The sequence below is a fragment of the Geotrypetes seraphini genome, chromosome 7 (assembly GCF_902459505.1).
Source record: "Geotrypetes seraphini chromosome 7, aGeoSer1.1, whole genome shotgun sequence".
NCBI classification, from domain to species: domain Eukaryota; kingdom Metazoa; phylum Chordata; class Amphibia; order Gymnophiona; family Dermophiidae; genus Geotrypetes; species Geotrypetes seraphini.
Window position 1 is genome coordinate 66,517,984 of NC_047090.1, and position 288,358 is coordinate 66,806,341.

The window sequence follows — 288,358 nt, forward strand, 5'->3', positions numbered from 1 at the left end:
TTTTTTTTTTTTTTTTACTAAAATAAAAGAAATAGACTAAAAACAGCGATTCGTGAGGAAAAAAACACAAACCGCGGTTAAGAGAAGGCACAAAGGAATGAAGTTAAACGCAGAGAGTCAAAGACGGACTTCTCGGCTCCGCGGAAAACTGAGAACTGTGGAGATGCGCCCTGCGCTGGGCGGGAAGGCACTCGCGCATGTGCGGTGTGGGCGACTCGAAACTTCGAGTTTCTTCATGCAAGTCTGCTTGTGAGGCGTCTGCATCCGGGCTCCGTCGATGATGTCACCTATATGTGAGAATACCTGCCTGCTTGTCCTGGGATAATTATCACTTGGACGTTTTGCCAAGAAAACCTCCAAGTGCTGATTAATGCCATTTTTGGACATCTTTTTTTTTTAAATGCACCTTATAGCCATTCATAATTATTAAGGTCATTAATATTGCATTAGTAGATTGCAGCTTGAGTTTTGTTTTAAGTGTTGTTTATTGTTTTAAATTATGCATGTATTTTGTAACTCACATAGATTTGAAGGATATAGCGAGTAAGAAATGTTTTAAATAAATAAATAAATCACAGACCAGGATATTTCTAGATTCTAATCACGAAGTCTTACTCAAGAGTCCTTATGTAGCTGCATTCTTCACTTGTCTATCATCCTTTTCCAATATATCAGTAAGACAATTGGGCTCTGTCATTCCCTATTTGTTTGTATAGCAATGAACAGAGACTCTTTGTAGATTAGCCTATGACATCTTTGCATTAGAGGCATGTCTCTGACATCTTAGGTAGCTGTGCTGCTGTCATACAAAGTAAACCAAAATTCTCTTTAAGGTTGCCACAAATGCAGATTAGACTGGTTTTCAGTTCTAGAAATGTGTGAGTCACTAAAGTTGTGTGCTTGATGTCTTAACATTGTAGAATGGAGGAGTCTTGAGGATAAGATGTCAATAACTCAGCTACGGGCAAAAAGTTCAAACCTCACTTTATTGGTGGTAGCACTGCGAAGACTCGAGTCCAGTTGGTGGTGATTTATATCTATTTACGTAAAGGACATGGGAAACAGCAGTTGAGATAAGTAAAAAACCTTTATGCTGAGACATTGTTTATGAAAAATTGCTGAAATCACTTTTTTACTTTCAACATAGTAAAAATATAGTAAATGACGACAAATAAAGACCTGAATCATCTATCCAGTCTGCCCAATCATACATGCTCCATAAATTAATTTAATTTAAATGGTCCTTTTTCTTAGATATTTCTGGGCCAGAAACCCAGAGCCTTGCCTGGTAGTGTGCTTAGGTTCCATCTACTGGAGTCTCCATCAAAGCTCACTCCAGCCCATCTTAACCATTCCAGCCATCAAAGTCCTCCCCAACCCGTCCTCAACTGAATGTCCATATACGGAACACAGACTGTGCAAGCCTGCCCAATACTGGCCTTAGTTCCTTCAATGTATACCCATTATTTTCTGCATTTGTGTATTCACTACTGTTGCCACCTCTCTTCATAAGCTTGGTGGTGAGGACTGTCACTTAAGAAGAGACATATTGAAGAGATATAAGTTTAAGTATGAATGATTTTTTGATTTTGATGTATGTGGAGATTTGTATGACCCATGATGAGATGGGCTTTAGTGGACATGTGAGTTCATGAGCCAGGTTATTTAGGTCTGTTTTTCTCCATTTTGCACTTTATTATAAGTTTCTATTATTTCAGTTTTGTATGTCTGAATGGTGTTCCCGGCAGCACTTATACAGCAGAACGTATATTTTTGAGTCATAGTCCATTTGTTACAAGGGTTCCTCAAATCAAGAACCTATAGGGTAAAATACAACGATACCAAATCAGAGCCATGGGCAAACCCCTGCGGAGTACCACAAGGATCACCTCTCTCACCTACACTCTTCAACCTCTTTATCTCCTCCTTAGGAGCCACCTTAGATAAACTAAAAGTCACATCCTTCAGCTACGCAGACGACATCACCATACTCCTCCCCTTCGACCCTTTAGAGCCCACCACCACAGAAAAGCTGGAAACAACCTTAGATACAGTAGAAAAATGGATGATGGATCACAAACTAAAACTAAACCCAGAAAAAACAAAATTCCTCCTGCTTGAAAAGGCCAAAACCCCTACCATCACAGAACTGATAATCAAAAACACCAAATACCCAATACAACTCGAACTAAAACTACTAGGAGTTACCATAGACAGATGTTGCACAATGCACTCCCAAATCAACAAGACGACACAGAAAGCCTTCCTAACCATGAGAAACCTACGCAAAATCAGAAAATTCTTCAACCAAACACAATTCAGACTAATAGTACAATCCTTAGTACTAGGTCTACTGGACTATTGCAACTCCCTATATCTCCCTTGTCCAGCCTTTATGATAAAACAACTCCAGACCATACAAAACACCGCCCTCAGACTAATCTACTCACTTAGAAAATATGATCACATAACAGCTGCCTTCTTAGACTCCCACTGGCTACCCATACAAGCACGAATTTAATTCAAATTCTACTGCCTATTATTCAAAGCATTACACGGCTCTTCCCCATCCTACCTAACCAACCGCTTAAACCAGATCTCCTCAAAAAGACACAGAAGAACCCCTAACCCTTTCACCTTCCCCCCTTTCAAGGGCACACATCGCAAGAAAATGTTCGACAACCTTCTGGCAACTCAAGCAGCAAAACTCAACCAATCCGTCACCAACCTGCTGACAACATCGGACGACTTCAAAACGTTCCGCAAAGAAATCAAAACCCTGCTCTTCAAAAAATTCATCCAAAAATCCTAACCCCCTTACCTACCACCAGCTCACTTCACCAACCTCTCACCTTCATCCAGAAAATTCCAGTTACCCAAAAAAAAAAAATTGCATCCTCACTGGAAAATGTCCAGTAATCTCCTCTGAAATGTTTACATCTCTGGAAATGTCCAGTCAATTCTTTTGTAATCCGCCTTGAACTGCAAGGTATAGGCGGAATAGAAATCCGTAATGTAATTTGTGCCTACCCCACTCACTGACATAGGGCAGGGTGGTGGACTACCGTGCAGGGACGCCAGCACCTCTCTTCTTCATCCACCCAGCTCTTCAAATCTTTGCCAGCAGCATCTCCCACCTGCTGTTTGCACCGACCTCAGTTCTGCCATGGGACCATGAATAGATGTCAGAGGCCAGCAAGAGTAGCAGGTAGGAGGTGCTGCTGGCCGCCAGCGAAGATTTTTGAAGAGGTATGCAGGGAGGGAGAGGGTGCAGTGGAGAAGAGTGCAGAGGTTCACAGGGTGATGATGCTGGGCATCATCGCCCCCAGGTGCCTCTTTCCCTTGCTATACCGCTGAACCCATTGGTTTGTGTGATTGAGTGAGCAGAGAACAGGGAGTAGCAATTTGAAAGGAGTAATTTTCACTGTATGCCAGTTGCTATGATACAGAAACAGGAACCCCTTCTCTCATAGAATTGCTTTTGACCACTTTATTTTGGGCAGGGAGAATTTTTTCCTCTCCTACCTGGTCTTTTTAAAAAAATACTTGATGTGCCTTTTTACCAGTTTTTCCCACATGCCAAGTTTCATCTCTCTCTCTCTCTTTTTTTTAATTTCAGGAAGTTATTTTGCTCCTAGATTGAGGGGCAGAGACAAGATACTGTAGTCTTGGCCCCTTTTCTAGAACAGTTTTGTTTCCAACTTCTGTTACACTGGGAAAAGAGAAATAAGGGCAACACTGGGAGAGGGGGGATACATGCCATAGCTGAACTAGAATACTCAAAAGACTAGAAAAGAGCGTGCAATTAAACCAGAAAGTTGAATCTGTCAAACTATCTGAATTAACGCTCTTCTAGCTTCAAAGTTTCGTGCTCCCTCCTACTTTCGAGGGCTCTGCCTGCCCGAGACCCCACCTGATAGGTGACATCGGTGCATAATTTACTGCAGCAACCAATAGTTGGAACCTTTACAGTCCACGTCAGCAACCAATACAAATGTGGAGCTTATTGCAACTTCCCCGAACAACTGTGTAACTAAAGAGGGCTCTGCTCGACCGCTTGGCTTCCCAGCGAGCACAATCAGTCAGACACCTGTTCGCAGCCGGGCTGCGCCGCGCGCGGATCTCGGTTCTTTTTTTTTTTCAACGCGCGCGTACGCACCCACATGCATGCATAGATGCTCGTTATACTGTTGCTTCTTCTGCCGCTCTACGCTCTCCAGAACACCATGGTTTAGGCGAGCAAGAGCCAAGACAATGAGTTTGCATAAGCAGGACAGCGTCAGCCTGTGCCAAAAGGCGTTGCAGATCGTCTCCGAGCTCTGCTTAGGAGGGCAGGTGGAGAGGGACAAATGCACCGGCATCTTTCCTTTGGAGAGGACCAGGCAAAGCGGAGTCAATACAGGTACGTGTCCAATGCTCTCCCTCGCCACCTACTTTCTCGCAGAGCTAGTGAGAGCGTGGCAGGCTCTGTGGGCGTTTGCAAAAGTTGAAACTTTTCCTGTGGTTTGAGGGTTCATAAAAATTCCCGGTGACTGCTCGGGTCTGTTTTTACATCAGGTGAAAGTTAACGAAACAAACGAAAAAAAAAAAAAAGTAAGCGGCGCTTTCCGCTAAGTTCTAGACAAAAGGGCTGAATGGCAATTTCTAGAAAAGGAAAATGTTAACATTTATGAGGCGCGAAACGTTTGTTTCCTCGTGTGAAGATGTGCTTGCCTTGTTGCCACTTGATTGCTGTCAAAACGTTTTATGTAGCTCATATCGGGTTCTTGGTTTGCCTTGTAAATAGAGCGGTGGTTTAGGAAATGTAATAGCAAAGATAATGTAAAAGAACGACTGATTTTTAAAGCGTTTGTTGGAAATATGACTCTTTTTTTATTGGCTGGTAAGGGCTCCGGGCGCCGTTGTAGGCGGCCACAAACGCAACAGGTTACGGCGGAGCGCATGGTAAGAGCGAAGCCCCGGATCTCTCCCGGGTAGAAAGGGCGTTATATGATGCACGGCTGCCGTTGAAAGCGCAAAGTTCAAGCGCCTGAAAATGGGAATGGTTTCGAGACTGAAAAGCGTGTTTTCTTTTAAATGTGGCTGCGAACTACCTTGCAAGTGTGTTGTTGAAGACGAGGTTTTAAGTCTTTCGGTCTTTTATGAACGACCCGTAGTTGGAAATGTTTCCAGTTGAGCTTATATGTTAAAATTTTTTCGGCTCTTTTACGCGGATAATTGCAAGAAAAACTCGGATGAAAATCTGAGAATCCTCTCGATCAGGCTACTTGGGTCTGAAGTCTACATGTTAAATAAATGCTTTTCTTTTTCTCTTTTATGAACAAAGGTTGTTGTGATTTTCTGTTCGTTTTATTGTTTTCTGTATTTAGATATACTTTTTTGTTAAATATTTTTATTGTTATAGTAGTAAACAATGGACATTCCTGTTTAATCCTGGCGATGCAAGTCTATATTGCCACACTACCTTATTTATAGTTCATAAGTTATCAATCATATTTAGATATAAGCTTTAATCTAAAAGATACTAAGGCTTCAAGGTGAGCTTGTCAGTTTGTGATTATGTACTTAGGATATCTACTTGCCATCATACAGAACCATATAACATTCTGGGGATGATTTGTTTAAAATTTAAATATAATTGCTTTGTTTATTTGCAATAGCCAAACAATATGTTAATTAGTTTTTTCCAGATCTTAAGGCGCTGTAATTAGTGTGATGAAGAACCTTCCAATAAAATAGCTGATTCCACAGGTTAATTAGGAGTGCAGATTTTGCATAAACTGATTCTAAGACTCTATTGTTGCAAATTTGTTAATGTACTTGAATATTTTACTCGACCATCTAAGGTGCTCAGTTTTAAAAAAAAACCCTAAAGTTTTGTGGGAAATTTCATCCAAAGAAACCAGATATTTAAGTAGCTTACAAAACAACACCAGGTTGAATTTAAATATGCAACCCTGGTAAGGTTTAACAGCATTGCTCAAAGCCTTATCAAAATAAATATATTTTGAAAACTGTCGTCACATTTCACAGTCATATTTCCTGAAGTAGTTTTAAATGTCGATGAAAATAACCTTATATATTGTCGTTCCTCTAGAGCAGGGGTAGGGAACTCCGGTCCTCGAGAGCTGTATTCCAGTTGGGTTTTCAGGATTTCCCCATTGAATATGCACGAGATCTATTTGCATGCACTGCTTTCAATGCATATTCATTGGGGGAAATCCTGAAAACCTGACTGGAATACAGTTGAGAGTGGATGGGTTATTAATGCCATGAACGTAAATTAAAACTGTGTATGTCATGCACCAACATATTTTGCCTCTATAGATTCCAGACAGCATGTTTGTAAAAGCAATACTGTTAGCATTTACGGGGTTTAATTTATATAACAATAAAAGAGCTCGCAGCATTGAGTTGGGAGCAAATATCATCCAAAACTAGCCTGGCTGATGTTAGATTAAAGGATGGGGGAGGGTGGGGATGGGGAGGGAATTTGGACTGTGATGGGACTAGAGAGGTGGGTGATTGGCTGACTGGGTGAGAGTATTGGAAGGTAATGATGGGTGGGGGGTTGCTTGGCTAAAGCGAGTTGGGATATGTTGTGGGAATTTTGGCGGGCAGAAACATTGTTTTTTGGAGGGAGAGTGGTGTCGAAGCTGTGTGGCGAGGGCTGAGGCAGTCAAGTGATTAAGATTTAATTTTTTGACTTACCGCGCTGAATGTTTGAGCAGGCTTGGTATGGGAGGTATGGCGCAGTTATGGTGGTGCTCGCATTGCAGCTTATGGCAGCCACTACTGTACTGCATGTGCCGGTTGTTTGTCGCTGCCATGTTGAACTTTGTGGGCCAGGGTGTCGGTGGCCTGGCAGTGTCTGGAGGGAACTGTGAGCCAGTAATTTGACTACATAGGTTAGTGGCTTTGTAAAGGGGGGGGGTCAACGACTCCTGTTTCTGGGCAGTCTACAGTGTTGGTTTGTGGGCCTAGATGCGCTGCACACTTGGCTGTAAGGTCCTGCGAAGCAAGGTGTCCTGGGAGTGAATGAGTGCTTTTTGATTTTTTTTTTGTTGAGGATTGTGTTCTATGGCTCTTTTGAGTTCTTGTAGTTTATTTGGTTTTAAGAGGTTTTATGTGGTTACTTGGTGGGTATTTTTAGTTAGTAGGTATGGCCCCCAAGCGTGTTTCTAAGGGTGATAATGGAGGGATACACGACGGTTGAGAAATAAGAATAGCCTTACTGGGTGAGACCAATGGTCTATCTAGTCCAGTAGCCCATCCTCATGGTGGCCAGTCCAGGTCACTAGTATCTCATGACCTTAGAATTACAGGGTTCTAAGTAACAATTTTCAGTATTTTAACTCCGATGACTTCCGGGTTCTATCTGACATGTAGATCTTGCAACACTCACAAGGATTTCTTGCAACTTAACTGTTCCTTCATTTCATAGGAAATTACATGGTTCTATGTACAGAAATTAGTCTATGCATGGGACTTTCGGTACAGTTAGAACCATGTAATTCTAAGGTCGCGAACTGGCAAAAACCAGTAGCAACATTCCATGCTCAAGGGGAAAAAGGGAAAAATATGTTGTAATACAAAGGGACGGGGGGGGGGGGGGGGGGTTTCAGGAGTTTTTCAGGATGTAGTGGCAGTGCAGGTCCTTCAGGGAGAATTAATGGGCTTCCTTACAGTTGCACGCTATGGATTTTGCATACACAATCCACAGAATCCCATCTAAGGGCCGTTATGTGCGTAACCAATGATTAATCCCATTTAGCACTAGTTAACACCAATTATAGCCAACAAGTGGCATAACTGACACTAACTTGTGTGTGCAATTTTGTGCAGTTAGCAAGTTTCCAGGTTTATTTAGAACTTCCCTATACCATTGATCGGGAGAGCTACCAGGGCAGTATACAAATCTATAAAAAGGGTACAGAGAGCAGTGGGTGGAAATATAGCAGAGGAAGGATGAGGGGAAAAGAAAAGGGAGTCACGTAATATAGTGAACTACAGAATATGATAGGACAGATGAGAGGGGACAGTGAATCAGTAGGGTAAGAGGCAGTAATCATATCCAAAAGGACTCGGGGGGGGGGGGGGGGGAAGGAACATCATGTGACTAGGCAACTGCATCTGTAAAGCAGAATGTTTTTTAAATTGTGACTGAAAAATCTGTAAGGAGTCGAGCTGGAGTAGGTGTGAGGGAAATGCATTCCAAAGAGAGGGACCAACAACTGAGAGCCTATGACACTACATAACATTCTACATAATATTCTATAAGATTTTATCCGCCTGAAAGAAGGAATAACCAGGAGATTTTGTTGGGATGAACAAAGGGTTCTGGAGGAGGAGTAAGGTGTAAGAAAATGAACCAGGAAGGCCAATATTCCTGATTTTGAAAACCAGAATAATTTTGTAGATAATACTATGGGTTATAGGGAGCCAGTGTTTGTTATTAAGGAGGGGAGTGACATGATTAAATTTCTTTGAACTTGTAATCAATTTGATATATGAGTGTGTATATGTATATATATATATATATATATATATATATATATATATATATATATATATATATGTTTAAATCTGTTTTATTAAAATTTTCAATAAACCACTAGTATGCAAATATACAAAACAGGCCATATAAAATGTACAAAAACCCCCACCAACCTTACCCTCCCCCCCCATCCCCGGGAACAGCCACTCCACTAAACAAGCATGTGAGTAATAAATCTAGTAAACGAGCCTTCGCTGTAGGTGTCAAAGTAGAACAGAAAGGCCTCCAACAACGAAGAAATAAGATACTCTGTTTAGAGTTCAAGTCTGGAATGGCCTGTCGTTCTTATCCCACCAAATGGAACATATGAGTCCGCCAATGAGAGACAGTAGGCGTCTGTGGAGTCAACCAACATTGTAAAATAGTCTTTATATCTACAAGGATGGCCCTTTGAACAAAAGCGGTCACACCAGGTTTAACCGGAACCAGAGAGAACTTCAAAGTGAAAAGAAAAGTCGCTGTAGGCCTCCAGGAGCAGTTCCAAAGGGACTGAATCAAAAGGCCTATGCGTCGCCAATAGGCCCGAATACCAGGACATAACCAAAACATGTGCCCAAGGGTTGCCCTAGGAGCAGCACATTTAGGACAGCTCGCGGTAGAGCTGAGATGTGTTCTATAAGCTCGCACAGGGGCAAAGTAAGCTCGAACCAGGAACTTGTAATAGCGCTCCCTCTCCACTGCTGCGACCAAGACAGTGGATCCCAATTTAAAACTCCGCTTTAACATGGATGCTGACACTGTCACTTGTAAGTCCAGAGTCCAGGAACTTGCCAAAGCAGTATAGTCCAGTTCCCCAGCCAGTTCCTGGAGAAAACGATGGTGGAAGCGAAGCGGGGTGGGAACATTTTTTTAGTATGGACAAATACTCTTGAGACTTTTCATTCTTTTTTGCAATGGCTTAATGTTTACAATGTACATTTACAATTTACAGCCTCTTACTCGTACACACAGATTGCATTTCTTGATATTCAAATCAGTTTATGTCATGATCATTTTGAAACTACTATTTTCCGAAAAGCTACCGATCGAAATAATTTGTTGCACTATGCCAGTTACCACCCACGCCATTTAAGAGACAACTTACCTGTAGGGCAGTTTTTGAGACTTAGACGCTTGTGTAGCAATAAAGATGAGTATAAGACGCGCTCTATGGACATGTGGCAACGTTTTTCTGATAGGGGGTACCCTTATGGTACCATCAAGAAAGCCTATAAAAGAGCTCTATATGCACACAGAACTTACCTCCTTCAGCAAACTCAATCTCCTGCAGAAGCCCGCATGGTGTGCACACTTCCTCACTCATACAAAGCGTTTAGGATTAAAAAAATAATCAAATCTCATTGGCATATCCTCCAGGTTCATAAAAGTCTCGCCCAACCCCCTATGTTTGCTTTTTCTAGAGGCAGAAATCTACGTGACCATCTCACCACTTCCCAATATATTAGTCACCACACTAGCACTCCCCAACATCTTAAAGGCCATTTTATGTGTGGACACTGCACTATTTGCTCCCATGCGTTAGTTACAACATGCATCAATCACCCTATTTTGCCTAAAAAGCATATCCTCCAACAACATACAAACTGCAATACACAGAAAGTGGTGTATATGATTATATGCCCATGTAATTTACTTTACATTGGCCACACCACTAGAAGTATCAAAGTTCGGATTACGGAACATTTGAGCAAAATTAGGAGGAACGATTTAAAGGCTCCATTAGTGCAGCATTGGCACACTGCTTCACATCAGCTTTCTGATCTTCAGTTCATAGTACTAGAAGTGGCTCAGCTAAAGAGAGGAGGAAATGTCCAAGCTTGGTTGTGGAAAAGAGAGCAGAGATGGATTTACCATTGGAAGACAGTCACCCCTGCTGGGTTAAACCGTGAAGTAGAATGGTGGGCGTTTCTTCACAGATGATAGACAGCCTCACACTTCATAAGTACAGGGTGCTCAGCAGAGCATTCATGTCATAGAACACGAGGAAGTTTCTTTTCCTTTTTGAATTAGGTACCCAACTGACAAGTCTGTGAGTGTTTGGTTAAAAGATTTCTTTGTTAAAAGTTCTCTTTGTAAAATGTTACTATGTATCTTTCTTGTTGTTTCTTATTAAAGAAGGATTTATTTTTTAAGGTCACACACAGCATTAGCGGGTTCTCTGAGGAAGCCAGGACGGCGAAACGCGTCAGAACCCCGCTGGGTCACCGCTGCAGAGCCATTGAAACTAAATCTGTTTAATTATATTAGCTTTTCACAAAACTTTGGACTTTGGACTTTATTTTCACATTATGGAGATTTAAGAATTACTTATGAATCTATGAAGTTATTTAAAAATCATTTATTCTAACAAGATGGTGCAATGATTGATTCTATGAAAGTTTATAAAAGGGTTTTTCCCTATGCTGAGTTATTTTACTCTACTTTTGGATTCTAAACGCCATTTTTAAAACTGTATTAATAACTATTATTGTTCCATCATTGGGAAATATACTATCCGATTTAAAATTGAAATCATATAGATATGCGGATGACATCACAAAAATTATTCCTATAACCTCACTGACCCAAGAGACAAAACAATTAATTTCATCTGTCCTTACCAAGGTAAAACAATGGACTACACAATTTAAAACTGAATTTGGAAAAAACTAAGTTTTTTTTAGCAAGTCCCAATAACAAGATCACAAGCACCTCTCTGAGATTAAATGGGTCAGACTACCCAATTAACTCTATAATCAAAATCCTTGCGGCCTCTTTTACAAAGCCGCTCTAGTGGCTGCGCTGCGCTAACAGCCCCGAAGCCCATAGAGATTTAAAGGGCTTCGGGGCTGTTGCCATGTGGCAGCTGCTAGCGCGGCTTTGTAAAAGAGGCTATTGGTGTCATATTGGACCGAAGCCTGACTTTTGAAAATCATACCAATGCTCAGGTTAAAAAATGTTTTTTCACCTTATGAAAACTTTGTACCATTAAACACTACTTTGATTTCCTCTCTTTTCGACTGCTGGTTCAATCTTTAATCTTAAGTACCCTAGACTATTGCAATATCATATACTTGGGATCTCTTAAGAAAACCATCAAACGACTGAGAATTGTCCAGAACGCTGCAGTCCGTCTCATCTTTGGCCTCAAGAAATTGGGTCATGTAAGCTCATATTACAAAAAACTACACTGGCTGCCGGTCATCTTTAAGTTTGCTTGCCTTTGCTTCAAAACCATAACAGGTTCATCTCCAATCTACTTGTCTCACCATTTTGAATTTCCAGGGCACAACCTGTATACTTAGGCCCCGATTCTGAAAACTGCGCCTAACTTTAGGCGTGGTTTTGACATCTGCGGATTGTAAGCTTTAACATAATATAAACATAGTATACCATCTTTAAAAGGATAATAAAAACACAGTATATTCTCTTTAAAAGGATATTTATACTATATTATTTTCAGTGGGACTTGAACTGGGAACATCAGAGTGAATCTTGAAAAAAATGTGACATGCTAACACACTAACCTTCATTCTAATCCGCTGTGCTAGACAACGAGCCATAAAATCATAGCAATTTTGGTTTTATTATAATGTTCCATATAGGCAGTTAATTCTGCTAGGATAGATGCCAGGAGACAACACAAGCTTGATCTTACTACCCTGTCATATTCTTTTTCTTCATTATGTCAGGATTGTAAGCTTTAACAGAATAAAAACAAAAAAGTAACACAGTATGCCATCTTGAAAAGGATATTTATATTTAATTTTCAGTGAGAGGTATTGACTGACTGGGAGTTGAATTGGAAACAGCAGTGTAGAAGGCTGTTACTTTAACCAATGTGCCACATAGACAGATGTATAGCAATTGTAAAATGAGCTCCTTCAAGCAGTGTAAACAATAGCTGTTTGAGCGTTGTTTGGGCTTTAGCTAGATGTGGTTTATGCTTCAGAAAGATGTTAGTAGGATAGATGCTATTTAGGCTGCCCTGTTGGTCTCCCATTGAGCTTTGTTTGAGTCTGATAGACATTTTTTGAATGGAGTTTTGTCAGATTTTGGATGTTTCCAAAGTGATCTTCTAAATACAGTTCAGGCATTTTATTCTGTGATTCAGTTACCACATAAACAGGACACATCCATACAAGCATATTGAATTTAAAACTGCCTAAAGAAGCCATGTTACTAGCTAATTGAAAAAACAGTGTGACAAGGCAGTGGCTGCTGCCAGAAGGATGCTGGGCTGTATAAAGAGAGGCGTAGTCAGTAGAAGGAAGAAGGTATTGATGCCCCTGAACAGGTCATTGGTAAGGCCCCACTTGGAGTATTGTGTTCAATTTTGGAGACCGTATCTGGCGAAGGACATAAGAAGGCTTGAGGCGGTCCAGAGGAGGGCGACGAAAATGATAGGAGGCTTGCGCCAGAAGACGTATGAGGAGAGACTGGAAGCCCTGAATATGTATACCCTACAGGAAAGGAGAGACAGGTGAGATATGATTCAGATGTTCAAATACTTGAAGGGTATTAAAGTAGAACAAAATCTTTTCCAGAGAAAGGAAAATGGTAAAACCAGAGGACATAATTTGAGGTTGAGGGGTGGTAGATTCAGGGGCAATGTTAGGAAATTCTACTTTACGGAGAGGGTAGTGGATGCCTGGAATGCGCTCCCGAGAGAGGTGGTGGAGAGTAAAACTGTGACTGAGTTCAAAGAAGCGTGGGATGAACAGAGAGGATTTAGAATCAGAAAATAATATTAAATATTGAACTAAGGCCAGTACTGGGTAGACTTGCACGATCTGTGTCTGTATATGGCCGTTTGGTGGAGGATGGGCTGGGGAGGGCTTCAATGGCTGGGAGGGTGTTGATGGGCTGGAGTAAGTCTTAACAGAGATTTCGGCAGTTGGAACCCAAGCACAGTACTTGGGTAAAGCTTTGGATTCTTGCCCAGAAATAGCTAAGAAGAAAAAAATTAAAGTTTAAATTGAATCAGGTTGGGCAGACTGGATGGACCATTCGGGTCTTTATCTGCCGTCATCTACTATGTTACTTTAGGTTTCAAACTCCAAATAACACTTCCTTTCTCACTAAACTTTGCTCCAATTAGCTCATTCTTCAAAGCAAAGAAAGCCCATAACTTCATTTGGCAAAGCTTAAAAACAGAATAAAACACAGAAGAGACCTGAATGTGGCTTCTAGTTCATTGGAAAGGGAGATGTGCAGCTGCACAACGCTGACCTCATTGTGAGATTATCAAGGTGCACCTGCAAGGTACAATGCCACAAGTAAAAGACGGGCCAGGAGTTGAACTCACAACCTCTGCAAGATCAGCACAGAGCTTTTACTCATTGAGCTACATCAATTTTCACTCCAGTTTCTCTGAATCCCCTGTCATATCATAGCTTAGTGATATGCTAAGGTATCATCTGCTTAGCTATCATATCACAATTAGCTGAAACAAAAGACTGTTAGCTCAATGGCTTAAAGCACTGCTTTCATTGTCCCAAAAGCCAGAATCTCAAGTATGGTTCAATAAATGTGACATGGAGTCAAATACTGCTGTTTTTATCAATTGCAAACTCCACTTTTGGAATAAATTGCTTCTGGTATTCCTAATGTTGTGCTGTTTGAGATGAAAATTAGATTTGATTGGTCTGTAGCTTGTACTTTTTATTAAAATGAGTATTGTGTTAGCTGAAGTACATGAGGGAGTCAAACCCGGACCAGGCTCACACCCCAACCTTCATTCTAACCACTGTGCTACACAGTGAGCCATAAAATCATAGCAATTCAGGTTTGATTATACTGTTCCACTTAGGTGTCGTTACGGCAGTAGTTACGGCGTGCTTGCGGCTCCATAGCGAAGCGCCGGAAGCATGCTGTAATGGCTGCAGTTAAGCATATCTCAAGCTGTCAGGATAGGAAACCTCTCCCCTGACTGAAAGAAGCCATTTCTGGCTCACCAAGTTAAGGCATCTCGTTGCACCTTTTCATCTTCTCCAGTTCTCATATAATCTCATTTTCTCAAATATGCTAATTGCAGGCTGTGAGGCAGGAGACATGCCAGCTACCCTGTTTGCCACCCCCTAAGGGCCTCCCCACTTCTCTCCTTTGCAGCCTGGGCCTCATGGAACACTAGATAAGACAAAGGTCATTGGGACAAAGTAGCTGAAGTGGTGCTTATTAAGGAAACACTACTGCCCGGCTACTACTCAGTGTAAATAAGCACAAGGTGAAAAATGGTATAAGATTTTGTATTGCGCAGTCCAGGAAAGCAGCATGCAAGTGTAATATCAGGCAACTGATATCGATGAGATGAATGACAGGTATGCAGAGTAAGCCACTCCTAGGTCCAAGTTGTTATTGTGGTTGTTAAGGTCCCATAATCTGCTTCTGGTAGGAGAAGGCAGGTTGAAGAAAAAGGAAGCTGGATTGAGACAAATCAAGAGTTTATTGGTGAGTTTTAGGCTCTCTTTTATAAAGGTGCACTACATCAACGCATGCGCTAACTGCTGACGTGAACATAGGATAACATGCAAGAGTTAACATTTAGCACACACTAATGGCGCACTAAACGGCACCGCTTTAAGTGCGTGGTAAATGTTAACGCGTGCATGTTATCCTATGGACGTGTTAGCAGTTAGCACATGCGTTGATTTAGCGAACCTTTATAAAAGAGAGCCTAAAACTCATCAATAACTACACCTGTCTGAAGGAAAAAAAAGTGTGAAACATGTTAGTATTGTGAAAATGTATATAATTCATCACAAGGGCAAACAAAGGTTGCAGTACATCATTCTCACCTATTCTTTCTGTTTTTGTATTTGAGCTTTAGCCAGGTGCAAACTGGTGTGCTGAACCCAGTTTGAACAGATCTGCTCTGGCCTCTGGGAAACGCAAGTAGAGTCATTAGCCACTCTGGGAACCTGAAATCAGGAGAAAATGGGGAAAATGTTAGACAAAAATGCCTAACAATTATGACTCTAAAAAGATTTACCTTTAGCTCTATGAGGAAAAGCACTGCTATAGGTTCTACATATTCATGTAACTTGAATATCCATTTTGCTGGCACCAAAGTTTCAAACAGCATGGGGTTTTTGTTTTTGTTTTTCATCCAACACTCCTGGAACCAATTTTTATCATCACTAATTCTCATACCTGCTAATGACCCTGTGGAATGGAGATAGTTGTGGCAGATATCAGGGGGACAAAAAGTTAATGGAGAATCACCATAAGCAATAACTTAGAATAGGAGTCCAAAAGAAGAAATCAGTTCTGCCTGAGCTTTTATCTAATAAAGATACCTAAGTAGCTAGCAATATATCATTCTCACCTGGATTTGTTATCTGAGCTGCTAGCAAGGCGTTCCTATAGTGTCACTGAGAGACAGAGTGTGGGGAGCAGCGTCGGAGCTAACAACCAAGAAAAAACTGAAAATTAATAATTCATGTGATATGAGGATCTCAGTGTGGATTGTGAAATCAAATGAAACGATAACTCGTTCAATATTGCAATCCTTGTGAGGGCACCTGCCCAACACACCACACCATCATAGAAACCTCATTGTTTGATCATCAATGATATAGTGTAAAAAAGGGAAATGACACCAGTGTTACTCAAAATAATAATAATAATAGCTCCAAAGCTGCCCCAACACAATCAGTCAAACAGAGGAACTGCACAAACATGAAAAAAATCACTTATCTCAATCAGAGCTCAGTGCGAGATGTCAAAACTACCAGAGTAAGGCGGGACAAATAAGCCCGACAGGAACTGCATGTGGCCAAAGAAAGGAAGGCTGCTTCAAAATAAAGGGTTCAACTGAGCTTCAGTTTCTGAGAATTATCCTTCATCAGGAACCATTAAATTTGCAAGCATAAAAGCACAACATCAGGACAACAAGCACTCGTTTTACTAACATTCATTTGTTGGAGTCCTTTAGCTCTGCCACGGATTTTGTGAGCTTATTGTGTGAGTCTGAGGAACGCCGTTGAAGAAAAGAAGTTGTTTCAATACCGGCAGTTGTCTCCCAGTATCGTTCTCTGGTGCCAGAGCTAAGTTTTTTTTTGCTTCTGTATTTTCAGCTTTTCAGTTTAATTTATAAATTATTTATAAAACGATTAAAAGTATAAAAATGATTAAAAAATTTAAAAATTATTACTGTGCACAATAGTGGGTTTTTCCTTCTTTTGATCTTTGAACATTGCTTCACGGGTTTGAGTTTTTTGCCAATGATAATAAGAACGTCAGCTTAAAATCATGAAAGATTGCTGCATGATATAAGGTTTTGAGGCTTTTTCTCCACCTGTTTTAAATCTTAATGTTAGATCTTAGATTGGTAACTGCTGGTGAGTGACGTGTTAAATTTTGGGTTTTAAAGACATTTAAATACCTACATGATATAAATGTGCATGAGTCAAGTCTCTTTCATTTGAAAGGAAGCTCTGGAATGAGAGGGCCTAGGATGAAGTTAAAAGGTGATAGGCTCAGGAGTAATTTAAGGAAATACTTTTTTTTTTTTTTACAGAAAGGGTGGTAGATGCGTGAAACAGTCTCCCAGTAGATACAATGAAAGTAGTGCATGCAAATAGATCTCATGCATATTCATTGGGAAAATCCTGAAAACCCGACTATATTGCAGTCCTAGAGGAGGGACTTTGACACCCCTGTCCTATAGAAGAAGAGATAATGGCTTTATCTGCCATCATGTTTCTATGTCTTAGGAGTTAGAGCTGAGGTGCAGTAATATAAAGGTTGGTGTTTGTGGGGACTGCTTTTGTTTTTTCCCCCAGCTACTGCAAGGTGGTAGATATAAGTGTGTAGCATACTTGGCCTTTTGGATTGCTGGCTACTGGTGGGCAAATGCCATCCCATTTCTCTTAACCATACCACAATTACTGGCAACAAACCAGCTAATAAAAGAAAACTCAAATCCCAACCATATAAAACCACTACCAATTTGCAAGGAATCCCCTTAGATCTATCATTCCCTATAGAAAAAACAACTATTCCTGTTCCGTGCATCCACATCTCATTATCTGACTGCAATACAACCGGAACTAGAGTATATGATCTGCAAGTTAGAAGGTAAATCAAGCATACACTCTAGCAGCATTGGATTGTTCCTAATTTACCAACCCCCCAGGACCCTATTCCAACATTGTCACAAAAATACAGGAAATTATCTCAAATTTAACCTTTCAATATACCAGATTTATTGTCCTAGTAGACATAAATATTCCACTTGAGTCTCAGGACAACACGAAGGCCACCAACTTCCACTGTTCTTGCTGGACAACCAACTAGACCTGAAGTAATCAGGACCTACAAATAAAAGTCACACCCTGGATCTCATATTTTCACCCCCCCCCCCCCCCCCTACGCTCATAACAGAAACTAACTGGACAACAGTCCTTTGATCAGACCACTTATTATTATCCTTCAGCTTCCACAAGAAGCAAGATTAACGCAAACCAATTCTGGAACAAAGCCTCTGAAATGCTAGATACTATTACAACCAGCCTCATAGCTACACTCAACAGTTGGAACAACATATTAGAACAATCCCTTGTTGTACCATTACGTTGCAAAAACAGAAAATCAGCCATGGCCTCGCCTTGGTTCACGGACACCCTAAAAGAGCAGTCTCCCACACCAATTACTGTGTATCAATTAATGTGTATCACCAATTAATGTGTATAAAATTCAAATTCCATATTGCTGAGACAAAAAAAAAAGAACCGCATTACATTCTTGAAATTGAAAGCAATAATTTTAACATAAAAAATGTATTCCACGTAATGCGTACCATGACCTCACCCTTGGTTGTAGGTAAATCAGACATTGACTCCCACCTAATGTACAGATCTTAGCAGACTTCTTCAAAAACAAGATTAAGAAAGTATAATCAGAAGTCAATAAAATTGTCACTGCCCATATATCTATCCAACCAAATCATAAACCTCCAGAATCAAAACTCAGCAAACCAAATCTGGAGCACCTTCCTGCCTTTATCCTAAATAACCACTACTACTCTCCAGAAAAAAGAACTGTCAGCCAGCAACAGCATACTTGACCAATACCTCAGTCTACTTGCTGAAGCCCCTGACCACATGATAGAATGGCTAACAAAACTCTTAATCTTCTTCATCATGGCCAACTATTATCCTAAATGGAGCAAATTGCCCTCATGCTGATCCCCAAAGCCCAAAATGTTGACCTTTCTAGCCTCTTAAATTATAGACCTATAGCTGGAATTCCAATACTAACCAAACTTCTGAAAAAAACACATCAGCAAACAACTCTCCACCTTCGTTGAAGAACACTCTCTTGCCTCCATCCCACTCAATTTGGATCCTGCTCAAATCATAGCAGAGGTTCTTTTATTGAACTTTATCATCAAAATCAAGCAATACTTGAGCGTTGGCCACCAGGCAATCCTCCTTCAATTTGACATATCTGCTGCTTTCAACATGTTTGACCACCAACTATTACTAGCCAAATTCAATGAAATAGGCATCGTAGGAGCCATCCTGAACTGATTCAAAGACTTCCTACAAAACAGACAATATCTTGTCTACAAAGATGGAGCATTTTCAAAAACCTGGCAAGCATTCTGTGGCATACTGCAAGGACCACCGTTATCCCCAATCCTCTATAACCTTTTCATGAGCTCACTAGGCTATATCAAATTGAACAATAATGAATGCAGATTCTCATATTCAGATTCTTCTAATCATCCCAATTAATCGTGATACTAACGACACAACTCTGATAATATCAAATGGAATAGACAAAATACAGAGCTGGTCGCATCCAACAAACACAAACTAAACAGACAAAATCAAAGTTCTATGGTTTCATAACGCTGTACACATGGTTCCTTCCACTGTAGCTCTAACCTCAAGATTCACACTGGATATCAACAAGACGTCCAAGGTCCTTGGAGTTATACTCGACTCCACCCTATCATATATATTTCAAGTATCCAATTTAAGGAAGAACACCTTCTACAATATGAGAGGACTAAGACTAATCTGATTTTTCTTTCAAGAGCTTTACTATTCTGTACTAATGCAAATGCTTATACTGAAACTATAATGTATAATGGTTCAAATTTTATATGCAAAAAGAGTAGAGCCACTCATAAACTTATTTGTCAATTCCTGGTCAACATCAAACAGAAAATTGAAATCGCTTTAACAACTCATACCATCTCCCAAAGGAGTTCGACTCGCTTTTTACTTAACTTAGTACCAAGACCTGGAACAACCTTCCAACTGATATGAGAATGGAAATATTCTAAACAGATTCTGAAAAAAATTAAAAACTCTCTTTTTTGAGAGCATACACACTGTAAACAACTAACTCAATATACCTAGTGTTCTGCTCACATATTTATCTAACAAGGGTATGTAGAAGTCATCTCCAACAAAGCTTCAGATTAATATAATTCTTTATTGCATAAACATCAGATAATACCAAATAATGCAGATAGAGCTCAGATTATATACAAGAATAGACAGAAAATAGAATATCTATATACACCAAATAGAATACTTCTCCATGTCTGGCACGTCCCCTTCCAATACTGATCGGGGAATCTGATTGATCAAGGGAAAGGACCCAGTCTCATAGCAGTAGTACTCCCAATGCTGCAGCATTATTCCCAATCCAGTCTGTGACTCTCAGTCTTTTATAGCACAGCAAGTGCTGAATTTCTCACACACACAGACACTGCTGTTTCTGCAGTAACAACAGGTGTCCCTCTTATCTCCTAACTTTCACAGATGGAATGAGCTCAGGCCCTTCCTAATTACAGTGCCATGAGAGACCTTCCTCGGCCCTTCCTGATAAGACATGAAACAGTATAAGAGATATGATACAAGTTGATAAACAACTTGCTCTCACGAAAGTAAGCTGTAAGGCTGCCTAATTGTCTGGAAGGCAAGGATTGCAGCTAAAAAGCAAGCAGACATGAAGATTCACACCTAATAGCCAAAATGACTACATGCCATGCCCTATCCAGCCATGGGCATAACACCTAGTATCACTAAATCCCATACTTAACTCAGGTGTTATACCAGTACAGTCATGGAACCTCAAACCTCCCTTCCCCATTACTCTGTTAATAACTTGGTTCTCTTCAAACTGCTTATACATTCTCTAATTACGTATATTATAAATCACCTTAAACCTAATTAGGTATAGTGCGACTCAGAAATACTGGATTAGATTAGAGTTACTCCACTGCATACTAGTTACATCCAGTCTGCCCATTACAAATATATGATTCAATTAACTTGTTTCTTTGATATTTCTGGGTCATAGACCACCTAGTATTATCTTAGGTTCCAAATGCTGAAGTTGCCTTCTAATCAAGCCATTGTGACTTCTTGTTTGCCTTGTTGCTTTCTCTGTCAAATACAATTCAACAACAAAAAATATAATTAAAATAAACTTTCTTCCATGTATCTGCCATCATGTATATACAAGTAGTAGTAACAAATTTTGGCCATGCCACAGTTACGACAAAGCTTGTTTTTCTGATGTCCAGGGCATTGACATTTGAATAATTCTGACTCTGCATTGGTTCTTAAACCAAACACCCCATTTAATGATATGTATGATAGCGCTGTATTTCCCCCCATTGACATTACTGTGATATGTGGCACGAATGATTTCTGTCCCTTATTTATCGTCTTATAGTGTCTGTAGTTCTTTTTTAGCTCTTTGTTTACTTAATGACACATTAATAACAATTAACTCCAAGCCTAAGATTTGGCATATTGGCTATGCAACTGTCAAGCTTCAGAGCAACAAATAGTAAAAATTTTGGCTTTTTAGAAAAGTAATATTAAACACATGAAAGATAATTTGATATTTTGAAATATCAAACTGAGATATGTCAAAGGTAACAGCTCTCTTAATTAGAGCTGCTGCTGGCATTGACAATGGCTCTCTTTTTTAAAATAAGAGTTGAGTACAGAGAAATTCTAGTAACCCAAAATGTTTTGTTTCCTTTTTGACTTTTTTTGCAACATTACTTGATTAACCCCCCTCCCTATTATGAAGCCACATGTTAGGGTTTTTCACCAGCTGCAGCGGTAAAAGCTAAAATGGTCATATAATTCCTATGAGTGCTGGAGCTTTTACCACCATGGCTGGCAATAAAAAATGCTAATGCAGCTTCATAAAAGAGGATGTAATAGAGATGGCTTAAAGGCAGCCATGCCTATGAGAACAGATAACATTTTTTTGTTTCATATTCATAGAGCTTTGATGTGATAATTTCAGCATGGGTTAAAAAGGTTTTGCTTAGGCTTGACTGTTCAGAGAAAGACTGTTCAGGGAAAATGAAACAGAATGTTCTGGGGTGATTTTAAAAGTATAAAATGACCTTTAAATACAGCCAATAACTATATTTTCTTTTTTAGATTATCATAATTTGCCTTGATCATTTCTGTATTTTTGTCATATGTTCCTGATATTCTAATGCTTTTCTTTTTTTTTTTTTTTTTATTCTATTTGCAGACATTTCAGTCAGTCTGCTAGCAGTAGTCGTCAGTTTCTGTGGGCTTGCTTTGCTGGTAGTCTCTCTCTTTGTCTTTTGGAAACTATGTTGGCCGTGTTGGAGGAGCAAACCCCTTACTACTACTGCTGCTAACGCCATCCCTCAAAGTATATCTCGTGCTCCTACAGAGGTCATGGAAACCAATGAAAAAAAGGAGATCAAAGAAAATGGCAAATGTTCTGTAAAAGTACTTGAGGCTGCAATGAAAATTAGCCACACATCACCTGACATTCCAGCAGCGGTCCAAACTGCATTGAAGGAACACCTATTAAAACATTCACGGATACAAAGACAGATCACTGAGCCTACATCTTCTTCAAGGTAAGAGGTATCTGTAGTCATATTACCAAATGCTTTGTGTGCTAACTGGACGGTTCAGTGCACATAGAACACTAGACAAATTTTATAAAACCTCCCCCCCCAAAAATAGTACTGGTCCTTGGGCACAGTTTCCATTTGGCCAGTTAGTGATGATCACTCTCTCCTCAACAATGAATTTCCTGTCCTATTAATTCTCTTTCTTCCTCCCCTCTTAAAGTCAATTCAATTTGTTACCTTTGCTTAATCTTCTCTAAACCGCATAGAACTTCACGGTATTACGGTATATAAGCTGTTATTATTATTATATTCAGGGCTGGCAAACTATGTTCCTTTAAGCCAGGGGTCTCAAAGTCCCTCCTCGAGGGCCGGAATCCAGTTGGGTTTTCAGGATTTCCCCAGTGAATATGCATGAGATCTATTAGCATACAATGAAAGCAGTGCATACAGATAGATCTCATGCATATTCATTGGGTGAATCCTGAAAACCCGACTGGATTGCGGCCCTCGAGGAGGGACTTTGAGACCCCTGCTCTAAGAGGAGTGCATGAGCAATTATTTATACATTCTGGGAGAGTAACAGATTTTACATTGTTGCTCACAAAAATACACTCAAATCTGTTTTTTAGAACTAATTGCTTACATGAAAAAACTTTTTATAACTTGCCGCTCAAACAAAAAAATAAAATAAAAATTTGAATACACCTTGCCAGTCCTTAGAGGGAGTTTTGCTGGCAGGCCAAAGTTGCCTGGGTAAGCAGTCCTAAAGTTAAGTGGAAAACTTTGTTTGTAATCTGGATACTCCTCCTGATTTTGAGTTGAAAGGATAAAGTTAATTGGATAAAGGTGTGGGGATATGCTGTCGTTGAAATGAAATAGGAAATGTCAAAATTAATGTGTTTTGTTTTGTTTCATTCTGGAATCCAAACTGCACTAGACACTAATGAGTGCCTAACATAGCAAGCATGTCCTAATACAGGACACGCTAAAGCATCCTGCATGAGTTTTGTTATCTGCTCACATTAAGCATGGTATTGTTTTATTTATTTATATATATACATATATATACGTATTCCTGCTATCATCCAATGCTTCCAGACTATTTATTTATTTTTTGAGGGGGTTTATTGGAAGGAGAATAGGTATGGATGCCTACTAGTATGCTGACATTATTGCTGCACTAACTATTAGCAGGTCCATTTTACAGGAGCCCTTAGTGCCTCCTAAATAGGAGGCTGTAAGGCCTGGATTCACTAAACTGCACTGGTTTTTTAGGCACCGCTTGGTGCCTAAGCTCAGTAAAAAAATAATAATAATTTAAAAGACATTTTAAACTTAGTTTCAAGGTGCCTACCAGTGCCTATAGAATCGGCAGTGGAATCGCACCTCCATAGGCCCTTTAGACTGCGTAATGCCAAAATGGGCATGGCTAACACTGGAAGTGGTATTAGGCGGCCTAAAGCGCACACAGAGGCACAATTCACATCAAAGGTAGGAGCCAGAAATGTAGGCCTGGAAAACCCTGGCCTACATTTCTGGTGCCTACCTTTGCTGAAGGCGTGATTCTGTAAGTGGTGTTATCGCATGATTGACACCCGATCAGCAGCTGCCGACCATAGTGGCAATTAGAGAATCTAGGCCTAAATGCTCCTGCATTAATTTTTTTTTTTTTTTTTTTTCGAATATCCTTGCACTGATGGTAACACACATGGCCAGAAATGACACAAATAGAAAAAGGTTATTTTTATGGCCACATTAGAAATAGGCGAGGAGGGGCATAATCAAAAAAAACGTCTAAGTCTCCTTTTGGCCTAAGACCTTAAACATTGAAAGTAGAAGCAGGGAAAATATCCATAATAAAAAAAAATGTCCAAGTGGAGGTTTTTTTTGATAATGGCCTGCCTCTACATTCAGCTGTTTAAACGCCCAGACCACCACTACATCTACACTTATACCCCGAAGACGTCTACCCTTATACCCCATAATGAACCAAAAAAACGCCTAAGCCCCAAACATCCAACACAAGGGCTTTTAGGCGAAGGAGGAGCCAGTCCTTCACCTAAAAGCTGGATTCTGTAACCGGTGTCTGTCAAAAACAACATCGGTTACAGAATCCACCCCCCCCACAACATCGGGGCAAGAGGGAGTTTGGGGGTGCCGCGGGGCAAGAGGTCTTGGACTCCCTCTTGCCCCGATGTTGTCGGGGAGGTCGGGGGTGCCATGGGGCAAGAGGGCTTGGACTCCCTCTTGCCCCAAATGTAATCGGGGAGGGGGGGGGGGGGTCGGTGCCGCGAAGCAAGAGGGCTTGGGCTCCCTCTTGCCCCGATGTTGTGTGTGGGGGGGTGATGTATCGCGGCAGGAGAGATGCCTCTTCTCCCTACCGCGATGCCATCACTCCTCTACCCGAACTGCTGCGACCCGTGGCAGGAGAGATAGGGCGCGATCATTGCTGTAGGGGGTAGGCATGTTGCTGGGGGTCGCTGAGCTGATTGCAGCAGCCACGATCAGCTCAGCAGTCCCTTTTTCAGCACTTAGGCCTGTTTTGACTTCGTCTAAGTCAAAACGTATAAGTGCCGACTAGGCAACCTGCCTAAGGTTTTGGTTATACCTGCTGCATGCCTAGGTGTAGGTTGGCCCACCTTCCGCCCTTTCCCCTCCTCTAAAAACGCCTCTTTTCTCTCTGTGCGTTTAGAGGCAGGGGAAAGGCCTAAGCAGGTTTTAGATACGTCTAAAACCAACTTTGATTATGGGTACTTGGATGATCAGGCTTTTTGATCGTCCAAGTAGCCATTTAGGCCACTTTTTAGACTTTTTTTTTATTTTTTATTATTATTATGAACCCCTTAGTGCGCAAGAAAAACCATTTCTTTGAATATTGATTTTTATTGTTGTAAGAATTAATTCTGTCGGTTTCTACTTGTCCTGATTTGGTGTTTTGGGTTTTTTTTTCCAAAATCTTTATTCATTTTAAAACTTTGTCCTGATTTGTTTTAACATTTTATGTATGTAACCATTTCATAAACCGTTTTGATATAAAATGGTATAGAAATTTTTTAAATAAATAAATAAGGGTATTCTAAACCCATTTTCTAGCACAGCTTACTAAAAGAGCCCCCATATTACCAAAACAAAAGAGAAAACAAAGGATATGTCATTTTATTTCTGGTGGTATATTTTTTCTTGCACTACCCTGACCATCATTGCGCTTAAGTAGTTTTAGGTTAGGTTATTTATTCTTGATATACTGCTATTACTGCAGCACAGATCAAAGCAGTTTACAATAGAAACCTAAACAAGAAAAGAGTTACAATTTTTGACAGGAAAAGAACAATCTCACAGACAAAAGAAAAGAATAGTAGGCTACAGCCTGTGTTTATCACCAGAACCTCAACTCCTATTCCATATAAGCCAAACAAAATAGATGGGTTCAGTATGAATTTAAAAGCAATAAACAATTCTTCTCTTAAAGGTTTAGGAATATTATTCCATAAATACTGCACTAAGAAATAAAAGCACTTTTGCAATTTTTATCAAGGTGTGCTGATGAAACGGAAGGAAGGACCAAACAATGGTCATTAAGGGAATGCATTTGTAAAGGAATATATGAGACAGTTAAGCCAAATAACTAGGTGAATGATCATGAAGAGCCTTGATGCTGAAGAAAAGGAATGAAAATGGAACTTAAACAACCAGTGTAACTGGATTCATAACGGGCAGACAGGGTCATATTTACAGGTTCAACACAGAACGTGAGCTGCACTATTCTGTTATGTCTGACATTTTAATTGGTATTCAGGGACACCAGCTAACACAATGTTATAATACTAGAGTCTTGAAATTGCCTAAGGCTCCCCCGTGCTAAAAACTGCTATCGCAGTTTGATAGAAGAAGGGAGTAAGTGTGCAATAGTCTTTATAACATCAGAACTAAAATGAATGCATACTGCATGTATTTGAGTTAGAAACTGAATCTGTCAGAACTGAAGTAAAAAAAGATAGGGGTTAGCCTGACGTCAGGGGCAGAATCGCAGCAGAGAGAACGTGTCGCCCGCTGAGGACCATGGGCAGCTGCAGGGATCGCTATAACACCAGCGAGCCTGCAGGCTGCCCTATTAGCCTTAAGGAGGTAAGAGCGGGGAAGGTGCAGGCTTGTGGGGGGAGCAGGTGTTCGTTCGTGGTGGGGGGAGCATGCCTTTGTGGTGGGGGGAAGCAGGCCTTTGTGGCGGGGGGAGCAGGCCTTCGTAGAGGGAGCAGGCCTTCGTGGGGGAAACAGGTCTTCATGGCGGGGAGCAGGCCTTCATGGCAGGGAGGCAGGCCTGTGCAGAGGGAGGAGGAGGAAGAGTTCCTTTGGTGGTGGGGATGCAGGCCTGTGCAGAGGGAGGAGGAGGAAGGAGTAAGAGAGGGGAGGGTAGATGCCAGACCTGGGCTGAAGTGAAGGGAAGAGAGAGACTAAACCAAAAAGAGGAAGAGGAAAGCAGAGGAGAGGTACTGGAGAGAGAGGAGAGAGAAATGCAAGACCACAAGGGGAAGGGAACAAGAGGGACAGATACTGCTCCAAAGTAGGTGGGCAGGGTGCAGGATGTCAAGAGAGATAGTAGGAGAAAGCCTGTACCTGGGGAAGGGGATACAGGAGGTAAGGTGGGGTCCATTGCTGCAGCTGTGGGGGGGATTGAAATGAAAAAAAGGAAAGATGCCAGACCTCCGGGGGGAGGAAAGGGAAATGGAAGATGGATGGTTAGCACGGAGAAAGAAGGAGAGCCTGATCAGAAGACAACCAGACCAACATGGGACCAACAAGATTTGAAAAATGACCAGACAACAAAAGGTAGGAAAAATAATTTTATTTTCTGTTTTGTGATTACAATATGTCAGATTTGAAATGTGTATCCTTCCGGAGCTGGTGTTGGACCGCAAACGTGAGCTAGGATTTAATAGAAAGAGGAAACGTATTTTTTGTTTGTTTATTTTGTTTACACCACAGGACCAGGGTGGGTAGGAGAGGGCAAAGGGGGTGAAGAGGCTATAAAATAAACCCACCATGATGTTTGGAAAAAAAAACCACCCAATTGGGCAGGAAAATCGAATCGAATCAAAAAATCAATTCAATAGGCTGAATTGAATCGAATCGAAATTTTTTTCCTTAAATCGGGCAGCACTAGTGGATACCAATTATACTTACCATGATGAATCTTGAAAGAAGTAATGAGTGATCTACACGATCAAAACCAGACTGAAGGACCAAAGAGACTAGTAAGGTTTATACAGGCTTTATTGAATTGTACACTCAACTCACTTAGGAGAGAGGTCAGAACTCTCAACTGTGACCTTAGTGGAAGTCAGATGGTTGACGGTGTAGAGCAAAGACTTTGTCAATATGATCAGTTAATAATTGGGTAAAAATTACTACTTCATTCATTTTAGAAAAGAAACATAAATTAGACACTAGAGCTTATTGATGCCCAGATGTAACGCGATGATGTCACACGCCTGTGCGAATGCTTGTGATATTACTGCGTTGCATCCGCGCATGCACAGATGCCCTCCGAACGTGGGCCTTAGGTGGAAGCTTTTCAAAACTCGGACAAAGTGCCGGGTTTTAGATAGCTGTTCAGACGTCCGGACAATGCCCTGTAAAAAGAGGGAAAATGTGGATGTCTGGTACCCTAGAGTAGCCTGAACTTTAAAATTTTGTTTGAAGGTTTTGTTTCTTTTTTTTTCTGAAGCTATACACTGTAAGGTGTGGCTGATAGTAGTGCTGGCTGGGTGTGGCTACAGCACAGCCATCTAAAACTTTGAAATCTTCTTTTTGCCTAAAGGAATTGTTTGAGGAAGTGGGTTTTTTTTTTTTTTTTTTTTAATGTGACCTTGGTTGCTGGACTTTATAGAGCATTAAAGCCAATACTAATACCAGAGACTGTGGGTTTGTGGGCTGTGGCTGTAACAGTCTCACAGAGAGTACAGTGCTGTGTATTGGGTTGGAAGGATGGGATGGAAGGATATAGCTGAGGGCACAGCTCTCCCTAACCCCAGCTGACTGGTGAGGTGGGCTTGGTACCAGTTCAGTTACAGTAAGAGCCTGGTTAATGCTACACAGCATAGAAAAAGAAAAGTTTTTTGGGTTTTTTTTTTCCCTTTTTGGGTTTAAAAGACAAACCTGAGGAACTGGCATGCTAATGATGTCATGTGGATTAAAAGTTGTCTTTGCCTGTTTGAAAAGACAAACCTGAGAGATTGAAATATACCTGCTGTTAGGTGGATTACAAATTGGATGTTGAACTTGAAACGGCCAGTGCTTGAGATGTCCTGACATAAATAATAGAATGCACTGTGAAGCTTAAATAACGAAAAGTTTTGGGGGGTTTTCCCTCAAAAGGAATATGGTTTTGCTGTTTTCTTTTTCTGAGGACTAAAGCAATACTTGGTCTGTTACAGGGCACAACTTAGAACCTCCAGAGTTTGCACAGCCATGGGCCTGGAAGCCATAGTACCTTAGTGCGCAGGTCACAACCAACTCTCTCCTTGTGACAGGGGACCCTGGGTATGGTTTCCAAGCAACCTGCTAGGTGTCCCTGTCACAGGGGAAAGCAAGAGAGCTGGGGGGGGGGGGGGGGGCAGGGAGAGGAAATGCATGCCCTCCCAACTTACCAGTTGGCCCACCAAAAATTGCTTTTTGGCTCTGTCACTGTGGTGTGGGTATCTTCCCAACATCCTTCACTGTAAAGGCTGAAGGAAAGAATTTATTCAATTTTTTAACTATGGTCTTAACTTCCCTGAGTGCATCTCTCTCTCTTCATCCCCCCTCCCAGTAATTTAATAGCTCACTTGACTCCCTTATGTTTTTCTTGTTCTTACTGTAATTGAAAATGGTTTTCTTATAACCTTTTGCCTCTTTGACAGGTGTCTTGTCAAATTCTTTCTCAGCCTGCTTTACTAATGTTTGATATTTACTTTCAGTGTTGAAAATCGGAAGATGTATTATAAAGTATTGCTTTCCTTAAAGGATACCTTTTAGGCTTCAATAGCCTCCTGCACCATCCTCAGACCTTCCCCCCCCCCTTTTTTTTTTTTTTTTTTAATAATGTGTGGAATACATTTTATCTGGGCTTCTATACGTTTTAATCCTTATAACTGCTTCTTTTAGTTTCCTTATAAGTAGTTTCCTACTTTTATCAGTCTCCTTTTTTAAAGATATGCAATATGTTACTACATAGTAACAGTAGTTTTATTTATTTCTCTATCTTTCTCCAGTCATTATCCCAAATTTGATTGCATTATAATTAATACTTCCAAGCGGCTCTATCAGTTTTACTCCTTGCATCAGATTTTATATTCCAGTGAGATTTAAATCTAAAATATCCACTTTACCTTCCACCCCACACCTTTAGTTGTAGAACCAGTCATGAACTATAATAGTCATTTATGGCAACTAGAAACTTTATCTCCCTAACTTTTCTGATAACTTTCACAGATGAGGATAAATAAACATGCAAAACGTTAGTGTTTTGTTTTCAAGAATTCACCTGTGGCCTGCTCCTACAAGACCACAGCATACGCTAGTCTACGTCAAAGAGACAGTGTAAACAACTTACCTTTGGCCTGGAGTCCCAGAGTTAAAGTTGTGTCCTTTAGTATTCAACACAATCTGGCCTAACAGCCCTAAAGTCCAGAGTTACACTTTCCAGCAAGATTCCAAGATAAACTTGGCTTAACTTAACGGAACTTCTGCTGTTTACACTTTTGTGGTGGAAGCATAGGGTAGAGGATATCTCTTCTCGGGGCCTCCTTGTTCTTCTCTGCTAAAGGGCTTTTATTTCCTGCTCTCTTCTGGCCATACAAGCTACCATCCCTATTCTTAAGATGGCTCTGCTTGTCTTGTCTCACCCACTCCCTTACATATGAGTAAAAGTCAATTTAATTGGCATACGTTTTTGAATATAGAATTCTCTCTAAGAAAGGAAAAATCATTTCAGAAGAATTTTATTTGTTCATGAAACATTAGCTTACAATTTTTATATTATGGTACTATGGGCTAGATTCACAAAGCAAACCGATCGTGTACTGATCGGTTTGCGAGCCTTTGCGACCCGATTTCCCTCCGACCCGATTCACTAACCTGTGTAGCAATCCCATCCTGATCCATGCATGCAAATGAGGGGAATCGGCAGGCAAAGCAGGAAGGATGCGATTCACTACCCTTTTTTCCTGACTTGCCAATCAAGAACAAGTGACTGGTGAGGACCAGTCGCTTGTGTAAAAATCTGCTCTGCCCTGACTCTTCCCTCTGGCTCCCCTACTCTCTCTGCCTCCTCTGACTCTCCTGCTGTCTGCCTGCCTGCCCTGACTCTCTCTTGCTCCCCCGACTCCCCTGCTCTCTGCCGTGACCTGTTCTGTGCCTGCCTCGACACTCCTGCTCTCTGCTACCCTTCCCCGCAGTGCGAGCCCATGGTTTTAAAGCGGGGCTGCACTATGGGAAAGGGCGACAGAGAGCAGGAGGAGAGTCCAAAATTGCCCACCCCCGACCCAACCTGACACCCCTCCTCCCCATACATAAATGTTGGGAGCAGGAGGGGTGCTCAGTCCCTCCTGCTCCATAGGTCTCCCTCCAGCGACTAACACGGCCCACCCCCCGGCCCGGGCCGACACCACACATAACTAAAAGTTGGGAGCAAGATGGGTGCTCAGTCCCTCCTGCTCCTCTGTACTCCAGTTATGCATCTGCCTGGGCCTTAGGCCCCCCCCTCGGTGTATCATGTGATGCACAGGGAGGAGCCTAAGGCCCTGATTGGCTCAGGCGCTTTGGGCTTCTCCCCCCTAGGGATGGGCCTGAGGCGCCTGAGCCAATCAGGGACTTCCTTAGGGCTGATTGGCTCAGGCCCCTCCCAAAGGGGGAGGAGCCCGAGGCACATGAGCCAATCAGGGCCTTAGGCTCATCCCTGTATATCACATGATGCACCGGGGCGGCGCTTAAGGCCCAGGCAGATGTGTCGCTGGAGTCCAGAGGAGCAGGAGGGACTGAGCACCCTCTTGCTCCCAACTTGGAGGGCCAAGGGTGGGCCGGCCGGGCTGGTAGGGGGGGTGGGATGCCTATGGAGCAGGAGGGACTGAGCACCCCCTCCTGCTCCCACCTTTTAAATACTGGGGTGTCGGGTCATGTCATGCTTGTCGGGAGGCTTTTTTTTTCATTTTTTTTTTATAGGCCTGAAATTTTGCAGCTTCTCCTGTCACTACTGTCAGGGTCTGCACATGCTCAAGGATCGCTCTCTAGTGATCCATGCCATAGTTAAATGACTTCTTTACGTCGGTCTTCACGAGGGAGGACACATCCAACATTCCGGAACCAGAGGAAATAGAAAATGGAGATCAAGATAGCAAGCTGGTCCAACTAGAGGTGAGCCAGGAGGATGTCCTCAGGCAGATAGACAAGCTAAAGAGCGACAAGTCGCCAGGTCCGGACGGCATTCATCCAAGGGTGCTCAAGGAATTAAGGAATGAAATAGCAGAGACACTTCAGCAAATATGCAACCTATCCCTAAAAACTGGAGAGATCCCGGAGGACTGGAAAATAGCTAATGTCACGCCCATCTTCAAGAAGGGTTCAAGGGGCGACCCGGGAAACTATAGGCCGGTGAGCCTCACATCGGTCCCGGGAAAGATGATGGAGGCGCTGATTAAGGACAGCATCTGTGATCATATCGAAAAAAATGGACAGCTAAGGTCGAGCCAGCATGGGTTCTGCAAGGGTAGGTCGTGCCTCACAAACTTGTTGTACTTCTTTGAGGGGGTAAATAGCCAGGTGGACAAAGGTGAACCCATAGACATAATTTACCTAGACTTCCAGAAAGCCTTCGATAAGGTACCACATGAGCGGTTGCTCAGGAAGCTATGGAATCATGGGGTGCGAGGGGAGGTCCACCGATGGATCAAAAACTGGCTGGCAGACAGGAAGCAGAGGGTTGGTGTAAAGGGTCACTACTCGGACTGGCAAGGGGTCACGAGCGGGGTTCCTCAAGGGTCAGTGCTAGGACCGCTCCTGTTTAACATATTCATTGATGACCTGGAGGCGGGAACAAAATGTGAGGTCATCAAATTCGCAGATGACACCAAACTATTCAGCAAGGTTGAAACCACGGTAGATTGCGAGGATCTCCAAAGGGATCTTACGACACTGGAAGAATGGGCGAAAAAGTGGCAAATGAGCTTCAACGTAGGGAAATGCAAGGTCATGCATATAGGGAGAAGGAACCGAATGTTCCCTTACAAAATGGGGGGATTAATGCTAGGGGTCAGTAAGCTGGAAAGAGACCTGGGAGTGATGGTAGACACGACATTGAAGGCGTCGGCACAGTGCGCCACAGCCTCGAGGAAAGCAAACCAAATGTTAGGTATCATTAAGAAGGGTATCTCGACCAGAACGAAGGAAGTCATCCTGCCACTGTACCGGGCTATGGTGCGCCCGCATCTGGAATACTGTGTACAGTACTGGTCACCGTACCTCAAAAAGGACATGGCAATGCTTGAGGGAGTCCAGAGAAGAGCAACTAAACTGATTAAGGGTATGGAAAACCTTACATACACTGACAGACTGAAGAAGCTGGGGCTGTTCTCCCTGGAAAAGCGGAGACTCAGAGGAGATATGATAGAGACCTTCAAGATCCTGAGGGGCATCGAAAAGGTTGACAAGGACAGATTTTTCAATTTGAAAGAAACCACAAGAACAAGGGGTCACTCGATGAAATTGAAGGGGGACAGGTTTAGAACAAACGCAAGGAAATTCTTTTTCATACAGAGGGTGGTGGACACATGGAACACCCTTCCGGAGGCCGTGATAGGAAATAGCACAGTACAGGGTTTCAAGGAAGACCTGGATAGGTTCCTGGAGGACAAAGGGATTGAGGGGTACAGATAAGAGCAGTGGAAGGTTTAGAGATAAGTGTAGAGGTAGGTATAAAATTAGTCAGGGACCGCTGCTCAGGCAATATGCCTGAAGGGCCGCCGCGTGAGCGGACCGCTGGGCAGGATGGACCTCTGGTCTGCCCCGGCGGAGGCGACTACTTATTTACTTATAGGTGGGGGCGTGTCAACGATTGTCCCCATTTGCATGCAGGCCTTTTGTGAATTCATCGGCCTGCATGCAATCGGGAACAGATCGGACATGGAATCAGGGGATCTCAAAGTCCCTCCTTGAGGGTCACAATCCAGTCGGGTTTTCAGGATTTCCCCAATGAATATGCATGAGATCTATGTGAATGCACTGCTTTCAGCTTTCAATGCATATTCATTGGGGAAATCCTGAGAACCCAATTGGATTGTGGCCCTCAAGGAGGGACTTTGAGATCCCTGCTTTAAGCTGAGCATGTGAGCATTTGTTCATATATTGTTGTAGTGTCGCTCACAGATTTTATATGATTGCTCATAAAAATACTTGCGAATCTGGAAAATTGTTGCTTTTTTGAACTTGTTGCTCACACAAACAACTTTTTTAGAAATTGTCGCTCACAAGAGGAGAAATTTGCATGCATCTGGCATAGTAAAGGAGGGGGGGCTGACATCCCCAGACGCTGTCTTAGTGGGGGTGCTAACACCTCTCTTCCTCGCTGCTTCCTGGTCCCCCCCCACCTCTCCCTCCACCTCACATGTGCCTTATCTTCCCCCCCATGCCTCTAACTCTTTGCCAGTGCAAGCAGCAGCTCAAACTTCCTACTCGTGTCAGCCTCGGCTCTCTCTCTGAAGTCACTTCCTGGTCGTGGGACCAGGAAGTGACATCAGAGGGAGAGCCAAGCCCAGCATGGGCAGCAGGTTGGAGAAGCTCCCTCTTTTCCCCCCTCCACTCCTGCACAGCTCCCTCTACCCCAATGTGCAACATGTCTCCCTCTCTCTCTCTCTCACTGTCCAACATCTCTCTTTTCCTCCCTTACTGCAAAGGGAGCTGGGAAAAAGAGAGAGAGGGATCCATGGTGCATCCATCATATTTCCCTTAATCATCCTCGGGACCATGTGCAACATTTTTCGTCCCTGCCCACCTGCCCCATGGCCAACATTTCTCCTTCTTTCACCCGTCTCCAGCACCATGCCACATCTCTCCCTCCATTCCCTCTACCACTATGTCCAACATTCCTCCCTGTTGAATCCCTTTCAGTTTTTCCCACTGTTCCCTCTCCACCACCATAACATTCCTCCCTTTCATCTTTCTCTTCTCCATGCATCTATACCTCACTCCTCTCCCTCCATATGCAGAGTCCCACCTAAATTATATTTCTACGAAGGCAGGACTCAGCAGAGAGGAAGGTCAGAGCAGAGCTTACAGGGGTGTTCATAATGCTTTCTTAGACATATATCAAAAGGTTGTTCTTAGAAAGGCTTTTATGATTTTAATATGTATGCTTAAAGAAATAGAATTTAGGCTGGAGTTGGGACCCGGCAGAGAGGAAGGCCTGAGTATGACTGGGAACGCTGCTGTTGCTGCTGCCGGCTCTTGAGGAGATTGCGGAGCACAATACTATGCCGACTGCCCCCCCCCCCTTGCTGGTACACCACTGGTACTGCAGAATTTTTTTTTAAAGTTGGTACTTGCTGAAGCAGTTAATCATGCAGGGTAGTTAGGCTCCGGAGCACACTGTATGTTGCACTGATTCTCCTGTGCTCCTCTGCTGCACAGCTGCAGTGAGTGATGGTGGGCTTGAGTAACAAGATCCTTGAGGGGAGGTCTCGCACATCGCCAAGGCTCACTACTGAGAGAGCTCTCCACCAATTTGATTGCCATACATCAGTGGCGTACCTAGCATGTGTGATATGATAAACACTTTCAAAAAGAATGTGGTAAAGTTCAATAAAATAAATCAAACAGACACTGCATAGACCAGATCACTACAACATGAAGGAAAAAGCCTCAGAAAGGGCCCTCCCACCTCACCAAAACGGCTTAAAGAGGCAGTCGAGCGGTCACCTCACTGGCAAAAAACCTTCAATTTATGTTTGTGTCTTATGCTGTGCTGTACATTCCCAATAAACATTAAATATATAGGAATAAAATCCACTTATCCTGCTGATCGGTACACCTCACGGTACCTAGCATGTGTGACACCCGGGGCCCATCATTTTTTGGCACCCCCCCATCTATATGAAAAACATGATTTTTAGTAGCAAGCCACACATCACATATGAGTACCTAGGAAAAGGCAGCATCTTACATACTGCAGTGAGAAGTAAAACAGCAATACACCCATTATAAAACTAAACAAGCCAGACTAGTACAGATCAATCCTAACAGAAAACCATGTCTTTCAAACACACAGAACACAGAAAACACCTTCGCCTAGTATGGAATAAGTAATTACAAACTAACCCCTCCCCCTTTTACAAAACTGTAGTGTGGATTTTAGCCACGGTGGTAACCAGCTCTGAAGCTCATAGAATTCTGAGCATCAGAGCTGCTACCACCACGGCTGGCGCTAAAAAACGCTCCAAATTTTGTAAAAGGGGGATAAAATAGAAATACATAGACAAAGGTTAAATTGAACCAGCAAGAAGCTGGACTCTGCATACAATGCAACACCACAGAAACAGTGACGCATATCTCCTAAAGCAATAAATAAATAGAAAATTTTTGTTCTACCATTGTCTTTTCTGGTTTCTGCTTTCCTCATCTTCTTGTTACTCTTTTCCTTCCATCCACTGTCTGCCATCTCTATGCCCCTATATGGCATCTTCTCTCCTTCTATGCCCCTTCCAGAAACTGTATGCCTCCCCCTTCCATCTCTCCTTTCACCCCCATTGGTCTGGTATCTGTCTCCTCTCCTTCCCCCTGCTCTGCCATCTCTCTCTCCGCTTCCTTTCTCCTGTTCTTCCCTGGTCTTCCTTCTCAATTTATTTTCTGCCTCTATCTAAATTCTTTTTTACTATTCAGTCCTCAATTTCCCTCTTTCACTGTGTCTACCTATAGCTTGCCACCTCTTTCCCTCACCCCTTTCAGAAACTAACTCTGTCCTCTTCCCTCAATCCTGCATGTGCCCTTTTTTTCTCTTTTAACATGCAGGATTTTTTTTCTTTCTCCTCCCCACTGCCTTCCAGCATCTGCTCCCCCTTTCCCTCACACTTGCATTCAGCAGCTGCCCCTCCTCTCCCCCACACTTCCATTCAGTGTCTGTTTCCCTTTCTCTACCCCTTCCATCTTCTGTTCACCCTCTATCTCGCCCCTTCCATTCACTGCCCTCTGGCTCTTTCCATCTAGTGTCCACCCTCTCTCTCTCTTCCATATGGCATCGTCCCTCTTTCTATGCTCCTTCCATAAACTATCTATCCCTTTCCCCTTCTCTCCTTTGTACATGATTGATTTCAACTCTGTCACCTCTCTGTTTTTCTCTCTCTGTCACCACCCCCTCCCCTATGCTCTGGCATCTCTCTCTTCTCCTTTCTTTCCTTCCCACCTCACGGTCTGGCATCATCCCTTCTCTGATTTCCGGCATCTCTCTCCTTTCCTTTTCTTCCATCTCTCCCTCCCCCTCTATGCTCCGACATCTCCTCCTTCCTTTTCCCTTGGTCTGGCATACCTTCCTCCTTCCCTCCATGCCCTGGCATCTCTTCTTCCCTCCAAGCCCTGGCATCTCCTTTCATTCCCTCCAGTTGGGTACAGCAACACTCTCCCCAATTCTCCCCCCCTCTGCTCCCTTTCCTCCTTCTGTCACCCAAGGCCTGGTGTCCTGAACTTCATCGAGCAGCAGCATTCACAATTCACTGCTGTTGCCGGCTTCAGGCCTTCCTCTCTGTCGGGTCCTGTCTTCATGAAAACAGGAAGTAGGCAGGACCCGGCAGAGAAGAAGGCTTGAAGCCGGCAACAGCAGCGAATTTTAAAAGCTGCTGCTGCCCGAAGAAGATAATGACGCCAGGCCTTGGAGCACTGAGGCAGACCGCTTCTCCCCCCTCTCAGCTGAACCCCCAAGTGAACTCTTCTGACCCTCCCAGGGAGAGCAGCAAACCTCCCTCCAGTAGCATTGGCAACTGCAGCGCTAAACAGGCTGCTTCGCGGCTTTCTCCTGCTGGTGAAGCATTGCTGATGACATCATCAGTGACGCTTCACCGGCAGGAGAAAGCTGCGAAGCAGCCTGTTTAGCGCTGCGGCTGTCGACGCTACTAGAGGGAGGTTTGCTGCTCTCGCTGGGAGGGTCGGATGGGTTCACTCGCTGGTCACCTTAAGGAGGGAGGGAGCACGATAGGGACCGGACCGGCTGTGCACCCCCCATAAGGTTGCATCCAGGGCGGACCGCCCCACCCCCTCCCCCTTGGTATGCCACTGCCATACATCCACCAGTCTGAGAGAAAGAGGTGGAGCACTTCTACAAGGAAGTGCTCCTGATTGGCTATCAAGCTCCAGCTCTGTCTCACTGATTGGTGGATGTACAGCAATCAGCAACTGGTTGCTTGAGGGATCAAACTTAAAGGGAACATTAGATAGACCTTATGGGAAACCCTGTGGGAGTCCCACAGACCTAGGGGGTGGGGGGGAACCCTGTGGGATTCCCGTTCCCATGCAGACCTCTAGTATGGAGCACTAGATCTGATGGGGATTACATTGGCTTTTGCCTTTGTATTTTATTCTTGCTTTTCTATTAGTGTTGGCAAAGCTGACTCTAAATTTAATTATTACTTCCACTTTAGAGAGTAGTCTTATCCTATTGTTTATGTATAATATAATTTCACTGCATGTTAAAAGACTTAACAATCCCATCAAATGGCAAAAGCTCGCTCTATCTGAAAAAGCATCATCCTGATTTTGCTTTCTTTCAAGAGACATTTAAATTTTCATGCCTCCAATTTCCATCATAATATGCAGTGCCAATTATAGTCATTCTCTCCACAAATTTGGGAAGAAGAGTTGAATTGCCAGTTTAGTGAAGCAGAAATTGGGTATTAACACTGTCTCGCAACTATCAGAAAGGGAAGGCAGATACTGTAGGTAAGTATTATTGTTCTCTTAAATAACATCACCTATGGCATAGCCACAGGAAGGCTTAGGGGGCCTGGGACCCCCACTTTGGGCTCAAGCACTATCCAGAACTTCAGTACCCCTTTACCTTTACTGGCAGAGATGTCAAAGCCCCGCTAACCAAATAAATAGGGTGTCCTGCTTCCTCCTCTTTGCACTGCTTACTTAAGACAGAAGTCGCCGACCTGCCTTAAGGAAGCAGTGCAAGGAGGAGGGGAGCAGCGGCACCATATTTATTTGGCTGGTGGGGACTCAACATCCCCACCAGCGAAGGTATGTTTGACATGATGGGAGAGGATGAGAAAGCAATGCATTGCCCCTCCCCCTCAGTCTACTCTTGGAGGGCTAGCTACACTCCTTAACATGGATGATACTTTTTAATCTCAAATCTCGATTTCACCCAATTATTTTTATACAGCTAGCAGATATTGTGATTAAGTGTGGTATATTTCCTATGATTGTCGGGGGTGACTTTAATTTCATACTGGATGCATTGTCTTCCCAGTATCAAATTCCCAACTTCCAAGGTCAAGGGAGTTTTACAACATTATCCAAGATTTATGATTCAGTGATATGTGGTATCTCTACCACCCTACTGATAGGGATTATACTTTTTATTCCTTACCTCTTAACTCATTCTTGAATAGATTCTTCCTTGTCTCCAGCACTTTAGGCCCCAGTATATTCAATACTCAAATCCTACTTGTTATAATCTCTTTATCATGCCCCTTTTTCTTTGCCATTACAACCACAACATGAAGTGCCAAAGCTATCGGCTTGGAGACTAAACTCATCTCTAGTAGGAGAAGAGGCAGCCCCTAAAGACTACATTACCTTACATTAGTGATTTCTATTCCGCCAATACCTTGCAGTCCAAGGCGGATTACATAAAAGTTTTCAGAGATTACATAAAAAGTTTACATAAAATTTACAGGAATAGCATAAGAGATGTCATAAGAGTTACATAAGAATTACCAAAGAGTTGTCGTTATCTTAAGGTGATAAATGTTGGGTAATAAGAATTACCAAAGAGTTGTCAAGATCTTAAGGTGGTAAGTGATGGGTAAATAGAGGCATTTTAGCATTAGTTGGGTAATTAGAAGTGGGGTTGAGGTAGGAACTGGTCGTGTTTAGGTAGGAACTGGACATGTTAGATAGGTTTTATGTATTTTTTTTGAAGAGTAGGGTTTTAGTATCTTTCTTGAAGGTTTTGTATTCTGTGGTCGATGACAATTTCACAATAAAATAGAAGATACCTTATTATATTGTGAGATGCTCTAAAATCAGATGTGAGGGGGTGCTATTATTAGTTACATGATTTCTAATGGAGATAAGGATTGCATCTCAATTCAAGAAAGCATGGGACAGGCACATGGAAAGGAGGAGAAAGCAGATGCTGTGAATGGGCAGACTTGATGGGCCATTGATCTTTAAATGCTATCATGTTTCTAAATATTGATCTTTCCCTTTTAGTTATTTCCTCCCTTTCTTTTCTGTTCTTCTTTTTCACCCTCTGGTCCTTCCTCTCCACATGGCACAGCTGCATGCTGGAATGGAGCACAGTTCTTAAGAAAACATGGTAGACTGCTGGTATTTAAGCAGCCATGTCTTCTTAGGATTACCTAATCCTAACAAGCAGTAGCCCAGGCCATCTATTATAAAAATAGAAGCATAAATATATGAGCGAGTCATAATTAGAAGAAAGTTATACAGCAGGTCTGCACAACTCAAAAATGATCCGGGGCCGAAACAGTCGGAAAATGTAGCAAGGGCCACAGGTAATGGCCACGGCTAGAGGCACCTGGAAGTGCGCGGACGTTGCCATGATGACATCACGCGCAAGCGTGACATCATGTTGACATCCGCGCATTCACAGAGGCCTTCCAGATGGGCCCTGAGATGCCAGTAGGGGTTGCCAGCAGGGAAGAGGGCAGGAGAGGAGAGGCACAGGCGATGGTGATTGCCTACAGCAGTGTTTCTCAACTACTTCAAGCTAAGTACCCCCAACCACAGACCTCCCAAGCTCTGCCAACCACAGACCTCCCAAGCTCTGCCCTAAACCCACCCAAGCTGTGCCCCAGATCCTGCCCCTTTACTAATTGTAATGCAATTTTTTCCTTTCATTTTTCTTATACACACAGCAGATATAAATTCTCAAAACTGACACATTTCAATCACTAAATTGAAAATAAAATCATTTTTCCTACCTTTGTTGTCTGGTGATTTAATTAGTTTCTGGTTGGACTTCCTTCTGACTGTGCATTCAACATTTCTTTCACAATCCAGCCCCAGCCTCTTTGGGTCCAAGTCTCTATCTCTTTTCCCTCTGCTTACTCTCCCCAGATTCAGTGTCAGTTCTCCTTTGTATCTACCACCACCACCACCGTTCCAGGTCTCCCTATCTCTCCCTCCTCTGTTATTATCTTCCATCTCTCTGTTTTTCCTCAGGGTCTCTCTCCCATTCTCTCTGCACCTCCCATAGTCCAGCATCTGCCTCCTGTCTTTCCCCTTTGGTCCTGTCTTTCTTCTGCTTACAACCCCCCCTCCCCGCCCCCAGCATTTAATCTCCTTTCTTCCAAGTCTTTTTCTGCTTCTCTCTTTCTCCTTCCTTCCTCCCTCCCTGGTCCAGAATATTTCCACCTCTCTGCAGTCTCTCTCTTCCCTCTATACACCCCCAAGTCCAACATCTGCTCCCCTCTCTTCTGCCTCCCATTTGTTTCAGGTTTCTCCATCTATCGTCCTAACATTTTGAGTCCTCCCACCTTTGATCCAGGTCTTTCTGTGTCTCTCACTCTGTCTTCCCCCTCCCCCTCCCCAGGGCCTGGCATCTTTCTCTCTCCTCGGTTCAGGGTGTTTCCTCTCTCTATCTCTTCTAGACCACTGTCTCCTCTGTCTTTCCCTATCTTCAAGTCTATTTTCCCACCCCTCCTCAAGGTCCTTTTCTTTCTCTCTCTCCCTCTCCAGATCCAGCATCCCACCGGGGTACTTGCGATGGGCGGGGCCTTACCCCTGCTGCTTCCCACACCCAGCGAGAGAGGTTGTCTTCTGCTTTCCACCACTAAGCTAATTACGGCAGCCTGCAGAGTGAACCTAGCAGGCTGCCGTTGGCCTCCGAAGCACATTCCTTCTGCCGTGGTCCCGCTCCTCCGCTGACTGCAACCTGCTAGGTTCGCTCTGCAGGCTGCTGTAATTAGCTTGTTGGTCCTCGAAAGTGGCGGCTGCTGCGCTTTTAAAGGTGAGGTAAGAACAGTTGCAGGAGAGCAGAGTGAGAGCCGGGCTGCAGTGAAAGCTGTATTGGGCCGCATGCTGTGCAGGGCTGTTATACAGCAAGAAAGAAAAATAAATTGTTCTGCTTTTCTACAAAGTAGAACAAACATACAACAACCCTCTCTAAGCCTCTTAATGATATGCTATTGTTACTATACTCCAAGTAATAACAGAGTTGGTTTACCACTCGGCAGCAAGGCCTCCTGGAAAGGTGTGTGGACAGTGGGATGCAGGGGATCCAGATGAACAAAATGACGTCCTTCAGGTCTGATGTCATAGTAGCCAGTGAGACAGTCTTCTGTTTCCGTCCTTTCTGTTCCTCCCACTATTGCTCAATACATGGTTCTGGAAGTATCATGAAAGCTCTAGAAGGTCCCAGAAGTTTCAGGAAAGTTTGAGAATGTCCTAGAAGGTTGAAATCATCCTTTGCAGACCATGAATTAGCTGGTCACATGTTGGCTGTGATATGTCCATGATAACACAGCAAAAGGCAGAAGCAGATACATGCTATTCCACAGCCATACCTGTGATAAGCTACCGGAAGCTCACACCAACTTTGTTATACTATGCACACAGAACTCTCACAGGGCCCAAGTTCTGTCAGATGGTTAAAACGTTGTATCTATACTCTAAGGCCCAGGACTGTATCAGTGGGAAAACATCTCCTATGTTTGAATTAACCAGAGGTACCCAACAAGCTTCATCCCTCTCTTCCCTACAGATCCACACAGTGCCATTAATTTAATTCTTCCCCAAACATCTTATCTCTGGAACTCTTTTCCAGTGGATGTGAAGAGCAACATTACTTGTTCTGCCTCCAGGTCTAAGCAGAACTCCTGTTTTTTAGGCAAGGGATTGAGGATTTGCGAGGACTGTTCAAAAAGTATCAGACCTTAATTTTTCTTGCGTAAACAAATAAAGCTAGGGAGACGTGGTTTGGTACACGTATGTAGCAAACTTAATGAGCGTGCTTGAATTTTTTCCTGCCTACAGATGCTGTCAGCCGCTGGCAGACCGCTGATGAGTGAGGAAGTGTAAGTGAGCACCATCTAATTTTCATTTTTGAGAAAATGACAGAAAAATTTGAACAATACTACTGCATTAAATTTTGTATAAAGCTTGGCAATTCCCAAGTGGAAACAATCCGCAAGATTCAACAGGCCTTCGGGGACAAAGCAATGGGCACCACACAGATAAAGGAGTGGTACAACCGCTTCAGAGATAGCCACACATCAGTGGAGAGTGAAGCACATTCTGTTAGGCCCTCAACATCTAGAAATGATATCATCATTGACCAAGTGAGGACCCTGTTGATGCAGGATCGTTGAATCACCAAGGGATACTACCAAGAGGTTCTGCGTCACCTTCATAACGCTGTGAGACGCAAACAGCCGGACCTGTGGGCAGCGGGCAATTGGCAGCTCCATCACGATAACGCACCTGCCTATTCTTCACATTTGATACAAAGTTTTCTGGACAAACACAACACACCTGTGATTCATCAGGCTCCATACTCTCCCGACATGGCTTCGTGTGAATTCTGGCTTTTCCCTAAGCTGAAAATGACCTTGAAAGGGACTAGATTTCAGTCAAGAGAAGACATCTTGCAGATCAAAATTTTCTGGTGTGCATCCAGAGCTCAAAGGGCATGTTGGGAGGTGTGTTATGGGTGAACATCGGGCGGGCTTAGATCTGGACTAGAGAATGACACGGTGACGGTTTACCCGCGGCCACCGCATTTAAGCCGCGGGTCACCGCCGAAAACGGGGAAGAAAACTAGCAGTCGCTGCGGTGACGGGGACAAGGCCATTCACCGACCGCGGAAACGGTGAACAGGTTTGTCCCCGCGGGCCAATGTACCCCCTTCTAGGAACCGCTATTTACCGCCCGACGCCCGATTCACCCCCCCAGCAGGACCGCTCGCACCCCCACCCCGAACGACCGCTCGCACGCGCTCCCACCCGCACCCGCGATCGGAGCAAGAGGGAGCCCAAGCCCTCTTGCCCGGCCGACTCCCCGACGTCCGATACATCCCCCCCCCCGGCAGGACCACTCGCACCCCCACCCCGAAGGACCGCCGACTTCCCGACAATATCGGGCCAGAAGGGAGCCCAAACCCTCCTGGCCACGGCGACCCCCTAACCCCACCCCGCACTACATTACGGGCAGGAGGGATCCCAGGCCCTCCTGCCCTCGACGCAAACCCCCCTCCCCCCCAACGACCGCCCCCCCAAGAACCTCCGACCGTCCCCCCCAGCCGACCCGCGACCCCTCTGGCGACCCCCACGACCCCCCCACCCCCCTTCCCCGTACCTTTGGTAGTTGGCCGGACAGACGGGAGCCAAACCCGCCTGTCCGGCAGGCAGCCAACGAAGGAATGAGGCCGGATTGGCCCATCCATCCTAAAGCTCCGCCTACTGGTGGGGCCTAAGGCGCGTGGGCCAATCAGAATAGGCCCTGGAGCCTTAGGTCCCACCTGGGGGCGCGGCCTGAGGCACATGGGCCCAACCCGACCATGTGCCTCAGGCCGCGCCCCCAGGTGGGACCTAAGGCTCCAGGGCCTATTCTGATTGGCCCACGCGCCTTAGGCCCCACCAGTAGGCGGAGCTTTAGGATGGATGGGCCAATCCGGCCTCATTCCTTCGTTGGCTGCCTGCCGGACAGGCGGTTTTGGCTCCCGTCTGTCCGGCCAACTACCAAAGGTACGGGGAAGGGGGGTGGGGGGGTCGTGGGGGTCGCCAGGGGGCTCGCGGGTCGGCTGGGGGGGGCGGTCGTTGGGGGGAGGGGGGTTTGCGTCGAGGGCAGGAGGGCTGCAGTGCAGAACATAAGCCTTTCAATAAGACAATCCTGGTTCGCTTTTCCAAGTTAAAACAATTAGAAAAATATTTCTGGAGTGCTGTAATAAATTAAAATTAATAGTGCTCAGAACCCCCAAGGTAACTTCAGGCATCATTTTGAAGCTGGGGGGGGCGGTCGTTGGGGGGAGGGGGGTTTGCGTCGAGGGCAGGAGGGCCTGGGATCCCTCCTGCCCGTAATGTAGTGCGGGGTGGGGTTAGGGGGTCGCCGTGGCCAGGAGGATTTGGGCTCCCTCCTGGCCCGATATTGTTGGGGAGTCGGCGGTCCTTCGGGGGGAGGGATGTATCGGACATCGGGGGGGGGGCATCAGGCTTTCAGGATGGGGACAGACCTTCAAGGGGGGACAGTGCAGGGAAGTCAGGGAATTTATATTAATTAATTTTTTCTCTGCGTGTTTTGTTTTTGTATAGTTATTAACTAATATTTAACTAAGTTTTAAAGTTTTAAAGAATGTTTCCTTTATACGTAAATAAAGAAAAGTGAATGGGATTGCAGTGGCGGTGACGGGGCGGTGAATGGGGTGGCAGTGGCGGTGACGGGGCGGTGAAGAGGATGGTGAGACGGAGACGGGGCGGTGACGGGGATGGTGAGACGGGGACGGGGCGGTGACGGGGATGGTGAGACGGGGACGGGGCGGTGACGGGGACCAATTTTTTCACCGTGTCATTCTCTAATCTGGACGTCTTGCAACAATAATCAAAGCTTTCCCAGGACATCCTAGATGGAACTTAAATGCTGGCAATTAGACCTGTATGTAGTTGTCTAAGTGCCTCAAAGCTGTCCAAACTGATCAGATTACCACTGGAAGGATTAAGGAATGATCCCCCCTTACTCATCCAGTAGTCACCAGCCCCCTCCCACCACCCAAAGATGGGGATTCCCCTGCTGTGATCAGCTGATGGCAAGCTCTCAATGTACTGTTCTCCCCCCATCAGCTGAGCCAGTTTTGGGGATTCCTACCGGCTCAGCTGATTGGGATTCCCCCTGCCAAGATCAGCTGAACAGGCAGGAAGATTCCTCTCTCCCTCCCTCCCTCCCTCACAAGCACTGATCCCCCCTCCAGTATACTTCCAAACTGACTAAATAAAAAAAGAGATGCTGAGCCTTACACCCCTCCCCTCAATAAATCCCTGACATTCCAGGACTCCCTGGACCCCCCCCCCCAATATCCTCCAACACAAATCGGCAGGAGGGAAGCTCACTTTCTCCTGCCTATAGGGTCACAAGCTCAGAATGATGGGCCTTCTGCCTCTCACTGCCATCTCATCTTGGGATGCAGTGGGAGGGGCCTTAGACCCTGATTGGTTTTGAGCCAATCAGTGCCTTAGGCCCCTCTCACTGCATCCCAAGATGCATTAGGAGAGGGGGAAGGTCTGTCATTATGACCACATGGCCCTATATGCAGGAGGCATTGGGCTTTCCCTCCTTTTGGTTTGTCATCCAAAGGTACGGGGGTGTCGGGAGGAGAGGTCCAGCAATGTTGGGGGATAGGGGGCTCCTGGGATGTCAGGGGGTCCAGGGATGTTGAGGGTTGTGGGGGGAGATTTGGGGAGATCGGAGGTATGTATCCAGGGATGTTGGGAGTCCAGGGAAGTTGGGAGGAGAAGTATAAGGCTCGGCAACTCTTTTGTAAAAATTTGGTTAATTTGGAGGTGTACTGGAGGTGAACGGTGCCTGTAAGGAAGGGAGGGAGAGAGGAATCTCCCTGCCAGTTCAGCTGATCCTGGCAGGGGGAATTCTCCCTGTGAAGGGCAAGGGCAGAGCCAGAGATGATCGAATACAGAGGGCAAACGACTGGCTGCGAGGATGGTGCAAGGAGATGAACTTCGGGTTCCTGCACCATGGAGAAGCTTTGCAAGGACTACAGGGATACGACGGCCTACACCTGCCCAGAAGAGGGAAGAATGTCCTTGGACACCGTCTAGCCCACCTACTTCACAGGGCTTTAAACTAGGTAAGTCGGGGGAGGGTACAGACACAAACAACATACCTGGCGAACTAAACTGCAAATACTGTTTTGAGGATGTGGTAAGTAGTCACTGAAAGTCTGGGTCAGGGGCGAGTACACACACCTTCGAGTCGGGGGTAGGTTCACATCATAAGTATGGGCCACATTGTAATTCCAGGTCTAGGGGGAGTACACATTGTAATTCTGGGTCTTTGGGGAGTACACATTGTAGTTCTGGGTCCAGGGGGAACATATACAACGCAAATATTGCCAGGTCTAGGGGGAACATATATAACGCAAATTATGCTGAAGGTGTTCAAGTAGCTCAAGCAGGTATATCCCCACTGATACGTAACAAAAATACAACATGGAGGGCTATGTACGTCAACGCACACAGTTTGAGAAACAAGATCCTGGAGTTGGAAACAGAAATAAGAAATGCCGACCTGGATGTGGTGGCAATATCTGAGACCTGGCTCACAGACTCCCACGGGTGGGACATGGTCATACCGGGTTACAACTTGCTTCGCCGGGACAGAGAAGGCAGATTGGGAGGAGGTGTAGCATTATATACTAAAGATGACATTAAGGTCACAAGAATCTCAGATGTCCAATACACTGGGGAATCCCTTTGGGTTAATTTGGCCAGAGGGAAGGACAAATGCTTGTATCTTGGCGTAATTTACAGACCCCCAAGGCAACAGGATGACCTGGATATGGAAATAATCGGGGATACGGTATTGTTAGGTGACTTCAACATGCCCGATGTGGATTGGGATACACTAACCTCCGATTCCAGCAGCATCAGGAGGCTATTAAACTCTATGAAGGGAGCTGGTCTGAAGCAACTGGTGTTGGACCCAACAAGGGATCAGGCAATACTGGACCTATTACTTACCAACGGAGAAAGTGTCACAGAGGTCTCGGTGGGCAACACATTGGCCTCCAGTGACCACAACATGGTATGGTTCAATCTTAGGAAAGGTTTCACTAAATCTAACACGCTGACCAAGGTCCTCAAATTCAAGGACACAAACTTCCAAGACATGGGTTCCTTTGTTCACCAGACGCTACAAAGCCAAGCAAAAACCGATAGCGTGGAAAAAATGTGGTCGACTTTGAAAGCCACCATACAAGAAGCGACAAACCGCTATGTTAAATTAGTAAGTAAAAGGTGAAGAAACAACAAGCCGCAATGGTTCACTGCGGAGATCTCAGACCTCATCAAGGAGAAGAAAAAAGCATTCATCTCTTACAAACAATCGGGGAAACAGGACTCTAGAGCAGACTAACTGACCAAGTCAAAAGCAGTCAAAACAGCAGTCAGGGAGGCTAAATTCCATATGGAGGAGTCTCTGGCAAAGAACATCCAGAAGAGAGATAAATCCTTCTTCAGGTATATCAGTGACAGAAGTAAAAACTCAGGCGGGATCGTACGTCTTAGGAAACCAGACGGAGACTATGTGGAAAAGGATTCCGAAAAAGCCCAACTATTAAATGAATACTTCAGCTCAGTCTTCACCCGTGAAGCGCTGGGGCTTGGCCCTCAGCTACAGACAAGGGCTGACTCAGTAAACCCGTTTAGTAACTTTAGTAGCCCAACAGTGTCTACGATGAGCTGTCAAAACTCAAGATTAACAAGGCAATGGGGCCTGACAACCTACACCCCAGGGTGCTTAGGGAGTTGAGTGATGTCTTGGCAGAGCCACTGTCAGCGCTCTTCAACCTCTCCCTTAGTACAGGCAGCGTCCCGTTGGACTGGAGGACGGCTAACGTCATTCCACTCCACAAGAAAGGCTCAAAGATGGAGACAGCAAACTACAGACCAGTGAGTCTAACATCAATAGTGAGCAAACTAATGAAACTCTAATCAAACACCAATTGGATAAGATCCTGGATGAGGAAAATCTGCTGTACCCCCGTCAACATGGATTTACTAAGGGGAGATCATGCCAATCCAACCTGATCAGCTTCTTTGACTGGGAAGCTGGATGTTGGGGAGTCCCTGGACATCGTGTACCTGGACTTTAGCAAAGCATTCGATAGCGTACCACACCGCAGGTTGCTGAGCAAGATGAGTTCTATAGGATTAGGTGACACATTGACGAAATGGGTTAGGAACTAGCTTGGTGGTAGGCTTCAAAGGGTAGTGGTGAACGGCACCCCCTCAGAAATGACGGAGGTGATCAGTGGAGTGCCGCAGGGCTCGGTCTTGGGCCCGACCCTATTCAACATCTTTATAAGAGACTTGGCAGAAGGGCTTCGAGGTAAAATAGCATTATTCGCCGATGACGCCAAACTAAGTAATGTAGTGGGCAAATGCACAACGGACGAAGATTCAATGCCCGACAACATGATGCACGACCTACTCCTACTGGAGCGCTGGTCTAGGACCTGGCAACTTAGCTTCAATGCCAAAAAATGCAAAGTCATGCACCTAGGCAACCATAATCCATACAAGACTTATACCCTTAATGGTGAGATCCTAACAAGAACGGTAGCAGAACGAGACTTGGGGGTGATCGTCAGGGAGGACATGAAGGCTGCCAGTCAGGTAGAGCAGGCCTCATCCAAGGCAAGACAGATCCTAGGTTGCATACGCAGAGGTTTCATCAGCCGTAAGCCGGAAGTCATTATGCCATTGTATAGATCCATGGTGAGGCCCCATCTGGAATACTGTGTGGAATTCTGGAGGCCACATTATCGCAAAGATGTGCTGAGATTGCAGTCGGTTCAGAGAATGGCTACCCGGATGGTCTCGGGACTCAAAGATCTCCCGTACGAAGAACGGTTAGACAAACTGCAGCTATACTCGCTCGAGGAGTGCAGAGAGAGGGGGGACATGATCGAGACGTTCAAGTATCTCACGGGCCGCATCGAAGCGGAAGAAGATATCTTCTTTTTCAAGGGACCCACGGCAACAAGAGGGCATCCGTGGAGAATCAAAGGCGGGAAACTACGAGGTGACACCAGGAAATTCTTTTTCACTGAAAGGGTGGTTGATCGTTGGAATAGTCTTCCACTGCAGGTGATTGAGGCCAGCAGCGTGCCTGATTTTAAGGCCAAATGGGATCGACACGTGGGTTCTATTCACTAGGCAAAGGTAGGGGAGGGTCATTAGGGTGGGCAAAGTAGATGGGCCGTGGCCCTTATCTGCCGTCTATTTCTATGTTTCTATGTAATCTCTATCAGCTGAGCCGGCAGGAATCCCCAAAACTGGCCAGCTGATGGGAAATCCCCTGCCACAATCAGACACGGTAGTTGAGTATCTCTGCAAAATTTGCTTTTGTGCGTATTTCATGTGAACGTTTTTATTTTTGAAAATAGGCAAAAGATTTATTTATTTAGTTTGTTTTATATTCTGTCCTCCCCGATGAACTCAGAACAGGTTATACGCTAACATACGTAATGCATAGTGAAATAGATTGTGAGTTTACATGTATACAGTAGTCTTAGGTCGTCTTGGTTTAACAGAGGGTCAAAGTTAGCATACAATCTTGCCATTTTAGTTTACAAACTTAATGCGTAGACAAACAGATTGAGAATTTCCATGTTTACAGTACCGTATTTTCGCGGATATAACGCGCACCATTGTAAAACGCGCACAGGGGTATAGCGCGCAGAAATCACGATGATATGTACGAAAACTTTTCTATACCGCGCTCAGGCATATAACGCGCATGCTGCCCGACTCTCCTTTCGCCCGCCCTGACTTTCCGTGCGCTGTCCCGACTCTCCGTTCACCCCCCCTGACTTCCGTGCACTGCCCTGACTTTCCGTGCGCTGTCCCGACTCTCCGTTCACTCCCCCTGACTTTCCGTGCACTGTCCTCCCTTGAAGTCCTGTCCCCCCTTGAAGGTCTGTCCCCATCCTGAAAGCCTGATGCCCCCCCGACGTCCGATACATCCCCCCCCCCCCGGCAGGACCACTCGCACCCTCACCCTGAAGGACCGCCGACTCCCCAACAATATCGGGCCAGGAGGGAGCCCAAACCCTCCTGGCCACGGCGACCCCCTAACCCCACCCCGCACTACATTACAGGCAGGAGGGATCCCAGGCCCTCCTGCCCTTGACGCAAACCCCCTCCCCCCAACGACCGCCCCCCCCAAGAACCTCCGCCCGTCCCCCAGCCAACCCGCGACCCCCCTGGCCGACCCCCACGACACCCCCACCCGCCTTCCCCGTACCTTTGTGTAGTTGGGCCAGAAGGGAGCCCAAACCCTCCTGGCCACGGCGACCCCCTAACCCCACCCCGCACTACATTACGGGCAGGAGGGATCCCAGGCCCTCCTGCCCTCGACGCAAACCCCCCTCCCCCCCAGCCGACCCGCGACCCCCCTGGCCGACCCCCACGACCCCCCCCACCCCCCTTCCCCGTACCTTTGGAAGTTGGCCGGACAGACGGGAGCCAAACCCGCCTGTCCGGCAGGCAGCCAACGAAGGAATGAGGCCGGATTGGCCCATCCGTCCTAAAGCTCCGCCTACTGGTGGGGCCTAAGGCGCGTGGGCCAATCAGAATAGGCCCTGGAGCCTTAGGTCCCACCTGGGGGCGCGGCCTGAGACACATGGTCGGGTTTGGCCCATGTGCCTCAGGCCGCGCCCCCAGGTGGGACCTAAGGCTCCAGGGCCTATTCTGATTGGCCCACGCGCCTTAGGCCCCACCAGTAGGCGGAGCTTTAGGACGGATGGGCCAATCCGGCCTCATTCCTTCGTTGGCTGCCTGCCGGACAGGCGGGTTTGGCTCCCGTCTGTCCGGCCAACTTCCAAAGGTACGGGGAAGGGGGGTGTGGGGGTCAGCCAGGGGGGTCGCGGGTCGGCTAGGGGGGCGGTCGGAGGTTCTTGGGGGGGGGGGCGGGCGTTGGAGGGAGGGGGGTTTGCGTCGAGGGCAGGAGGGCCTGGGATCCCTCCTGCCCGTAATGTAGTGCGGGGTGGGGTTAGGGGGTCGCCGTGGCCAGGAGGGTTTGGGCTCCCTCCTGGCCCGATATTGTTGGGGAGTCGGCGGTCCTTCGGGGTGAGGGTGCGAGTGGTCCTGCCGGGGGGGGGGGATGTATCGGACGTCGGGGAGTCGGCCGGGCAAGAGGGCTTGGGCTCCCTCTTGCTCCGATCGTGGATGCGGGTGCGGGTGGGAGCGCGTGCGAGCGGTCGTTCGGGGTGGGGGTGCGAGCGGTCCTGCTGGGGGGGTGAATCGGGCGTCGGGCGGGGTGGGAACTATGTTTAAAAACTTTTCTATACCGCGCTCAGGCATATAACGCGCGAGGGGTATGCGCGGTACGTAAAATCACGTATAACGCGCGCGTTATATCCGCGAAAATACGGTAGTCTATGGTCGTGTTAGTTTGACATATCACAGAGGTTCAAAATTAGTATACAATCTGATCATTTTAAGTTAACATACAGTTGATCTCTTCAGTTAATTTACATAAGTGGTAGTTTGAGGAAGAGGTAGGTTTTTATTGCTCTCCTGAAGTTCAGAAGCCCATTAAGGGTTCTGATTGGGGAGAGGTAGTTGGTTCCAATAGCTAGGAATTAAGTGGGAGTAAGAATAACGTCTGGCAGTTTGGAATTGGAGGGCGCGGCCAGGTTGTATTTGTAGATGTGCTTCCTCCTGGGAGCAAAGTGGTCTGTTTGGGTTATATGAAGAAAGTTTGGCTGATATGTAGTTGGGCGCCAAGTTGTGTAAGGACTTGTTTGGCTATTACTAAGCCCTTGAAGATACAGCATTTGATGATGGGCTGATGATAGTGCTTCTGAGATGTGGTCTTGAGCATGAAGGTTTTTTTATTTATTCAATTTTCTATACCGTTCTCCCAGAGGAGCTCAGAACGGTTTTACATGCATTTATTCAGGTACTCAAGCATTTTTCCCTGTCTGTCCTGGTGGGATCACAATCTATCTAATGTACCTGGGACAATGGGGGGGGGGGGGATTAAGTGACTTGTCCAGGGTCACAAGGAACAGTGTGGGTCAGTGGCATACCTAGCATTTGTGACACCTGGGTCCCATCATTTTTTTGACACCCTCTTCATCTATATGAAAAATATGATTTTTAGTAACAATCCACATATTGCACAACAAGAGTGTATCTAGGAAAGGCAGCAGTGTGCACTAGAACACCAACATATACATTGTAAAACTAAACAAGCTAAACAAGTCAATTCTTGCACAGTCAATTGATCCTGTAAAGTCAGTGCCAACAGAAAATCATGTCCTTTTCATACACACAGAATAGAAATACACCCTTGCCCAATATGGAATAATCACAAACTAAAAATAGAAATATGTAGACAAAAGTTAAACTGAACCGCCAAGAAACCAGACTCTGTATACAATGAAACACTACAACACCACAGAAACAGTGACACATGTCCCCTAATACTGTGCAATATATAAAAACAGTAGATGGAAATTTGAAAAAACTGATACATAACAATCACCACTTTACAAATTAACAAATAGAAATAAAACAAATAATGAGAAATAAGAAAATACCATTTTATTGGACTAATCCATTTTTCAAATGGCTTTCAGATGCCAAATCTTTCTTCAGAACAGTACAGTATATTGCTGTTATGGTATCCTGTCCTGACCTGAGGAAAAGGGTTTAATCCCCAAAAAATTGCTTATTTCCATTTCCTATTTATAAACTTTTATCAATACAGTTACAATACTACTTGATTTTAAGTAAAGCAACAAAAAATCTTTTTACCTTTTGTCGTTTCTGCTTTAATCATCTTCTCTTCACTCTCTTCTTTCTATACAGCGTTTGTCCTCTCTCCCTTCCAAGCAACATCTGCCCTCTCTTTGCCCCTTCCACCCTCTCTCTGCCCCATCCATCCAATGCCCACCCTCTCTCTGCCCCTTCCATCCACTGCCCATCCTCTCTCTGCCCTTTCCATCCACTGTCCATATCTCTCTTCCATATGGCATCTTCTCTCTTTCTTTCTTTTGTTATATTTATTTATTTCTAATTATAAATCAAAATTTACAAGAATCTTCTCTCTTTATGTCCCTGCAATAAACTGTATATCCTGTGCCCCTTCTCTCCTTTGTACATAATTCATTTCAGCCCCACCCCCTCTCCATTTTTCTGTCTCCACCCCCTCCCCTATGCTTTGGCATCTCTCTCTCTCTTCTACTTTCCTTCCTTCCTTCCTTCCCACTCCATACCATTGTCTGGCATCTCTATCTCCTTCCCTCCCCCTATGCCCTGGCATCTCTCTCCCTCCCCCTATGCCCTGGCATCTCTCTCCCTCCATGCTCTGGCACCACCTCTCCCTCTGGTCTGGCATTTGTCTCCTTAGTTTCCCTTCCCTCCCCCCATGCCCTGGCATCTCTCTCCTCTCCTCTCCTTCCAACTACAAGTGAAAGAAATTTTCATTTTTTTCTAAAACCACAGTGATCTCCGCTGCAATTATGACAGGCACAGTTTACTTTTAACTTTCTCTTTTCTTTATTATTGATTAAGTTTAGCTTGCACAACAGTTCCTTAACCACCAACTGTCCTGGCTACCTCAAACCAGATTAATTTTCCCCTCTGTCAGTACTCTGCTTGATTAGGGAAGGGTTTCAGCTACTCTTCCCTTAGTGCTGCAGTGCATGGAAGGGCTGCTAGCTGAGCAGGTGTCCACAGTGGCTTAATTAAGCCTGTCAGCACTGCACTTTCCTTTTCTCTCTGCCTTGGGTAAAGCAGAATTCCAAAAACTAAACAAACCAAATAAAATCCTGCTTACCCAGAACTGACTGAACTGTTGGCAGGTCCCTCTCTTCCGTAGAGCTTATCTCCTTTGTGGTTTAAAAACAACCAAAACAGAACTTTCTGTACTGAGGTTCCCAGCCTCTAATTGAACCTGGGCCAGTCTCTCTGTCAGGAGACTGTACAGCTCCCAGTGCTACCTCCATAATGTGGCACTGTCCACATGTACTCAAAACAGCACAAACAGTCACTGTAAAAAGCTGCAACCATAAGAAAGCTTTTATTTTTCTAGAGACCTGTGTCTGTTTCCTCATTGACTCGGGAAAAGCACAAACAACTTCTTAGGTTTATAGCCTAAAGTCACTTTCACATTTATTTTCCTTATGGGCTTGGCTTACCCTGCTTCATTAGAGACCAGTTACCCCTGGAGCTTTCACATGTCCCAGACCTTTCCAAGGCTCCCTTAGCCTACAGCTAGGTAAGGGGAAACCTCTTTCTCTCTGGGCCTCATTCCTTCCTCAGAGACTTTTCTCTCTTATGGGGACCTCTCTCCAATGATTCTCATCTGTGTTGGAAAAACACCTCCCTGCTGAGCCCATCCCCTAACTCAGCAGGGTTACCTTGTTAAGGTAGCTCAATACTGACTAATAAAGCCCAGTGTGGTCTGGGACATGTAGCACTGATCCCCTCCAGTACACCTCCAAACTAGCCAAATAAAAAAAAGAACCACTGATCCCTACACCCCCTCCCCCAAACATTCCCCTGACATTCTCGGCCCCCTAACATCCCTTGACACCCCCATACTTTCGGCTGAAAAATCAGCAGGAGGGAAGCCCATTCCCTTCTGCCTATAGGGCCCCATACTCAGAATGACGGGCCTTCTACTTCCCAATGTGTCTTGGGTTGCATCTGGAAGGGGAAGGCCCACCATTTTGGAGTGGCAAGCAGGATGAACTGGGCATCCCTCCTGCTGTCTGCTTCACATAGAGGTACGGATGTGGTTCGGGGGGGGTGTGGGAGTTAGTTCAGGGGGCCGGGTAGGACATTTGGTGGCAGGATAGAGTGGGCATCCATCCTGTCTTTTTTTTTTTTTTTTTGGTAAAGTACGGGAAGTGGGGAAGGGGAGAGGAGGGACGTCCTGGCAAGGGGGTGGGTCAGTCGGTTCCGGGGGTTGGTTGGTTCCGGTGACAGGAGGGAGTAGGCAACCCTCCTGCCTCTCTTTATTTTTTCTTCCGGGGGTTGTTGGGGGGTGCCATCATTGGGGGAGGGAGGCGCGCTTGACTCACCATTTTTTATGGGGCAGATATTATGCATGTGTAACACATGCACAATATCTGTGCCATTAAAAAGAAAAAAGCGCTGAAACCGCTGAGTGGCAGGAGGCTGCTTTGGGGCTTCCCCTGTCGCTCAGCTGTTTGGGCTTACCCAAACTGGCTCTGCACATGTGTGAGAGCTGGTTTCTAAGTGAGCAATTGGATGAAATTACGACTGCTCTCTGTGCATCAGGAAGCTGTTTGAACATTGATCACTGTTTAGAAAATTGGCCCAAAAATTGGCTCACATCAACCTGCATGATCTTAATGACCATTTTTAGTGCATCTAGTTCTCTATTTCTATTTACATTTTGTGGCAGTTTAGAGGTCATTGTACTAATGGGTTTAGTACACACTCAATGCCAACTTTACCATGCATGATAAGTCCTTCCTGCAGAGTACAATACTTTTCTTGTGTAGAAGTGGGCCTTAGCATGCACTTTAAAGTGTATTGCATAAATCTAATTTTATTTTGCTTAATAAATTCTTACAGTATTGTTCCCTATCCCTGAGGTTGAGCATTAGTAGGATTGTGTCTTTTTTGCCTCACTTGTCAGGTTGGTTAGTAGATAGACTGCACAGTAAATTTAGCTTGTCTGCTTAAGCCACTTCTTCAGTTATAAAGACCTTTTTGTGCTTTTCGCTAACATAATAAATTCCAGACATACTTAAATTAACAGTGTCTATTATTTAAACTTATCATGTGTATTTGTGTGGCAAATATAATTTCTTTTGTTTCTTGGAATATTAAAAAAATCAATTGTCAGCTACTCTTTCCCAAAAGTCATTAATGCCATTGTCATCTTAGGGAAAAAAATACTGATATGTTGCCATGACAACAGTAAAGCATCATAATTAAAACATCAGTCATTGAAATATGTCTCTTAGAATTCTCTAAATCTATGTAATTAGGGCCCTGGCTTAGTGCAGAAAGCACCACTGTGCTAAAATTCCCACAGGGAGCAACCTTGCAGCTGTAAGGTTTTTGTTATTCCCAGACAAATGAAGTACAATTATTGGTTTTATTAGAGACTATTACCGTACATGGAATATTACTTTGACAACTACAAGCTGCAACTGTTAGTATAAAATTTTAAAGAATCCCAGTGAAGTAAATAAGATGTTGTGTGACAATATGGAAATGCCACATTTTTATTTAGTCTACCGACGTGATCACATCAGTCTTGAAACAGAGAAAACGATGGCAAATAAAGACATTTGGGTTGATAATCAAAGTGATTTGTGCTTATTGACATTTGATATACTACCCTCACTTTTGGAGTTCAAGGTGGTATACAAATTTTTCTATCATGTACTCTTAAGTATTTTTTCCTATCAGTCCTGGTGGGCTTACAATCTATCTAATGGCTAGAAATGTAAAAAAGGATGGCAAAATTTTTTTCTGGTATATTAGCGAAAGAAGGAAAGCAAAAAATGGAAATGTGAGGCTGAAAGAAGCTACAAACCGCTAGGTGGAGACTGATGAGGAAAAAGCTAACTTGCTAAACAAATACTTCTATTCTGTGTTCACAGAAGAAAATCTTGGAGAAGTCTGCAATTGTTTGGCAGAGTTTCATGTGAGAATGGAGTGGATACTGCAGCATATATGCAAGAAGATATTTATGAACAACTTGAAAATGTGAAGCTGAACAATGCAATGGGACATCATCCCAGGATATTGAGGGAGCTCAGACAGGCGAGGTTCTATGGGATTGAAGAAGTGCGGATGTGATCTTTCTTCACAAAAGTGGTTGTAGAGATGAAGCAGTAAATTATAGGCCAGTAAGCCTCACTTCTGTTGCTGGAAAAATAATGGAAGTGTTGCTAAAGGAAAGGATAGTGAATTTCCTAGAATCCAGTGGATTACAAGAACCAAGGCAGCATCGCTTTACCAAATCTGATTGAATTCTTTGACTGGATGACTAGAGAATTGGATCGAGTTTGTGCGCTAGATGTAATTTACTTAGATTTCAGCAAAGCCTTTGATACTGCTCTGCATAGGAGGCTCTTGAATAAGCTTGGCGGGCAGAATTTAAGACCCCAAATGGTGACCTGGATTAGAAACTGGTTGATGGACAGAAGCCAAAGGATGGTGGTTAATAGAATTTGCTCAGAGGAAGGAAAGGTGAGTACGGTAGTAGAGTGCCACAAGGATTGGTGTTGGGGCCAATTCTGCTCAATATATTTGTGAGCAACATTGTTGAAGGGTTAGAAGGTAAGGTTTGTCTTTTTGCGGATGATACCAAGATTTGTAACAAGAATGGATACCCCAGAGGCAGAGGAAAACATGAAAAAGGATCTGAAAAAGTTAGAAAAACGGTCTGTTTGGCAACTAAAATTCAATGCGAAGAACTGCAAAGTGATGCACTTGGGAAGTAGACATATGAGGGAAATGTATGTGCTGAGAGGTGAGAGACTGATATGCATGGATGGGGATAGGGGACCTTGGGGTGATAGTGTCTGTGAGTCTGAAGGCAATGAAACAGTGTGACAAGGTTTGGTGGCTGTAGCCAGAAGGATGCTGGGCTGTATAGAAAGAGGCATAACCAGTAGAAGAAAGGAGGTATTGATGCCCCTGTACAGGTCATTGGTGAAGCCCCAACTGGAGTACTGTGTTCAGTTTTGGAGGCCATATTTGGATAAGGATGTAAAAAGACTTGAAGTGGTCCACAGAAAAGCAATGAAATTGTATGGGGCTTGCACCAAAAGATGTACAAGGAAAGATTGTATACTATAGAAAAGAATATGTATATTATAGAGGAGGGAGAGGGGAGATATGAAACAGACATTTAAATACTTGAAAGGTATTAATATAGAAATAAATCATTTCCAGAGAAAGGGAATTGGTAAAACTAGAGGGCATGAATTGAGGTTGCAGGGTGGCTGCCTTAGGAGTAATGTTAGAAAATTATTTTTCATGGAGAGGGTGGTAGATACCTGGAATGCCCTCCTGAGAGAGGTACACAGAGGCGCTCTAATTAGAAAGTGAATGGTATAAAACAAACCAAGGCTGATACTGGACAATCCTGCATGCTCTGTGTCCTATATATGGTGATTTGGTTTAGGGTGAGCTAGGGAGGGCTTTGATAGGAGCTCCAATAACAGGATGGTTAGAAGAGGCTGGAGGGGGCTTCAATGGCAACTCCAGCAGTGGGAACCTAAAGGCAGTACCGGGCAGACTTCTTTGGTCTAATGACCAGAAATATTATAGAAAAGACAATTTTAACTATGAATATATAATGAGTGTGACTATTGGGCAGACTGGATGGGCCGTTCAGGTCTTTATCTGCTGTCATTTACTATGTTACTATGTACCTGGGACAATGGAGGATTAAGGGCTCCTTTTACAAAGGTGCGCTAGCGTTTTTAGCGCACGCACCGGATTAGCGCGCCCTACCTGAAAAACTATTCCGCGTGTTAAGGCCCTAAAGCACCTTTGTAAAAGGAGCCCTAAGTGACTTGCCCAGGATCACAAGGAGCAGTGCTGGGATTGAACCTGCAACCACAGGGTGCTGAGGCAGCAGCTCTAACCACTAAGCCACTTCTTGCTGGTTAAATTTACTGCTTGGGGCTAACCACTGATTTCCAGTAACAGTTAAACTGGTTAGTGCTGCCGAAAATATTCAGTTAGTGCCAAACCTCAAACCAGCTCTTTTGAGCTAGTTCTGGGGGCAGAGTCAGCACTTGGGCCAGTTAAGTGCTGAATTCAGAATTTAACGGCCGGGTCAACTGCATAAAAGGCTGCCCAATCTTTATGCAGCAACCCATGGCCAGTTAAGTGCTGAATAACTGACTTAACTGGGTATGCATTAGTCAGCTCCGCAAAACTAGATATTCCGTGCCAAAGCCCAGACAGAGACTGGCATTGAATACCCAGAACTAACGATGAGCGCTGTTGGCTATATATTGACTCCTGCATGGCCTATCCTCATTCTTGGTGTAGTATAAATGAGGATAGGCCATTTGATCATCGCTATTCATGGTATAACCGTATAGAACAGGGGTGCCAACACTTTTTTGACTCGCAAGCTACTTTTAAAATGACCAAGTCAAAATGATCTACCAACAATAAAATTTTAAAAAAACACAACGCACACTGTACGCATAGAATTGTTAATTATCATTCCTATTCCGGGGTTTTTTCAAAGAGGTCAAAGCAGATGACTCTATGCATTGGCACCTCAGTAACAACCATACAAAAATAGAAAAATACCTACCCCCCTCTGTTTTTACTAAACCACAATAGCATTTTTTAGCGCAGGGAGCTGCGCTGAATGCCCAGCGCTGCTCTCGATGCTCATAGGCTCCCTGCACTAAAAACCACTATTGCGGTTCAGTAAAAGGGGACCATATTGTAAAATATAGACAGCAGATATAAATTCAGACACATTTTGATCACTAAATTTAAAATAAAATCATTTTTCCTACCTTGTCTGGTGATTCATGAGTCTCTGGTTGCACTTTCTTCTTCTGACTGTGCATCCAATCTTTCTTTCAGCCTGTATGCTTCCTCTCCTCCACACCTTTCCCTCCCCCAACTTTTTCTTCCTCTCTCCCTGACCTTTCTTTCTTTCTCTCTTCATGCCCCCTTTCTTTTTTTCTGTTTCTCTTCTTTCCTTCTGTTTCCCTGCCTGCCCCCTTTCTTTCTTTCTCCCTGCCCTTCCCCAAGCCACTGCCGCTGCCATCGGGGAACAGGTTCCCAAACGCCACCAATGGATACCAGGCCCTAAAGCCGCCGCCGCCCCATGCTCTCTCTGCTTCGGGCCGATCAATCTTCCTCTCCCTGACATCAATTCTGCCGTCAGAGAGGAAGTTCCGCCCAGCCAGGCAGCGATTGGCTGGCCCGAACTTCCTCTCCGACGGCAGAATTGACGTCGGGGAGAGGAAGATTGATCGGCCCAATAGATCACCAAGGCAAAGTGAGTCCTGGATGATCGACTCACTTTGCCTTGGTGAGCTACCGGTCGATCGCGATCGACCTATTGGGCACCCCTGGGATAGAAGATGTTCCTACTGACACCTGATAGTAGGTCACTTTTGTATAATAGAAGATTAATTTTTCATATGACAAGCTAGAATGCTTGTTTGCATATGATAATAAGGACTGTGTGAGTAATGTTGCTTGAAAAGTAAATAAATGCTACTTTGTTTCTGACGTGCCAGGGAAAATGTCTAATGTCAGTAGTCAGTCAAGTTATATGACAAATATAGGGAAGAAACTGACTAAATTCAATAAAGCCCCCATAGAGTGACCAAACTTTAAAATGCGCTCTGAAAAATGAAACTCTGAAGAGGGGGAGGTAACCCCCTCTTGGGACAAGAGTTCACCGTCCAGTCATAGTGTATTGGATACAAAATAGGTCACGCTCTGTGGTAAAATATTTCTAAGATCTTCACTGTGTCTTCTTAAATATGATAAAAAAAATTTGTTTATATATTTGTATTTTTCAATTAGTCTTATATAGTTGCATACAGTTGTCACTAAAGTATGTGAAAAAACTTCACTTATCTTGTGAGAGATGATGTAATAGGGTCCCGGGGTCCCAACGCGGCCCCGTTTTGGTGTCTGCTTCGGGAGACCCCACTGGTCGAATAGCAATCACTTGGTAGATGTAAAATGACATAACTCATTCATGTCCGTGAACTTATATCTGTAATGCAAAATTAAATATAAACATGAGCTCAGATTACGTGCGCTGCTAACTTACTAGCCACGTATCTGAATAATGCTAAACATTTTTTGTGACTGCCAAGAACGGGAACAGGAAGCGTAAAAAAAAGGTACATATCGCTTTGAAAAATGCCTCAAAGGTTCCGAACAACGAAGAACGCTGACCCACACTCCAACTTTTAAATTGGAGGGGAAGTGGCTTAATACGTGACACTGCGTGATGACGACATCCACGAGCCAAAATGCTTTGAACAACATTTGAACTCTTCAGAGTTTCATTTTTCTGAGCGCATTTTAAAGTTTGGCCACTCTCTGGGGGCTTTATTGAATTTAGTCAGTTTCTTCCCTATATTTGAAACGTAAATAAAGCAAATGTGACCACTATTGTGAAATATTTCTTTCATGTTTGTGACATTGTTTATGTAGCAAATATAACACAGCATGCCAGTTGTCAAGTCCTATCAGAAACAAGTGGTGGTTCCCTCTAATGTTGTAATAACAGATGCATGGAGGGGCATAATCAAAAGAAATGTCTAAGTCCGTTTTGGGCCTAAGTCGCCCAAAGTCAGACATGGGAAAAGGTCCATTTTCAAAAAATATGTCCAACATATTTTTTTTCCCGAAAATTGTCCAACTGTACACCAGCCGTCTGATATCCCAGACCGCTAAGTCATCCATCTTTATAGCCCATTTTCATCCAAAAATTCATCCAAGTCACAGACACCTTTTGGGCATGGGAGGGGCCAGAAAAGTGATGGACTGGACACCCAGACATGGCACCAGAGTAGTAGGGTACCTTAGTGGGGTACCTTACAGGGCACTGCTGTGAACTTCACAAAAAGGGTCCCACATAAACATCTCACTACAGCTCCCTTATAGGTCATGGTGAGCTCCCCCAAAATCTACAAGACCCACCTGTCTACCACCCTAATAGCTCTTATGGCTGCAGATGGCATTTATATGGCAGTACAATAGGGTTTTGGTGGGTGCACATGTTTTACCATGAATGCAGTAGTTAGAGTGGCTTATGGGCCTGGGTCCTCCTCTTTATGGTTCACTAGCCCACACTCCAGACTACTTAAGCCACCTCTGTACAGCTCTACTAGGCTTTCCTATGCCAAGCTGCCAGGTGCTGATGTTCTGGAGCAGCGGTCTCAAACATGCGGGCCGCATGTGGCTCTCCAGGTGTTATTTGCGGCCCGCGGTCTGGACGCGATCAACAGCATTTCTCTTCCCCTTTCCCTTCCTTTTGGAGCAGCAGCGTGTCTGGCCGGCTCGTTCCGTTCAAAGCCGTGGGTTGGCGGCTCCTCGCGCTATCCACTCCTGCATCGGAAGCCTCTCTGACGTCACAACAGGTGTGGATCTCGCAAGGAGCCGCCACCCGCAGCTTTGAACGGAATGAGCCGGCCAGACACGCTGCTGCTCCACAAGGAAGAGAACGGAAGGGGAGGGGAAAGAGAAATGCTTCTGCTACATAGGAAAGGGAGACCCTAGGGAAATGCTGCTGTACAGGGAAAGGGAGAGGGAGGGAAAGGGGAAAAGAAATGCCTCTCCTGCACAGGAAAGGGGGAAGGGAAATGCTGCTTCTGTTGCTGCTGCACCCAATTGGGGAAAGAGAGGTAAGGAAAGAGAAGGGAGAGGAGAGGAACAAGAGAAGAAGTCAAGTTCATGGGAGGGAGGGAAGGAAAGGAACTATCAGACCATGGAGGGGGAGGGGGAGATGCCAGGGCATGGGGGAAGGAGACAGAGGCCAGACCAGGGGAAAGGAAGGAAGGAGGGAGGGAGAGAAAGGAAGGAAAGAGATGCCAGATCATGGAAATAGGCGGAAGAAGAGAGAGATAGGAAGGGAAGGTAAGACATGGAAACGTAGATTTTGAAAAGAAAGCAGAAAAATTGAACATTAAGTTAATGCCAAAGATGGATGCAAGGCAGAAAGTGAAGAAGGAGAGAAAAACAGTCAAAGAACAAGAAGGCCCTGGAAACATAGTTGAAAGCACAGAAAAATAAAGTCACCAGACAACAAAGGTAGGGAAAATGATTTTATTTTCAATATAGTGATTGAAATGTGCCAGTTTTGAGAAAGAAAAGATATTAAACTTTAAATGTGAGGGCTGCAGAAAAAATAGAGTACTTGGAGGGCCGCAGAAAAAATAGTTAATGTCTTATAAAGAAATGACAATTTTGCATGAGGTAAAACTTTTTATAGTTTATATATCTTTCCCTTTAACTGTTAAAGGAAAGTTTTATAAACTATAAAGAGTTTTACCTCATGCAAAATTGTCATTTCTTTAATAAGACATTATTTTTTCTGCGGCCCTCCAAGTACCTACAAATCCAAAATGTGGCCCCGCAAAGGCAAAATGTGAGACTACTGAGGCAGATATGTAAAGTTGTTATTACAATATTTATGGGGGGAGGGGGTCAATGATCACTGGGGCAGTGTGTGGGGGTCTGCACTTTTGTATCTGCATTGCTTATCTGATCACTTTGGATACCTTCTTGTGACTTAGACCTAGTTTTAGATGACCTAAGTCACAATGTTCAGGTTCCATCTAGGCCAGACATGGGCAACTCCGGTCCTCAAGGGCTGGAATCCAATCGGGTTTGCAGGATTTCCAGAATGAACATGCATGATATCTATTTGTATGCACTGCTTTCAATGCATATTCTTTGGGGAAATCCTGCAAACCCGATTGGATTCCGGCCCTTGAGGACCTGAGTTACCCATGTCTGGTCTAGGCAGTGTTGTAAATCTTTCGGTTATACATGTAGTACGAGTAAGTCTAGGATGGCCCACGGCCCGCCCTCTACTCCTCCTGACACGCCCCTTTTAGCTCTGGTCGTTCAGCAGCACTATGAAGGCCTAGGTCGTTTTAAATACGTCTAAAACCTGGTTTGATTATCGGTACTTGGACAACCTGTCTCACTAAGTGCCAATGTAGGCCGGATTTTAGTCGTATTTCTGTTTCGATTATGAGTTCCATAATACATTTTCCCTTCAAACAGAAAATGGGAGAAATCCTTCTCTACAAAATCTAAATCTCAATGTAAATATTTTGTTTCAGCTAATTTTAGAGATACAATAAATTAAGGCTTTGAAAAAAAAGGCAAGCTAAATGAGAAAAAAACCTCAATTTGCTTGCATGATTTTGAAATAGCAAATATTTTCTTTAGTTTAAGAGTACCACAGAGGCTAAATTTCAAATTACCATTCAGTGGACAAGATAGGTGGTTATTTTAGAACTTTTATTTGTAATTTGCTCATGTAAATACTGGCATTTACATGTGCATATTGAACAAAGTAGAAAACCCAATTTTAGAAAACTGGGATTAACATCTGTGTTCAGTAAGGGGATGTGGCCAGGGCATTGTTAAAGCAGGGCCAAAACATATACATGCATTCTGCATTTCAGAAGGGAAATGCACATCTCTGCAGAGCGTTAGAATATACATCACTCCTGAACATGTCTAGGTTTTGGCAAAGTGCTCAGTTTGTGAAAGCAAGAAGTAGCAAGGAATGGCTTAGTGGTTAGAGCTGCTGCCTCATCACCCTGTAGTTGCAGGTTCAATCCCAGAAGTGCTCCTTGTGACCGTGGGCAAGTCACTTACCCCCTTTTTTACTAAGGTGTGCTAATCGAATTAGCACGCGTTAAACGTTAATGCGTCCATAGCCTAACATGCATGCGTTAATGTTTAGTGCGCACTAATTAGATTAGCATGTGCTAATCGGTTAGCACACCTTAGTAAAAAAGGGCCTTAATCCTCCATTATCCCCTAGGATAGGGGTAGGGAACTCCGGTCCTCAAGAGCCATATTCCAGTCGGGTTTTCAGGATTTCCCCAATGAATATGCATGAGATCTATTTGCATGCACTGCTTTCAATGCATAGTCATTGAGGAAATCCTGAAAACCCGACTGGAATATGGCTCTCGAGGAATGGAGTTCCCTACCCCTGTCCTAAGATATAGTAACATAGTAAATGACAGCAGATAAAGACCTGAATAGTCCATCCAGCCTGCCCAATAGTCACACTCATTATGCAAATGTATTCATGCTTAGACACTAGAAAAACATAGCAGTACGGTGAAGAATGCTTTAACATAGTAACATAGTAGATGACGGCAGATAAAGACCCGAATGGTCCATCCAGTCTGCCCAACCTGATTCAATTTAAATTTTTTTTTTTTTTTTCCTTCTTAGCTATTTCTGGGCAAGAATCCAAAGCTTTACCCGGTACTATGCTTGGGTTCCAATTGCCGAAATCTCTGTTAAGACTTACTCTAGCCCATCTACACCCTCCCAGCCATTGAAGCCCTCCCCTGCCCATCCTCCACCAAACGGCCATACACAGACACAGACCGTGCAAGTCTGCCCAGTAACTGGCCTTAGTTCAATATTTAATATTATTTTCTGATTCTAAATCTTCTGTGTTCATCCCACGCTTCTTTGAACTCAGTCACAGTTTTACTCTCCACCACCTCTCTCGGGAGCGCATTCCAGGCATCCGCCACCCTCTCTGTAAAATAGAATTTCCTAACATTGCCCCTGAATCTACCACCCCTCAACCTCAAATTATGTCCTCTGGTTTTACCATTTTCCTTTCTCTGGAAAAGATTTTGTTCTACGTTAATACCCTTTAAGTATTTGAACGTCTGAATCATATCTCCCCTGTCTCTCCTTTCCTCTAGGGTATACATATTCAGGGCTTCCAGTCTCTCCTCATACGTCTTCTGGCGCAAGCCTCCTATCATTTTCGTCGCCCTCCTCTGGACCGCCTCAAGTCTTCTTACGTCTTTCACCAGACGTTGCTGCTAAACTGGTTGATGTAGCCATGTTTTGGCATATGCCTGCATCAGAGACATGTAGTCATATCCTAAATGTAAACACTGAACAATGTATGTAAAGCTGTAGCTTTTACAGCCTTAGTATCCCAAACAAAACTGTACATACACCACACTTAAAAAGTATCTTTTAGTGATTTAGTACCATCTGAGGTATACTGTACACCAGGGGTGCCCAATAGGTCGATCGCCAAGGCAAAGTGAGTCGATCGCGGAGCCCATCCTTGGCTCCATGATAAACTCACTTTGCCTTGGTGATCTACCGGGCCGATCAGCCTTCCTCTCCCCGACGTCTGCCGCTGGAGAGGAAGTTCGAGCCAGCCAATCGCTGCCTGGCTGGGCTGGAACTTTCTCTCCGACGGCAGAATTGACATCGGGGAGAGGAATGCTGGTTGGCCCGACACAGGGAAGCAGGGAGAGCTTGGGGTGGCGGCGGCTTGGGGGCCTGTTCCCCGATAGCGGCGGCAGTGGCTTGGGGAGGGTAGGGATAAAGAAAGAAAGGGGGCATGAAGAGAGAAAAAAGAAAGGGGAGGCAGGGAGAAAGAAAGGGCAGGGAGAGAGGAAGAAAAAGTTGGGGGACGGAATGAGGTCTGGAGAAGAGGAAGCATACAGGCTGAAAGATTGGATGCACAGTCAGAAGAAGTAAGTGCAACCAGAGGTTCATGAAATCACCAGACAACAAAGGTAGGAAAAATGATTTTATTTTCAATTTAGTGATCAAAATGTGTCTGAATTTATATCTGCTGTCTATATTTTGCACTATGGCCCCCTTTTACTAAACCGCAATAGCGGTTTTTAGCGCAGGGAGTGAGAGCAGCGCTGGGCATTCAGCACAGCTCCCTGCACTAAAAACTGCTAATGTGGTTTAATAAAAAGGGAGGGGGCTATATTTGTCTATTTTTGAATGGTAGTTACTGAGGTGACAGTGCATAGAGTCATCTGCCTTGACCTCTTTCAAAAAAACCCCGGAATAGGAATGATAATTAACATTTTCTTTGCGTATAGTGTGCTTTGTGTTTTTTTAAATTTTATTGTTGGTAGATCATTTTGACTTGGTCATTTTAAAAGTAGCTCGCAAGCCCAAAAAGTGTGGCTCTTGCTGTACACTGTATACTGTTCAGCATAGCATAATGCATGAACATCGCTTCTAGAGCAGTGTTCTTCAACCGCCGGTCCGTGGACTGGTGCCGGTTCACAGAAATTTTTTGCTGGTCCATAGGGCTGGCACGTCCATCAAGCCCAAGACAGCGTTCTTCAGCTGCTGGTCCACGATGCAATCAACGCGGCGTCTTCGGGCTGGCTCCCAGAGTGTTGAGGTGCACAAAGCTGCGGGAAAAGGCTCCTACACGTGGCCTGCGCCCGAACCGGAAGCCTTCTCTCTGACGTCGCAACATCAGAGGGAAGGCTTCCAGATGAGGCGCGGGACGTGCTGCCTACAGCTTTGTGCAATACAGCACTCAGGGAGCCGGCCTGAAGATGCTGCGTTGATCACCCAGTGGACCAGCCCAAAGATTACACCGGGGGGCAGGCTAGAAGGTAAGGCACATGGAGGGAGAGAGACAACAACGGTAGGGGAAATGCTTTAATTTTTTTATTTAGTGATTGATTTGTCCAGGAAGAAATGCATTTGTTTCTTTTCCTCTGGGGTTGTACTGCTTGCAGAGTTTTGCATCTTAGGGTTTGCTTGTAAATATTAGTACTTTTAGTTTTTGGTCCTGCATTTGCATGGGGTTATCTGTTTCCTGGTAGGAATGAATATTAAAGCATACAGTGTGCTTTGTGTATTTTAATTTTGTGGTTAACCATTATGTGTTGTTAATACAATTATATTGTTTGTATACTGTATATGAAAAATGAATGGAAAAAATGGTGTTACAATTATTACTATTATGAGGGCGGGGTCTGGGGCGGAGATTGGGTGGAGATGGGTACGACTTAGCCCAGTGTTCAACTGTTGGTCTGCGGTCCACACAATAATTATTTTATTTCCGCCGGTCCATGGATGTCAAAAGGTTGAAGAACACTGTTCAAGAGAATGATACGAGGACAAATTTTTCCCCGTTCCGCAGGAACTCATTTTCCTGTCCCGTCCCTGCGAGTTCTTTTCCTGTCCCTGCCCCATTCCTGCAAGCTGCATCCTCATCTGCACAAGCCTCAAACACTTTAAAATCATAAGTGTTCAAAGCTTGTGCGGTTAAGGCAGAGCTTACAGGAATGGGACAGTGACAAAACTCACGGGGATGGGACGGGGAAATTGAGTTCCTATGAGAATGGGGACAAATTTGTTCCCGTGTCATACTCTAATCACTTCTTCATCAGTCCATACTTTTAAATATCAGGGTTTTTTTTAATATAAATATTTTTAAATTCTTGAAAATTATTCCTCAAAGTGTACTCCTTATAGTATATCAAAAGTTTTTTCTAGCACTTATCTTTAAAGCCATATCAGGTAGTTTGAATGCTGGCAAGAATTCATGTTTCGCCCTGACCAGGTTGTCTCAAGGCAGATCTCCCTATATAAATATAAAAAAATAGATTAATACTTAAGTTTAGCATAAAAATACGTAAATTTCTTGCGCTTATCCTACTCATACCTCTAAAGATTCTGCAGTATAGAAGTGCTCTGATTACAATATGGCCACGGCATTTTTTAACCTTTCAAAACGTCACGGTCATATGAACATCTCATCCAATGATCTCATCCTGGCTCAGATAAGCATCATCCACTCAATATCTTTATTTAAACCACGGGGGTTCCACCGCTTTTAATTTAAATAACCCAAACTGTTCCCTATAGTTTGTGTTTTTGTACATTGTCTCCCAACCTCCCTCTTTCCACAGTTTCAAGAATCCGCCATCTCAGATCTTTAGTAGTAGGGTCCTGAGTCTGCCAATGAGACACTAAAGGGGCCTCCTCATTCTTAGTATGAATTTTTGACTTATGTTCTGTAAGTCGCACTGCTACTCCTACCCACATAGATTTGTGGGCAAGGGCACTGTATAGCATATACTATATTGCAAGAATTGCAGTCTCCCAGCTTGTTCAGATGTATTGAAAAATCCGTTTGAGGATCTCTCCAAGAATTCCCCATCATTGCAAGTTCACACCATTGGCAAGAGCCACATTGTTGTTGATCCGCAGCCGTCTCCTAGTTTAGTATGTTTATTCATTAGATCCCCAATATTTCTCCCCCTTGTGTAGTAGTCTATCATTGGATGTTCCTGAAGACATTCATGCAGTTGTAATACATGCTAATGTTGGTATATACTCTGGCTCACATCAGTTGAATGAGTAGAGAAAGGTAACATACATACTAACTTATTATCCTCTTTAGGTCTGTGATATTGCAATAACTATTCATGTTGTGTATATTTTGCTCTGAACCAAGCGTTGTGAACTGCTTTGCGGGGATAGCCCCGTTGGAGAAATCTATCAGATAGAATTTGTGCCTGTATATCAAATTCAGTAGCAGAGAAGCATATCCTACAGATTCTTAGGAACTGGCTTACAGGTAAGCTCTTCAACCCATAAGGATGAAAATTGTGAAATCTTAAGATAGTTATTGCGATCAACTTCTTTACGATATAATGTTGTTTCAAAATGATCAGTTTCTCAAATAATACAAATGTCCTAATGGCGATCTGCACGGGGCAGGAGCATAGGAAGATCATTCCTGCCCCGAAAGCCCGCTAGACCACCAGGTGAAGGCGGGAGGGAGGCGGGGGTGGGTCAGAGCCGGATATTTGCGGTTTTTTGCCATTTGCGGTCCGGCTCTGCCCCTATTCCCCGCGAATCCGGAGGGAGAAGTGTATTGCCTTTTTATGGTTACATAACCATACTGAAAGTGGTTTACTTACAGGTAAGAACATAAGCATCGCCTCTGCTGAGTCAGACCATGGGTCCATCACGCCCAGCAATCCGCTCCCGCGGCGGCCCCCACAGGTCCATGACCTGTAAGTGATCTTTTTACCTAAAACATTTTATTCCCTAATCATTTAATATACTGTATAGTAACCATCTAACTATACCCTTCAATCCCCTTTTCCTTCAGGAAATCATCTAATCCCTTTTTGAAACCCAATATCGTACTCTGTCCTACCACCTCCTCTGGAAGCACATTCCAGGTACCCACCACACTTTGAGTGAAGAGGAACTTCCTAGCATTTGTTCTGAATCAGTCACCTTTCAGTTGTTTTAATTGCCCTCTTGTTTTTGTTGCCCCCGCTAGTCTGAAGAATCTGTCCCTCTCTACCTTCTCTATCCCCTTCATGATCTTATAAGTTTCTATCATGTCCCCTCTAAGTCTCCGTTTCTCCAGGGAAAAGAGCCCCAGCCTCTCCAGCCTTTCAGCATATGAAAGGTTTTCCATGCCTTTTATCATCCTTGTTGCTCTTCTCTGGACTCTCTCGAGTATCGCCATATCCTTCTTAAGGTACAGTGACCAGTACTGAACGCAGTACTCCAGATGCGGACGCACTATCGCCCGATACAGTGGCAGGATAACTTTGTTCTGGTCGTGATACCTTTTTTGATAATGCCCAGCATTCTGTTCGCCTTCTTTGAGGCCGCTGCACATTGTGCTGCCGGCTTCATTGTTTTGTACACCAAAACCCCCAAGTGCTTTTCCAGTTTGCCTTCCCCTAGTACCATCCCCCCCATTGTGTAGTTATACATCGGGTTTCCTTTCCCTAGGTGCAAAACTTTACATTTCTCTACATTGAAGCTCATCTGCCATTTATTTGCCCACTCACTCAGATTGTTCAGGTCCTTTTGTAGTTCTTTACATTCCTCCATAGTTTTAACCCTACTGGAGAGTTTTGTGTCGTCCGCAAATTTTATAATTTCGCACTTCGTCCCTACTTCCAGGTCGTTAATGAATATGTTGAACAGCAGCGGTCCAGCACTGACCCCCTGCGGGACGCCACTCATGACCCCTTTCCAGTCAGAGTATTGTCCCTTTACTCCTACCCTCTGTTTCCTGTCTGCCAGCCAATTTCTGATCTATCTGTGCACGTCCCCTTCCACCCCGTGGTTCCACAGTTTCCTTAGTAGGCGCTCATGGGGTACCTTGTTGAAGGCTTTTTGGAAGTCCAGATATACGATGTCTATGGGGGTCACCTTTGTCCAATTGTTCGCTTATCCCTTCAAAGAAATGCAGTAGGTTTGTTTGGCATGATCTTCCTTTACAGAAACCATGCTGGCTTGTTCTCATCAGATTATGTTTTTCTATATGCTCATTGATACTTTCCTTGATCAATGATTCGGCCATCTTCCCCGGAACCGAGGTTAAGCTCACCGGTCTGTAGTTCCCTGGGTCGCCTCTCGATCCTTTTTTGAAGATAGGTGTAACATTCGCTATCCTCCAGTCCTCCGGGATTACCCCTGTTTTCAAGGATAGGTTGCAAATCTGCTGCAATAACTTCGCTGTTTCGTCTCTGAGCTCTTTCAGTATTCTCGGGTGGATTTCGTTTGGGCCCGGAGATTTATCAGTTTTTAATCTATCTGTTTGAGTACGTCCTCGAGGCTTACCTCCATGCATGATAATTTTCCCCCTTGATCCCCCTTGAAGATTTTTTCCGGTTCCGGCACGTTGGATGTGTCCTCTTTTGTGAAGACCGATAAGAAGAACGTGTTTAGCCTGTTTGCCACCTCTTCTTCCATCTTCACCACTCCCTTCCTGTCTCCCTCATCCAGAGGTCCCACCTCTTCCCTTGCCGGCTGTTTTCCTTTCACATAACGGAAGAATGGTTTAAAATTCCATGCCTCCCTGGCAAGTCTCTCTTCATACTCTTTTTTTTTTTTTTTTTGCTTTTCTGACAATGCGGTGACATTCTTTTTGATGCTTCCTGTGCTCTTTCCAATTTTCCTCGGTTTTATCCTTTTTCCACTTCCGGAACGATTTTTTCTTGTCTCCTATTACATTTTACAAAAGGGAGATCGTGCCAATCCAACTTGATCAGCTTCTTTGACTGGGTGACGGGGAAGCTAGATATTGGGGAGTCCCTGGACATCGTGTACCTGGACTTTAGCAAAGCATTTGATAGCGTACCACACCGCAGGTTGCTGAACAAGATGAGTTCTATAGGATTAGGTGACACATTGACGAAATGGGTTGGGAACTGGCTTGGAGGTAGGCTTCAAAGGGTGGTGGTGAACGGCACACCCTCTAAAATGACGGAGGTGATCAGTGGAGTGCCACAGGGCTCGGTCTTGGGCCCAATCCTATTCAACATCTTTATAAGGGACTTGGCAGAAGGGCTTAGGGGTAAAATAACATTATTCGCCGATGACGCCAAACTAAGTAATGTAGTGGGCAAATGCACAATAAATGATGTTTCAATGCCCGACAACATGATGCACGACCTACTCCTACTGGAGCGCTGGTCTAGGTCCTGGCAACTCAGCTTCAATGCCAAAAAATGCAAAGTTATGCACCTGGGCAGCCAAAATCCATGCAAGACTTACACCCTAAATGGCGAGATCCTTACAAGAACTGAAGCAGAACGTGACCTAGGGGTGATCGTCAGTGAGGACATGAAGGCTGCCAATCAAGTGGAGCAAGCTTCATCCAAAGCAAGACAAGTCATGGGTTGCATACGCAGAGGCTTCGTCAGCCGAAAGCCGGAAGTCATTATGCCATTGTATAGATCCATGGTGAGGCCCCACCTGGAATACTGTGTGCAATTCTGGAGACCGCATTATCGTAAGGATGTGCTGAGACTGGAGTCGGTTCAGAGAATGGCCACTCGGATGGTCTCAGGACTCAAGGATCTCCCATACGAGGAACGGTTAAACAAATTGCAGCTATACTCACTCGAGGAGCGCAGAGAGAGGGGGGACATGATCGAGACGTTCAAGTATCTCTCGGGCCGCATAGAGACGGAGGAAGATATCTTCCTCTTCAAGGGTCCCACGACAACAAGAGGGCATCCGTGGAAAATTAGGGGAGGGAAACTACGAGCTGACACCAGGAAATTCTTTTTCACAGAAAGGGTGGTTGATCGCTGGAATAGTCTTCCACTACATGTGATCGAGGCCAGCAGCGTGCCTGATTTTAAGGCCAGATGGGATCGTCACGTGGGATCTATTCACAGGGCAAAAGAAGAGGAGGGATCTATTCACAGGGCAATGGTAGGGGAGGGACATTAGGGTGGGCAGACTGGATGGGCCTTGGCCCTTATCTGCCGTCTATTTCTATGTTTCTATGTTTCTTAACTTCATTGGTTATCCATGCCGGGTCTTTTGCTTGATTCTTTTTGCACCCTTTTCTAAATATGGGTATGTACAGGTTTTGCGCTTATAATGAGGTTCATTATAAGTTAAAGATTTGAAAACCAATAGTAATATTTTGAATGCGATTCGGTGGCTTATGGGGAGCCAATGGGAATCTATCATCAGGGGTGTAACATGATCTAATTTTTTAGCATTATAAATCAGTTTGATTGCTGTATTTTGGATAGCGGGTATAGCGCGCGGGAAACACACATTTATGTAAAGAAATTTTTATATACCGCGCATGCCGCCCTGACTCTCCTTTCACCCGCCCCGACTCTCCTTTCATCCGCCCCAACTTTCCGTTCACTGCCCCGACTCTCCTCTGGCTGCCCCGACTTTCCTCTGGCTGCCCCGACTCTCCTTTCACCCGCCCCAACTTTCCGTTCGCTGCCCCGACTCTCCGTTCGCTGCCCCGACTCTCCTCTTGCTGCCCCCACTTGAAGGTCTGCCTGTCCCCCCTTGAAATCCTGTCCCCATCCTGAAAGCCTGATGCCCCCCCCCGATGCCCGATTCATCATCCGGAAGGACCGCTCTCACCCCCACCGCTCGCACTCCCACCCCGATGGACTGCTCGCACTCCCACCCGAAGAACCGCTCGCACCCCTACAGCCTCCCCCCTCTCCCCCATGGAGAAGCTGTCTACCTTGTTTCCGGATGCCAGTGAGCCCAGCTGCTTCCTCTGCCGGTGGTCCCGCCCCTTCTCTGAGCCCTGCGCTACGCTGCTTCCTCTTCCGGCGGTCCCGCCCTTTCTCTGACATCAGAGAAAGGGCGGGATCGCCGGAAGAGGAAGCAGCTGGGCTCACTGGCATCCGGAAACAAGGTAGACAGCTTCTCCATGGGGGAGGGGGGAGGCTGTGGGGGTGCGAGCGGTTCTTCGGGTGGGAGTGCGAGCGGTCCATCGGGGTGGGAGTGCGAGCGGTGGGGGTGCGAGCGGTCCTTCCGGATGATGAATCGGGCGTCGGGCGGGGTGGGAACTACGTAAAAAAAATTTTATATAGCGCGCTCACGCGTATAACGTGCAAGGTTATGCACGGTTTGTAAAATCGTGTATAACGCACGCGTTATATGCGTGAAAATACGGTAATCAACTTAGGCTCAAGAAATTTAGATATGGAACGTATCGTGCGTAATTTAAAGAAGCATGATCTAATTGTTTGCCTTGTGTTTTCATGAAATGAAAGCTTGTCATCAACGATGATGCCTAAGATTTTTAGCGAAGGAATGATATCTAAAAGGGGTATTATCTAGGGCAGGGGTGCCCACACTTTTTGGGCTTGCGAGCTACTTTTAAAATGACCAAGTCAAAATGATCTACCAACAATAAAATTTTAAAAAAACACAATGCACACTGTACGCATAGAATTGTTAATTATCATTCCTATTCCGGGGTTTTTTCAAAGAGGTCAAAGCAGATGACTCCATGCACTGTCACCTCAGTATCAACCATACAAAAATAGACAAAACCCTCCCCCCTCCCTTTTTACTAAACCACAATAGCAGTTTTTAGCGCAGGGAGCTGCGCTGAATGCCCAGCGCTGCTCTGGACGCTCATAGGCTCCCTGCGCTAAAAACCACTATTGTGGTTTAGTAAAAGGGGACCATATTGTAAAATATAAGTTTCAAGTTTAATATTCATTTGATTAATCGCTTATAACAATATCTAAGCGATGTACAATTTAAAAACCATCAGAATGTGGTAATACATTTAGTTTACAAATATGAAACAAAAGACAGACAAAATTGAACAAACAGGAAGGGGTAGGGAGGAGGGGGGAAAGTTACAATTTTGTTATGTATAGACTGCAGATATAAATTCAGACACATTTTGATCACTAAATTTAAAATAAAATCATTTTTCCTACCTTGTCTGGTGATTTCATGAGTCTCTGGTTGCACTTTCTTCTTCTGACTGTGCATCCAATCTTTCTTCCCTTCTTTTAGCCTGTATGCTTCCTCTCCTCCTGACCTCATTCCCCCCCCCAACGTTTTCTTCTTCTCTCCCTGCCCTCTCTTTCTTTCTCTCTTCATTCCCCCTTTCTTTTTTTCTGTTTCTCTTCTTTCCTTCTGTCTCCCTGCCTGCCCTCTTTCGCCCTTCCTGCCCTCCCCCAAGCCACTGCCACTGCCGCTGCCATCGGATAACAGGCCCCCAAAGCCGCCCGCCGCCGGCCAAGCTCTCCTTGCTTCGGGCCCACCAGCATTCCTCTCCCCGACGTCAATTTTGCCGTCGGAGAGGAAGTTCCGCTGGCCAGAACTTCCTCTCGGACGGCAGAATTGACGTCGGGGAGAGGAAGGCTGATCGGCCCAAGATCGACCTATTGGGAGAAATGCTTCCGAGTCCTGCCTTTGAGGAAACAGAAAGTAGGCAGGACCTGGCAGCAAGAAGAGAAAATCGCAAGCTTCACTGACCTGTCTCCTGCTTTAGCCCGTGAACGGGGCTCTAACATGTGCGTGCCGGCTTCCCTTCTCTCTCCCTCCCACCCCCGGACATAACTTCCGGTTTCAGAGGGAAGCGAAGGGAAGCCGGTACAAGCACACGTTAGCCCCCGGAGCATAAATTCTCCAAGCCGTTTTTTGTGGGTTTTTTTTTTTAATGTTGAGCAGCGGAGGCAGCAGCAGAATTCAGGAGCAGGCCAGTCAGGAGGGGAAAAAAGAAAAGGGAAGAAGGGAGCCCGCTCTGCGATCGACTGGGGTCGCCTGAGCGAGCGACCTGTCGATCGCGATCGACGTGTTGGGCACCCCTGATCTAGGGTAAAGGTAGTACTCAATTTAATGTCCTTCTTCCAGGAGAATAACATTGTTTTTGTTTTATTTATATTTAATGCTAATTTGTTATTGCTAAGCCATTTTTTTATTAAGTCTAGTTTATTGTTCACTGCCTGAATGTCGTTTGTTTCCCGGGTCTATAGGGTGCAGTAATTGGATGTCATCGGCATATGCAGAGGCTATAAATCCGATGGATTGACACAGATTAAACATGTTAAATAGAAAGATGTTAAATAGAAGAGGGGAAAGAATGGAACCTTGTGGAATCCCATAAGATGTTGAAAAAGATTTAGATTGCTCATTGTTAAAGTAAATAATTGAGGAGCGGTTAGATAAAAAAGATTCAAACCATTTCAAGACTTGGTCGGTGATGCCGAAAGATTCAAGTCATTCTAATAGTAGGGCATGATCGATAGTGTCAAAGGCCGCTGACAAGTCTAATGAAAAGAAAGCTACTGATTTACGGTGGTCAAGAAAGTAGTGGATATTGTTTATCATTCCAATCAGTGAAAGTTCTGTATTGTGAAATTTTCAGAACCCTGTTTGGTTCGGATGAAGTGCATTTGAAGCTTCAATAAAGTCGGAAAGTTGGTTGAAGACCAGTCTTTCGGTTATTTTCGCAAGCTAGGGAATGTTGGCTATCGGACGGTAGTTTGAAATTTCTTCTGAGCTAATTTTATGGTCTTTTAGTATGGGTGTAATGGTAGCAGTTTTCCATGGCTGTGGGACATAAGCAGCAGTTAAACTTTTTTGAACAAGTGAGTGAATAAATGGCCCAAAACAGGAAAATAATTTTTGCAAGTAGTTCGGAGGTATAATTTCTGACCGCGTGGCTCTTAGATTAGTTTTCTGAATAATGATTTTGATATCTTTTACTGTGGGTATCTTAAATTTAGAACATTTGGAAGTTAGATTAGATTCCACTTTACTGTCAGTTTTGGAGTTGTTAGTTGAATTTTGCTGCAAAGTATTACGGATGTTACTTATTTTTGAACAGAAATAATTCGCTAGTTCTTGAGCTGTGAGGTTGCATTTTTGTTTATTGTGTTTTCTTTGTGTTGAAGGGGCGATAGATTTTAGAATAGAATACAGTATAGAATAATTTTTTGGTTTTGATATTTTTTTTTGTAGTAATTAGTTTTAGCTTGATTAATTTTCATTTTATAAAATGATGCCTGTTCCTTGTAATTTCGAAGATTTAAGTCTGATTTATTGTGTCGCCATTTTCTTTCTAAAGACCTTAGTTGTTTTTTTATTAGGGAGAGTTCGTCCGTGTACCAAGGGTTTGTAATTTTACGTACTGAAAGTGTTTTTGAAATAAGTGGAATTTTTTTTTCAATAAGGGATTGTAAAGATGAGTTCCATGAAATTATTTCTTCGTCCAATGTTGCAATATAAGAATTAGGAGTGGGGGGATCGAAGAAAGGGGTAATATCTGATAGTTCTAAATTAGAGAAATCACGGAAAAAGATTGTTTTGGATTCGGGAGTTATAGAATAGGCGTCTGGTTTTTTGAAGTGGAGATAGAATGAGATGAAATAATGATCAGACCAGGGAACAGTGGAGATCGATGGATCCGAGCAAGATAAGGTTTGGGATTCAGAGTGAAGAACCATGTCGAGCGTGTGATTGGCAATATGAGTAGGAGCTTTGATTAATGTCTGTAGATTTAGAGTTTTAAGAAAGTTTGATATTTCAAATGTAAAAATATTAGAACTATCTTCAAAATGAATGTTGAAGTCTCCAAGAATAATGGGGTGGGCTGAGGTAGAACAGAACTCAAAAATTAGATTTTGGAGTAAGATCAAGTTAATTTGGTTTATAGGTGGTAGAGTATAGAGTAAGAGAAGATCAGTTGTGGGGGTGGAATTAATTTTTACTTGAAGGTATTCGATACCAACAGTACCTGTAGAAGTGTCTGAGATGGTAATTAAGTTAGTTTGGAAAATAACTGCTAGGCCACCACCTTTCCGGTTGTGCCTGTGGTTCCAATAGAAGTCATAGTTAGGTGGACAACAGTAGGATAGATAAGCTTCCTCACCTTCAATAAGCCAGGTTTCGACGATGCAAAGCGCATGCAAGTCTAGGTTAATGATAGCATCTTTTAAAAGGTGATATTTCTTTTAATTGACCTAGCGTTGATAAGTCCAATTTTTAGACTAGTAGCTTTTAAGATATGATTTTTAGAATAGGGTAAAGAAGGATTTAGAAATTTGTTATGAGTAGAGTGGGATAAAATCGGTATTTCAAAGATTAAGGGAGAGCGTGTTGTGATGTTTTTATAGGACGGGGGGCAATGCCCCCAGAAGACAGGAATCTTTGAAACAGTTGTAGGCATGGTAAAAATTATATAGGAAATGTTGTAGAAAAGCAACAAGTTTAGAACTGACAAATATAAAAACAAAGAATTAATAAGTTTGAGTAAGGAGCTAACGAATGTGTAAATGGGCAGGTTAAATTTCAAAATAGTTGCGCTCTCAGGAAGCGCACGAAGGAGCGAACTAAGGAGCAGGTTATGCTCCCTATGCATGTTTGGCACGCGTCTCTGCGGCGTGCGCCGCAGTAGGCCCAGATATATAGCGCATGGGCTGACCTGACTTGGGGGAGGAGTCTGGCGCACCGCCGCTTCACGGCGGCTGAAGAGCAGGGAACAGCAGGCAGAGAAAACTACAGTATAAAGTAAAAAATAAAGACAACAAGTAAATAAAATCTTAAAAGTAATAAAAGCAATAAAATCAGCTCTATGGTGCTCTATCCCGGGATAGTTGAAGTCTCCCATAACTATGGTGTTTGCTTTTTTGCATTCTCACCTCAACTCGGCTCCCAGTTCTGTATCCTTTTCTTCAGTTTGCCCAGGTGGGCGGTAGTACAGCCCCATCTTTATCTCAGCTCCTTTTCTTCCTGGTATTCTAACCCATAGTGATTCCAGTTGGCCATTTGTCATTGCTGCGTCCACTCTGGTCGAGTGAATGGTGTCCTTTATGTAAAGTGCTATTCCTCCTCCTTTCTGATGTGTCCTGTCTCTTCGGTAGAGCTTTTACCCTGGCAGTACTGTGTCCCATTTGTTTTCCTCGTTCCACCATGTTTCCGTGATCTTTATGATGTCTAGGTTCTCGTCTTTGGCCATGACTTCTAGTCCCCCATTTTGTTCTTTAGGCTTCTTGCATTAGTGTACATGCAGTTCAAGTCATGGCATTTTTTCCTCCTTGTTATTTTCCCTTGCGTTTCATTTTTCTTTCTGTCTGCTTCCTGTCCTGCAGACTCCTGGTTATTGTCTCTCTTGTCATCCCCTTGTGGTACGTTCTCATTGTCCTCCTTTTGTTCTTTCCCTTCATCTTGCTCCATTTTGTCTTCCCCTTGTAGTACACTTCTCCTATCCTCCTCTTGTTTCGTCTGTCTCCCTTGGTTTTTCAGCTCTTGTTTTGTTCCATTTGTGTCTTCCCAGCATTTTCCCCACTCAGTATCTTTTTGGGATACTGTCTTCTGAATCATCCACACCTGGTCAACTGTCGGCTTTCCCCTTATTCTTAGTTTAAAGCTTGCTCTATTCCTCTCCTGACGTTGTTTGCTAGTAGTCTAGTTCCCGCCGTGCTCAGATGTAGTCCTTCTCTCCTGAAGAGCTTGTTCTTGCCCCAGAACATTGTCCAGTTCCTCACAAAGTGAAATCCCTCTTCCTCACACCATCTCCTCATCCACGCATTTATTGATTGTAGTTCCGTCTGCCTCTTCACATCTGCCCTCGGTACTGGCAGAATCTCCGAGAACGCTATCCTCTGAGTCCTCATCTTCAGCTTTCTTCCTAAGATCTTGAACTGTTCGGTAAGTGTATTCCTGCTGTAGTCTCTCCTGGTGACATCATTTATCCCAACGTGGACCATCACTGCCGTCTTTTCCGTCTCTGCTCCTTCCAGGATCCTATCAATTCTGTCGACGATGTCCTTAGTTCTTGCTCCTGGGAGACAGGTCACCAGCCGATCCTCTCTCCCTCCTGCTATGTGACTGTCCACCTGTCTTAGGATTGAGTCTCCTACCAGGATTGCAGATTTCCCTCTTTTCAGCTTCCGCTGCGGTCGCAGGTCCGTGTCCATGGTGCGCTTCGTTTCTTCTCCCTCTAGGCACTGCTTGGATCTTGCCTCTTCTTCCTGTGAGTTTCCTCCATAGGTTCCTTCTGCCTTGGTGCCTGATGGTTCTTGTCCTCCATTTAGTGCATCTTCCTTGTTCCTGCTCTGCTCATGCTCTTCCACTCTCCTGTAGGCATCCTCGATGAATTTCTCGAGCTCCCTGACTTGTTCCTCGATGTGCCTCTTTCTCATAGAGTCTTCGGCTGTCTGGAATGGGCCTTCTGGGATGTAGAATCCCTCCAGTTCCAGGATCCTGTACTTCAGACGACTGACTTTGCTCTTCAAGCTTTTCAGTTCTTGACATCGTCCTCACACATACAGGTACAGCAAACATTTTCCCTATCTGTCCCAGTGGGCTCACAGTCTATCTAATAGAAAGCCCAACATCTGTAATGTATTCCATTGTACACATTCTTCATGCAAGTGTGTACATTTAGGATATGAGTACCATGTCAGGCACTGTTGGCCTGATTCTATAAATGGTAGCAGCGCCACTCAGCGCAGTTGTCAATCAACCGCTAAGCGCCATTTACAGAATCATGCCTAGCAGCACTTAAGTCCCTAACTTGACTTAGGTGTTGCTAGGCATCCTAATAATAGGTGCTGGTACATTATGCCAGAATTTTCCTGGTCTAATATATCAGCTCCTACTATAGATGCCTAAGTCATACCATGCCAATTCTCTATCTCTAACCACGCCTAATTTTCAAGTGGACATTGTTAGACACTGGTAGGCACCCAACATAGGCATCACTAGGTGCCACACAGAATTCCGCATGCAACTTTAATTGTTGTACATTTTTTTTAATTAGTTTTTAATGGCTTGATCAATTATTATGCCAATTAAACTAATTAAGGAAAATTAAGTTGTGCATGGATTTCAGCTAGGCATCCCCGATTAAGGTGCCATTTATAGAATTTACTGTATTTTTCACTTCATAAGACACACCTAACCATAAGACGCACCCTAAATTTAGAGGAGTTAAACAAGAAAATACCCATTCTGAACCAATTTCTCCCTGCTAGGCTCTGTACCCAACCCCATACTCCTTGCCAAGCTCTGAACCCTGTCCCCACTCCCTATCAGGCTCTGTCCCCTGTCCCCCCCTCTGGTGGTCTAGTGGTAGGCCGCACAGGGCACCAGGCAGGGACAGGGCAAAGGGCAGGCAGGGCTAGTAGCTGGCAGGCAGGGACAGGACACAGGGCAGGCAGGGCTAATAGCTGGCAAGCAGGGCACAGGGCAGACAGGGCTAGTAGTTGGCAGGGCAGGGCAGGCAGAGCTAGTGGCTGGCAGACAGGGCTTCCACCCTGAGGCAGGTAGGCATGCATGGCCCCATCCCTGGCAGGGCCTCCCACCTCGAGGCAAGCAGGCAGGCAGGCCCCGTACCTTTTTAAAAATTCTGCCGTCCAGCACTGTATGGTAGGAGCTTTCAGCGCTCCTGCCCTTCCCTCCACTTACTCCCAAACTCTCGTGGCAGTTTCAGAGGGGAGCACTCTTTTAAATCCTGCCATCCTGTGCAATATGGCAGGAGCTTTCAGCGCTCCAAAACTCTTGCGGCAGCGTCAGAGCGGAGCATGAGGCAGGCGCGAGCTTTTTGTGTTCCCGCCTGGTCCTGCTCCACTCTGTGAATGGCTGCCGTCAGTCCCGCGAGAACTGGCGGCAAACATTCATGTGCTCCGCTCTGACGCTGCTGCGAGAGTTATGGAATCAGCTGAGGGAAGGGCAGGAGCGCTGAAAGCTCCTGCCATTCTGTACTGGACAGCAGGATTTTAAAAAGTGCTCCCCTCTGATGCTGCCACAAGAATTCGGGAGTCAGTGGAGGGAATGGCAGGAGCGCTGATGGCCGGACGGATTTTTTAAAAGGTACAGGGGGGTATTCGCTCCATAAGATGCACCCTTATTTCCACCCAGTTTTTTGGGGGGAAAAAGTGCGTCTTATGGAGCGAAAAATACTGTACCTCATTATGAATAAAGCGTCCTTCACTATGCTGCTTCAAGTTTCTAGAGTCCAACTCTTTGCTTTGGTCTTTTGTCTTTTAGATACTAGCCTCTCTCTTGATTTTTTTTAAAGAGCTAATTTTGGGTAGCACTTTGAAGGGGAGGGGGGGAATTATCACCTTAATCACCTTGTATTCTCCTCCCCCCCCTTAAATGTGATTGTGAATTGATTGTACCTAACTGGGCACAGACAAGACGTGTAGATTTTTAAAATGGCAAGCATATACATTTATGTTTCAGCACTTATGGTATCTGTGTTCTGAAATTACCAACATATACGTATGTATAAATGATGACACTTGGATATATATATATATATATATATATATACTAGTCGTTAAGCCCGTTACATTAACGGGTGCTAGAATTTATGTCTGTATTTTTCTTTCTGTCTCTTTCCTCCCTCCATTTCCCTGTGTAGCGCTGTCTCTGCTTTCTTCCTCAGTCTGCACTCTCAAGCTGTAACATTACTGCTTAGCTTTTTCTCCCTGCAAGCATCTCTGCTCTCTTTCTCATCCCCAGTCTCTTTGCTATTTTTCTCTTCTTGCAGGGGTCTCTGCTCTCCTTTCTCTATATGTTCCTGATTCCTGCAAACTTTTGTTTTCTCTGTATGCTCTTGATCCTGTGTTTCCCTGTGTCTCTTCCTTTTTTTTTTTTTTATTCCTTCTTCACGTATGGTTGATTTATTAAAAGTTTTTATATTTTTCCTATTTGTTGCATGCCTGTCTCCTTGGCCGCTGTATGTTTCTCTTTTTTTTCTTTCTGTGTTTGTTTGTGTTTTTTTGCTGATTGTCTACTTGGTCGCTGTCAGTCTGTCTGTCTCATTAGCTGCTGTATGTCTTTTTTGCAGTCTAACTCCTTGGCCACTGTATGTCTGTATGGTTTATTTTCCTGAATTTATCCTTGGGCATTGTATTTTTTATTTTTTTCTGTTTGTCTCATTGGCTGTTTGTATTTTTTTTTTTTTTTGCTGTCTCCTTGCCCACTGTCTCTCTGTCTGTCTCCTTGGCTGCTGTATGTCTGTTTGTCATTTTTTTCCCTGGATCAATCTCTCTCCTTGTCCTCTGTGTTTTGTTATTTTTTCAATCTGTCTCTTTAGCCCCCTGTCCTTCTGTGAGTGTCTGTGTGTCTCTCTTTCCTTGTACACTGTTGTTTTTTTCAATATCTCTTTAGCTCCTGATCCCCTCTCACTGACCCTTGCGCGACTGCATGTTATTCCGGCTGGGTTTCCATGGCAACCCTGCTCGCGGGTCTGTGAGTGTAGGGCCGTTTTGTCGGGTCTGGCGGCGCTGTGTAGCGGGGAGGCGGGGCCTCAGCACTGGCCGGGCGGCTCGCACCGCCGGCCCCCAGGAGCCCGAGGCCAGCGGCGGGGGAGGCAGGGACATGCCTGGTGTGCCATGGTGCAGGAGGAACGGAGATCAGCGGCTGGCTGCAGTCCTGCTTGTGGAGGCGATCAGCTGGTGACGTATAAGCGCGCATGCGCACTCCTTCGGCCACAGACCTACAGTGCATTTTATTATATAGGATATTGTTGAGTTGCTGTTGATGTTTTAAACATTGACAATTGTAAAATGGATGCTCCCTCTGCATGCAGCTGCCATATTGACATATATTCTTGCATGTATTCTAGAAAAGGCTGTAAAATATTACTGTCCCAAAAAGAATGTCTCAATTCCAATTTGTATGTTCTTTTTAAATTATGCCTTAAAGTTGCATAACAAAGTTTAGGTACCTCTGTTTTAACAGTATATTTCAAGAAACTACAAGTAACATATAGAGGGGCATAATCGAAAGGGACGTCTAAGTCCGTTTACGTCCATCTCGCAAGTCGTCCAAAGTTAAAAAGAACCTAAGACACATTTTTGAAAGATATGTCCAACTTTTTTTTTGTTTCAAAAATCGTCTAATTATACGTCCGCCACTAAATCGTCCATCTTTATACCACATTTCCGTCCAACTTTCCGTCCAAGTCCAAAACGCCTAGAACAAGCCCTGTTGGACGTGGGAGGGGTCTGCAAAGTGATGGATTGAACACTCAGACATGCCACCTAAATAGTGGGGTACCTTACAGGGCACTGCTATGAACTTCACAAAAAGGGTGCCATGGCTTCTCCTCCCTACAGCTCCCTTGTAGGTCACGGTGAGCCCCCCAAACCACCTCCAGAATCCCCTAGACCCACTTATCTACCACCTCAATAGCTTCAGGAGCCACTTATATGCCAGTAAAAAAGGGTTTTGGGGGTGTATAGGGGAGTGCTCATGTTTAAGTATCAATGCAGTGATTACAGGGGCTTATGGGCATGGGTCCTCTTCTCTATGGGTCCCTAACCCACCCCCAAAATGACTTAAGCTGCCTCTGGGCTGGACGACTAGGCTTTCCTATGCCAGGCAGCCGGGTGATGAAGGTCTGGAGGCTGAAATTTAAAGTTGTGAATAAAATTTTTATGGAGGGGGGGTGTTGGTGATCACTGGGGTAGTGTGTGGGGGTCTGCGTTATGTGTTTGAAGTGCTTATCTGGTGAGTTTAGGTGGTTTTTTGTGACTTAGACCATGTTTTACATGGTCTAAGTCACAACGTCCAAGTTCCATCTAAGCTCTGTTGTAAAACTTTCAGTTTTACATGCTGTACGATTAAGTCTAAGCCGGCCCACATCCCGCCGAACTCCCGCCTTTAACACGCCTCCCGAAATGCCCCGTTTAGCTTTGGATGTTGAGGGGCACTATGAAGGTCTAGGTCGTTTTTAAATACGTCTAAAACCCGGTTTTATTATCGGCGCTTGGACGTTTTTGAGAAATGTTCGTCCAAGTGCCGACTTAGGCCGGTATTTGGACGTTTTTCTCTTTCAATTATAAGCTCCGTTGATGACGGCAGATAAAGACCAGAATGTGAATAGAAATTGGCACAAAGTTAAACACATCAAGTCCATAATCATGGATATTCAAATCTTTAAAAAAAATAAAAATAAAAATTTTAAATTTAGTTATCTGAGAGGATGAATTAAGTCGCATTTCCAATCTTCATTCCAAGTTCATAGTACAGTCAGAATTTATATGACAATTAAAAATAACTTGACACTGCTGTGTTTTAATGGTCTCAAGATCTACTTCAGCATTATATTAATTTATAAAAAGAAAACAAAAGGTTAACACACACTGTCCATCTCTGGAAACTGTGCCGACAAGATGTCTCTTGCAACATTAAAATGTCATCAGTGATACCATAAACTCCCTCTATCTTTTGTACACACATGACATAGCTGAGCTAAATCAACTGACAGAACTCAGCCAATGGGATTAGAGACTTTGTACCATTTATTAAAAAAATACCACTCAATTTCTGCATTTAAATCTGATCAGTGTAGCACATTTAACAGACAAATCCACTTCAGCTGCTTATATCCACTAGATTTATATACAGAGACTAACCTTTGGACATGTTTTAATAAATCCTTATAAAATGAGATTTTACCACCCCAAGCCTCCTCAGTCAGAACCTGTTGGTTAAGATAATCCTCTATACCAAGCAATCTATTGTTCTATTTACCTGTCATGGGGGTGATAGGGGAGGGAGGGGGGAGGATATATGGCTGGGCCTGAAATATGTCTGAAGTTCCTCAGAATTGGAAATATCCTGTAACATTATCTAAGTATGAGAACATCTGACCTGTCATCCTAGACGAGAAAATATGTGCTTTGAATTTTGGAGTGCTATTTCTATCAACTGTTTCTACAGTGGGGGCAAAGGTTTTCTAATGCAGAATGTAGGTTTTTTTTTATTAGTTGAAAACCTTACTAAAAATCATAAGAATCAAAAACATCTTCTGGCAGATTTATTGTCTCTTCTGGTGGTTCACTGTAATAACTATTTATTTATTTATTTTAACTTTAAAATGCTTGAGTACCTGAATAAATTCATATAAACCAGTGGTCTCAAACTCAAACCCTTTGCAGAGCCACATTTTGGATTTGTAGGTACTTGGAACTTGGAGGCAAGGAGGATGGCAGTTTGAGTGCAGAGCTCCTCTCCCTGGACAATCTGCCTGCTTTTAAATATCAGCAGCAGTGGGAGATCAATTGCTTTTACACCCAGCAGCAACGGGACCAACCCACCAAAAACCCACAGTCCCGATCCTGCAAAAATATGAGCTCCACCCTCCCTGCAGTTCGCTAGGAAAATCAACTGCTTTTACACCTAAGCAGCAGCAGGACCAGCCACCACTACCAAGAGCCCTTTGCCCCGATCCAGCCAGGCATGTGAGCTCCTCCCTCTGCAGTCCATTGGAGAGATCAATCTACCTGCTTTTAAATATCAACAACAGTGGGAAATCAACTGCTTTTACACCTCAGCAGCAGCGGAACTATCCGCAACTACCAAGAGCCCACAGACCCGATCCAACCAAGAGTGTGAGCTCCACCTCCCTCTGCAGTCCACTAGGAAGATCAACTGTTTTTTACACCTAAGCAGCAACAGGACCAGCCACCATTACCGAGAGCCCTTTGCCCTGATCCAGCCAGACAAGTAAGCTCTTCCCCCAGCATTCCGTTGGAAAAATCAATATGCTTGCTTTTAAATATCATCAGAAGGAGGAGATCAACTGCTTTTACACCTAAACAGCACCAAGACCAGCCGCCACTATCGAGAGCTCCTCCCCTTATATCCCGTTTAAGAGATCAATCTACCTGCTTTAAATATCAGCAGCAGTAGAAAAACAACTGCTTTTACATACAAGCAGCAGCGAGACCTACCGCATCCACCAAGAGCCCACAGACCCGATCCTGCCAGGATTGTGAACTCCTCCCCCTGCAGTCCATTGGAGAGATCAATCTGCCTGCTTTTAAATATCAGCAGCAGTGGAGATCAACTGCTTTTACACCTAAGCAGCAACGAGACCAGCCACAACCACCAAGAGAACACAGACCCGATCCTACCAAGAGTGTGAACTCTTCCCCCCCTGCAATCCGCTATGAAGATCGACTGTTGGCTCTGGGCGGCTTTCCCGCAGAGGAGAGAATCCTGCATTCACCGTGGGCCTCATCTGGGGCAGCCTCCTTGGAGCGGCTGGGGCACGGGCAGTGTGTCTGGGAGGGAATGCATGGATGGGAGAACATCGCAGGGGAGGAGACATAGACATCATGGGACTGTCGGCCAAGTCTCTTCCCTGAAGAAGCCCTTTTTCTGGAAACGTCATCGCTCCTCCTAAACTTACTTGCTCCACTTCATCACTGACGCTGAAACCGTGGATTGAAGACAAAGTTTTATTTTATTTTTCTTTCCAGCTTATGATTTATCTTTAATCTTATCTATTGTTTTGCATTTTGTCTTTGTTTTGTTCTATTTCTATCATTTAAATTTCTCCAGAATTCTACTGTTCAACGGCTCCCCCTTCTGCTTCTATTCCTTTCTCTCCTCTCTTCTACCTCCCAAAGTATTTAGATCAATGCTGTCTTGTTAAAATGTTTATTTTATTTTTATTTTTCCTCTAACTCTACTTTTCACTTCTCTATTACCCTCCAGGTACTTTAGTTAGATTGTGAGCCTTCGGGACAGTAAGGGAATTTTTCAAGTACCTTTCCTATTTCTAATCTTAATGTATATTTTCTGTAAACCGCTTAGAACCTAACGGATGTAGCGGTATATAAGAAATAAATTACATTACATTACATTACATTGGAGGGTCTCAATTAAAAGAAATGACAATTTTGCATGAGGTAAAACTCTTTATAGTTCATAAATCTTTCCTTTTGGCTAAGTCTTAATAATAATATTGTAATTTATAGCTAAAGAGACATTTGATCAAGAAACTATTTTATTTTACTTTTGTGATTATGATAAACATATCGAAGGCCTCAAAATAGTACCTGGCGGGCCGCATGTGGCCCCTGGGCCGCGAGTTTGAGACCACTGATACAAACCGTTCTGAGTTCCCTTGGGAGAATGGTATAGAAAATTGAATGATTGAATAAATAAATGATTCCTTCTGTACTTTCTTTTTATAACTCTTTACACATGATTATCTTCCTTAAGTTAATTGTGCTATCTGAAGCTATTTGCTGGTGACAATGGTCATGAGCCACTCTACCAGGCGTGTGCTCCACCAGGCATGACTGGATGTTATGTTATTATCTGTTGAAGACATGCTGTTTCAGCACTTACTGCATGAATTTGTAAAGTAATTAGCAAAGTGATTTTTGTTTTGACAGGCAAGTTAAAGGTATGATTGTGAAGGCTATAATGCCCCCTGATATGAGTAGTCTAGGTGTGGCATAGTTTGAACATCACTTGAGAGAGTGCCCCTTTGGGCCCTATATAATTATGTGAAAATACAGTACATTGTTGATGATGTTGTATTATGGAGGGGGCCATAAAACACCCTGGTGGAATTTCACAACTGGCTGCCCCCCCGGATTCAGTCTGTGGCAGTCACTTTACAGTTTATTAAAAATTTACTATGCTGCTTTTACTGAACAAACAGGTCAAGACAGTGAACAGTCTGAAACACAAAAATTGAAAGGAACTCTTTTTAAACAAAACAGCATAAAAAAAGATTCACAACGATAAAAGATGTAAAAAACACGCACATCTTCATGCTCCATCATTCACATTCCCTCAAATGCCTTCTGATAGTTTAAAAAAAAAAGTATTTAACAAAGATTTTAATTTGGAAAAAGATAATTCAACATGAATTTCATGGGGGAATCAGTTTTAAGTAGTAGAAGCCTTAAAAAAGAAAGCAGAATGCCAGAAAGCCTGATGGGTTCAAACTTAACTAGTTTGGTCCAGGTAAAACAAGTCTATAATCTTGTAAAGATTGGAGCACTCAATGTTGGGTTGTATGGAATAATAAGAGATTCCAGGTACTGAGTGAGAAGTACTTATTTGATATGCATAGAATATAAGCATCAGCAATTTAAACTGAATTCAGAATTTAATTGATAACCAGAGGTACTTAACTAATAAGGGGGAGACATGTTCATACCTATCTACCCCACAGAGAAGTCAAATAGTTGTATTTTGAACAACCTATAATCTTTTCATATTTGATTGTGAGATTCCACAGTATATAATATTACAATAATCTAAAATTTTTAAAAAGTATGAAGTCATGCATGAAAAGAAGTTTGATCAAAAAGGTGTCTCTCAGATCTTAACTGTCTCCAAGCAAAAACATTCAAAGTTACAATGGCAGAAATCTGGGAGGGGCAAATGAGAACTGGTAATCTGTTATCACCCCCAAGTAACGTAATGATTGCACTGGAATGACTAGAGTGTGGAACAGGTCTGTGGGCCCTTCTGGGTATGATGAACATCCAGTCACCCAGGATTTAGTATAAAATTATTTTTAGTCAGCCAGGGCCAGTTTTAGACATGCTGGGTGCCCAGGGCAGAAATTAAGAAGGGAGCCCCTGATTCCCTTTCCTTGATCTCTTCATCAGCCATTACTACTACACATAAAACAACTTTAAATATCTTCTTCGTACAGAAAAACACAGACGGACCTTTACCAAATACAGAATAAGGGATCATAAATATAAATTGAACTTGAATCCCCAAGCAATTAAACTCAGCAAGTATTAAAACATTTGGATATGCACTTATTTTTGTACTGAACACAGTCCCCCCCCCCCAAAAAAAAAAAAAAAAATAGCCACCTCCCTTGCTGTAGGGATCCCAAAGCCCTGCCAATTGAAGGCCACCTAGTCTGGCAGTCAGAAATCTCCAAGCTCTGCAACTGGCAGTAGAGTCACCGAGCTGCGACCAGCTGTAGAGCTTGGAAAGTTCTAGCCACTAGACTGTAGGAAGAAGTCTTCAGCTGGCATGGCCTGGGATACCAGCTTAGGTATTTATATTTTGCATTTGAGCAGGAGGCAGAGAAAGAGGGGAGAAAATTTGGTAACCATCCACTTTTTGGGCTCAGTGCCACTGTCCACCCTTTCCATCTGCTATCTCACAAATAAATAAACACAATAAAAAGCTAACATATTTGCAACAAGGTCCGTACATAGAAAAACACAACAACAAGCAGTCCCAAACTTAAAATATGTAGACAAATTTTTTTTAAATTTATAAATCTTTATTGATTTTCAAGTAGTAACAGTGCAATACATATGAATATGAACGTATAACAAATCAAGAAAATCACTTTGAACTTACAAATATTCGAAAGTAATCTTTTCCCCCACCCCCTTTACTTAATCAATAATATAAATGCAATTATCCTTCCAATAACCCACTCTTTTATTTAAAGTAGTAATACATTTCCACCCTGGATGTAAAAGGAAATCAGACAAAAATTAAAGAGAAATGACAACTATATAGAAGCAATAAAAGATGCCAATGGGCCCCACACCAAGTTAATTGAGGGGTATAGATAGGTGTAGATATGGGTTGTAGGGATAGGAGTAGAGGTAAGTTACAGGAATAGGAGTAGAGATAGGCTATAGAGCTAGTCAGGGACCACTGCTCAGGCAATGGGCCTGATGGGCTGCCGCGCGAGTGGACCGCTGGGCGAGATGGACCTCTGGTCTGCCTCAGCGGAGGCAACTTCTTATGTTCTTAAATACATTACTATGCCCCAAGATTTCAGCATTCATTTTTACAAAAAAATTAAACCTCAAGAATCCATGCTACATGAAGTGCAACACTAGAGAAAGAGAAACAGCAAAATAAAAAGAAAGCAGTGTAAATTTACTGTAAAACTGCATTTTCTATTCATGAATTTAAAAATGAAATTATTTTTTCTTTATTCATGTTTACCCCAGTTTCTGCTTTCTTCTGACTTTTCTATTTCAAATATTTTGATGACAAACAACAAAAAAACATCAAAGCACACTACAAAAACTCACAGCAAGTGCAACATGGGAAAGCACAATATACCGCTGAAAGTCAGTCATCAATAAGTTTCAAATGAAGTATACTCCCTCCCCCATTTCAGAAAAAAAAACCCTTCCCCTCTGCCCCCATCAACAACAGCAGAATCCCACAAGGCAACCCCCCTCTTCGTAGCCACCCCACCACCGTTCCCTATACAACCAAACTATGTAGAGACCTTTGGCAAGTTAGGACAGCCCAATGGTAGCAGCAATCTGCATGCCTCATGGAACCAACAAACAAAGTGGAGAAAGAACCCCCCCAATACCCCAATCCCTAAGGCATTGAGGACATACAGCATAGACACCCATCAGAAAGCTGTACTCTGATACGCTATGACAGCCAACGATCATCTATTTCCCCCCCCCCCCCACATATAGGAAAAAAATAACACCTTCCCCTCCCACTGTCCCCCTTCCCCTCCCACCCACCCCTTTGTTCAGATTGAACCATGCATCACCATAGCCACACACTTCCATCTATATCACAGCCACCACCCCACCCAACAAACAAGCCATGGTGAGTACCAGAAATCTTATAAGAAAGAGAAAAAGGAAGAAGAGAGAGAAAATAAACCCCCAAATTAGAAGGAATTCAGAACCAAGCTCCGATCCCTAGGAGATAAAACTGTATGTAAGCATCCCAAATCTGCAGAAAAACGCATTTCCGTTTGAACATGTCTTTGTTCCAGGGTAATCAACCCATGGAAACGATTGTGCCAGGCCCAGAAAGCAGGTGTTGTTGATTGCATCCAAACAGAGAGAATTATTTTCTTAGCCAGCACTGCAGCAGTCTTCAGTCTATCTGTTACTTCTTTCTTTTCCTGACTTTAACCTTTTCCTTTGCTTTCCTCCATTAATTTTTCTGAATCTCTGCTTCTGTTTACAGCTTTCTCTCCATCTAAGATCTCTTCCCATCACCTTTAGGCAACGTCCCTCTGTGATCCTCTCTCCCTTTTTCTGTGTCAGCATGCCCCCTACCTTCTTACTGCTTCCACCTCATGTCCAGCATCTCTCATCTGTTTTCCTACTCATGTCATGTCCATTTTTTCCTTCACCCTACAACCCCCGTGTCAAGCATCTTCCTATGTTCTTTTTGTCTTCCTTATCTGATTTAGCAGCTTTCTCCCCTTTCCTGAGCCAGCTAACCCACCATCTTCCCCCATCCCATCCCAGTACCTACCCTCTATTCCCCATCTCAATCCAGCAAATACCTTCTATCATCCTACTACCTCCATGATCACTATCTTCCATCCAATCCCAAGCAGGCATATTCCCTTTCTTTCCATTCCTTATTCAGCATCTCATATCCACCTCCATCCTGTATCTTCCCCTTGTCTCCCTATTCCCCCTTCACCATGTCCAGCATAGCCTCTGCTTCCCTATTCCCCCTTCAACATGTCCAGCATCTTCCTTCTGTCTTCATACTCCACTCTCTTTGTGTCCAGCATTTTCCATGTTTCTCTGCTCCCTGCAAGGTCCAGCATCTGTCTTTGTGTCCCTATTCAAACTTCCATCTAGTTCCAATAACTCTCCCTTCTGTCACACCTGGCTCTACCATCCCCTTCCCATAACACGCATATCACATTTTCCCCTCTCCTCAGAATCCAGCATCTCTGTTCCCTCCCTTGGCTGGTTGACACACATCCCCTTGGCTTGCTGGTCCCGATCCACTCTTCCAGCATTTGGTTGCTATAAGCCCTGCCTTTGACCCTGGTCCTAAAACTTACCAGAGCTTCCCTCTTGCCTGCATCGCTATTCGCTAGAAGCTCTGACGGTTTCAATCCCACCCCTCAAAAACAGGAAGTCACTTCAGAGGGGTGTGGGATCAAGATCGGCAGAGCCTATAGTGATGCAGGTAAGAGGAAAGGTCCCACAGCTTCTGTCTTTATTTTTGCCATCGGGTTTAGCAGGACCGCAGCCAAAGGCAGGGCTGATGGCAGCTAAGTAAGCTGCCTGGACTGTGGGGCTCCCTGGAGCTGTGGGCCCAGGGCAGCTGCCTTGTTTGCCACCCCCTAACGCCGGCCTTGCAGTGGGCAATAGTTAAAATACCAGTCTGCAAAGGGAATAAATCGATATTTTTCATCTTAGGGGGGAATTCATCAATATGTGCTACTGTTAAGATGGGTTATTTTGCCACAAGTTGTGCTATTTAGCATGAGGCCTCACTGGATAAAATGGGCCTCTCAGCTAAAATAGGATGACTTGTGGTAAAATAACACATCTTAACAGTAGCACACATTGATGAATGCCCCCTTAGTGTAATGAGCAATCAAAATGTTATCAGCATATATACAGAAACTAAGAACAAGCTTCTGGATTAAAAGGGCAAGAGGACTTTGAGAGGGAACAATATAGATCCCCAAGGAACACTGCACTCAAGTGGTCTAGGTGAGAAAATAGCAGACAACACTTGAAAAGAGGTAAACCACCTAAACACTGACCAGCTGTATATGTACAAGTGAATGGACAATAAGATCAAAAGTGGCTGTTAGATCTAATGACACCAGCATTACTATCAAGCCTCTATTTAAGCCTACATGAAGTTCACTTAGTAACGATGTCGGGATTCTTTCAGTACTATGGTTTTAAAACTGCCAATTGCCACGAGCTGTGACTCTAACCCATATGTTTAATTTTGGACCATTGTTCAGGCACCAACATTTGAATATCCGGGTCAGCCTTGGATCCAAAAGATATGATGGTGCTAGCCAATATTTATTGCCAGCTTCTGCATAGCTATGCAGGCAATGTTAGGACTGCTTTCCTATAGTCCTGCTTGCCCAGTTAGCTATGTGGGTACTGACGGTGAGTATAAGATTCTCCCTGACTTCCCATGGATCTCCCTGACACTAAACACACAGTGCTATGGCGGTCAGAGGGGATATTCAGAATTTAAGTGAGTAAGAGCTTCAAATGCCCGCCTAACTCTAGAATATAAGTAATTGTATCTCTAGAACTGTGATTCTAAACCTTTTTGGAATCAGACCCCTTTAAGAATCTGATGAAAGCTATGGGACCCCCTCCCCTGGAAATATTGACATAAATACAACTTTACATGCAATGATTATAATGTGCTTTATTTATCGAGATTTGATTGTCTCATACATATATGGCATACACAAAGTGTTGTTAAACTTTAAAGTAAACAATCTAAAAAAACAACCCCACTCCTTTTTTATGCAAAACGTAATTGCCACTCATTATAATTATGAAATACAATCCTCTTGTGCAAATTAAAACAGATCTACTACTACTACTATATTTTCTGCTACCATTGCTATTATTACACCTACTCTCTCGTTATCTATTTTATTTCAATGAGAAGGTTGTTCTTGATTACCTTGAATAAGAATATGAAACTGTGAAGTGGTCTTCGACAAGTTGACACGCATAGCATCTTTGATGTCCATTCGATTTCGACTTTTCATTTTGATAGAAACAAGTGCTGAAAACCCTGATTCACAAATAACGGCAAGAGATGTAATGCACAAGAAAAATCACACGAGAAAGTTCACTTGAGAAAAATCAACAGTACCGGGCTGTATAGTAAATATAAATATTTATTTTTTATCTGAGCCTGAAACCCATCCACAGACCCCTAGGGGTCCATGTCCCCAGGTTAAGAACCCCTGTTCTAGACTAACCATTGTGGTTATTTAAAATTGCTTCATATTTGAAAATATTATAATGTAAAGTTACTGAATAGAACTGCAAGCAAATATGATATTTTAAAATTAAAAAACTCAATGTTTATTCTGATAATTGATGATATTTTTTTCAAATAATTAGGCAAATTGATAAAATACAAATAATTGAGCAAATGTAAATACAAATCAAAGGTGTTTTTAAATTGAGTCATTCAATAAAGATCAGTTACTCTGGAATGCATGCCACACAGACACAGTGCTTCTCAACTTTTATGGTTCACTTCCCATACATGAGATTCTTACAGAAAATGTTAATGGCTTTGTTTCCACTGCACATCGTAATCTGGCACTTGCATCCATGTGGCTCCTCTCAGGCTCTTCTTGGTTCACAGGTGCTCTCATCCTACCCTTTCTCAAGAAGATATGATGCTGTCAAAGCTCAAAAGCTTTGGAATCAAGTTATCTTCTTGCTGGTATTGTACAACACTCTTGTGTTGATTACAGCCAGATCACAGACATTATGGAAAACCTGTAGTGACCATCTGTGATTACCTGGTTTGGTGTGATACATTCGAGACATTTGATCCAAAGTGTTGACCCAATTTTGTCTTGTTAAAGGCTAGTGTCTTTTGTAGAGAGAGTGTTATAATATGTTTAGATATTTTGAGTATGAGGGTTAAATATACTTAGCTTTATAGAATCAAATTCCAGCATGTAGTCTACCCTGCTGTTAATTTTCCATCACCATCCACTAGATATCACCACAAAATTCCTCTCATTAGGGTCCTGATGTGTGGTGTTTAGGCACCGCCATTTAGTTGTCAAGATGTTTAAGTGCTGGGATGTTTAGGCACCTGGACATTTAGGCCCTGATTCTATAAATGATGCCTAAAGTTAGGGATATAGTGTGATCCAAGATGGCTGCCGCTATCTGAATGCTGCCAGGACGCCTGAGAGTGTTTTTCTCATACCTTTCTACAATGCCAAAAAGAAGGGGCAGAAGCGTTGGTGGTGCCTCCCAGCGATTGGTGCCCACAGTTCCTACTGTCGAGGACATTTTCAGACGCCTGCAAATGGAGCAAACTGCTTTGGGGAATCGCTCGTTGAGAGTGCCAGCAAAGAGGAGTGCTTTGGCAGAAACCCACGGGCTAGACGTCACTCTGAGCCCCGACGTCAGGACACCTCCCCTCCAGCCGCTGCCGCTGGGAGCCAGCTCACCGCGAGAAGAGAGTATTACATTACATTTACATTACATTTGTGATTTCTATTCCGCCTGTGCCTTGCGGTTCTAAGCGGATTACAGTTAAAAGAGACCAGGACATTACCGAGAAAATTACATTACAACGATTTAAGTAAATTACATGTTGTGGTATAGAAATACAAGTATAAGATATCTGGATTTATCGATAGAATAACTTGACAGGGTTCAAGTAGTTACAAGGTTCAGTGGGGAAAACAATATAGTGGGCAACTGAAGAAAGATACCTAACTTTGAAGGAATCAGTTAAGTGGATACCTAAGGGAGATGCTTTTTTAGGAGAAGGTTAAATGGATACCTAAGGGAGATGCTTATTTAGGAGTTTGGATATTTTTCATAAATGAGGTTCAAGGGGATGACTAGTGTGTTATTTGCTGGGGAGAGTGCATGTGCGATTGGGGAGGGGAATATTAAGTAAGGACGTGTTTTTTGAAAAGAAATGTTTTGATTTCTTTCCGAAACACTTTGATGTCTGTTGTTTTGATCATCAGTTTGGTGATGGTGGGGTCAATTTTCGCTGCCTGAGTTGCTAGAGTATGTCCGAAGAGGCAGTATTCTCCCCTCGAGAGGCCAGTGAATCGGAGGGCTCGCCACAGGAAATAGCTCAAAAAGGACTTGCTTCTTTTGGAGAAACCAGCGACCGGATCATCTTTAGCTATGGAGGAACAAGGCACTTGGGAGGTAAACCAACCATCTGAACCTGTTTATTCTACACTAATAGTTCCTTTTGCTCCAGTTAAGCCCCCAGAAGTTACACTAGACTCACTTTGGGAATTAGTATTGGCATTGGGGAATTCCTTGAATCCTCAAATTAAAAATCTAGATAAAGAATTGAAAGACCAGAAAGAAGAAATAAAGACTTTGAAAGAGGATATTATATTATTGAAATCAGATATGCAAGAAGAAAAGAAGGACATAAAAATGATTGGAAGCCATCATGATTTACTTGTAAAGGATAGTTTGATTATAAGGAGAAAATTGGAAGTACTTGAAAATAATAGTCGTATTAATAATTTACGCTTAATTAACTTTCCAAGGGTTCTGTCAATTTCCCCAAGTGAAATGATAAAGCGTTACTTTCTGGAAATACTTAAAATTCCTGAGAACTCTTTACCACCTTTGTCAAGAGTGTATTATTTACCTACAAAGACTCAGGATTCTCAGAAGAAAGAAGGTGTTGGAAAACCTCAGGAAAGCTCTGCTTTATTGGAACAATCAGATAGAGAAGTGGCTATCTCAGCCACTCTTATTGTCTGTGGCTTTGGCTCCAGACAAAGATTGGATCCTTAAACTTTTCTTTAAAAATAGATCCAGAGACTTTCTGGGTTTCCATATCCAAATTTTTCCTGATGTCTCTAGGGCAGTGGTTCCCAACCCTGTCCTGGAGGAACACCAGGCCAATTGGGTTTTCAGGCTAGCCCTATCACTTCCATCATATGCAAATCTCTCTCATGCATATTCATTAGGGCTAGCCTGAAAACCCGATTGGCCTGGTGTTCCTCCAGGACAGGGTTGGGAATCACTGCTCTAGGGAGACTCAAAAGAGAAGAAGGGAATTTCTATTATTGAAACCAGGTGTGACTCAAATTGGAGGTTTATTTTTCCTTAGATATCCTTGCAAATGTGTAGTGAGGTATCGTACTTTAAAATATGTGTTCTTTGAACCGGCTCATTTGACGGCTTTCTGCTCCACTAAGCGCCTTGAAATGGAATAATATCTATGTCCAAGTAATAATTTAGCTCTATTTCAGCATCAGATAATGAGCTTTCTTGTTTATTATTAGATAGTTCAATCACTCCTATTCTTTAATCATGGATCCTAATGTTGAGGCCTAGTGTGTGATTAAGTAGAGAAATAATTTCCTATTATAATTTGATTTATTTTCTGGATGGAAGTAATTTTAATATTATGTTATCATAATTACACTTTCTGTACAAGATGATATGCTTGTTAAATAATGTGAAAACTTATAAATAAATAAATAAATAAATTTTTTAAAAAAAAAGTTAGGCGCCTAGATTGGCACACCTAGTCAGTCTAAGTGCATAACTTAATCAATACTGATAATTAAAAAAAATAAAAAGATTAAAAGCAATTAATTAGTTGGTAGGCACCTACCACTTCAAGGTAGGCACTACCAGCAAGTCTCAAACTCCACCTCTCACTAAAGCCAACTACCCCAAACAAATAACCTTACCCATTTCTTACTCTTTTTGAAACTGACCAATTTTTTATTTTGTAAGTTCTTGTTGTAATACATCTTGGATAATTCTTTTGTAATCCGCCTTGAACTGCAAGGTAATGGCGGAATAGAAATCCCTAATGTAATGTAATGTAATGTTAAGGGCAGATTTTGGGTGGATTTGGGCATGGCTTGACGTAGACACCAGTAGGCACTAATTTAAGCACATTCATTTAGGCCAAGAAAACCCTGGCCTAAATGTCAGTGTGCCTAAGGATTCTACACCTACTGGTACCTAAGACTGCTTAGGCACCGCTAGGTGTGATTCTATGAATGGTACCTAGCGAATGATTCTGTGAATGGCACCTAGGTGCTCAATGGCACCTAGGAGTTAGGTGCCATTTATAGAATTAGACTCTTAGTGCCAAAGGTCCCTCTGAGCTGATTCTTCTCTTTTCAAATGGTTATATTTACTCTGATCCCATCCCACTGACCCGTCAAGACCCATTTGCGGAGCTCCAACCTATGTGCATTGGAGGGCAAGCTCCTGTTCTGCTCCTACCATTCAGGGAGCATATGATAGCATGGAAACTCTGCTCTGCATTGTACAGAGGTCTTGCCTCCACCCAGGCTAACTGCTGTGGGCTCCCTGCCTGTGTAGATGCTCTAATTGAGAATCTGTGCTTCCTATGATTGTAGGCTCTGTCCCTGCCACCACCCTTCATGCCTCTGACCTCTAGTGAAGTCACCACAAGTGCCCTACCTTCTCCTCAGTATCTAAATGTCATGCACTCCACTCCACTCTAACTCCATCTCTTTTGTAATGTTTTTCTTTCAGCACCGGGGAGGAGACTTAGCACATTGGTGACATCACCAGAGGTTAGAAACATGAAGTGCAGTGTTGGGGTGGAGCCTGCAATCACAGTAGGAGCAGACTCTCAATCAGAGCATCCACATAGACAGATAACCCATATTGGTAGGCACTAGGCAGAGGTAAGGCCCCTGCAGGAGGCTGAGCTGATTTTCCCTGAATAGCCACAGAGGTAAAGGGTGAAACAGGAGCCTCATGGAGGTAGACAGAGTGAATTAGTCAAGGTACCTTCCAGTGCACATAAGCTGGAGCCCCGTAGATAGGGTCTTCTTTCACATGTCAGCAGGCTGATTAGGGTCTTTTTTCCCTTGAGGAGTTAGGAAGCCTGCAGCAGCCAGTGCTGGGTAGCAACAAGGCCCCTCTTGAAGGCAAAGTAGAACACCTGCTCCATCAAATGCTCCCGAGCACCTCAGAGAGTTGGGATGGAACAGGAACTTCATGGAGGTAGAGAGAGGATTTGTCTTGGTGCCTTCCAATGCACCTTAGCTGGAGCCTCATTGATGGGTGGTCTCCTCTGAAGATCAGCAGGCAGTGATCAGGGTAAACATAAACATAGAAAAGAAGAGAATAGGCTCAGTGGGACCTAAACATTTGGATGCCTAAATATTTTGGCATCTAGTCATCCTGTCACTTAAATATTCTGCTTCATAAGGGTCCTTATCAGTTTGATCAAGTTTTGATACCTGCATCAGGGGGTCGGCTCTAGTCCATGGATGACATTTGAAATTCAGCACTGTGGAAGGTTGTGCAAAAGCGTTTAATTCTTTACTGACATATTTACAGTTATTATAGCATTGATTTATGAATGGGACTTTCTCAATCTACATTTCTCCAGTTGTTAACTCATCTGTTGTTAATAAAACCCACAACAGATGAAGCCATCTCAGCAGACAGGTCCTGGACCAACTTCCCTACAACCCAGTGGTCAGAACTGGACAGGCTATATAAAAAATACTGCAAGTCCTCATGCGACCTGAACAACTGCCCATCATACCTACTAGCAACAGCTTCCACCAACTTCAAAGCTAGCTACACGCTGTGGTTGCAAACCACACTCAGGGAAGGCCAGTTCCCACCAGACCTTGGAGAAATCATAATAACCCCTATACTGAAAGACCCCAAAGGTCTAATAAATAACCCGTCAAATTACAGGCCAATCGCTTCTATCCCTACATACGTCAAAATAATAGAAGGTCTAGTGGCACAACAACTATCCATGTACCTAGAAGCCCACAACATCCTACATCCATCCCAATCTGGATTCAGAACTAACCACAGTACAGAAACCCTTCTGGTATCTTTACTAGATATAGCCCGAAGACACCTCAGCCAAGGAAACAGATTGCTAATCATCCAACTTGATCTCTCAGCGGCTTTTGATCTAGTGGACCATTCCATACTTCTCTAGATTCTAGACGCAATAGGAATCTCAGGTAAAGTGCACAACTGGTTACAAGGCTTCCTTAAAACAAGAACATATAGAGTCAAGTCAAAAGAAATTCTATCAGAACCATGGTCTAACCCCTGCGGAGTGCCACAAGGCTCTCCCCTCTCTCCCACACTTTTCAACCTATTCATTGCTTCCCTAGGCAGCACCCTAGATGCGCTAAACATAACTTCATTCAGCTATGCGGACGACATAACCATCCTCCTTCCATTCGACATCCACGACCCCATCTCCACAGGACGCCTGAAAACTACAATGGAAACAGTAGAAAAATGGATGACAAATCATAAGTTGAAGCTGAACACGGACAAAACTAAATTCCTACTACTAGAGAAGGACAAAAAACCATCCCTAACAGAACTGGAAGTAAACTCAATCAAGTACCCAATACAGAGTTCCCTCAAAATCCTGGGAATACAACTAGACAGATGCTGCACTATGCAAACACAAATCCATAAAATCATCCAAAAAGCATTCTTCACAATGCGAAATCTGAGAAAAATAAGAAAATTCTTTAATAAAGACCAATTCAGGATCATTGTCCAATCCCTCGTGCTAAGTATGGTAGACTACTGCAACAGCCTTTACCTACCTTGCCCAATCAACACAATAAAAAAATTACAAACCGTCCAGAACACAGCCCTCAGACTCATATACTCACTCAGCAAATACGACCACATTAGCAAAGCATACTTAGAATCTCACTGGCTACCAATAAAAGCAAGAACACAATTCAAACTCTGCTGTCTCCTATTCAAAGTAACCCACGGCGCGGCACCCAGCTACCTAAACAACCGTTTTCACTACTATCTCTTATCCAGAAGAAGGAGAACACAGAACATTTTCACCTACCCTCCTCTCAATGGTACTCGACGTAAGAAACTTTATGACAACCTACTAGGGACACAGGCAGCTAATATTGACTCCGACATCTCAAAATTATTGATCGAAATTACAGACATAAAAGAGTTCCGAAAAGAAATAAAAACACTACTGTTCAAAAAATATCTCCCATCAATCTAAAACGCCATCTAATGAGTTCCCAATCAATTCCTTTGGGAATAGAATCTCTTTATCCAACCCAAACTAAACACCCCTACTGTCCATATCATCAACATTAATTAACTAACATCATGCAATCATCAAAACAATAAATACACCTCCGCTTATAGGCATATGATGCTACTCTCCACCCGAAGAAACTTGACTCAGCTCATGTAACATCTTTTGTAATCTAGAATATATTGTAATTCTTTATTCTCCACCAGTTGTAAATTGACTCAGTTGCTATGTAACATCTCCTGTGATATTGAATGTACTGTAATTCTTCACTATTACCTGTAATTAACTCTTCTCCTGTAATGTAATTCTACTGGAAATGCCCAGATATCTTCTTTATTGTAATCCGTTGCTAAGTTACATCTGCTGCGATATTGAATGTATTGTAACTCTTCACTGTTACTTGTAATCTACTCTTCTCCTGTAATGTAATTCTACTGGAAATGCCCAGATATCATCTTTATTGTAATCCGCCTAGAACCGCAAGGCACAGGCGGAATAGAAATCCCTAATGTAATGTAATGTAATGCTATTTGAACTGAACTTGGCTGTTAGTCAATTGTTTAGATTAATAGACTATGCTCTACAGCAGTGGTTCCCAAACCTGTCCTGGGGGACCCCCAGCCAGTCAGGTTTTCAAGATATCCCTAATGAAAATGCATGAGAGAGATTTGCATACCTGTCACTTCCATTATATGCAAATCTCTCTCATGCATATTCATTAGGGATATCTTTAAAAACCTGACTGGCTGGGGGTCCCCCAGGACAGGTTTGGGAACCACTGCTCTACAGCCTCTGAGTATAAACTACAATCTTCAGTTTAAGCCTAGTAATTTTGGGGTTGGGTTACTCTATGACATTAAAAGAGGACTATAAGTTGATTTCGATTCATTATTTCAGAGCATACTGAGGAAGGGTGGTGATCTGTGTTTTGCAATTGTCTATCCATGAGTCTGTTACATCACATAATTTTGAAATTGGTCTGTGTAAAAGTTACTTTCTATTTAGAATAACATTCTATGGCTAGCATTTCAACATGTCTAGAGTTAAAGAGGAATGGTGGTGTCTGTCAATGTTTGATAAATTTAAGCAATTAAAGTACTGCCCATGGTGAGGATATTCCTGGTCATTTTAAATATGGTCAGTGCACAATGTGTTTGAAATCCAAGGAGATCGCTGAATTATTATATGTACCTATCAATACATTTTTACACTTTGTATCATTATACCAAGTTGTTTATTTAGTTTAGTCTGTTAGAAGGTGTCCACCTCAACATATTAAATTGGTAAAACCATTAGACTGGTAAAAACTTGACTCAGATAACATTGGACTATCTTCTTTGCACAAATGGTGCTGTAATTTTCATTAGAATATGTGCTAGATCAAATAAATTTGAAGCTTGGACCTGTAGAATCTCCAGTTGTTAAATACTGCCTGAATTTCAGTCAACATTTTGAAGATATGGAAAGGTTTGACTTTGACTGTATGTGACTTTTGTGGAGAGGTGGTAACATTGACTGCTTTCTTCTTTACAAGGAGCAGAATTGGATTTTTCTGCTAAATCCATTAAATCTATTAGGTTAAAATGCAGAAATTGAATTGGATTCCTTATGAATGGCACAAGATCCCTTCCTTTGCCCTCGGTCGGCAGATTTGGAAGCGTTATGTCATGTTTATATAAGATAGAATGGGTTAATAATGTTCACTGATGGTGTTTTTATGTTGTTGCAGAAAGACACCTTGGAAGGTACAGTTTCCAGAGATGGACAATAAATATTGATATTTTGGACTTTGTATGGATATGCCCCTGAGACAAATGCTGGGGAGCACTGAATCACAGCTGTCAGGTATTATTTTTGTTTTGATCTCCTTTTTGGACTGCGTTATGAAGTTGGAATGAAAATCAGAGTTGAAACTTGGTTTCTCTTCGTTCTCTCGATAAGTAACGTTTCTGAACATGCTTCTGAATGATTACATTTTAAGGTTTGATTATCCGAGTTTGTTGATGTGGAGGCGGAATTTAGAAAGGACTTAAAAATTGGAATTGAGACAGCCAGGTCAGGACGTCTCAAGTTCCACTAGAATGTTAGAACAGGATCTGCCAATGTAGAGTCTGTTCTAAAATACCTTGAAGAATAGATGTTCATGTGCCAGTTACATGCGACGGGAGCATCCATTTTATAACCATCAAATTGGCAGCAAGGGCACATACACATGTACTGTATGTTATGAAATAGCAACATACACATTTATGTCAGCCATATTAGAAGCATACACGTGCATTCCCCTTCTGAAATGGAGAATAAAAGTTTATTTTTTTAGCCATGCTCTAGACCTGCTAAAAACACAGACTGTGCCCCCCCCCCCCCTTGCATTATGCACATTTATGCGTTTTAGACATGTATATCCTAGGGATGGGCCCCTATAAATTTTTCATATTATTTTTGTTTGGATTGCTTTCATTTCCAATGAAAGTTGTTAATAATGCATCCTTTTCTTATAGACTGTGCACTCTTTGGACATTCCCCAGATTATGGCACTTTGAGTTGCGTGCAAGCCCAATTTGGACACACAACTTAATTGAATAACAAGCTGATAAATTGTTCAGTAGCATATAATTAGAATTTATTCATGCATCTTTTTAGGCATATTCTATAAAGAGGTGCACATAAATTCTAGTGTATGGATCCAAAAAGGGGGGCGAAGCCATGGCTGGGGCATTGACGAGTTGTGGGCAATCCAGCAATTTGCATGTACTATTATAGAATATGCCTCATCCACACCTAAGTTAGGCACAGGGAATTACACCAGATGTCAGTTGACATACATCCCAATGCTTAAAACTGTGTTGCAGATCTCAACGCTAACCGTATTTTAGAAATGGTGCCCAGCTTTGAGCGCCATTTATAGAATAGTGCTGTGCATGCATTTTTTTTTCAGCATCATATAGAGAATTTACCCCATAGCTTATACTTTTCCTCCCTATACATTCATTTCAAAAGACAGCCCATCCCTTATATATCCAGCTTTGTAAATCAGAATTTAGATGTTTATGCAATATCCACAGAATTCTGTGTATGTCACCCAAATTTTGGATGCGGATCACAAATCAACCTGTAAACTAATTGGTTAATTAAGTTATAGCAATCAGTTTTTGATGTTAACAAGCTCAAATTGATAGTAATAGTTGCGTATCTGTACCCCTTATTCTATAACCTAACCCCCAAATTTTATAAAGTGTGCTTACAGATAGGTACTTACATTGGTTCATCTGGCCAATATAGGCCCCTAACTTAATAGACTAAATCGGCACCGATCAGCACTTAACACCTCTTAACTGGCACTAATTGGAGTTATTTGAAAGTTAGTGCTTAATTTGGTAGGTTTTATTCTACAACAGTTAGGTGTCTAGTGTAAAGTGCATAGTTAAAAGTGCTTAGGGAGCAGATCGTGGGCATGTTTTTGAGTTAGGTGTCTGGTTTTAAGTTAAGAGTCATTGGGCACGTAACTTAGTTGCAGCATAAATAGGGTGCACCTAAATGTTAGAACACTTAACAACACCTAAGCATGCTTAGGAAGCGCTAAACACGATTCTATAAAAGATCTTAACTTTTACAGAATCACGCTTAATGTAATACTAGTTGGCACCAAGTTTTGTAGGCGTCATATAGAATCATGCCCTCGGTGACTAACTTGTCTCCAATGAAACTCCAAAGGGGGTATGGCTAGGGGAGGGGCATTCAGGGGCGTTGCCAGGATTTAGGTGTGGTACTGTCATTTCTATGTCTAACTGCTATTAGTGGGGCATAAGCATTTACACCAGCCTTTAGTAGACATAAGGGCTCATGCCAAGATGCACAAACATACACGGTTAAGTCCCATTATTATGACTATCGCCTACCTCTAATGTCAGGGACATACAGCCAATGAATGAGTGCACGTGTCGCGCATAGACTACATGGGTATAGTTGCCAATATAGCAACCATGGCTGTAATGAGGGAAAAGCACAATTTATCAGACATTGGATAAAGGCATGATCATTGGCTACTGGGACAAGGGCAGCAGCATTTCAGAAACGGTAGAGTTTGTAGACTGTTCACAGGCTGCTGTGGCTAAAGTGTACTTTGAATAGACGAACGGAACCTTTTCAATGACCCAACATGGTACCCGTGGGCCAGCTTGAGCCATCGATGTGAGAGGTGAATGTTGGCCGCGCAGGTTGGCACGGGCTGATTGGCATGCTACTATGGAGCAACCATCCAAATGAACCAGGGGGCTTCCAGATGTGTGTTCAAAATGCCTGTGCAGTGAACCCTGTAGACAGCTGATGATTGCACCCATACTCACGAGGGTTCATCTAGCAAAAAACGGCTGCATTTTGCATTGGAGTACCTACATTGGACTTGCACCGACTAGCAGAGGGTTGCCTTTTCCGATGAACCACATTTTGAGCTCCATCGAATGAATGGACATTGGCGTATCAGGCATGAAACTGCTGAGAACAAATACCCAACAAGCATTGTTGAACATAACACAAGCTGGATTGCAGAGTTATGGTCTGGGTCCCTTGATACCTCTGGAGGGCGCACTCAACCGATATGGGTATCTCTCTATCCTTGCCAATCAAGTGTACCCGTACATGTTGACAGTCTTCCCTATGGCCAATGGGATCTTTCAACAGAACAATGTGACATGTCATACCACCAGAATTGTTAACGAGTGGTTCGCAGAGCATGAACAAGACTTACAGCTACTGTACTTCCTTAGCCTCTGAATTCCCCATACCTTAACCCAATCATGCACATTTGGGATCACATCGATCGACATGTCAGATGCAATGCAGTCTGCAAGGCTCCAGATACCTCTAGCATCTAGTAACCACCCAGCATCTTATTGAATCACTCCCACAGTGTCTGGCTGCCATCCGTGCTACCAGAAGCAGTTATTCTGGATATTAGCAGGTGGTCATAATAATGTGACTCAACCATGTATGTACTATGCTAGTACAGTACTCTCCTGAAATTTGCGGGGGTTCCATTTCAGGAACCCCTGCGAATTTTGAAAAACCGCGACTACAGTTAAAAGGCAGGAAAGGGCAGCTGGGGCACCAACGGGTGCAAAATCACTCGCGGTATGCTCTGACCACCTCTTCCTGTTACTAAAGTCAGGCTACACCAATCAGGAGTTGATTTGACACGCAGCTTCTGATTGGTGTAGCCTGAATTTAGTACAGGAAGAGGTGGTTGGAGAATACTGCGAATTAGTGAGTCTGCGATTCGCAAACTGCAAATTCGCAGGGGAAAACTGTATTCTATAAAGGCTATTCCATGTGGAATGGCCTTTAGAGAATATTGGCTTAGTGCAAATCATCCAGCATCTAACTGTGATCAGCTATACAGAATTACCCTCTATATTCTTCTAAATGCTGAGTTATGCACATTTAAAACATGAATAGGGCTTCTAAAGTGACATAAGAATTTGCCTCTGCTGGTTCAGACCAGAGGTCCATCGCACCCAGCGGTCTGCTCCTGCGGCGGCCCATCAGGTCCATGACCTGTAAAGTGATCTTTTGTCTAGAACCTGTTCTTCCCTAATCCTTTATATCTTTCAAACCCCTTTTCTTTTTTATCTATACCCTTTCTTTCTCCTTTATCTGTAACCTTCAATCCCTTTCTTCCTTCCCTAATCCTTTATATCTTTCAAACCCCTTTTCTTTTTTATCTATACCCTTTCTTTCTCCTTTATCTGTAACCTTCAATCCCTTTCTTCCTTCAGGAATTTATCTACCGTAGTCCCTCTTTGAAACCCCATAATGTAGTCTGACCTATTACACCCTCCGGAAGCACATTCCAGGTATCCACCATCCTCTGTGTGAAGAAGAATTTCCTAGCATTGGTTCTAAACCTGTCCCCTTTCAATTTCTCCGGATATCCTCTTGTTCTTGTAGTTCCCAGTACGCTGAAGAACCTGTCCCTCTCCACCCTCTCTATGTCTTTCATAATCTTGTACGTCTCTATCATGTCTCCTCTGAGTCTCTGCTTCTCCAGGGAGAAGAGCCCAAGTTTCTCTAACCTCTCAGCGTATGAAAGATTTTCCATATCCTTTATCATTTGTGTGGCTCTTCTCTGGACCCTCTCAAGTATCGCCATGTCCTTCTTAAGGTATGGTGACCTTTCCCTATATGCATGACCTTGCATTTCTCTTGATGTCTTAAACATTATACCATTTAGGATTCCTTGAAACCTTGGCACATAACTGTAGCTTGTCCATTCAACAGCCATTTGAAATTTGACCATGCTAGTCCTGTCAGCCTAAACTAAAAAAAACTATTTGCTGTTTCAAAATAAAATTTTTTATGGTTGTGACCATCATTTTTCATTCTTTTTTCTTGCCATATGTAAACAAAGAAACAAAGAAAAATGGATAAAGACCAAATGGCTTATCTAGTCTGCATATCCATAACATCTGCTCTTCCTTCCTGTCCCTTAGAAATAGTCTATACTGGTCCTAAGGTTGCTTGAAATCAGATAGTCTTCATCGCCATCACTCCACCAGGAGGCTATGCCACAAATTCACCACCCTTTCCACGAAGAAATCTTTTCTTTATTTATTGCTCAGTCTGTCCCCTTTCACCTTCTCGTTGAACACTAAATTCAAAAACATTCAAAAAAAGAGATAAGGTATTTGTGATGGCTATAATTAATGACCCTGGTGTGGACCTTCATGCACCTTAATTGTTAGACATGACTACCCTTCCACTTTTTATTTTGAAGATTTAGTTGCTCATGTCTATTAATTTTATAAAAGCATTTTCATTTGTATAATCCAGTACACATGCATATAGGGGATAATTCTATAGCATAGGTGCTAATATTTATGCATCAAATATGAGTATAAGTGTTATTTATGTATCAAATATGAGCATAAGTATGTAGAGTGGCATATATGTGTGTTTGGGTGCACATCTGTGCAGAAATGCCAAAAGGTTGCCTAAAGCTTTATTCTGTAAATATGCATGTATTCTATAAGTTGCATGTGCTCCACACAGACTCCGCCCATCTGTCAAATATGTGCTGCTGAAAATTTCTGAGCCTACCAAGAAGAGAATGATGTGGAGCCATGAAACTTACAAGTTATTCCACATTTTTCTTGACACTTTTTGTTTCATTTCATATCATTGAACTGAAACATGTCAAGAAAAGTGTGGATTAACTTGTAAGTTTCATGGCTCCACATCATTCTCTTCTTGGTTGGGCTGAGAACTTTTCAGTGGCCCCTCGTGGCACATATTTGACAGATGGGCGGAGTCCGTGCAAATGTATCTCTGGCATCTAGGCATGAATATTTACACTATCACTTTGGCTGGTATAATTGCTCATACCTAACCAAATATACTTGTATCCTATAAAGTAAATTAGGCTTCATTCAGGTGCCCCTTTATAGAGATGGCCTCTAAATTCTAAAAAGTTACAAGCTTATCAAAATTTTCTCGGACGACGTCATAGAAAATTTCCTTTTTTCCCATGCAAATCTAAATTAATTTAATTTGATATGGCATTTATATTCCACGTAGCTGAATTAGTCAGTCAAAGGTGGATTACAACATTTCTTAAAAATAGCATATAGTTCTCTATCACCTACAATCCTGATCCCCTTTTTTTGTACTCTATGGAATTTGAAAATTATCTGGTCAATATTCAGAAGGCGACAGTCAATGATTTGTTGAATACTGATCTCTGTGGGTAGAATTAGACCCTGATATTCAGTGTGGGCCATGTCTGGGCAATGGCATTGAATATCGATGATCGATTGGAGCGTGTCAGGCCTCCGGTCCTTATGCAGGCTCCATAAACATTTATCAGCTGGGACCCACATAAACCTTGTGTCCATGTCCCTCCTTCCTGCCAACTACTTGTGAAAGAGTGAAAGAGAGGATAATTACTTGTTGAGGGGTTGGGCAGGGTTCTTAACACACCTTCTCTGTCACCCTCCAACATGTAAACATCCTCTCTCACCCTTCTAATAACGCTGTAGCACAAGGATCAGTCCTAGCGCCACTGCTTTTTAATAGCTTCCTCAGGCCTTTAGCAGCTGTAATGCAGGATTCGGTTGTAATTGCATTTGTTGTGTAAATGTCATTATCAGGATATTTTTACACAGACCCTTATTCATATCTCAGCCAGTAAATCCTTGTCTTGTTAGAGTCACAGTTTGGCTGCAAATAAACTGGCTTGTCTTGTACCTAGCTAAGATACTTGCAGTTTGGCTTACCAGATCCTCTTATGCTATTCCATCACTAATCAGTTGTCCTATCACTTTGGTAGATACCTTTAAGTATCTAAGGGGCTCATTTTCAAAAAAAGATAGACATGCAAAAGACAGCATAAACTGGCACTTGCGACGTCTTACTAGTCAAAACATCCAAGTGGGCATTTTCAAAACTGACTTTCCAGATGTTCTAGTTGTTTTGTCTCCAGAGCATCTAAATCTTAAGGGGGCATGTTAGAGGTATGTTTTGGTGGGCTTAGGACTTGGGTGTTCTGCAGGGGTAATCATGCTTTTAATAAAACGTCAAGGGCATCATTTAGATGTCTGGAGCTAGACCTGTTTTAAAAACGAATAAGGGTCAAAAAGGTACCCAAATTGACCAGATGACCACTGGAGAGGTTAAGGCATGACTCCTCCTTACTCCCCCAGTGGTCACCAACCACCACCACCGCCAAAACCCGAAGATATAGAGGGGCACTCTAGGGGCTACTGCAGTGAATGTCATATTTAAAGTTCCAGGTACAAGTCACTATAACCTGCTTATATTGTTTAGTGAGCCCTGCAAACCTATTGTACCTAAATAAAGATGGCACCAGCAAGCATAAGGGCTATTGTTGTGGTGTACGGGTGGGTACAGTAAGTTTTGGGTAGATTTTGGAGGACTCACCATATAATATAAGCAGGTTATAGTGATGTGTTCCTGGGACTTTTAAATGACATTCACTGCAGTACCCCCTAGAGTGCCCCTCTGCTCAGATGTCTTTGTGGTCACTTTGCTAAAAAAATCTGGCTGCTTGAACATCCCAATTAGAGAATATCAGGGAGACAAATTTTTCCCCATCCCTGCAGGAACCCAATTTCCCCATCCCATCCCCGTGAGTTTTGTCGCTGTCCTTGCTCCATTCCTGTAAACTCTGCTTTAAATACACAAAAGTCTTGAACACTTATGATTATAAAGTGTTTGAGGCTTGTGCAGATGAGGATAGAGCTTGCAGGAATGGAGAAGGGACAGGAAAAAAACTCTCCGGGATGGGGAAAAATGTGTCCCCGTGACATTCTCTAATCCCAATAGCTTGTTTTTGTGTGTTTTTCATTTGGATATCTTTGTAATCAAAAATGGCCAAAAAAGATAGATGCATTAATTGCCAGAATGTCTAGCTAGGTCATTTTAAAAAAAAGAAAGATAGATAGATATCTTGTTTTGAAAATGGACATTTTCTCTACTGAATTTCTGGACGTCTTTCCCAAAACATCCAAACTCAGACTTAGACATCCTATCGAAAATGTCCTTCCATGTGTGGTTATCAATCAACAACTTGCATTTGAACTCTAAATCTCAGCTGTCCCAAACTGTTAGTTGTCTTGCTCTGTGGAAGTTCCAATCAGTGTGCAGTTAACTTGATAAATCTGCACTGCTGACACTACTGCAATGTGGTTTTTGCTGAGACCAGTATCACCCTGATCAAATGAATACAACTATAAGTTTGATTATATTACATTGATTATATTACATCTTTTCCCTATTAATATATTTGGCTCCCCATTCATTTTTCTGATTCAGTATTAAGATTTTGATTCTTGCACAGAAGGATCTTTGTTCAGATTCACAGCTCAGTTTTCACCTAGTGGAAACAGTAGTTGTAGGTCATCAGCATAGGAGTGGATTTTGATGCTGTATTTATGGGCAATATAAATGACTGGTATGATAATACAGATTGAATAGGAGTGGGAACAGCAAGACACCCTGGAGAACTCCATATTTTATGGGTTTGGGTTCAGATTAGTTTGGGCCTAGTTGGACAGATTGTGTTCTCTGGATAGATTGTGTTCTTACCATTTTTTACCGTACACCATTTTCATATGTCCATGTAATCACGTACACAGTTGTTGATAGTTGTATATGTTACATATATGTACATTTTTTGATATGATCATGCACATTCTGAGTTATTTCCATTTTGGTTTATTAGGACCCCTGATGAAGGTGTGTTAATCAAAACACGGACCATGTCGGGTCCCTTGGTTTGTTTTAAGGTGGTACTGTTATCCACACTCAATTATTTGATATAATAAATTTAGCCTGCATCATTGTACGTGTGTCTGCAGTTTTCCTTGTTTTGCTTTCGTATCCTCCACTTCAGACTTTGTTGGTTTTCCCCTTTTGTTTGTGAAGGAAGGAGGTGAACCATTGAAGAGAGGAGTATTGATTCCGAGTTTGGTGAGTCTGTTCAGTAGAAGCTGGTGATCAATGCACTTAGGTCCTTTATTGATCATTGACCAGCTGTCATCGATGTCAAGAACTGACTCTGTGCTATGGCCCACCCGGAAGCCAGATTGGAAAGGGGAAAGGGCTAGGACTCCTTGCTCTTCTATGTATGGTAATAGTTGGTGGAACACTGATAATGGCCAATTTCCAGCTGAGTGGAAACTTCCCCATTAATAGGGAGGTATTATGATGGCGAGGATGGATTCCGTCAAAGCATCTTCGATGGACAGGAGGAGGCTGGATGGGCAGCAGTTGAGGATAGTGTTAGAGGGTCTGAGCTCTTTCAGTGTGTCAAGAATCTTGTCGTGTGTGGCTAGGTGAAGTTTGGATAGGGTTCCACCTGATGGGATTTCAGGGGTGTGTGGGGAGTGTGTTTGGGAGGGGCTTCTGTTGAGTGTGGTGTCGAGTTTGTTGTGGATGTCATTAAACTTTGTCTGAAAGAAGTTGGAGAGAGCTTTGCTGTCTAGGTCAGGGGGTTGTGCTCGCTTCCTTGAGTGGCGGCAAAGAGATGGCTTGTCAGGGCAAATAGGTGCCTGGATCGATTAGGGACTTGCTGTAGAAGTTGTGTGTAGTAGGTTTTTTTTGTGTCCAGAACGGTGGCTTTATAAGTGGCCGATAGGCTTTCCATGTGCTTTAGTCTCCTCATTTGGGTGCTTGACCCATTTCCTCTCTGTTTTCCTCAGCATTCTCTTTAGGGATCTGAGGTTGCTGGTGAACCAGGGGGGCTGGAGGTTTGTTGGTGACTATTCATGTAACAGTACTTATTTTCTGAGCAAGGCTTATCATAGAGGGACTGGATTCCTAAGTGCCAGGTAGAGGCTGCCATGTCAATGGAATGAAGATGTTGATTGCAGGTTTTGCTGAGGTCTCCGATGCCAGCAGCTATGTCGAGTAGATTGACAGAGTTCTTTATCTGGGTTTGCCTGTTCTAGTGGGGCTTCTCAGTAGAGCGAGAGTGGCTGTGTGGGGGAGTTGGAATTCAATGAGGTCGGGGCTCCGTGGCTAGGTCTTTGTGTACGAAAATTAGGTCTAAAGTATTGCTGACAGTGTGTGTGGGGGTGGATACTGCCTGGTAGAATCCCAAATCAGTTAGTGAGGATTGGAGGTCATCACTCATTCCAAAGGTGTTGGGATATTCTTGGAAGTTGAAGTCTCTTTGGATGGTCACGTGTTTGTGGGAGACAAACAGTTTGATGATGAAGTCAAGGAGAGTTTCTAGAGTTTCTGTTGGGGAGTAGGGTATCCTTTAGAGTAGGATGAAGGTGACCTCACTTTTGGGGCCTATAGTGAAGGCTAGAGCCTCAAGTGTGGGAGGGCAATGGAGTCTGTTAGCCTAGGGGAGGTGGAAGACTTGACAATTGTTGCCACCCCGCCACCCTTCTTGGTGGTGCGAGAGCAGGCTAAGACTTGGTAGCCTAGGGGGGCATAATTTGCACAGTGCTACTCTGTCATTATCACGGATCCAGGTTTCTGTAATCATGAAGGCATCCCAGGCATTGTCATGGATCAGATCATAAAGTATGATAGTTTTATTGGTGCCTGATCTGGTGTTGATGAGGGCTAATATGCATGGGATGTTGGTTGGGGTCAGGGGGTGGGGGAGGAGGGTTGGATGGGGAGGAAGTTCAAGGGATTCCTAGTTCAGTGGTTGTTGTATTGGTTTTTCTTATCATCTGCACCACTGATATTGTAAACTGGAACTTCAATGTCTCCCTCACTTCCGACTTGCTGTTCTCTTCTGAAGACAGCTGCTCCCTTTGGGGAAGTGGGTATGGAGAGCTGAAGGCAATGTGGCACTGGGGCGATGGATGAAGGAATGTCTGAAAATGTGATTGTAGATACATGCTTGCCAGTTCGATGTTTGAAAGGGTCCACCATGCTGAAGTAGCAGTTGCTTGAATGGTCAGTGGGTTTCTGCCAAATTCTTTGGATAGCAAACTTTATGGATATTTTTACTCTCTGTACTATCTGGTAGAAGAGCAAATTGAAATGGCTAATGTGTATGAAACTCTCACAGTGTATATCATATATGATATATTTTCAAATAACATTACAGTATATTTAAAAATTTTCAAACATTCTAAGAAATTGTATAGCAGAAAATTCCACCATCCTAGTGAGAAACAAAATTCTTACCTTTGAGTTTTTTTGGTAATGCTCGCATATAAGGTCTAGCTTTTTTTTTTTTGGGGGGGGGGGGGAAGGTATCTGCATGTATTTGTTGTCCTCATTTGTATCAGGTGAGGGTCTGTCCATGCTCTGCACATGTGAGTGAAGTGAATGATTCTGCTAGCATGTAATGTTTGTGTCGGAATCTGTAACAGTGCAGCTTGTTGTATTTTCCAAGTAGTAGGTATATTGGTGCTCAAGGACCCAGTGTAATATTTATAGTAACATATAGCTACATATAGTAGATGATGGCAGATGAAGATCTGTATGATTCATCCATTCTGCCAACAAGATAAACTGATAGCACAAGACATGATGCAATATTTGATCTTAATATGTCCTTGCTATTATGAGGGCACAGACCACAGAAGTCTCCCCAGCACTGGCCTTGTTCTCCAGCTACTGAAGCTGTCATCGAAGCCACATTCCAACCCATCCAAATCTATCCATCCATGATTAGGGCATAGACTATAGAAGTGTGCCCGGTACTGGCCTTGCTTCCTAATTACTGAAATTGCCATAAAAGTACCACTAAGTTTGTTGGTTCCATTCTTTCTATACAGGAATCCTTTGTGTTTATACCACACATTTTTGAATTCTATGATCATTTCTACCACAACAATAGAACAGCGGGGATGACCACTGACGAACAGTGACTGGCAGACAACCAATTGTTTTTCAAGTGCCTTTATTAATACACTTAGGAAACAATAAAAAGGACTCAACACGGGCCATGTTTCAGTATGTTGCCTGCATCAGAAATCCAAACGCAATCTCTCAAGGGCCTGAGCAGCAGCTTTCGTGACATGATGTTTCCCAGCCATAATGTGGTTGCAGAAGTACTTGCACCTGGAAGGAAAAAATGAAAGAGCAGAAAAATCCTACCAAAGCAATGCCCTGTTCCTAGGGTTAAAATAATTTCTTTATAATGTCACTGGAGTACTAATAGTTAAATATTAGTGGAAGTCAGAAAAATATTTAGAGTTCAAATAAAAGAACTGTCTTCTCATTCAAATTGGTAACCAAACTTCAGGATTGCAACCGTCACGTTTGAAAGTCACTCAGAGGTATAGAGTTCTTCAAGAAGAGAGTTGCGCCCTCTAGTGATGAACCAAAGTATATTTTTCAGTCGTTGCAACTTTATTAGTTCTGGTTACGCTCCAAGTTTGATTACAAAAGTAAATAAATAAATAAATGTCTTTACAGTCTTTCAAACACTTGTATGAAAATACTTTGTTTTTTCTTATCTTTACAAATCTTTTCAAATGAACATCGCTCTGTGAGAAAATTGAGAGCAGCTTGATAATTCAGTTTATAACAGGTTCAGAGTCTCTACGTGGCCCCGTTTCGATTCCTTCTTCAGGAGACCCTATTGTATGTAAATTGAAAAACCTTTTCAATGCTGATAGAATGCTTCAAGTTTGTGGTAACATCGTCAAAAGAACGCTGTCGGTGCTGTGAATTTAAACTGTCAGAGAAAACATAGCATCAACTGTTCCTAGGGTTGCCAGATTTTCCAATCGGAAAATCCAAACCCCCTCGACCCAACCCCCAGTCCCGCCCAGTTCCACCCTGTAATGCCCTAATCCCACTCCCAGTCCCGCCCTAGCCACGACCCCGCTACCTGCTCTTGTCGGGCAAGGAGGAAGTCCACACATGCCCTGCCCGACACGATTTGAGGAAGCTTTTCAAAACCTGGACAAAGTGTCGGGTTTTGAAAAGCCGTCCGGACCCTCGGCCATATCCTCAAAAGGAGGACATGTGGGGAAATCTGGACATCTAGTAACCCTACCTTTTCCTGGTTGGCTGAAGAGCCTATAAATCAAAAAGCTCTGCCTTGGGGTTGGCAGGAAGGAATTAACACTAAGGAGACTTTCCTATTTGTGCCCTAATCTGATTTTTTTCAACTTTTTGATAGGCTGATATCTTAATGCATTCTGCTTCATTTTTTCAATCAAGTTCCTTATATTCAACTGGATGTATTTTATCTGTTCTATGTATTACTTCTTTCCCTGCCATACCGGTATTTTCTGCATTATATTGTAAATGCTTTCTGTCTTTATCTGTTTTTAAGTCCATTATTCTAATTTGTATTTTATCTGTATAAGAACATAAGAAATGCCTGCACCGGATCAGACCTTGGGTCCATCTAGTCCAGCGATCCGCATTCGCGGAGGCCCAGCCAAGCCTACCCTGGCGAATACCTTAGTTATTCGTGTCCCTCAATGTGGTTTTCAAGAAGATGTGCATCCAACTTGCCCTTAAAATCTTGAATGGTGGTTTCTCCCACAACTTCTTTCGGGAGAGCGTTCCAGGCGTTCACCACTCGCTGTGTGAAGCAGAACTTTCTGACATTTGTCCTGGCCCTGTCCCCCCTCAGCTTCAGTCCATGACCTCTTGTCCGTGTCACCTTTGACATTGTGAATAAAGTTGTTTCCTGCTCTATTTTGTCGAATCCTTTCAGTATTTTAAAAGTCTCTATCAGATCCCCTTGCAGTCTCCTCTTCTCGAGAGTGAATAATCCTAGTTTTCTGAGGCGATCCTTGTAGCTCAAGTTCTCCATACCTTTTACAAGCTTCGTCGCTCGCCTCTGCACCCTCTCCAGTAGTACTATATCCTTTATTAGATAGGGGGACCAATGTTGGACACAGCTCACCTTGTTGTGAACCGCCTAGAACTTTCTCGGTATGGCAGTATATATGAATAAAATTATTATTATTATTATTATTTTATGCCCTGAAATGCAACCTAAAATACTGATCTAGACTTAAACGCTTTTTTGTATGAAACCCTAACAGAAACTCTAAAGGCTACACTATTGCCTGATTTTGCTGAGCTAAAAAAAAGAGAACAACAATGAAATAACCTACTGAAACCCAAGTTTACCTTTTCCAAGTTTGAATGCCAGCACGCAAGGTATTCCAATGGATGTTTCTTCTCCTTAACAGAGCAGTTCCTCCCTCAGTACTTCTTCAGGTGTGGGGGAAGGGTGAGTTTCCAGATCTGGTAAGAGGGTTTGGGAGTTAGGTGTTTCTGGTTTGAGGAGATTGTCCTTATTAAGATCAGCTGGGGAAAGAGTAATGTGTAATTGGAATATATGCTAACCTTGTATGTTTAATAATCAATGAAATGATGTCATAAAGTCAATAAAATGTGTTACCACCTAGGGTTCTGAGAGATTCTTGGTTGGAATCCTACCAGTTAGCAGATCGCTAAGGTTTCCCATAAGGCATTATTGTTAACCTGAATTTGTTTGGTTGGTCTTTCTCAGAGATGGAAGAAAGGGCTGGAGAAGGGTGGGGGGTGGGGGGAGGTGGAAGTAGGAAGTTTGTCCATGTGGTTTTTCAAAGTAATCAAATCCACTCAGGTTATCATAGTCTTTCTCCAGAATTTTCTTCCATGAACACAGAATAGAAGTACAGTGGAACCTTGTTTTGCGAGCATAATTCGTTCCAGAAGCATGCTCATAAACCAAAGTACTCGCATATCAAAGCAACTTTACCCTTAGAAATTAATGGAAATGCAGACTATTCGTTCCACATTCCAAAAACTTACCATTAGCAATGTCGCCACCGCTGCTCATGTAGCTCTAGGAACCAGAGAGGTGGCTATACTGCAGGGTGTTCATGTCGTGATGGTGCATGTCGTAATGGTGGTACAGGTGGTGATGGTGTGCCCCGGCTCCAGGGTGCTGGCTGCGCTTTATGTATCGTGGTCGCAGCTGCCACTGCCAACCCCGTATAGCATCATTGGCCCAGTTCATGTGCATGTAGCCCTCAGACGCCACCGACGCCCCGCCGGTACTTTCCAGGCGCTGGCCCACCCCTGCCGGATTCACCCCGACTCCCATGCTGACCCCGGGGCCTCTGCCCCGGGGCTGCCTGCCAGCCTTGGTCATACCTCAAGAACCCAACCTGCCATTGCGTCCATGCCGTCGTCTAAACTCTGCCCCTTTTGATTGCACTTCCTGTTTCTGGCGGAGCTGGATTCGAAATGGGCAAGGCAGTGGTGTCTGCTGGAGTTAGGGGTTTGAGGGTGGGCTGCGCTCGTTGGTGGTGTCCGCTGGAGGTAAGGGTTTGGGGGTGGGCTGTACTTGCTTATCAAGTCAACACTCATTTTGCGAGTTAGTTTGCTCGAGTGTTTTGCTCATCTTGCAAAACACTCGCAAACCGCGGTTTGACTGTATTTGTTTAGCACGTTTGCTTTTTTTCTCATCACTCTCCACTTAGCAGTTCATAGCTTTTCAGTCTCACAATTCCATTTTTTGACTTCGTCCTTTCACTAATATACCTGAAAAAAATTAGTCTCCATTTTTTACATTTCTAGCCATTTGTTCTTCCGCTTGCATTTTCGCCAGATGTTTCTCTTTCTTGACTTCTTTCAGCTTCATCCAGTATTCCTTTCTGTACTCCTCTTCTTGAGTTTCTTTTGTATTTCATGAACACCAACTCTTTTGCCTGTAATTTTTTCCACCATTTATTTGGCTCTTGTAGAAGGTGTACTGAGCATTGAGGGCTGACCACGAGCATTTTTTGGCTTGATGACACTGGGAGACGGCACACCCCATGTTCCAGTAGCTAAGTGAAAGCTTTCTCTTACATACTCTGTGCACAGTGGTGGGCTTTGGCACGATGTGAGATGTACATTTTTGCTGATGACAAGTTAATGAGCACCTTGAAATTCATGTGCATTGCTGCCGAATAGTGTGTACATTTGAGGCTTTTTCTCCATTCTTGATATTTAATGTTGATCTCCTAAGGCTATCCCACCGCTGGCTAGTAACTTTTTGTATTATGGATTATTTATTTAATGTTCAGCACCATATGTAGAATTCCCCTATAACCGCTGATTCTCGGATAGCTCAGCAGCTAAAGTTTTTGTGTTCTGACTTTAGCTGCTTACTTAACTGGGCATCAGTGTGAATATTGCTATTAATGGATTAAGTACCAGTTCCACCCAGGTTCTGCCCAAACTTTGCCCATAGACCACTTTATAATAACTGGACAGCGCAGGAGTGGTTAGAACCGTTATTCAGCGGCACTCTTCAGTTAAGTGCCACTGATTATTAGTAAATAGGCAAGAAGTTAAATTGCTTTGAATATTAGGCAGCTGGTTTGTACAGCTATTGGACATAACATAAGAACATAAGAAATGCCTTCTCCGGATCAGACCCTAGGTCCATCTAGTCCGGCGACCCGCACACGCGGAGGCCAATCTAGGTGTTCCCCTGCTGAAGACCTTGTTTACTCGTATCCTTCAATGTGTTTTGCAAGAAGGTGTGCATCCAATTTGCCCTTGAATCCCGGAATGGTGGTCTCCGACACAACCTCCTCCGGGAGAGCATTCCAAGCGTCCACCACTCGCTGTGTGAAACAGAACTTCCTGATATTTGTCCTGGGCCTGTTGCCCCTCAGTTTCAATCCATGACCCCTTTTTCAAAAGAACTGGATGTATTCCTTTGCACTGCCTAGATATATTAGATGCTTTGTCATGGGCTTGGTCAATGCAGAATTAAAAATGTAATTCAAATTCATTAATGACATTAAGGTATCTGACAGCAATTTATTTTCCTGTTTTGTATGAAATTATCAAACAAAATAAAATGTTCTTCAGTTGACACTTTCAAACTATAAGTAATTTTCACATAAATGAATGATTGTTCTTATAAGACACAGACCTTAATCTAGAGTTTCATCAAGAATAATTAAAAAGTACTTTGCAGTTCATATCTCATTTCGTGGTGTTGTTTATACAAAAGGACGACATGAGTCTGTGAATTCATCTTGCATTCTTGGAGAAAGATAATGAACCTGCATTCCATCTCAGTTTATTGTGTTTCCTGAAGATGCTTAACATGTGAATCATACTTGCTAAGAAACTAAATGACTTCATGCAAGTTTCCACTTTCTGGGCTATCTGTATGTTCATTTATGCCAAAGAAATCTAATCCTCTTTCAGAAAGGAAAATAATGATGTTCTATACACACTCAAGTGTTTGTTTCCGTTTCACCATTTAATTCACACAAAAACAAATTTTCAATAAATCTCTTAGTTGGTGTTGCTCTACTAACAGATTTCCATTGAATATAGTTAGATTTGTGACGTGATGAATTTTCGTGCGAAGGAATGTGGTCTTTTAAATTTCTACAAGCTCTAGTGATTTTCTAACCTAATGAAGGAGGCACTACTGAAGAATTTTCATTGCTACACAGACAAGGGATATCTCTTTTGCAGATCTTGGATTTTGGGAGAACTTTTGTCATTACACATGTAGGAAAATCATGATTTTTAGTATCTTTTGGAACTTGGAATGAAAAGCAGCTCACCTCCAGAAACAATTCCACCTTTGAAGTATTGTTCTTCTGCATTTGCTGCAGAGGTGGCTAAATCCATGCCATTTATCTACATAAGAACATAAGAATTGCCGCTACTGGGTCAGACCAGTGGTCCATCCTGCCCAACAGTCCACTCAGGCGGTGGCCCTCAGGTGAAAGACCAGTGCTCTAAATGAGTCCAGCCTCACCTGTGTACGTTCCAGTTTAGCAGGAACTTGTCCAACTTTGTCCTGAAACCCTGGAGGGCGTTGTCCCGTATAACATACTCCGGAAGAGCGTTCCAGTTTTCCACCACTCTCAAGCAGTCTAAGAAATGGCAGCTTGCATTGTATCTGTTGCAGTTTCCATGTCCACATTATTGACTTCATGCTCCTGATGTTGAAGCTGTGCAACTGAAGTTCTTGCTCTCTCAAAACCCTCATAATCAGAAGTACAGGGTGCCCACAAAAACACTCCCTGATTTTAAATAGTTACAAAATCAAAACTTATTGGAATATATTTATAAATAAGAAGACAGCAAATACTTGTACAAGTCCCATAAAGCATGATTAGCAAGATCTTACACAATCGCTTGCACTTTCTCCCATATAAGCTGCAATTGGTACAGAAGTTAAAATCTTCAGACAATGCAACGCGACAAAATGACCAGGTGTTCCTCAAGTGGCCTCCAGAGATCACCGGACATTACTGTTTTTGGCTTTTCCTTTGGGGGTACGCACCTCCACTACTCGGCGTGATCGCGTTTATAGCTTCTGTGATGCATTCCTGTAGATCATCCATGGCTTGGGGGACGCACTGGGGAGGAGCCCCACATTATGCAGGTGCTAGCATCCACATACCAAAGTGGCCAGATTTAGGACAGCTCAAAGCTTCCCTAAATATGGCTGCTTTGCTATGCAGGTGCCTCCACTGAGTATCGGGCCAGCACCTGCATAACTTATTTGTTAAGATTTCCTCCCCCATCCCCCCTGGGCATTCTGAACCTCTATCCCCCTAAACATATCTCCCCTGTGTCAGCATAGCTATTGCTAGCATTCAGCATTTTCAGTTGGCATAACTAATGTCAGCGAAGGCCTATGGGAAATTATATCAATCTGACTCTGGCATGTGAATGCAGATAGACCCTGAGGGCAGGGAGACTGTTTTAAGTAGCCCTGATTAAATCATGATTAGCTAAAAGGTGTTAATGTGTTAATGTCTGATTAAGAGGGTGCTTAGGACAATGGGTCCAGGTGCACAGATAACTAAAGTTAATCAGAAACTATTGTCAGAGACATACTGGAAATACATATATGACTTCAGTCTATTATTCGACTGTCTAGCACAAGTTTACTAAGGAGGGGGAGATTTAACTTCTATTGAAGCTCAATAGATTCTGGTTTTTAGAATAAGTTTCCAAACTATAAAAGCCCCTTCACAGCATCACCCCCCTCTCTTGGCTCTTGGCACTCTGGTCCTCTCTTGTTTCTCTTGAGCGCTCTCTTTCTCTGTCTATCTCTCTGTCTATCCTTCTCTTTATCTATGGAACCCAAAACTTAGACCATCACCCCATCCCCCTTTCTCTCTCTCTCTCTCTCTCTCTCTCTCTCTCTCTCTCTCTTTCTCTCTCTGGCTCTCCTTAGAACTTCAGACTCTCTGTCTCTTTGCTTCTAAACTCTGTAAGGCAGGGAAACGGCTTTGCTCTCTACTTAATTGTAATGCTTAATTGTAATGCTTATAAATATTGCTTTTCTGTAAGCCTATTTCTATAAATTTATGCAATCACCTCTGGCTGTGCTTCTTATTTGAGTCTACTTCCTGGTGAATCTTCAGTGAGGGAACTGAACCTGGGACCTGGCGTTTGTAAGGGCGCCTCTCACGTAATCCCCACCAACCATACATTGTGGGGGACCTGACCATTCAAACCTTACACCCTGATGTCCAGGTCGGCCCCCTTGGGACTAAATGTGTACCTTGTCATCAGGGGAAGGAGGGTGGCCCCCCTCACTCTTTCTTCACTTGCAGCAGCTATTCAAAGTGACTACTGCAATCTCTCATGGCAGCTCACAATACTACAGGAGGTACTGTGAGCTGCAACGAGAGGTCACTGCTGCAATTTTAAATAGCTTTTCTTAGGGGTGGGGGCCTCCCTAGACATCAGGGGATTTATTCAGGGGAGAGGAGGGGAGACTTGGTATATCGCGGGGAGTGGGTGGGGGGAAGGGGAATATCCACGAGGGGGTCAAGAGGGGATAAAAAAATATTGGTATGCAGTCCTGGCCCGATATTCAACCAGGGCCACATAATTTGCTTATGCAAGTCCAGCTAAAAATTGGCTGGCAGCCTAACTCACATCGAGCTCCCAGTATTCTGGCTGAATATTGGGGATAATTCCAGCAAAGGTAAATATTTAAGGCAGTGGTGTACCAAGGGGGGTGCATCAACAGAATTTTAGATCGGCAACGCGGTGCTCAGTGAAAAGCTTCCCTCTGACTGAACTGCCTGGGCGGGAACAGGAAGCTGAGTCAGAGGGAAGCTTTGGACTGAGCACTGTGTGGCCGATCTGAAGTTCTGTTGATGCCGGGGGTAGAAGGAGGCCCATTGCCAATCTTAAGTGTCATCGGGGAGTGGGGGGGGGGGGGCGCATTGCTGATTTTGTTGCCAAAATCGGAAAGGTGAGAGGAAGGGAGAGAGATGGGCCTGTGGTGGATGGAGAGATTGAGAGAAGGGGGCAGATGATGGAAGTGGGGAGAAGGGGATGCGAGAAGAGGGCAGATGATGGAAGTGGAGAGAATGGGGAGGGAGAAGAGGGCAGATGACCAAGATTAATGTCTGGATACATTGCATTGGTAAGAAGTATCTAATAGAGAATGACACGGGGAAAAAAATCTGTCCCCTTCACCGCCCCGTCATCCCCTTCACTGCCCCATCCCCACAGCATTCACCCTTCCCTCTCGCCACCTCACTGCCCTTCAGCGGCCTGAGAATTTTCCTCCCTCCCCCTTATCTTCACGGCGTAAAGAAACTTAAGGGAGGGAAGGCGCGCGGTCACCGATCACGCACGCGGCCCCTTCCCTCCCTCCGGCCAAATCTATCTCCCTCCCTCCCCCTTACCTTCACGGCACTTTAGAAAAGAAACTGATGCCAGCAAAGCCTGCCTGTGCCGCCCTGCAGTTGCGTGTGTGTGTGGGTGGAAGTTTCTCCTCTCACAATTGTCATTTTATAAACACAAATAAAACAGCAAGCATCAACAAAACCTATCTCCCCTCCCTTTCACAAATATCCCCTTCACTATTGTGAAAACTGAACAAACCAAATTACTACAGAATGCTACATAGAAAAATCAAGCTAACAGAATACTTTAGTCACACTTGGCAAGAATAATGTTAGGGGAGTGCAACTAGGGCAACTTCCCCCTGATCAGAGAGAGAGCCCTAAGCTAGCTGGAAGCTAAAGAAGTACAGCCTGGACTTTGCGGTCCCCAGTTATGTCTAATACCAGCTCTAGCAGGATACATATTCTAATCACAAAATTTAAAATAAATTTATTTTTTTTTTCTTTTTTGTTGTCTGGTAATTTTATTCTTCTAATCACATTGGTCTCAGCCATTGGTTTTAGGTTCCTTCTGTCTTCATCATGGCATGGCTGGCTCCTGAAGGTAAAATAGGTGCAAAAGGAGCTGGGAGAGAAGATGCCGAGTCTGACACGGGTGCAATTTTTTTTACCACAGGAGTAGGACTTTTCACCGCTCCCATGGGGCGGTAAAAGGTCTTGTCCCCATTCCCGCGGGGCAGTGAAAGGTCTTGTCCCCATTCCTGTAGTAAACCAGTTGCAAATGTCTCCAATCCTGCGGATTTACTGCAATGACCCGCGATTTACCGTGGTAAACGGTCCCCGTGTCATTCTCTAGTATCTAACATAGAAATATGATGGCAGATAAAAGCCAAATGGCCCATCCAGTCTGCCCATCTGCAGCATCCACTATCTCCTTCTCTCCCATGTGCCAGTTCCACGCTTTCTTGAATTCAGACAGTCTTTGTCTGTACCACCTCTACCAGGAACCTATTCCATGCATCTACCGCTGAAGTGCAAAAACTGAGGACTGAAGAACCTCGTCTATATGTGATTGGAAAGTTAATTTATGGTTAAAAATCACACCTAGTATCCTAACTCGATCGTAGTAGTTCAAGATCTGATCCTGTAATGAAGGAACTCATTGGGTCACACAACAAGAATTACAAAAATGAATTGCCTCAGACTTAGAACATTAGAGAAAATATTGTAGCCTTTAAAGTCACTGTTAAGGATTCATATAAAAGCTGTTTGAGTCTAGTTTAGTATTTTAGGTTGCATTTTAGAGTTTACTATAGCATCAGTTTAGAACCCAGCTAACATTTGATGGACACCTCTGTTTATTGTCCTTCAATCCAGTACCTGTCCATCTCAATCGTACCTATCCTTCACCTACCAATTCTTCACCTACCCATCCAGCACCTACTCTGTTTATTGTCCTTCGATCTAGCTCCTACCCATCTCAAGGCTGTTTTATAGGTTTTTCAGCAAATTAGCAGACTATTGCAAACTGAGGTAATTTTTTCTAGCTTTTTTGCATCAAGTGCTTTGCCTGATTTATTTTATGAAAGGTTTTCTTTTGAACAAAGTAATTTTACATTTTTGGATTAATTGTTGCGTGGTTTTCTTTTGAACACTGAAGCAAAAATCAAAAGGAAAACTGCAGTCTGTGTACAAGATGCAGGCAATGTTTATTATATCAAAAGAGGATTGTAGTGATTATACAACCTTATTATCAACCTAGGGACCCAACACGGTCCGTGTTTCGGACAACACGCCTTCCTCAGGGGTCCATGGTAAATAAGGAATAGACCAAACTGCAATAAAAATAATCAAACAATTGCCTTCCTGAACCAAAGTCTCAGAGTGAAAGTACTGTTACGTACCCGTATTGGGTCCCTAGGTTGGTAATAAGGTTATATAATCACTGCAATCCTCTTTTGGTATAATAAACATTGCCTGCATCTTGTACACAGTCTGCAGTTTCCCTTTTGTTTTTTGCTTCGCTGCTTGATACACTGCAGACCTCGTTGGATTTCTTGTTGTTTTGGTGTTTCTTTTGAACACTGTAATTTAAAATGTTTGAATTAATTGTTGCTTTATTTTTTCTAGTTTTAGTAGAGGACTTAATTTTGTTTTTTGTTTGTTTAGTGTATTTGCTTGTTAAGGACTTGTTTGCTTGCTCTAGGGCAGTGGTCTCAAACTCAAACCCTTTACAGGGCCACATTTTGGATTTGTAGGTACTTGAAGGGCCTCAGAAAAAATAGTTAATGTCTTATTAAAGAAATTACAATTTTGCATGAGGTAAATCTTACCTTTTGGCTAAGTCTTAATAATAATATTGTCATTTATAGCTAAAGAGACACATGATCAAAAAACTGTTTTGTTTTACTTTTGTGATTATGATAAACATACCGAGGGCCTCAAAATAGTACCTGGCGGGCCGCATGTGGCCGCCGGGCCATGAGTTTAAAACCACTGCTCTAGGGATTTCTTTTATACAGTACCTCAGTTTCAAAGAGAAGTTGACTTAATTAAACTCATGTGAAATGCCCACACTTCACTTCTGAGGGTTATATCTTACACAGTGGACGTTAGCTGTTTCTTCTGACCTATAGAACAGCTGAGGAAAAGGTAGAGGCTTCACTGGTGCATATTCTGTGTTCTCTTTCAATTGATGAACAGGCAGTTTGTCCAGGATTTGGAAATCCTGAGCTCAGATGCCATGTCTGGAAGCCTTTGGGCATGCACGGACGTCACTGTGGTGATGTCATATGCATTTGTGTGATGTCATTTTGTTAACATTGTCACAAGCCCGAGCCCAATGCCGGCCTTGTGCCAGGGAAGAATGATAAAAAACACCCCCTGAAACTAGTCCGGGCTAACCATGTTGTCCCTGTTAGGCAAGAACAAGAACAGGAAGCACAGGCTGTGTTTAAACCTAATGCAGAACACAGCCTGGTGAAAACTGGTAGGGCCCCTTTAAATCCTCCATTTTGTGGAAAGCTGGCTAAGCAGGGGAGAAGGCAACCACAGCTGAAAGAAGTTCAGCCCCGGAGTAGGGCTGGGCGTGGTACAGCAGCTTGGGAGCATTTAGAGAGCTGGCTGACCAAGAGGAAAGGGGACAGAGGAGAAGCTCTCAGGTGGAAGGAGCCTTCAGGTCCCCCTGAGACAAGGGACATTGAAATGCTGGACCCAGAACCAGAAGATACAACCCTGGTAAATCCTGAAGGTGAAGCTATGGATTGTAACACTTTACCAGAGGTGGGACTATTTGAAGAAATGGAAATCAATTAGTTTGGAATTGGTTTTTTTGTGCTGAGTTTTGTTGAATGTTTCCATTTCTGTTGAACATGAGGATTTTCTTGAAGTCTGCTAATAAGAACATAAGTAATCTCCTCCGCCGGGGCAGACCAGAGGTCCATCCCGCCCAGCGGTCCGCTCACGCGGTGGCCCATCAGGCATATTGCCTGAGCATCGGTCCCTGACTAATTTTATACCTACCTCTACACTTATCTCTAAACCTTCCACTGCTTTTATCTGTACCCCTCAATCCCTTTGTCCTCTAGGAACCTATCCAGGTCTTCCTTGAAACCCTGTACTGTGCTATTTCCTATCACGGCCTCCGGAAGGGTGTTCCATGTGTCCACCACCCTCTGTGTGAAAAAGAATTTCCTTGCGTTTGTTCTAAACCTGTCCCCCTTCAATTTCATCGAGTGTCCCCTTGTTCTTATGGTTTCTTTCAAATTGAAAAATCTGTCCTTGTCAACCTTTTCGATGCCCCTCAGGATCTTGAAGGTCTCTATCATATCTCCTCTGAGTCTCCGCTTTTCCAGGGAGAACAGCCCCAGCTTCTTCAGTCTGTCAGTGTATGTAAGGTTTTCCATACCCTTAATCAGTTTAGTTGCTCTTCTCTGGACTCCCTCCAGCATTGCCATGTCCTTTTTGAGGTACGGTGACCAGTACTGTACACAGTATTCCAGATGCGGGCGCACCATAGCCCGGTACAGTGGCAGGATGACTTCCTTCGTTCTGGTCGAGATACCCTTCTTAATGATACCTAACATTTGGTTTGCTTTCCTCGAGGCTGTGGCGCACTGTGCCGATGCCTTCAATGTCGTGTCTACCATCACTCCCAGGTCTCTTTCCAGCTTACTGACCCCTAGCATTGATCCCCCCATTTTGTAAGTGAACATCGGGTTCCTTCTCCCTATATGCATGACCTTGCATTTCCCTACGTTGAAGCTCATTTGCCACTTTTTCGCCCATTCTTCCAGTGTCGTAAGATCCCTTTGGAGATCCTCGCAATCTACCGTGGTTTCAACCTTGCTGAATAGTTTGGTGTCATCTGCGAATTTGATGACCTCACATTTTGTTCCCGCCTCCAGGTCGTCAATGAATATGTTAAACAGGAGCGGTCCCAGCACTGACCCTTGAGGAACCCCGCTCGTGACCCCTTGCCAGTCCGAATAGTGGCCCTTTACACCAACCCTCTGCTTCCTGTCTGCCAGCCAGTTTTTGATCCATCGGTGGACCTCCCCTCGCACCCCGTGATTCCATAGCTTCCTGAGCAACCGCTCATGTGGTACCTTATCGAAGGCTTTCTGGAAGTCTAGGTAAATTATGTCTATGGGTTCACCTTTGTCCACCTGGCTATTTACCCCCTCAAAGAAGTACAACAAGTTTGTGAGGCACGACCTACCCTTGCAGAACCCATGCTGGCTCGACCTTAGCTGTCCATTTTTTTTGATATGATCACAGATGCTGTCCTTAATCAGCACCTCCATCATCTTTCCCGGGACCGATGTGAGGCTCACCGGCCTATAGTTTCCCGGGTTGCCCCTTGAACCCTTCTTGAAGATGGGCGTGACATTAGCTATTTTCCAGTCCTCTGGGATCTCTCCAGTTTTTAGGGATAGGTTGCATATTTGCTGAAGTGTCTCTGTTATTTCATTCCTTAATTCCTTGAGCACCCTTGGGTGAATGCCGTCCGGACCTGGCGACTTGTCGCTCTTTAGCTTGTCTATCTGCCTAAGGACATCCTCCTGGTTCACCTCTAGTTGGACCAGATTGCTATCCTGATCTCCATTTTCTATTGCCTCTGGTTCCGGAATGATGGATGTGTCCTCCCTCGTGAAGACCGACGTAAAGAAGTCATTTAACTTGTCAGCTATTTCTTTTTCCTCCCTCACTACTCCCTTTCTATCCCCATCATCCAAGGGCCCCACTTCCTCCCTCGCTGGTTGCTTTCCCTTTACGTACCTGAAGAATGATTTGAAATTTTTTGCCTCTCTCGCTAGTCTCTCTTCATATTCCCTCTTTGCTCTCCTAACCACTCGGTGGCACTCCTTCTGGCTTTCCTTGTGTTCCTTTTGGTTGGCCTGCGTTTGGTCCTGTTTCCGTTTTTTGAACGATGCTTTCTTGTCACTGATCACCTTTTTTACAGCAGCCGTTATCCATGCTGGGTTCTTTATTCGATTTTTCTTGCACTCTTTTCTGAACCTGGGGACGTACAGGTTCTGTGCTTCGTGCACCGTACGCTTGAGCAGGGTCCAGGCGCTTTCTACAGACTCTATCTTCCTTGTGCTGCCGTTGAGTTTCTTCCCCACCATTTTCCTCATTGCATCATAATTCCCTTTTCTGAAGTTGAGCGCTGTTGTTGTGGTTCTTTTCACCCTGGATGATCCCAGTTCTAGTCTGTACTGGATCATGTTATGATCGCTGTTCCCCAGTGGGTCTAATACTGCTACTTCCTTTGCAGGTCCCCCCAGTCCACTGAAGATTAGATCAAGAGTAGCTTCTCCTCGTGTAGGTTCCGTGACCAGCTGCTCCAGGAAACAGTCCCTCGTGGCTTCCAGGAATTTGGTCTCTCTCACGCAACTTGAGTGCCCGATACTCCAGTCTATCCCAGGGTAGTTGAAGTCCCCCATCACCACCACACTTCCATTCTTGCATACCTGCCGCAGTTCAGTCTCCAGGTCCCGGTCGATTTCTTCCGATTGGCCAGGCGGACGATAGTATAGACCCAATTTGATGTCTGCTCCAGATCCTCCTGGTAGCTTAACCCATATTGATTCCAAGCCGTCCGCCCTTACTGTTGTTTCCATTTTGGTTGAGGGTATGGAGTCCTTTATGTATAGCGCTATTCCTCCACCCTTTTTGTGTGTCCTGTCTCTCCTGTAGAGTTTGTACCCTGGTATGACCACATCCCATTTATTGTCATCAGCCCACCACGTTTCTGTGATTCCAATTATGTCTAGGGCTTTTTGACTGGCTATAATTTCCAACTCTCCCATTTTGGCCCTGAGGCTCCTCGCATTTGTGTAGAGGCAATATAGGTCCTGATTTGTCGCCCGCCCTGCTGTTTTCTTTCCATGGCTCGGCGCTCCCACCTGGCTTGCCTTTACTCGGTCATCCACCTCCCGTGGCGTGTCCGTTCTGCCCCCAGCCAGCATCCCCTTTTTTGGATGGTCCCCTGGCTCCCATTGTTCTCTCTCGACCCTGCCTGTTAGATTCATTTGTGCACTGGGCCCCTGCATTGCATCTGTGGGCCCTTTTTCTGAAGATTTCCACTCAGTCCCTTTGTCCAAAAGTTCCCTCCCAGTCCCTTTGTCCAAAAATTTCCTCTCAGTGCCTTTGTCCAAGATTTTCCTCTCAGTCCCATCTGTGGGTCCTTTTTCTTAATGGAATTAATGGAATGTATGCTAGCCAAGGGTTTTGCTGATATGAGAAGTTTTTTTTTTCTTGCTTATCAAGAGCTGCTGTGAAAGAAACTTCAGCAAGTTCTTTCCAGCAGGTGTGAATATCCTGTAAGCTTGAGACAGGATTTACACAGTACCATGGTTAATAGTTTGCAGGTTTCTTTTCCTTTGATAACAAGGAATCCAGAGACCAATGGGATAGCTCACATCTACCAGCAGGCGGAGATAAAGAAACTGATTAACAGGTGGTCCTATTGGCTGGCACTCCTCCTGTTTATCCAGTATTCTCTATCTCCCAGCAGGTTAAGGTCGCTATTCAACTAGCTCCTGGATTCTGGCTGTGGCTGGATAACTATTTTCTCCTGTTGAGGTTTGCTCTTCAGTGAGACAACAATTCTATTTCTCCTGTCGAGGTTTTCCTTTTCAGTGAGACAGGGGTGTCCGGCTGAACGGTGCCAGCTTTAGGGGTTACACCTGGGCCCACCCAGGTCCCTGCCTCACCCTCCCGTGTTAGAGGGTCTGCCTTGGTCTCTCGTTTCTTCTTTCCCTTAAAAAAAAACAACAACAACAACAACAAAAAATACAACCAAAGTAGAGACCACAGTGGCTGGATTGCCTTTCTACCCTGCTAGGGCTGAGATACCGGCATTTACCGGTTTTTGCCAGCAGTGAATGCAACGTTGTAAGTATTTCCTGGCTAACATGGTGGAAGCGGTGCAATTGCGGGTTTTGTCCTTTCGTGGTGTTGAATGATGGCTTTATAGTTTCTTGCTGCATCGCTGAAGTTGGTACAATTTCTTGTGGATTGTGTGTACTTTATTCAGGGAAGGACTCCCGGTGTGTATTTCTGGTGACTTTAAGGAGCTGATCCCTTCCCGCGTGTGGGAAGCGCACGCTGGTTTCCTGCTCTGAAGAGCACATCGCGACTTTCCGGCTGTGGATCCACGCTGTTGCATTTGCTACTTGCACCGGCGGTGTCGAATTACTGGGCGGTTGGCTCCGGGGGTGTTTTGGTGACACGTTTATATGGGGCCGGGACTGTTCTCCGTGAGCGCATGCACGCGCTGATTCTCGGGCACTGCCGGGCTCCCCACTGTGTTGCTGGAGTTATCTTCGGGCCTGCCTTACGTCGGTGTTTTCTGCGGCTGGGTTTAAATTATTCAGCCGGTACGTTATTTTAACAGCATGCCGGGGCTGGTGTCTTAGGGCGAGTATGGGGCTCGTGCTTGTGCTCCTGCGCTGGTGGGAGCGCCACAGCGTTCAGTAAGCTTCCTTGGCAGCTGAAATTCTTGCCGCGGCCTCGGTGACTTCGGGGTCGGATGCAGTTTCTAGCAGTTCCTGCATTGCTGCAACGTGTGAGCTCAGTTTCTAATGTTCTCCCGGGTTGGTTACTTGCCACACTAGCATGATATCCGTTGGGAGCCTCTGCAGGTGCTTGGGAGAGAGGAGCTGCTCTTGATTGACCGCCCAGTTTTTGCTTCCCTGCGTGCTGGGTCCGTAGGGGGCAAATCGCTGTGCGACTTCGATCGGTTGCAGGAGGGTACACGGTGTTTCATTCGAGTATATCCTCGTCTCCCTCTCTCGCGGTCTCCAATGGATGAGGCCATGTCATTTTGGATGTTTTCTTATGTTTGGTGTCTTTGTACATAGCTGAGTGTGTCTGCTAGCTCTTTAGTGGTTATTACTGCACTTTGGAGCAGTTTCTTTGGGGCATGATGGCTATTCACATTTTCTTGCGGGCAAAACTGTCTTTTTCTGTTTCTGGCGTGGCAGGGATGTCCAACATTTGGCCTTCTCTGGGCTCCTTTTAAAAAAACAACAACAAAAAAACAGAAAAGGGGTGCATTTCACATTCATCCACACCCACAGGTTGCCATCTGCTAGGTGGTTGTCGGACTTGCCCCTGCCGTTCTCTTTCGGGATGGCGGTCTTTTTATATAGCTAGTTAGGTGTATCTTATCGCATCTAGTGTGCTTCTCTTTAAGGGCAGTTGGATTTTTGGGAGAGCTTGTATGCAGTTTTCGGATGACACAGGCTGCCGCAGCTTCCTCTTATGTTTCCGATTTCCGTCTTATTCATTATTTCATTGCAGAAATGGTATGTTCTCTGGAGGGTGCCTTTCTTCGATTCAGAACTTGCAAATCTCCTCCAGCTCGGTGACTGACCTCTTCTTTACCTTGCAGGGATCTTTGCTTCCTTTAACGGCTCTTTCTGCTTTATCGCGGTAAGGGACTTTTGTTATGGACAGGTCAAGGGACTTTGAATGTTATTCTGTTGATTGCATCTGTGCATTCTTTTCTCCCATTTCTTATTCTTTCTTGGTCTTTCTTGGGGTCGCTGTGTCTCGAGCGCCCAGAGGTCCCTTCATGGGTTTCTGACCCTTGGGACAGTAGTTCCAGTTCTAAGGAGAGTTCTTCCTTTTCCTTCATAGTGCCCAAGATGGGGGACTTGGTTATACTGGTGATGGATTCCTTGTGAGTTACTTTGTTTCTCAGCGTTGGACCTTTCCAGAGGGAAACGGTGGGCTTCTTTACATGTTCACAGGTGGCATCCACATCATCAGTGTCTTGGCATGGTTGTTTTAGAGAAGTGCTGTCAGTTATGCAGACGTAGTTTGGCCTCGCCACGGTTCCACAACCATTTTGGAAGTTGCGGGTAGTGGTGCTAGCTTTTTTTCGTAACGGGATTCTTTCTTTCTTGGACGACTGGTTGATTTGGACATCTTCCAGCTGGGTCACTTTCCCAGTCACAAGTGGGGGATTTCTTTTCTTCATTCTTTGGTTGTGAGTTTTCACAATTCCTGTGAGTTTTCACAATTCCTATGAGTTCTCTTGTTCCGTGCCGTATAGTGGAATTTCTGGGGACGTTGTTTGTCCTGTACATGTAGGATGTGTTCTTCCCTGAGATGGGGGCATCGGATTACGGTCTCAGGTTCCCCTTCTTCTTCTTCTTCAGTACCCAGGAGCAAGGGCTTATGTACAGGTTCTAGGATATCCGGTGGTGACTCCTCTGGGAACTTCCGCTCGCTTTCACGTGAGCATGCGGTGGCAGTCACTTTCGTTCCGGTGGTTCATGGTTTCTCACAGCTTCGCTTGTACTTTCTGGTGGGCCCCTCAAGCCCCTCGCTTGGTATGCTTGGGTGGCTCAGCGAGAGTGCTCTTTTCAGGGGCATTCCTCGGTCTTTGCTGGACAGGCTCTTGGTTACCAATCATCCCAGCCGGTCAGGTGGGGGTGGGCTCAGTGCCTTCTGTCATCGGCGCTAGGAGTCTGGGGTTGACGGGAGACTCAGTGCTTGTTCATTCTTCTAGACTACAGCATGGTCTAGCTCCCTTTTCAGGAGTTGCATGTCTCTCTTCAGTTATGACGTTAAAGGTATTTTAGGACGGTGTATTACGGTAGTATTTCTCTACAGCCAGGGAAGTACGTGATGTACTCAGTTGGCGAGTGACGTCCTGATCCTACTTCTGGAATGGTAGCTCATTTTCCTCTTCTGTCCGCATCTTTTTCCTGGTCGAGGAATGGGTTTAGATGGCCTTTCTCTTCGGCTGCATTTGAGCAGGGCCCGCCTCTCGTCTGTTGGAGTGTACAGCGCTGCGTACGCTTTTCAGCACTTTCGGGATAATTTATGGAAGTGATAGTGCGATCTTCTACATTCTGGAATTTGGGAACTTTTCGCTCTGGCGATCCAGGTCCTTGTATGAGGTTGAGTTCTCCTGCATAAAGTTATTATTATTATTATTGCATATCATCTCGGAATTTAGCGATTCCTAGTTTCTTCAGCAGACGCTGGGAGTCGCAGTCAGAGGAGGGGGGGTAACAGCTTTGCTTCTTTCTGCCTCTGGTTTATCTTTTTTCTTTTTGTGTTTTCCACTGGCAGAGGTTTGGATGGATTGGCCATATCAAGCTTGCTTTAAGAACATAGGAACATAAGAAGTTGCCTCCGCTGGGTCAGTCCAGAGGTCCATCGCGCCCAGCGGTCCGCTCCCACGGCGGCCTGTCAGGTCTATGACCTGTGAAGTGGTTCCTGACCATTTCTATAACCTACCTCTGCTTCTAGCTTGTTATGTGGCTCTATTGAGTCTTTCGACGGCCATTCTGATGAGATTCCTGGTATCTACAGATTTCCTCACCTAGGGTCTGATCGACATGGATATTCGCACTACTTTCGTATTGTGACCTCGCTTCTGATACGTCATGGGTGTCTTGTAAGGAGTATACGAAGCAGATTATTTCTGCTCTTCTCCAGGTGCTACTACTGTGGCTTGTGCTACTGTTTGGAAGCTTTACATTTCTGGGGTACTTCGCGACATTGGTACTCTTCCAGGCTTCTATGTTTTATGTTCTTTCTTTTTTGGCTGAGGCGTTCTGCCAAGGGCTTTGTGTTCACTTCCCCTCAGCTTCAAGTGGCAATCTTGGCTTGTTACATGAGTTTGGTATCTTGCTATTTGCTTACTTCTCGGCTTCCTGAGGTGCAATTCCTTACAGGAGCTAAGAATATTCATTCGCCTCTTAAGCAGCCAAGTCTGGAGTGTAGTCTTAAGGTACTTCTTCGCAGTTGCAGAAGGTTCCGCTTCACTCTGGTCTTTTGAGACTCTAGGGCTGGGGCTTTGTGCACGAGGTTTCTTGTGACCTTGGCTTCGGCTCGGCGGTTTTCTGAGTTGCCGGCCGTGTGAGTCGGGGATTCTTGTTTCTGAGTTGCGAATTCTGGGGTATCATTTCGGACAATGACTCCCTTTCTGTCTAGGGTGGGGTCATCAGTTCGTTTATACCGCTCTCACTTTCCCTTTCTTCTTCCTGAGAAGGGGATATAGGGAGGCGAGCATTTCTTCACTGCGTTTCTTAAAGGGGCGTAGCATTCTCCGCAATATGTTGGTTTCTCTTGGCTTTTAGTCATTTGGGATCACCTCTTTGTCTTCTTTAATGGTCGCAAATACAATTGGCACACCAAATTAAAAATAAAATAAGACACACAAAAAAACAAATGGGCAGTGGCCAATGCCTCCTTTACTCATACGGTCCAGGTGGACATTCTTTCCGCTTCCTTGATGGCAGGGAAGCGATTGGCGGATGAGCTTTTTGATCATTCCGCCTGAGCGATGACTACTTCTTGGACTCGGTCCAGGGGTTTTGTCAAATAGCTACTTGGTCTTCCACGATTACTTTATCTCAGTCTTTTCAGTTCGCTGTGGGGGCGCTTGCGGAGGCTGCATTTCGTGCTTCGGTTGTTGTGGAGCCGGTATTTGTTTCCCACCCAAATTAAGGATTGCTTTGCTACATCCCATTGGTCTCTGGATTCATCTGCTGCTGTTGCTAGGGAAGGAAAAATTATGTTCTTACCTGTTAATTTTCTTTCCCTTAGACGCAGCAGATGAATCCAGAGCCCAACCCTTTCTGGTTATTGTCTCTCGGTTTTCTCTTTTGCAACTTTCGCAGTTTGTTATTCTGGCAGGTTGTTTTCTGGATTATTGCATTTTGAAATTTGTTATGGGAAAGAAGTTTTTTACATGCTATGCCTATTGATGCTTACGGATGCTTGGGCAAGGAGCTATACTGGATAAACAGGAGGAGTGCCAGTTTCTCTATCTCCGCCTGCTGGTAGATGTGAGCTATCCCATTGGTCTCTGGATTCATCTGCTGCGTCTAAGGGAAAGAAAATTAACAGGTAAGAACATAATTTTTCCATTTATGTGGTAAATGTCTGCCCTGTGTGTAACAGCATGGACAGATGCTAGCTTTGACCCCCCCAATCACAGGCTTTATAGTTACGCTGCTTTAATTTTTGCAATTAACATATAGTAACTACAAAACTATACCACACTTGGCAAACAGGCCCCTAAATCTTTTCTGTACCAAATAACTTTTGTTTCCTTCCCTTCCTTTAAATGTTCAATGTTGTACTTGGTTCTGTTTTGGGGCTGATGTGCTAAGGTGTGAAATTTTTCTCAGAGAATATATGACACCATTTGAAAATTGACCCACAGATTATCATCCAGTGCAGATTCCTTCTAAATATCTGGATTAAGCTCAGGAAACCATGTTGAGCTAACATTTTCTGGACATGAATGGATGACAGTGGTAACACAAAAACAACTGCAAAGTCCATACAGCACAATTTAAAATAAAAAAAGCAATGCAATGGCTCTTCACAGGCTCAAAATCAAACTTTATTTAAAACATATTCATGTTAATGTAAGTGGACCTAGACTCCAACCATATAGCTACTGCTGTATTGATTGTTTACGATGTATTACCACTGTGGAATTGTATATTATTTGCTGAACTGCTCAGTTTTATTCTTGTTGTGAACCGCCCAGAACTGCTGGTGGGGCGGTATATAAGAAAATAAATTATTATTATAGATGCATATATCAGTCAGCCCCAATGAACCAAGCACAACTGAAAGCTTATTATTTCATGCAGGCCTTTTATTCAGAACTTGACAGAGCAGATTAATAAACAAACATAAAATAATAAAGCAAGATAAATATTTATTTTATTTATTTATTTATAAATACATTTTTTAAAATAGGGACTCCTTTTATTCCCTAGCCTGATGTTTTATCCTTTTCCCCACCTCAGATTTTATTGTAATTAACCTCTCGTTCTCTCCTCATGTTCTTATTTGATGTTGTTTGTATTTGTTTCTTAATTCTTCTTTTATACGAGTTTGTGAACTGCTTAGATGTTAACCCTGGTTTTATATTTGCGGTAAATTAAATAAATTGAACTTGAACTTCAAGGGCATTAAGAATGTATAAAAGGCCAGCTCACGGATGGCCTAGGCCGGGGGTCGGCAACCCGCGGCTCTTTTCCACCTTTGCTGCGGCTCCGGTAGTGTGTCACGCAGGCATGCAGCTTACAAGTCCGGCGTCGCGGCGGGAAATAGCCATGCTGAGTGAGCTCAGCACGTACACAGATGAAAGCCTTGCTTGCTGATTGGTCCGGCGGCCGTGCCGCCGGACCAATCAGCAAGCAAGGCTTTCATCTGTGTAGTGCTGAGCTCACTGCTCAGCATGGCTATTTCCCGCCGCGACGCTGGACTTGTAAGGTGCACCCCTGATAAAGAAATCATCCTGGCCGGGGTCGGTGTCATGCTCCGGAGATCTACAGCCTTCCTATCTCCCTCTCCCTTCTACCTGCTTCCGGCCACATCCCCTGCTCCGCGGCTCTCTTCGGCAACTCAGCAGCAGCTTCTGACGTCGGGGCCTACCCTCTGCGAGTCCCGCTTTTTTCAACTTCCTTTTTCCACAAAGGCGGGACTCGTAGAGGGAAGGCCTCGATATCGGCAGCTTGTCTTGATCACTGCTGCTGACGAGTTGCTGAAGAGAGCCGCGGAGCAGGGGGGTTTTGCCAGGTGCAGGTAGAAGGGAGAGGGCCAGATGCAGGACTCTTGGGTGAGGGAGCAGAAGAGAGAGAGAAAGAGAGAGGGGAGGGAAACAAAAGGAAATATTTCATACTGGGCTGGGCCGAAGTGGAGGGAGGGTGGAAAGATTCTGGCTACAGGGTGCATTAACAAAGGAAAAGGGGGGGAAAGCTGAAAATGGAGATAGTGACACAAAGAAGAGAAAGAGTAAGCAGGACCTACTGAATAAGGATAGAGATACAGAGGGGACATGAAGAGGAGGTGAAATAGAGACATAGAAGTAATGCTGAAAAAGTGTGTGGGGGGGAGATAAAGACATTGAAAGGGCAAATGGTGAACATGGGGTAAAGACAAGGACAGAGACAAATGAAGATTCTGATAAAGTGGTGAGATAGGGATATAGGTGAGATGGACACAAAGAAGAATGCTGGAAAATAGGTGGAATGGTAATTCTGACAGACACAGAAGGGAAATGCTGGATCAAGGAGAGATGGGGCTCAGGCTGGATGGAATGAGGAGAAATGCCTTGTTGGCCCGGAACTTCCTCTCCTACGTCAGAATTGAAATCAGGGAGCGGAATGCTGGTCAGCGCGATGCTTCTGCAGGGAAGGCTTGGGATGGCAGTGGCTTGGGGGCTGTTCCCCGATGGCGGTGGCAGCAAACCGAGTGGCTTGGGGGACAGCACGGAGACAGAAAGAAGGGGGAACAGGGAGACAGAAAGAAAAAGTTGGGGGAGAGAATGAGGTCTGGAGGAGAGGAAACATACAGGAGGCTGAAAGAAAGGAAGAAAGATTGGATGCACAGTCAGAAGAAGAAAGTGCAACCAGAGACTCATGAAATCACCAAATAGCAAAGGTAGGAAAAATGATTTTATTTTCAATTTAGTGATCCTGTATATAGCATTAAGATAAGAAACAATATATGCAGTGTTAGATTTGTTTTATAATGGTTTTGCGGCTCCAAGTTTTTTTTCTTTTCGAAAACGGGTCCAAGTGGCTCTTTATGTCTTAAAGGTTGCAGACCCCTGGCCTAGGCAGAACAGACACCAGATATACTCAAGCTGGCTTGACATATATGCTCTGTTAACTCAATTGACTGAAAGACTTGTTCTGTAAGCTGTTATTGACTATTAATAAATATATATTACTTATACAGCACATTGAGTTGTCGTGAAGTCATTGATGGAGACTGGATGGACCATTCGGGTCTTTATCTGCCGTCATCTACTATGTTACTATGTTAAAACCAGCAAAGTCTTCATTTCTGATAATACATTCACCTTACAACATGAATCACTCATATAAAGATCAGAGCCCACTTTGATACTGCAGTATACAACTGAAATGCAGCTTTTTCAGGTACGATTTCCCGAAAAAGTTGCATTTCAGTTGTATATTGTTGTATCAAGTGGGCTCTTCTTTTTATCCCCTCCTTTTAATTCAATATTCATGGAATTCTTATGAGCGTCAGAGCATTTAGCAGCCTAATAGTAGTAAAAGAGGGCCTATATGAAGTGATTCATCTTGGAAGACGGATGTATTATCAGATAGTAATCATTTATAAATATAATGCCCCTGACGCAGGAGCTTGGGTCATGTCAGGATGATTGATATTTGCATGTATGTGAATGAAGTCTGGATCCACTTACATTAACATGAATACTCTTTAAATACAGTGTGATTTTGAGCATATGAAGAGCCATTGAACTGTTTTTTATGAATGAATGACTGCATATTGGCCATCATTATTTTTGTATTTAAATATTTGTATGTTTTAATATGATAATGTTACAATTTTATCCATGTAACTTATTGTTGTTGTTGTTATTATTCAGGCACAATTCATTCAGAAGGCACTTACCACGGCAAATACAAGTGTCCAGTGTTGACTTTAGCAGAGGTGTGGATGTATTACAAAGAGGAGAGACAACGACCAGCATTGGGCGTATAAAACCAGAGCTCTATAAACAAAAATCAGTTGATTCAGAAGAGACCAAGAACGATGACACAAAAACTTGTGGGAAACTCAATTTCACACTCCAGTATGATTATGAAAATGAACTCCTCATGGTTAAAATTGTGAAAGCTTTAGAACTTCCTGCTAAAGATTTTACAGGAACATCAGACCCCTATGTAAAAATGTATCTTCTTCCAGATAGGAAAAAGAAATTTCAGACTCGTGTGCACAGGAAGACTCTAAATCCTGTCTTTGATGAAACATTTCAATTTCCTGTAGCCTATGATCAACTCAACAACAGAAAACTGCATTTCAGTATATATGATTTCGACAGATTTTCTAGACATGACATGATTGGGGAAGTTATCCTTGATAACTTGTTTGAAGTCTCTGATCTATCCAGGGAAGCTACAGTGTGGAAAGATATCCACTGTGCCACCATAGTAAGTATATATCTTAAATGTTTAAAAAAAAAATACCATTTGATGCATGTAGAAATTTCCCATAATATATCAGCTCCTTTTTGAATACAATTTATACATTTTCTTTCAAGCATGTTGGGTACAAGTTAACCCTTTAAAAATAAAAGTTATTTGTGAAAAGGAGAAGTACCATATAACTATAACTGAGATTTTTGGCCCCCGGATGCATCCACCTTTTACACCCTGGTGGTCCAGAGATTGCCATGGGTATTTGCGGAAACCACTTTGAACAGCGAGTCTGCATGGAGCAGGAGTGTAGGAGCATTGTTCCTCCTTAGTTCACCACTGGATCACTAGGGCATAAAAGGTAGGATGAGAATGTGGATGTGTCTGTTTCTGTGGGGCCTGGTGGGAGGCGGGGTGGAGCACAATCGGCTGGGATAGGATGTAGAAGAGACTACTCCTGTCCCAGCTCGCCACTAACCTACCAGGGATTAAGGCAGGCCCGCTGTGGCTGCCAGGCAGTGGCTGGGACTGAGATGGGCCAGGACAGGACACTTCAGGGAAGTTAAGATTATTTGAGGGGAAGGGGAGAAAGGAGAAATATCATTACCGTACTTGAATATAAACTCTGTTTATATTCGAGTCAACCATTTATTTATTTATTTTTCTTCTTTTGGGGGGAAAATGTTACTTCGGCTTAGATTCGGATTGGTTTATATTTGAGTATATAAGATACATGACACCTACTATGAGTATACTCATTAACATAACAAAAAGGAATGCTAATCTGAAGCTTTCTCTACATTAGCTGGAAGGAGATAAAACTAAGGCATGTAGGGCATAATGTCCATCAAAAAAGTAGAATGCCACAGTTTGAAACTATAGAAATGTGGTTTAGCTAAAGGGTTGGGATCTAACGGATTATATCAGTGTATCGTAAACTGTGCCTCCTGAGATTTCAGGTGTGCAATGGCACACAGGGGAGGAGGAGAGGTTCCGGTGCCGGCTGACTGCCTACAAGAGGCATGTCCTGTAGGCAGTCAGCAGGCACCAGCATCTCTTCATCTCTCCAGCCCTCTTTCCTGCTGGCACCCCTACGGGCATCTCAGGACCCGTCTGAAGGGCTGTGATGACATCACGCATGTGCGCACTTCCAGATGCCTAGAACTGCGGCCACTACCTTTAGTGTGCCACAGTTTGAGAAAGTTTGCGGGACACTGGATTACATTATAGCACAATTTTGAAAATCAGGATATAACTGTTGATACTTACCTTATACATTTTGTAATTTTACAAGTTACATTTTTCAGAAATATGGGACCTGTTTTGCTAAAGTCGCTGCATGATTTCAGCAATCTTAGGGGGTCTTTACTAAAGATCCTATGACACGTTATCTGCCATAGGATCCATTTTATTCCTATGGGCCCTGTTGCAGATACCATGCGCTAGTCTTTAGTAATAGACCCCCATAATGTATTTGTCATGGCAGAGGACAGGAAAAAGGTAGAAAATGAGTGGGTTTTGGCTTTCTACTGCTGTCAGGCAAGGAACAACTGGGGTTGCTTCTGCTCCCTCTTAGACATCAGAGACTCTGGGAAAAGCATCAGGAGTTACTCTGTGGGCTCCTTTTACGAAGGCGCGTTAGCGGTTTAACGCACGAAGTAGCGCATGCTAAAACACCGCCCGTGCTAGCTGCTACTGCCTCCTCTTGAGCAGGCGGTAGTTTTCCGGCTAGCGCGGGGGTTAGCGCGTGATTAAAAGGAGCCCTATATGTTTGAGATCATAGTTAAATGAGTTCAAGCTGTGATTATATGGACAAACACTTTTGGCTTCCTATCTTTTGATCATAATGGTATTGTACTAGGAGCACAGTCTGTGCTTATCTTCTGTCCAGTTAAAGGTGTTGTTTATGTCAGCTTTGAAGCTAATAACTTATTATATGAGGAAGATTAAAGAAGTTATATAACTCACAAAAAGGATTTCATATACAGTTCTATGCTAAAAATTGTATTCTTTTAGGAGATATTAATTTGCATTTTCACAACTTAATAATTCTACTACAAAATAATTTAGGGACCCTTTTACTAAGCTGCAATAAGCAATAATGCCTGCTTACCACAGGATAAAACATACTGCCACTGAGTCTGCTCAGATATCCTGCGGTAGTTTAGTCAGGGGGCGAAGAATAGGCACACCCAGCCTAATCAGGTAGTGCAGCTACATTGCCATGTACTGAAGGGGGCTTTAAACTAGAGAGTTGCGCGGGGACAGAAATCCCACCCATCCCCGCCCGTCCTCACCAGGATCCTCTCCGTCCCCACCCATCCCCGCAAGGAATTACCTCCATCCCCGCCCGTCCCCATAAAAAGCAGCAATTACTTCTGACAGGATCATCAATTCCACAGTTTCTTTTGTGTTTGCGCTGCTGTTTTCCTTGTGGAATCTCTTTGGAACCCTTTTTTGTTTTCTGTTCAGGTAATTAACTTATAAACCCCCTCTTTTACTAAGGCTGACGTCCATTATATTATATGGACGAACCCTGCATCCAAAGCCTGCCATCCCCGTGGGCGTCCCGTTGGCTAGAGGGAGGTCCCCGTGGGAGTCCCGTTGGCTAGAGGGAGGTCCCCGTGGGAGTCCTGTGGGCCAGAGGGGGGTCCCCATGGGAGTCCCGTGGGTTAGGGGGGATTCTCGCGATCCCCGTTCCCATGCAGACCTCTACTTTAAACTAGAAGTGATGGGGCAGGGTGATCAAAGCTCCCCGGTGAGTATAAGCCCTCAGGTAAGTATCGTAAATCACTGAATACCTCTACACTAGTGGTCTCAAACTCGTGGCCCGCCAGGTACTATTTTGCGGCCCGCAGTCTGTACTAGTGCTGCCCACTCTTTGCAGCATCCTACGGCTTCCCCCCTGGCCTCCCACGCTTACTGTCATATAATTATCGCAGCCTGCAGAGAGGATTGCTGGTACTGTAGGGATCCTTGCAGGCTGCCGTCATCCTCAGCAGCACGTTCCCTCTGCCGCGATCCTGCCCAGAGTCAGTCCCTGGTGCTGGTTCGCTGGGGAGGGCCATCATCGGCGGGGGGGGGGAGGGGGGTGTACGAGGAACACTTAAGAGACTGGGATTATTCTCCCTTGGGAAGAGGAGACTGCGAGGGGATCTGATCGAGACTTTCAAAATACTGAAAGGAATCGACAAAATAGAGCAGGAAAAACAGTTATTTACAATGTCCAATGTGAAATGGACAAGAGGACATGGACTGAAGCTAAGGTGGGGACAAGTGCAGGACAAATATCAGGATGTTCTGTTTCACGCAGCGAGTGGTGGACACATGGAATGCTCTCCCAGAAGAGGTAATTGCGGAATCCACCGTTCTAGGATTTAAGGGTAAACTAGATGCACATCTCCTTATGAGAAGCATAGAGTGATATGGGGACTAAAACTATGCCAGGGTACACCTGGCGGGGCCTCCGCGTGTGCGGATTGCCAGACTTGATGGACCTAGGGTCTGATCCGGAGATGGCAATTCTTATGTTCCCCTGCCAGCTCTGCACATGTGTTAGTCACTCTCACAGAGATCAATCGGACCGGAGAGACGGGGATGATGATGAACCTCTGCACGAATCATTTGCAGGCAAAAGTTTTAGTGCATCAGTAGCTCTTTTAGAATCGGCCAAAAATTGGAGCAGAGCGGATCCACATGGTCTTACCGATCCTGTTTAGTGCATCTAGCTCTTGGTTAATGCAGGAGCCCTTATCACCTAGAAAATAGGTGTCGGTGAGGGCTCATACACTAATGGGGAAATTAGTGCATGACTATGAATAGACAAAATGGAAAATGGGGCTATTTTACAGCTGCACAAAATGTAATCTCAGTGCACGGGTAAGCTCTATGGTGGGGCTACTGCAGGCTGCTTTTCAGCACAGGTTAGTCAAAGGGCCGCTTAATGATTTTCTGTCTGATTTGGGTTTTACTTACCTCACTACTGCTAGTACTTATAGAAAAGGTCATCAGTTGGACACTTTTGCTTTTATTACTGTATCTGATTTAAATTTTTCTATGATTAGAGTTCACTGGTTACTATTAGTTTGGACTAATCATTTTCTACTTGAATTTACCTTTAAACAAATGAAAAGGAAAAAGGCTCAATCCTTTATTAAAACTAGGAGACAGATCTCCCCTGACGTATGGCCTAAATTCAGTATCCATCTTACTGATCTCTCCTTACATAGTGCTAATATTTACTTAACACACATTTAGATAATATTGCTTCTCTGACTGAATGTCCCGTCTCCTAAAAGGAATTTAAGTCCTTGCTTTTAATTCAGAACTTTTAGACCTAAAATGGAGATTCAGGTGTTAAGAACAATTATGGAGAAAACTTGAAACTTGTTTGGAAGGAAACTTCTGATGAGTATGAGTCAGATTAAAAATGCCAAGCTACTGAATCATATTACTCAGAACCATGCCAGATCCTAAGAAATTGTTTAGAATATTTTCTGATCTTGTCAGACCTCAATCTCGTTTAATCACTGATTCTATTGTGAAAAATTGTTTATAAGTCAAAAATTGGCAGTTTTGCAATCCATGCAAATGTTTTGGGTTTTGTTTTTTTTTACTTCCACCTCATGCAATCGGCAGCCGCAGACCAGTTTGTATACGGTTTTAGAACACACACACATGCACCTGAGACACGCCTTTTTTATTATATGCATATAGCAAGATATATACTGTATACTTTTTAGGGCGCCACCATACCCCTATAAAAGTATGATGAATGCATTTTTTTTTTAACTTCCACCTCTCATGCAGACACAGCTCCAGACCTACTACTACTACTAATCATTTCTATAGTGCTAGTAGCTATATGCAGTGCTGAATATCAAAACATATAAGAAACAGTCCCTGCTCAAAAGAGCTTACAATCTAGTCAAGACAGACAAACTGGACAAGAAAGTGCATCTATACACAGTGTTCAGGTGGGGAAATTACAGAGGGAATGATATTGGTGCTTAGAAGGTAGGTTGGAGTTTGGAACTGAAAGCATCTTCAAAGAAGTGGGCTTTGAGTCTGGATCTGTGCAGCAAAGTAGAAGGGACAGAGTCTGGAGTTGGCCGTAGAAGAGAAGGGTACAGATAAGAGACTTATCTGATGAGTGGAGTGTCCGGGGAAAGTGTGGGGAGAGAGAAGAGATACTGAGGAGCTGCAGAGTGAATACACTTGTAAGTCAGTAAGAGGAGGTTGAATTGTATGCGGAAATGGATAAAGAGCCAATGAAGTGATTTGAGGAGAGGGGTAATTTAGGCATAGTGATATTGGCAGAATATGAGACATACAGCAGAGTTCTGAACAGATTAAAGGAGAGAGAGATGGTTTAGTGAAAGGCCAGTGAGAAGCAGGTTGTAGTAGTCTAGGCGAGAGATGAGGGTATGGATGAGGGTCTTGGCAGTGCGCTCAGAAAGGATGGGTCCGATTTTAGCAATATTGTAGAAAAAAAAAATGACAGGTTTTGGCAGTCTGTTGGATATGTGAAGAGAAGGAGAGAGATGAGTCAAGAGTACCCCAAAGTTATGAGCTGACAAGACAGGAAGGATGAGTGTGTTGTTCACAGAAAAAGAGAACAGGAGAAGAGATGGGTTTAGATGGAAAGATAAGGATGGTGGCGAGACATCCAGGTAGCAATGTCAGACAAGCAGGTTGAGACCCAGGATTGAATGTCAAGATTTCAGGTGTAGAGAGAGAGATCTGCAAGTCATTGGCATAGAGGTGATAATGAAAGCCATGGGATGAGATTAGAGTACCAAAGGAAGAAGTGTAGTTGGGAGAAAAAAAGAAGTGGTCTCAGGACAGAGCCCTGAGGTATACCAAGTATCAACCGACAGTGGGATGGCAGTGAAGGAGAATCAATCACAGCATACTCTAAAGGTGCAGTGGGAAAGATAGGAAGAAAACCATGCAATAACAGAGCCCTGAAATCCAAGCAAGGACAGTGTATCGATGAGTAGGTGGTAATTTACCGTGTCAAAAGCTGCAGATAGATCAACAAGGATGAGGCTGGAGTAGAGGCCTTTGTTTTGGCTAGGAGCAGGTCATTGGAGACTTTTGTAAGGGCAGTTATCCCAGGACAAGCAGGCAGCATATTCTTGACTGATGGGTGACGGCACCGACAGAGCCCCGGTATGGACAATTTTAGAGTGATTGCACTCTAAGAACTTAGAAAGTTCTAGCTAGGCCACACCGCGCGTGCGCGAGTGCCTTCCCGCCCGACGAAGGCGCGCGGTCCCCAGTTTCTTAGTTTCCGCGGAGCTAAGAAGACGCGTGTTTCCAACGGCTGTTCAGAAATTTTCTTTTTTAGTCGCCTTCCCGCTCGCGCGTTAATTTTCTTCGTGAAATTCTTCACGTTATTTTTTTTTCTTTCTTTTACTTGTAAAAAAAAAAAAGTCAATTTTTTTTCGACTTTTATCGGTCGGCCCCGGCGGGGCCTGTTGGCACCATCGAAGCCTCGGGCTTCGATTTTGCTACGGCCGTTTTTCCCTTCATGCCCCCTTCACCGGGTTTTAAAAAGTGTCAGCGGTGTGCACGCCCTATTTCTTTGTCCGACCCGCATAAGTGGTGCCTCCAGTGTTTGGGTCCGGACCATAGGGCAGAAACGTGCACCCGCTGTAGTTCTCTTCAAAAGAGAACTTTGAAAATTCGCCAGATTCAACAGCGGATTCTTTTCGGTGCCGCTATGGAAGTTCCACCGGCATCGACTCTGGCAACTTCCTCTAAGTCGACACTGGTGGTTTCGACACCGCAAGAGATATCGTCGGTGTCGCACCCTGTAGGTAAGCCGGCTAAGAAGCCATCCCCTACTGTTCTTGGCCCGCCAGTCGAACAAGCAGTGAGCCAAATCCTGCAGACTGCGCATCGGCCCCGCAAACGCTCCGCTCCCAAAGAAGTGACTGCCTCTTCATCGGCATCGCCTGAGCGTCGAGCTGCACCGCAGGTACCGAGCAAGAAAAAAGCGGTACCGGTGCCATCGGGACCGTCTCTGGATGAGCGTATAGCATCCATCCTTCAGGTCCAGCTTAAGGAGCAATTACAACACCTGCTCCCGGCTCTGCTAACTCCGAACCTTCTGGTGTCGGTCCCCACTGAGCCTACGGTACCGATCGTCGACCAGCCTATTTTGTCGGCATCGACGTTATCGGCACCACTTAAATCTGCCTCTTCCATGTCTATGCCTATTTTATCGGCAGAGCCAAAGTCTCTTCGACGTACGGCTCACTCGGCCTCTGATCCGGTACCGATCTCAGACACCCATACCGCTTTACAGTCACCGGGTATGGTGTCGATGCGTTCAGGTAAATCGGTGCGCAAAACCAGGCATACCGAATCCTCTACTCCTCTATCTCAGGGCCGTCTTCCATCGGTACGTGACCCTGATTTATGGGATGACTCTGACTATCACCTTGGTACCGAGGACGATTTTTCATCTGATGAGGCTGACCCATCGGTGCAGGATCCTGCTAGTAAGCCAGAGCACTCTTCCTTCACTAAATTTCTGAGGGAAATGTCAGACACCCTTTCTCTTCCCTTGGAGTCTGATTCCAAAAAGTCAAAAGCATTCCTCAAGGCTTTGGACTTTGACCAACCTCCCAAAGAATTTTTAAAGTTACCCCTTCATGATATATTAAGGGAAACTTTTTACAAAAATTTGGAAACTCCTCTCACCATTCTAGGAGCTCCAAGGAAATTGGAATCGCTTTATAAAGTTATTCCTATTCCAGGGTTTGACAAACCTCAGCTTCCACATGAATCTTTGCTGGTGGAGTCAACCCTCAAAAAATCTGCAGGCTCTAGTGTGTATGCCTCTGTCCCTCCTGGCAGAGAGGGCAAGGCCATGGACAAATTTGGTAAACGACTTTACCAAAATGCTATGTTGGCCAACCGTTCAGGTAACTATGCGTTCCACTTCTCCTTTTACCTGAAACATCTTATCCAGCAGATGGCCACTTTTCAAAAGTATATTCCTGACCGCAAGCTTTCTGCTTTTCAACAATGCACTGCCAGTCTCTTGCAACTCAGGAAGTTTATGGTACGTTCCATCTATGACACTTTTGAACTGACATCCTGAGCTACTGCTATGTCTGTAGCGATGAGACGATTGGCATGGCTTTGTGCCTCAGACCTTGATGTGAACCACCAGGACCGCCTTGCCAATGCTCCCTGCCTCGGTGATGAGCTGTTTGGTGAATCTCTGGATATCACCACTCAGAAGCTTTCTGCCCATGAGACGAGGTGGGATACTTTATTGAAAAACAAAAAGAAACCCCCTCCTCCTCGTCCTTTTAGGCAGCAGACGTCGTATCAGAGGCGTTTTTCTGCTCGGCCGATTCAGCCTCATCCTCCTCATCCTCGGAGGCAACGGCAGCAGCAACAACAGGCTCGCCAACAACAGCCGCCTGCCATAAAGCCTGTTACTCAGCCTAAACTGACTCAGCCCTTTTGACTCGCTTCTCCAGGGCATTGCCAGTCTTCCTCCCTCATGTCCTCTTCCACAGCCCATAGGAGGTCGACTAAACATTTTTCTGACTCGATGGGAAGTAATCACCACCAACCAGTGGGTGCTCTCTATCATAGCCCAAGGCTACTCCCTCAATTTTCAGACTCCTCCACCGTTGGGCCTGCCAAAAGAGTCTGCTTCCAGCAAGTCTCAGTCCCTCCTTCTCGCTCAAGAGGTTCAATCCCTCCTTCTTCTCAATGCCATCGAAGAAGTTCCTCAAGATCAGCGAGGTCAGGGATTTTACTCCTGGTACTTTCTAGTTCCCAAAAAGACCGGAGATCTCAGACCGATCTTAGATCTCAGAGATCTCAACAAATGTTTGGTCAAGGAGAAGTTCAAAATGCTCTCTCTTGCCACCCTCTACCCTCTTCTCACTCAGGGCGACTGGCTATGCTCCCTCGATCTAAAAGAGGCTTACACACATATTCCCATCCATCTGACATCCAGGCAATATCTACGCTTTCTCATCAATCAAACTCATTATCAGTACAAGGTGCTACCCTTTGGTCTAGCCTCCTCTCCCAGGGTATTCACCAAGTGTCTGTTTGTGGTAGCGGCCTATCTCCGCTCTCACAATTTTCAAGTCTTCCCTTACTTGGACGACTGGCTGATCAAGGCTCATTCTCCTCAGGCGGTTCTGCTGGCCACCAACCAGACCATTCACTTCCTTCGACTGTTGGGTTTCGAAATCAATCTACCCAAGTCGCACCTCATTCCAACCCAGCGACTTCAATTAATTGGAGCCATTCTGGACACTGTTCTGATGAGGGCGTTTCTTCCATCTGACCGCCTTCAGACCATCCTTCATCTCTGTCGGCAAGTGTTTCAACAGATGACCATTTCTGCCAATCACATGATGGTGCTCTTGGGGCACATGGCTTCCACAGTACATGTCACCCCCTTCGCACGTCTCCACCTGCGTACTCCTCAATGGACCCTAGCGACTCAGTGGTCTCAAGCGACTGATCCTTGCTCACAACACATATCTGTGACCTCGTCTCTTCGACAGTCGCTTCTTTGGTGGTTGACATCTTCCAATCTATCCAGAGGTCTACTGTTCCATCTACCTCCTCATCACTTCGAGATCACCACGGACGCATCCCCTTATGCCTGGGGAGCTCACTTGAACGAATTCCAAACTCAGGGGTTTTGGACTGCCCAGGAAAAGAAACACTACATCAATTTCCTGGAACTACGAGCGATGTTTTATGCCCTCAAGGCATTTCAACATCTTCTCTTTCCTCAAGTACTACTCATTTGCACAGACAATCAAGTTGCAATGTACTACATCAACAAACAGGGAGGGACGGGCTCTCGCCTGTTGTGTCAGGAAGCCCAACGCATTTGGTCTTGGGCGACAGCTCGTCATTTATTCCTGAAAGCTGTCTATATTCAAGGGGAACAGAATTCCTTAGCGGACAATCTCAGCAGAATTCTCCAACCTCACGAATGGACTCTCGACCCCTTGACTCTCCAGTCCATTTTCGTTCAATGGGGCATTCCTCAAGTGGACCTTTTTGCAGCTCCTCACAATCATCAGCTGCCCCTGTTTTGCTCCAGACTCTCCTCTCCTCACCGTCTGGCACCCGATGCATTTCTTCTGGATTGGACCAATCTCTTCCTATATGCATTTCCTCCTCTACCGCTCATGCTGCGAACACTGTTCAAGCTCAGGAGGGAACAAACCACCATGATTCTCATCGCTCCACGGTGGCCCAGGCAACATTGGTTCTCCCTTCTACTTCAACTCAGTTCCAGGGAACCCATACTTCTTCCACTGTTTCCTTCTCTGCTTACTCAGCATCAGCAGACACTACTGCATCCCAACTTACAGTCTCTGCACCTGACAGCTTGGTATCTCTCGGGCTGACTTCGGCTCACTCACTCCTTTCTCAGCCTGTCCGTTCTATCATTAATGCTTCCAGGAAACCGGCCACTCTTCAGTGTTATCAACAGAAGTGGTCTCTGTTTTCTTCCTGGTGCCTCTTACATCACCATAATCCCATGTCTCTAGCGGTGGGACTGGTGTTGGACTATCTTCTTTCCTTGTCTGACTCGGGTCTCAAATCTACTTCCATCAGAGTTCATCTTAGTGCCATTGCTGCCTTTCATGAGCCAATTCATGGAAAACCCCTCTCGGCTCATCCTTTGGTTTCTAAGTTCATGAGGGGCCTTTTCAATGTGAAACCACCTCTCAAGCCCCCTCCTGTAGTCTGGGATCTCAATGTGGTTCTTTCTGCTTTAATGAAGCCTCCTTTTGAACCTTTGGCCACAGTGCATTTCAAATTTCTTACTTGGAAAGTGGTCTTCCTTATAGCTCTCACTTCTGCCAGGAGAGTCAGTGAGCTGCATGCACTAGTGGCCGATCCACCTTTCATGTTTTTCACCATGATAAGGTGGTCCTCCATACACATCCAAAGTTTCTCCCTAAGGTTGTGTCTGACTTTCATCTTAATCAGTCCATTGTCCTACCTGTTTTTTTTCCAAAGCCTCATTCTCATCCAGGTGAACAGGCTTTGCATACCTTGGACTGTAAACGTGCTTTGGCTTACTATCTTGAACGCACCAAACCTCACAGATCATCTCCTCAACTGTTTTTGTCCTTTGATCCTAACAAGTTGGGTCATCCTGTATCTAAACGCACCCTATCCAATTGGCTTGCTGCTTGCGTTTCATTCTGTTATGCTCAGTCGGGCCTGACACTGGAAGGTTCTGTCACGGGCCACAAGGTTAGAGCTATGGCAGCGTCTGTAGCTTTCCTCCGTTCCACTTCCATTGAGGAAATCTGCAAGGCTGCTACTTGGTCTTCAGTTCATACTTTTACATCTCACTATTGTCTGGATGCATTCTCCAGATGGGATGGACACTTCGGCCAATCTGTTTTACAAAATTTGTTTTCCTAATGGCCAACCTTCCCTCCATCCCTCTTTTTGTTAGCTTGGAGGTCACCCATCAGTCAAGAATATGCTGCCTGCTTGTCCTAGGATAAAGCACAGTTACTTACCGTAACAGGAGTTATCCAGGGACAGCAGGCAGATATTCTTGCGTCCCTCCCACCTCCCCGGGTTGGCTTCTTAGCTGGCTTATACTTCGTCGGGCGGGAAGGCACTCGCGCGGTGCGGCCTAGCTAGAACTTTCTAAGTTCTTAGAGTGCAATCACTCTAAAATTGTCCGTACTGGGGCTCCGTCGGTGCTGTCACCCATCAGTCAAGAATATCTGCCTGCTGTCCCTGGATAACACCTGTTACGGTAAGTAACTGTGCTTTTCTGTAGAATGAAGAAGGCGAAAAAGCCTGATTGAAGCGGACATATATTTTTTAACATACGCAGTTCAGTGCTACCGGCACCTTAAAATCTCTGGTAGCATTGAACCGCGTCACCCAGCATTTTGTCAAATATATTATAGATGATTTATCACTGTATCCTTTCTCTATCAGGCTGTCAAATCATGGAATTATTTGCTTTTGATAATAAGATTGGAACCTTTTTATTTAAGACTAGTCTTATAGCCCGTTAAATTAACGGGTGCTAGAATATGTGTGTGTGTGTCTGTCTTTATTTTTTTTTCTCTGTCCTTAGCTGCTTTCTGTATTTCTATCTTTCTTTCTTTTTTTTTTTCCTTGGCTGTCCACCACCACCCCTTGTCTGCTCCCCCTGTTCATTCTCCCTTCCTTTTACCTCCCCTGTGTCCTCCCCACCCCATCACTGCTCACCTTATCCAACAGCAGCCCTTCTCCCTTTATTTTACATCACCCCTCTTCCTGCTCCCTCGTCCATCAGCACCTCTTCCTGCTCCCCCTGTCCAGCAGTAGGCCTCCCTTCATCCCCCCCTGTCCATCAGCACCTCTTCCTGCTCCCCCTGTCCAGCAATATGCAGTTCAACACCAAAGAAAGAGAAAAAACACTATACACTTTGGAATATAAAAAGAAAGCAGTGCAAATTTACAGTAAAACTGCATTTTCTGTTAATGAAATTAAAAATAAAATTATTTTTTTCTACTTTTATTGTCTAGCCATTTTATTCATGTTTATCCCAATTTCTGCTCTCTTCTCTCAATTTTCTTACCAGGGTTTGCAGTCTATCTGGCTCTTCTCTCATTCCTGTCTTCACTTCCTCTCCTACATCCATCTCAGACTTTAACCTTATCTTTCAGTTTTCCTCCATTAATTTTTCAGCATCTCTATCTGCTTCTATTTCTCCAGTTGTTTGTATTTTTGGGAGGTTTTTTTTTTGGTTTGTTGTTTTTTTTTTTTTTTGCTAACTCCTCCCTTCCAGCATCTTCTCTTTCTCTCTCTTCCCCCTTTATTTTCAGTCTTCTAACCAGTATCTGTCTTGCTCCCTCCATCCAGCATATCCTCTCCCCTTTGAGTCGCGGGTCAGGCCTGAGATATGAGGCTGGAAGCCGATTCCTCCCGGAAGCAATCCTCCATGTTGTTTGCCGGCCGCTGAAAGGAGGGGGGAGTGCCGCCGCTCCTGTTCCTGTTCAAAGCAGCCTGCTTAGGTTCATGGGCAGCTGTTTTGAACCTCGCAGGCTGCTCTCCATATGGTAGCATGTTCCTTCTGACGCGATCGCGTCAGAGGGAACGTGCTTCATGTGGAGAGCGGCCTGCGAGGTTCGCTACAGCCGCCCACGAACCTCATCAGGCCGCTTCAAACAGGAGCGGCAGCGGTTGGTGCGGGAGGGGGGAGTCGTCGACTTGTTCCGCGCTGTGGAGGCGATATTTGGCTGGCTGCAGTCCCAGCTTGGAGAGGGCAGGGTGTGCTAGCAGGCGGCAGCCGCCGCTCTGCAGGTGGAGAGCAGAGAAGGGCGCGCAGTTGTCTTGCCTCGCGTGAGGCCAGACCATAAGCCGCGCATGCGCACTTCCTATGGGTCGCTACAGCTCACAGAAAACGGACGCACGCTTAGGAAGTGCGCATGTGCGGCTTACCGTTTTATTATATTAGATTCTGGAAATTGCTAAAGTCCTATCAATTTTGGATATTTCTGAAGGTATCTCTAGTTCATGTTTTAAACTGTATTATCTTTTGAGCCAATTTTTATCTTTGTATTATCAATGTCTGTTTTCTTTTTAACAAAATGTTTGTAATCTGCACAAAGCCTTTTGGCAAGATGCAGAATAGAAATTCCTTTTATTGGGGTTTATTGGTAGAATTTTTCAATCTCAAAATATATATTTTTCAACAGTTTTCTAAATTCTAAATATGAAAAATTGACTCCAAGGTGATAGATACTATAAATACCTTTCTGCTGGTCACAAAAATTCAGTCAGGATGTTGTTGAATTTTGCCCTATAGACACCAGCATTCCTAATTCATTTGGCTTCCTCAGGCTCTGATTCTCTCATGGAACTGCCTGCTAGCTCAGCTAATTAGGGATTCACTCTATTCGAGAAAGACTTTTGCCTTTGGGTAGCACTGCTGCTCTGGCTTTACAGGTGACAGATCGCATTTTAGGGCCAGAAATGTTACATATTTAATCACATTTAAGTATTTTATGGACACAGTTTTATAAAGGATTTTTTTAAAGATTTTATTGTAAATACCAACATACAGAATCCAACATAAGACATCAGAAAGACCATAGCATAAGAAGTGAGGAGCAATAATATCAAAACAAAATCAACAAACTGTTTTGAACTATTGCCAAAAACAACCCATCCTCCCCCCCTCCCCCCCCGATCCAAAAGCAACACCCAAATAGAAGTGAAGGCACCCCAAATACAAAACAAACAGCACAGAAATCCCAGGCAGCCCACTCCCATAGTTCTCTCAACTCTAATCATCTCTCCAGGCCAGGTATCTATCCAGGTGATGCGTCAGAACTGCGTGGGACAAAAACATCAGTGTTCTCCTCAGGGCCTTTCAGCCGGGTGCTCCGCCCAGCTAATTTAGATGAGCGCCCGGCTGTAATCTCGATCGCAATCCTGCTGCTGCTGCCGCCTTCTGCTCAACATTTTTTTAAAAAACCTTTTCACCGGCTTGGAGATTTACCGGGCTGACTCGGCACAGCCTGAATCGCAAGAGCCTGACTTTTTTTTTTTTTTTTTAGTTTTTAACGCCAGCAAGCGACTTGAACCCATGCTCCCCGGCGGGGCTCTAACGTGCATGCCGCTTCCCTCCGAAACCGGAAGTCACGTCCCGAGGGGGGAAGAGAAGGGAAGTCGGCATGCACACGCCCCGGAGCATGGGTTTGCTATAGGAGACAGGTCAGCTTACAGCTTGCTCTTGCTTGCTTCGGGCTTTCCTTGCTGCCGGGTCCTGCCTACTTTCTGTTTCCGTAAAGGCAGGACCCGGCAATGAGGAAGGCCCGAAGCAAGCAAGAGCAAGCAAGAGTTGTAAGCTTCCCTTCGTTGCTGACTTATGGAAGATAGATCAGCAATGGAAGGAAGCTTACAACTTGCCTTAGTCCAGCCCTGCACAACATGCGGCCCAAAACGGATGTCACTGCCGATATGGCTCTCACTCCGCTCTCCTTTGAAGATTAGCTCAGGAGGCAAGATTTAGCCCGAGATCAGACGAACATTAAAGGGCATCTGAGCAGATTGAGGAGAACATGTCCTGTTTTTCCATGCCTAAAAATACCACCTTGTCTAATGTAATCTCTGATCAGATCCCTAAGAGTGATGCAACTATGTATGCTGGACAGTCTCCTCCAGTAAACAGAGCTTTAAAGCCTGCAGCCATACAGAACCAGATAGTCAAAGGGCTCCGAAGTGTAGTATTGCCAAGGGATCTGTCTCACAAGTTTCTGCTGCTGGCAGATGTAAACACAGCACAAGAAATAGAGACTTGTGGCATTCTGTGTGGAAAGCAGATGCATGTAATAGTGCCAAAGCAGTCTGCTGGACCAGACTACAGTTCAGTGATATGGGGGAATATGGAAGAATTATTCAGTGTTCAAGATCAACATGATCTCCTCACAGAAGAAAGATGGAGAGAAAGAGAGAGGCAGATACTGGAGAGGGGGGGGAGAGAAGGGAAGGAGATAGAGATGTCAGACCATGGGGTGGAGTGGCAAGGAAGAAAAGGAGAAGAGAGAGATGCCAGAGCATAGGGGAAGGATGGAGACAAAAAATGGAGAGGGGTTGAAGCTGAAATAAATCATGTACAAAGGAGAGAAAGGGCACAGGATATAGAGTTTACTGAAGAGACATAGAAAGAGGGAAGATACCATATGGAACAGAGAGAGAGCAGACACTGGATGGAAAAGGCAGAAAGGGTGGACAGTGGATGCAAGGGGCAGAGATAGGGTGGACAGTAGATGGAAGGGGTAGAGAGAGGGTAGAGGCTGGGTGGAAGGGGCAAAGAGAGAGGACAGATATTGCCTGGAAGGGAGCGAGGACAAATGCTGAATAGAAAGAAGAGAGTGAAGAGAAGATGACTAAAGCAGAAACGACAAAAGGTAGAAAAAAAAATATTTTTTTTGCTTTACGTAGAATCAAGTAGTATTGTAACTGTATTGATTAAAATTTATCAATAGGAAATGGAAATAAGGCAATTTTGGGGGGGAATAAACCCCTTTCCTCAGATCAGGACAGGATACCATAACAGCTGTTTACTGTACTGTCTTGAAGAAAGATTTGGCCTCTGAAAGCTAATTGAAAAATGGATTAGTCCAATAAAATGGTATTTTCATATTTCTCATTATTTGTTTTATTTCTATTTGTTAATTTGTAAAGTGGTGACTTATGTAGAAGTTTTTTTTCAAATTTACATCTACTGTCTTTATATTTTGTACAGTATTAGGGGACATGTGTCACTGTTTCTGTGGTGTTGCATTGTATGCAGAGTCTGGTTTCTTGGTTCAGTTTAACTTTTGACTACATATTTCTATTTTTAGTTTGTGATTATTCCATATTGGGCGAGGGTGTATCTGTGTTCTGTGTGTATGAAAAGGACATGGCTTTCTGTTAGCATCGACTACAGGATCAATTGACTGTAGGATCTGGTTTGTTTAGTTTTCCAATGCGTGTGTTGGTGTTCTAGTGCTCACTGCAGTGTTTAAGATGCTGCCTTTTCCTAGATGCACCCTTATTGTGTGACTCATGGATTATTACTAAAAATATCTTTTTTTATATAGAGGAGGGGGTTGTTAAAAAAATAATTAGCACTGGCTGTCATATATACTAGGTACACCACTGAATTTAATGACCCTGTTCTAATTTTACTGTTGACGTAGGTGTTGTCCCCCCCAATACACAGACACACACATTATAAAGAATTAAATTAAAGTTGTATTATCATCAAGCAGCTTTCAAATGACATTATAAGCAAATAAAAATAAAATATTTTTAATACATTGCTAATTATTACCTGCATCTTTACCTATACTGTTTTGCCCTAGCTCTTACTTTGCACTATAGCAAAATAAAAAAGAAGCAGATAAAGATCAATCACACAGGTGCCCTTCAAGGCTCAGTAACACCTCTCCCTAAATTATGTGGAAGAGGTCTGGAAGTGGGGATAGCATCTATTTTATATCCTCAGTGAGACCTCAGGAAGGAACCTAGTGATCAAAACATTATTAGAGGTGTTGTACAGCCATTTCTTGTATGACTGGATGAGCTATATTTATCTTTTCTTTTTTTTTTAGTTGTTTAAATTCATGCAGAAATAAATGGTTAGATTGAACCTAATGACTTCATTAACGCATTTCCCTTTTTTAAACCTCTATACCATTTGAAAGAGGGTGAATATCTAATTATTCACTTCTAGAATTGGATACTTCTTAGATTTAGTAAAAATATTCTGGCACAAGTGTCAAACCTTAAAAAAGGAAGTCATATCGAGCATTGGAAAATAATAATAATTAACTAATAAAAATAGTATACATTTAATTTTCTCCACTACCAGATTTTCCCGCCCCGCCCCACCCGGCTACTTTTTCATGCCACCCGGCTGGAAAAAATTTCTGGGGAGAACACTGAACATGCTGACAATCCCACACAGGAATTATGCGCTCCACCTTAAAACACTTCCTATTAGCGCTCTGAGGAGTGTGTGAGGGGGAATTCCCCCACTAAACTTAAGTGTTTGCACTTCCGTTATGGGGGTGTGGGGGAGAGATCCACCATACTACACTGAAAACTGCCAAACACCCCAAAAAGAAGGAAAATGGCAGTTTCCACTGTAATGGGGCCCTTCCCCCCCCCCCAACGGAAATGCATGCACTTGTAAGTTTACTGGGGGGGTTGTCCACCAAATCCCCCCCCCAGAGTGTTACAGGGACTGTTTTAAGGCCACAAGAATAAGTCCTGCATGGGATTGTCAGCGCATTTTTGTCCCGCGCACTTTAGTTTCGGCACCATCTATCTTCCTGGACTGCTGAATATTGCTCCTAAATTTTACCTTGGTGTATATACAGACTCACAGGACTGGGTGCAGTACTCGAATATGCATTTCAGGCACAGTTTGACTCAGAAATGTATTTATTAAGAATTCAACATTTATATAGCGTACGCCCCCCAGGTGGAGCCATATATAATAATTTTTATTGCAAATTTTCAACATTTCAAGCATTTAGAAATAGAAAATAATTTGTATCGACTGTGCATTTTTAGTTTCAAACATAATTAATGCAATTCAAACACACAGTGTGTTTTGATTAATTCATATTTATCCCCGGAGACAAAAATTCCTAATACTAAACACTAATTAGCTTCATTATCACTTAGCAACAGATACTCAGAATCAGATTATTCTTGTCAAGGACTTAAGGAACTCTATACTGATGCAGCTACTAAAATATGTACCAGTTGATAATCAGTCAAGTGGCAAATGTATAGCGTTATAAAGATAATTTATGGAGGAGGTAATGTCATCCACTGAAATACTACATGGATTAAGGTGTGCCGGTCAATACTGTATATCTGGATTTTCAAAAGATATTTGACAAAATACCTCATGAAAGACTTCTGAGGAAATTAGAAAGTCATGGGATAGGAGGGTAATATCCTATTATGGATTAAGAACTGGTTAAAAGACAGAACATAAGAACATAAGAAATGCCATCTCCGGATCAGACCTTCGGTCCATCAAGTCCGGCGATCCGCACACGCGGAGGCCCTGCCAGGTGTACACCTGTCGTAATTTATAGTCCACCATATCCTTACATGCCTCTCTTAAGGAGATATGCATCTAGTTTGCTCTTGAAGCCTAGGACGGTCGATTCCGCAATAATCTCATCTGGGAGGGCATTCCAGGTGTCAACCACTCTCTGAGTGAAGCAGAACTTCCTGATATTAGTCCTGAACCTGTCCCCCCTTAGCTTCATTTCATGTCCTCTAGTCCGTGTCAAATTGGACAATGTAAATAATCTTCTCTGCTCTATTTTGTCAATTCCTTTCAGTATTTTGAAGGTCTCGATCATATCCCCACGCAGTCTCCTTTTCTCAAGGGAGAATAATCCTAGTGTTATAAGTCTGTCCTCGTATTCCAGTTTTTCCATACCCTTCACCAGTTTTGTTGCTCGTCTCTGCACCCTCTCCAGCAGTTTTATATCCTTCTTTAGGTAGGGAGACCAATGTTGGACGCAGTATTCCAAGTGTGGTCTGACCATTGCCCTATAAAGCGGCATTATAACTTTCTCCGATCTACTCGAGATTCCTTTCTTTATCATGCCCAACATTCTATTTGCCTTCTTTGCCGCTGCCGCGCATTGTGCCGACGGCTTCAGGGTCTTATCTATCAGTACACCCAGGTCCTTTTCTTGTTCACTCTTCCCCAGAGTTGCACCTGACATTGTATACTCGTATTCCTTATTCTTATTGCCTAAATGCATTACCTTGCATTTCTCCACATTGAACTTCATCTGCCATTTCTCCGCCCATGTTTCTAACCGACACAAGTCGCTCTGGAGTTTCTCTCTATCCTCATGCGATCTGATCGCCCGGCATAGTTTTGTATCGTCTGCAAACTTGATGATCTCACTGGATGTTCCTTCCTCCAGATCATAAATATTAAAAAGGATCGGCCCAAGTACCGAACCCTGGGGTACACCACTAGTCACTTTCTCCCAGTCGGAGAACTTCCCATTTATGCCCACTCTCTGCTTTCGGTTTTCCAGCCATTTGCCTATCCATCTTTGTATATCCCCCTCTATGCCATGGCTTTGTAGTTTCCTGAGAAGTCTTACGTGTGGAACTTTGTCGAACGCTTTCTGGAAGTCCAAGTATATTATGTCCACCGGCTTCCCACTATCAATTTGCTCGTTCACGGTCTCAAAAAATTGGAGTAAATTCATCAAACATGATTTCCCTTTCCTGAATCCGTGTTGACTGGGTTTCATCAAGTCGTGTGCGTCCAAGTGCCGGACCATGCTATCCTTGATCAGTGCTTCAACCATCTTGCCGGGGACAGACGTAAGACTCACAGGTCTATAGTTGCCCGGTTCCCCTCTCGATCCTTTTTTGAAAATTGGGGTGACGTTCGCTATCCTCCAGTCGTCCAGTTCTGATTGTCAGGTTTGCAAGTTTTTGCAATAACTCTCCGATTTCAACCTTCAATTCCTTTAAGACTCTCGGGTGAATTCCATCCGGTCCAGGGGATTTGTCACTTTTAAGTTTGTCGATCTGATAGTATATCTGGTCTAAGTCCACTTCAACTGTGGTGAGGCTGTCTTCTATTTCTCCTGCAAACACTTTCTCCGCTTCAGGTATTGTTGAGGTGTCCTCCTTCGTAAAGACGGACGCAAAGAAGGAATTTAGTTTGTCTGCAATTTGTTTATCTTCCTTGATGTACCCTTTTCTTCCCTGGTCGTCCAAGGGTCCGACTGCCTCTTTTGCAGGTTTTTTCCCTTTCACGTATCTAAAGAAGGGCTTGAAGTTTTTGGCCTCCTGGGCTATTTTTTCCTCATATTCCTGTTTTGCATCCCTCACCGCCTTGTGACATTTCTTCTGATCATCTTTATGTTTGTTCCAGGCTTCGGTTGTCTTTATGTATTTCCATTTTTTGAAAGAGTCCTTTTTTCTTTTATGGCTTCCTTCACCTGTTTGGTAAGCCATGCCGGTTCTCTTTTGCTCTTTGATCTCCGATCTTTGGAAATCCTCGGAATGTAGAGATCTTGTGCTTCTGTGATAGTATTTTTCAGTAGGGACCATGCCTGATCTACCGTTTCAAGTTTGTCCACCTTCTTTTCGAGTCGTTTTTCTACCATGGCTCTCATGCTATCGTATTTACCATTTTTAAAGTTCAATGTGGTGGTTAAGGTTTTGGCATGTTTCCCTTTCCCGATGTCAAGTTTAAAGTTAATTACATTGTGATCACTCGTTCCCAGTGGAACCATGACTTCCACTACTGTTATCGGTCCCGTGAGGCCATTTAGGACCAAGTCCAAGGTGGCGTTGCCTCTTGTCGGCTCTTTTACCATTTGTTCCAGGAAGCAATCCCCTAGCACCTCCAGGAACTTGGCCTCCTTGCCGCAGTTGGAGGTTGCTAGTTTCCAGTCTATCCCTGGGAAATTGAAGTCTCCCAATATAATTACATTGCCTGTCTTGCATTCTTGTTTGATTTCCTCCATCATTTCTGAGTCAGTTTCCTCCGCCTGTCCTGGGGGACGATAGTAAAGGCCAATTTTCGTATCTGCTCCAAATTGACCAGGAATCTTGATCCAGAGTGACTCAAGCTTCTCTTTCATTTCTGTTGTAACCATTTCAACAGAATCTATTCCCTCCTTAATATATAGAGCAATACCTCCACCTTTCTGCCCTACTCGATCTCTTCTATACAGCTTGTATCCCTGTAGTACTGTGTCCCATTTGTTTTCTTCATTCCACCATGTTTCTGTTATGCCAATGATATCCAATATGTCATGTCTTGCTATTGTCTCTAGTTCCCCCATTTTGTTACCTAGACTTCTAGCATTCGTATACATACATCTAAGTTCCCTACGTGTTACCTTTTTGGACCTTCTACTCTTGGCCGCCCCTGTAGTTTCAATTACGATATCCTTAACTGCTCCAGTGTTATCACCCTTGTTTGCTGTGTGGTCGTCCCCTCCTGTGTCTGATTTGTCCCTTCCTGCTTTTTCTCCCTTATTTGCCGTGAGGTCATCTTCTCTTGTGCAGGAGTAGTTTTCCTTGGCTTCTTCGTCGGGGCATCCTGCTATCCGTGCCATCGACCGGTGGTCGACTGTCGGCTTTCCCCTATCTTTCAGTTTAAAGCCTTCTCGATTGCCTTCTTCATGTTGCCTGCCAAAACTCTTGCTCCTTCTTTGTTGAGGTGTAGTCCGTCCCTTCTGTAGTACTTGCTTTTTCCCCAGAACGCCGTCCAGTTGCGCACGAAGTCGAAGCCTTCTTCTTCGCACCAACGTCTCATCCAGGCGTTGATTACTTGCAATTCCCCTTGTCTCTTTCCATCCGCTCTTGGTACTGGGAGGATCTCAGAGAAGGCCACCTTCACCTCCCTGATCTTCAGTTTTCTTCCAAGTGAGCGGAGCTGGCCCTTCAGCTCTTCCCTGTCATACTTCCGCCCGCTCACATCATTTGTTCCCACGTGGATAAGCACAGCGGTGTCCTCTCCCCGTGCGCCATCTATGATCCTGGAGATCCTGTTGGTCACATCCTTCACTCTTGCTCCAGGCAGACAGGTGACGACTCTGTCCTCTCTTCCTCCTGCGGTGTGGCTGTCCACATGTCTTATAATGGAGTCGCCTACGATGATCCCCATCTTCTTTATTCGGGGATTCCTTGGGGGGCGTAGGTCCACGTCCTTGGAGTAGGGCCAGTCTTCTTCCTCCAATGATACTCTTGAACTTGTTTCCTGTTCTTTGGGTGGGGCGATGACTTCCTGTGCTCTCACTATTCCTCCTGATGTGCGGTTGTCTCCTACCTCGTCTTCGGTTTCTTCTGTGTTTGCATGGGTGTCTTCTCTCCTCACATCGGTTTCCTGAGTACAGTTTTCCAGCCCTGGGATCTCTACGTGGTGCTGATGAGCTTCCTCTATGAACATTTCTAGTTCCTTGACCTCGTCGTTTGGGCTGTACTCCACTAGCATCTTCTCCTGTGCTCGGATTCTGTCTTCGAGTTCCATCACTGTTCCTTCCAATAGTCTTACCTGACATTTCAAGCTATCCATCTCCATGCATCGATTGCAAATGTATGCCTGGATCCCCGAAGGGAGGTAGTCATACATATTGCAGCCGATACAGAAGACCGGAAAGCTCACCTTCTGACTTCCTTGGGATTCCATTTCTTACTTCCCTTGTGTGTGCTTGTGTCCCTTTCCTACTGCTTCCTTATGTTGCTTGCCTTGCTGTCTCTTTTGTGTGTGCTGTCTCCGCTCTACCTCACCTTGATTGTATGTGTGGGTTTGTTCCCTTGGCGTCTGTCTCTTCCTTACCTTTTGTGTTTGTCGCTTTCTTACCGTTCAGTCCTCCTCGGTGTTCTTGATAGTAGGTACTCGTCCCTTGCAAGGCCCTTCGCAAAGGCGCTCTCGCTAAGGCGAGCGCCTTTACCGCTCGCCTTCGCCGCGCGCCGAACGGCTGGGCGCCGTTGGCTCCGCCCCTTTTAAGGGGGAGTCCGGCGCAGCCTCTGACGCGGTGGGGGTGGGCGGAGCGAACTCTCGCCGCTTCCCCGAGCCTACTGCTTCGTCTCTCGCCGCTTCCCCTGCTGTGCCTGGCCCGACGCTGCTCCTCTCTTGGCCGGGACAACGGGAACCCTGGCGCTGGTCTCTTCCTCTCCTCTGCTTCTCCTCTGCCGCGTGTGCCGCGCTGGCTCCGCCCCTTTTAAGGGGGAGTCCGGCGCAGCCTCTGACGCGGTGGGGGTGGGCGGAGCGAACTCTCGCCGCTTCCCCAAGCCTACTGCTTCGTCTCTCGCCGCTTCCCCTGCTGTGCCTGGCCCGACGCTGCTCCTCTCTTGGCCGGGACAACGGGAACCCTGGCGCTGGTCTCTTCCTCTCCTCTGCTTCTCCTCTGCCGCGTTGGCTCCGCCCCTTTTAAGGGGGAGTCCGGCGCAGCCTCTGACGCGGTGGGGGTGGGCGGAGCGAACTCTCGCCGCTTCCCCGAGCCTACTGCTTCGTCTCTCGCCGCTTCCCCTGCTATGCCTGGCCCGACGCTGCTCCTCTCTTGGCCGGGACAACGGGAACCCTGGCGCTGGTCTCTTCCTCTCCTCTGCTTCTCCTCTGCCGCCAGAGAGAGTAGGATTAAATGGTCAGTAAATAGTCAGGGTAAATAGTGGGGTTCAAAAAATAAAACACGAACCCCACAGCTAGAATAATTCAAATTCTCTACCCAAAAATCAGCTGAAAAACTGAACAAAAAAGCAGAGATGCACTTGGAGGAAAAGCCTCAGAACCCCGTCAGGGAGGAAACCCTCCTCTAACTTGAGGGTTGATTACTTCATAGGTATAAAAATCTCTGATGATCTTCAACAAAATCTCTATTGAATGAGTCAAATCATAATTTTAACATATCATTCTATTTTGTAATTCAAAATACACTTATCTTTCAGCGTGTGGAACACTACAGGCTTCTAGCCCAGCCGACACTGCCCAGCGTTTTGCCTCGCGGCTGCATCAGAAAATTGATGGGACCGAGCTTGTCATGGCAGCACTTAGTGCTCAAATGAACCCACACAGAGTGGGGTTCCCCAGAAGTCTGTGCTGGAACCACTGCTTTTTAACATATTTATGTTTCAAGTTTATTATAAAATTTGATTAATCGCTTATTCCAAATTCTAAGCGATGAACAAATCAATAAAATTACAAAATGGGGGGGGGACACAAACATAACTAACAAAAAAAAAAAACAACTAAATCTTACAAAATATAATAAAGACTAATTTTATACACATAAAACATGAGGAAAGAATGGGAAAAGAAATACAATCTGCTTAATAGAAGGAAAGACATTTCAGATTAAAAACAATAGGAAGGCAAAGAAGAAAGAATCTCAAAAGATATGAAGATAAAATGAAACTCCTAGACAGTTCTTTTAGTCATTAAATGCATCTTTAAAAAGAAAGCTTTTGAGTTTATCAGTGATCTAGAGATGGGAATAACTAGTGAGATAATTAAATTTGCTGATGACACAAAGTTGTTCAAAGTTGTTAAATTGCAAGAGGACCTTGGGAGACTAGGCATCAAAATGGTAGATGATGTTTAATGTGAGCACCTGCTGTCTTGCTTAGAGGATGAGAACTATCATTCGCTAGAGCCTCTGGGGTTCCCCAATGATATCTGGGGACCACCAAACTGTCCTTGGGTCAAAATTAGTCCCCCATCCCAGACAATGTGTTCATCACTAGAACTCAGACTGGGCAGAATAAACACCAACAGCCATTGAGCCTCATTACACCAATGACCTGATCCAATATGGCTGGGCGGAATATCAAGCCTTTAAATAAAACATAAATCATCAGGGCTTAGCCATCCATCTTCCACTCTGGACCTGCATCCTCCTCCCCATCTTCTCTGTGGAGTTGAAGCGGTACCTATACATATATCCTTTTGTACAGTCACTTTTACTGCTTTTCACTTTAGCATTTCTTTCTTCCATGCACATCTTGGCACCCTCTTCAGTGCCAGTGGACTCCCATCGAGAACATTCCCATTCCTCAGGCAGGAAATTACTTTTACTCCTTTACTCCACAAGTCAATAGTCTTAACTATTATCGCCACCTTTGGGGTGTCAGATTGTCCATTCTCCTCAGTATCAATCAGGCTGCACTCTTTCTGGCCTGATACTTCCAGTCTCAGCATAATCATATCTCAGGGTTCAAACTCACAGCACTCTTGAGGCATCATGGACTCTGGGCTAGCAACTTCTTCCAGTTGTCTTTCCTTCTTCTTTCTTCTGGCCACTCTCAGCTGTTCCTCAAATGTTTGCTTAATATTCAGAAGCAGAGCTTTTGCTCGATACTCCTTTTTGAGCTGGGCCCTCAAACTCTCTACTTTTTGTAGCAGTTCTAGGTGAATCTCCAACATGAAACTCATGGGTTTCCCACTGTCTGAGAACTTCACCGTTAATGTCCTTTAGCTGCTCTATGGTGGCTTCTTCATTGGTCAGAAGCTTTCTGAAAATCTAGATGTACACTTTATTAACCAGTTCATTTTTATCCACATGTCTATTCATACCTTCAAAGAAATCAAGCAAATTAGTGTGGCAAGACTTCCCTTGGCTGAATCCATGCTGACTTTGTCCCATTAAACCATGTTTATAATAGTTTCCACTATTTTGCCCTGCACTTAAATCTAATTTACCAGTCTGTAATTTCCCAGATCATCCCTGGAAAACTTTTGAAAAATCAGCATAACAATCTTCAGATACTATGGACAATTTTAGCAATAGGTTACAGATCACTATCAGCAGGTCAGCAATTTCATGTTTGAGTTTTTTCAGTACTCTGGGATGTATATCACCCAGCCAAGTGATTTATCGCACTTTTACTTGTCAATTTAGCTCAGTATGTCTTTCAGGTGCACCAAGATTTCTTTCAGTTCCTCCGCATCATTATCCTTGAAAACCATTTCCAGTCCAGGAACAGCTCTTACATCTTCTTCCATAAAGACCATCAAAGAATTCATTCATTCTCTAAGTTCCCTTAGTTCCCTCCTTTTGCTTCTTCATGATCAAACAGTCCCATGGATTTCCTCACAGGTTTTCTGCTTCCTTTTTACCTGAAAAAGTTGTTGGTATGAGTTTTTGCTTCTTTGGCAAATTTCTTTTCATATTCTTAATTAGCCTACTTTATCAGTGCTTTGCATCTAGCTTGCCAGTGCTTATGTTGCTTATTATTTTCTTCATTTGGATCCTTTTTCCATTCTTTAAAGGATGTTCTTTTGGCTTTAAGAGCATCTTGTATTTCACCTTTTAACCATACCAACTCTCATTTTCCCTTTTTCTACCATTTTTACTATGTGAAATACATATGATCTGGGTTTGCACAATGGTATTTTTAAATAATGTCCATGCCCGGTTTAAAATCTTAACCTTTGCTGCCAATCTTTTTAGCTTCTTTTTAACCATTTTTCTCATTTTATATATGCCGCTAAAGTAGACTTCTTTAGCGACATCACTCCAGAAATAAGCTGAAATTTTTTCTTGTTAAGCTCACATTGTTTCAGAGCAGACCCAACACAGTTATCTCTCATACTATGCCCTGCATTCCACTAAGAACTAAATCTAAAATAGCTACCTGTCAGGATGGTTCCAGACCAGTTGCTCCAAGAAGCAGTCATTTATTAAGTCTAGGAACTCTACCTAAATAGAACTCCATGATGTAATATTTATCCAGTCAATATTGAGGTAATTGAAATCACTAGACCAAATTGGAGGAGTATGATAATCACATAAAAAAGTTATAAACCTGCTCCTAAAATTATATATGCATGTGAGGGTTCCCTGCAGTTGCTGTGTACCCTCAGAACCACCCCCCCCCCCACCCCCAGTTAACAATAAAACGACCAACAAGGTCAGCAACGACGGTTGGAGAAAAAACCTCAGTTAGGCTTTGTGGGTTTGAAAAAACTCCACTCCCTCTAATGAGTGACAACCTGATTTAGGGTTAAATGAGGCAACTCGCAACTGGTAGTACTGAAGGTAAGTTGCAGTCACAAAGCATGAAGCACAGACATAACCCACTGTGTGTGCGAAAGTAGTTGGTATCAAAAAGGACTTATCTGTTTCCCAGCAGAGCACCAATGTCCATCCATGCAGAGACTCAGTCCAGGCTATCGCACAGGAACACAACATCCTGTAACCTGACTAGGAAAATCCCAGTTTTGCTTGATCACTGCGTCAAGGGTGTAGCAAAATCCAGCAAAGCAATCCAACTGTAGTCCACAGTGTCTCAATCAGTCAAGGCCAGCGCCATTTCTAAAAGTCCATTGGCTCTACCTTCTTCCCTTCAGATTAGTACACTTTTAATGCTTTAAACCTTCCCCTATCTTCATCAACTCTCCATAGGCATACAAAACTATCCTTTTTCGCGTTTCTTTCTTTCTAAAACAATGTAAGATCTATTAAATGATCAGACCATGACACCATCTTGTAAGAGTTAAAAGCCCATGTACAGTTATTTCTTACACAGGTAGAAAAAAAATTAAATCAAGCTGATGATCATTTTCATGAGATTGTTGCAACCTTGGTCAATCAAATCCTGATAGTTCTAAAAATTCAGTAAAATCTTTTACTTTGGGGTCTGAATTATCATCAAGATGTCCCCAGTAAAAACTACATGGTCATTATGTACTAATTGTTTGCAATAAGTTATTAGAAATAATCTCTAGATTCTAAACATTTCCTAAGACAATAAAATAATATACAATTAAGATAACCCATAAAAGTGCCATCTCAAATCTCATAAGATAAAATCTCAACAGAGGTAGAACTCATGAAATTAAATTAATATGGATAAAGACATAAAAAATCATAATTCCTCATCCTCTGCTATCTGATCTGGGAAGGGCAATGAAAATGATAAGAGGAATGGGACAACTTCACTATGAGGAAAAGCTAAAGTGGCTAGAACTCTTCGGCTTGGAGAAGAGATGGCTCAGAGGTGATATGCTAGAGGTCTGTGAAATACTGAGTAGAGTGGAAAGGGTAGATGTGAATTTCTTGTTCACTCTTTCCAAAAATACTAGGACTAGGGGCCTGTGATGAAGCTACTAAGTAGTAGATTTTTAAAACAGGAGAAAATATTTCTTCACACATGTAATTAAACTCTGTAATTCATTGCCAGAGAATGTGCTGAAATCAGTTAGCTTAGCAGGGTTTAACAAAGGTTTGGATTTTTTTCCTAAAAGAGAAGTCCATAGGCCATTATTGAGATGGCTTGGGGAAATCTTCTGCTTATTCTTAGGATAAGCAGCATAAAATCTGTTTTACTACTTGGGATCTACCTGGGTACTTGGGACCTAGGTTGGCCACTGTTAGAAACAGGACGCTGGGCTTGATGGACCTTTGGACCTTTGTATTTCATTTTCAGTTATGCTTTAGTACTGACTTCATTCAGTTAAACCAGTCCAGAATAGAGAGTTGCACAGGGACAGAAATCCCACCCATCCCCACCCGTCCCCGCCAGGATCCCTCTCCATCCCCACCCGTCCCCGTCAATTCTGACATCAGAGAGGACGTTCTGGGCCAGCCAATCGCTGCCTGGCTGGCCCAGAACGTCCTGTCCGATGTTAGAATCGACGTAGGGCAGCGAGATGGTCAGCCCGCAGGGAAGAGAAGCAGGGAGGGAGAACTCTGCGCCGGCTTGTTTCTGATGGCCAGTGGCAGCCTTTCCCCGGCGGCGGTGGCAGCAGCATGTTTCCCAATGGCGGTGGCATGGGGGGGAGGGCAGGGAGAAAGAAAGAAAGGGGGGGAGACCCAGAAAGAAAGGGGGGGCAGGGATCCAGAAAGAAAGAAAGGGGGCAGGGTGAAAGAAAGAAAAAAAAATGGGGCTCGGAGAGAGAGAGACAGACAGAGAAAGAAAGGGGGCATGGAGAGAAAGAAAGAAGGGGGCAGGCTGAAAAAGAAAGAAATGGGGCACGGAGAGAGAGAGTCAGACATAGAGAAAGAAAGGGGGCATGGAGAGAAATAAAGAAGGGGCAGGGTGAAACAGAAAGAAATGGGGCACGAAGAGAGAGAGAGAAAGACAGACATACAGAAAGAAAGGGGGCATGGAGAGAGAAAGAAAGAAGGGGCAGGGTGAAAGAAAGAAAGAAGTGGGACATGGAGAGACAGAAAGGGAGCATGGAGAGAGAAAGAAAGAAGGGGGCAGGATGAAACAAAGAAAATGTTGGGGGAGGGAATGAGGTTTGGAGAAGAGGAAGCATACAGGAGGCTGAAAGAAGGGAAGAAATATTGGATGCACAGTCAGAAGAATAAAGTGCAACCAGAGACTGATGAAATTACCAAACAAAGGTAGGAAAAATGATTTTATTTTCAATTTAGTGATCAAAATGTGGCCGTTTTGAGAATTTATATATACTGCCTATATTTTGCACTATGGCCCGTTTTACTAAACCATAATAGCGGTTTTTAGCACAGGGAGCTTATGAGCGTCGAGAGCAGCGTGTGGCATTCAGTGCAGCTCCCTGCGCTAAAAATCGCTATCGCGGTATAGTAAAAAGGGAGGGGGTATATTTGTCTATTTTTGTATAGTTGTTACTGAGGTGGCATTGCATAAAGTCATCTGCCTCTTTGAAAACTCGTGGAATATAAATGATAATTTGTGCTTTGTGTTTTTAAAATTTTATTGTTGGGTCACATTGTAATTCTGGGTCTAAGGGGAGTACACATTGTAATTCTGGGTCTAGAGGGAGTACTTATTGTAATTATGGGTCCAGCGAGAGAACACACATTGCAAATTGTACTAAAGGAGTTCAAGTAGCCCAAGCGGGAATACCCCCACAGGGTACACAAATTTCCGAGTCTGGGATAGGAGCACACTGTAGTTCTGGGTCTGGGGAGTCCGGGATAGGTGCATGTTGTAACTCTGGGTCTAGGGAAAGTACAAAACATGCGAATAATGCTAAAGGTGTCCAAGTAGCTCAAGCGGGAACATCCCCACTGAGACGTAACAAACATACAACATGGAGGGCTATGTACGTAAACGCCCACAGTCTGGGAAACAAGATCCTGGAATTAGAAACAGAAATGAGGAATGCCGACCTGGATGTGGTGGCGATATCTGAGACCTGGCTCACGGACTCCCACGGGTGGGACATGGTCATACCGGGTTACAACTTGCTTCGCCGGGACAGGGAGGGCAAAATGGGAGGAGGTGTAGCATTATATACTAAAGATGACATTAAGGTCACCAGAATCATAGATGTCCACTACACTGGGGAATCCCTTTGGGTAAATTTGGCCAGAGGGAAGGACAAATGCCTGTATCTTGGCGTAATATACAGACCCCCAAGACAACAGGATGACCTAGATATGGAATTAATCAGAGATATAGAGAATATCACCTTGCATGGGGACACAGTATTGTTAGGTGACTTCAACATGCCTGATGTGGATTGGGACACGCTTTCCTCTGCTTCCGGCAGCAGCAGGAGGCTATTAAATTCTATGAAGGGAGCAAGACTCAGGCAACTTATAGCATCTTAAGAGATCACACCTTCACCTTTACACCTCAATCCATGAACCATTGGGGCTCTATCCTAAAGACCACGCTTTCTGAAATAGATTGGGAACTCTTCTAGTCATCTACAAATCGTCCTCTATTATCCTCAAGAGTTTCGCAATCAATGTTCTTTGTTATGTGGAATGCAGTATGGACTCCATTTCGAATGTGGAAAGCGAAACTGAAACAAGACCCTACCTGTTGGAACTGTTTGAAAGAGCCTGGAACTCTTGATCACATGCTTCTTCACTGCACTATGGTTCATTCCTTTTGGACTCGTATATGGGACACCATAAAATCTATTACCAAATGTTCAGAAGCTATTTCCATAGACATTATAATCCTTCGTTCTCAACACCCTTGTTTCGCACTATCAAACTGCCCTCCTAAACTTATTGACACCATGATTGTGACAGCTCTTATGCACATTTTGAAAAATTGGAAGTCACCCACACTACTAGACTACACCTTTTGGTGGAACTCCTTGAGCATGTACCACAAATTTGAATCATATGCATATGAAAAGAACACGATATCTCGTTTATCTACAAATTTGGTGCGAAATAAATCACCTTGGTCATTCTTAGATTCATATGTTCATTCTGTCTTGTAGGCACTTCTGCCTCTCTCTCTTTCTCTCTCTTTTTCTTTATCTCTCTTTTTTCTTTTTTATTTCAATTCATCTTCTCTGCTTTTCTATCCTTTCTATTTCTTTTCTTAGCAGTTTCAAATACTCTGAATTCTTCTTACTAATCTACTATATGCAAATAACAGCAATTATGGTTTCTTTTGTTTCTACATCACTATTTCTTATTCAATTTTTATGTATTTGAACTGCTTTCTGTATACCGGTATTACTTATAATATTCAATAAAATTAATGAACTAAAAAAAAAAAAAAAAAGACTCGGGCAACTGGTGTTGGAACCAACAAGGGATCAGGCAATACTGGACCTGATACTTACCAATGGAGAAAGTGTCACAGAGGTCTCGGTGGATGACACATTGGCCTCCAGTGACCACAACATGGTATGGTTCAATCTCAGGAAAGGTTTCACTAAATCTACCACACTGACCAAGGTCCTCAAATTCAAGGACACAAACTTCAAAGAAATGGGAGACTTCGTTCACCAGGCGCTACAAAGCCAAGCAGAAACCGATAACGTGGAAGAAATGTGGTCGACTTTGAAAGCCACCATACAAGAAGCAACAAACCGCTATGTTAAATCAGTAAGTAAACGGCGAAGGAACAATAAGCCACAGTGGTTCTCCGCGGAGATTTCGGACCTCATCAAGGAGAAGAAAAAAGCATTCATCTCTTACAAACAATCAGGGAAACAGGACTCTAGGGAAGTCTATCTGGCCAAGTCAAACGCCGTCAAACAGCAGTTAGGGAGGCCAAGGAGGCATGGAGGAGTCTCTAGTGAAGAACATCCAGAAAGGAGATAAATCCTTCTTCAGGTATATCAGTGACAGAAATAAGAACTCAGGCAGGATAGTATGTTTTAGGAAACCAAACGGAGATTATGTAGAAGCGGACTCGGAAAAAGCCCAACTGTTAAATGAATACTTCTGCTCAGTCTTCACCCACGAGGCGCCAGGACTCGGCCCTCAGCTACAGACAAGGGTTGACGCAGATGACCCGTTTAGTAATTTCGAGTTTACACCCAGCGGTGTCTACTGCGAACTGTCAAAGCTTAAGGTTAACAAGGCAATGGGGCCTAACAACCTACACCCCAGGATGCTCAGGGAGTTGTGTGATGTCTTGGCGGAACCGCTATCCGCGCTTTTCAATCTCTCCCTTAGTACGGGTAACGTCCCATTGGACTGGAAGACAGCTAACATCATTCCACTCCACAAGAAAGGCTCCAAGATGGAGACAGCAAACTACAGACCGGTGAGTCTCACATCAATAGTGTGCAAACTAATGGAAACTCTAATCAAGCGCCAATTGGATACGATCCTGAACGAGGAGAATCTACGGGATCCCCATCAATATGGATTTACTAAGGGGAGATCCTGCCAATCCAACCTGATCAGCTTCTTTGACTGGGTGACGAGGAAGCTGGATGTTGGGGAATCCCTGGACATCGTATACCTGGACTTCAGTAAAGCATTCGATAGCGTACCACACCGCAGGTTGCTGAGCAAGATGAGTTCTATAGGATTGGGCGACACATTGACGAAATGGGTTGGGAACTGGCTTGGAGGTAGGCTTCAGAGGGTAGTGGTGAATGGCACCCCCTCCGAAATGACGGAGGTAATCAGTGGAGTGCCGCAGGGCTCGGTCCTGGGCCCGATCCTATTCAACATCTTTATAAGAGACTTGGCAGAAGGGCTGCGAGGTAAAATAACATTATTCGCCGATGACGCCAAACTAAGCAATGTAGTGGGCAAAAGCACAACAGACATAAATTCAATGTCCGACAACATGATGCACGACCTACTCCTACTGGAGCGCTGGTCTAGGTCCTGGCAACTCAGCTTCAATGCCAAAAAATGCAAAGTCATGCACCTGGGCAGCCAAAATCCATGCAAGACTTACACCCTTAATGGCGAGATCCTAACAAGAACGAGACTTAAGGGTGATCGTTAGTGAGAACATGAAGACTGCCAATCAAGTGGAGCAAGCTTCATCCAAGGCAAGGCAAATCATAGGTTTCATACGCAGGAGTTTCGTCAGCCGTAAGCCTGAAGTCATTATGCCATTGTATAGATCCATGGTGAGGCCCCACCTGGAATACTGTGTGCAATTCTGGAGGCCGCATTACCGTAAGGATGTGCTGAGACTGGAGTCGGTCCAGAGAATGGCCACCCGGATGGTCTCGGGACTCAAGGATCTCTCGTACAAGGAACGGCTGGATAAGTTGCTGCTGTAATCACTCGAGGAACGCAGAGAGAGGGGTGACATGATCAAGACATTCAAGTATCTCATGGGCCGCATCGAGGTGGAAGAAGGTATCTTCTTTTTCAAGGGTCCCGCAGCAACAAGGAGGCATCCATGGAAAATCAGGGGTGGGAAACTGCACGGGGACACCAGGAAATTCTTTTTCACTGAAAGGGTGGCTGATCGCTGGAATAGTCTTCCATTTCAGGTTATTGAGGCCAGCAGCGTGCCTGATTTTAAGGCCAAATGGGATAGACATGTGGGATCTATTCACAGAGAAAGGTAGGGGAGAGTCTTTTGGGGTAGGCAGACTAGATGGGCCGTGGCCCTTATCTGCCGTCTATTTCTATGTTTCTATCATTTTGACTTGGCCACGAAGGTAAGGGGGAGGGAGGCTTGACTGTGCAGGGAATTATTTTTGTAAAATCATGTTTTGTTATGTGACTGGCATTATTTAGACTTTAATTTCTATGAATGAATAGAATGAAAATTATATAAAATTTCTTGCTTGTTTTTATGTGCATGCGCTGAAAGAAAGTGGAGAAAGAGTGGGCTGAGGACGCTGAAGGGAAATGGGGAAGAGAGAGTGGGGAGAAGACGCTGATTTTAAATTGACAATTGTACAGAATATTGTTTCTTTTTATACTTTAATATAATAAGTTCAATATAAAACAATTCAAGGCTTGTGTGGATGGAATCATGTGGTTTGCAGGATTGGGGACCAAGCTTTCGGGGATTAGTCCAATAAAATGGTATTTTCTTATTTCTCATTATTTGTTTTATTTTTATTTGTTAATTTGTAAAGTGGTGATTGTTATGTATCAGTTTTTTCAAATTTACATGTACTGTCTTTATATTTTGCACAGTATTAGAAGACATGTATTACTGTTTTTGTGGTGTTGCATTGTATGCAGAGTCTGGTTTCTTGGCGGTTCAGTTTAACTTTTGTCTACATATTTCTATTTTTAGCTTGTGATTATTCCATATTGGACGAGGGTGTATCTGTCTGTGTATGAAAGGGACATGGCTTTCTGATAGCATCGACTGTACAGGGTCAATTGACTGTGCAGGATCTGGCTTGTTTAGCTTTACAATGTATGTGTTGGTGTTCTAGTGCTCACTGCAGTGTTTAAGATGCTGCCTTTTCCTAGGTACACTCTTGTTGTGCGATATGTGGATTGTTGCTAAAAATCATATTTTTCATATAGATAGGGGTGTGTGTCAAAAAATGATGGGCCCCGGGTGTCACATATGCTAGGTACGCCACTGCACAGATATCATATTAAAAATTGTAAGGTCAATCAGGATATCACCTCTGGGGGAATACATTTCAGAAAATCAGAACACTGCATCAATCATTTTATAGTAAGGAAATTTAAAAACAATCCAGGAATGCAAGACCTTTGAGATCAAAATGATAAAACATTTTGACACCCACCAGACAGGACTTAACAAAGACATTTTCACTGCCTTGACACCTTATCACCCTTCCTTATCTCCCTGTCTCTGTCTCCCCTCCCTCATCCTGTGAGACTGTCATTTGAATATTTGGATGTTTCACTTTTATGTACTAATAGCTGTCTATATTTGCTTATCTCTGATCTTCAGAAGTTAATCTAACCATGTTCCAGTAAGTTCAATAAAAAAAATATCACCTGAATTCTTTTTGTTTTATTTCTAATTACAGTGGTGCCTCGCATAACGGACGCCTCGCACAGCGAACGCTGCGCACAACGAACTTTATGTCTTGATCCGTACAACGAACTTCGTTTCACACAACGAAGTCGCCCGAGCTGCATCCTTCCGCGCAGGCACTGCGCTTAACTGCCCTCTCTCCGCCTGGTTCCCTCTTGCCCCCCCGACTCCCCGACACGATCGGGGCAAGAGGGAGCTCAAGCCCTCTTGCCCCCCCGACTCCCCGACACGATCGGGGCAAGAGGGAGCTCAAGCCCTCTTGCCCCCCCGACTCCCCGACACGATCGGGGCAAGAGGGAGCTCAAGCCCTCTTGCCCCCCCGACTCCCCGACACGATCGGGGCAAAAGGGAGCCCAAGCCCTCTTGCCCCGCCGATTCCCCAACTCCCCGACAATATCGGGCCAGGAGGGAGCCCAAGTCCTCCTGGCCACGGCGACCCCCTAACCCCACCCTGCACTACATTACGGGCAGGAGGGATCCCAGGCCCTCCTGCCCTCGACGCAAACCCCCCCTCCCCCCAACGACCGCCCCCCCCAAGAACCTCCGACCGACCCCCAGCCGACCCGCGACCCCCCTGGCCGACCCCCACGACACCCCCAACCCCCTTCCCCGTACCTTTCTGTAGTTGGCCGGACAGACGGGAGCCAAACCCGCCTGTCCGGCAGGCAGCCATCGACGGAATGAGGCCGGATTGGCCCATCCGTCCCAAAGCTCCGCCTACTGGTGGGGCCTAAGGCGCCTGGGCCAATCAGAATAGGCCCGGGAGCCTTAGGTCCCTCCTGGGGAATCGGCGGGGCAAGAGGGCTTGGGCTCCCTTTTGCCCCGATCGTGTCGGGGAGTCGGGGGGGCAAGAGGGCTTGAGCTCCCTCTTGCCCCGATCGTGTCGGGGAGTCGGGGGGGCAAGAGGGCTTGAGCTCCCTCTTGCCCCGATCGTGTCGGGGAGTCGGGGGGGGGCAAGAGGGCTTGAGCTCCCTCTTGCCCCGATCGTGTCGGGGAGTCGGGGGGGGGCAAGAGGGCTTGAGCTCCCTCTTGCCCCGATCGTGTCGGGGGTGCCAGGGACTACACGGAGTCACCCACCGTACCACCCGATTCGGGTAAGCGCAGGTATCGGTGGGTGGCTTATTTGCGGGGGGGTGCCTTATTTTACATTTTTTTCTAAAAAGGGGGGGCTGTCTTATTTGATGGCCCTGCCTTATCATCGGGGAAACACGGTAGAAAAAAAAAAAATGAACAGTTAAGTCCCAGTTTTTGCCGCTGAGACTCTGCCCTCTCACTGTAAAATTAGACTCTACTTAGTCTGTCTTTAAATTTAAAAAATGTGTGTTGTTTTAAAAAACAATTATGTTTTTAGATGTATCTAAATAAAAATAATAACCAAAAATTTATCTTTTTTTATGTCATCTTAGCATATTTTATGCTACAGAACGAATTATTTTTTTTAACATGTATTGTTATGGGAAAACGCGTTTCACACAACGAACGTTTCACATAACAAACTTGCTCCTGGAACGGATTAAGTTCGTTGTGTGAGGCACCACTGTATTGTCTTTATAGTGGCATTAAACTCATAGGGCTGGATTCACTAAGCTCACCTACCCGATCCAATCTGTGGCCAGGTGACCGATTACCAGTCCTTATGCAAATGAATGTGATCGGACACACGCCCCACACCGACCATACGGATCACTGCAGAGAGATCCCAACGCATGCGCAGACCATCTTCTTTGCCTGTAGATGCGGTCTGTGTATTTGCTTGCCCTCCGCACAAGCGAGGTCAAAACAAGGGGTGGGGGGAGGCAAACAGAACACGCTTTAGCCAGAGCCCCGCTGCAGCCAGGAACAAGTCAAAACAAGGGGGAGGGGCAAACAGAACACGCTTTTAACCTGTGGGTTAAAACTACGGGTTTGCACTGCAGGGAAGGGCCGCAGAGAGCAGGAGATGTGTTTAAAATGTTTTATTATGGTTGGTTTTATTTTTTTTTTATATACTTCTCCCTCCATATTCGCGGTTTCAGCAGTTGCGGTTTTGATTATTCACAGTTTTCAGCTTGCTTGCTCCCTCCCCCCCCCAAATTACCATCAGCTTGCATTGAGAAAATTGCTGATTCCCAGCACTTTCTTCACCGTGTTTTGCCTCTCTTTCAGGAACAGGCCAGGTCTCCTACCATGTTATTTGCAGTTTTACCATATTCACGATGGTTGTTTAATAGAAAACAGCGAATAACATGAAAAAGTTATTTGTGGTTTTTCTGTATTTGCAATTCTGTTAATCCCCTATCACAGCAAATACGGAGGGAGAAGTGTACTGGGATTTCAGAGCTGCAGGGCTGGGATTTCAGGGCGGCTGAGAGCAGGACAGTTCACAAGGACATAAGTGACTGGTCCTCCTCAGCAGTCGCTTCTTTTCTAATTGGAAAGCCCAATCTGTATTCCTTTAGTTTAGTGAATCGCTGCCTTCCTACTTTGCATGCCATTTCCCCTCATTTGCATAGGCGGATCAGGTCCGAGATTGATCGGCCACAATTGGGTCGGGAAACGCTCGCAAAGACGATCAGTGTGCTTAGTGAATCTAGCCCATAGTTCTGTTTACTTTAGCTTAGATGTCTTCCAGTCTTAGTTTCGTGTGTGCATCTGGCAGCATTATAGAAATAAGTACTAGTAGTGTTTGATGAAAAAAAAAATCTATACAGAAATGTATATAATGCAATTCATAAGAATAGAAAACAAGGTCATTATGGCTTTGGATCTAGTGAATGAAAGGAAAGATAACTGAAGAATCTTATGTAATATAGCATTTTTTCCCCTCTTATCCCTAAATCTAATTATCTCTAAGCCTTACACTTTATTTTCAAGGGGCAGAATTCTGTTAGAATTTGGCAGGTTTTTAATTGCATTAAAGACAAGTTGCAAGGACAAATGGAATATTACCATTAATTTAGCTCCTTAAGAAACAAATGAGACTTTAATCTTCTGCTATAATTTATTTTTCTGGTGTTTTCACCTCTTAGAGACAGTGGGATATAGCAAAGTAATACACAGACAAGCATTGCAGGGGAGGGAGAAGGTATTTTATCTGGAAATAAGCTACTGTACATTACAAAGGTGCAATCCTTGGATCAGATTGTTAGGAAGAAGATGTGTGTTTGTTTCTCTGTATGTATCGGAGTAGAAATCTGAGCCTGTCCCTCTAAATTTCTGAATGTGGATATATGTCCTTCTGTGTGTATCTGAGGAGGGGTATGTGTGAATATCTGTAAGTATCCTTACGTGTGAGTTTCTTTGTCTTTATACTTATATAGGCCCAGATTCACTAAAGGCAGCGATTCAATCGCTGTTGGCCGATTCTATGGCTGATTTTGAAACGGTGATTAATTCACTATCTTGTTTGCATGCAAACTCCCCGACTCAATCTCTTAGTGAGCGAGTGAGTCGGGGCAGAGCCCTGACAGTAGTGACAGGAGAAGCAGCCTCCTATCACTGCAGTCAGGGCTTCTGTCGCTTGCCAGCCAAACTTATGACAGGAGAGATACCTGGTCCCTCCTGCCATCAGCCCCCTCTTCCCCCACCCACAGCAGGCCAACACCCCCCCTCCCCCCGCCCGCCCGCCGAACACCCGTGCATAAAAATGTGGCAGGATGGATGCCCACTCTCTTCGGACAGCGGATGTCCCTTCCCGTACTTATAAGATGGGAGCCCAAGGGAGGAGCCCGAGGCGCCTGAGCCAATCAGGGCCTTAGGCCCCTCCCCATACATTACATGATGCACCAGCGTGGAGCCTAAGGCCTGCATTTCGTTGCAGGAGGCCGGAGGAGCAGGAGGGTTTGACGGGGAACCCCTCCTTCTCCCATTTTAAAGGTACTGGGAAGGGGAGGGGGGCATCCGGTGGCAGGAGAAAGTGGGAATCTCTCCTGCCGTTTGTTTCGGAGGGGGGGGAGAGGAGCCATTGGTAGGAGGGAGTGGGCATCCTCCCTGCCATATTTGTAAGTGCGGGGGTTCGGCCAGCCGCAGGCGGAGGAGAAAGGAGCCGATGGTAAGAGGGACCGGGCATCCCTCCTGCTGTATTTTTCAGCGCGGTGGGGAGAGCATCGGGTGGCAGGAGGGAGTGGGTATCCCTCCTGCCATTTGTGGGTCGTCGGGGGGGGGGGCTTTTTTTGATAGGTCTCTGTTTTTTTATTCTTTTTTTTTTTTAAGGGGCAGATATTTTGCGTGTGTAATACGCGCAAAATATCTGTGCCATGGAAAAAAATGAATTAAAAAAAACAGACATAAGAACATAAGCAGTGCCTCTGTCGGGTCAGACCACAGGTCCATCCTGCCCAGCAGTCCGCTCCCGCGGTGGCCCAAAAACAGGTCAAGACCTGTCTGAATTCCCATTTAAGTCCTGCCTTCCTATCGAAGTCCTAGCCCTCCGGTCTACACATGCACGACCAGGTTGGTTTACTCATTTCCTGGTTAACTTCCTACACCCATGTTACATCCCAGCTCCTCCCTCAGTATCCCACGATCCCTCTATCCCTCAGGAATCCATCCAATCCCTGCTTGAATCCCTGTACCGTACTCTGCCTGATCACTTCCTCCGGTAGCGCATTCCAAGTGTCCACGACCCTTTGGGTGAAAAAAAACTTCCTTGCATTTGTTTTGAACCTGTCTCCCTTCAGTTTCTCAGAATGCCCCCTCGTATTTGCTGTCCCCTTCAGTCTGAAGAATCTGTCCCTATCCACCCTCTCTATGCCCCTCATGATTTTGAAGGTCTCTATCATATCCCCCCTGAGTCTCCTTTTCTCCAGAGAGAAGAGCCCCAGCCTATCCAGCCTCTCGGCATATGAGCAGTGTTCCAACCCTTTTACCATTTTCGTTGCTCTCCTTTGGACTCTCTCAAGTACCGCCATGTCCTTCTTGAGGTGCGGCGACCAATACTGAACGCAGTATTCCAGATGTGGACGTACCATCGCTCGATATAATGGCATGATGACTTCCCGTGTTCTGGTTGCTATGCCCTTCTTTATGATGCCCAGCATCCTGTTGGCTTTTTTCGAGGCTGCTGCGCACTGTGCAGATGGCTTCAGTGATGCATCCACCAGCACACCCAAGTCTCTCTCGAGTCTGCTGTCTCCCAACAATACCCCCCCTAATTTGTAGCTGAACAACGGGTTCTTTTTCCCTATATGCATGACCTTGCATTTGTCCACGTTGAAGCGCATTTGCCATTTGTTCGCCCAGTCTTCCAGCTTGTCCAGGTCCTTTTGTAGGTCCTCACACTCCTCCCTGGTCCTAACTCTGCCGCACAGTTTGGTATCGTCTGCGAATTTTATAACCTCACACTTTGCCTCCTTTTCCAGGTCATTGACGAATATGTTAAAGAGTAAAGGCCCCAGCATCGATCCCTGTGGCACACAGCTCGTGACTCCCCGCCAGTCAGAATATTGACCCTTTACTCCAACCCTCTGCAGTCTACCCGACAGCCAGTGCTTGATCCATCTGTGCACATCTCCTCCCACCCCGTGGTTCCACAGTTTCTTGAGTAGCCTTTCATGTGGCACCTTGTCGAAAGCCTTTTGAAAGTCGAGGTAAATGATGTCTATGGGCTCCCCATTGTCCATCCGACTGCTTATTCCTTCAAAGAAGTACAGAAGGTTTGTTAGGCACGACCTTCCCTTACAGAATCCATGCTGGCTTGTTCTCAGTAGGCCATTCCTCTCGATGTGCTCGCTAATGCCTTCCTTGATCATAGTTTCCACCATCTTCCCTATTATTGAAGTCAGGCTCACCGGCCTGTAGTTTCCGGGGTCACCCCTCGATCCCTTCTTGAAGATCGGTGTGACATTTGCCAATTTCCAGTCCTCTGGCACCTCACCAGTTTTCAAGGATAGGTTGCAAACATGTTGGATTGTGCCCGCTATTTCCTGTCTTAGTTCTTTCAGAACCCTTGGGTGGATCCCGTCCGGGCCCGGTGATTTGCCGCATTTTAACCTGTCTATCTGTTTGAGGACATCCTCCCTACTTACCTCTATGTGCTCTAATTTTTCAGCCTGTTCCCTCTCATGAGCTCCTCTGAGTCTGGTATATTAGATGTGTCTTCGCTCGTGAAAACCGACGAGAAGAACGTGTTCAACCTCTCAGCTACCTCTTTATCCTCCTTAATCACTCCCTTCTTGTCCCCATCGTCCAACGGCCCTACCTCCTCTCTCGCTGGTCACTTCCCCTTAATGTAACTGAAGAATGCCTTGAAGTTTTTCGCCTCCTTGGCCAGCCCCTCTTCATATTTCTCTTTTGCTTTTCTTACCTCCCGGTGGCATTCCTTTTGGCATTTCCTGTGCGCCTGGTGATTTTCCTCTGTTGGGTCCTTTTTCCATCTCCGGAAAGATACTTTTTTGTCCTTTATCGCCCTCTTTACTTCTATTGACATCCAAACCGGGTCCTTTGATCGCTTGTTCTTGCAGCCTTTCCTGAAATTGGGGACGTACATTCTCTGTGCTTCCTGCAGGGTGTCCCTGAATAGGGTCCAGGCGCTTCCCACAGTCTCCATCCTAAAGATGTTTCTGAGCTTCCTCCCCACCATTTCCCTCATAGCAACGTAGTTCCCTTTCTTGAAGTTCAGCGCAGTTGTTGCAGTCCTCCTAACTATGGGTGTCCCTCTTTCTAATGTGAATCTGATCGTGTTGTGATCACTGTTGCCTAGTGGTCCTCCCACTTCTACCCCTCTTGCAGGCCCCCCTAATCCATTTAGGATGAGGTCAAGAGTAGTACCCCCTCGCGTCGGTTCTTTGACTAGTTGCTCCATGAAGCAGTCCTTCACAGCTTCTACAAATCCTGTCTCCCTAGTGCAGTTGGAGTGACTTCAACTACTCCAGTCTATCCCTGGGTAGTTGAAGTCCCCCATCACTGTTACACTTCCAGTCCTGCACTCATGTCTCAATTCCGTTTCCAAGTCGTGTCCGACTCCCTCTGGCGTACCAGGTGGTCGATAGTACAGCCCCAGTTTTATGCCCGCACCCTTGTTTCCCGGTAATTTGACCCACAGCGATTCCAGCCCCTCTGCCCTCGTTGCCATATCCATCCCGACCGAGTGGATAGATTCCTTTATATATAGTGCTATGCCTCCCCCCTTTTTGTGGGTCCTGTCCTTCCTATAGAGCTTGTACCCCGGCAGCGCTATATCCCATTGATTTTCCTCTGTCCACCAGGTTTCTACAATTCCAATTATATCCAGGTCCTCCCCCTTGGCGACGACTTCTAGCTCACCCATCTTGGCCGTGAGGCTTCTTGCATTTGCGTATAAGCACCGCAGGTCCCGTCGTTTTTCTTCCACCTCTGCATTTACCTGGTCTACTTGCCCTTGGATTTCTGGCAGTTTTCCCGCTCTCTGTTTTTCTGCTTTACCCTCAGCCTTTACCCTCTTAGTTTTCAGCTTCCCCGCATTCCTGCCACCCCACTTTCCCGCTTTTCCTCTGGGATTTTTAGCCCTATCGGCCCCCTCCTGGGCTGTCATCCCTTGAGCCTCTGTTTGATCCCCCTTGCCTTGTGGTGCCTCTATATTACCCTCGGCTTTCGCCCTTATGCCACCCAGTCCCCCTGTGTCCCCATGCCCCTTAGTCTTCCCCCAGCAAGCTCCCTTTACCTGATGTTTCCCTCGCTGTCTGATTTGTAGATCTTCCGGTCCCTCTGTTTCCTCCCTGCAGTCAGCCCGTTCAGCATCTGTTCTGGATGCTGTTGTCCGAAGCGTCAACATCAGATCAGCTGTCGGCTTTCCCCCTCTCTTCAGTTTAAAGCCCTCTCGATCTCCTTCCTCAAATTGGTTGCCAGTAGCCTGGTTCCCGCTGTGCTCAGGTGCAGGCCGTCCCGCCGGTAGAGCTTGCTCTTTCCCCAGAAGGACGTCCAGTTCCTCACAAAGTGGAAGCCCTCCTCCTGGCACCATCTCCTCAACCATGCATTCACAGCTTGGAGGTCTGCCTGCCTCTTTGCATCTGCTCTCGGTACAGGCAGGATCTCTGAGAATGCTATCCTCCGGGTACTCCGCTTCAGCTTTCGTCCCAGGTCCCTGAACTGGTCAGTCAGTGCGTCCATGCTGAAGTTCCTCCGGCTCACATCGTTTGTTCCGACGTGGATTATTACCGCAGTCTCCTCTGTCTCTGCTCCGTCCAGGATCCTCTCGATCCTATCAGTGATGTCTCGTGTCCTGGCCCCTGGGAGACAAGTCACTAGCCGGTCCTCCCTTCCTCCAGCTACGTGACTGTCTACCTCTCTCAAGACCTGTCAAAAAAACGGCAGACCTATCAGTAACACAGTTACCAACAGGTCTACATCAGTCGGGTTTTAGGATATTAAAACCCAATGCAAAATAGCCAAGCAAATGTTAGTAAATCAGTTGCTTGGCTATTTTGCATGGGGTTTTACACATTTGCGTGGGTTGGGTTGGATCAGATCGGAAAATACATGATGGGCCATTTCGCTGACTTTAGTGAAATGGGGCCATAGTTTTTTATACGATTCTTTTTTCAGCATAGGCCTGTTCCCACAAGTGGTCTGTTTAGGGTCTTTTGATCTGAAGTCTCTATTTCTCTGTAGGTGTGAAATCCTTTGCAGGCCACTCCTCAGGAGACTGTATGGCTGGGATATTTTTGCTATTTTAAGCCACAGTCCTATAACTTGTAAAAGCTGTGGAGACATCCAGTCTACATTGACATCATCAGGGAATGAGGCCAGGGGTCACAGCTGACTGCAATATACAGTACGTCCCACAGGCCAGCCTAGGTTAACTGAATTATGGATACTGAACAACAGTGTATAATGCTTGCTAACTTAAGACCAGAAGCACTTATAGGCTCAAAATAGCACTTTATAGAAAAGGATTGCACTTCAAGGGAAAAGACTTAACTAAAGGGTTTAAGACAGGGGTAGGAAATTCCGGTCCTCGAGAGCCGGAGCCAGGTCAGGTTTTCAGGATATCCTCAATAAATATGCATGAGATAGATTTGCATCTCAAGGAGAGGCAGTGCATGCAAATCCATCTCAAACATATTCATGGTGGAGATCCTGAAAACCTGGCTCCGGCTCTCAAGGACCAGAATTGCTACCCCTGGTTTAAGAGAAGCATCATATACTTATGGTTAAAGGCATGGATCTCAAAGTCCCTCCGTGAGGGCCGCAATCCAGTCGGGTTTTCAGGATTTCCCCAATGAATATGCATTGAAAGCAGTGCTTGCACATAGATCTCATGCATATTCATTGGGGAAATCTTGAAAACCCAACTGGATTGCGGCCCTCAAGGAGGGACTTTGAGACCCCTGGTTAAAGGGGATATATATATATATATATATGCTTACCTACCTAAGATGTTAGAAAATCAATAAGGAAACCCATCAAACTGACTTAGAAGTTAAACATGAAGTCTTGCTCTCTCCTCATAAGTTCTTTGGATGGAAGTGCTGACTTCTTTCTTTTTTTAATTTTATTTAAAAAAATTTCAAATTTTACATCACATCAAATACAGTCTTAGAAAAATAAGACTTCTTCACAGAGATGTGACACGGGATGAGTTTTTTACTATTCACAGGACACAACTCATTTCTGTGGTCTGGGTCATCCAAACATAAACACTTTCATGGAGTGACAAACAAGACTAAGGGCTAGATTCACTAAAGATAGCGACTCAATCGCTGTTGGCCAATTTTCCAACAGCGTTTGATTCACTATCAGGTTTGTATGCAAATGATTTGCATGGAGGTGCAAATCATTTGCATGCAAAACCACCAACTCGATTGCTCAGTGAGCGATTGACATAATGCAGAGTCCTAACAGTAGTGACAAGGGAAGCAGCTTCCTGTCACTGCTGTCGGGGCTTCTGCTTTTTTAAAAAAAAAATGTTTGCACGCCATCTGTCCCATTAAAAAAGCCCTCCCCCCACACAAGCACTCCTGAGTCACTGTCTGTTCCCTCCCCCCCCCCCCCCCCCGAACTCTAAAAAGATGGCAGTTGGATGCCCACTCCCTCATGCCCGGAAAGACTTCCCTCCTCCCCTCTCCCTGAAGAAAAAGGCAGGAGGGATACCCACTCCCTCCGGCCACAAAGGCACCTGCCCGCTCTTCCCCCCTGAAAAAAATCTTCAGGAGGGATGCCCACTCCTTCCTGCCCAGAAAGACCGACCCCCCTCCCCTCCCCCAAAAGAAAAAGGCAGGAGGGATACCCACTTCCTCCGGCCACAAAGGCACCTGCCCGCTCCCCCCCGCCCCCCCCCGAAAAAACATTCAGGAGGTATGCCCACTCCCTCCTACCCAGAAAGACCAACCCCCTCCCCCCAAAGGAAAAGGCAGGAGGGATGCCCAATCCCTCCTGCCAATGGACACCCCCTTCCCCCTCCAGGCCCCTGTGCACCCCCCCATACCTTGAAGTTGGGAGCAGGAGGTACTGAAAACACCTCCTGCTCCTTCTCCCTGATGATGACACTGGGCCTTAGGCCCCTCCCCGATGCATCATGTGATTATGGGGAGGGCCTAAGGAAGTCCCTGATTAGCCAAAATAAATGGCCAATCAGGGACTTCCTTAAGCTCCTTCCTCGATGACACTGGCCCCACTCACGGGAGGAACCCGAGGTGTCTGAGCCAATCAGTGCCTTAGGCCCCTCCCTGTGCATCACATGATGCACCAGGGAGGGGCCTAAGGCCTAGTGTCATTGAGGAAGGAGCCTAAGGAAGCCCCTGATTAGTTATTTGTTTTGACCATTCAGGGCCTTAGGACCCTCCCTGTGCATCACATGATGCACCAGGGAGGGGCCTAAGGCCTAGTGTCATTGAGGAAGGAGCCTAAGGAAGCCCCTGATTAGTTATTTGTTTTGACCATTCAGGGCCTTAGGACCCTTCCCAAGCATCACATAATACACTGGGGAGGGGCCTAAGGCCCAGTGTCAGGGAGGTGGAGCAAGAGGTGTTTTCAGTACCTCCTGCTCCCAATTTCAAAGGTATGGGAACCTGGAGGGGAAGGGGGGCCTCCGGTGGCAGGAGGGAGTGGACATCCCTCGTTTTTGTTTTTTTTTTGTGTGGGGAGGGGGGAAGTCTTTCCGGGCAGGAGGGAGTAGGCATCCCTCCTGCCATTTGTTTTAGGAGGGACGCACAATTGTTGGGGGTTATTGGGGGAAGTCTGTTGGTAGCAGTAGGGGATATTTTCCATTTTTTTTAATGGGACAGATATTTTGCATGTCTAATACATGCAAAATATCTGTGCTATTGGAAAAAAAAGAAAAAAAAAACCAGGCAGATCTGTTGGTAACACAGTTACCGGCAGGTCCTACAGCAATCGGGTTTTAGGATCGGTAAAATCCATTGCTAAATAGCCGAGCAATGTAAGTGAATCAATTGCTTGGCTATTTTGCATGTAGTTTTACTATTTTGCATGGTTGGATCAGAAAATGGGCAATCGAGGGGAAAAGCAACGATCGCAGACTTTAGTGAAGCTGGCCCTAAGACCATACGGTAAGAAAGCAGTCTCTTCTACACATAGGCACAATTCTAACTCTCCTAATAGCTGCCTGTCCCAGATTTCTCCCTTACCAACAGATTAGCTGATGGGCTGGCTTAGGTCCAGATTCTCAAAACTTTAACACAATCGCTAAACTGTTTTCAGACAGTTTAGCCTTCAAGCATTTTAGCAGCGGATTATCAAAATGGCTTATCTGTTTTTAGCGAGGTTTCTAGCAGTCTCCAACACTGCCTTGCAAATGGACTCTACAACATTAAAATGAGCACCTCGATGGATGCATCCAGGTAGGGGCCTAAGGCTCCAATTTATACTAGGTTATTCTGATAGCCCATTCCACCATTGCTGAGATCCTTGAGAACAACATATTCTCCCTCCGCACAACCATTATCCACTAATCGTAAGTTAATTCATTCTGTGCAATCTGTCATAATCACTTGTATCAAATGGTCACATGCACCCCCCTTTTCCCACCAATCATCCCCCTACCCCTATGCCACTCTCAACCATCTCTACCTTACAGTATCCATCATCTCCATTGGTATAATTCTGATCAGCCCTCACTCATCTGATTATTAAATACAATGCTAAATTCAAGTGATAAACATTCAACAGCAAAAGTTATACCAGTTAGTGCTCACTTCATGCAGCCCAAATTTTCTCAAGTCCATTTTTATACTCTAATTTAGATATGACAATAAACTTGATGTAGTAAGGGTTTTGTATCAGTCAGGTTGCAGTTGATGATGAACCTGTGAAGTCCATTGATTGCCGTTTCAGCCTGCTATTTTTATTATTTTTATCTGGAACCTGTCTCCATCTTGGTGTTTCAGGAGGGAGTATCGTAGATTTGAATGTGGGTGGTTCTGGCTCCTTCTACAGGCCCACTCTTCTCAGATGTGCACATACTTCCACCAAAGTTCTTACCCATTTATATTTTAGCCAAAACCACACAAGCAAAATGAGAATAATCATCCAATAATAACCACACTCTCAAAAATTCACAGCACAGCAAACATACAAACCATGAGGAATGCACAGAGCCCCCTGGAAAATACACTTACACATTCATGGGGTTATTCAAACTACCCAGGTTTAGCACATTAATGGCTTTCCCACTTATATTTTAAACATTTCCTCCACAAAAGGTTATTTTACCGAATTCTCTCCTTTTTTGCAAAGTCAGTGCAGAAAGATCCTGAAATAATGCAGTCTTTGTTCCTTGATATTTAATATTTACAGCTTTTCTCGCTATGAGCAAGATTTCCTTTTTCAATTAAGAAGTAAAACGAGCAATGATGTCACAGGGCCTATTCTGCTGTGGTGGTCCTAACATCTGATGGGCTCGATCTACATTATCTCAATATCTACCACAAACAGAATTGAAGCTGACAAGTGGGTTTGTAGGAGGGAGATGCACATTTCTTGCAATATTCTGTCACTATTTTCATCTCCCTCCACCTTTGGAATCCCACTAAATTTTACGTTACTCCTTCTGGCCCGATTTTCCAAATCATCTATTTTTCACCTGCAATGCTTTAGCCAATCAGGAACTTCCTTAGGCTACTCACTGAGGAAGTCCCTGATTGGCTCAGGTGCATCAGGCCCCTTCCAAGGGAGGTGCCTGAGCCAATCAGGGCCTTAGGCCCCTCCCTGTGCATCACATGATGCACCAGGGCGCCAGACACATCACTGGAGGCATCTGAGCAGGAGGGACTGAGCACCCCTCCTGCTCCAAACAGCTAGGGGAAGGGAAATGGGAATGGGGAGGGGCATCCAGTGGCAGGAGGAAGTCAGTATCCCTCCTGCCGTTTGTTTGTTTTTTTGGGGGGAAGTTGAGTTGGCCCAATGGCAGGAGGGAGTGGGAATCCCTCCTGCCATGATTTTGAAGCTACGACGGTAGCGGGCATTGGCGGCGGAGGGTGTTTTTTGATTCAGGGGAAGGGGGCACTTTGTCGGGATGAAGGAACTTTTTTTAAAATTGGGCAGATATTTTGCGTGTGTAATACACGCAAAATATTTGCCCGATTAAAAAAGAAAAAAACCCGGCAGAACCCTGACAGCAGTGAGCACTGAGCGATTGAGTTGGGAGTTTGCATGCAAATGATTTGCACCTCTGTGCAAATCATTGGCATGCAAAAAACATAGTGAATCAATCGCTGTTTTAAAATCGGCTAAGAATCGGCCAACAGCGATTGAATCACTGTCTTTAGTGAGTCTGGGCCTTAGTTCCCACTTTTATATTCTACAGTGATTTCCAAGGTTGCACACCTCATTCAATTTAATAGCACTTTGAGAATTAGTAACAGGTCGATATTCAACCAGCAGTGGTCAGTGTTTTTTATCCATTGCTAACTTTATACTCAGATATTTAGTGCCAGGCCATGTCCGGACACCAGCATTGAAAATCCAGCTGTTTGCAGCTGGCTAAACCTTACACATTCAAGTGCAATATTCAGTATTTAACCACATGAGGTGAACCACATAAAGATAGGAATTAATCACATAAGTACTGACTGAGCCCCTGGACTCTCCCACTAAATAGCTAGTTTAGTTTTTGACGATTAATATTGATATTCATCAGTATTAACCAGTGAAGCACCACTGAATATCAGCAGATAGCCCCCACACAAGCAATTAAAGTGGCCAAGAGCCGTTCCTGTCCAGTAAAATTACCTTGAGCAGGGCTGCCCAAGTCCGGTCCTTGAGATCTACCGGCAGGCCAGGTTTTCAGGATATCCACAATGAATATGCATGATAGAGATTTGCCTGCACTGCCTTCTTGGTATGCAAATCTCTAACATGCATGTTCATTGTGGATATCCTGAAAACCTGGCCTGCCAGTAGATCTCGAGGATTGGACTTGGGCAGCCCTGGCCTTGAGTATCAACCCCAAAGAGGTCAGAATATTTTGGGCAGTTTTTCTATACAATGATTGAAAAAGTTAGTTATGTTGAAGAACTGCTCTTCAAGTACTGCTGTTAATACTCGTAGGTGACAGGAATCCATGATGAAATGTTATTGTACTTATGAAAATTGAGATTGGCAAGCAGAATCATAACAAATGTTTTATTTTCAGGAAAGTATAGATCTTGGCGAGATCATGTTTTCTCTTTGTTATTTACCTACTGCTGGAAGAATGACATTAACAGTCATCAAGTGCAGAAATCTCAAGGCCATGGATATCACAGGTTCATCTGGTAAAGTATACAAACATTTCCTTCCACAACTATATAATTTAATATGTAATTTGTGAGACTCGTTTTCAAAGCACTTAGACACACAAAGCACCATAGGTTACTATGGTACTTTGTAAGTCTTAGGGGGAAAATTCTCAAAACTTAACAGTAAAATGCGATGGGCTGCTACCGAGATCACTATTGTAATGATTTCAAAAAGGCAAGTCATTCTTAAAAGTCCCCACATGCAAATGAGATTCACGGATGTTCACATAGGCTCACTAAATTTACTTGAGATGAGTCGCTGGTGGTAGCAATCAGCACATGCGCAGAATACACCCGCATTTTAAAAGAAAACCCCAAAAAACCCAAATCAAAGATCAGCAGGAGAGATGCCCACTCTCTCCCACCACGTTCACCCAACCCTGGCAGTGGGAGGGATGTTTACTCCCTCCAGCTGTGTCGCACAACCCCTTGACATACACCCCTCCCTGGCCCGCTCCCTTCCGCCACCGTTGCACAACCTTCCAACATCCAACCCTGGCAGTGGGAGAGATGCCCACTCCTTCCTGCTGTGTTGCACAATCTGTTGACACTACTAACCCCACTCCCCCCCCCCCCCCCCCCGGCAGCAGGAGAGATGCCCACTCCCTACCGCCACGTTACACAAATCCCTTGATACTACTACCCTCCCTCCTCCCACCCTTCAATATCAGAAGGCCATTTACAGGGCAACTCTGTAAAGTATGCATAAATAGTTATATGCTAATTACACACATATGTGTAACATCCCCTTGTGAATATTTCTGTGTCAGACTGACCTGGCTGGAGTCTCCCTTGGGCGGGCTTCATCAGGCCCTGGAATAGTTGGCACCTGGTGCTTCCAATTAAGGAAGAAAGGTGTTAGTGGGTGGCATTTCCCTCCTTTTCCCTCAAAAATTCAAAAAGATTACTGTGAACAAGACTGGCTGAGATGTTAAAGGGCTAGATTCACTAAACTCACCGATCCGATCCGTGGCTGAGTCTTCCCGGGCAACCGATTCCTACGTCTCCTTAGGCAAATTAATGTGATCGGAGGCACGCCCCACAGCGATCCCAAAATGATCCTACAGAGCGATCCTGATGCATGTGCAGACCATCTTCTTTGCCTGTAGATGGTCTGCGCATGTGCTTGCTGTCCGTACAAGGGAGGGGGGCTTTAATGGAACAGAACACGCTTCTGCCTCTATGTCTTATCCTCAGTGCTGGAAAGCATATGTAAAAGGCAGTGAAACAGGATGGAGAAACTGAATTTTAAGGTGCTGATGGAAAAGGTCAAAGCCGCCAGCTCGGGAAGCTCAAGCACCTTTCTCAAAATGTACCAGCCTTATGGCTTCGAGTCCTAATTCAATTGAGGAGCTGCACGGACACAGAGCTGGAGAGGTGACGGGGGAGGGAGAGAGCATTAGTCCCTGGTTTTAGGAAAAGAGGTCACCCCATATGTAGTCAGGAACAGAACACACTTTTAACCTGCAGGTTAAAACCGTGGGTTAAAACCACAGGCTCGCACTGCAGGGAAGGGCAGCAGAGAACAGGAGAGTTGGCAGGGACAGGGCGGCAGAGAGCAGGAGATGTGTTTAAAATGTTTTTATTTTTTTGATACTGGGATTTCAGGGTGGCAGAGAGCAGGACAGTCGGCAAGGATGTGAGCGACTGGTCCTCAACAGTCGCTTCTTTTTGAATCGGCCAGCCCAATCGGAGTTCATTCTTCAGTGTAGTGAATCGTTGCCTTCCTATTTTTGCATACCATTTCCCCTCATTTGTATGTGCAGATCGGATTGCATATGGATCTGGTCGGGACACAATCGGTGAGCTTAGTGAATTTGGGCCAATGTGTTTAAAATTTGTAGTACATGAAAGCATGAAGGCATTTGTTAATGAGAAGGATTTGTGTAATCAATTTAAGTCTTCTGAGTAAATGGTGTTCAATAAACAAGAAACTGTTAAAAATATTTGTTTGCTCAGATGTTTCTGACATCCTATTGTCACAGCATTAGATGTTAGTCTGGGTTAGGCAGAACTGTAACTGTTACATGTGTAGGGTGTAAGTACCTCTCCTTCTCTCCACACCTCTTCCCTTTCAGCACCTCACACTGGCGGCTCAGGGCCTTCACACATGCACAGGCGTTGATGTGATGACATCACGCATGTGCATGACATCATCATGTCGACATCCGTGCACTTCCAGATGCCTCGAGCCGTGGCCACCATGTTTAGTGTGCTGCAGCTTTGCATAGTTTGTGAGACACTTCTATGGAACTTAGACATACTTATTTATTCTCCTTGAGAATGTGGCAGCTTTAAACACATCTCCCTGGTCCTTTTTTTGGAGTGGCAATATTATCTCTGTCCTTCCTTGAATCTTTTTCTTTGTCCTTTCTAAGGTTACCAGATTTTCTCTTTAAAAAAAAGAGAGGACACCTGGTCCCGCCCTATTCTGCCCCCAAATAAACCTTGTATCTCTTTCCCCAAGCCTGGGACCACATCCACATGTGTGGATTTCAACTCGATGACATCATGTGCACATGTACAATGTCGTCATGTTGACGTCTGTGCAAGCATAAATGCCCTCCGGATGTGGCCCTGAGCTTGGGGACTTCTAAAACCCAGACAAACCTCTGGGTACCCGGACAGTCCTCTAAAAAGAGGACATGTTCAGGTTTTCCCGGATGTCTCGTAACCCTAGTCCTTCCCTACCGGGTGCCCTAGATTTCACCCGCCTGCTGGAGTAATCTAAAGAGACTGAGTCAGTCTGGCGTGACCAGTCTGTGCTGCAGAGTTCTGAGCACTTATTGCCCCTGCTGGGCTCTGAGTGCCAGTTGCACTCCCAGTAGCTTTCACCTCTTCCAGGCTCTGAGTGCCAATAGCTCCAGGCTCCAAGTACCAGTTGTGCTTCCAGGTGCCCTTCTCTTGCCCAAAGGGTGCTCTCAAGGGCTCCTCTGCCCTGAGCATGCTCCTAAGGGCTGCTTTGTCATTTGGCCCCTTATTCCTTATTTGGCCAGTCTGCTGTCTTCAGGAGATGCCTCCAGAAGTCCCTTCTCTATCAGGATCACAGCTTAGCTCTTTTGGTGAGTCTCTCCCCCCTCCCCCTCTCCCCCCCCCCTTTCTCTCTCTCTCTCTCTCTCAATTACTTTCCCTCTTCCTCTCCCTGAAAAGAATCTCTTTATATCAGAGAAAATCAACTTGAAATTGAGTCTGAAGTCTAGGGGAAGGTCACGATTAGTCTACCCCACTTATATTCTGGTGAATTTCCCTGGCCTTCATAACCAACTTAAGTTACCTTTACTTAGTGTGTGTGTGTGTGTGTGTGTGTGTGTAAGTGTGTAATATTAACCCCAACTTTATTCATTTTAATAATTATCCTGAAAGCCTCTCATTCTGTAAATGGCACCGAACTTCTAGGCACCAAGGAATGCAATTGTCGATCATCCACTAGGTGCTGTTTATAGAATCATGCCTAGCAGTGTCTAGGCGGTCTTAGTCTCTGGTAGGCATTGAAACCTTAGACGCATTCTATTTATGTCAGGTGCACTTATTTAGGCCAAGAAAACCCTAAGTTAGGCGTCTGCGCCAAGCCATGCCCCAAATCTACCCAGAATCTCCCCCTAACCACACCAACTTTCTGATAGGTTCCTCGAAATAGAAGTCTACCTCAAAGTGGTAGGTGCCTACTAGCTAATTAATTGGTTTTTAAATTGCTTTTTAAAGGCGCTTTTCAATTAACACCGATTTACCCTAATTGAATAATTAAGTTAGGTGCCTAAATTGGGTGACAGGATTAAAGCACGCCAGACAATCGCATGCAGACAAGGACGCTAAGACAAATGCATGCAGAACGTCAGTGCGCTGGATTAAAAGGTAACTTTAAAGCACTCCAAGGGGGGGGGGGAGAACTCCCCCCACTTTGCTTAGAAGTGTTGCTGCTGCCATGGGGGGTGGGGGTTTTTTCACTAAAACACTGGGAAAAATTACATTTTCCTTTCTAATGGTGGGGGGGTTTCCCCCTCAAACTCCCCAATGTCAGCGCCAACACTTCTAAGTAAAAACGGGGGGTTCCCCCCACACACTCCCTTGGAGCACTTTAAACTTACTTGATGTCCTACGCTCATTTGTCTTAGCAGCTTTGGCCTCGTGCGCTTTCGTCTATGAACCCTAAATTGGCTAAGTGCACCAATCTAGGTGCCTAACTTCAAGCGTTATTTATAGAATCTGAGCCAAAGTGTATAAATGTGGATCATTTCTCTACCTTTTCTCACAATTAATAATTTATATATTGTACTGTTCTCTTCCCCTCATAACTCAGTGATGTAACAGTTTTAAAATGATTACATTTCACCCATAAGGCTGCTTACCGCTACAGCAGAATGTAATTTAGAGTGTGTGCTTTTTCTCCCAGACAATTTACTTCAACCAGACAGAATAATCTGGTTTCCAAAATCATTTTAACCAAGATTTCTTCTTTCTATTCTATTTCTGAAAAAAAAAAAACTTTCTTTGGGGGAAAAAGGAGGTCATAAGAATATAAGAGTTGCTATATAGGAGAAACGAAAGGTTCTTCATGCCCAGTATCCTGTTTCCAACAGTGGCCAACTCAGGTCACAAGTACCTGGTAACATCCCAAAGAGTAAAACAGATTTTATGCTGTTTATTTTAGGAATAAGCAGTGGATTTTCCCATGTCCATCTTAATATAATGGCTTATGGATTTTTCCTTTTTTTTTTAAACCTTGCTAAGCCAACTGCTTTCACCACATTCTCTAGCAATGAATTCCAGAGTTAGATAAATAAATGATCACATTTATAGCTCACCTACACTAAGGACTAGATTCACAAAGCAAGCCGATCGTGTATCGATCGATTTACAATCCCTTTGCAACTAGATTTCCCTCCGGCCCGATTCACTAACCTCTCCTGCGATCCACTTTCAATATATGCATGCAAATGAGGAGAAACGCATTCACAGTAGACAGGGACGCAATTCACCAAACAAATTTTTGAAACTGACTGTGCTGGCCGATCAACCAAAGAAGCAACTGCTTGAGACCACTCGCAAACGTCTTTCCAACTCTCCAGCTCCATTGAAGCCCTGCTCCCTGCATGCCCTGCTCTCTGCTGCCTCGAATCTCTCCTGCCTGCCGCCCTGATGCTCTTCCTCGGATCTCTCCTGCCTGCTCTGCCCCGAATCGCCACCCTGATCTTCTCCCATCTCTCCTGCCTGCTCTGCCCCAAATCGCCACCCTGGACTGCTGGTCCCTGGATCTCTCCTGCCTCCCCAAATCTCTCCTGCCTTTCCCCGCCCTGCGAGCCCATGGTTTTAACCCGCGGGTTCAAAACGGGTTAAAACCATGGGCTCGCTGGGCTAAAAAGTTAAAAAAAAAAAAAAAAGTTGCAGCTCAGACGGGCATGCACAGACCATCTACAGATGGTCTGCGCATGCGTCGGGATCGCACACCAGTGATCCGTGCCGGCAGATGGGGGCGTTCCTCCCATCGCCCCCATCTGCATATTGCAGTTTGAAGAATCCATCGGACCTGCCCGAATCAGACATGGATCGGTCCCGATCGGTCAGGTTCATGAATCTAGCCCTAAGTGGTGTATAATATGAACAAATACTTATGGGGAATTCAGGAGACACCTAAAAACATATCTGTTCCTGAAGTACTTAGGCAACTGATTTGTACAACCTTTCCCACATTAATCTGATCTCTAGAGCCGCTATTCACTAGTTTTAACTTGTCAGTTCTACTCAATTTGTAGCATTTTTTAATCATTGTAAACCACATAGAACTTCACGGTCCTGCGGTATATAAACTATTATTATATTATTACTAACAAATGAACAGCACAAATTCATTTTACAGCTTAACATATCTTTTGCATAGATACTTTCAGTCTTGATCTGCCAGTAGAAAGGCTTTTATATACAAATATGTTTTTTTAACAGCTTTTTAAAGTGCAAAAAGGAAGTGCAGCAATGTTGGGAGAGTATTCCACAGCTTAGACCCCATTACAAAAAAAACAAACAAACTACTGTGAATAGCAACAGCATGTTGTATGCATCATAAATCAGGCATAGCTACTCATTTTTCCTCACTGATCCATAAGTCTCTCCCAGACTTAAAGTAAAGAGAAGCAGTACAGTAACAGCTTTGAAAAACTAAGCGTAGCACTTTATACTGTATATGGAATTGCACAGGTAGCCAATATAAGAACATAAAAATAGCTTACTGGGTCAGACCAATGGTCCATCTAGCCCAGTAGCCACTAGTACCTGGCAACAACCCCCAAAGTAGCAACATTCCATGCTTTTAATGCAGGTGTCGCATGTTGGTAATGACCCAGACCACCAGTCATCCGTGCTGCTGCATTCTCAATCACCTTTAAGGTCTATAATCTAGCCTGAGACAATAGTAAAGTGCGCTGTGAAAATTTAGTCTTGACAGGAACATACCAATCAGTCTTAGATATTAGAAACGAAATTGGATTACTTTAGCAACTTGATTCTGAAAAGGCAAAGCACCTTCAAGCAACACACCCAACTTTCTTGTCATAGATTTTATATTCAATCCAGGTACTGGAGTTTCCAGTTTATGATTAGGCTGAACTTCCATATGTTTATTAAATAGCAAAAATTCAGACTTGGTATTTAGTCAGTTTGTGGTTAGTCATCCATTTTCATATATATCCCATGTAATGAGTTACTCAGGCAGTTACATCATCTCCTGCAATTACAGAGAAGAAGAATTAGATATTGTCTGCGTACATCCAGTAGCTCACTTGTAACTGCATGCATACTGTGCTTAATGGTTCTAAATATAGGTTAAATAGCAATGCAGTTAATGCTGAACCTTGTGGCATATTGAGCTGATATTCTGCCATTTGCTTTTACCTGGAAATATCTGAACCAATCATGAACTATCCCCTGAAATCCAAGACTGGATAATTTCTACAATAATACTTTAATATTTAAGAGTGTCAAATGCTGAATAAATATCTGGAGACCAGACAAATACTATTATTGCCATCAATATCGCAGTGAATTTTATCTATGGTGGAAATTAATAGTGTTTCAACGTTATGCTCTTTTCAAAAACCAAATTGAGGGACATTGGGCTAGATTCACTAAGCAAACCGATCGTGTACCGCTCGATTTGCGCTCACTTTCCGACTCCGGCTCGATTCACTAACCTTCCTCCAGACCCCATCCACACCCAATCTGATCTGCACATGCAAATGAGTAAAAAGGCATGTAAATTTCTTAACGCGTCGATTCATGAAACCATTTCATCCAAACCGACTGGCCTTTCCTATCCAAAAAGTTACGACTGTTGAGGACCAGTCGTTTACATCCTCAACGACTATTTCTGCCTAGCAACTGATGCGTGCATGTTAAGAACACCATTAAAAATATATATCTACCCCTCCAAAAATCCAAAATTTATCAGAACTTTTAAATATATGTAAACGTTCATGTATTTAAGAGTTAGAAATATATATATATATATATATATTTTAATACACATAGCTTTTGGAATGCGCATGAGCTTCATTGCTTGCCCCTTAGTCCCCGACACTGCCATTTCTCAGTCTGCATGTGCTTCCCAACATGCCTTAAACACTTCTTCTCTGCAAGCTTTTCTTCAACTTCCTCATTTGCACACCCTCACCTGACCTCATGAATGCTACACCTCGAACCCCTTCCCCAACACTCTCACCACTACAATCACCCAACATGCTTTGCAGCACATACATCAACTCGCCAGAATGCTCTAGACTGCCAGACAGTGGCGTAGTAAAGGGGGAGGGCAATGGTCCACCTTGGGCGCTGTATTGGTGAGGGCGCCAACACCCCTCCTCCTCTCAACTCTCCCCCCCCATGTGCCTTCACTTCTCCTCCACTGTAACTCCAACCTGCTACTCACGCCAGCATCGGCTCTCCCTCTGATGTCAATTCTGGGGCCCACGCCTAGGAAGTGATGTCAGATGGAGATCCAACACCGATGCGGGCAGCAAGTTGTTGATGCTCTTTGCGCCAGGGAAGCTAAAAGAGGTATGGGGTAGGGAAGGGGTGCGCGGGAGGGGTGCCACTGCCCCAGGGGCCTCTCACCCTCGCTTCGCCACTGCTGCCAAAATCTGGCATCCTTGAAGTTGATGGCATCTCACCTATACCAGCAGCTTCCTAGCACTGGTCCCAACTCAGCAGCAGTCCACCTCCCCTCACCTGGAGTCTTCTGCTTTCCTTTATGACAGACTCTCATGATCAGGCCACTGCACTCTTAACAGCATCCCATTAGAATCTACCAACATTGGGGCTCTGGCTTTTTCTCCACTGTTTGACTCCAGCCTCTGGGCCTCCGCCAAAGTTCTCCTTTTTCATGCACTCCCCGTTACCCCTGCAACCCTCCTAGGAGCCATATCGCTTCTCCACAGTTACATCAAGGGATTAAATGGTCATTTTTCTCAATGGAGGAGAGTAAACAGTGGAGTGTAGTAGGAATCTGCACTGGGATTGGTGCTATTTAACTTATTTATAAATGATCTGGAAATTAGATCTATGAGTGAGGTGATTAAATTAGCAGATGCTACTGTATATTGATCTTTCTGGTTGTACTGTTTTGCATGATCATCAATAAAATTGTTTGAAAGTGAACAGATAGCACATAAAAGCGGGGGGAGGAGAGATAGTTGGACTGTGAAACTAGCTTACATATTGTGGCATAACATTTTCTGTCTTGCTGTCTTGATGACGAGATATATTGTTATACTCTGTTTTTTGTTGTATTTTTGTGAAGTCATCAATAAAAACCATTAAACGTTAAATTTGCAGATGACACTAAACTGTTCAAAGTTGTTTAAACTCATGCAGATTGTGAAAAATTGAGGCAGAACTTAGGAAATTGGAAGACTGGGCGTCCAAGTGGCAGATGAAATTTAATGTGGACAAATGCAAAGTGATGTACATTAGGAAGAATAATCCAAAGCACAGTTACTGGATGCTAGGGTCCACCTTGGGGGCTAGTGCCCAAGAAAAGGATCTGGGTGTCATTGCAAACAATACGATGAAACCTTGCGCCAAATGTGCGGTGGCAGCCAAAATGCAAACAAAATGCTAGGAATTATTTAAAAAGGGATGGATAACATGATTAAGGCCCTCTTCTATCAAACTGCGATAACATTTTTTTAGCGTGGGGAGCCGCGCTGAATGGCCCATGCTGCTCTCGACGCTCATAGGAACAGGGAGTTCCTGTTGTAGTCTAATGAGACCACGGGAACTCAGCAGCACGGCTCTGCACGGGGCAGGCGTGTAGGAAGACCACCGCTAGACCACCAGGTAAGGTTTGGGGGTGGGTCAGAGCCGGCCAAAAGTTATTCACGATTTTTCCCTAATCACGGGCCAGCTCTGCTCCTAACCCCCGCGAATAGGGAGGGAGAAGTGTATTTGCTTCTTTTCTTTTTTTTTAGCAAACCATACAGTACTCTGCAGATAAAGGCCAAATGCCCATCCAGTTTGCCTATTCTCAACATCCACTATCACCTCCTCTCCCTAAGAGATCCCACATGCACTTTCAAAAACAAACCCTCAATAAAGAAAAAACTCGCTGCCTTAAGAGCTATAGCAATACACCCTCCCCCCAACATCTCAGCTCACTCCCCAAGCACACTCAGAAGCCACGCTTTCCTACTGCAGCTGATAGAATTACATCAGGTACCACCTAATCCTCTCCTTCCCTGTTCCTCAAGCCTGCCAAAAGTTTCCAGTAATCCCTAACACAGCTCCTTTCACTGTTTGTTTATTTAGCTCCACCAACCAAGAATTCTATTACAGCTCTACTTCCAGTCTTGTTATCTCTTCCATACACACTGCCCTCATCACCTCCCTTTATCCCTTCCCCACCCACAGTTCACTTACACCAATCCCACCTGCAGGTGCTCAGCTCAGCTAATGTTACTAACACACCAGATTAGTCTGGAGTGTCTCCCATAATCAATTTATTCCAGCACAAGGAACAAAGGGCTAGATTCACAAAGCAAACCGATCGTGTACTGATCATTTTGCGACCCCTTTACTATCAAATTATCCATCCGGCCTGATTCACTTACCTCTCCTGCGATCTGCTTTGAATCCGTGCATGCAAATGAGGCAAAACGCATGCAAATTGGACAGCGACCCGATTCACTACACCAAATTTCCGATCCGACTGGGCTGGCCGATCACCTGAAGAAGCAACTGCTGGGAACCAGTCGAAAACGTCTTTCCGACTGGAAGCCCAGCTGTCTGCCCTGCAGTCTGTCCTGCCTGCTTGCCCCGAATGCTGCCCTGCTTATTATCTCCTGCTGCTCGTCTTTCCGATGCTCTTCTCCTGCCTGCCCAAACTGCTGCCTGCCCCGAACTGCCATGATTTCCTGCCTGCCTCGACTCTCCCACCCTTCCCCGCAATGTAAGCCCATGGTTTTAACCCGCTATTCTAAGCGGGTTAAAACCAAGGGCTCTATTTATCTTTTTATTAGCCTTGGTAATTGGCTGAAAGTGATTGATAGAACTCTGGGCTGCTGTTTGTCGCGCGCTTTAGCTCGTGCACGTGCCTCCATAAGACCATCTCCATCCTCCTCCTGATTTAAGGGCTTGATACAGCAGGAGAGTTGGCGTGAATCTTCTAGTTAAAATCTCCCTGATGTCCTGCCGCCCTGCATTGCCCTTCCCCGCCCTGCAAGCCCATGGTTTTAACCCGCTTGTTAAAACCACAGGCTCACAGGGCTCAAAACTACTAAAACAAAAGTACAAAAAAAAAAAATCGCTGCTCCGATGGTCTGCGCATGCGCGATCCATGCAGGCAGATGGGTGCGTTCCTCCAATCGCCCCTATTTGCATATTTTACTTTAGTGAATTTGTCACACACCCAGATCGGGCCCAATCAGGCAGGTTAGTGAATCCAGCCCAATTCTGCTATTAGAAAAGGCCTCAGGTGGAAAACTTTTAGAAGCTGCAACAAGTGCCCCCAAAACACTCCAGCAATAACCACCTCACTTCACCCAACTTTTGGAAGGCCAAGGTGGGGAGAATGAGAGATGCCAGGGGGGAGGGGGAAAGAATGAGATGCTGGACACTAAAGCAAGTTTAAAGGACCATTTGGAGGTTGGAAGTAGAAGAAAAGAAATGCCAAGGCCTCTGTGGGATTTAGGATGAAGAAGAAGAGATGCTGGATCTTGAAAGGGCACAGGAGAGAGGGAAGAATGAGGAAAGATTCTGGACAAGAGGAAGGAAGAACTGGATCACACAGGGAAGATGCTGGAATAGTGGAGTTGGAAAGAAAAGCATGGAGGCTGATGGTGAAAGATGAGTAGGAGAGCTGTGTAACTATGATTATTGCCTTCCACCTTTTAAAATAGAAACATGATGGTAGACAAAGGCCTAATGGCCCATCCAGTCTGTCCATTCACAATCTCCTATTCGTTCTAAGAGATCCCTTGTTCCTGCCCCACGTTTTCTTGAATTCAGACAGTGTTTATCTCCACCACCACTACCAGGAGCCTATTCTATGCATCTGCCACCCTTTCTGTAAAAAAAAAAAATATTTGCATAGATTATTTCTGAGCCTGTCACCTTTTAACTTCATCCTATGCCCTCTCATTCCATAGCTCCCTTTCACATCACGTCTCTATCATATCTCCCCTCTCCCACCTTTCCTCCAAAGTATACATATTGAGATCTTTAAAGTCTGTCCCCATATGCCAGTGGTTCCCAAACCTGTCCTGGGGGACCCCCAGCCAGTCAGGTTTTCAAGATATCCCTAATGAATATGCATGAGAGAGATTTGCATACCTGTCATAAGAACATAAGAAGTTGCCTCCGCTGAGGCAGACCAGAGGTCCATCCTAGAGAGTTGCGCGGGGACAGAAATCCCACCCGTCCCCACCCGTCCCCGCCAAAGTCCCACCCGTCCCCACCCGTCCCCGTGAGGAATCCCACCCGTCCCCACCCGTCCCCGTGAGGAATCCCTCCGTCCCCACCCGTCCCCGCGAGGAATCCCCTCTGTCCCCACCCGTCCCCGCGAGGAATCCCCTCCGTCCCCGCCCGTCCATATAAACTTCAGAAATAGTTATTTCATTTAATTATGCTACTGAATTAAAGGCTCTGGTAGAAACCCATTTACAAATAAGCAAAAAGACTTTATTAATTTGAAAATATTAATTGGGAAGAATACATACTTTGCAAATGGGTTTCTACCAGAGCCTCTAATGTTTATAAATTTTTATCAACACAACTAATATACTACTTTATCCTGAAGCAAAATAAAAAAAAAGAAATATAATTCTTTTCCTACCTTTGTTGCCTGGTTTCTGCTTTCCTCATGTTCTCATTCAATTCCTTCCATCCACTGTCTCTCTTCCTTCTGCATCTTCCATTTGCTCTGTTACTGTGCCTCTCCCTTTCTTCCCCCTTCCAAATTGGTCTGGCACCCATCTTCTTCTCTCCGCTCCCCCCATAGTCTGGCATCTGTCTTCTTCCCTGCTAGCGTCTTCTCCCTACTCTCTCTTCCCTATTTCCTTTCAGCGTCCTTCTCCCCCCATCTTCCCCATGTCCTGTCAGCGTCCTTCTCCCCCCTCTGTCTTCCACATGTGCTTTCAGTGTCCTTCTCCCCCCTCTGCTTCCCCATGTCCTTTCAGCGTCCTTCTCCCTCTCTGTCTTCCCCATGGCCTTTCAGCGTCCTTCTCCACACACCCCCGTCTTCCCCATGTCCTTTCAGCGTCCTTCTCCACCCCTTTGTCTTCCCCATGTGCTTTCAGCATCCTTCTCCCCCCTCTGTCTTCCACAAGTGCTTTCAGAGTCCTTCCCCCCCCACCCTTCCCATGGCCTTTCAGCGTCCTTCTCCACCCCTGTGTCTTCCCCATGTCCTTTCAGCGTCCTTCTCCACCCCTTTGTCTTCCCCTTGTGCTTTCAGCATCCTTCTCCCCCCTCTGTCTTCCACAAGTGCTTTCAGAGTACTTCCCCCCCCGCCCTTCCCATGGCCTTTCAGCGTTCTTCTCCACCCCTTTGTATTCCCCATGTGCTTTCAGCGTCCTTCTCCCTCCTCTGTCTTCAAGTGCTTTCAGAGTCCTTCCCCCCCTCCTCCCGTCTTCCCCATGGCCTTTCAGCGTCCTTCTCCACACTCCTTCTCTACCGCCCCGGGTGCAGCACAGCCGGCCAGGTCCCCTTACTTTTGTGGCACTTCCCCGACCGACTGACAACAGCCCCGGTCCGACAAACCTCCCTGCCCTTAACTGCGAATCTAAATTACCTTATTACAGCTGCTGTAAGAAGATAATTTAGATTCGCGGCTACAGGGCAGGGAGGATTGTCGGACCGGGGCTGTTGTCGGTCGGTCGGGGAAGTGCCACAAAAGTAAGGGGACCTGGCCGGCTGTGCTGCAACCGGGGCGGGGTGTGGCGGGGCGGACCGCCCCCTCCCTTGGTAGCCACTCGAACCGCGAGGCTACTCTCCTCCTTACCTGCACTGCCTGCAGCACAGAGCCAAACGGAAGTCTTCCCGACGTCAGCGCTGACGTCGGAGGGAGGGAGGGCTTTGTTTAAGCCCTCCCTCCCCTCCGACATCAGCGCTGACGTCGGGAAGACTTCCGTTCGGCTCTGTGCTGCAAGCAGAGAAGGTAGGGAGAAGAGCCGCGCGACTGAGTACATCCAGCCCCGCAGGAACCCCGCGACCCTCGGAGGCGTCCCCACGGGATCCCCGCGACCCTAGGGGGCGTCCCCACGGGATCCCCGTGACCCTAGGGGCGTCCCCACGGGATCCCCGTGACCCAAAGGGGGAACCCGCGGGATTCCCGTCGTCCCCGTTCCCGTGCAGCTCTCTAGTCCATCCTGCCCAGCGGTCCGTTCCCGCGGCGGCCCCTCAGGCCTAATTTCCTGAACAGTGTCCCTGACTAATTTTGTAACTGCCTCTAATCCTATCCCTATTTCCTACCTCTACTCCTATTTGTACCTACCTCTACTCCTATCTGTACCCCTCAATCCCTTTGTCCTCCAGGTACCTGTCCAGACCTTCTTTGAATCCCTGTAGCGTGCTTCTGCTTATCACATCCTCCGGTAGCGCGTTCCATGTATCCACCACCCTCTGTGTGAAAAAGAACTTCCTGGCGTTTGTTCTAAACCTTTCCCCTTTCAATTTCTCTGAGTGTCCCCTTGTACTTGTGGTTCCCCATAATTTGAAAAATCTGTCCCTGTCTACTCTTTCTATGCCCTTCTTGATCTTGAAAGTTTCTATTATGTCTCCTCTAAGCCTTCGCTTTTCCAGGGAGAAAAGCCCCAGCTTCTTCAGTCTGTCAGTATATGAGAGGTCACTTCCATTATATGCAAATCTCTCTCATGCATATTCATTAGGGATATCTTGAAAACCTGACTGGCTGGGGGCCCCCCAGGACAGGTTTGGGAACCACTGCCATACGCCTTAAGATGAAGACCACCAACCATTTTAGTAGCCTTCCTCTGAACCAACTTCATCCTGTTTATATCTTTTTGAAGGTACAATCTCTAGAATTGTACACAATATTCTAAATGAGGTCTCACCAGAGAATTATACATCGGCATCAATACTTCATTTTTCCTACTGGACATACCTTTCCCTATGCACCCTAGCATCCTTCTAGCTTTCACCTTCAGCTTTTCAACCAGTTTGGTCACTTTAAGATCATCACATACTATCACACCCAAGACCTGTTCCTCTTTTGTCAAAAGTTATTTACCCCCTTAACTGTACTATTTCCTTGGGTTTTGTAGCCCAAAGGCATGACTTTACATTTCTTAGCATTAAACCTTAGCTGCCAAATTTCAGATTATTCTTCAAGCTTCACTAGGTCCATCCTCATTTTATTCAAACCATCAGGGGTGTCTACTCTATTGCAGATTTTGGTCTCATCTGCAAAGAGTCAAATCTTACCTTCAGCAATATCGCTTACAAAGATGTTAAAAAAAAAAAAGGCCCAAGGACCACTAGTAACATCCCTTTCCTCAGAACGATCTCCATTGACCACCCTCTGTTGCCTTCCACTCAACCAGATCCTGACCCAGTCCATCTCTTTAGGACCCATTCCACTCATTTTATTTATTAGACACCTATGTGGAGCACTGTCAAAGGCTTTGCTAAAATCTAAATACACCACATCTAGCACATTCCATCTATCCAATTCTCTGGCCACCCAGTCAAAGAGAGTGATCAAATTTATCTGACAAGACCCACCTTAGGTGAATCTATGTTGCCTCCAGTCCTGTAATCCACAGTATTCCACAAACATCACTATTCTCTATTTTAAAAATATTTCCATTTAGTTACTTACTATAGAAGTCAGACTAAGCAGCCTTTAGTACCCTACTTCTTCCTTACTTCCACTTTTGTGGATAGGGACCACATCCACCCTTCAGTCCTCTGGTAGCACTGCTGACTAAAGAAGTATTGAAAATGTCAGCCAGTGGAGCCGCCAGATCCTCCCTAAGTTCCTTCAGTAGTCTCGGTATGCACCATTGCATTGTCCACTTTTAGTTTAGCTAGCTCCTCACAAACACAATCCTCTGAAAATCAATCAGGGTCTACCATGCCCCCATTCCTATTTGTGTTTGTCTTCTACGGTCCCACTCCCGGCACTTCAGCTGTAAACACAGAACAGAAATATTTATGAAAGTTAGAATTGTGTAATCTGATCTAGGTTTTGTATATGATGATAGCAGTTCATATCAGCTCTACAGTTTATGAAGGGCAATTCTATAACCTAGTTGCTCACATTTATGTGTACCGTATTTCCCCATTTAAAGGCCGCCCCCATGTATAGGCCACAGGAAATGCTGATTTAGGTTTTAAAACTCGTAGATAAGCCGCCCCATTTTACTAGTCGCGGCTTATCTAAGAGATTTAAAACCTAAATCGGGCTATACAATGGGGCGGTCTATATATCCCCCCATCCCCTCCCCCCGATAAATACCTTCGCCGGTTGCCTCCTGCAATGTAGCAGCCAGTGGTGAAGGGCATGAGCGATCTTTTCAGCATCCAGCCTGGCCCTGCTATTTCCTCAATGCCTGCCTCAGTTCTCACAGGACTTGCGAGTCTCGCAAGAACTGAAGACAAGCATTGAGGAAGCAGCGCGGGGCTAGCTGGATGCTGAAAAGATCGCTCCTGCTCTGCACCGCTGGCCATGACATTGCAGGAGGCAGCTACAGGTACAGGGGACTCCGCGGCTGATCTACTAATGGGGCGGCTTATCTACTATGTCTTTAGATAGGCCACCCCATATAAGGAAGCTGTACCCACTACAGGGGATTGTAAAACCCATGTATAGGCCTCGACTTATACATGGGGAAATACGGTATGTTACACATGTAAATGTTTAGAAATTAGCATTTATGCTCATATGTGCACGTGTGTAAAAATGCTAGTATGGCGCCTGCGTTCTCTTCTGCAAATGCTCACTTGGCTTATATAACATGTACAGTGTTCCCCCGGTCATTCGCTGTTCGCGGTCCCAGTCATTCGCAGATTTTCTGATCGCGAATAACCGGGCAGGAGAGGGCAGCCGGAGCACCGGCGAGTGAAGGAAATCATTTGCGGTATGCTCCAACTGCCTCTTCCTGCACTAAAGTCGGGCCTCACCAATCAGGAGCTGCGTGTCAAAGCTATGTTACTATGTTATGCACATAATTTACAAAATGCTGTAAGTTGCACCCATTCATGCTGCACTTAGGCGCATGTACATATGCCAGTTCTATGGTTAGTGTAAGTGCCAGCACCTAAATTTTAGTCACACTGATAGCCAGTTACTGATAGCCAGTAACTGATAGCCAGTTACACTAGTATTCTATAATAGAACCTAGACCTCTAGGTAGAGTAGGATCCTAATGCCTCATGGAAGATGCTCACTTATAGAATTACCCCCTTCCTGTGTGTTGTCAGGAATCCTGAATCTGGCACTAAGCAGGAATAATATCTCTTTTTTATTTTTGGAAATAAGCTTTGATGAGCACAAGCAGCAAGAGGGGAGCTACAGTATAATGAAGCTGGAGTTATTATGGATTAATGAATTGTTTAGGCTTTTTTTTTAATGTCTAATTTCCTTTTACCTAGATCCTTATGTAAAAGTATCATTAATGTGTGAGGGTCGAAGATTAAAAAAGCGAAAAACTACTACAAAGAGAAATACATTAAATCCAGTTTATAACGAGGCCATCATCTTTGATATCCCTCCAGAAAATATGGAAGAGGTCAGCCTGTCTATCGCTGTAATGGATTATGATCGGTAAGGAGCGCTGTTATTACCAAATATAATGGCTTTCTCTATTCCATCTGATCATGGTTGATTCTATATGTGGGGCCCCTTTTACTAAAAAGTATTAAATTTGCATTTACCTTGTGTTAATCATCCTTAAATGTTTCTCTTTCTTTCCTTAAAAATTGTAGTTCACCCCCTTTGCCTTTTGTACCAGTTTGTAATAGAATGTGAAAGTTTGTTTATATTATCTTGTTTTGTCCTCCCCAATTTTTTAATTGTTATTTTAAAAAACAGTTGTTATACGCATTGAAATATGATATTGCTTAGATAACAAATCCAAATATGCATGAATTTTCAAGTTTAATAACTGCAAGGCCTCTGTATTAACTGTGGGTGTGTGCCCAACAGCTTCTCATACAGTTAATGCAGGGAACATTTTATATGGCATGCAAAATAAGGTACCGAAAAAATTTGGCGCTGAACAGAATTCTATAGTGGGAGTTGTGGGGATCAATGCTCTTCATAGGATAGTGTTTAGTGCCAGTTTTCGCACTTAACTTTGGGCGTGAGGAGTTATACCAACTGAAACCAGGCGTAAATCCCAGTGCACAAATTGGGTGTGTATCCCCCGAATGCTATAACACTGTGAATATTTTAAGGGAATGCCCCTGACCCACCCATGCCGCTCCCATGTTCACTTTGCAGATCCATGTGGAAACTTATCCTATAAATGGGCGCTTAAGTGTGTTTTTGCATTGCAACATTTCTAATGTTGATGGAAGGAATTATGGTTGAGGTATCCTGCTCCTTCCTGTCCCAAAGATATGCTTTTTTGTCTGGGCTTTCTTGCTGAAGTGGAAGAGAAAGAAGAGAACTAAATGGTATGACTATGTCACAAGGCTGACCTGTAGTTTTTTCTGGTTTACAAAAAAACAAACCTGTATGAATATTTATATGTAGGTTCTGGCCATAAAGACTAAAGAAAAGGACCTGGTGTACTGATAGATAGGACCCTGAAACCGTCGGCGCAATGTGCGGCAGCAGCAAAGAAATCAAATAGAATGCTAGGCATGATAAAGAAGGGAATTACGAGTAGATCAGAGAAAGTTATAATACCGCTCTACAGAGCCATGGTCAGACCGCACCTGGAATACTGTGTCCAACATTGGTCTCTATACCTAAAGAAGGATATAAAACTGCTAGAGAGGGTGCAGAGACGAGCAACGAAGCTAGTGAAAGGTATGGAGAACCTGGACTATGAGAGACAACTTAGGAGACTGGGGGTTGTTCTCCCTTGAGAAGAGGAGACTGCGAGGGGATCTGATCAAGACTTTCAAAATACTGAAAGGATTAGACAAAATGGAGCAGGAAAAGCAGTTATTTACAATGTCCAATGTGACACGGACAAGAGGACATAGACTGAAGCTGAGGGGGGACAGGTCTAGGACGAATATAATAATAATAATAATCAGGAAGTTCTGTTTCACGCAGCGAGTGGTGGACACCTGGAATGCTCTCCCAAAGGAAATAATTGCAGAATCCACCGTTCTAGGATTTAAGGGTAAACTAGATGCACATCTCCTTAAGAGTGGCATAGAGTGATACGGGTAAGGGTAAATTAGATGCACATCTCCCTTGAGAAGCATACAGTGATATGGGGACTAAAACTATGCCAGGGTACACCTGGCGGGGCCTCCGCGTGTGCGGATCACCGGACTTGATGGACCCGGGGTCTGATCCGGGAGATGGCAATTCTTATGTTGAGAGTAAATGGTCTAATGTAGGACTTAGTTTTCTAAAATACTTTACTCTAGATAAGAACTACAACTTTAAGAAGATTTTGAAAACCAAGCTGTTTGTAGACGCATACTTTTGATCTATCTTTCCTAATGTCATTTGGCCATTTTATAACCTTTTTTTAAATACGTTATTGAAGAATATGTAAGTTTTGTTTTCATATATGTTGATATTATTTTGAAGAATGATTTGTATTGTTTTTTTGTTTTTGATCTATGCATGTTTATTTGGAAACCGCTTTGTCTCCAGGCAGTATATTAAGTTTTTAAATAAATAAATAAATAAACTTTCCAAATCTTTGGACATTCGCAACCAGCCAGGTTTATGGAATATTCATAATTAATACGCATGCTATTAATCACCTACAATGCCTTTAATTAATTATAAAATTAAATTTGAGAGTGCTCAGTCTTTGCATACACCCCTGTCTCTAGGGTTTAATGCATACAATCATGCTATCATTGCACTCAGCCTATATTAAGATTTCTGCTTGGAAAATCGAAATACTGTATACAAGAGCCACTTCAATTCTGAAAGAATTACACTGGATCCCTATTGAAAGTAGAGTGGCATTCAAGATCATGTTGTTGACACACAAAATCGTTCATCTTTCAGAACCGCATTACTTAGCAACTAGACTACACAACCATACTACAGCAAGCACACTTTGCTCAAGTCAAGAATACTTGTTGGAAATACCATCTTTCAAAGACATCAGATACAAAAGTGTCAGGAAAAGAGTGTTCTCAGTGTTGTCCCCAATGTGGTGGAACTCCTTACCAAAGGAATTAAAACTAGAAAAAGATACCAAAAAGTTCAAGAAATGAATGAAGACTTTCCTTTTCTCAGACTACTTTAATATAAGAATCTTCCAGGAGGGGTAATTAATATGGTGAAATTAACTCACTGCTTCACAGTTCATACATGATAGGACGAAGCAGGATATACAAAGGAAGTTTAAATGATGATAAAGGACCGCATCATCGATCACCTTGACGGACACAAACTGATGAGGACCAGCCAGCACAGCTTCAGCAAAGGAAGATCTTTCTTGACAAACTTACTGCACTTCTTCGAAGGAATAAACAGGCAGATGGACAAGGGAGACCCAGTCGACATCGTATATTTAGATTTTCAGAAGGCATTCGACAAGGTCCCGCATGAACATCTAAAATTAGAAAATAGTTTTAGCACGTGGTCTGTGCTTGAAGATTCAAAACTTACTGTGGGATACCTGAACATGTCCTGCGGTAAGCATGCACTAGCACTTATGAGAACTTAGTAAAAGGACTTGAAATACCAACATTTACATACGTATGTTATTAACATCTTAAACTATGAACCACCTTATACAATTATCCCCTAAATGGACAGCTCTATAAATGAGCACCTATATTTAGAACTCTATAATGCATTTGGATACCTTGATTCCATTATACGTAGAATACTAACTTAGCTCGGTATCGATGCACCTTAGATTTGCACGCATGTGGTTACACCAGCCCAGTGGCGTACCAAGAGGGGGGTGGGGGGGGGGGGGCGGTGCGCCCCGGGTGCCAGCCCTAAGGGGGTGCTCCCGGCCTTGCCGTTCAGTCCCCCCCACCCCCGAAGGACCGCTCGCCCCACTGACCTTCCTGCACCACCTGTGAAGCAGCCCGCAGCAGGATCGCGAAGTCAGCATCAGCGATCCCTGCGCTGCTTAGGCACTGCTTCCTGTGCCGCGATCCCGCCCCTCCTCTGACGTCAGAGGAGGGGCGGGACCGTGGCGCAGGAAGCAGCGCCTAAGCAGCGCAGGGATCGCTGACGCTGACTTCGCGATCCTGCTGCGGCTGCTTCATAGGTGGTGCGGGGAGGCCAGGGGGGCGAGTGGTCCTTCGGGGTGGGTCGGGGCATCAGGCCTTCAGGGTGGGGCGGGCGGGCAGGCAGGCAGGCAGGCTTTCAAGGGGGAGGGGGGTGACAGGCAGGCAGGCAGGCCTTCAAGGGGGGACAGGCCTTCGGGGGGATTGCAGACCTTCAAGGGGTGCAGGCCTTCAAGGGGGGGTGCAGGCCTTCGGGGGGGTGTAGGCCTTTGGGGGGGTGCAGATCTTCAAGGGGGTGTAGGCCTTCAAGGGGGGAAAGGCAGGCAGGCCTTCAAGAGGGGGACAGGCCTTCAAGGGGGGGAAAGGCAGGCAGGCAGGCCTTCAAGGGGGGACAGGCCTACAAGGGGGGGACAGGCCTACAAGGGGGTGGGACAGGCCTTCCAGGGGGGGACAGGCCTTCGGGGGGGTGCAGACCTTCAAGGGGGGGTGCAGGCCTTCGGGGGGGGTGCAGACCTTCAAGGGGGTGCAGGCCTTCAAGGGGGGGAAAGGCAGGCAGGCAAGCCTTCAAGGGGGGACAGGCTTACAAGGGGGGGGAGAAGCTACAAGGGGATGGGACAGGCCTTCAAGGGGGGGACAGGCCTTCGGGGGGGGGGTGCTGGCCTTCGGGGGGTGCAGACCTTCAAGGGGGGGGACAGGCAGGCAGGCCTTCAAGGGGGGGACAGGCCTACAAGGGGATGGGACAGACCTTCAAGGGGGGTGTAGGCCTACAAGGGGGGACAGGCAGACCTTTAAGGGGGGACAGGCCTTTGGGGGGGACCATGATTTAGAAGTACACAGAGGGAAGGGGGTGTTCAAAGAGACGTACATATGCCAAACTTTGGGGGGGGGGGAAGAAATAATGGGTCTGAAAATAGAGGAGAGGGAGAGAGATGATGGACCATGGGATTTAGGGAGGGAAGGAACAGAAAGGGAGAGAAATTGGACACAAGGGATGGTGTGGAGGAGAGATAGAGATACTGGATAGGAGGGTAATTAGGAAAAGAAAGGGAGAGATGGTGGACTCTGGGGTGGTGGGGAAGGAGGGAGAGATGCCGGATGAAAGGGTATTTAAGAAAAGGTGGATCTGTGGAGGGAGATGAAAAAAAGGAAAGATACCAGACTTCCTGGGAAGGGAAGGGAAATGGAAAGGGAGGACAGAGTTGGCAGATGGATGGTTAGCATGCAGAAAGAAGGAGACCCTGGCAAGCAAGTTATCAGAAGAAAACCAGAGCCTTGGACCAACAAGATTTGAAATATAACCAGACAACAAAAGGTAGAAAAATTAATTTTATTTTCTGTTTTGTGATTATAATATGTCAGATTTGAAATGTGTATCCTGCCAGAGCTGGTGTTGGACTGCAAACGTGAGCTAGGATTTAACAGAGAGAGGAAAAGTCCTTTTTGTTTCTTTATTTTATTTACACCACAGCGCCAGTGTGGTTAGGAGAAGCCAAAGGAGGTGAAAAAGCTATAAAACCCACCAGGAGTTTTGAAAAAAATCACCCAACTGGGCAGGAAAATCGAATTGAAAAACCATTTCAATAGGCCAGGGGTGTCCAATGTCGGTCCTCGAGGGCCGCAATCCAGTCGGGTTTTCAGGATTTCCCCAATGAATATGCATGAGATCTGTGTGCATGCACTGCTTTCAATGCATATTCATTGGGGAAATCCTGAAAACCCGACTGGATTGCGGCCCTCGAGGACTGACATTGGACACACCTGCAATAGGCTGAATCGAATCAAAAAATTTTTTCCTGAATCTGGCAGCATTAGTTTGTGCTACTGTCTTAGACTTTAGGACCTGGGATTGGGGAGAGATGGCATTCTCAGTACTTTATAATGCAAGTGAAACGAGGATTTGGTCAGACTTTTGAAGGGTCTGCAGAAAAAAAATATTGTATAGGCCGGGGACATGAGACAGCAGGAAATGGGAACTTTTCTTCCTTCTATTTTTGTGAATGGAAAGGCTGAGGATGTCAGAGAGTTCAGTTAAAATATGTGCTTTATAAGAAAATATAATAATGTGTTTTATAAAGTTTATAGCATAGCTGGCCTACCCAGTGAGGTGTTCCTAGTGGCGATGGTGGCAGCGTGTCAATGTATTGAGAGGAAGAGGTGGTCTGGGAAATTCTGCTGAGCAAACTCCGGGCCCATTTCCACCCCCCAGTTAGTCCACTCCACTCAACTGGTTCACACACTGAGTGGGTCTTTGGGTGTTGTTTTGGGATCTCTTCCAGTGGTTTATCTCCTTCTGGTCCAAGGAAGGAAACTTTGTTATCCTTAGCATTGACCTACAGAATATGTTTGTAACAGCGCTGCTTGTGTGACATTAGGCTATGTAGTGATCGAAAGAAAAAAACAGACTTTTGCACATTTTTGCACTATATGGTAGGTGTATGAGGAGATTCACATTTCCTGCACAGCTAAGTCCATGTGAAGTTACCTTGTGCTGTATTTGACATCTAGCAAGGTCTCTGTTTGAAAGGAAAGATCTAAACTTAAAAATGAAGTGGCCAGAAGTTATGGTAAAAGCAGATAGTGTAGCTGGTTTTAAGAAAGATTTGGACAAATTCCTGGAGGAAAAGTCCATAATCTGTTATTAAGACATGGGGGAAGTGTCTGCTTGCCCTGGATCGGTAGAATGGAATGTTGCTACTCTTTGGGTTTTGACCAGGTATTAGTGTCCTGGATTGGCTACCATGAGAATGGGCTACTGGGCATGATGGACCATTGGTCTGACCCAGTTAGGCTATTCTTATGTTATGTTCTCATCTGTAGGGGCTTTTGTTTTCACTTCTTATTTTAATGTATTTTTTTTCTGGGAACTTATCAGTGTTTTTTATAATGGGAACAAAAATGGAAGAGAATTAATGTGTGTGGGATGAGGGGGTAACTAATTTCTTCAGCTAAATAATTCAATCCACTTCAAACAGACATAGGAGAACTCACGCACCATTCACACACCCTCCAACCAAAAACGTCAAAAGAAAAAAACTGTTTGACAACCTCCTAGCCATTCGAGCTGCAACACTCGACCCCCAACTCTACAACCAATTGACATCGACCACAGACTGCAAAACCTTCAAAAAGAAATAAAAACCCTTCTATTCAAAAAACACATAAAACCGAACTAACACAATCAGAACTGTCCCAAGCATCACCTGCAACTACTCCATAACTTCTGATGTCATGACAATTCAGACATAATTTATGTTATGTTATGTTTGGAATATAAGAAAATTTTCACTGCCTGTTTCTATTCTGACCATTTATTCTGTTTCATGGTCATTACAAAAAATATTTTTTTACATAGGGGGGGGGGTGTCAAAAAATGATGGGCCCCGGGTGCCACATACCCTAGGTACGCCACTGCACCAGCCAAAGACCTGGCATAACTGCTGTTTCATAAATGCAGCAGGGAAGTATTCTGAAATGTATACACATAAGTGGCAGCTCCACCCGTGCTTAACCCCCTTTTATTTTTGTGCTATGCCACTTACCTGGGCCATTACAAGATAACGCTCTGCTCACACTTACATAGGTAAGGGTACACTTCCACACATAGGTACTAGTATTCTGTAAATTTACATACACAAGTGGCGCTTAAATACAGGTGCCCAGTTATAGAATTGCTCTGAAGGGGGAATTCTATGAGTATAAATGGCTCTCGATAACAGGCACCAGAAAAAAAAATCAGCGCTAAGCGCTATTCTGTAAACATAGTAGCATAGTAGATGATGGCAGATAAAAACCCATCCAGTCTGCCCAACCTGATTCAATTTAAATTTTTTTTTTTTTTTTTTTCTTCTTAGCTATTTCTGGGCAAGAATCCAAAGCTCTACCCAGTACTGTGCCGAAATCTCCGTTAAAACCTACTCCAGCCCATCTACACCCTCCCAGCCATTGAAGCCCTCCCCGGCCCATCCTCCACCAAATGGCCATATACAAACACAGACCGTGCAAGTCTGCCCAGTACTGGCCTTAGTTCAATTTTTAATATTATTTTCTGATTCTAGATCCTCTGTGTTCATCCCACGCTTCTTTGAACTCAGTCACAGTTTTACTCTCCACCACCTCGCATTCCAGGCATCCACCACCCTCTCCGTAAAGTAGAATTTCCTAACATTGCCTTTGAATCTACCACCCCTCAACCTCAAATTATGTCCTCTGGTTTTACCATTTTCCTTTCTCTGGAAAAGATTATGTTCTACGTTAATACCCTTCAAGTATTTGAATGTCTGAGTCATATCTCCCCTGTCTCTCCTTTCCTCTAGGGTATACATATTCAGGGCTTCCAGTCTCTCCTCATATGTCTTCTGGCACAAGCCTCCTATCATTTTTGTTGCCCTCCTCTGGACCGTTTCAAGTCTTCTTACGTCCTTTGCCAGATACGGTCTCCAAAACTGAACAAAATACTCCAAGTGGAGCCTTACCAATGACCTGTACAGGGGCATCAACACCTTCTTCCTTCTACTGGCTACGCCTCTCTTTTTACAGCCCAGCTTCCTTCTGGCAGCAGCCACTGCCTTGTCACACTGTTTTTTCACCTTTAGATCTTTGGACACTATTACCCCAAGGTCCCTCTTACCGTCCGTGCATATCAGCTTCTCTCCTCCCAGCATATACGGTTCCTTACGATTATTAATCCCCAAATGCATTACTCTGCATTTCTTTGCATTGAATTTTAATTGCCAGGCATTAGACCATTCTTCTAACTTTTGCAGATCCTTTTTCATATTTTCCACTCCCTCTTCTGTGTCTGCTCTGTTACAAATCTTGGTATCATCTGCAAAAAGGCACACTTTTCCTTCTAACCCTTCAGCAATGTCACTCACAAACATATAGAACAGGATTGGCCCCAGCACCGAACCCTGAGGGACTCCACTACTCACCTTTCTTTCCTCTGAGCGACTTCCATTAACTACCACCCTCTGGCGTCTGTCCGACAGCCAGTTTCTAACCCAGTTCACCACTTTGGGTCTTAACTTCAGCCCTTCAAGTTTGTTCAACAGCCTCCTATGAGGAACTGAATCAAAGGCTTTGCTGAAATCTAAGTAAATTACATCTAGCATATGTCCTCGATCTAGCTCTCTGGTCACCCAATCAAAAAATTCAATCAAGTTCGTTTGGCACGATTTACCTTTTGTAAAGCCATGTTGCCTCTGATCCTGTAACCCATTAGATTCAAGGAAGTACACTATCCTTTTTTTCAGCAACACTTCCATTATTTTTCCAACAACTGAAGTGAGGCTCACCGGCCTGTAGTATCCTGCTTCATCCCTGTGACCACTTTTATGAATAGGGACCACATCCGCTCTCCTCCAATCCCCAGGAATCACTCCCGTCTCCAGAGATTTGTTGAATAAGTCTTTAATAGGACTCGCCAGAACCTCTCTGAGCTCCCTTAGTATCCTGGGATGGATCCCGTCCGGTCCCATCGCTTTGTCCACCTTCAGTTTTTCAAGTTGTTCATAAACACTCTCCTCCGTGAACGGCGCAGAATCTACTCCATTTTCTCGTGTAACTTTGCCAGACAATCTTGGTCCTTCTCCAGGATTTTCTTCTGTGAACATAGAACAGAAGTATTTGTTTAGCACATTGGTTTTTTCCTCATCATTCTCCACATATCGGTTCTCAGCATCTTTTAGTTTAGCAATTCCATTTTTCATCTTCCTCCTTTCACTAATATATCATGTAAAAAAGGGAGGCAAAATTTTTTTATTTTTAGCCATTTTTAGCCATTTTTTAGCCATTTGTTCTTCCGCCTGTCCTTTCGCCTCTTGGCTTCTTTCAGTTTCATCCTGTAGTCCTTTCTGCACTCCTCTTGGGTTTTTTTATATTTCACGAACGCCAACTTTTTTGCCTTTATTTTCTCCGCCACTAGTTTGGAGAACCATATCGGCTTCCTTTTTCTCTTGTTCTTATTGATTTTCTACACATAAAGGTCCGTAGCCATTTTTATCGCTCCTTTCAGCTTAGACCACTGTCTTTTCACTTCTCTTATGTCCTCCCATCCTAACAGCTCTTTCTTCAGGTACTCTTCCATTGCATTAAAGTCCATACGTTTGAAATCTAGGACTTTAAGTAACGTGCAGCTGCTCTCCACTTTAGCTGTTATATCAAACAAAACCGTTTGATGAGCGCTACTTCCCAGGTGAGCACTCACTCGAACATTAGAGATACTCTCTCCATTTGTGAGGACCAGATCCAATATCGCTTTTTCCCTTGTGGGTTCCGTCACCATTTGTCTGAGCAGAGCCTCTTGAAAGGCATCCACAATCTCCCTACTTCTTTCCGATTCCGCAGACGGAACATTCCAGTTCGCATCTGCCAGGTTGAAATATCCCAACAGCAGAACTTCCTCTTTCCTTCCAAACTTTTGGATATCCACAATCAGATCCTTATCAATGTGCTGCGATTGAGTCGGAGGTCTGTAGACTACACTCACGTAGATAGAAGTTCCATCTTGTCTTTTCAGAGCGATCCATATCGCTTCTTCCTCTCCCTAGGTCCCTTGCATTTCGGTCGCTTGGATAGTGATCTTTACATAGAGAGCTACTCCTATGTAAAGGGCATGCACTCTTTATAAAATAACAGCACTGATTCCTACACCTGATTGTAGATGCCAGACTTAATAGTGTAAATGCTGACGCCCGAAGGTGCACTGAGGCAGTATTCTGTACGTACACCTTTATGGAACTCCTCTGACCATGGCCACTCCCCCTCTTGAGTTATGTGTTGTTGGAGTTAGGCACCCTGCCTGACAGAATAGCATGCAGCCAGATGTACAGGCACAACTTAAGTGATGCCAATTAACTTCAATAATTTGTTGTTCGCATCCAATTATTGATAGTTAATGGCTCATTACTCAATTAATTTGCACGCGCATCTTGAGCATGCACACAAACCTGGGCACCAAGGTCCTGATTCTCTAAATGATGCCAATCTTGGCGATCGCCTAAGAAGCCGAGATTGGCGTCATTTAGAGAATCAGGACCTTGGTGCCCAGGTTTGTGTGCACGCTCAAGATGCGCGTGCAAATTAATTGAGCCAATCGCGTGTCAATCAGGCATCAGCATCCTTTAGAGAATTGTGTCCTTTTTTTTTCTAACAGACACCTTAAATGTAGGCCAACATTTTACAAGCCTACATTTAAGGCATATGCCTCACACCTACAGAGACGCATTGAGATGCTTACGGATTCCTAAGGCCACTTCCAGTGGAAACCACACCCATGTCAGCCTTGGGCGTCAGTAGGCATGCCTAGGCACATCGGAAGGCAGGAGTCGGAGGCCTATATTGTAGGCATCCTTCACCATGTGTCCAAATTAGCTGGTGAGATGGCAGTAGGATGTCTACTGCCACCTACAATTGGTATGCTGTTTGTAGAATCAGCCTCCATATAGATAATCCAGGGGTTCATGTATAAGTTAACTGGCCAAGTGGGCTGCACAAATAGCATTAATAATTTGAAATTCTAAGATAAGTTCAAGTTACGCAAATACATTCAGCAGCACCATCTAAAAGGATAGTGATACTGAATATAGGTAACATTTCAGAACATGAGTTAGTCATTTTAAATTACTAACCTCAGTACGTTTTCTTCTTCTAAACAATGCTTAACTAAAGTGCTCTTACATATTCTTGCCCTTCTGCTTCTCAGAGTAGGACACAATGAAGTGATTGGGGTATGCCGGACGGGACTTGACGCTGAAGGTCTTGGACGAGATCACTGGAATGAAATGTTGGCATATCCCCGTAAACCAATAACTCATTGGCATCCGTTGGTTGAGGTATGGAACATCTCTTTAGTTACCTTTAACTTTGTAATAAATTCTTCTAAGCTAACTCATCTGTAGTTGATTTTAAATTTATGTGCCAGGAATCAGAATTTCTACAGTGCTAAAATATAATACAAATAATGGTAGGAACGTAGGCCCAGATTCACTAACCTTACCAATCGTGTCCCAACCACTTTGTGACCCCGACCTGATTCACTAACCTTCCTCCCAATCTGATCCACACCCAATCCAATTCGCGCATGCAAATGTAGGAAGTGTGATTCACTAAACAATTTCAGGAACACCAACTGGGCTGGCCAATCAAAAAAGAAGCGACTGCTGAGGACCAGTCGCTCACTTCCCTGCCGACTCTCCTACCCCTCTTAAGAAGCAGTTTCTCTTCTACAGACTCCATAGTCTCCTGAAAATAGTGGAGCAAAAAGAGAAAAAAAGTGGGAAGGAAAGCAACTCAGCTGAGGCACATCTCCTGCTCTTGCAGCCCCGACTCTCCTGCTCTCTAACGCCCTTCCCTGCAGTTTGCTTTCATAGAGTAGCTGTGGGTGCCTGGCCTTCTGTGACTCCAGCTTTACCACCACTTCTTCTCCGTTGGTTATGTTAATGGCCAGGTAAATGTCCCTGAAAGAGCTCGAGCCAATTTTGCTGACCAATTTGTACTTCCCCCACCCAACTTGAACTTGGTTTTGGAACCGTTGCCGCTCACCATGGTCTCCGGGCTCCGATGGCGAGAGCCCCGACCCTCCTGCTGTCTGCTGCCCTTCCATGCAGTGCGAGCCCATGGTTTTAACCCACGGGTATAAAGCGGGGCTGCACTCAGAGTGTTCTGTTAAGTTCCAGAACATGCCGCAGTGCAGCCCCGCGGGTTAAAACCACAGGCTCGCAAGAAAAGTCAAAAATTAAAGCAAAAAAGTTTAGATTAAGTGCTGGGTTCACGGGGAGCAAGCGCATGCGCAGACCATCTACAGACAAAGAAAATGGTCTGCGCATGCGTCAGGATTGCACTGCAGCGATCCATGTAGTTGCTTTGGGGCGTGCCTCCGATTGTTCCCATTTGCATGAGGACGTGTTGTGGATCAGTCAGGCTGCCATAGATCGCCCACGGATCAGATAGGATCGGTGAACTAAGTGAATCCAGCCTTAGACCCTTTTTTCTTTTACAATAGTATTGTGAATTCCTTATGTGTTTTTACCCTTTTTGTTTCTTCTTTCCTAGACTGAGATAATTGTAACTTTTCCCCCTTCTTCTTAGTATATCCAGTTAGTCATTAACTTATATATATAATGAAACCTTTTAGGTCTTAATACTGTTTGTTATCTATATTACTGTTTTTAAAATTTGTTTTAGGATTGTTTGTTCCCCCATAAGTTGTTTTAAACTGTACATCGCTTAGAAAATTTTTATAGGCGATTTATCAAATAAAATTGAACTTGAATACTTTTTAAATCAAGAGCATCAGCATGATCTCTCTTTATTTTTATTTCCTGTTTGATCCTTAGTATTAAATAATGTCTGCAGCTTTTATAAACCCTAACTACTTACTTAGGGACTCTTTTCCTAAAGCTTAGCATGCACTAACAGAGTTAATATGTGCTAAATGCTAAAAACTCTTAGGTATAAAATAGGCTTCTTGGCATTCAGCATGTGCTAATTCCATTAGTGTATGTTAAGCTTTAGTTAAAGAACCCCTTAGTGCTAATACTTAGATCTAAGGGACCATTTAATAAAAGTGTGGTAAAGTTTTGCACTTTCCACAAGTTAGATACAAAAATTAACACAATTATGTATACCGCCAATACCTCTATGAAGTTCACAGCGGTTCACAAACAATAAAATAACTATTATTAGGTACTTGGAAACTTCCTTATCTGTCCAACAGGCTCACAATCTAGCTAAAGCACCTGTATAAAACTTTCAATAGTAAGGATAACAAAATAGAAAAAAAGAGACCAGTAAATTCAAATCAAAACACCAGAAAGGTAAAACAAAATAGCAAAATTAGACCAAAACAAACAAAATAATTAAATCTAAGTAAAATGAAAATTTTAATTCTAAGGCCTAGATTCACTAAACTTACCGATTCTGTACCGATGGTTTTGCGATCATTTCCCAACCCAATCGTTCCCCAACCCAATTCACTAAACTGCTGTGCGATCAATCTCTGACCCAATCTAATCCACCCATGCAAATGAGGGGAAACGGCATGCAAAAGTAGGAAGCCATTGATTCACTAAGCAGAAGAAGAAATACCAATTGGTTTGCCGATCTGAAATGAAGCGACTGCTGAGGACCAGTCGCTTACTGTCCTTGCCGACTCTCTTGCTCTCTGCAGTATCGAGGTTACAACCCCATATAAAACAACCATCAAAATATAAAATAAAACTAAAATATCAATACATATGCATACGAATTCCCTTTTTATATATTCTGCAAAAAGCGCAGTGCGAGCCCATGGGTTTAAAGCGTGTTCTGTTCATAGTCTGGCTGTACAAAAATTGAAATCATTTCTTTTAAAATGTCCACTCGTAGGGCTAGCAAATAAACTGCAGCCACCCCCTCGCTTGTGTGAAGAGCAAGCGTATGCGCAAATTGCATCTACAACCAAGGATAATCTGCGCATGCATCTCGATCGCTCTACAGTGATCCTTCCAATCAGATCATTTGCATGCAGAATCTGTTGTGAATCTGTTGTGAATCAGTCGCTCAGCAAAACTTGGCCAAGAATCACCCAACAATCCAGATCGGGGAGTTTAGTGAATCTAGGCCTAAGTCTCTAAACAATTCAAGGTTGTCCCTTCAACGACTGAGAACAGGATATCTGCTGTAGATAAGGAGAAAAAGTAATTTTCCATGCCAGATCGAGCCATTGTGCTAACTGTTGCAAGCATTCCTAGTATGATCCTATGCAGTTACCACACACAGAAAAGTTCTTTACTGTGTATTAAGTTTTCTAACAACACGGATCCAATTTCCACCTCTTGTTTAGGAGACGGTAAGTGCAGCTGCATTGACCGCACAGATGACAATGTGAGGTAAAGTTCTGTATGCTGACCAATTCCCTGCCCGTAATCCACACATTTCCCACTGCATAACACAGTATGCAGTTAGCATGTTAATTAGTTCATACTATCTGTCAAGCAAGTGTGATAACAGTGACAAGACCTATGTGCTGTTAACACATAACTGCTTAGCACACAGTGTAAATTAGAGAATGACACTGGGACAAATTTGAACCCGTCCCGTCCCCATGAGTTCTGTTCCTATCCCTGCAAGCTCTGTCCTAGTCTGCACAAGCCTTGAACACTTATAATTTTAATGTGTTCAAAGCTTGTGCAGATGAGGACAGAGATTGCAGAGATGGGACAGGGACGGGACAGAGATGGAGAAAGATCCCAGGGACAGGGACAAATTTGTCCCTGTGTCATTCCCTAAGTTACCTGGGGCCCAGTTTCACTGCCTTTTACCATAATTCTATATTAATTTATACTGCTGTGATATTTTTAAGAGGCAATTTTTAAAATACTATATATGCTGTATATATTTGAATTTTAAAAAAAAGATTTTTAGGCGGTATATATTCGGGTCAGCTCCCACCTGTCCCCCTCCTGGACCTTTTTCAGGCCTCCACCAAACCTGCATTAACACTTGGTGGTCCAGCAGTGGATTGGGACAGGAGGAATTCTGTCCTCCTGTCCTGGCTGACTAACAACTCTCACCTCCCTCCCGCCTAACCGATTAGTAAAAGGTGTACTTTAAAAATTCCTGGTGGTTCAGAGGTGGGCTGGGACAGGAGCAATTCTACACTCCTGTACCATGCAGAGCCACTATCTGAATGGCTGCCACAAATTCCCGTGGTCTCATGATAGAGAGTTGCACGGGGACAGAAATCCCACCTGTCCCCGCCAGGATCCTCTCCGTCCCCACCCGTCCCTGTCAGGATCCTCTCCGTCCCTACCCATCCCTACAAGGAATTACCTCCATCCCCGCCCGTCCCCATAAAAAGCAGCAATTACTTCTGACAGGATCATCAATTCCACAGTTTCTTTTGTGTTTGCACTGTTGTTTTTCCTTGTGGAATCTCTTTGGTGGAACCCTTTTTTGTTTTCTGTTCAGGTAATTAACTTATAAACCCCCTCTTTTACTAAGGCTGACGTGTCCATTATATTATATGAACGAACCCTGCTTCCAAAGCCTTCCATCCTCATGGGAGTCCTGTTGGCTAGAGGGGGGTCCCTGTGGGAGTCCAGTGGGCCAGAGGGGGGTCCCCTTGGGAGTCTCGTGGGTTAGGGTGGTATTCCCGTGGGACCCCCACGGGACCCGCGGGATTCCCGCATTCCCCGTTCCCATGCAGACCTATATCTCACAAGGTTGCCACGAGAACTCACGGCAGCCATTCAGATAGCAGCTCTGCATAAGGCAGGAGCTTAGGAAGATCGCTGCTGTACTGGTTCACTGCTGGACCACCAGGAATTTTAAAGGTACACTTTTACTAATCAGGGAGGCGGGAGGGAGGTAAGAGTTGTTAGAATTGGCCAGGACAGCAGACAGGAGGGATTCTTCTTGTCCCAGCCCACCGCTAGACCACCAGGGATTACAGCAGGCCCAGTGGAGGCCTGCAAGGCATTGGGAGAGAGGGGGGTACAGGGGACAGAACCTAGCAGGGAGGAAGGTGGGGACACGGTGCAAAGCCTGGCAGGGAGGAAGGTGGGGAAAGGGTGCAGAGCCGGGCAGGGAAGGAGGAGGGGCAGGTTGCAGAGCCTGGTGGAGCAGGGGAGGGAGTGAGGGAGGAGGAGGGCTGGGTACAGAGCCTGGCAGGGCACAGCATTTGAATATAACACACACAAACACACCCGGACTTATATTTGAATCAACCTTTTTCCTCCTTTGGGGGGGGGGGGGGAGATTACCACGGTTTATATTTGGTTTGGTGTATATTTGAGTATGTACAGTACTTTTTATTGGTAGACTTTGCTCTGGCATACAATATGTTTCCATCACTGACACCAGCTTTTTCTGTAGACAGATTTATGCTGAAAAGTATGCACTTATGTAATTCATATTTACCTGACGTCATAGGAGGGAGGGTGGAGCATTGAGCGAGGCCTTGAGGGAATTTCCTTTGGTAACAGCCAGGGAGATTCCTGAGACTAATCCCTGGAGGGTGAATGCTGTGGAACTTTGTGAATGGACAAAGGTTGAGTTGTAGGTGAGCTGCTGTTGCTCTGTGGATTGAAATCCCCTTATAGAGGTAAATAGCGGCTCGCCTCCTCCCTATGTTTTTTGGTGCGGTAGTTTCGCCTTGAGCACTAGGGTGCAGGAAGATTATGCGCTTCGGTAGCTCCTGTGGCATTATGAAACATTTTTGGACTGCAAATTGTTCAGCAGACTTCCTGGTGTCAAATAACTTCAGCACTTCCGGTTTCCGGCATCTAATAATGCTAAAGGGAGCAGCCATTTGTCACAGCTCTGGAGCCTAGATCTGAGAAACTACGTGCTGAAGCGATACCCTATGGATCCTCCACTCCCCGCAGCTCATCCTTAACCTGGCCAAAAACAGCTGGCGTCGGATAGTATCAGTGCTTTTTGTTTAAGGGGATAAACAACGGCAAAGGAAGCACAATCAAATATGGCTTTAATGACAGAATCGGAAGAAATGTCTGAGCCCAAGGAAGTGAAGTTTAAGGATGTTGGAGTGTTTGATTTACAAGATGGATGGATCGTTGGCATCAGCCGCTCCTGAAAATATAGATGCTGCCAGATTCGGTGCCTCAGAGAGAGCTATTATACAGACACACCAAGGGACAAGAATACTTTGCTGAGGGTTTGTTCATTTCAATTTTAAAATTATAGGCCTTTTCTATCATAAGTCATATAGCAGCAATTTAAAATGATATTGATGAAAATATTAAGGCCAAAATGATGAGTCATGTTAAGTATATTCGATTTTACTTTTAGGAAAGTGATAGAGGTTAACATAAATAGATTTATTATGGAAAGTGTACTGTTACAATAGTAATTCTTAAAATAAAATGAAATATTATATTGATATTATCTTAAATAAGATTTGAAAATTATTACATTTTCTGATGTCATAATATTAAAAAGAAAATCCTTATTTTATTTTAAATCATTAATATTTAAATAATTCTATAGTTCTGATGGAGTTTAAATTAACTCAATGGTTTTCATGAGCTGGTTAATTATTACTTTGGTGGTAAACATACCTTAATAAAGTTATTGTTTAAATTAATTAAAATGAACTTATAGCATAATTGATGTTGATATATTGTATTATTGTAATGCACTAATAGTTTTAAAATCAATTTACCACTTTTAAGAGGGGATGTAAAAAAAATTCTAATGCAGTTTTCGTATTTAGATGGATCTTATTAATATAATGTAATTCAAAGTACATATTCTTAACTGAATTGAATTCATGAAGATTTTATATAAAAAGCTAGATATTTAATTAAAAGGTAGTAAGGGGTTTTAATTATAGATTGAATAATTTTTTATAATAAAGGAGGAATAGTCAATCAAGATGCTTATGGGAGGGAAAGGGTGGCCGGTCTGAGCAGATGTCTTCAAGTTATCGCATTATTAGGAGGGGAGGGATAGGGGATGGCATAGGGAATGATTTTGGTATCATAGAAATATAATATTTAAGGAATTAAGAGTGGGGAAGAATGTTTTATATAGTAAATTGAAGGGAATGATTTATGTGTATGCAAATTATAATAAATTAATGTATTTGTTGGAGTTCAAATGTACTGGAAATAAATATATAGATGGAACTTAAATTATTTTCACTAAATGTAAATGGCCTCAACCATCCAATAAAAAGAAAGAAGGTACTTTTATTCTTAAAACAACAGAATATTGATATATGTTGCATCCAGGAGTCTCACTTATCAGCTTTAGAGTCTCAAAAGCTTCATGGAGACTGGGTGAAACATTGCTTTTATGCCCCAGCTGTAAAGAAAAAAGCAGGTGTTGCTATATTGGTGAATAAGAGATGTAATGCTACATTCAAATTAATTGCTGTGATTCCTTAGAAAAGTGGTTACATGTAGACATGAATCTGGGAAATACTACCATGGCGCTATTCGATGTATATGCACCTAATTCGAATCAAATTGAATTTTTCAAATCTCTACAACAATTATTGTTACCACTGGCTGCTTCTAATTTAGTTGTGGCAGGGGATTTTAATGCTGTTATAGATCCTTTAGTGGACAAAAAACCTAGTAGAATTATGAAATCATTAGAGTTGGATAATCTGGTTCAAAATTGTGATTTAAAAGATATATGGCGAATATTTCATTTTAATGATGGGGAATTTTCGTTCTGCTCCCATGTCCACAAATCATTTTCAAGAATAGATTATATATTTATTTCAAATGCATTAGTTCAGCAAGTAACACAAGCCTCCATTGATCCAATTATTTTATCTGATCATGGTGGGGTGTGGATTAAAATTAAAATAAGTGATCAGGAGGTTAGAAGATCTCTGTGGCGATTTGATAATGCTTTGCTTGTAGAACCAAATTTTATTGAGAAAATTCAGTTAAAAATAAATGATTATTTTCAAATAAATAATACGGAAGATATCTCAGTGGAGACGTTATGGGATGCTTTTAAGGCAACCATAAGAGGCCAAATTATTCTTTTTCGGCATATACTAAAAAACAAATTAAATATCAATTTTCTAGGTTAGAACAAGAAATTAAGATATTGGAATCAAAATTAAAAGATAAATGGGAATATTCTATTTTACAAGATCTTTTGAAAGCTAAAGGGAAATATAATGAGATTTCTTCTAAAATGATAAGGAAAGATTTATTTTCATAACAAGCATTGTATTATGCAAATTCAAATAATGTGGGAAGATTACTGGCAAATTTATTTAAAAGCAAAAAAACGAAAAACAAATGTAGTGGCGATAAAAGATGAAAAAGGAAATTCTTGTACACAAATTGATTCTATTTTAAAACAATTTTTACAATTTTATAAAGATCTGTATTCTTCTGAGCCATATTTAGATAAAGAAAAAGATGGATTGGAATTTTTACATTTAATCAAGGGGCCGAAAGTTCCTGAGCATATAAAAGAAAGTTTAGAAAAGCCAATATCAATTCAGGAATTGCAAGCAGCATTGAAGTCCCTTAGAGTTGGATCCACTCCAGGTGGAAATGTTATACAGTAGAGTTTTTATAAATCATTCCAAATTACTCTATTACCATATTTACTAAATTTATATCAGAATCAACTAACTAATGGTTGTATTACAGGTACCATGGTGGAATCATTAACTATAGTCTTGCCAAAGCCAAATAAAGATCCCATTCTGGTTTCAAATTACAGGCCTATTTCTTTAATTAATGTTGATGGAAAACTTTTAGCTAAAACTTTAGCAATACGTTTGGGTAAAACTCTCCCTTTTATTATTGGAATGCACCAAACTGGATTCATTGCTCAAAGACATTCTTCTAATAACACTAGGCTTGCCTTGCATATGTTGAATTTATCAAAAGCCTTAAATGATCCGGCGTTTTCTATATCCCTTGATGCAGAGAAGGCCTTTGATCGTGTTGAATGGACCTTCATGTATCAAGTGTTGGAATGATTTGGTATTGGTTCAGGATTTATACAAATGGTTCAAACATTGTATAGCTCCCCTGTTGCTAAATTGTAAATTAATAATAATTTCTCAGATGGCTTTAGGTTGCAGAAGGGGGCTAGACAAGGCTGTCCTTTATCTCCTCTGCTTTTTGATATTGTATTGAAACCCCTGTTACTAGCTATTCAGTAAGCAGATGAGATTCAGGGTATTCCTCGTAGAGATCAGGAATATAAGGTCTCGGCATACGCAGTCGATATATTGCTCTATTTGAGAAATCCTGAGACAACCATTTCTTGCTTACTTGAAATGATTGAGAAATTTGGAAAATTTTCAGGTTACAAGATAAATTGGAGTAAAACAGAAATTCTTCCACTCAATGTCCATTGTACAAAAGGTTTGTTTGATTCATTTCCCTTTCTATGGAGGGAAGATGGAATAAAATATTTAGGCATTTGAATTAAAAATACAATGGAAGAAACAATAAAAATAAATGAAAAATCGTTATTACAGAAGGTCACAGAAATGTGTGAGCAATGGAATCCTTTATATCTTTCATGGGGGGGAGAGTCCAAACTATTAAGATGATGATCTTGCCTGTGGTTTGTTATCAGATGGGTATGTTGCCGGTTTATTTTTCAAGGGTCCTTTTATAAAAAATGAAATAGTATTCTCATAAAATTTATTTGGCTGGGTAAAACTCCCAGAGTAGCCTTGGTATCTTTACAAAGGCCAATTTCAGAGGGGTAAATTTTACCAATTTTTATAGGTATCATCAAGCTTATATTTTGCACCAGGGTATGTATTGGGTCCTCCCAAGCTCATGGAAAAATACCCAGATTGGTTGTGGCTTGAATGGCAACTCATGTCTCCTGTGTGCCTTTGTCATGTGCTCAGTATCAAAATGCCTAGTTACAGTAAAGATAACAGAATATTAGCTGATTCATGGAAAACATTGCATTATGTAAGTAATTTAACAACAATTCCAATTCACAAATCTACAAATCAATCTATATGGCTGAACTCCAAGATTCAAATTGGCAGAGAAAGACTCGCCTGGAAGTGTTGGATGAGAGCAGGAATACGTTTATTAGACGATGTTATCTCTAATGGTAAAATGCTTGAATTTTCACAGTTGCAACATAAATATGGCCTTAATAAATCAGAAAGTTTTAGATGGTTGCAACTGAAGCGTGCCATTCAGGCGAGGTTCTCTGACTGGAAAAACCTTAATAATCAATATAGTATGGAGTTCTTATGCTTTCAGGCGGACTTCTTGGGTCACCAGGCCGCCCAGTGGTATAAATTGCTGACTAGATTTATTAAAAAGAAACCAAAAACTGATCTGAGAGCCATTTGGAGCATTGAGATCAAGCATCAAATTACTGCGTCTCAATGGCCACTGAGGATGAGATGTACAGTGTCGGCATCTATGAGACAAACTTGGATTTTTCTGTTACATAGAGCATTATGGACCCCTGTTCGGTTACAAAAATTGGATAGCTCTAAGTCTAATAAATGTTGGCACTGTCATCTCGAAGCAGGGACTTTAGATCATTTATTATTCTATTGTCCATTTGTTATGAATTTCTGGAAATCAATTTGGGACCAAATTAATTGTTTATTAGATAACCCAGTGGCATTATCATATGATACTGTGCTATTTGGTATGGCAATGAGAGCAAAAAGTCAGATTTCTACAAATAATAACAAATTGTTACTTATAATGACTGGGGTTGCCATTCAACAAATTACGTATAATTGGAAAAATTGGAGTAGATTAAATTATAATTTCTGGTGGAATTCCTTATGTTATGTTTATAAAATGGAAAGATTTATTGCAATACAGTGCGGTTTTTACAGGCAATTTCAGGATGTGTGGGAGCCATTTACAAAGTATTGTACCGATTAGATGACATTTTATTTTATTTTTTTTTCCCTTAAATTTACAAGTTTGATTGTGAGGGGGGAGGGGAGGGTAAATTTATTGTTACATATTGTATAAGGTATTGATTATATAATAAGAAAGGGTGGGAAGGGTGGGAGATAAGAGCATATTATTTGTACCATTGATGATTATTAAGTGTTATATTTATTGTTAATTTGTTTGGATATATTGTTACACTTATTGTAAATTTGAAAATGAATAAAGAATTTAAAAAAAAAAAGAAAATATAAAGTGTGCGAGTATGCCCCTTAATTCTATAAAAAGTGCCAAAAATTGCATGGCAATTTAATTAAATAACAATTAGCACCAATAATTGGCATTTTAACAAGCAGTTATGGTGTTAATTAGAATCAATTAAGGGTTATGCACATAAACTTAATTTTACACGAGTCAAAAAAGGAGGCATGAAATTGGGTAGAGAATGGGCAGATCATGGGCATTCCTTTAAATTACGTAAACAATTACAGAATTAGGTCCTCCGTGCCTAAATTTATGCGCATGCATTTGCACTTTGTTTTCATTGGTTCAAATGGTTGCACCTAAATGTAGTGCTTATGCTTGGGGAACATGATTAAACTATAAACCACGCCTAACTTTAAACGCAGCTTATAGAATAGTGCTTTTTATGGTGCTGATTTTTGGGGGCATCATATATAGAATTTGGCCTCTGATGTACACATTGCCTTGACAAGACTTTCACTCAGTATAACAAATGTTAAGGGAACCTATTTTGGGGAGACATGTAACCATGCATCCATGGTTCATAGATATTGGGGGTTGGAGAAGCACTCCTGTCAGTCTTAGTCTCCTTCATGATATGTCCTTAAAATTTGACATTGCCTGGACTCCAAACAAAAAATTTTGGGGGAGGTGGTACCCAGGCTAATTTAGCAAGCTTCAGGGCTACATAATTTGCTGCTAACATGTAAGTCCAACATATGTTAAAATATCAAAACACTCTATATACCATCTACATTTTTATTTTCTATTCTTCATTCACAGCCATCTTCTTCTTCTCATGTCCATCCACCAAGGCTATATTTCATTTCATTGATAAACACATCTCAGCAGTCATGAGTTGGCTTCAGCGAGATCCTGCACTGTTCCGGGGTCACCTTCAAGCAATGGACAAACTAAAAGGCATTGCATGATCTGTCTTATGCAACAATTGCAGGTCTCGTATCTGGTAGAGTATCCCCATTTTGTCATGTTGGCTCTTCACCTATGGTGTGGGTACTAAAGGGATTCAGGGTAGATATAAGAGCAATTGAGCAACTTCTTGTAGGAGAAGAGTACATAGTTACTATGTAGAGCAGGGGAGGGCATTCTCAGTCCTCAAGAGCTGCAACTCAGATTTTCAGGATTTTCCCAGTAAACATGCATGAGATCTATTTACATGCACTATCTCCGTTGTATGTAAATAATCACATGCATATTCATTGGGGAAATCTTGAAAACCCAACTGGAGCTGTGGTCCTCAAGAACCGAGGTTGCCCACCTTTGGTATAGTAGGTGCTTAGTACTCTTTGTGTCCCACATTTTCTTTTATGTTGGCTGAACTTCTTCAGTTATTTGGCAGTTCTATTATGGCAAGGATATATAAGCCCATATTTGTAGAAACAATCATTTTGCTTCATTGAGATTTATCTTTTTTTTTTTTTTTTGCTATCATGGGAGCCTAATATTCTGTACAACTTTGCTATCCAGTTCATTTGCATGGATAGGAAAGTTATGCATAAACAATCCATTAACCTACAGGGAATCCTGCAGGTTAGTACATCAGTCTCAGCATGTGTTTGATCTGTGTTCAGTATTGCTGAATCATTGGAATAAATAAAACTGCATGCATTTGTATGGCTTTCTTTGTCATTTTTGTAGGTGCCAGCAGCTAAATCTTCTTCCAAGTTTGTTTTAACACAGAAATGGTGATGTCAATAAGTATTTGGATCATACAGACTAATTGGTAGCCCTTCATTATGTCTTAGATTCTCAGAGTAGCTATATCATATGCTACTGAGAGGTTGCCAAAAGCAGCACTAGTAATTTGGCATGTCTCAAAGCCCTTTTTGATGTACTGGATGAGAATCGGTACCTGGCCTGTTTTTGAACTGCCCAGCCAAAAGCCATCTGGCTAAGGAATAAGTTGTTTTTCTAAAACGGGGTGAGAGCTTATGTTTTCATAGGCGGTTAAGCAAGGAAACTTCTTGAAAGATCTTTGGATTCAAGAGGTCCATGCACAGTTTTCATAGGACAACAATGCGTGCTTGTTTCCAGATCTTACTGTTATATATACTGTCTGCTCTCCTACAAGAACTGAATCATTTCAGAAGTCAATCCATGATATTGATTTGAATTGTTTGATCATGTAATTAATTTTTTCATTTCTGCTATCGCAATTTGGTTATATTTTCTTAATATTCTTCTTGCAGTTTCTTGTTCCACCATTTGTTTGGTGATTTGACATATTTAAGCAGTTAGTATGCAATCAAGCTAGCTAGTATTATTCTGCCTCTGTAGACCGTTGCTCAATTTGATTGTGGCCCAAGCTTTTTTAGAGAAAAATTTGTTTTCAATCATTTTGTGACATGCAGTGAAAGGACAAGAAAGGCAGAAGATCTGCACTTGCAAGCACAGCAGACCAACAATTGTAGAAAGTGATAGCAAAAACTTTAATTCAACCAAATAAATACTTATGCCTAAGGAGCTATATGTGTTAGGAGGTGAGAGGCTAATATGGACGGACCAGGAGAAAGATCGTGGGGTCTGAGATATCCGGGTAGCAAAACAATATGACAAGGCAATGGGCAAAGCCGGAAGGATGCTAAGATGCTTAGAGAGAGGCATATCTAGCAGAAGAAAGGAGATGTTAACGCTTCTGTACAAGTCATTGGTGAGGCTCATTTGGAATACTGGGACTGATTCTATAAGTGGCGCCTAGAAAAATGGTGTCTCCTGTATGTCAATCACTTAGAGAATTGTGGCCACCAACACCTAATGATGAACTTAGGTGCTGATAATATAGGCCAGGGTTTTAAAGGTCTACATTTCTGGTGCCTAGGTTCATCCTAGAATCGTGCCTAGCGGCACTTAGTGATACCTAAAGCCAACTCCTCCCCTAAACCTGCCTACTTAGGCATGTGGCATCACTAATGCTAGGCACCTGGTTGTTAGCTGCCAGACCCAGGAGGCGCCTAGGTTTTTAAAATTAATTTTAAATCAGCATTTAATGGTGCAATCAATTATTGCGCCACTTAAAGCCTACTAAAACAATTAGGTTAGGCAGCCCTTACAGTTTCCCTCTTGTGTCCCGTTTTGGAGCCTGTACTTCGCTAAGAGTGGGGTCACAGGAAACAAGTAGGCAAGTGGTCTGCTAGGTGCCGAAGGAAGGAAATTGTGGTGGTAGACACATTGAAAAGAAGATAAAATCTTAATTACAGTTACAATTACAACAGCATTTATATTCTGTTAGATACCAAATATTATTGGATCAGTGTAGATTAACAATTTCAATTTCGTCAGATACCAGCAATTTACATAATTGAAATAACAATAATTACATCAAATACTTTTAAAACAGATATGCTTTTAAAAGTTTGCAAAATTGCAAGTAACAAGAAATCCTTCTTAGTTCTACTGGGAGAGAATACCACGGGCTTCCAAAAAATTAAAAGAAAAAAAAAATTACCTGCCGGGCTCAGAGGGCCAGAGCATGCGCAGACCATCTACAGATGGTCTGCGCATATGTTGAGATCGCTATAGACCGATCTGGGAAGGCAGTTGGGGATGTGATTCGGATCGCCCTCATTTGCATGAGGGCAACTTGTGAATCGGTCCCTGGACACGGATCGGATCCAATCCGTTCCCTTAGTGCTGTTACTATGCATTAAATTTAACCCCTGTAATCTGCAGAATCTTACCATACTTTAGTAAATAAGGCTGAAATTAATTAGTCTGATCCAATCAGGAATCAGGTTATACAAGGTTAATAGATATGAATTGTGTTACAGTAATATTGTTTACAATGTTATTAACTTTACATTAACAAGATCTTTTTTTTCTTCCAGTTACCTGGTCGAGCAACTAGTTTTGACAGTCAAGGATCCTGTTCGTCACCAAAACCACCTTCTACACCATAGAAAGATCAACAGAAATGTATTTTATCCAGCATCTTAATTTAGTATGTATGCTGTTGAAGCAAGCACATCTAGCATCCTGCTTCATGCAGTGTTTTCCACCTCAAGGCATAATATTGATTTCCAGAAAAAAAGCACACAAATATGATGCATATTGTCTAAGTTTCAGTATTTACATGTATAAGTTCCTCACTTGAAGTCCAGGTAACTAGAAGTATATAGTTTATAAAAGGATATTCCAATGCACAAATATCTATAATACAGTATATTAACATTAAATTGAATTAAAGGGAGTCAGTATACTAGTGTAGAGCAAGAATTATAGGCTGTGTTGCATTGCGCTATCCTGAAGAAACCATGTGATTTATTTAGAAATAATCAATTTACAAGTGTGCCAAGGAGGAGAGTGTGGCATAGTGGTTAGAGCTATTGCCTTAGCACCCTGAGGTGGTGGGTTCAAACCCTATGCTGCTCCTTGTGACCTTGGGTGAGTCCCTTAATCCTCCACTGCCCCAGGTAACTTAGATAGATTGTGAGCCCACCGGGACAGGTAGGGAAAATGCTTGAGGTACCTGTATGTAAACAACTTTGAGTGTGATTATAAAACTACAAAAAGACAGTATACAAGCCCCAATCCCTTTCCCCTTTGGGGGGGGGACAGGGAAATTCATATAATTTTCTATATTTTTTATTACTTTGCTATGAAACTTGTATTCCTCCATTCTCATGCATCAACTAAAGTGGAGACCTTTTGCAAATGCATATTATCTAGATTGCCTTTAAAATCAGGTTACACACATAAACAAAGTTAAATAAAAGTTATACCGGAACTAGCATGGCAGCTGGTTAGTTAAAAAGAAATTTTGCCACCAGATATGAGCAAGCAATAAACAATAATTCATTATAATATAGTAGATGCTGGTAGCTAAGAACCCATTTGGTTGATGCAGCCTCTTCTACATTACTTTAGATGAGGATATTTCCCAGCTGTCTGATGTACAAGACCACTTATGCTGCTCAATCTTACTAGTTGGGAAGTATAGCCAAATCAACCTGCAGTCCATGGGAGGAACTGGCTCCAAATTATATCTGAGACCTATCAAGCCTTGCTGCCATTTCCTGTTAGTTGATTTTGCCTCTTGAGAGTTTAATGCAGCCATACTGCCCTTCTCTGGATATAGGCTTTGACTTGTCTGCTTTTTGTTCCTCTACCAGTGGTTCCCAACCCTGTCCTGGGGACCCCCCAGCCAGTCGGGTTTTCAAGATATCCCTAATAAATATGCATGAGAGAGATTTGCATATCATGGAAATGACAGGTATGCAAATCTCTCTCATGCATATTCATTAGGGATATCTTGAAACCCCGACTGGCTGGGGGGTCCCCAGGACAAGGTTGAGAACCACTGCTCTACAGTTTCATGGGATTGATCACACAGCTTTCAATAGCTAGCCTGATAACTCAGGTAATTTTCCATGATCCATATTTTATTTTACCAACTGATTCTAAACTAAACTAAAACAGTTTTATAGACCGAGTCATCAACCAAGAGGAGCTCGACTCGGTTTACAATAATGTAAAACATAATACATAAATTTGACAAGAAAAAGTAGACTGAAATAGTTAATTTCCAAAATGTTTAGCAAACAAAAATTTTGCCACAATAAAAGTCAACTATACAAAACAAAAAAATTGGAGCAATTGGGTCCACTCAAAACAGTATCAACGATAAAACCCAAAGTGGCACCAGACCAAATATTTAAATATGTTTATTTTTTATTATTGTGCATAAGGAGGAAAAAAAAAAGACTTCATAGGGTGAAGCAGACTAAATATATTCAATAGTACTGGGTTATTCTCCACACTATAATCATAGGACAAAAAAAAACTCCTACCATCCATATGAACGTATGCAGTGTTCAAACAAAAATATAACATGAAATAATGTAGCACTTATCTGAAATCCCTATGGAGCATCCAGTCAGCTAAAACATAACTCTCTTTCCCCTGAAGGAGCCATTGGTGAAACGGGCGCTCCGTAGGGATTTCAGATAAGTGCTACATCATTTCATTACATGTTATATTTTTGTTAGAACACTGCATACATTCATATGGATGGGGAATAACAGCAGTACTATTGAATATATTTAGTCTGCTTTACCCTATGAAGTCTTTTTTCTTCCTTATGCACAATAATAAAAAATAAACTTATTTAAACATTCACTATTGGTCCGGTTATTCTTTGGGTTTTGTTATCGACAATAAAAGTCAAATCTGATAGTGAATGGAAAATTCAGCATTATACTAAATACAGATCTTACTGCTAAACAGACTACATCTGCGGTAGAGGTAAATGATCCAATACTCATAGGAATTCTGTGAATGTCAGAGCATTTGACTCGCCAGCCCACGGTAGAAACCTGTACCACAGCTTTGTAAAAGGAGGCCTTAAATTGTCCTCACTACTATAAACATACAAGAATAAGAAATGACAAGTTTTAGAAAGAACATTTCTTTGAATTAATGGGAATATTACAAGACACCGACAACAAAATCCTTCATAGATCAGCATTCTCTAGCAACTCAGACATTATGATTTTGATGATCTTGAATGCTATTTCTAGTGACTAAAATTGGGAGGGAGAGGGAGAGAGTTGTGCCAATAATTTGACCCAAGATTGTATGTTAATAAGTGGAAATCTTTAGAATTGACTACCCATATATATTTTTAATATAATTAAAAATTGAGTATAAAATAGCTGGGAAATTCCATTTTTTTGCAATTTAACCTACATTTTATACTGTCACAATACTGTAATTTTCTGATAAATATTAACTGCACTAAATAGCACCATTTGTGTAAGAGTTCAATTTTTATGGTTAAATGTAGCATTGCTTTTAGTAATTAACCAAAACATAGGACTCCTTTTACTAAGCTGCGCACATTGCCGTGTGCGCTATACGCTAACGCCTCCATAGAGCTTGCGTTAGGATTTTCCATGTAGCGCAGGGGTTAGCGCGCGCTAAAAACGCTAGCGCAGCTTAGTAAAAGGAGCCCATAATGGACATGCCGGACAGTTTTAAAGTTCTCGCATCCTAAATTCAGTTTGTACTGTAATAGCCAGTACAAGTTCTTGTTCAAGCTTTCATTGCTAGAAATTGATGTCATTCACCAAAGAAATTTCACAATCTGTGCCCAATCTTTTGTAGCCTGCATGGAAAAGATAGGGGTTTCTACTTATTAATTAGGGGTTAATAAGGGGTTTGCATTTTATATGCAAATATAATGCTGGTTTAATGTGCACACTTTTAATGTTCTCAATAATATAAATTACCTTTATGTAGGAATTAAATCATTGTGGCTTTGTCAGTATTAATGAGTAGCATAGTACAAAAACTATTTTTTATTGTATTTAGCACCGATAGTGTAGTAAGAAAGTGATAAACAGGGCGTTATCTAAAATATTTTTCCTTAGGCACAAATGAAAGGTCATATTCTATAAATGGCACCCTATTTAGGTGATGCTAGGTGCCCTAATCGCGGCCACCTAGCAAAGCCTAAGTTCGGGATTTGTGCCAAACTTTTTTTTTTTTTTTTATTGGCTTAATCCATGCTGGTTTTCAGCCAATCCAAAAAATAAAACTTAAGCAATTTAAGAGTTCGGTGTCGAACTCTTAGGACACCTAGTGATGCCTAAATGGAGGTGCCATCCAGTGCCTAGGGATGCTTAACAACACCTATGTTAAAAAGTAGGCATGGTTATGGGTAGAAAATAGGCATCCAATATGGGCACTGCCAAATTAAGCAAGTGAAAAGCTGGCCTAATAGTTTATATATATATATATATATATATATATATATATATATATATATATATATATATATATATATATATATATATACATACACACACACTTATTATCTATATTCCGCATTTAATGTCTTGAACCCCTAGCAACGCCAAAGTTCACTTAGGCACCACTAGGTGTGAGTCTATAAAAGGAGCTGTTTATAGAATCTGGCCCAAAATCTGAGAAAAGCATCTTTAGTTGATTTGGACTATGATTATATTTGTTTTAAAAATTTCTATACCGCTTTATTCCAAAACGGTTTACAATAAAATTACATACATAAAATATTGAAACAGGTCAGAACAGATAAAAACAAAAGCAGAAAGATTCAATCCTTGCAATAGGTCAGATGCTTAAAGAAATGCATCAACAAATAATTGCGCTTTTAGCAATTTCCTGAATGAACTCCCACATTTCCGAATTTGACCAACAAGGCCAGTCCACAGTTTTACTCCTGCACATGAAGAGGTTATAGCATTAGTTTCCACATACTTGGGATTGGCCTTTGTTTTCAACAATGCTGAGTTTTCAGAGCGCAATGATCTTGATGGTTGGTAACCAGACATCAAACTCTTAAAAAATTTGGGAATCATGCCATATAAAAATTGATCACAATAGCTAAACTTTTTCAGCTATTATAACAACCCTTTTAAGATCCTCAGTGGCACAATTCAGGACTCAAAACATCTCATTGTCTTAAACTTTACGTGTCAAATCCTCATTGGATCTATTTTTTTAATGTGCTCTCCTTTAAATCTTGTTTAAGAGCTTAATTTATACTTTACTTTTCATTCTTATGAAAAGTAAAGTATAAATTGTGCCGCTGAAGATCTTAAAAGGGTTGTTGTAATAGCTGAAAAGATTTAGCTATTGTGGTGAAAAATATTCATAATTTACACATCCCTTGAAATATTTATACTATCTGTGCAGTATCGGGTAATATAAAAATTGATGACAGCATAATTGCTTTGTATTGGATTCTAAATACAACTGGTAGCCAATGCAGTTGTCAGAGATATGGGGTAATATGTTCATATCTTGGCGTTCCAGTTATCAATCTAGCTGCAACATTCTGGATCACCCTAAAATTTTATAGCCAAAATTTGAAATAAGGAAGGGTGAGTGATGTTAGTAATGAAATTGAGAATCAAGCCTCAATTTTAAAAAAAGCTATATTTGAGATGTAATTGCTCATCTTTTCCAAACCCATTCTTAAGGTGAGCTACAAGCAGGAACACAAGTTATATCCCTATCCCCAGAGGGCTTATAAACTAATTTTGTACCAGAGGGAACGAAGGCTGAAATGATTTGTCCAAGGACATAAAGGAGCCTCAGTGGGCTTCTCTTGTGAATAACCTGCTGCTCTGACATTAAGACTACCTCTGCAGTCCTTAAAGAGCCTTGTAAGCTTCAAGCTCAGTGTGGGTCATTGTCCTTACATGATGATGAACCAAAGATGAGTCAAGTTGGATGTTATTGTACTGCATATTACTGCTACCGCTGCTTCCATGTCTCTCCCCCTTCTGACTTGAACAGTAGACAGGGCAAAGTATAGATAGTCTGAGAGACAGAGTGAAGTTATCAAATCCCTTAGCTGCTAGTTGCTTTCAAATTGAAAGCACATTAACAAAAGAGGCAGGATTAATGTGAGAATGGAAAGTATTTTTCTTTGCATATTTCTGGGACAAGAAAGGTAAAGATGAACTAGGAGGCAGAACAGGGGTAAAAGAGAGAAGGGATATAAAGAGTACAGATAAATTGAAAGAGAAAAAGAGGAGAACTATTAGAAAGATTGTGACAGGAAAAAAAGGGAGAAGATGGAAGGGAGCTGGGGGAAAGGAGAGAAAAGGGCTAGTGGCAGGAAAAGAGGAATTGGGAGTGATACATGGGATAGAGGATGCATAAGAGGGCATGAGAGAAGTTGAAGGGGAAACAAAAAAGTGAAAAGAAAGCATGAGATAAATGGGGAGATTGATTAATATAGTCTGAAAGAAAAAGCAGGTAGAGGAGAGCAATGGATTGCTGAGACTATGAATTCATTAATTATGTAGCCTTTGACAGCTATGTACATACATGCTGGACTAAATGAAATATAAAATGAAAAATAGCAATGCATTCTAATAAAAAAGGGACACTGACCTACAAGTATATTTACTTTGCAGCCCTTCAATATCTTTCCACACTTCTGTCCCCTAATGCTCCCACCAGTGAACTCTGTTCATCAGACAACTCCATCCTATCTATACATTTGTCCTCCACTGCCACCTCCAGACTCCTTTCCTTCTATCTTGCTGCATTGTATGCATGGAACAAACTGCTTGAGTCATTAAGTCAGGTGTCGTCTCTGGCAGTATTGAAATCCAAGCCAAAAGCCCACTTTTGCAATGCTGCCTTTAACTCCTAATTCCCAATCACCATAAAATTACCTCTATCCATCCTATCGTTCTCTCTGCAAGAAACTCCCCAACCCCTAAATGTCCTGTCCGATCCAATTAGATTGTAAGCTCTTCTGAACAGGGACCGTCAATCTCTATTGCGTATTGATTGTACAGCACTGCATATGTTTTTCAACGCTACAGAAATGATAAATAGTAGTAGTAGACAGAAAAGACAAATAAGAGGAAGAAATTAGAACAATAGTAACATAAATACTAAATAGAGAACTGAGAGAAAAAAATCACAGAGAAAGGTAAAAATAGACACAGTAAAAACAGGATGGAGGCAATTTATTATTGCTTTGGGTTAGAATTTTTCTCCTGTGATATCTAAATTAACTCGGGGCCCTTTTACTAATGTATGTTTTTTGGTTTTTGGGGTTTTATTTTTGCATTTACTGCACTTTGGGCCCCCATTTACTAAGCCGCAGGAGCAAGTACTGTGCAGCAAATGCTCCGAAGCCCATTGAGTCCCTATGGGCATTGGAGCATTTAATGCGTTGGCCTCTGCTTTTTATCAGCAAGTAGTAATGCATGGCAAGTGCAAAGTAGTACCATTGTGCAGTACTATTGGGGGTATGCTCTCATGTCCTCTGCAATTACGAGACTAAAAGGTTCTTTACTGCACATTCAGACTATGCGTAATTAGCACAGTGCACCCTTGCTAACTGCACAAATGGTAGCACACGGTAGGTTCTGTGTGCTAACTGCAGTATATGATAGAGAACTACCACAACCAAACAAAGGAGAACCCAGACACCATTTACGCACCCCCCAATCAGAGATATCAAACGCAAAAAAATATACGATGGCTCTGCCTTAACCGCACAAACCTAGAACACTTATGATTTTAAAGTGTTTGAGGCTTGTGCAGATGAGGACAAAGCTTGCAGGAATGAGTTCCCGTGGGAACGGAAAAATTTGTCCCCGTGTCAATCTTTAGTATACGCCCATTCTGTACCCATAATCTAGCCAGTTCCCACTTTCTAACACTAGCCAGAATCTAGCCGGTTTCCACTTTCTAACATCTGTAAAAACAAATTTGTTTAATCGATTTGTAACCTAAGAATTTTATAGCTTTCCACTTCTTCCATTCTGTAAGCTTGTATTCGATGACTTTTGTGACCACTTAGCTGTTTGTCCAGGACCTTTCTTTGTAAACCGCCTCGAGCTATCATGGCTTGTATTCGATAACTCTATATTGTGACCACTTCGCTGATTGTCCAGTACATCTTGTTGTAAACCACCTCGAACTATCTTGGCTTTGGCCAATTATGATTATTATTAACATAGGTAGACTGCAACTCCTCGTCTGTCCAGCCCCTGGCATTAAGAATAAAATCACAGAGACAGTTCTTGGGAATAAAAGATCACAATTTTATTAATTATATGCATGAAATAACACCCTAGGAAGCACCCGAGCCATAAGCCCTCTCTAGGACTTGCTCCTTGCCTTGCCCTCCAGAAAGGAAGCATGCACTTTAGTCCCTTCTGTGACCTACCTTTCGCCTTTCCAGTGAGGCCACTGCATCACTCCATTAGTCCACCTGCCAACGAGGCGGACAATATCTTGACCATAGGCATAGTATGCTCTCTCTCTGCGAGAGTCCAGTCTCAATATTTGGCTGGAATTTTCAGGGCTCGAGTGCATCCACCACAACCCGAGGCAATCAGTAATGATCCACATCGGGATGAATGATGTCAGCAGGAGAGACTACAGAAGAAGCACACTGATTGAACAGTTCAAGATCCTGGGAAGGAAGCTGAAGATGAGGACCCAGAGATCCTACCAGTACCGAGGACAGATGTGAAAAGGCAGGAGGAACTACAATCAATAAATCGTGGTTGAGGAAATGGTGTGAGGAAGAAGGGTTCTACTTCGTGAGGAACTGGACAACGTTTTGGGTCAAGAGCAAGCTCTACAGGAGAGATGGACTGCACCTGAGCACGGCGGGAACTAGACTTCTAGCAAACAACGTCAGGAGAGGAATAGAACAGGCTTTAAACTAAGAAGAAGGGGAAAGCCGACAGTCAACCAAGCGTCTACGATTCGGACGAAGGTATCCCGTGAAGATACTAAGGGGAAAAAAGGCTGGGAAGAAACAAGGGACAAATTACAGGAGTCGACTAACCCAGAAGAGGAGGTTAGACAGATTGTAACAAAAGAGAAGAAACCAAGGACCGAAGCACAGGGAAAGGAAATGAAGATAAGAAAACACCAGGATCTATATTGCATATATACTAATGCAAGGAGTCTAAGAAACAAAATGGGGGAATTAGAAGCCATGGCCAATGCAGAGGACAATAGACATCATTGGAGTCACTGAAACATGGTGGAATGAGGAAAACAAATGGGATACAGCACTGCCGGGGTACAATCTCTATCGCTAGGACAGAAAGGAGGTGGAATAGCTCTATACATAAAAGAAGGCATACAATCGACAAGAATGGACACAGCAGAGACAATCAACAAGCTGGAATCACTATGGGTTAAAATACCGGGAAGGAAAGGGCCTGAAATAAAGATGGGCCTATACTATCGTCCACCCGGGCAAACCGGAGATATCGATGAAGAAATGGAAGCCGAGATGAAGCGGGAATGCAAAAGCGGTAACACGGTTATTATGGGAGATTTCAACTACCCTGGGATAGACTGGAGTCTTAGAAGCTCAAGATGTGCTAGGGAGACAGAATTCCTAGAGAACCAACGAGAGGCCACTGCTATTTAATCTATTCATAAATGATCTAGAAACATGGACAAAGTGTGAGATAATAAAATTTGCGGACAACCCAAACTATTTAGTGGAGCTCGGACTAAAGAGGACTGCGAAGAATTGCAAAGGGACTTGAACAAACTAGGGGATTGGGCGACGAGATGGCAGATGAAGTCCAACATTGAGAAATGTAAAGTATTACATGTGGGATGCAGAAACCCGAGGTACAACTACACGATGGGAGGGATGTTATTGAATGAGAGTACCCAAAAAAGGGACTTGGGGGTAATGGTGGACATGACAATGAAGCTGACGGCACATTGCACAGTGGCCACTAAGAGAGCAAATAGAATGCTAGGTATAATCAAGAAGGGTATTACTACCAGAACAAAAGACGTTATCCTGCCGTTGTATCGGGTGATGGTACGTCCGCATCTGGAGTACTGCGTCCAATATTGGTCGCCATACCTTAAGAAGGACATGGCGTTATTCGAGAGGGTTCAGAGGAGAGCGACACGTCTGATAAGAGGTATGGAAAACTTTTCATACGCTGAGAGATTGGAGAAACTGGGACTCTTTTCCCTGGAGAAGAGGAGACTTAGAGGGGATTTGATAGAGACTTACAAGATCATGAAGGGCATAGAGAGAGTAGAGAGGGACAGATTCTTCAAACTTTCAAAAAATAAAAGAACAAGAGGGCATTCGGAAAAGTTGAAAGGGGACAGATTCAAAACAAATGTCAGGAAGTTCTTCTTTACCCAACGTGTGATGGACATCTGGAATGCATTCCAGAGGGTGTAATAGGGCAGAGTACGGTACTGGAGTTCAAGAAAGGATTGAACAATTTCCTGCTGGAAAAGGGGATAGAGGGGTATAGATAGAGGATTACTGCACAGGTCCTGGACCCATTGGGCCGCCGCGTGAGCAGACTGCTGGGCACGACGGACCTCAGGTCTGACCCAGCGGAGACATTGCTTATGTTCTTATTAATCGCCTTGGGTCCCCATAGACACCCTTTTAACTGAAAAAATCTCCCCTAGAATAATTTTTTCAAAGGCCTCTTGGAAGTCATTAATAAGTTGGTCAGTAGCTATGTCTGACAGTAGGGTCCAGTCTGAAAGATAATGACTCGGGATGATGGGGGAGTCCCACTCATGACATATATTTCTCCCAGGCCTTTGATCCATTAGCCCATCTTGCAATTCACCTTCTTTACCCCCTTGCCCTCCCCACCACCCCCCTCCCCCACCCCGTATCCATAGCCTGGAGGCACTAGACTCTGGGTGGGGGATAATGTCAGACCAGAGGATCCTCATGTCCTCAAGGAGAAGAGCTAGGTCAAATAGGTCTTTTTTAGCATTGAAGATGAACTGTTTGCAGGAAGATGCTCCAATGTCATGATCCCCCAGGTTTCAGTGCATGTAGTTGAGGATTTTCTTCCATCAACTTGTAAACACAAGGGTGCCTTCTCATCTTAGAAGCTCCTATCCAGAGGATGTCCGTAGTTCCTGGGTCAAATTCAAGGTTTTCACTGGTAGCATATTCGAGTAGTCTATCCTGTTCTCTCAAGATGTGAGCTTGCCCGATGAACCATATTCTGCAGGTTCCTGGAAGAGATGAGGTACTGGTTAGGAGTGTAAGAGGAAGCAGCTTCCACATGGAGGGGCCTGATATATCTGCAGTACACCGAAGACTTCCAATGATCCAGTCCTCAAATTGCTGGAGGCGGGAACAAAATGTGAGGTCATTAAATTTGCAGATGACACCAAACTATACAGCAGGGTTAAAACCACGGAAGACTGCGAAGTGTGCCTTTTTGCAGATGATACCAAGATTTGTAACAGAGTAGACACCGAAGAGGGAGTGGAAAATATGAAAAAGGATTTGCAAAAGTTAGAGGAATGGTCTAATGCCTGGCAACTAAAATTCAATGCAAAGAAATGCAGAGTAATGCATTTGGGGATTAATAATAGGAAGGAACCGTATATGCTGGGAGGAGAGAAGCTGATATGCACGGACGGGGAGAGGGACCTTGGGGTGATAGTGTCTGAAGATCTAAAGGTGAAAAAACAGTGTGACAAGGCAGTGGCTGCTGCCAGAAGGATTCTGGGCTGTATAAAGAGAGGCGTAGTCAGTAGAAGGAAGAAGGTGTTGATGCTCCTGTACAGGTCATTGGTGAGGCCCCACTTGGAGTATTGTGTTCAGTTTTGGAGACCGTATCTGGCGAAAGACGTAAGAAGACTTGAGGCGGTCCAGAGGAGGGCGACGAAAATGATAGGAGGCTTGCGCCAGAAGACGTATGAGGAGAGACTGGAAGCCCTGAATATGTATACCCTAGAGGAAAGGAGAGACAGGGGAGATATGATTCAGACGTTCAAATACTTAAAGGGTATTAACGTAGAACAAAATCTTTTCCAGAGAAAGGAAAATGGTAAAACCAGAGGACATAATTTGAGGTTGAGGGGTGGTAGATTCAGGGGCAATGTTAGGAAATTCTACTTTACAGAGAGGGTGGTGGATGCCTGGAATGCGCTCCCGAGAGAGGTGGTGGAGAGTAAAACTGTGAATGAGTTCAAAGAAGCGTGGGATGAACACAGAAGATTTAGAATCAGAAAATAATATTAAAGATTGAACTAGGCCAGTTACTGGGCAGACTTGTACGGTCTGTGTCTGTACATGGCCGTTTGGAGGAGGATGGGCAGGGGAGGGCTTCAATGGCTGGGAGGGTGTAGATGGGCTGGAGTAAGTCTTAACAGAGATTTTGGCAGTTGGAACCCAAGCACAGTACCGGGTAAAGCTTTGGATTCTCGCCCAGAAATAGCTAAGAAGAAAAATAAAAATAATAATTTAAATTGAATCAGATTGGGCAGACTGGATGGACCATTCGGGTCTTTATCTGCCGTCATCTACTATGTTACTATGTTACTATGTATCTCCAAAAGGATCCGACGACACTGGAAGAGTGGGCCAAAAAGTGGCAATGAGCTTCAACATAGGGAAATGCAAGGTCATGCATGTAGGGAAAAAGAACCCGATGTACACTTACAAAATGGGGGGATCACTGCTAGGGATAAGTAACCTTGAAAGAGACCTGGGAGTAATGGTAGACACAACATTAAAGGCGTCGGCACAGTGCGCCTCAGCCTAAAGGAAAGCAAACAAAATGTTGGGTATCATCAAAAAGGGTATCACGGCCAGGACGAAGGAAGTCATCCTGCCACTGTATCGCGCAATGGTGCGCACCCATCTGGAGTACTGTGTCCAGTACTGGTCACCGTACCTCAAAAAGGACCTGGTGGTACTTGAGGGAGTCCAGAGAAGAGCAACTAAGCTGATAAAGGGTATGGAAAACCTCTCATACACTGACAGACTGAAAAAACTGGGGCTGTTCTCCCTAGAGAAGCGGAGACTTAGAGGAGACATGATAGAAACCTTCAAGATCCTGAAGGGCATAGAAAAAGTAGACAGGGACAGATTTTTCAAATTATGGGGAACCACAAGTACAAGGGGGCACTCGGAGAAATTGAAAGGGGACAGGTTTAGAACAAACGCTAGGAAGTTCTTTTTCACCCAGAGGGTGGTGGATACATGGAACGCGCTCCCGGAGGCTGTGATAGGCAGGAGCACGTTACAGGGCTTCAAAGAAGGTTTGGATAAGTTCCTAGAGGACAAAGGGATTGAGGGGTACAGATAAGAATAGACGTGAGTTATAGGGACAGGAGTAGAGGTAGGTTATAGAAATAGTCAGGGACCACTGCTCAAGCAATGGGCCTGATGGGCCGCCGCGGGAGCGGACCGCTGGGCGAGATGGACCTCTGGTCTGCCTCAGCGGAGGCAACTTCTTATGTTCTTATGCTGCCTCTGGTAAGCTGTGCTGGAAGGCAGACATGGCAGTTGTAGGAGGGGCATGAGCGAGCCAAGGGCATTCCCATAAAATGCGCACAGAATTATAGAATTCAGAGGATCCACACCCAACTTGCACACCAAGATTTTTCAGCTGGTTTCAGTTGGTCTAGCTCCTATTATCCAAATTTGAGTGTGACCCCTGCACTATGTGCTATTCTGTAAAGGGTGCTGATCCCAGAATGCCCATTAGAGAATACCACTCAGCACCACTTTTTTTTTCAGTGCTGAATTTTGAACACCATTTATAAAACGTCCCCCATACTGCATGGCACTACATTGCATGTAGTCCAAATCCTCTCATCCCAGCCTTGATTCTGTTTCCTGAGCCCCTCCTCCAACATAAAGCCCTTCAATCAGTTCTCCAGGTCAATCCATTCTCTTGTATCCTATGAGAATCCTTGGAATTTCCTCGGTGCCATCCCTGTTTGCCAGTGGGACGGGATAGGACAGGTGCAAACTCCTCCACCCCTGTCTAGTTCCAGGTTCTAAAATGGAACCAATGACCCCTAGCAGCGGTCTTGCAGTATTACTGGTAAGGATCAGCCAAGGGGCAGTAATACTGGAAGACTACTATCAGGAGTCATTACTGAATTTTGAAGCCCAGAGCCAGGCAGAGAGGGAATAGAGGAAACTGCGCCTGCCTAGTACCATTAACCTGTTAGAAATGGTCACTGGGGATTCTCAGAGGTTGTACAGTGAGCTAACATGAAATTAGCGCACTCTTTCATGTGGCTTAAAACAGATGGCAGTGGGGAATTTTTACAGTTCTAAAATACAGTATATACATAACTTAAGGTTCACTCAAAGCATGCCCAGATCATACCTTCCTTCAAATCTCTGCATGCCACTTTTATAGAGATATGAGTAGTGTGCAGTTTTCTGAAGTCACAACTTTTTTCATATACCAATTTACCTGTCTAAATATTGCCTAACAATTCTAAAATCACCTCCATCGAATCGAGCAAAGATTCAAATGACTGGGCATAAGTTTATTGTTTGTTGCAGTTCAATCTGATACCTTTCAAATTAGGGACCCTTGATGAGGGTGTGTTAACCAAAACACAGACCATGTCAGGTCCCCTGGTTTGTTCTAGGGTGGTGACACAAACCACAACTAATAATTGCTGTAATAAACTTAGCCTGCATCTTGTACCTTTGCAGTTTTTCTTTGTTTTTATATCAGTTCAGTACAGGTATATGATTAACATCTCTGCTTTTGCAAGACATTAAATTACTACCACTACTACTTATCATTTCTATAGCGCTACTTGATGTACACAGCTCTCAATACTAAACACATAAGAGACAGTCCCTGCTCGACAGAGCTTACAGTCTAATCAAAACAGACAAACAGGACAAGAGGGATTAGGTAATTACTTATGGTAGAAACTAAACTAAACTAAAGCTTAACTTTGTATACTGAGTCATCATTCTGAGAAGGCTCGACTCGGTTTACAGCAATTAAATAAACGGAATGATTTACAAATGATAAATAGAAGATAATAGCAAAATTTCAAAAGAATTAATTTTCAAAATGTTTGGCAAATAGAGTAGTTTTTAAAGATTTACAGAAAAATTGAAATGAACTGGAACTCTTTAAAAAAGGGGAGATCATTCCAGAGTTGAGAGAGTTTAAAGACCAAAGATTGACTGAAGATCTTGACTCCTTTGATCCCTTTTTTAGAAGGAAGGGAGAGTTTAAATTGTTGGATACCTTTTGCAAAGGAGAAGTGATTAAAATAGACATCACAGAGACATGAGTGATTGACAGAGTTGTAATTACCCCTACCCCAAATACACACATATACCGTATTTTTCGCTCCTTAAGACACATTTTTTCCACCCTCGAAAAGGGGTGCATCTTATGGAGCGAATACACCTCCTTCCCCCCCCCCTTCCCGGCGTTCTGCTGCTGCTTGTGCCCCCTCCCCCCGGCGTTCTGCTGCTCGTCACTCCCCTGCCCTTGTTAGTGCTGCGGCCACCGCAATCGCTAGTCCGGACCTTATCTCCGATGTTAGAATTGACGTCGGGGGAAGGCTTGTGGACCCGATTGCACACCAACGGACTTTCCCTTCGTGAAATCGCAGCAGCAGTGGGCGAGCAGCAGACCAGGGAGGAGGAATCGGCGCAGCAGGGGAGTTGCGGCAGCAGTGGGGGAACGTCAGACCAGGAAGGAGGAATTGGCACAGCAGGGAGGAAGGCATGGAGGTAGACTTAAGTGTGGCAGAGAGGGAGGAAGGCAGGCAGACTTCGGTGAGGGAGGGATGGAGGACAAAGGCTGGAAGGCAGTGAGGGGGAGGGGGCAAGAACTTGGGACATAGGAAGGAAGAGGGAGGGAGGGAATAGAAAGAGACAATTGTTGGGCCTGAGGAAGGAAGGAAGGAAAGAAAGAGAATTATTTAGTGCAACCAGAAATCACCAGACAACAAAAGTAGGGTTTCAGTTTAGTGATCAAATCTGTCTGCTGCAGTATATTTGTCTATTTTTCTAGGGGGTTGGGTTCAGAGGCACAATTTGATTCAGAATATTTTTTTCTTGGTTTTTCCTCTTCTAAATCTAGGGTGCGTCTTATGGAGCGAAAAATACGGTAGATAGATTTTTTTTTTTTTTGCTTTAGATATATGCATATTTGATGAAACCTGACAATTACTTTTTTTCCTGTGCTGTGGGATTCTCTAATCCTGATTTTTTTTTTGTTTTTGTTTTTTAAATTTGCCAATACAGTAAAACCTTTGTTTGCGAGCATAATTTGTTCCAGAAGCATGCTTGTGATCCAAAGCACTCGTATATCAAAGCGAATTTCCCCATAAGAAATAATGGAAACTCAGATGATTTGTTCCACAACCCAAAAACTTTAATACAAAATACTATACGTACTTGTATTGCAAGACCTCGCTCATTTAGAACAGTCACTATACTCCCGCAGCATCAGAAAGAGACCCATCGGCTCAGTTGTGATGTGTGTATACTGTATGTACTTGTATTGCAAGGCATTGCTTGTATATCAAGTTAAAATTGAATAAAATGTTTTGCTTATCTTGCAAAACACTTGCAAACCAAGTTACTTGCATTCCAAGGTTTTACTATATTTTGAAGCCATGTGGCCACCTTCCACCAATAGACTATGAACTCTTCTAATGAACAGCAATGACAAAAGCTGTATTTGACTGTTATAGTGACCACTGCATAATCTTTGTATATTTAATGAAATGTAATTTAAATATTAGAATACAAACGGGATGAAAAAGGTTATCATATAATATTGCCCACTTACAATAGGTGGATATTTAAAACTTCGGTTGAGGTTTTTGTGATATCAGTCACAGTAAATTCATAGATCAGGCAAGAGTATCCACCCATTTTAAGTGAATCATATTATATAATGATTATTAATAAACATTTTTATCTATCTTATTATAAAAGAAACTTGAAGAAAGCATTCTATTCTAGAATGAGTTAGCTGTACTAAGAAATGTCTTTTACTACAATTTGTGCTCATGGAAAAAATACTTAGTACATCTAGCCCAAAATAGGGATGTTCTGAAAATGTTATTTGGAACCTCTATGGTCAATATTTGTTTCAAAAATGAAATATTTTTGAGAAACATTAATATAAGTATTTATTGATGCTTTTGAACTGCTGTCAGAATATAGTTGTTACCTGCTTTTAATGGGTATGTTCACAAACACCAGATAAGATATGTATCCTGGATAAAACTGTTCTCTTTTAAATGCTGTCATTTCATTATGTTTGGGATCATGTGGGCCAGATACAGGGTGGAGAGTAAAAGATTATGATGAAATAAACATAATTGAAAGTGAAGACAGCAGGCCAAAGCAGAATGAACGCTGAATTATCCACAGTGGATGTTGTGGTTTGCTGACTATTCAGCTTATTGTCTAATATTTCAGTGCTTCTTCATCTGTCAGCTTTTCTGTCTTTAACTGATGTTACGACATCTTGCATGCGCTAATTGACAAAACAAACATACTCACATGGATATCATAGTGCTGACTGCATAAGATCACACAAGATATTTTCTATCTAGTTCTGTATCTCCATATCAAAAGGGACAAACTAACACTGGCTTTTACAAAGCTGCGGTAGAGGTTTCTACTGCAGGCCGGTGAGGTAAATGGTCCAATGCTCATAGGAATTCTATGAGAGTCGGAGCATTTACCTCGCTGGCCCATGGTTGAAACCTCTGCCCTAAGTCAATTATAGTTCAAATGTTTGGAGGCCAGTTTTCAGTCATTAGAGATATAAGCAAGATGTCTAGTTGCTGGGGTCAGAAAATAATCCTGGGTGCAGTGGCTATACAACTTGGCTATAGACAACAAAATAAGTTGTTCTGGGAGGGAGAGGGAAAACATATTTATACAATTCAAATGTATGCATTCATAGATGTTTTGCCAACAAGCAGTTGTTCCAAAAATATAGCTGTGGATATATGTTGTTGTTTTTTGAGGGGTTTTTACCTCCTTGTAGCTAAGTTACAAAGAGAAAGTACAGTAAAACCTTGGTTTGCGAGCATAATTCGTTCCAGAAGCATGATTGTAATCCAAAGCACTAGTATATCAAAGCGAATTTCCCCATAAGAAATAATGGAAACGAAGACGATTTGTTCTGCAACCCAAAAACTTTAATATAAAATACTATACGTACTTGTATTGCAAGACCTTGCTTATTTAGAACAGTCACTATACTCTTGAAGTGTCAGAGAGAGAAGAACCATTAGCTCAATTGTGATGTATGTATACTGTATGTACTTGTATTGCAAGACATTGCTTGTATATCAAGTTAAAATTTAATAAAATGTTTTGCTTGTCTTGCAAACCAAGTTACTTGCAATCCAAGGTTTTACTGTACCTATTTTTTTTCTTTTAACATTAATGATGTATAATTATGAAAAATACCCACTTACTATGTATCTGATTTATATATTGAAAAACTCCCTCTTCATGCATGGAGATGTAGCCTTGATTTCTTTAAGCAAAATATAACTCGTTTCCATGCATGTAGTAGAATAAAACCAGAACTGATTGTCTATCCCTCTAATTACACCTGACTGTAATTATAGATTCTAAATGTATTAGCTGTGAATGATCTGGAAAAGACACAAGCAGAGAGCACTTAAGCATGGCAAGAAACGAGGGTGGTTTGAAAAGTCTGGTAAAAAAGCAAGTTAAACAAGGTAGTCTCCTCCTTCCTTAGGGGTCCTTTTAGTAAGGCGCGCTAGCCGATTTAGCGTGTGCTAAATGCTAATGCGTCTAAAGAATATAATGGGCGCGTTAGAATTTAAAGCACACTAAATCAGTTAGTGTGCTATAGTGAAAGAGAGGGGTTAGTACTGCGAGTTTCCAGGCAGGGCAGGATTAACCAATAGGCCAAGTAGGCACGAGCCTAGGGCCCGAAATGGTCAGGGGGGCCCGATGAAGGAGGACATCAACATTGTTTTTTCCAAACGATGATGGGCCCCTCCAGCATCGATCGGCAACGCGGGCCCCACCCCGATCAACAATGTGTCCTCCCCCCCCCCATCGACGGAAAGTAAGACAAGCAAGAAATGTGGGTAAGAAAGGCAATGGGAACTGTAATTGTGCAAGCGGTGCTGCTTGCCCAAAGCTTCCCTCCGACGCAGCTTCCTGTTTCCGCCTGGGCGCATGGTGGGGTGGGGTGGGGCAGAGGGGCCCAGTGTACGTGTGTGCCTAGGGGCCCTCGATGAATTAATCCTGCCCTGTTTCCAGGTTGGGGTTGTTTTTTTCCATCGTTGGAAAAATAGCTTATGAAAAAACTGGAACCTTGCTGGACTAAGGCCCTCTTTTGCTAAGGTGCGCTAAGTGTTTTAGCATGCGCTAAATCAATGCGTGCGCTAACGTGTCCATAGCATAACATGCACACTTTAGCATTTAGCACACACTAATATTTACCACGCACTACAAAGCATAGCGCACCTTAGTAAAAGAGGGGATTAGTGTATAGCCGTCGATGGAGACTACCTTGTTTAACTTGCTTTTTTACCAAACTTTTCCTGCCACCCTTGTATTTTTAGCAGGTTTGGATCAAATTGGCACAAGATATAGGGTCAACGAAAAATATGTTCCTGCACTGATAGTCACAACAAAACAAATATTTTGATAGGGAGGTGGGGAATTAGCCTGTGACGTTATAAGGAGGCAAGAGATTAATTCATTCTTCTCTTGAATAGTTCCAGTTGGAAAGATTAACTCCTAAGCCTGAGACATTTCCCCGTAATAATTAATTAATAATTGAAATATTTTAAACAATTAGATTTAAGGTTTATAGTAAATTTTAACAAATTATTTTGGAATCGGTGTCTCTTCTTTGAGTTTTGTGAATGGTTTTTATTATTTGTTTATCCTGTACTGATAGTCTGCATTTATTGACTTAATTGCGAAACTTAAGTAACACATCCTTACCACTACTATCCATAAAACTTCAATGCTTTATTATTTGCATTTATTTTATCATTGACTCAGAAGTAACAAATAATGGGTGTTATGCACATTGAAACAGTTTTGTTAATGCTAAAAATAGTGCAAGTTGAGGAAACCCTAACATGCTTCTTGAGATAAACCACTTCTCACTAATGCGCAAGTGCTGTAATTAGTAATTACTTATATGTGAATGAGACATCACTTTATCGTAGTTACTGTGTGTGCCAGGAAAATGAAAAAAGTGATTACCTCAGATCAGATATTAAAATTTAACTGGCCCAGATAGTCTTGAAATTCTTCATGCTGGTTAGAAGAAAACCAGAAAGTCTCCCCCCCCCTTTCCCGGCACCTCCAACTATAAAGATGAATTAACATGCTTGCCCAGATGCCCGTCTCTCATTCCCCATGACAAAGATGAAGGAGTTGGCGTGCCCCTAGCATGTCCCCTTCTCCATACAACATGGACACTGACAACCCCAGTGCCACCTCCAACACAAGCAAGAACAGGAACTTTTATTGCCCCAACATTAGTCCTGTAATCAGCCTCCCTCTCTTGGGGCCTAGTGCATAGTTGAACTCCAGTGGCTTAATGAACTCCCTCTTCGACACTTCCCACGCTCATCTGGATAACCTAGTGGTCTAATTCATTGTTCCTTTCCAGCACCCATCCGTACTCTATGTATGGCCTCTTGTGCCTTCCATTCCACCAGTCCCCACCTGTCAAGGGTGCTATGCCCCTTAACCCCCAGCCATTTACTCCCAAACAAAGGCCAAGGGTCCTATGGATAGCTGTACCCCCTTCCGCCAATCATGTTCTAAAGCAATGACTAAAAAGGCAGTTCTATAAACTGTTGTCTAGAGGTACACAAAGCTTGTGTACATCAATGGTGCCATTAATTGACAGGCACCTATGTTCATTAGGCACTGTTCTCTAAGGTAATGCCTAAGCGCCATAGCACCTAATTGTAAGGGGGGTATACATTTGAGTGGGTCATGGGTGAGTTTACCAGTTACATGTATAGTTCATTTTACACATTTAAGACCTGCTATTGACATGGCGTAAGAGCGTGTCTAAACATGAGCATGCCAATGTTGACATGCTAGTATTCTATAACAGAATCGGTGCCAAGATGCCATTCTAGAATTGGCACTAAGTGCCCAGCGTTGGTGCACCTTAACTAAGGTACCCAATTTATAGAATTGCCAACAAAGGGCCCAGAGTCGGGCTGTACCTGCCTCCTCCCCCAACCCAAACAAGGGCCAAAACCTGACTGGCAAGAACTGACTTGGGAAACCCTTTCTAGCAGGTCTGAAAATTATTGCACAAGCCTTGGACAGCTGTTCAACATTATGCACATGTGAAGGAAAATAAAATTAACTGGTAGAACTGCTGTGCTCCTAACAGGACCTAAAACACGTTAATTGGCTGTCTTGCTAGTAATAGATCACAGCTTTCTCCAGATCTTTCATAGCTTGAAGTGTAATGTCCCTCCAAATTGAGCACCTCATTGTTCATCCGTATCAGGGCATTCATGGCAGTATGTGATTAATGAAGTGCTTGCCAGTTTTCAAGCCTTTCTTATGTGTTCATGATGATGTGATTTTTTAAACACAGTGTGTGATTGAAACTTATTCATTGTTCAAGACAATATGTCTGGATTCTGCATTTGTGGGGAAAACAATCCCTTGAATTTCTGAGTTTGGCTTTTATTACTTGCTAAACTGCCATTTGTGAAATTTGGCATTCGATGGCATATATTGTGCAACTAATGGTAAATGTTTTTGGGTTTGTTTGGGGTTTTTTTTTTTTGCACTATCCTTTAAATATGTAAACCATTTCAGTATTTTTACAATGTCTTCTCCAGCAAAAGTGTGAATGTGTCAGTTTGAATAAATTCTGTAATGATGAAACTTCAAAGATATGTTATGGAGTGTACAGTTTGTGATAACTTTTGTAAAAAAATTAAAAAAAAGACTAAACTTTGGAAATATATATTTATTCTATTTGTTTCATATGTATTTTAAACAAGGAATAAAGTGATTACAAATTACTTCCTTCATTTTTCTTATAATAATGTGAGTTGTTGCCTTGACTGTTTACATGTGAAGCATTCTTCTGAACATCTTTGTCTTACCATCCATGAGTTTTTGCTTTAATTATATAATGGAATGATGACATCAGCCCATTAACTGTAAATTACACTGGGCTTTTCCTGGCAGTGGACGACTGTGACCCTCCATGCACAAAAATCAACACAGTTGAATACAGAATTCATGATCATTATCTTAGCAGCTGATCAAGTTATAGGGGATTCTCTAACATTATCAGTTTGCCAAAGAATGTTGCTATATTCCATAATTTTATTTTATTTTGCAATTACAATATTTTCTGAAAGTCACATTTTATCTGTATAACTAGTCTTATAGCCCGTTACATTAACGGGTGCTAGAATATATGTGTGTGTCTGTCTGTCTTTATTTCTTTCTCTCTCTCTCCTTAGCCGCTTTCTGTATTTCTGTCTTTCTTTTTCCTTGGCTGTCCACTACCATCCCGCACCCCTCCTGACCCTACTCCCGCTGTCTTTCTTTCTGTCTGTCTCTGTCCCTGGCCCCCTTTGTCTGTTTGACTTTCTGTATATGTCCCTGGCCCTGTGTCTTTCTTCTTTTCTTTCTGTCTCCCTTCCTCCCTCTGTCTGTCTGTCAAAAGCAGCATTCCCTCCCCCTCTATTTCCCTCCCCCCACACCAGTTCCCTGTGCACCTGTCCCTATCTTTCTTCTTGTCTTTCTGTCTCCCTTCCTCCATTTGTCTGTGCAAAGCAGCATTCCCTCCCCCTTTCATTTCCCTCCCCCCACACCAGTTCCCTGTACAGCAGCATTAGCGTTTCCTCTACCCTCTTTCCCTTCCCACAGTGGCGACTACAAACGCGGGTCCGAGTCATTTGCCGCCGCCCCCCCCTTCCGTTCCCGCGGGCCCGACTGGCGATTTAAGCAGCGTATGCATCAGTGTTCACACGCTGCTTCGGGTCCTTCTACTGCCCTGATTTACTCAGGCACGTCCGGAGCAAATCAGGGCAGTAGAAGGGCCCGAAGCAGCGTGTGAAGACTGATGCATACGCTGCTTAAATCGCCAGTCGGGCCAGCGGGAACGGAAGGGGGGGGCGGCGGCAAATGACTCGGGTCCCGGGCAGCGGAAAGTTGCTGGGCTCCGCAGGCCTCCCCACCCCACCATCCTAACGTCAAACTGATACCTGAGGCCGGCCACCACCACCACCACTTCCGCAGCTCGCTCGCGCTTCGGCTGGTAGGTGGAGAGCAGGGAAGCTTTTGTGATGCGCGAACACGCAGCAGCAGGACGGACCAGAAGCCGCGCATGCGCACTTCCTATGTGTCGCTACAGCTCACGGAAAAGCGGCACACACTTAGGAACTGCGCATGCGCGGCCTAGCATTTTATTATATTAGATGACCAGATATAGCCTAGAAGTCACATAACAACTTCACAGAAACAAATGGAAGCTTTCAGATTTACAGAGTACTGAATTGATCCTTTGAAAAGATGCCTAAAGTGAAACTCACATATACACAATGTGCAAACATACACCAAAAAATACTTTTGTGTTCGTTTTGTTTTTTTAGATTGGATTTGGGAAAAGGGTAGTAATGATGCTAAAATCTAGTTTTAAATGTATTTTCAGTGAGAGAACAGAAAATACCTATATCCAATTTCTAGTGTAAGTCATAGCCCAAATAGTGATAGGAACAACAGACATTCAAATAATCCCCCCTTCCATATTCAAATCAATAACAGTTTTTTCATAAAACAATTATTTGTAATTGTTTTAATATTTTAAGTTGCTCATTTAAATTTTGAAACTTTTAATAACTAATCATCAGAATGAGCTGATCTCATAAAAGGAAGGAAAGGGTCTTAGAACTTTACCCTTTAAAGCGTTTCCTTCACATTATATTATAACTAGTTCAAAAGAAACCCTCTTGTATTGTTTCTTAATGATATTGGGGTGGGAGGGTTCATCAAGCAGCATTAGGGATTTAAGTCACATTATTTGGCTCTTAATGCAACTTAATGGCCCCATAGCCACTTGACTAAAAACACTGGATTACACATTAATGAGATGCAAAATATGCATATGCATGTTTTGCATCTCATTACTACACAAGGGCCATAAGTCATGTTAGGCCTTGAGGTTATTTTACTGTCTGGGAGCATCCAGCTGCAAAACTGAAACCCAAAGCTTCTGGGCCTAAAGAACTGGTTACCACCTCTCCCCCAAGCTCCTGGTAGCCCTCTGATTTGAGTCCACCCACCCACCTCCAACTCACATGGTCTACCATCTGTCTTCTAAAGGAGTTACCTTTCAAATTTCATTGGTGATTCAGGAGAGTCACCTGGGGGTCTTGGGCAGCAGCGATGTTGAATTGCTCCTGCCTTCTGCTGCTCCAGCTTTCAAATGGTGCCCTCAGAAGTAGTTTCATAAGACTATTGCTAGGGGTCATATTTTCAGCCTTTAGCAGTAGTCGCATGAGAATACCACTAGGGGCACCATTTGGAAGCCAGAGCAGCCCAGGGCAAATGTGATTGGGCATTGCTATTTATTTATTTATTCAATTTTCTATACTGTTCTCCCAAGGGAGCTCAGTATAGAATTTATTCAGGTACTCAAGCATTTTTCCGTGTCTGTCCCTGTGGGCTCACAATCTAATGTACCTGGTGCAATTGCTTCTACTGAAGACACCACCAAAGACCCACTGACTCCCTCCTCCCGTATTCCCCTCCCTGGACCACCAATGAATCTGAAAGGTAGCTCCTGTGAGGGGGTGAGCAAGCTTTATGTAGGTGCTGGGCCAAAGTGGGGGATACTAGTAGCCTGGGGGAACCAGCTCTGCAACTTGAGAGCATTGGGCTGCAGTGATATGGTCTGATGCCATCGGCCTGTGTGAATAATGCTGTTTGCAAGATGGCTCACATGAAGAATTATTCCATTAAAATGAAATTTAGCAACCTGTGGTACTAGGATCCCTCAGGTTGCTGAATCCCATGGTGCATCAAGGTGCAGTAAAGAGGAAAATTTTACTGCACCTTGATGAATTCCCCCATCATTACATATCAATGTTACATTGTTCCTGCGGACAACCGCATTAAACATTAAAGGACGCCGGTCTCAACAGCCGCCTAAAAAGTGGCTGAGAATTGCACATCAGTGTCCTATATAGAATCGCATCTGCCCTAATGGACAGACATCTAACCCCCCTCAATTCTCTTAAGTGGCACCCATGTCACAGGTGCCAATTACAGAATCGTGCCTGCCTGATCAAGGGATCCCTTCCCATCAGCAGATCACAGCTTTGGGGGAGTCCTGCCGGCTCAGCTGATAGGGAGAAAATACCCCTGCCACAATCAGCTGAGCAGCTGTGTCAGGAGTCCCCCCCCAGAACCCCCGACACCCACCCAGAAGGTATCCCAGTAGGAGAGATGCCCACTCCCTCCTGCTGCCACCCATCTATTCTCTGTGTCCCTATCCTCCCATATTCAATATCTCTGTTTCCAATGTTAATCAACTCCCCTCCCTGTATCCCTCCTCCTGTATTCATCATTACCCCTCTGTATCCCTATACTCCCATATGCCCCAGGGATTGTAATCCCATACACACTTTTTTTTCTCTATTGTCCCTGTATCCCTATTCCATATCCAGTATCACCCCTTTGTATTCTCCCTATACCCTCCACCATATCCATAATCTCCCCTCTGTGTCCATAATCTTTCCTCTTTCCCTTCATAGGAATAAGGGTAAGACTTATAGTCCCACCAACTCCAGGGACCACTTTTCATATATAGAGACCCAAATAATCAGGACTACTCAAATCAAGTCACTTCACAACCAATCAAGATGACCTTTATTCTATGCAATCACTGTGGTGCTTTAATTCCAAGACACACTATTTAGAGGCTTAAGGCTTGCCCCATCTGTCTTCAACTTGCTAGTATTAAGGAGGAGCTCTGCAAACTTAAACAGGAATTGAATACAATTAAAGCAGCTTCCATCTCTCCACAAAATCATACCAAATTACCACCTCTACCTCAAAGAATAAAACAGCCCAAGAATAAACGGGTCACAGTAGGCTCAGGAGGACTGCGACGTAACACAGAAACATCCACCTTCACTAATATTACCTCTACAGAATTCCTTCGCTCCACTAGTGCACTGCGATTCTCAAGAAAACAGAAGGGGAGGTGGGACTGGAACCAATGAAGGTAACTCAAGAGAACAAGCGCACCCTAAGCACAAATAAAAAAGCCAGAAACAGAAAACTATTACTGTTGGGGGATTCCATCATCAGAGGCATTAACCTTGGAACACAAGGCGAGGAGACCAAAATAGTGAAATGTCTTCCAGGATCCTCAGCTACCAGGAGCTGCAGGAAAATACAGACTATAATTAAGGAAGAAACTAAGGATTTTAACACTGATGTGGTTATCCATCTGGGAACAAATGACCTGGCCAACAACTCCACACTTGCAGCACAGAAAGCTTTTCGAGAGCTTGGTGAGGGTTTGAAACCTTTTGTAAAGACTTTAGCTTTTTCTGAAATACTGCCTGCATATGGAAAGGGAGAGCAAAGAGTGAAAAACAGAGGACTTTAATAGATGGCTCAAAGCCTGGTGTCATCAAGAAGGCTTCAGGTACATAGGAGGATGAGGAAATACATGGAAGGACAAGAAGCTATATTGTACTGATGGGCTACATATTACTACAGCAGGAAAAAGAAACCTTAAAGAGAAATTTAGACAATATGTTTCTAGGCATTTAAACTAGAAGGTGGGGGTAGTGTATGTATGAAGGACAATTATAGAGACCACCCCCGGCAAAAGAAAAGATGTGATAGTAGTAAAGATTGCAACATAAACAATATCAGCAACTCATTTCTTAGTATTGCATCGGAAAGTGAAACAAAACAAAAATCCATACAAAAAAGGAGGTTACCGCTGAAAAATATCTGGAAAGCGATGACCACAAATGCTCGCAGTCTAAGCAACAAAGTTCATGATCTGCAAGCCCTGATGTTAGAGGCAGATCTAGATATTGTTGCTATCACAGAGACATGGTTCAGTGAATCACATGGATGGGATGCAAACATACCGGGATATAATCTTTTTAGGAAGGCCAGAGATGGTAAAAAAGGTGGAGGAGTAGCTCTCTATGTAAAGATCAATATCCAAGCGAATGAAAAGCAAGGGACCTGGGGAGAGGAAGAAGCGATATGGATCACTTTGAAAAGAGAAGATGGAACTTCTGTCTACGTGGATGTAGTCTACAGACCTCCGACTCAATCGCAGCAAAATGATAAGGATCTGATTGTGGATATCCAAAAGTTTGGAAGGAAAGAGGAGGTTCTGCTGTTGGGAGATTTCAACCTGCTGGATGTGGACTAGAATGTTCTGTCTGCGGAATTGGAAAGAAGTAGGGAGATTGTGGATGCCTTTCAAGAGGCTCTGCTCAGACAAATGGTGACGTAACCCACAAGGGAAAAAGCGATATTGGATCTGGTCCTCACAAATGGAGAAAGTATCTTTAATGTTCAAGTGAGTGCTCACCTGAGAAGTAGCGATCATCAAACAGTTTGGTTTGATATAACGGCTAAAGTGGAGAGCGGCCGCACGTTACTTAAAGTCCTAGATTTCAAACGTACGGACTTTAATACAATGGAAGAGTACCTGAAGAAAGAGCTGTTAGGATGGGAGGACATAAGAGAAGTGGAAAGACAGTGGTCTAAACTGAAAGGAGCGATAGAAATAGCTACGGACCTTTATGTGAAGAAAATCAATAAAAACAAGAGAAAAAGGAAGCCGATATGGTTCTGCAAACTAGTGGCGAAGAAAATAAAGGCGAAAGAGTTGGCGTTCGTGAAATATAAAAAAACCAAGAAGAGGAGTGCAGAAAGGACTACAGGGTGAAACTGAAAGAAGCCAACAGAGAGATACGTCTGGCGAAAGCATAGACGGAAGAACAAATGGCTAAAAATGTAAAAAAGGGAGACAAAATTTTTTTCTGATATATTAGTGAAAGGAGGAAGATGAAAAATGGAATTGTTAAACTAAAAGATGCTGGGAACCGATATGTGGAGAGTGATGAGGAAAAAGCAAATGTGCTAAACAAATACTTCTGTTCTGTGTTCACAGAAGAAAATCCTGGAGAAGGACCGAGATTGTCTGGCAAAGTTACACGAGAAAATGGAGTAGATTCTGCGCCGTTCACGGCGGAGAGTGTTTATGAGCAACTTGAAAAACTGAAGGTGGACAAAGCGATGAGACCAGACGGGATCCATCCCAGGATACTATGGGAGCTCAGAGAGGTTCTGGCGAGTCCTATTAAAGACTTGTTCAACAAATCTCTGGAGACGGGAGTGATTCCTGGGGATTGGAGGAGAGCGGATGTGGTCCCTATTCATAAAAGTGGTCACAGGGATGAAGCAGGATACTACTGGCCGGTGAGCCTTACTTCAGTTAGAAAAATAATGGAAGTGCTGCTGAAGGAAAGGATAGTGTACTTCCTTGAATCGAATGGGTTACAGGATCGAGGCAACATGGCTTTACAAAAGGTAAATCGTGCCAAACGAACCTGATTGAATGTTTTGATTGGGTGACCAGAGAACTGGATCGAGGACATATGCTAGATGTAATTTACTTAGACTTCAGCAAAGCCTTTGATTCAGTTCCTCATAGGAGGCTGTTGAACAAACTTGAGAAGGGCTGAAGTTAGGACCCAAAGTGGTGAACTGGGTTAGAAACTGGCTGTCGGACAGACGCCAGAGGGTGGTAGTTAATGGAAGTCGCTCAGAGGAAAGGTGAGTAGTGGAGTCCCTCAGGGTTCGATGCTGGGGCCAATCCTGTTCAATATGTTTGTGAGTGACATCGCTGAAGGGTTAGAAGGAAAAGTGTGCCTTTTTGCAGATGATACCAAGATTTATAATAGAGTAGACACCGAAGAGGGAGTGAAAAATATGAAAAAGGATCTGCAAAAGTTAGAGGAATGGTCTAATGCCTGGCCTCTAAAATTCAATGCAAAGAAATGCAGAGTAATGCATTTGGGGATTAATAATCAAAAGGAACCGTATATGCTGGGAGGAGAGAAGCTGATATGCACGGACGGGGAGAGGGACCTTGGGGTGATAGTGTCCAAAGATCTAAAGGCGAAAAAACAGTGTGACAAGGCAGTGGCTGCTGCCAGAAGGATGCTGGGATGTATAAAAGAGAGGTATAGCCAGTAGAAGGAAGAAGGTGTTGATGCCCCTGTACAGGTCATTGGTAAGGCCCCACTTGGAGTATTGTATTAAGTTTTGGAGACCGTATCTGGCGAAGGATGTAAGAAGACTTGAAGCAGAGAGGAGGGCGACGAAAATGATAGGAGGCTTGCACCAGAAGACGTATGAGGAGAGATTGGAAGCCCTGAATATGTATACCCTAGAGGAAAGGAGAGACAGGGGAGATATGATTCAGATGTTCAAATACATGAAGGGTATTAACATAGAACAAAATCTTTTCCAGAGAAAGGAAAATGGTAAAACCAGAAGACATAATTTGAGGTTGAGGGGTGGTAGATTCAAAGGCAATGTTAGGAAATTCTACTTTACGGAGAAGGTGGTGGATGCCTGGAATGCACTCCTGAGAGAGGTGGTGTAGAGTAAAACTGTGACTGAGTTCAAAGAAGCGTGGGATGAACACAGAGGATCTAGAATCAGAAAATAATATGAGACAAACTTGGTTTTTTTGTTGCATAGAGCTTTGTGGACCCCTGTTCGGTTACAAAAATTAGATAGCTTTTTGTCTAATAGATGTTGGCACTGCCATTTAGAAGCAAGAATTTTTAGATCATTTACTGTTTCATTGCCCATTCATTATGAAGTTTTGGAAATCAATTTGGGACCAAATTAATAATTTATTAGATAACCCAGTGGCATTATCCTATGATACTGTGATATTTGGTATGGAAATGAAAGCAAAAAGTCAGATTTCTGCAAACAACAATAAATTATTACTTATTATGACTGGTGTTGCCATTCAACAAATTACATATAATTGGAAGGATTGGAGAAGATTAAATTATAATTTTTGGTGGAACTCTCTATACCATATCTACAAAATGGAAAGATTTATTGCAATACAGCGGGGATATTTCAGGAAATTTCAGGATGTGTGGAAACCATTAACTAAATATTGTACGGATTAATTGACATTATTTCCCTTAAATTTATCAGTTTAATAATGATGGAGGGGATATTTTATTATTACATATTCTATAAGATATTGGAATATATGGTAGGGAGGGGTGGGAAGGGGGATGGGATAAGAGTTTATGTAATGTACCAATGATAACATGTAAGTGATATATTGATTGTCAATGTGATTGAATATATATAACACTTTTTGTAATTTTGAAAAAGAATAAAGAATTATAAAAAAAAAGAAAATAATATAAAAAATTGAATTAAGGCCAGTACTGGGCAGACTTGCACGGTCTGTGTCTGTATAGGGCTGTTTGGTGGAGGATGGGCTGGGGTGGGCTTCAATGGCTGGGAGAGTGTAGATGGGCTGGTGTAGGTTTTAACGGAGATTTCGGCAGTTGGAACCCAAGCACAGTACCGGGTAGAGCTTTGGATTCTTGGCCAGAAATAGCTAAGAAGAAAAAATTTAAAATTTAAATTGAATCAGGTTGGGCAGACTAGATTGTCCATTCGGGTCTTTATCTGCCGTCATCTACTACGTTACTATGTTATAATCCCCCGCTGTATCCCCATCTAGTACCATCCCTCTGTATCCATGTCTTTATGCTCCATCTATGTCCAACATCTCTCTTCATGTTCCTTTCCCTCTTTGTGTCTAGCCTCTACTCTCTCTGTCCTCCATGACCACATGGTCTCTCTTGGTCGCTTTGTCTCCTGCCAATCCTGTCTCCAATCCCCTGTCCAACATCTTTTCCTCCCTTTATGGAATGAACTAGCCCTGCTGTGCTTTCTAAAGGCTATTTGTTAATGTTGTAGCTGTGATAATCATATTTCTATGCCAGGCAGAAAATTCAAGTTTAAACTTTTGGGAAAAGGGTTTTACACTATGAAAACTAGTTAATAAATAGTTTGTTGGTTTTTTTTTGGTAATTCAAACTGTCTTTATCAATAATCCTACAATTTCTCTCAATCTTTAAATCACCAAAGCACAGAGTAAAAAATAACATTTACTAGAGAAATGTGCTTTCCTCTTATAACTTCAAAGCCCCCTGTCCAAGCGCTTTATGATTCCAGCTCAGAGCCTATTACCTGCAGTTCAGTATACATCCAGCTGAAGCACACTGTTCCCCTTTTAGCAGAGACAGAGACAGTAGGAAAAAAAATCTCTTCCAAGTTCTAAATAGACTATCGGAAACCTGGGAGTCACAAAAATATCCTCCTGAGCTAGTTGCGGTAAGAAGCTTTCACTTAGAGAATGACATGTGGAAAACATTTGTCCCCGTCACTGCCCCATCTCCGCGACCACCGACCCTGTTCCCACCCCATCCCCGCAACCACTGTCCCCGCCCCATCCCTGTCCCGACCCCACAGCATCCGGTCAAGCCTCAGTACTGCAATATTTAGCTTATTCCTTCCTTATAAATCAAAGTTCTGGCTGCTGAACTAGAGAAAGGAATGTTCAGCTAGCAGGGCTTTGTTTATCAACACAACTAACAAACTATAGTATAGTATTTCAGGTGCAACTCTGGGAAAAACCGAACAGGAAAAGGACCTGGGTGTACTAATTGATAGGACCCTGAAACCGGTGGTGCAATGTGCGGCGGCGGCAAAGAACGCAAATAGAATGCTAGGCATGATAAAGAAGGGAATCACGAATAGATCAGAGAAAGTAATAATGCCGCTTTATAGAGCGATGGTCAGACCACACGTGGAATACTGCATCCAACATTGGTCTCCATACCTAAAGAAGGATATAAAACTGCTAGAGAGGGTGTAGAGACGAGCAACAAAGATAGTAAAAGGTATGGAGGACCTGGATTATGAGGAACGACTTAAGAGGCTGGGGTTGTTCTCCCTTGAGAAGAGGAGACTGCGAGGGGATCTGATCGAGACTTTCAAAATACTGAAAGGAATCGACAAAATAGAGCAGGAAAAACAGTTATTTACAATGTCCAATGTGAAATGGACAAGAGGGCAAGGACTGAAGCTGAGGGGGGACAGGTCCAGGACAAATATCAGGAGGTTCTGTTTCACGCAGCAAGTGGTGGACACCTGGAATGCTCTCCCAGAAGAGGTAATTGTGGAATCCACCGTTCTAGGATATAAGGGTAAGCTAGGTGTACATCTCCTTTTGAGTGGCATAGAGTGATACGGATAAGGGTAGATACACATCTCCTTATGAGAAGCATGGAGTGATATGGGCACTAAAACTATGCCAGGGAACACCTGTTGGGGCCTCCGCGTGTGCGGATCGCCGGACTTGATAGACCTAGGGTCTGATCCAGAGATGGCAATTCTTTTGTTCTTATGTTTATCCTAAAGAAAAAAAAAATAAATTTAAATTTTTTTTCTACCTTTGTTGTCTCGTTTCTGCTTCCCTAATCTTCTCCTCATTCATTTCCTTCCATCCACTGTCTGCTTTCTCTGCCTCTTCCATATGCTCTGTTATTGTGCCTCTCCTTTCCATCTCTCCCCCACCCCAAATGGTCTGCCACCCATCTTCTTCCCTCCACTCCCTCCATAGTCTGGAATCTCTCTCTTCCCCATTTCCCTTCAGCATCTGTTCCTCTCCACCCTACCTTCCCCAGTTCCCTTCAGCATCTGTTCCTCTCCACCCTACCTTCCCCAGTTCCCTTCAGCGTCTGTTCCTCTCCCCACCTTCCCCAGTTCCTTTCAGCGTCTGTTCCTCCGCACTCTACCTTCTCCAGTTCCCTTCAGCGTCTGTTCTCCCCACCCCACCTTTTCCAGTTCCCTTCAGCATCTGTTCTTTCCACCCCACTTTTCCTCCCTTTCTCCCTCCCTGCTCCTTACCTTTGCGGCAGGCAATTTCTCTAAATGTGCTTCCTACCAGCAGCCGGTGCGTTGAAATCGCATGTGGCTGCCGTAAATGTCATCTCTGATGCAACCGGAAGTTGCATCAGAGACAACCTTTCCTGCAGCCACACGTGATTTCAATGCTCCGGCTGCTGCTAGGAAGCACATTTAGAGAAATTGCCTGCCGTGAAAGTAAGGAGCAGGGAGGTAGATGCTCAGGCAGTAGTGAACAGGCTGAGGCGGCAGCGGCAATCAGGCGACAGCGATTAGGAGGGAGATGCTTGGGCAGCGGCTATCAGTATGGAGGGAGGGAGTGCGATCAGTGACCGTGCGCATTTCCTCCCTTCACTGCGGTGACCATGCGCATTTCCTCCCTTCACTGCGGAGACCAATCCTTTTCTCTCCCCCCCATTTCAGTGGGTTACCCGCAGCTAGCCACGGGTAACAGCCACCGTGTAATTCTCTACTTTCACTGACTTCCTGACTTGTTCCTGTTACCTCTATTAAGTGTATATTTTATGTATTATACATAATCTTATCCATCAATTTTAGCAGATCATTATCCCTAAATTTTGTCCCTTTCCTTAGTGATCCCAGTAATCTGCATACCCCCTCCCCCCTTTGCTGTTCACCTTTATCTAATCTAATCTGATCTGAGATTTAGGAGTCACGCTATATCTTAAAAGGTTCAAGATATATTTTAGTACAGTAGAAGGAGCTTTAGAAGGTTTTGCAAAACCTAATAAGAGGGGCTCATTATAACTTAGATGAGCTAATGCTGTTTGAAAATAGATACTATGAGGCAGAGATTGGCTGATAGTGCAATTTAGAGAAAATACAATTTAGCATAGTACAAGGATGCTACAGAAGATATATTACAAAGCATTTTAAGAAAAAGTATAATATAGCGGAGATTGAGCTAATATTGTTTGAAGAGGGATGCTATGAGGTAGAGATTGTCTGTATAATCCAGTGTCAGGTGATATAAGAACAGTCTTACTGGGTCAGACCAGTGGTCCATCAAGCCCAGTAGCCCGTTCTCACGGTAGCCAATCCAGGTCAAAACCCTGGTACCTGGCCAAAACCCAAGGTGTAGCAATATTCCATGCTACTGATACAGGGCAAGCAGTGGCTTCCCCCACGTCTTTCTCAATAACAGACTATGGACTTTTCCTCCAGGAACTTGTCCAAACCTTTCTTAAAACTGGCTACGTTATAGAGGTAGTAGGGTGATATTTGGGTACATGTGTCAATTTTCTTGGGTGTGTATGATATCGAAGAGACGGGTCTTTAGTTTCTTTCAGAATGTGAGGTGATTCGGTTCAGATCAAATGGTTGTAGGGAGGTTGTTCCATATCTTTATGCCAGTATATGTAAACATAATGTTGAAGGTACGTTTGTATCTGAGGCCTTTTATTGTGAGGTAGTTCAACTGAAGCTTACTGAGATTTCTGTTCAAGGTGGGCCATGAGGGATTGAATAAGTCTATGAGTGGTATGGCAGAATTTCTATGTAAGATGTGGAAGATTATACATGAGATCTTGAAGTTTATTCATTTGTCAATGGGTAGCCTAGTTCTTCACTAACATATTAGTCTGTAAAATTGTTACTTGGTCTGTGCTGCTTCTAACAGACCAGACCAGGTCAGCTTTAATACTCACTTTCTCTCTCAACCAGTTTATTTTTGCCAGAGAATTCTTTTGTTTTTTTATAACCCCTCCTTTTAGGGGAGTTTCACAAAAAATGATGCAAATTCTTTGGATCCTCTCTGTTTCCACATTTGTATGGAATTTCTGCAAGGTCTCACTATTTTCTTTGAGAAGACATTTTTGTAGTATAAATGTGGAGGGGCATAATCAACACATACGTCTAAGTCCGATTTGGACATATGTCGCTAGATGCCCAAAGTTGGCAGTGGGAAAATGTCCATTTTTGAAAGGCAAATCACCATACATTTTGTTTTTTGTGTTGTTTTTTTCTCAAAAATCAACTATCTGGACGTCCAGGCCATTGGGTCGTTCAGACCAGTGGTTCCCAACCCTGTCCTGGAGGACCACCAGGCCAGTCAGGTTTTCAGGATAGCTCTAATAAATATGCATGAGAGCGATCTGCATATAAAGGAGGTGTCAGGCACGGAAATCTGCTCCATGCATATTCATTAGGGCTACCCTGAAAACCTAACTGGCCTGGTGGTCCTCCAGGACAGGGTTGGGAACCACTGGTCCAGACCGCCAGGATGTCTATCTTTATACCATATTTTCAACCAAAATTTCATCCAAGTCCCAAAAGCACAGAACAAGACTATTTGGACATGGGTGGAGCCCATCTTGTAATGAACTGGCCACCCAGACATGGCAACAGCGCAGTAGGGCGCTGCTGTGAACTTCACAAAAAGGTTGTCAGTTAAACATCTCACCAGAACTCCCTTATAAGTTATGGTAAGCCCCCCAAAACCCACTATACAACCCCAATAGCCCTTATGGCTGCATGTGCCATCTATATGACAGTAGAGTTGTGTTGTGTTTTTTTTCTTGGGGGGGGGGGGGCAGTTGGTGGCCTCACACATACAATCATAAATGTAGTGGGTTAGAGTGGCTTATGGGACTTGCTATTTAAGACACCTGTGTGCAGTTCTACTAGGATTTCCTATGCCCGGTGTTGATGTTGTAAATTGCTTAATTTTATGTAAAGTGATCAATCAAATTTTAATAAACTTGTACATTTTTTATTCTGATCTTTTGGGGGGTGTGAGGGGGTCAGTGAACACTGAGGGACTGTGTGGGGTCTTTACTTTGTCTCTGCAGTGATTATCTGGTCACTTTGGATACCTGTTTAGCACTTATACTGTACCTGTTTCACATTGTCTAACTCACAACGTCTAAGTTTTGTCCAGGACATCTAAAGTCTAAGTCAGCCCACATCCCGCCCAAATACTGCCCTGACCACTCCTCCAGATATGCCCCTTTCAGCTCTGGGTGTACAGTGGTATTCAGAGGCATAAGAAGTCTACAAAATCTTGAGTGGTGTAGAACAAGTACAAGTGGACCGATTTTTTTTTACTTAGTCAAAAATTACAAAAACTAGGAGACACTCGATAAAGTTGCAGGGAAATACTTTAAAGCCAATAGGAGGAAATATTTTTTCACTCAGAAGAGTTAAACTGGTTTTAAGAAAGGTTTGGACAAGTTCCTGGAGGAAAAATCCATATTGAGAAAGACATGGGGGGAAGGCACTGCTTGCCCTGGATTGGTAGCATGGAATGTTGCTTTTATTTGGGTTTTTGCCAAGCACTAGCGACCTGGATGGCCACTGTGAGGACGGGCTACTGGGCTAGATGGACCATTGTTCTGACCCAGTAAGGCTATTCTTATGTTCTTATGGTTGAGATGACCATCCTGTGAGAAGACGTTCTTTAAGATATGAATGTTCTTAGTTGGATATAGTCTACTTTCCTGTCTGAATTATGGAGTTCCTTTCCTTTTATTGGTTTTTAGATTATATACTGCCTAGATATGCATTTCCAAGTCAGGCAGTATACCAAGTTTTAATAAATGTAAACATAATAAGTTGAGAAATATTGTCTCCTCTTTGCTGGTTTCTAAAGCCCTGCAGGTATCTGAAATATTAATATTCAGAAGAAAAAATGTTTCAAATGAAATGTGTAGGAACACCATTCAACATATGTTTTTCTTATTTATTTTAAAATGCTGAATTAATCACTAGGAACATGCTAGTTCTCCTATAGCACACTGGACTTGGGTTTGTTAATGCCAATTTTAATCAAAATGCTGCAGGGCAAGTAAAAGAAACTACACATAGATCCTACAGTTCTTTATCAGGAAAACAGGAAAATAATTGAACAAGGTTCATCATCTATCTTCTGGAGCAGTGTTTAGTGACAGCACGCAAATAAATTACTTTCACTGTTCAATGTCCTTTCATATTATTTTGGTTCAGTAAATTGATGCAGAAAATAAGCTGCTTTCTTTATCGTCTCCGGTTCCTTAAGTGCCAATATTAAAACTGGGAGCAATTTTCATAAGTACAACACAGCAACAAACCTATTAACAAGAACATAATATGAACTCGCAAAGCTGAGTAATAAGAATGTCAATATTTGTTTACTGTGTGTTACGAGCCAGCAGGACCAGTAGGCACTTCTGGGCACCCTTGGCATACCTTCAATATTATGCCCTACTTAAATTACTGACAAACTTTCAAAACTAAAAATGCCTTTTACAAAGATGTGGTAGTGATTAAATTTGCAGACGATATGAAATTTTTCAGAGTAGTGAAGACGCAGGAGGATTGCGAGGACCTGCAGCGTGACATATACACACTCGAGAAATGGGCCACGACATGGAAAATGAGGTTTAACGTGGATAAGTGTAAAGTGATTCACGTCGGTAACAAAAATCTTATACATGAATACAGGATGTCTGGTGCAATTCTTGGAGAGACCCCCTGGGAGACTTGGGAGTACTGGTCAACAAGTCAATGAAGCTGTCCGTGCAATGTGTAGCAGCAGCGAAAAGGGCGAACAGAATGCTAGGAATGATTAAGAAGAGGATCAAGAACAGATCAGAGATTATCATGCCACTGACCGAGCCATGGTACGCCCTCACCTGAAATCTGTGTCCAGCACTGGTCGCCGTACTTGAAGGACACAGTACTAGTCAAAAGGGTCCAGCGAAGAGCGACTAAAATGGTTAAGGGACTGGAGGAGTTGCCGTACAGTGAGAGATTAGAGAAACTGGGCCTCTTCTCCTTTGAAAAGAGGAGAGGAGACATGATCAAAACATTCAAGATAATGAAGGGAATAGACTTAGTAGATAAAGACAGGTTGTTCACCATCTCCAAGGTAGGAAGAACGAGAGGGCACTCTCTAAAGTTAAAAGGGGATAGATTCTGTACAAACGTAAGGAAGTTCTTCTTCATCCAGAGAGTGGTGGAAAAGTGGAACACTCTTCCGGAGGCTGTTATAGGGGGAAACACCCTCCAGGGATTCAAGACAAAGTTAGACAAGTTCCTGCTGAACCAGAGCGTACGCAGGTAAGACTAGTATCAGGGCACTGGTTTTTGACCTAAGGGCCGTCACGTGAGCGGACTGCTGGGCATGATGGACCACTGGTCTGACCCAGCAGCAGCAATTAAACTAAACTAAACCTTAAGTTTATATACCGCGTCATCTCCACAGAAGTGGAGCTCGACACGGTTTACAAGAATTAAAAACAAAGAAAGGAACTCCAATGGAAGGAAGGAGGGCTTGGTAAACAGGAAGGAGAGGGGGGGAGGGAGGGGGAGTTACATTTTGGAGAAAAGCCAGGTTTTCAGATGTTTTCTGAAGTGTTGGAGGGAGGTCGAACTCCGAAGATGGGCAGTTCTTATGTTCTTATGATGCTGCCACGGTAAATGCACCGAAGCACATTCAATTCAAGTGGCAGATGAAATTGAATGTGGACAAATGCAAAGTGATGCATATAAGATCTTCCCCCAGCATTCCATTGGATAGATCAATCTACCTGCTTTTAAATATCAGCAGCAGTGGGAGAACAACTGCTTTTACACCTAAGCAGCATTGGGACCAACCGCAACTACCAAGAGCCCATAGACCAGATCATGACAGGAGTGTGAGCTCCACACCTCCTGCAGTCCACTAGGAAGATCAACTGCTTTAACACCTAAGTAGCAGCAAGACCAGCTGCCTATAATAGGAGCCCTTGCCCCGATCCAGCCAGGCATGTGAGCTCCTCCCCCTATATCCCGTTTAAGAGATCAATCTACCTGCTTTAAATATCAGCAGCAGTAGAAAAACAACTGCTTTTACATACAAGCAGCAGCGAGACCTACCGCAACCACCAAGAGCCCACAGACCCGATCCTGCCAGGAGTGTGAACTCCTCCCCCTGCAGTCCATTGGAGAGATCAATCTGCCTGCTTTTAAATATCAGCAGCAGTGGAGATCAACTGCTTTTACACCTAAGCAGCAACGAGACCAGCCACAACCACCGAGAGCACACAGACCCGATACTACCAAGAGTGTTAACTCTTCCCCCCCCTGCAATCCGCTAAGAAGATCGACTGTCGGCTCTGGGCGGCTTTCCCGCAGAGGAGAGAATCCTGCATTCACCATGGGCCTCATCTGGGGCAGCCTCCTTGGAGAGGCTGGGGCACGGGCAGTGTGTCTGGGAGGGAATGCATGGATGGGAGAACATCTCAGGGGAGGAGACATAGGCATCCTGGGACTGTCGGCCAAGTCTCTTCCCTGAAGAAGCCCTTTCTGGAAACGTCAATCGCTCCTACTAAACTTACTTGCTCCACTTCATCACTTCATCATGCTTCTATTCCTTTCTCTCCTCTCTTCTACCTTCCAAAGTATTTAGATCAATGCTGTCTTGTTAAAATGTTTATTTTATTTTTATTTTTCCTCTAACTCTACTTTTCACTTCTCTATTACCCTCCAGGTACTTTAGTTAGATTGTGAGCCTTCGGGACAGTAAGGGAATTTTTCAAGTACCTTTCTTATTTCTAATCTTAATGTATATTTTCTGTAAACCGCTTAGAACCTAACGGATGTAGCGGTATATAAGAAATAAATTACATTACATTACATATATACTAGTGATCTGAATTGGCCACCGTGAGGATAGGCTACTGGGCTAGATGGACCATTGGTCTGACCCAGTAAGGCTATTTCTATGTTTAATTCCTGTGGGCTTCAGTGCATTTTTCATGGCAGCATCGCTACCACAGCTATGTTAAAGAGCCCTAGATGTGTAAGTTTGGTTCACATTATTATGATACAACACGTTACAAAAAGAACAGTCATCAATGGATATTTTTAATTATTTTGTGGATCTTCAGATGACTCATTGAGTTATTATACAACATACTGTACTCATAGTTTAAGCCAACCTATTCATTGATCCAATATATTTATTTTTAATAATTTTGTTTATTGAATTTTCATTTTATACCAAGCAAGAAAATTTGTACAGAAAGGAAATATACATAAGACACAATATTATACAAAAAACTATTAAGTATATATTCCTTCAAGTCCACAATCAAAGATCCAAGATTACAATAAGTGGTATCAAAGACAGGAAATCAAATATAAGAAAAAAAAAAAATGCACCTAATGCCTGTGAAGTGAGGAACACCTATTAATAGAGAGCTAATTACTAACATTCGCTAGATTTCACTCTATACGCTTTGTTGCCAGGAATGCAGTAAGATGAGAAGGTTCAAAGAACACATATTTTAAAGATTGATATCTCACTATACATTTACACGGCTATCTCAAGAAAAAAAGTTCCACCTATCTGGGCAACCCCAGGTTTCAAAAGCAAAAACTGTCATCTGCGTCTCTAAGTATCTCGAGAAACATCTGGGAAAATTTGAATCTTGCAACCCAGAAACAACTTATGTCTATTTTTAAAGGACATTTTCAAAACCCATGTCTTATCTGGTCTAAAGCCACCGTGTCAATCAATGTTGAGAGTTTGGCTAAATCTTTATCAGAAAACTCCAAAACCACTGAAACATTTTGAGCAATATCATCCTGATTTTCCTGTTGATGGGTCTACAAATTCCTCATTGGTGGAATTGTTTCATCAGGAATATATAAAACTTCAAGGAAATATCTTTCAAGCATTTCCCTTGGTGTTATAGTAAAATCACAAATTATTATTACATATACTATCGATCCAATATTTTAAAAATTCTATCAGTAACAATTTTTATATATATATAATTGAACACTTGACTTATCTTTTACAAATGATTGATGATTGCAGATGATGGCCACCTCTCCCAGCATGAATTTATGTTTCAATTAACTTTCTCATGGCTGAGGCATCATACGTTCAACAGTATCTATAATAAAAGAGACTTTTCATCTATCAATTTTACAGCACTCGCAACTCAAAGCCTTACTACTTGATACTTTCATAACTCTTCCATGTTTTTAGATGGTAATAATGGTGGTGGCGTTCTTACCTGCCCCAATAATCATACATTGACATGATGACATGAGCAATGAATAGAAGAGTTTTACACAAACGAGAACTAACCCACTTCATCATTGAGCTCCTCCAGAGCCAATGGAATATCCAGCGCTTTACTTTAAGTTTTAAAAGTTGTTCTAAATTTCCACCTTCTCATCCTCTCTGTACAGTATCAATAATTCGCTGTCTGATATCTTTTAATGAATTACCTATTTGTTGCCAATGATTGACTAAAGAAGCGGTATCTATATCTGAGTTAACTCTGGATTTAAGTTCAGTAAGACATATTTTGATGGAACATGTTGTCTTACCCACATATATTTTGTCACAGGGACATTGAATCACATAAATAACATTTGAAGTGTCACAAGTAGTGTTGGCTTTTGACAAAATCTTTTACCCTGTCCTAGGGTGAGTCCAACTTACTCCCATCAGTGATAGCTCACACCATTGACATGTCCAAAGATGTCAATTTACCTGTGCCTTTTTCATTATGACCTTTTTGAAATATCATGATTGAAGTATCTACTATTTTAAATAAGTTTTTGAAATAATCTTGCATACTGGAGAACTATTAATTGGCATTCTATCATAAATTTTCTTTTGGATGACATCTTTGGTTAATACCACTTTATAAAATGATTTTTATCCAGATTAAATTGCAGATATTATGCTGACACCAATTCTTAAGTCAGTTATGTTTTAGCCAGTGGCACAGTAAGGGGGAAAGTGGGGGGAGTGGTCCACCCCAAATGCCATCTTGGTAAGGGCACAGGCACCCATCTTTCTCCCCTGCTCCTTCCTGCCCACCCCCCACTGCCGTGGGTGTATGTTGCTTCCCTTGTACCTCTGTAATGTTCTTGGCATGAGCAGCAACCCCCAAACTGCTGTCGCATCAGCTTTGGCTGTTCCTCTGATGTCACTTCCTGGACCTGTGCCTAGGAAGTGATGTCGGAGGAAGAGTCAATGTTGGCATGTTAGCAACTTGGGGGTTGCTGCTCACACCAGGAATGTTACAGAGATACAGGGGCAAGGAAGCAGGAGGGGGTAGGGAAGGAGCCTGTGGCGGTAGAGGGGTAGGCAGAGAAGAGGGTGGGGGAGTGGCACCTCTGTCCATCGTTGCGCCACAGATTGTAGCTCTCTGAAATTTTTTTTATTAGGTTTAATTGGTATGGTAATTGACCATGCCATTAAAAACAATTAAAAAAACATTTACCGTAATTTAAATTTCATGTAGAATACCGATCAGCACCTAGTGATGCCTAAGTTGAGACACTTACATGAAAAGTAGACCTGGCTAAGGGCACAGAATAGGTGTGATTCATAACTGCACCAACTGGCACTTACAAGTTAATTGCCATTTATAGAATCAGGCCCCAGGTCCTCATTTTTAGTCACCATGGCAACCTGGTGCTTGGGGTTTGTCGAGCCCTAGTTTATAAATACATTTTTGTATAACTCAAGAAATGTGAGTGACAGTTCACTTTGGGATCCAACAGAAAAACTTTCTCACAATTCAGCAAATGCATCTATATTCAACATATGTATATGATTCTGATTGGCCCTGGGAGGGACCTTAAGCACCTGAGCCCATCAGGGCCTTAGTTCCTCCCTGGTGCATCCCAAGATGCACCAGGAAGAGGAAGGCCCTCCATTCCAGTGAAAGCGGGCCTGCTGGTCGGACGCAGGAAGGACCCATCTGACTAGCCATTTAAAAAAGGTTAGTGGAGTCCAGGTGGGCTACCTTTGGGGGAGTGGGGGTATCTGGCATCTCTCCTGCTGGTGAACTTTTTTTGGGGGGAGGGGGTGTCTGGCAGGAGGGACTGGGCATCTCTCCTGCCAGTGATCATTCAGGGCAGAAGCCCCTGGAGACACATCCTCATTGTGAGAGAATATTGCATTCTCTGGTGAGCATATTCTGGATACTAGTTCATTTCCTACCTCACCAGAGTAATGCTCTCCTTTTAAGAAGACCTTCCTCCTCCGAGTCATCACTGGAGCCACCAGACTAGAGGTGGGACTTCTCTACAACATCCCTGCAGGCCTCCTCTATGTACCTCTCTCTCCCTCAGCTTCTCCACATTTGCTACTATAGCCTCAAGAGATCAGACCCATTCCCTGACTGAAAGGAGCTCTTTGTATCGAGTACACACTTAGGACCTCTCACCAACTGGGAAATAGTCAAACATGTGACAATCATTACAAGAGCCTGGAAAACCCTCATCTCACTAATGAGACTGCTGCTGCATCTTGATATTGATGATTTCTTTGTTAAGTTACGAAGGGAATGGGAATATGTATACTAGGTCTCCTAAGATCGTTAGTTATATGTTAGGTTATGGTAACATTTAGTTTTTATTTTTATTTTGCAATGTTATTGATAGACATGCAGTCTACTAGATAACTAGATCCTTAGGGGAAGCTAAGAGATAATCACTTTTCTAAACGTTTAATTGGTTCAAGAGCATATAAATCAGAGATTAAGATAGAGGTGGGCAAGAGCTGAGGTGAAAGGGAGGAATTAAAATCTAAACTGAGGCTTCCTGTGCTTTGTAGCTGTGTTTTATACTGATTCCATAGCAATTCTATAATAACCCCTTTAAATGTTAGCCTATGAACTGTATAAGACTTTCTATGCTACGAACTAAACTAGAACTTAGTTTTATAGACTAGGTTATCAGCCAATTTGGAGCTCGACTCGGTTGACATTAAGAATAAAAATAATACAAAGGAACAGGATGAGAGAAAAAACTGATACAGGAGAGATAAAAGTAATTAATTTCCAAAGTGCTTAGCCAAAAATAGACCAGTGCCATATCCGGTGAGGGATATGGCACTGGCATTGAATTTCCCTTATTGCTGCGGACTGTGGGAGATTGCCGGCTATCTCTCATGGTCTGAATATCAGGATGCAGATACACAAAAGGCTAACTGAAAATGTTACTCTACATGCTTATTGTGGAGCTTCTGGAGGGCCAAACTCCCTTTTATAGGGACTACAGTTTTCTTTGTGTCCACTCTGACCAGCATGTACACTTTGGGGTACAACCAGGGGCAAAGGTATAAAGAAGGTCCAAAGCTTTGCCCCTCCGAGAGCCCCAACTGAGGATTCTCCCTCCACTAACATCATGCAGGTGAGGGCCTTGTGAAAAGGAAAATGCTTTAAGGGCCCTGCCAACCCCTCCATTCCCCTAAGAGGGGTCAGCAGAAGGAGCCTTGGTAACCTTGTCAATGAGATAAATGTTCCTCCCACTAGAAAAGCCAGATCACCTAGGACTGCTCCTCATCCAACTTTCTTTGAGGAGTCTCCTGCCCAAAATCTGACTCCGAAGGGGATTGGGGATACAAGAGACCCTATACCAGGGGTGCCCAAAAGGTCGATCATGATCGACTAGTAGATCGCGAAGGCAACACGAGTTGATCGTGGAGCCCATCCTGGGCTCTGTGATCGACTCGTGTTGCCTTCGTGTTCTTCCTGCTTCCCAATTCCGTAAACAGGACAGCAGAAGCCACCGGCCTCCCCCCCCCCTCCACCCATGTCAATTCTGACGTCGAAGTGGAAGTACCGGGCCAGCCAATCGCTGCCTGGCTGGCCCAGAACTTTATCTCCAACGTCAGAATTGATGTCTAGGGGAAGGCTGGTGGGCCCGGCGCTTCTGTCCTGTTTATAGTGTTGGGAAGCAGGAAGAGCTCAGAACTCAGCGGTGGTGGCTTGGGGGCCTGTTCCCTGATGGCAGTGGCTTGAGGGGGGGGGGAGGGAGAAAGAAAGACAAAGGGGGCAGACAGGGAGGCAGAAAGAAAGGGGGCAGGCAGGGAGACAGAAAGAAAGAAGGGAAATTGTTAGAATCCTCCTCTCTGAATATCCTGATCCACTCCCTTGTGATTTCCTGCATAGATTACTGCAATGTCCTCTACAAAGGCATAACAAAAAAAGAAATAAGAAGATTCCAGATATTACAGAAAACTGCAGTACAAATTATATTTAATGCAAAAATAATACGATCACTTTACTCCCTTCTTATACAAAGCACACTGGTAGAAAATAGAATCACCTTTAAAATCCTTTTGCTAACATTCAAAACCCGACAAAATAACTAACCAGAATTCATTGATAGACTTCTTATTCCATATAACTCCTCTAAGACTCTTCGATCGTCGGCTCAGAATCTTCTTTCTATCCCATCATTAAAGTACAAGATGAATCAATCCTTAGTCAATTCAAGACAAAGCTAAAAACATTTCTATTAGGCCTGTGAGACCTAACTGCCCTTGTAAGGGCGACCTAAAATGATTTTACCTTCAGCATCCCCTCCTACTGTTTCTCCCCTATACATTCTCTTTTACTTTGAATATTGTAGTTCTTGCCTTCTTACCTTCTGTTCCTGTTTGTCATGGTTTTTAATGTCTTTGAATGTAGTAGTCATCCCTATAGATACCTAGTCATTTTACGTTTGTATTTTAATCAAGGTATGTTTTTATGATTTTGTACACCACTTAGAAGTCTGATTAGGCAGTATAAGAAATTTTAAATAAACTTGAAACAGAAAGAAAGAAAGGGGGGGCATGGAGACAGAAAGAAAGAAGGGGGAGGGGGCAGGGAGAGAGGAAGAAAAAGTTGGGGAAGGGAATGAGGTCTGGAGGAGAGGAAGCATCCAGAAGGCTGAAAGAAGGGAAGAAATATTGGATGCACAGTCAGAAGAAGAAAGTGCAACCAGAAACTCATGAAATCACCAGACAATAAAGGTAGGAAAAATGATTTTATTTTCAATTTAGTGATAAAAATGTGTCCGTTTTGAGAATTTATATCTGCTGTCTATATTTTGCACTATGGCCTCCTTTTGCTAAACTGCAATAGCGGTTGTTAGCGCAGGGAACCTCTAGAGCAGCGCGGGGCATTCAGCGCAGCTCCCTGTGCAAAAAACCGCTATCGCGGTTTAGTAAAACGGGAGGGGGTATATTTGTCTATTTTTGTATAGTTGTTACTGAAGTGACATTGCATAGAGTAATCTGCCTTGACCTCTGAAAAAAACCCGGAATATAAATAATTAACATTTTCGCTGTATACAGTGTGCTTTGTGGGTTTTTAAAAATTTTTTTTATTGTTGGTAGATCATTATGACTTGATGGACAATCTGAAGACCCCATGCACATTATGTATTATATGTTATAGCTCACATTTGATTGTGTGGAAGTTGATTGGGATCGCATTGGTAAACAGCAGATGCCAAATCCAGCAGAGCATTCTCTCCAAGGCTGCAGTGAGCTTTGATGACCAACTGGCACTCTAGTAAGAAGCTTCAGGATACAAGAAATTTTGGTGGTTGTGAAGGACTCCCTCCCCCCTTTGAATTTTTCCTTTTGGCTTCCCCAAATTGACTGGAAAGGAATACATTTGGGTAGGGAGCCCACTAAGCGCAATCTCTCATATTGACTAATTATGATGGATATTTATTCACTGACCTTCAAAAGTCATCAGTATGTCACAATAAGAGTCTTCTAGAACAGTGGTTCCCAACCCTGTCCTGGAGGACCATCAGGCCAGTTGGGTTTTCAGGATAGCCCTAATGAATATGCATGGAGCAGATTTGCATGCCTGGCACCTCCATTATATGCTGATCTCTCTCATGCATATTCATTAGGGCTATCCTGAAAACCCGACTGGCCTGGTGGTCCTCCAGGACAGGGTTGGGAACCACTCGGTCCTGGAGTACCCCCTTGCCAGTCAGGTTTTCAGGATATCTACATTGAATTTGCATAAACTTGTTTTGCATGCATTGCCTCCATTATATGCAAATGTCTTTCATGCATATTCATTGTGGATATCTTGAAAACCTGACTGGCAAGGGGGTACTCCAGGACCGAGTTGAGAAGCACTGTTTTAGAATATTCCATGTACACAATAGGACTATATAAACATGAGAAATTTTCTTTTGCATCCAGACAGTCTGAAATTAGAATGCCTGGTTCTTTCTTTGCACAGTGTCAAAATACATCCTGACGACAACCTTAAATGATTCTGTTCATTTATCGCAAGGAATAGCTTTTGTATTTTGTAATTTTATAAAACACTTGAATCTATGGGTGGCAAATAACATGTGCTGCATCAATAGAGATTATCAAGTGTTTGTCTTTGGCAGCAAATTGTTTACTACTGTGAACTAAAACAATTTATTTTGATCAGTAATATTTTTAGCAGCAGGAGTTCAGAGAAAATTATGTTAAAAGTAGACCAATGTGAGGGATGAATGAAGAGCTGCTGAAGGGAGAAATAGATCCTTTTGTGAAGGTATGAGTAAGAATATGAAGATTAAAGCAAACTGTAAAACTAAAAACAATTTTTATTAAAAAAATCTAAAAATATGGCACTATAGTACAGAAAGACAAGAATGCATGTTTTAAATGTGAAATATAATTTTGTTATACATCTTTTTAATGTTTCTTTCAATGATTAAATGTAGGCGGTATCGTCAACCACAATTAAAAAAACTAACTTTGTGTGTGGGGTCTTGTTGATACTGTTTTGAAAAGACCACACAACAAGTGTGTTGGGCAACAGGACTTGCCCAAAGGTTTAGATTAATTTTTGAAGTCCTTTATTAAATCTTCAGCACATTTACAAAGAAAATAAGAAGCCCTTTTACAAAGGTGCGCTGGCGTTTTTAGTGCACGCACTAGATTAGCGCATGCTATAGCGCGCGCTAGCTGAAAATCTACCGCCTGCTCTAAAGGAGGCGGTAGCGGCTAGCGTGTGCGGTAATTTAGCGCACGTTAAGGCCCTAGCACACCTTTGTAGAAGGAGCCCTAAATGTGTGGTAGATTTTGCATAAAAAATAATGTGCAGTAAGTTCAATGTTTGTGCAGTACATGCAGGGAGCATGTCCTGCACTCGCCCTACAATAAGGGACTCATAATCGAAACGGAAATACGACTAAAATCCCATCCAAGTCAGCACCTGGACGATCTAAAAGACAGGTGCCGATAATCAAAATGGCTTTTTAGATGTATCCAGGGCCATTTCAGGCCTCTGAATGCTGCTGTGTGCTCAGAGCTGAAAGGGGCATTTTTGGAGGAGTGGTGAGGGCAAGATTTGGGTGGGACGTGGGCCGAACTAGACTTAATCGTACTGCAGGGATAATTGAAAGTTTTACAAGGCTGCTTGGATGGAACTTAGGCGTTGTGACTTAGGTGATCTAAAACCAGGATTAAGTGCCCAGAAGGTATCCAAAGTGACCAGAGAACCACTGCTGACACAAAGTACGGACCCCCACACACTCCCCAGTAATCACTGACCCCCTCAAACCACCATAAAAATCAGAATATAAATGTACATACCTATCTCTGGAACATCAGCACCTGCTATAGGAAAGCCTAGTAGAGCTGCACAGCGGTCTCTTAAGTAGCCTGGGGGATGGGCTTGTGAACCATAGCGAGGAGGACCCAGGCCCATAAGCCACTCTTACCCCTACATTCACGGTGGAAAATGTGAGCCCACCAAAAAAACCTCAAACCCTACTGTACTGCCATATAGGTGCCACCTTCAGCCATAAGGGCTACTGGGATTGCGATTGTAGACAGGTGGGTATAGTGGATTTTGAGGGGCTCAACATTACTTATGGTAGTTCTGGTGAAATGTTTGTGTGGTACTCTTTTTGTGAAGTTCACAACAGTGTCCTGGAAGGTGCCTCGCTGCTCTTTTGCCATGTCTGGGTGGCCAGTCCATTACATTGCTGACCCCTCCCACAAACAAAAGGTTCTGTTCTGGGCATTTGGGACTTGGATGAATATTTGGACGAGAATGTGGTATAAAGATAGACTTAGTGGTGGTCTGAACGATCAAACACCTGGACGTAGAGATGGGCAATTTTGGAAAAAGAGTATACTTAGATGTATTTTTCATGAATGTACATTTGTGCCCTGCCAACTTTGGGTGACTAGCGCCCTATGTTCAAATCGGACTTAGACGTATGTTTTTATTATGCCCCTCTTACTGTGCAGGGCATAGAGTTAATGCATAGCCACTGTGCAGCCTGTCTGGGCAACATGACAGCTATGTCTGGCAGTGCTAACAGTCAATGGTGCTCCCTTCTACTGAACACAACCCCTACCTCCCTTGATGTCAACCCCAACCCCCAATCACACACTCAACCCTCAATCATACTTCCAACCCCCAACATGAACATGACATCCCACTATCAACCTGAGACACCCCACTGACAATTTAACCATCTGATGCCAGCCTGACCCCTGAACTGATCAATAAATCCCAAGCCCAGAGGGCCTCCAGATGCAGCCCTAAGCTCGGGGAAGGAGACCAGAGATTCATGTGGGGTGAGGAGGGGGAGGGGAAAGTCCTGTAAGCTCAGGTGAAGACCCCTGAGAATCTCCCTGTCACAGCAGTAGTAGGCCAAAGTAAGGCCAGTACAGCTAAGACCGAAAATGGTTGCTGAAAAAGCAAATGGACTCTCTGACTAGAAATTGTCAACTCTGAAAGAGGCTGTGAACTCTGGAAGACACTTCTGATTTTTCCTAGAAACAGAGAGCGTGGTTATAGAGAAAAACAGTTCTGATGAAAAATATAAGCAGCATGATAACTTTATGAAAGTTTTACCAGAGGAAAGACAAACCACGGACAGAAGTGTACAAAAGGCCAACCACAGAGCTGGAAAACCGTTAGGCCCAGTTGCTCAAAAGAGGAACTTGGTATATTAAAAGGACATTTACGGGGAAGTGAGGGAGAAGCTTATGAGGAAAGGCGTGGCACAGAATCACTCAATTTATATTAACCAATCATTAGCTTAATATATGAGATAATGAATATGATTAACCAATGAAAGTGTGAAATGTAATATGCACCAACGTGGACCAGAGCTGGCTCCCTGGACCATAGTTTCAGAACTCATCGGAAGTTCTCCATCAGTCTGGCCAGCCTGATGTACGCTCTATCACTCTGTATGCTGTGTGATTTGTTCCTGTAAGCTATTACTATTTGATTATTAAACATCATATTATTTGTATTAGCATAAAGAGAGTTGAGTAGTCTATCTGTGAAGGCCTAGGGCAGCGATGGCGAACCTATGGCATGCGTGCCAACTGTGGCACGCGAAGGCCTTGCAGCTGGCACGCGCAGGGCCGCCATCAGGGCAGTACTACCAGGGGGTGCACAGGAGAGAGAGCTGAACGGGGACGATGGGGGACCCGCGGGGTTAAATATAACTCGAGCCGCGAGGCTCGTCTTCTACTCCGACTGCCCTGCCGCTCACACAGCCGATCGGAAATCTTCCCCGACATCAGCGCTGACGTCGGAAGGAGGGCTTAAGCAAAGGCCGCCCTCCGACGTCAGCGCTGAAGTCGGTGAAGATTTCTGGTCGGCTATGTGTGTGCGTCGGGACAGGCAGGAAATAGAAGACAAGCCTACGCGGCTCGAGCTACATTTTGCTGAGAAAGTTGCTAAGATGGGCTGGGAGACAAACGGGGAACACAAAAGGGGGAGGGAGTGCGTTTTGGACACAAGGCATGAACTTGGGAGAAAGGAAGGGAGGGAAAGAGATGCTGAGGTGGGGGAGGGAATGGGTTTTTGGACACAGAAAGCATGAACTTGGGAGAGAGGAAAGGAGGGAAAGAGATGCTGAGGTGGGGGAGGGAATGGGTTTTTGGACACAAGGCATGAACTTGGGAGAGAGGAAGGGAGGGAAGAGATGCTGAGGTGCGGGAGGGAATGGGTTTTTGGACACAAGGCATGGACTTGGGTGAGAGGAAGGGAGGGAAATAGATGCTGAGGTGGGGGAGGGAATGTGTTTTTGGACACAGAAGGCAAGGACTTGGGAGAGAGGAAGGGAGGGAAAGAGATGGTTGTGTACACGGGGAATAGAAGAAAGGAGAATTTTTGGTCATAGGGAGGGAGTGAAGTACAGACAGTGGCATACCAAGGTGGGGGTGGGGGCGGTCTGCCCCGGTTTTACACCCCAAAGGGGTGCACAGCTGGCCACCCTCCAGTGTTCTCCCTAGGCTGGCAAACTGCGTCTCTTTAGCCACTTGAGTGCCACCGCCGCCATTGGGAACAGGCCGGTGCCAAGTTCTCCCTGCTTTTCCCTGTGGGGCCGACCAACTCTCGCCACCCGCGTCAATTCTGATGTCGGAGAGGACGTTCTGGGCCAGCCAATCGCTGCCTGGCTGGCCCAGAACGTCCTCTCCGATGTTAGAATTGACGTCGAGTGGCGAGAGTTGGTCGGCCCCTTGAGGAAGAGAAGCAGGGCGAACTCGGCGGCAGCCTGTTCCCGATAGCGGCAGTGGCAGCCTATTCCCCAGTGGCGGTGGCAGCATTTTCCCAATGGTGGTGGCATAGGGGAGGGCAAGGAGAAAGAAAGAAAGGGGGGACAGGGAGCCAAAAAAAAAAAAAAAGAAAGAGGGCTGGGTGAAACAAAGAAAAATGGGGCACGGAGAGAGAGAAAGACAGACATACAGAATGAAATGGGGTATGGAGAGAGAGAAAAAGAAAGAAGGGGGCAGGGTGAAACAAAGAAAAAGTTTGGGGAGGGAATGAGGTCTGGAGAAGAGAAAGCATACAGGAGGCTGAAAAAAGGGAAGAAATATTTGATGCACAGTCAGAAGAATAAAGTGCAACCAGAGACTGATGAAATTACCAAAGGTAGGAAAATGATTTTATTTTCAATTTAGTGATCAAAATGTGTCCGTTTTGAGAATTTATATATGCTGTCTATATTTTGCACTATGGCCCCCTTTTACTAAACCGCAATAGCGTTTTTTAGCGCAGGGAGCCTATGAGCTTCAAGAGCAGCGTGGGGCATTCAGCGCAGGTCCCTGCGCTAAAAACCGCTATCGCGGTTTAGTAAAAAAGGGAGGGGGAATATTTGTCTATTTTTGTATAGTTGTTACTGAGGTGACATTGCATAAAGTCATCTGCCTTGACCTCTTTGAAAACCCGCGGAATATAAATGATAATTAACATTTTCTCTGCGTACAGCGTGCTTTGTGTTTTTAAAATTTTATTGTTGGTAGATCATTTTGACTTGGCCACAAAGGTAAGGGGGAGGGAGGGGAGCTGCTGAAAGAGTCTACCTTGAAGTGGTTGCAGGCTTACAAATCTTTTGGTCAAAGAGTGCGGCGACAGAGAAAAGTATGTGTGTATTCGGCCCATGAATGAAATCATTAAAACATTATAAATTGCCAATAAATTGAAATGAAAACCAAAGGATTGTGAATCAAATTGATTCTCTGACAATACAAAGATTGCAACCTTTAAAAATGATGTTACATAGTTCAGGCAACTTTATAAAGAGTTTTTAGATACTAAAATCTTGTTATTAAGGTTTAATTGACGTGCTGGCACTTTGAGGAAATTCTTTGGTTTTGTGCGGCAGTTTGGGCACTCGGGCTCAAAAAGGTTAGCCATCACTGGTCTAGGGTCTTCAGGGGGCGGGACTGGTGGGTGGAATGGGGCAGAACTAGGGCAGAACAAGGCGGAGCTGGGGGGCGGAGCTTGAGCAGATTGGGATGGGGCCAAGTGTCCTCTTTTTTAAAAGAGGAAATCTGGAAACCCTAATCATGTCATTATCCTTCCAGTGGTCCTTTGGTCAGTTTGGGCATCCAAACATCGTCTTTTATTGCCTTGGACATTTTTACAATGTTCCATTATCGCTGTTCTGTCTCTATATTCATGTGAACAGAGAGCTTGTTTTTTTTATATATGTAGAGAGTATATTGCTTTAAGATAAGCTCCTAGAGTACACTACTGTACTCTAGGAGCTGTAACAGAGTGTATTGCTGTAACAGAGTGTATTGCTTTTAAGATAAGCTCCTATTGCTGCCTCTAACTGGTAATCTTTCCTTTCTCCCGGGGTTGTTTCCCTCTGTCTTTGGGCGCTGGCGAGCTCGCGGATTTGAGTTTCTGTTTCATCTGCTGCGGGATGACGGCTGCAATGAGTTGCTGTGTGGTGGTCTGCCTTCTTCGGGTCTTTTCTTTGCTCATTATCAATTGCGGCATTATGTGTAGTCCCTTCCGCGGAGTTCTCTTTCTTTGGATTTTGGGCTTAGTTTTTGCACCTTTTGGAGGGGGGGAGGATTCTGTCTCTTGGATCTCGGTCTCCTTATATCATAAACAGCTTGGGGCTCTTGGACCACCGCGGGATTTTTCCTTGGTGCTGACGGCTTGGCAGAGGAATTTGGGGAGGGAGCTCGGGGAGGGTTTTTTGCTTCGGGCTCTTCGCTGTGTCCCTGCTTTGGTGCATAGTGCGGAGCTTCGAGAGTGCCACTTTCAGACCTTGTTGAGAGCGTATGCCTCCCAGAGCCGGGCCTACCATATGGGCTGTGTCGCTACCCCATACTGTCTCACCTGTCACGCAGAGGTGAACTCTTACTTTCATGGTCTTTGGGGTTGTGAGAGTATTCAGAGTTTTTGGGGGGCATTGGCTTATTTTCTTCAGGGTCTCTTACGGGTTCCTGTTCCTGTCTCTGCATATCATATGTTGTTCGCTCATTTTTCTTTGTTTTCTGTGTATACCTCTGCTGAGAAATTGTTTTTGAGCAAATGTTATATTTTGGGGAAAAAGTGTATACTGAATTTCTGGTTGGTGGATGTTCCTCCCTCCTTCTGGTACTGGAGGAATAAATTACATGAACTTCTAGGCTGGGAGGCCAATCTGGCTTCTTCCTCTCGTCGACGGAGCAGAGACTTTGTTCATATTTGGACTCCCTATTTGGACAGTTTGTCTCCCCGGGTTCTCAGTCATATCTTGAATAGACTGCGGCTATATTCCATTCAGCCTGTCTGATCGGGGGGGAGGGGGGTTGGGGGCGGTGGGGTTCTGGGGGGGGTCTGCTTTGAAGGAGGGTTGGGGGTTTTGAGGCTCTTTGTAACCTGAAAGGACATAAGAGTCCAGTCCTCTTGGGGGAGGGGAGCCATGTCTTCTTTATTGGAAAAAAAATTTTGTCTGCTGTTTGCATTTGTTATAGTTTGTTGCTTAATAAAAAAACAGATTTCACCTAAGATAAGCTCCTAGAGTACACTACTATTTCACCCAGTGAGCTGGTGCCTCCTGCTTCTTGGTTGCCTTTGCTGTTTGTTCTATTAGAACTCCATTTTGAGTTGCACATGGCCATAGAGAAAGTACTGTTCCCCTTCTAATGTTTACCTTTATCTGCTTGCCTCTAAGTAACTTACTCCCCTCCCCATTCCACCCGCCTCCCCTTTTACTATGCCGAGGTAGAGGTTTCTACCACGGCCTGGAGCGCTAAATGCTCCAATGCTGCTCCAATGCTAATAGCTTAGAAAGAAGATAGCTGAGGGAAGATACAAGTAGTGTCTACAAGTTTGTCAAGGAAAGGTTTATGACAAAGTCAGTGGGTGTAGGAAAAGGATTCTTTAGAAGCACAGCCAGAGGGGGTCACGTGATGCAACCTGCCTGAGTGGTCGCACGAACGGAGAGCTCCTGCCTCCCACCCACTAAACCGGCGATATTACCGACTCTTTTGCGTCCCCACTGCGGATACAGGCAGGCGAGATAGGGAATAAAACTCTCCTCTATTACTGACCACCCGGAGCGATCGCGGCGGCACGGGGGATGCCCGTTAAGCAAGCAAAAGGCACCCGGGATAAGCCCTCTCTCACCCCCTCCAAGATGGCGGCGGAGCAGGCCACATTTACCATCCCCGCTGGTGACTGGATTACCGACATCACGCGGTCGGTCACGGCGGCGCTGGAGGACAAACTGAATAAAATTCAGTCGGCGGTGGATGAAATGCATGAAAAGTTTGACTCCCATAGCCGGCGCCTGACGGAGGTTGAGCAGCGCGTGTCCGACCAGGAGGACACGTGCGCGACGCTGACTACCCAGGTGGAAGACCTGAAAAAAACGTCCCGGGAGTTACTGGAGGCCTTGGAGGAGCAGGAGAACAGAAGCCGGCGGAATAATCTGCGGCTGGTCGGGCTCCCGGAGACAGTGAGCGAGCAGGAACTCTACAAGGTATTTAGCAACTGGCTCCCTGAGACTCTGAACCTGACCGGGGGCACGGAGACCTTCGCGTGCGAACGGGCGCACCGTATTGGAACTCGGCCCACGGAGGGGGGAAGGGCGAGAACTGCCATTGCCCGCTTCTCTAACTGGAGGGAAAAAGAACTCATTCTCCGGGCTTTCCGAAAGGCGGGGGCCCTGGATTACAAGGGAGCCCGAGTGCTCATATTCAATGATTACTCCGTGAGGGTGGCAGCCCAACGTAAGCTCATGGCGCCCTCATGCACTGATTTACACAACAGAGGTATCAAATTCGCGCTGGTTTACCCAGCGAAGCTTCGAGTCTGGCATGAGGGTCGGACTCTCACTTTCAGCAGCGGGGAGGAGGCCAAGGCGTTCCTGGCGAATCTACCCGTCTAATGCTATCCTGTCTGGCTGCTGCTGCCTTGCGATTCACCTGCATCTAAAGCTGGTTCCCTTCATGGCGTTGTGCTGGAGACCTTCTGAGCCTAGCAGGTGGAATGGACGCCTGATTGAACAGCCTATATATGCTTCATGGGACCGCGAGACCCTAGCAGCTGCTACAGTAGGAGAGCTAACGCTTTCTGCGGGGAACCGGCTCCTGGGACCGGGTGGATGGAGCAATCTCGGTGACCCGCGCACGGAGGTGTGGGGCCTCGCTGCCTGAGTTTTCC

At 43.7% G+C, this 288,358-nt stretch overlaps 1 protein-coding gene across 1 annotated transcript; it reads left to right on the plus strand.

Moving 5' to 3' along the window:
- Nucleotides 1-3,995: 3,995 nt before the first annotated feature.
- SYT10 (synaptotagmin 10) lies at nucleotides 3,996-233,688 on the plus strand. Its single transcript, XM_033952384.1, has 7 exons — nucleotides 3,996-4,402; nucleotides 22,064-22,424; nucleotides 139,472-140,036; nucleotides 189,755-189,875; nucleotides 206,994-207,165; nucleotides 218,437-218,566; nucleotides 233,203-233,688. The coding sequence occupies exons 1-7, from the start codon at nucleotides 4,168-4,170 to the stop codon at nucleotides 233,272-233,274; spliced, it is 1,656 nt and encodes a 551-aa protein (XP_033808275.1). The 5' UTR covers nucleotides 3,996-4,167; the 3' UTR covers nucleotides 233,275-233,688.
- The last annotated feature ends 54,670 nt before the right edge of the window (nucleotides 233,689-288,358 follow it).

Excerpts from the sequence above, each read along its gene's own strand:
- SYT10 (XM_033952384.1), top strand. The coding sequence starts at position 4,168 with ATGCATAGATGCTCGTTATACTGTTGCTTCTTCTGCCGCTCTACGCTC. Across the intron at positions 140,037-189,754 it reads ATATCCACTGTGCCACCATA|GAAAGTATAGATCTTGGCGA; the intron begins GTAAGTATATAT and ends TTTTATTTTCAG. Across the intron at positions 207,166-218,436 it reads GCTGTAATGGATTATGATCG|AGTAGGACACAATGAAGTGA; the intron begins GTAAGGAGCGCT and ends TCTGCTTCTCAG.